At 37.6% G+C, this 288,358-nt stretch overlaps 1 protein-coding gene and 3 long non-coding RNA genes across 10 annotated transcripts; 2 read left to right on the forward strand and 2 right to left on the reverse strand.

Moving 5' to 3' along the window:
* Nucleotides 1–18,682: 18,682 nt before the first annotated feature.
* Nucleotides 18,683–131,141, reverse strand: CSNK2A2IP (casein kinase 2 subunit alpha' interacting protein). 7 transcript variants are annotated; one of them, XM_070597353.1, is made up of 8 exons: nt 130,796–131,140; nt 129,412–129,660; nt 118,234–118,291; nt 52,047–52,201; nt 47,586–47,674; nt 36,891–36,930; nt 36,587–36,641; nt 18,683–21,858 (listed from the first exon to the last, which is right to left on the reverse strand). In XM_070597353.1, the coding sequence occupies exon 8, from the start codon at nt 21,572–21,574 to the stop codon at nt 19,385–19,387; it is 2,190 nt and encodes a 729-aa protein (XP_070453454.1). In that variant the 5' UTR covers nt 21,575–21,858; nt 36,587–36,641; nt 36,891–36,930; nt 47,586–47,674; nt 52,047–52,201; nt 118,234–118,291; nt 129,412–129,660; nt 130,796–131,140; the 3' UTR covers nt 18,683–19,384. The 7 variants fall into 7 exon arrangements, with proteins under 7 accessions (XP_070453454.1, XP_070453453.1, XP_070453452.1 ...); XM_070597352.1 differs by lacking the exon at nt 36,891–36,930; XM_070597351.1 differs by lacking the exons at nt 36,891–36,930; nt 47,586–47,674.
* On the forward strand, nt 129,676–133,381 carry LOC139079843 (uncharacterized). The gene is made up of 2 exons (XR_011533806.1): nt 129,676–129,747; nt 133,027–133,381. It is a non-coding gene; the product is annotated as an uncharacterized lncRNA (long non-coding RNA).
* Nucleotides 133,382–272,654: 139,273 nt separating this feature from the next.
* Nucleotides 272,655–274,920, reverse strand: LOC139079846 (uncharacterized). Its single transcript, XR_011533808.1, has 2 exons — nt 274,729–274,920; nt 272,655–273,007 (listed from the first exon to the last, which is right to left on the reverse strand). It is a non-coding gene; the product is annotated as an uncharacterized lncRNA (long non-coding RNA).
* On the forward strand, nt 274,160–276,984 carry LOC139079845 (uncharacterized). The gene is made up of 2 exons (XR_011533807.1): nt 274,160–274,297; nt 274,392–276,984. It is a non-coding gene; the product is annotated as an uncharacterized lncRNA (long non-coding RNA).
* The last annotated feature ends 11,374 nt before the right edge of the window (nt 276,985–288,358 follow it).

Consider the following 288,358-nt stretch of genomic DNA (forward strand, 5'->3'; position numbering starts at 1 on the left):
CTATTGCTGACATATTGCAAGCCAACTTAAATCGTGCCTTCCTCTAAAATACATTCCTAGTCATTCTCAAAATTAATGGAAATCCTTTCAGAATTATCTTGAGAACTTTTTCAAAATAGACATGCTTACTCCTGACTCCTTATTGTAGTCTCTGATGATCAGTGTAAACAATCATTTTGAAAAAGTAATCAATGTGCTTCAGAGGCACCTTCCCATACTCCCCCTCAGCCAGACCACAAATCCTGACTTAGGACGTGGACATCTCAATAAATACTAGTGCATCCTAATTCTTTGCATATCTAGACACAAAATGCAATGACCTTTCTTATTCTCAAAACTATTTTATGCTGGCCTTAGCAATTATGGGAGATATATTTTCAAGCTGCTTTTGCAAATTCCCAAATGACCTGGAAATTATTTTATGACTTTCCATTTGAGTTTGAAATGTTTTAACAGATGTCTCTTAGTGTTTTCTGGTGGCTGCTAATTGATCTGATACTGAGAAAGTTAAGGGGATGGCGATGCTTAGCATCCTCTTTCATATTTTGAAGCAACCCACAAAATAATAGGATAATTTCAATTCTTGATTTTCTTCAAGAAACACATATTTAAGAATAAACAAGAGATTGGCTCCCATTATTGGATATTTTTCTAAGAAACCTGAGTCATTTAATTTACTCAGCAGAAGTGCTTCTCAATTCTCAGCAAACAAAATTAGTCTTGAGTAAAGTTTTTGTGAATGTCAAGTATTACCTTTTATAACTACCACAAAAAATTAGCAGTGCTAGGAATAATCTTTTAAAAAAATCTATGCTTCAAGATTTAAACATAAAATTTTAAAGCTGCCACTTCTTTACAAATTAGTCTAGAAGAATAGATTTGCTCTTTATTGAGATGGGGAAAACTTCAGAAAGTACAAGTTTGGGGATTGAGGCAGGAATAAGAACAGAGATAAGGAGTTTGATTTGCCATCTGTTAAGTTTGAGATGACTATTACCGTTAGAGATATTGCATAGGCAGTTTGGAGTTATAATATCTAGACGAGAGGTTCAAGTTCAGGAGTTATCAGCAAATAGGTAGTATTGAAAGCCACTCTGTGAAAATGAGTATAGAGAGAAAAGAAGTCCAAGGACTGATTGAGTCACTACTGTATTCAGATCTTAGAGTAATAAAGAAGAAAGTAACAAATGAGGCTGAGAAGAAAAGAAACAAAACCAGGAGCACGTGGTACTATGCATCCAAGTACGAGTGTGTTTCAGGGTGGATCCATTAATACATTTATCCATAAAATTCTGCTGAAAATTCAAGTAAAATGAAGATTGAGGATTGTGTTTTGCAACACTAAGGGCTACAGTGACCTTGACAGTCATGATTTTGGTATATCAGTGTAGACGAAACCCTGATTGGAGTGGGTATATGAAAGAATTCCCCAAAAATATTTAGAGTAAGCATAATAACTTTTCTGGATGGAGAAAGGAGTGACCACAATGGGCATATCCAGAGCTAGAGAAAAATGAGTTTTCTTTTTTAGGATAATAGAAAATATCGGTGAGGATCAAGGAACAAAACTCCCCCTATTCCAAAAGGAGTGGCATAAGCCATGCTGCAGAAAAATATTGAGGGATTTAGCATCCTCAGAAAACACCGGGATTTCAACCAACTAGCTTACTTGGAGGGTAATGATCAGAGAAAAGCTGAGCATGTGGTATAGGAAATTTTGCTGAAGACTGACTATACCGTAGGGTTCAGAGGGAGGGTTTCAGTCTTTGGTTAGGGATAAGAAAGAGGGCTGACAAAGGCAATGCCATAACAGGATAAGGGTGCTGGCCAAGGGTGCTGATGCCTTTCTTTCTCAGTGACTGGCTCAAAGAACCAATGAGATTGATCCTTTTGGTATTAAGGCAGATAGCAGTGAGGAGAAATTCCCCTTTTATGTATAGTGTAATTCCACCTATTTTTAAAAACAAATGCAACGTTTGCATTTGCATAGACAAAATATGGAACAATATATTCAAATCTTATAATAATTATTTTTTAAGAGGGAAACATAATGTTGGATTTCTATAGTATATGTTGGACTATTGTCCAAATTTTTTTTTTAAATGTTGGACCTGAGCTAACATCTGTTGACAATCTTCTCTCTCTCTGTTTTTTTTTCCTTCTTCTTCTTCTCCCTAAAGCCCCCTGGTACATAGTTGTAGATCCTATTTGCAGGTCTTTCTGGTTGTGCTATGTGGGATGCCTCCTCAGCATGGCTTGATGAGCAGTGTCATGTCCACTCCTGGGATCCTAACTGGCAAAACCCTGGGCCGCCAAAGCAGTGTGTGTGAACTTAACCACTCACCCACAGGGTCAGCCCCTACTGTCTGAATTTTGACAATGCAGTACTTATATAATCAAAATTTATGAAACTGTAATATGAGCAGATAAAATCAAAGAGTGTATGTAATGATACCTGTTATGTTTTTAAAATGTGGGGGAAGAGAATGATAGCTGTGACCAATTCATAATGATAAATCAAATTATTTATATCAGTTCTCTCTCCAGAGTGGCATCACAAGACAGATAGTACACTTTCTAACTTTTCAATTTTTCATGACAATCATGTATGATGAGAAAAAAAAAGTGGAGAGACGGAGAGACAGATAACAGAAACAGACAGAGACAAGGAAAAGGAGAAAAACACATTTCTGCTTACACATCCCGTAAAATTTCTATCAGAGATAAAAACACTGTAGACTTTTGCCACTCAAACATATTTGTTAACTACCAACCATATGCCAAGCATATTTCTCTGAAGCCTGGGGAAATGGTAGTCTTCAAGACACTCACCATCCCTGCCTTTTTTATATTCTAGACCAGCACTGTCCAATAGGGGTATAAGCAAGCCACATACGTAATTTTACATTTTCTAGCAGCTATACTAGAAAAAAGAAGTAATTGTTAAAAGTAGCATTAATAATATATTTTATTTAACCTCATATGCCCAAACTTTTATCATTTCAGCATGTAATCAACATAAATATTGATAGTGAGATATTTTACACTTTTTGTGCCATCTTCCTTGAAATCTGTTGTGTATGTTACACTTATAACACATCTTGATTTGGACGCTAAATTTTCATCAGATATATTTGATCTATATTTAGATTTGACAAACGTATAGTTTAAAAAGTACACTTGTATATGCAAATTTTCCTAAACATACTTCCAAGTTTTCAAATAACTGAATCAATCACCAAAAATCATTTTGTTTTAATATTTGTCTGCAAATTCACAAAACTGGTTTATCTTTTATAGAAGAATTTTTTTTCATTTTGAAGCAAAAGAATATGGCTTTCAAAATAATATCTGTCAAAATTAAGTACATTTACTAACTCTTGCTTCAATTCAGTATTAGTGTTATTGAGATTTTTCTTTTCCATTTTGAGGGCAATTTACATAGTGCCAATTGTGGTTAAAATCTGGATATTGATTCATGTTGGAAAGTGTGTAGTCATTATTATCAACTCGGGTTATGAAGAGTTTTCATTTCAAAATAAATTGTTGTACCTGTCTAGCTAGATCATGAATAAGCCTCTCCTTTCTTTGGTGCTACAAATTTTGCTTGTTCATGTGCAATGTCATATAGATAAAATACGTAAATCACACTACCAGTTTTTGTCTTAGACTATTGAATATTTGGCAAGCATCCCTTTTGTTTCAAGAAAATTTTGAATTGACTGTACAGTGAATCTTCATAGCATTCATCCACAGTTCAACCAACAAGAATTGGCAAAGAGCACAAGGCCATTAAATTCATTCTCCTCTCTTTCAACAGGTTTCATAAACTAGCAATGATTCACAGCAATTGCATGTGTATATGGAGTGATTTTAAAAATTGCGCACATTATATTTTTAATATACTTGCCTCAGCAAACTGAGCAGAGATATTTTTAACATATATTATGGAGTGGAATGAAACAATACAGAAAACATCAGTTTTAATTCCAATAAATCTAGAATTTTGACCTAACATAGCTATCTGGAGAACCATACATCAGGATGGAAATTAATTTTTCTATAATCTAACTGAAATTTGTTTTTAGCAGATGGAAAAGATTCAAAAATATCTAAGTTACAAGTTATATTTTTATGTTGCTAGATGACATTTATTTGTCAACTTGAATGTCCTCCGATGAAAAATGTTTCCACAACATTGATTGGACACTGTCTCTCATGGCCATTGATTGGACACTGTCTCTCATGGAATGCATGACTCATCTAAAGCTAAAGAGAAGGGTTTTGCGATTTTTGAAATTTTAAATTAAGTTGATTTTTTAAATTTTTTTTTTTAGGTAAACCTGTGGCTTTATTTTTTTCATTTTATTTCATTTATTTGTTTATTTTCGGATGTACATCATAATAAATTTCAAATTCTGTATAGATTACATCATGTTCACCACCCGAAAACTAATTATAGCCCATCCCCTCACATATGAGCTTGATCACCCCTTTTGCCCTCCCCCCGCCCCCATTCTCCTGTGGTAACCACCAATCCAATCTCCATTGCTAAGCTGATTTCTGATATTGGCAGAAAGCGTTTTTACTCTAGGAGTCATTGTTTGGTAGCTTAATTGCAGATATTTCACTTTAGTAATATGTCATTTTTTGTTGTTTCTCATAATTTTGTAACAAAGTTTCCATAACTGAAATAATCTTTTTCCATTCCTCCATATAAAAATGGTTTTCTTTATTGTGCAAGAATCCATGCCATTTAAGAGCCTGCCAAAACTACAAATTCGAATCCTGTTAAAAAACTAAATAAATAAAAATAGAGAAATATTGATTCATTCACTTAATTTTTGTTGCCTTCACTTTTTAGGCAGATTACTGAAATAGAGCATTTACCTAGATTGCTAATTTCTAATTTGAATATATTTAGAGTTGGCAAATTTATGTATTTAATGTACTTTGATTTTCAATGAGTATGTTCAGATTTAGATCCACCATCCTATTTTATGTTTTCTCATTAATATGCTTTTTAAAAACCAATTTTTAAAAATCCTACGTATGCTGCTTTTGATTGGACAAATTTTCTTTATTCTTATTTTTCCTTTTCAATTATTTGAAAAAATAATCTTCAATTCTATCCTTATTATATTGTCCATAGAATTTTAGTGTCATGCATAATATTTCAGAGGATATAGTGCGATATCTTTGCTTTCCTTTTAAAAATTACAAGATTGTTAAAATGTATTAATTCCACTTTTCAGTTTAGATGATATTAATGGTCAATAGTTTAAATCCCCTTTATGTTTATGCCTCCCAAAGCAATCATTAGGATATTTTTGTTTGTTTTTTAATAAAATCAATGCAGATTTTAAAAAAAAATCCTGTTAAAAATAACTGTTAAATGTTTTCTTAGACATTTAATTCTGATTTCAGGCAACTAATAGTGTTGAGACATTTTTAACTGTTGATAGAAAGTTTATTTCCTGAAAACATTTCCTAATACTTCCCACTATATTCTATTTCATTTGTAACACAGTGAATGAGCTTTTTTTGTGTTGCTCTGATGCAGCACATTACAATTGTCATTCACCATAGATTTTTGACAAATCCTGTTCCATTCTTTCTTTTTCTATTGTTTTAGCCGTTGTACCAGCTTCTGCATCTCCATTTCATTCTGCACAGTAATATATTTTCGTTTTAAATTTAAAATGTGTCCATACTTTTTTGTAAACTAAAAATTTTTTAATTATCTTATAATTAAAACTCTCATAACCATTTCAATTCAATTACCAATTACGTTACATAAGTGTTACTGTAACTTGTGCTGTTCACATGAAATATTCAAATAAATACATTACAATATTACTTCAGTGTGTAAAAAATCATTTGAACTGAATGAATCTGTTGGTATCAACTAGATATGTTATGTGCTTATGTGTAATACTGCAAACAACACACATGCCCCAACGTGCACACTAAAGTAAAATAATAATATCTTAAAGTGATGTAGTAGTTAAAGGAAGTGCAATCTTACCAACATTATAACACTGTGTATATTGGAGAAACATTTTAGACACCTTTGGGTTTTAAATTTTAAAATATGACATTAACCACATTTCAAGTGCTCAATAGCTAGATGTGGCTAATGGCCACTGTCTTGGAGAGTGCAGTTTTAGACATTTGAAAAAATATTTCCTTGCAAATTGTGTAAACTATAGTATCTGACTAAGACTTCTCTGGATCTCCATTTCTTCTTCCAAACAATTGGAATCATAATATGCTTCACATTTCATAAGAATATTATGCAGCCCTAGGGGAGGTGGCATACTGGAGGTGTCAATCTGCACTAGTGTTATCTTTTAAAATCTCTAAACAATCTCTTAGACATTCTTAGGATAATTTTTCATATCCAATATACTGCTATGAGCCACTCAGAATTACAGACTTACAGAAAATCTATCCAAGTACTTGCAGTAGGATCAATTTTTAAAATACAAAATAAAATCCCCAGAAAAGGAAAGATTTTTTTCCCCAAAACAAGTGGTTTTTGTACTTGTTACTGTTATTATTGAGAATGAAGACTAAATAAATAAAATATTTTTTTTCTAATGGACATTCAAGGAAATTGCAAACTGCTAAGAGAGAGAAATGCTAATTGAAAGTTTAGTGGTTAATAAGAGTATCGAATTCCACTTTCAGATTACAGATTGCAATAACTTTCTTCTGTTATGAATAATATGTATGGTCTCAATCTTTTAAAAACATCATTTCCAATTTACTATACATCTATTGTATCTTATACTTTTTGGTTGACTGAGAAGCATGTGGTTATAGTTTAGCTCATTTTCATATTCCAAAGTACTGCAATTAACACCTTTTAAGTGAAAGATTCTAACACGTCAGTGTTACCTTTTCAAACACTTCTCACTTTGTAGTGTAAGCCTGGCACAAATCCCAGAATGTGATTCTGACACACCATTTTCCTCGCTGAAGGAATTAATACAAGCTTTAGGAAACTCGTTTTCTATAAGCAACAATAATTGCTCTCAGCCCGCCCCCCATACTTTCTATCTAGAACCAAATATTCATTTAAATATTTATTAGCAAGGCATTTACAGAGGGCAAGGTACTATAAAGAATAAGAGTGAAAAAATATGCTGGAAATGTTTAGACTCTAAGGCACTTACAATTACATGGGTGAAACAGAAATCTAAATAAATAAACTGAAAGGCTCTATGTGTAAATATAATCAAAGAAATCCAGATCAGATGTACAAGAATACAAAGGGAGAAAAGTTGCTGGTCTAGGGTACAAGCGGGGGTGTTGATAGATTGTTCAGGGAGCTGAACTCAAGTAATAGATAGGATGTTCACGTAGTTGAATGTGGCTGTTCTGTGTTCTATATGGGGCCAAGCAGCATGAGTTGCTCTGAGAGGCAGAAAAATACTGGATATATCTGAGAAATTGCAAGAAGCAAAGGTTATATGGAGTTGAAGTGCATTATGGACATTGTACATTGTGAAAATAGTAGATGATAGAAGAGAGTTTTGATAAGGACAAAATTATGAAGGACCTGATGTGGCAGGCTGAAGAGTTTGGACTTTGCTCAGTGGGCAATAAGCAACCTTGACCTGGGTGGCAATGGTCAAAATGGAACACAGATTTAACGAACAGAAGAGAGACTGATAAGGAGTGTTGTAACTGATGCTTTGAATACATATCTCAGGTCATGGTTATCCTAAAGCATCGAAAATGTTTAACTTGTGTTACTAAACTGTCATTGTTAAAGCACAAAGTGGATCAATAATGTAAAACAAAAGAAGAATTTCAACAAAATAATAATAAAGGTAGGAATGATACTATTTATTTCAGGACTAATGTGTGCCAGATGCTCACCATACAGCATCCCTTTTTGTTGAGGGAACAGATTTTCACAGTGATTAAGTAACTTGCCAAACCCACGCAGTTAGTGACAAAGTGTGAGTCTGAGAGTCTCTGAGCCCAAGTGTAGGATGCAGGATCACTAAACAAATATTTAGACCTGAGAGATATATAATCCTGTTTCACTTCCTTTTTTTCTGGAGAAAGTTTAAGGCACAAAGAGTTTAGATGATATTCCAGAGAGTGAAGAGCTTCCTTGAGAAGTGACTTGTATGAAATGGACATTTTCCAAAATATATAAGGAACTCATACAACTCAACAACAAAAAAATGAACAACTGATCAAAAAATGGGCAGAGGATATGAATAGACATTTTTCCAGAGAAGATATACATATGACCAATAGGCACACGAAAAGATGCTCAACATCACTAATTCTTAGGAAAATGCAAATCAAAACTACAATGAGATGTCACTTCATATCCATCTGAATGTCTATAATTAACAAGACAAAAAAATAACAAGTGTTGGAGAGAAGGGAACCCTCATACGTTGCTAGTGGGAATGCAAACTGGTGCAGCCACTACGGAAAAGAGTATGGAGATTTCTCAAAAAATTAAAAATAGAAATACCATATGATCCAGCAATTCCACTTCTGGGTATTTATCCAAAGAAGAGGAAAACACAAATGCACACAGATATATGCACCTCTATGTTCACTAGTCATGATACAGACTTGAAAGCGACCAAGTGTCTATCAACAGATAAATGGATAAAGAAGATATGGTATATAATATATGATGGAATACTACACAGACATAAAAAAGACAAAATTGTGCCATTTGTGAAAACATGGGTGAACCTCAAGAGTATTATGCTAAGTGAAATAAGCCAGACAGAGAAAGACAAATACCATATAATTTCACTCATGTGTGTAAGATAAACACATGGATAAGGAGAACATATTAATGGTTACCAGAGGGGAAAGGGGTGGGGCGAGGGTGAAACAGGTAAAGGAGCACATATGTACGGTGATGGATAAAAACTCGACTATTGGTGGTGAGCATGATCAGTCTATACGCAAACTAAAATATGAAAATGTACACCTTAAATTTACACAATGTTATAAGCCAATGTGACCTCAATAAAATTTAAAAAAAATTTTTTTAATGGACATGATGTTATGTAAATGAATGAATGGAGGAATGAGCCTGCTTCCATCTTCATTATTTTTTTTTCAACACCTCACATTTTTCATAAATTTAAATAATCCAAAAAGTAAATGGTGGTTTATATGGCTCTTATTAAATGTACACAGGATCAATGAATAAGACATTAGTATCTAGATAGTTATTACAGGTGTTTAGAATCCTGTGACAAAAGCATGAAAAGAGAAAGCCACGTACTATGTGATTAAGTGGAGAATAGTTACATTTAGCTATAATTTTGGATTTAAGGAACTATATGCAAGAATACAAAAGAATTCTAAGAAGGATACACTTCAATTCCTTTTATTTTCAGATGTATAAACATATTAACAGAGGCTAAATTACTTGCCAAGGATTCCATTGTTTCTGAGTGTAAAAACCACATCCAGTGTCTCATGTAGGAAATTCTCCAATTCACTGGTTCTTTTCATGTATGTTGAGGGGACAGAGAGGGGAAGGGGCTTTGGGTGGTGGAAAAGGACTGGAAATGTGCACGCAATTTGACATTGAAATATAATAGAAGACAAATAGATGGTTTTTCTTAGAAAAAGGGAGAAACTAATGAAAGAGGTTTAAAGTTGAGTTGTTGTTTTCTTCTGAAGCATCTATTGACAAATAATTTATATAGATTGTTCCAGATGAGAAAAAGAAAGAAGAGGAAGAAGAGAAGGAGAAGAAGGAGGGGAAACAGGGAAAGAAGGAAAACAAGAAAGAGAATGAGAAAAATAGCACTTTATTGCAATAAAATTCAATAACATGAAAATTGGTTTTGAAGAAAGAGAGCCAATCCAGCTGGCACAGAAGCAAAACTTAATGAGTGCACTAATGAGGGAAGGAGAGCCAGACCAGAACCTCGTCCGCCAGCTGTCTCAAACTCCATTCCACTTCCACAAAACGCTCCCCTTGTTTCTTTTCTGAACCTCCAGGCACCCAACTCTCCATCTTTTTCCTTAGAGATTCATTTTCTTCATCTACATTAAGATAAAGTAGGCAAGGTATCATTTTAAAAGTTAATTCACTTTAAAACCATTTATAAGTTAAAAAAGCACACACTGAAGAAAAAAATTACCTGTTTAACCTCCACTGGTTCATGCTGTCAAATTTTCATGAAAGCTATTGAAGGTAAAACTCAGCGCTCAACACTAACGCAGAACAACTGTTACTACTGTGCATGTCCTCAATGGAGGGAAAAAATCTATCAAGGATTTTCTGTGTGGCTTACTTCAGAGACAAATGTCACTCTTCAGAGAAGCTGTCTCAAACCACACTATCAAGAACAGGAGTCAGCAAACTGCAGACCAGGGGCCAAAACCAGTTAGCTGTGTGTTTTCGCAAATAAAGTTTTATTGGAACACAGACAGACTCATCTGTTTACATTTTGCTTATGGCTGCTTTCATGCTACTCTACATAGGAGGACAATAGGGAAAATGGTTATGTATATCATTAAGGTTTTGATATTATTGTCAAATTATCACCAAAATATGTCATACCACTTTACATCACCTGGTTTGCTGCATCAGCCCTCTTTTCAGCACCAAATCAGAGCCTGACAGATAATGGGCACTTGACGTCACCCAAAGGAACAGATTGCCAGGTCATTCAAAAATACAGGTAGTCAAGGGCATAGACAAAGTAGAGAGAGAAGCTGGACGTTCCAGGAAGTTCCTGTGCTTTTCCTTCCTGCATCTAACACATGCTTTCTGTTCTAGAAGGATCACATGAGGTTTGCAAGGGATGGTTTGTGAGGTACCTGCTATCTATGTGTCAGCTACACTTCCCACTTGTAAGAAGTCAGATCACTACCTCTGTTATAAATCCTTACGCAGTAAGGCACTTTTAAGTTATGAAATATCGTTACAGCACTTCTTTGACATTCTCTATTGAGTCAGGCATTGTAAATTCATAGATTACTTACTATAAGTAAGGATTAAACAGGGATATTTTGCTGAAGACATTCTACAAATAGGGACTATTCTTCATAGCAAATCCCATGCATCTACTTAAAGGAAACTGCATTTGATAAGGAGCTCAGACTGTCATCTGACTTCTTTTTCTCCTTGGAGGTGGAGGGTAGGGTTGGGGGCTGTTTTCTTTCCCTGAGAGGAATAAATGAATCACCAATCTCAGGCAAGCTACTTTAAATCTTTTCCTCCAGCACTCAAAAGGACTATTTGGTGAATGAATGCCTGAAAGAAAGATAAGCAGACTCCTTATAAATCCCCTCCAAATTTGTCCCAATTCTGCAACCCAAAAGATCTATCTACTAGAAAAATACACAAATGTTCCACCAACGTGTTTGGCTATAATTTTATATTGCTAGAGTATTTCTGCTGCCAAATATGCATGTACAGAAAGCTAATGTTAGAAGAAGAGAAAAGATAAAAAGACGCAGGGTAAAAGGGAGCTTGTCTCCTTAAAGACAAACAGGGAGAAAGGTAAAAAGAATGGAGCTGGACATGTGTCATATAGTAGATGCCAGGGTATCTGGTTTCTCTGAGGCAGGGTACGGAGAAAAGAAGAGCTGCGCCAGCCATGGCTATGGGGATTGCACTTATTGTGTATGCCACTGTTATGTCGTATCAAATAACTGTAAATCTTGATAAATATTCTATGCGCAAAAGTGTAGAAGGAGATTTTTAAATGGTTCTGTAACATTCTATAAAACATATGAAAGAAAAAATCAATCTGAAAACTCAGAGCCATAGCAAAACATATTTTGGTGATGCTGGTTTTTTAAAGTAATGCAAGGAGACTAAAAAATACAAGAACAGAATTAAAGCTCCAGAGCGGGCAGTCAGGAACACAAATGACAACATAGAATGACCGATGTGAGAAACAACTTAAGATGATTTTCCAGAATTCAGAGAAAAGGGATAATGATGCAATAAGATGAAAAGTATTAAAGCAGAGAATAGAAATCCAACACATGATTACTAGTGATCATAAAAAAGATGCCACAACAGGTTAAGTAAAGCAATTTTCAAAGTTATAGAAGAAAAATGATCAGATTAAAAGAGTACTATCTATACATATTGAAAAAGCTTACTGCATTTCAAAGGTACTTGCTGTCAACATTTTTAAGTTAAAAAGCCAAAGAAAAAAATTCTTTAAAAATCCAGTCAGAGAAAAATTGATCTACAAAATATTAAAGTAATATAAATTACTAATCACTAGGAAAAAAAATCTATTTACAGATTTCTAAGAAGTGAAAAAATATAGTCTATTAAAATCCGGGATACAAAGTGTTTGAGAGTGAAAATATGGAAAACTATTTGATTCATTTACAATTCTATAATAAAACTGTCAAAGAGAGAATAAGAAAAGTAGAGATACATCATGCTGTAAGAATGACTATAAAAACAATGGCTAGACTGTACATAAAAGCAGAGCTCTGACTTACAACCGGCAACAAACAGCCCAGGGAGCTGACCCCTTATCTGCTGCAACCAGCCCCGGTAGCGAGTCAGCTGTCTATAAGTCAGACTTGTAGGAAGTCAGACCACTCTCTCTAGTAACAATCCAGAAAGCCAAACAATAACCCCTGTAACAATTGGCCTCAAATTGCCCAGACAGACAGCTTCCCTAATTTTTATCCCCACTTTCAAATTAGGACCAATGAGAGAAAGCCAAATATGCTCCCCTAACCAATCACATAAGATGCCCCTCTTTTAGTTAGCTTGTCTACAGCTTCCAATCAGGGCACACCTGAAGCCTTCCCTTTTTTCCCACTATAGAGCTTTCCCATTCCTCTACCTGCCTTTGAATTTCTGCCAAATGCAAGTAACAGTGGCTAACTCCCTTGGTATAGCAAACTCTAAATAAATAGACTTTGCTTGTTCTCATTTAATTGGTCTTCATTTATTTCTACAATACTTTTGAACATAGATGAGTAATTATGTCAGTTTTAGGAAACGGAAATCAGTAGGGAATAATAATAACACATGATGACCAAGCAGCATTTATTGAGATAGTGCAAGGATGGTTTGATATCAAGCTAAGCCTAAGAACATACGCATATACACATTGGAATACACATATAAAACATTTTTACAAGTTAATAAGAAATAGAGGACTCAATATAACGGTGAACAAAGCTTATGAAAGGTAAGTCACAGAAGAGGAAACCCAGAAGGTATAAACATGAAAAGATGTTTTTGTTAATTAGCAATAAGAGAGGTAAAAATTTGAAATGCAGTGCAAGAGATCATTTTATTAGTATGAACCATATTATTGGTATAAGCCAAGAATTAAAAAGTTTGAAAATTATCCAGTGCTGGTGAGACTAAACAGCAGTGAGAACTCTCACACACTGTGGATGTGTATATTACCATAAATACTTTGAGGACCAATTTGGCAATATCCAGTAAATTTTAAAATATTTTAGTGCTATAACACTATACTGTTCAATGTGGCTATTGAGTGCTTAAAATGTGGCTACTCTGAATTGTGATGTGCTCTAAGTGTCAAACTCAACATATTTCAAAGGCTTAGAACAAAAAAAATAAAACAGCACACTAATATTTGTTATATTAATTCAAGTTTTCTCAACCTTGGTGCTATTAACACTTTAGACTGGATAATTCTTTGTCAGTATATATCCTTTTCATTGCATTATATTTATTCTACCTAATCATGACCTAGAACACCTAAAACATCTTCCCGGTCATGACATTCAAAAATGTCTTTAGAAATTGCCAAATATCCTCTGGGGGCACAATCAACTCTGGTTGAGAAGAAGTCTTAATTTCTTATTGAAATGGAAAACTTTTAACTATATGGTATTAAATAAAATATATTATTAAATTAATTTTACCTATTTATTTTTAATTTCTAATGTGGATCTAAGAAGCTTTAAAATTATATAGGACATGTTATATTTTTATTGGACAGCAGTGTTGCGATCATCAATTCCACCCTAAGTTACACACTCTAATACAGTGTTTCTCAAATGCTTAATGTGTGTAAAACTTAGCTGAGAATCTTATGAAATTCAGATTGTGATTCTGTATATTTGAGATAGGGTGAAATTCTGCATTTCTAACAAGATCTTTGGTGATACTGATGCTGCTAATCCGTGGACCAAATATTGCACAGTGTGACTCTTGGGAACTTCCTACACATGTGCAAAATAGGATATGAAAAATACGTGCCTGGTGACTACAGTTAATAATACTGTGCTGCACATTTGGAAGTTGCCAAGAAAGTAGATCTTGAAAGTTCTCATCACAAGAAAAAAATTTGGTAACTATATATGGGGATGGATGTTAACTAGACTTATTGTGGTGATCATTTCAAAATATATACAAATATCAAATCATCATGTTGTACATGTGAAACTAATACAATGTTATACATCAATTATATCTCAATAAAAAATTTTAAAAAAAGAATGTCAATGCAACACTGTCTGTGATAACAAAAAATGTAAACTAACTATTCAACTAAAAAATGAATACATAAATTGTAATAAATTCACACTGTTCAGTTATATACTATACATTAATTTATATGTATGTGTGTATATGCATATATATATATCAGAAATGAAAATGAATGACCTATGAATGACTTAGCTATATCTTACAAAAAGGATAAATCTCAAAAACATATTCCAGATCAATAAATTTCAAATGTTAAATACATTAGGATAAAATATATGCAAAACTTTAGAACATTCAAAAGAATAGATCGTTATGGATCCATAAATATTAGTAAATTTCTAAAAGCTAGACTGATATGACTTACACCAAATTCATGACAGTGGTTACTTCTGGGAGTGCAAGATAGACTCGTGGTCCTGGATGGTTATACACACAGAGGTGAGCACTTGTATCAATAATGTTTTATTTATTTAACACACAAAGTAAATGCAATAGAGGAATAAAAATTGACAAAGCCAAGTGGTGGTGTAAAGACTTTTGTCAACATATTGTCTATCTTTCTCTATAGATTTGAAATGTTTCATAATTGAAAATAAACAAATAAATTTAAAAATGGTGTAATAAGTCTGGCAATGAATATTGAGGTAGAGAATATGGAATTTTAAAAATATTTTAATAGACTTTAAAACAACAGAAACACACTTCTCCTGAACAAAGCATATATCTCATAAAAATATGTATTTCCTGTGAATGTATAAAGCCACAAATGATATCAATAAATGGAAAGGAGTAGAACAGCAAAATTGTGGGCTACATACTTCATCTAAAATAGAGGAGACAAAACAAGTTTTATTTTTTATTTCTTTTATTTTTATTATTTTTGCTGAGGAAGGTTAGTCCTGAGCAAACATCTGTGCCAATCTTCCTCTATTTTGTATGTGGATTGCTGTCACGGCATGGCTGACAAGTGGTGTAGGTCCCTGTCTGGGATCCAAACCTGCAAACATTGGCCGCCGAAGCAGAACACACCAAACTTAACCACCATTCCACGGGGTCAGCTCTTATTTTTTAATTTTTATATCATTTGTTTTAAATCTTGACCATAAAAGAAATTAATATTCATCGAAGATTTAGAAAATATTAAAAAAGGAAAAGAAAAAATATATCCATCTCCTAAACACTTCCTTATAACTATTCCTCAATAAAATTCACTTTTATTCAAGATTTTGGTGTTTTCCTCTGGTCACTCCATCTTTCTCATATATATGAAATAGATTTTCACAAATACATACATATACATTTATGCATAATTTCAATGTTTTACAAGATAGAATCATATAAATTGCATGTGATGTCTTATAATCTGCGTATGTGTTCACTTAAATCATAAATGATATATTTTCTCTCCTCTTTTTGCCGTCTCTCATCAAAAAGTGTCTGTTTATAGGGCTGACCCTGTTGCCTAGTGGTTAAGTTGGGCATGCTCCACTTTGGCAGCCTGGGTTCAGTTCCCAGCAGCCTATACCACTCATCAGCAGCCGTGCTGTGGTGGTAAACTACATACAAAATAGGGGGAGACTGGCACAGATGGTAGTTCAGGGGGAGTCTTCCTCAAGCAAAAAGAGGAAGATTGGCAACAGATGTTAGTTCAGGGTGAATCTTCCTCAGCACAAAAAAAAGTTCCTGTTTGAAACTTAAACAGGATCATTATTGATGCCCAAGGGTTTTCAACAAGATATTTTCCTAAAGAAGGCAGTTTTTTCCTAACATAAATATAGCAGCAATATTATAAATAACAAATTTTCCACTAGGAAAAAATATCACATATATGGATTGCAGTATATTTAAACACTTTTCTATACATGAACGTCTAGATTTCTTCCAATCTCTTAATATCATGAAGAAACACAGTGCTTACTCATTTATATAACTCTCCATAGTCATGACGATTTCCTTAAAGTAAGTTCCAAGGAAGATGACCATAAAGAAAATGGTAATGTATATTATTAAGGTTTTGATATCATTATCAAATTATCATCCAGGTAGGCCATACCACTTTGCGTCAATTGGTTTGAGCAAAATGACAACTCATAGGATCCACTTTCTAACTCTCAAATGTTATATAGTCTGTTCCCAGGTCCAGCCTTTTCCATTAAGGAAAAGGCATTAATGAGATGCAATTAATATCTTCTTCTACTTCTTTTCAGATGAACTCTTTCTTTAAATATAGCAAATTTTGTGCCCTTACGCCCTTCTTAAATCTGATCTCATCTGGACAAGATCTGGCAGAAACTTCTTGGTTTTTCTGGCATGACACATGTTGCTCTCTACTTTGAAATTCTATTGTATCTCAACAGAGGCTGGCAGAGAGAGTTAGATATTTGTTGCTAAGGCATTTTTTCCCCTAAGTTTCAGGCAGTTTTATTTCCAAATTAGAAAATACTGGTTAAAGAATCTTTTTGAAAAAATCTTGAAAGTGGACACAGTTATAATTGAGAACAGGATAAATAACTGTCAATACAATAGAGAAGTTTAAAACAATTATATCAAAGTACAAAAAGTAAAGGAAAAAGGTGAAACTAGAATGAGGCATAAAGTTTAGGAAACAACCTAAAGGTGGAAAATTAAACATAAATTACATCAATAAATAAAAATCATTGAACTCCTCAGTTTAATTTCATTCCATAAATATTTATTGATTACTTAGTGTGTGCCAGGTTCCGCTAGGTCCTGAGGAGTTAGTAAACAAGACAGAAACAGGACCTTCACTCAGGACGTTTAGTCTAGCAGAGAACATATTAAACAAGCAAATACAAAAGTGATGCGTGTCACCAAAAGAGAAGTTCAAGATGAATGAAGCACACGTGAAGGATTTCCTAAAGAGGTTCGAGAAAGCTGTGAACACATTATCGCATACCTGTTCTTCCTCATCTTCACTGATCAGCTGTACACCAGCCAACACCATATTTAATACTGAAATACTACAACGAAACACATTTAACATAAGAAATAAGACAAGGATAACTGCTGTCATCAGTAACATTTTGATATATGTTCTCACCCAAAAAGGTACGAAGAGCAATTCAATATTAATCTTATGGGAAAGAAGCAGACTGATGAAACGTTACTTATTTCAGAGAATTAAAAAAGATGAAGAGCTTCAATAGCATTAACTCAATATCAACACATATTTTAGGACGTATACTCTACTCTAAGGACTAGGTAGCAAATAAAAATAAAATGTTGAACAAGGAGTTTTCAGTCTAGTTAGTGAAGACAGACAAGAAATGATTGCTTTATAATGTGGTTAAGAGCAGCACAAAGAGTGAACACAGGGTTTCATGGTAATAAAAAGGCCAACTAAAACCTTTGTAAATGGATCAGGAAAATGCTTCCCAGAAGATGTCAAGATAAAATAGAGCCCTGTAGGATAAAAATGTACAGATGGGAAGATCCTTCTGGATAGCAGAATTGTTGATTTAAAGTGTAGAAAGTAAGAGAGGCCTTGGTACATTCTATGCATGGTAAAGAAACTGGTGTGGCTGAGGCACCCATAAGATACTGGAGAAGAATAAGAAATCAGTCTTGAGAGGTTATTATAGTGCAATCATAAAAGGAATTTAGACTTTCCCAAAGAAACAATGAGCAATGATGAAAGGATTATAAGCAGTAGAGTGGTATTATTAAATTTGTGTCTCAGAAATGCATTCCAAAGTCAAAGTGCATGTTTAGGAGTTATTGCAGTAATCCAGGTGACAAATGGCTGTGACCACAACTAGAATAGTGACAATGTGGTTGGAGAAAAAGGCTGGATTCTAGAGATAATAAGGCCATAGAACTCATGGGCTTGGAGAGGGGCAGGAAATGGAAAAAGTAATCAAACATGACTCTATGATGGATGGTAGTACATCTACTGAAATAAGGAACACAGGGTGCAAAGGATTATAAACTTAAAGATGCAAATTGTAAATGTAAACATGATAAATTCTGGTGTGGCCATGTGAGTGTGAGATGCCTATGCAATGTTCCATTTGGAACTGTCCAGCATGCAGTCTGGTGATCAGAAAGATGTGGGGTGGAGAGGCAGAACTCTGAGTCAACGGTGTGTGCAAGAGACACTAATTCTAGCCCCAGGGGATAGAGATGATCCCTTAAGGTGAGCAGGTAAGACAGCTCCCTTCCTTGCCCGTTACCAGTAGACCCAGTGAAACAAAAACATTCTTTAAACATTTTTATTAACCCATTTTGGCTGTACAGATAGAAGTAATGAACAGGTGACTTTAGAGACCATAATTTAACTATTGTCACAGTCAGCATGTGGTAGGGTTATCTGTACCAGTTAGTTATTCTGATATTTGGATATATCCTGAGATTTGTTAACTAAGGTTGAATAAATCATTGTACTTCAGAGTGTGAGATCTTAGCACAGAAGAATTTTCCCTAGGAACACATAACTGAAGAGAATCCTCTCTCTATCTATTCCTACCTGTTGAACATGATCTGAATTTTCTTTGGAGATAGGGAAATAGATTAGCATAAAATGGCTTAAGGATACTGTCATTATCATGTCTTATGAGGAAAGAGAATAACAATGAGCTAGATACTGTTCAGGGCAAGACAGATGAAGTATTTCTGGTCTATGGTCGGTTATGATTAATTTATCTAATAATGATTATATAGTGGCTACTATAAGCCAGGCTTTTGGTTAAGAACATAGGAGTCAGTTTTGGCTCCTAGGAGATCATGGTCTATTATTTATCTAGAAAATAGACTTAGGAGTAATAGTTCCCCTTAACTAGGTGCTTCATAAGCTAAAATAGAGTCACACAATTATTACTAAGAATTTTAATAAGTATAACAGGAAATCAAACTCTAGTTTCAAAGAACTAAGAGGTCAATCTCTTTTTAAAAAAAGTTAATTTAATCAAGACTTTTCTCATTTTGAGACTTTGTCTGGAAAAGTTTGAACAGTATCTTTGACCCCTTTGGCCCTTTTCCTGGGGTGCTACTCCTCACAGGCCTTATTTGGGGAGGTGGTGATTGACTTGGATGTGGTTTTCCAGGAAGTGGCTGGTGATTTTTACTACATATAAACTCAAGCCAGGAAACCCCTGGAGGCAACTTGTGATCACCAAGTACCTTAGTGAACACACAACCTGAGAGGGTAGATGTGGTAGACTCTTTGGAAGGATGAGGTGAAGTGGAAGAGGAGGAAAAAGAAGATGAACAAGAGGAGGATGAGGAGGAGGATGTGGAGGAGGAAGAGGTTGAGAGCAGGGGCTTTGGCAGAGAATTGCTACTTTTCTTAACATAAAGCAGCCAGTCAACAGCTTGGGGCTGTTGGCTTACAACTTTGTTTTCACGGGCTACTGTCAGCCGTGTTGTCTTCATATTTAACCCCTGGGTAATATCAGGTTCAGATGGAGGGGAAAATTGTGATATCTTCTCCACTTCTTCAAAGTTGTCTTCAGAGCTTTCTTCTGGCTGATTTTCTTTCACAGGGCATGGGAGACAAGATGAGAAAGAAGTCTGTGGTAGGCAAAGGATAAGAACTAACTTCACCTTTATTTTCCCCTCAGAACTAGGCTCAGGTGTTGGTATGACAAACAGTGTTGCACTACGAGGATCTTTCCTTCCTGTAAGATGGTTACACTGAGATTTTATGCAGGAAGCACAAGCTAAACAAACCACATAGCTTGATGACAGGCGGGGACCAGGATGAGGATTGGGCCTTCCCCTCATCCTTCGAAAGAGAATCTGCCTAGAGAGATCCCTCTGGATCCTGTTCTTGGAGAGAGAATTGACAATTTTATTGAGAACATCATCAGGGATAGTTCCACCTTTAACAATGCAGGGATAAATATAATCTAAAGTCCATGGAATTTCTTTATTTGGTTCTGTCTTTGCACGAAAATCAAAACTGCTCTTACTCAGGAGTCTGGAGCCCAGTGTTGAAGCAGCTTTGTTCCTGATGCGTTGTGTGGAGCTTGATAAGGATCGACCTGAGACGTTCAGTTTGGGATAAGGAGAAGATAAACCTGTGGCTCTGTATTTGTCATTTGGTGAAATGGTGTTCTGAAACTTGGAGTGACAAATTGGTGAGCTCAGAGTCCTGACGTCACGATCAAGTGTAAGCATCGTCCGAGGTTTGGGCCGGAACAGTGGCAAACTCTGAGTCTGGTGGACAGAATGTGGTAAAGGTGACAGCTTCGATTTTGAATTAGACAATGATAAGCCCATAATACTGGAATTAGAGCTCAATATAGGTATTGTCCGAGGTCTGGAGTCAGGTAACTGTGAGCTCAGAGCCATTTGACTGGGCTCCATTGAAGGTGATGAGTGAAGCACGTTGTTTGTTTGAGGTATCGAGTTCAGTGATGGTGAGCTCAAAGATCTTTGGTTGTGCTCTAATAAAGATGTCCAAAGACTGTTCAATGGAAATGTTTTCTCAGTCTTAGTGTGAGGTAATGTTGAGTTAAGGGCTCTTTGATTGGGTCCCAAAGAAGATGATGTCCACAGGTTGTCTAGGGAAGGTGTTTCTTGATATTCGAAGGGGGATAATGATGAACTGGAGACTCTTTGATTAGACTTCGGTGAAGGTGACGTCCAGCAAAGGTCTGGGGAAGATGTTTTCCAAGTTTTGGGGAAGGGTAATTGTGATCTCAAGGCTGTTTGACTGGGCTCCAGTGATGTCGATGTCTTCTTAAGGTCAAGCGAAGATGTCGTCTGAGGTTTGGGATGAAAAAAAGGTGAGTTCAGGGTTCTCTGATTAGGCCGCAATGAAGTTCTCCAGGGGAGGTTTAATGAAGGTGTGGCCTGACGTTCGGAGTGGGGCAATGGTGATTTTAAAACCCTGTTGTAGAAGCCCGGTGAAATTGTGTCCTGAGACTTGGCAGAGGGCAATATTGAGGATCTCTGCACCTTCTGGTTGGAGTTTAGTGGAGGAGCTGCAGGGTTATCATTATGAGATTGAACTCTGACCACAGATTGGTCATTGGGTTGATTTAGTTTTTCACCCGTACATTGAGGTGTTAATGAGTTGGTTGTGGCCAGTTGGTAAGAGTGTGCTAATGGCACAAAGGGTTGATCATAATATGCTAGTGGCACCATCTTAGGCTAGTGGTAGAGGTCTTTTTGAAAGCAGTTGGCTTCCAGGGATGTTTTAGTAACTGATAGAGCCTTTCAGCTGGATTTCATGGACAATAGATACTTTTAAATGAACAGTCTTTGGTAGTTTCTAATTTCTATCTTGTAACCTCTCTGCTAATTCTTAAATATTATAAAATGTCTTAAAATTGAGGTGTAGATGAGGTTGAAAAAAACCGTCACCATTTGAGATTCTCTTCTCTCTTCTCTTTAGTTTCCTAGAGTTTTCTCTCTTGAAGAAATAACGCCTGTTAACAAAATAGTGAAGAGAGTTCAGAAGAGATCACGATAGGGATATTAGTTTTCTCAGACAATTTGTTGTATGACTAGAGCACAGGCTTTATGTTAAATCTCAGCCACTTACTCTGTATGTGACCTTTTTTTTAAATAGTTTTATTCTTGTTGTGAGACTTTTTTTTTTTCTTCTTATTCTTCTCCCCAAAGCCCCCCAGTACATAGTTGTGTACTCTAGTTGTAGGTCCTTCTGGTTGTGCTATGTGGGACACTGCCTCAGCAAGGTTTGATGAGCAGTGCCATGTCCACACCCAGGATCCAAACCGGTGAAACCCCAGGTCGCCAAAGCGGAGCACGTGAACTTAACCATTCAGCCATGGGGCAGGCCCCCTGTATGTAACTTTTGAATTAAACTTTCTAAGCCCCAGCTGCCCATCTGTAAAGTAGATATATATAATCTCTAACTCATTGAGTGAAAGACTAAAAAAGATAATATATATAAAATGTGTAATGGTGCCCAGGATATAAAAGATGCTCAATAAAAGGTAATAGCTATTTCTCATACTCTTCTAATGATTACTTCAGTAAAAAAAAAAATAATAATTCTGTGATAGGTTTGTTGCATGAAATAAGAGAATCTCAGAGATAAATGAAATGGAAATTCTTCTGATGTATTGGTTTTCAATTCAGATTGAATTACGCATCAGTATCACCTTTAGCTTACTTCCAAAAGTCTATAATTCTAGTTGAAAGTCTACTGCATGCTTTCAGTCTTGTTCTTGTCACCATTGCAGCTTTTGAAACTGCCGACTACTACTACCTTTTAAAACTACCGTCTTCATGCATGCCCATTATTTCTCTCTACTCTGATTCTCTCCATTCATTCTCCTATTTCTCTCCAAGTCTTCACTGAAGTCTTTTGTTTTGCTCTCACCTCAATGTAGTTCTAAGAATTATATAACCAGTTCTCTCCTATTTTCATTCTATTCCTAAGTAATCGTATCAGTTATGTTTAGGATTTATAAATGAACTACAGAAACTTCACAAAAACCAGAACCTTGTAGTGGGCCAAGAGTGATGCAAGCATTCACCACTCAGGAAAGATGGATAGTCCGCTTCTTAAATGCAACTAATAGTTTAACATGACACTATTTTAGTGCATTTTTCATGGTCAAGAGTTTATTTTTCAGATTTTAAGGCTAAGACACATGATATGACAAAACAAACAAAGTGATTGCAACAGACCCTGGGATTAGTCAAGTAAATCGTTGGCCTTAAGGACCTTGAAGAATGAGAACTGTCAGAATTTGGTTTCATGATTCTTTCTACACTTCCATGACTTACCAACCCAATTCCTGATAGGCATAATTATTCATCATACAAGCCAAATACTCAATTAATTTACTATCGCTTCTGTTACTGTTAGAATGTTTTCTCTTATGTCAAGGTCTCTTTTCACATATTGAATCTTCTTTACACTTATTTTAAAATATATGTTATTGGTATCTTAATTCACTGGTTTTCAAGTCCTGAGTCATTTTTTCTGAAATTCTCCAAGTATCAACAACATTATTTACAAGCCAATAGCTTCCCAATCTTTTGTCTTTAGTCCTGGTTTTCTCTTTAGATTCAAAATTAGATTTCCAGATAGTCATCAGACTTCTCTATCCAAAAGTCCCAAAGACAATTCAAACACAAAACATGCAAAACTCGATAAAGTTATTTCTGTTTCCAGAGAAATCTTCCTTTTCTTCTTCTTCTATCTTGGTTCCTAAAACCTAGTCATCTACCTCAGAATCTCTGAAATCATCTGGGACAGCTTCACCTTCCAAAACTATTTCAACACCAAGACTTGTTGATTTTACCTCTTCCATATCTTAATTCACCTTTTTCTCCTCAATTCCATGATTTCAGATTATGATATAGGGGCATCTCATCTAGATTAATGTATTATTATATTATCGTCTATGTATCTTGCCCACACAAATTCACTCACTCTCTTCCTTCTCCTCTGCCAGACATCCAAGAGCAAACTCTTGCTGGGGAGATACAGATGCTGCTCATCCAGGCATTTCCTTCATTTTGCTTATGTCTGCATGCGTAGTAGACACTGAAGTTACTTTTTGTAGTTAGATTTTGTGTGGTGTGATTTGACAAAGTCCAATGTTTTAAAGAGTGGAGGGAACAGTACGCCCCTCTGTATATTGTGTGGCACCCTAACAAGCTTCTCAATGGTAATATAAAATAACTCCGTGACCTGGAGGTAAGCAAAGATTTCTTAAATGGACCATAAAATTTACCCATTAAAAATTGGTAAATTGCAATCAAGAACTCCCAATCAGGAAAAAGAAATATTTAGAAAGTGTAAAGGCAAATCAAAGAATGTGAAAAAATACTTATAATACACATATCTTAAAAAAGACTCATATCCATGATAACGTCTGCATGTTGCTAAGAAAAAGACAAATAATGTAATTAGAATGGTGGGCAAAATACGTGAACAAGCACTTCACAAATGAGGATATCCAAATGCTAGTGCGCATATGAAAAAAGGCAGCCTCATTAGAAACTGGTGAAGTGTATATTTAAACTACAGAGAGATGCTACTACACGTTGTCAGAATGTGGCTAAAATAAAGTGAAAACTGACAAAGCCAAGGACTGGTGATTATGCAGATTAATTAGCATATCACATATATAATACATATATGTAATACATATATACATATAACATATATAATACATATACGTAATGCATATATACATATATCATATATAATAAATATATGTGATATATGATAATACACATATATAATACAAGTGTATATGATATACTAGTCAATATAATACATATATACACATATATATATTATATTCCACTCCTAGGTACATTCCAACAGGCATTCAATGCATAAATATTTGCATTGAAATACAGGTACTAGGATGTACATTGGAGCATTATTCATAATAGCTCCAAAGTAGAATTAACTGATAATCAAAAGCAGATATATAAATAAATTGTGATATATTCATTCAATAAAATACCAAAAAACAATGAAAGTAAACAGAAAACCTAGGAACATGCAACTACATAGATGAATCTCACATATAAAATGATGAATGAAAAGAATCGTATTACAAAAATGCTTCAAACTTTTATGTATGCAAGTACAAAATAAGTTCATACTTACTATGGTGTTAATAGTCAAGCTAGTAATACGTTTGCAGAGTAGAGATTAGGAGGGAGCACAAAGCTTTGAGGATGGTGATAATGTTCTGTTTCTCAACCTGGATGATGACTATGGGTGAATTCACTTTGTGATAATTGAGCTCTAACACTTATGCTATGTGTATTTTTCTGTTTCCTAAGTTCAACAGAAAGTTTAAAAATGCATAACTTGATGCTAATTTGAAAAGACACGTCTGACACAAAATCACACTGAGAAGTGAAACATTAAAGGATGAACCAAGTTCTGGCACACAGATGCAATGAAAACCAAAAAGAAGAACAAAAAGAGAAGAATGCACTGTGAAATCCTGCCATCATATGGAGAGGAATAAAGGAATTCAAAACAAATGGAACCAACAAGAATCTATTTAAGACAAAAACCAGAGAAAAATAACATTTCTGAACTTTTTTACTTTCAGACTTTCAACAAATGACATTGTCATTTCAAAGAATATGTTTTGCTATTTATATGCACATAAATATTAAAGATAAGCAAAGAAGTGGTGGAAATTTGAATGAAGCTCTAACCATGGAAAAAAATGAATACCACTTATGAAAGAATTGACTCACAAAATAGTCTTTGCCAAAGTTCTTTTTACAGTTAAACTGTGAGCTTTTTATAGTCAAACTTTCAATGAAGAGAAATTTATAATATTATATGAACATTTTGATAATATGATAAATATAGAAATATTCTGAATTTGTTCTGTGAAACTGTTTTACATAATTCGACATTAAAACATGACAAAATAGTTCAAAATCAAAAGGAAAATAATAAAGTGATATCATTTATACCATATGCAAAATTCTAAATAAAATAAAACAATTAACATCACAATAATGTAATAATCAAGTCACAAACTTGATCTTATTCAAACAATGTGATGGTTATTTATTATTAGGAAACATTACAATTTGTCATGCTCATAATTTACAAAAAAATTTTAATGGATGCTCAAAAAAGTCATTTTATAAAATCCAACCTCCATTCCTCATAAAAATCACTAAATTACTAAGACAAAGCTATTTATTTAATGAAAATAAACATGTATCCGAAAGCAAAATAAAATAATTCAGTTGCTATTAAAATATGGGCTACTCCCAGTATAGACTGACAGTGGACAAGCATATCAACTACCGTTACTACAATTTAATGTTGTTTGGGAAGATCTGGCCAATGTACCAAAAAAGGAAACAGAAAAAAAGTGCATAACTGTTGAAAAGGCAGAAATTAAGTGATCTCTGTATGTTTACTATATGATTCAAAACCCAATTTAGAATATAGAAAACCTAATAGAATCTATAATGTATTAAAATTCAGAAAGTTCAGTTAAGTCAATCTTTACTTAGTCAATACATATGGATCAAGAATTTTCTTAAATACCAACATTTAACAGGATATATATGACCATAGATACTTTAGGTATAATTGAATTGTTAGGCTCTAACAATTCAATAAAAACACAAACATCCAATTACAAAAATTAGCAATTATTGAAAAATTTTGTACAAAAGAAATACAAATGCCTAGTAATTAAAGAAAGGCGGCAGTTTGTATGTCTAGTTCTTTTGGATCTTTCATTTCCCTTTTCAGTTCACAGATATTCTTTGCCCCTTCCTTCTACTCCCTTTTTAAAACACATTTCTAACAAATAGAAAATTATAATTGGAAATAGCAATAACTTTTTTATTAATGGGTAGAAACATGCAGAAAATCAGTAAAGATATATAAGATTTGAGAAATACTATCAGCTAACTTGACCCAATTGATGTTCACAGGACATTCCACTCCAAAACATTTGGTGAATGCTCCATGTGCACTTGAAAATATGTCCCTTTCGCCTGAGTTGTCTAATATGTTGGTAGAATATTATTTACAGTATTATCTTATTATCCTTTTTAATATCTGTAGAGTCTGTAGTAATGTCAGTGCTCTCATTCCTGATGTTTGTCATTTATGTCTTTTCTTTTTTTCTGTTATGGCTGGTTAAATGTTTTCAATTTCATTGATCTCAAAGAACCAGCTTTTGGTATCTTTGCTTTTCTGGTACCTATCTTATTGATTCCTCTTCTAACCTCTGTTATTTTCTTCCTTCTACTTAATTTTAGTTTAATGTGTTCCCATGATTCTACTTGCTTAAGAAGCAAGCTAATATTGATTTGAGAACTACTTCTATTCTGACATAGTCATTTAATGCTGCAGATGTCTTCCCCTCCTAAATTCTGCTTTGTCAGCACCCACACAGCTTTATACATTGTATTTCCATATTTCTTGTAGTGCAAATTGCCAAAGCTCACTCGAGAAATAAATAGTAAACTTGAAGATCCCTATTCCTATTAAATAAAGTAAATTTGAGTTTAAAACCTTCCCACAAAGAGAGCACCAGACCCTGATGGCTTGACTGGTTCATTCCACCAAACATTTAAGGAAGAATTCTGCAATTCTGCATACTCTCTTCCAGAAAATTAAAGATGGAAAAATTTCTTCCTAATTTGTCCCATAAATCAACCATTGCTCTGATACCAGATTCAAACAAAAACATTATTATATTTTTTTAAAAATAACTATAGGACAATATTCCTCACATAGATGCAAAAATTCCATACAAAATTTTAGCAAGTCAAATCCAACAATATATAAAAAGGATAGTACACTTCCCCAAAATCCGTGAACCCAATCTTATCATGAGAAAACACCAGAGAAGCCCAAACTGAAGAAAATTCTACAAAATACTTCACCAGTACTCTTCAAAGGTATCAAAGTGACAAAAAAACATGGAAAGACAGAGAAACTGTCACAGACTGGAGAAATCTAAACATAATGACTAAAGACAATGTTGTATCCTGGACTGGATCCTGGATCAATAAAAAGGCATTAATGGAAAACCTGGTGAAATTCTACTAAAATCTATAGTTCAACTAATAGTATTGTACCAATGCTAATTTCTTTGTTTTGATAAATGTGCCAGTGCTATATAAGATGTTAACATTAGGAAAAGCTGCTGAAGAGCTGGAATGTAAAGGAGCTAGAACAGACAAGACAACTCTGAAAAAGAAGAAAGTTGGAAGACCAACATTACTGATTTCAAGACATTAAAAAGCAGCAATAGTCAAAACAGTCTGGTATTGGAATAAAGGTAGACAAATAGATAAAATGAACAGAATAAGAAGTTCTGAAATAGACCCACACATATATAGATAGCTGATTTTTATAAAAAGTGCAAAGGCAATTTAGTGGAGAATAATCCTTTCAAATGGTTCTTTAATAATTGGATATACACGTGCAAAAAAAAAAATGAAGTTTGTTCCATACCTCAAATTATATACAAAAATAAATTCATAGTGGGGTCATAGATCTAACATAAAACCTAAAACTATAAAGGTTCTGAAAGAAAATGTAGGAAGAAATCTTTGTGACTTTGGATTGGGCATAGATCTTTAGAAGTGACACCAAAAGCACAATCAATAAAATAAGAAATGAATGAAGTCAACTTTTCCCAAACTAAAAACATCTGCTCGAGCCAGTCCTGATTGCCTAGTGGTTAAAGTTGGGTGCTCACTGCTCTGGCAGCCGGGGTTCACTTCCTAGTTGCAAAAGCACACCACCTATCTGGCAGTTGCCATGCTGTGGTGGCGACTCGTATAGAAGAACTAGAATAATGTACAACTAGGATATACAGCCATATACTGGGGCTTTGGGGAGGAAAAAGAAGATTGGCAACAGATGTTAGCTAAGGGCAAATATTTCCCCGCAAAAAAACACGAAAACAAACAAACAAAGAAACTTCTGCTCTTCATAATACACTGTTAAGAAAATGAATAAGGAATTCAATTTGATGAACTATTTTACATCCAATTATGATAGATGTAAAAATATAAAGAGTATTAGGGCATATGGGGTCTAAATGTAAAGAAATGGTAGTAAACCAGGTACAGATACAAAACAAAACAGACCAACAAGCAGCAAACTAAAGAAGAAAGTGTTCTGGAAATGAAGACTAAAGATGGCTTCAGGAACTGAAATGGAAAGCATCAAAAAAGGGAAGATTGCAGAGCCTAATATTTGAGAACCTCTGAGGAACTTACATTTGGAAGGCAGAGTGGGGAGGAGGAGGAGGAGGATCCATGAAGGACACAGTACAGGAGCAATAAGAGAAACAAATGTGAAAGGAAATTTTACAAAATTCCTGGAAGTAATTTTTTAAGTTACATTCCATAAACTCAACTTATAAAGAGATTTCAAGAGTGGTGACAAGTCATTGAGTTCACTGACTTATTTGAGAGGACAGTTCCAAAAGAGTAATGTGTGTGCAGTGGAACAATTATAGTTAGGCTAACTTTAAAGAACTCGACTAAGTACAGTTGGAAAAGGCTATCAGGGAGGGGAGTCTGGTTGCTGTTGTTAGAATAGAGAAACACTCAAGTACACTGTTAAGAGAGAAAAAAAAGAAGAACCACAGGGAACAGTGATAGCATCCGTCGCAGTCCAGAGACAGGAAGATCATCTGGGCAATGGTAAACTTTTGATGTTGTCCATTTTTTGAGGGAGAATTGAAAGGAAAATAATTCAGGAGGTTAAAACAAAAGAAGTCCTACAAAGAAAAACAAAAATAGTTCCTTTTTTTTCCTGATTTATCATATATAGTAGAAATGATGAAGGAAGGAAAGACAAAAGGAAATTGTCTTTTGGGAGCACTATTAGAAAATTCCGTTTGTCAATGTCTGAGTACTAGCCACCAGTCAAAGGAGCAGAGATACCACTATTGTAAAAATGTGCCCAAACAAAATTATTTATACCTCTGTCAAAATCGTAAACAAATCATAACAGCCATTCATCCAGCTCATTTCCCCCCACCTCTAAAGTAGTGAGTGGTACCTTATACATCAGAAAACATTTCATGTTACTTGGTTTGCCAGGCAAAATCGCAAGCCTGCTGCAAAGATTCTAGATTTAGAGACTGCAGTTTCCCTACTTGTAGAACTCCTTCAAGTGGGAACGCTGGAGCTTACGGTGCCTGTGTGATGGGAGTCAGCGGAGGAGAGAAGCTCACTGTTACACAAAATGTTAGGTCCAATAGGGAGTCACTTTTCGGCTCCTTCCCAGAATTCTACACTACAGCATTACACATCATGACCTAAATGTCACAAGCAGAAAGGATGCCCTACTTACTTTGGGAAAAATTATGGGATTTAAGTCTTCCAGGCTTATCTCTTGATAGGCAGTGACTGGCTAACTAGGGTCTAGAGATTACATATGATAAGCATTAATTGGCTTATACATATAGATGTGGACAAAGATATAAAGATATGGCTACAGATACAGGTATAGATATCCTGCGTCAAGAGCATTTTCAAACACAACTTCGTTGTTCCACTTTGGGTAGGAATCAAGGATTTCTTCAGTTATATGACCCAGGATCTCAGGGTCTCGTATGAGAGAACATCCAAATGCTGTGATTGATGCTCAAGAAGACAGGTTCTATCCTACCCAATTAAACTATTTCCTATCCTTTCAACAATTTCTCAGGCAATCTCCTCCACCATGTACTTTACTGGGACACTAGAAAATATTGAAAATACAGAAAATATGTAAATTGACCCCACATAATATTTTGTTTGTAGCAGCTAACTTCAAACATCATTGTTCTTTTTCTGTATGTTTAAAATTAAATTTAATTTTCAGAAAGCAAATTAATTATGCATTATTTTGGGTCATCTACTTAGTCAACTAAATAAATCTTCTAATAGAACTGTATGGTAATAGATCCCCTTAAAATAAAATTTCATTTGTTTTTGTCCTAGCAAAGAAAAGAATAAACATGTGGGTGATTAATCATTTAAATATTTTGGTGCTAAATGTAATATATATTTACTGTAGAAAATTTAGAAAAGAAAGAAAAGAATATGCTTAAGAAAATAAAAATCACCCATAATCCCATCACCAAGTTACTGTGTGTGAATATTATTTCAGTGTTCCTATGCATCTTCATTTTTATATAAATATGAGATACTAATCATTTTCTTTTTTGTTTGGTGAAATAACATGGACCTTTTCATGATATCAAATATTCTTCGTAAATAATAGTTTTAATCAATGTCCATAGTCCATCACTCTTTTCCAAATATCATTATCTGAAAGCAAGGCTTTGAAGAGCATTATCCCAACCAATATTTTTATACATCTCTGCTTCTTTTAGATTACTTTCCAAAATTAGAATTTTAGGATAAAATTTTGTATTTTAAGACCTTTAACACTATTGCTAAACTTTCCTCCAGTAAATTTGTAAAAAGAAAAAAATTATATTCCCATCAGTAATAGACAACATTTAGCTATCTTGCAAACTCTGGCTCTAGAATATTTTAAATATTTATCTTTGGCTGACCTCCACCCCATGACCACCTGTTTTAATGTTTATATCTTGAATGCCAACTAAATTTTGGCTAAACTTGTTTCTCTACTTGTTAAGTCCTTGGTCATTTTATTTAACTATGTTTCACTAAGTTTTCTCATCTTTTTGTTATCGAGTATGTGTTTTTCATGTCTACCCTTTGTCACAAATGCTGCAGATATTTTCCCCAGGTCATTTGCCTTAAAAATTCATCATCCCTAAGAGATTGGCTTAGATCCACACTGTATGATCATTTTATCCAAGATTTATATTTTTTAAAAGTTTTTACTTGTGACATGTGTGAGAACATAAACAGGAGTTCCAACAAAGTTAGTACACCGAATCTATGAGATGCCCGACACCAAAGCAAATGGAAAGTCGTGTCTGATAAGATTGGTTTGGTTAGTTATAAGCACCGTCAACTTGTTCAGCATAAAAGCACAAGGAAAAAGCTTTGAGGCTCTTTCCACGTTCCTCTCCAGTAACAGAAATGTGTGTGTGTGTGTTTGTGGTCAAAACAAGAATGCATCACATCTTCACAGTCACAGTTTTATGAGATGTGTGAACTTCTCCGTCAGGTGGGAAGTCCAGTAAGGCTTCAAAGAGGAAGTGACATACGAGTTGGATTTTTTGAAGGATCATTTCTCATGAAAAGGCACAAAAGCATGGAAGAACCTAAAACATTCATAGACAGTGATAAATTCACTGTGGCAGTAACATGGGACACTGGAAGAGGAGGGGCAGGTGATAACCCTTAGAAAGATGAGGCTAGAAGCAGATGAAGAAGGGTCCTGTATGTAGTTCTAGAATACATATCTTGTCCTAGGGTAACTGATGAGCAGGGGAAATGGTCGACTACAGAAGTGAGACCATGAAGACGAACATGAAAACTCAGACTGCAAACTCCCTAGGTAGGAATCCAGCAGTGCAGTGTCTTTCTAATTGTCTGCTGGTTGCTAATACAAAGTTTATTGGCCTCAGTGTGTTTTATTAAAAGTGTATATGCTTGAAAAGTCAATTATGTAATATTGTATTAAATTCATATCATTATTGGCCTACCCATCAATTTTATTTTGAGCTTTTGATATTGAAATATGAGATATTTCTTCAAGGGCAATAAAATCAATCTACAAATCAATTGCCCCGTAACATAATATTTCTAACAAAATGACTGAATGAAACTACATATTGGAATATACTATACTATATCCATTGGGCTAAAATTTGCACAAATATTTTTTCCTTTTTAATGAAGTCACAGTAACAGTGGGTCAAGTTTTAGTAAGATCAAACATTTGTGCGAGCAACTTTCTTCCTGGAAATGGTCACTAGGTTTAAAACAGCAGTGACAATAATGTAAGGGAATGTAATATACAGGTCTCCAGAAAGCAGCTGTGCAAACACAAGGAAGAGCCTTATGGAAAACCATGACATTAAGAGACTTGTTGATTACATTGCATGTCTAATTCAAGATGTTTTGCTTATACAAAATCAAGAACATAGCCTCCAATGGATAATTTGGTAGGTTACACATTGCCTTCAGATTGCTTGATTCGTGTTTTTCACTTGACAGAACACCCCTTGCAGTCTGAATCTAAAATGATTAGATTTCAGTAATGCAGATTTTGTTCCAAATGCATTAAGCTAGTTAACGCATATATATAACATTTCTATAGCTTTGTGTACTTGATAATGGCATAATATTAATCATTTTAAGATAAGAACGAAATAGGATATTTTAAAATATCATATCTGGCAAATAGCTAGCAATATTAGTCTTCTTTCCAAAAGCAAGAGATTAGCTTTCTCATCATGACAACAAACTAAAATATTGTCACGAAGACAGGTAACATTTTAGTAGCCTATAATTTACTGTGTATAAGCATTTCATGACCTTTTGCTTACTGGAAAATAAGCTTAGAGGACTTTTTTCAATAAACTACTATTAATGTCTTCACCCAAATTTCCACTAGTTTAGATGATTTTTCAAAAGATCTTCCATTTAAGAGGTAAATCTAATTCTTCTATGCCCTTTATTTTATGATTAAAAGATATTTGTCTGAGTTCCAGCGTTTTTTTCCAATATTTCTTCAAATAATCCCAGGAGAAAACAAACTAACTATAAGTGAAGATAAACTAACTTTTAGTTATCTTATTTACCTAGTTAATATCTTTTGTTTTAAAATGTACAAACTAAAAACTCTTCCTATAAGAGACAATCCTGCAATATTTTCTCTTGCAAATGTTATCTGTAATACTTTAAAAGGAATGTTGCTATTTTTCCTGAAACATTACATTGAAAGTATAAACAAAAAGTGAAAATATCTATTTAGACCTTTGCTATCACAAGTGTCTCAGATCAGGATGATTCCATTACTCTTTTACTGTTTTTCTCTCTACTTCCCAAATATTTCTATTCATAGCAAACGGGAATGGCAAATGCAGATATGTTGAAATAATTATGATGGTAATAATAACAGGCAGTATTTACTCAGTCCTTGCTATATGCATTAACTTTTTTAATGCTCTACAACAACCCTTTTCAGTAGATATTAATATTAACTCCATTTTTGTGAAGAACAATGACCTGGCCCTGTGGTCCACACACTAGGTTCAAAGGTGGATAAGAAATATTCTTTTCCATCTTTCCCTCTGGATATAGAAGGCCGTATAATTTTTATTTCTCATTCTTTAAAGGATAAATAACCTTCAGACTCATCTCCTCTCCCTGCCCCTCCCTTGACTGCTCGCCGCATCTGTTTCCAGTCATCCTCTACATACCTTCCAAGGATTTTCTCTTCATCTCTCTGACCTTGTCCCTCTGACCCAGACCTATGCACCACTTTTCTCAATTTTCACTCATTTTTCCTAACTCCTACTCCTAAACCCTTCTTCTATTTCATATCAAACTTATTGTTTTTATGTGCTTTCTCACTTAGAGTACTTCAAAAATTGCTATTGCAACAATTCTAAGTGTTTGAGGTAAAATCCAGATGTTTATGTTGAACAGCAGTGCCAAACACCAGACATTTAATATAAACAATATGTTTACAAACCCCACTTTATTGGAGAGCATACTTTTTAACTCATATACCTAGCCAGAATATTGAATGTAAGAAAGAAGAAACATTAAAATTGTTAAACCATGCTTCTAAATTAATTTCACAACTTCTTTCAGATGGATTTACCTGAAATGTCGAATGCATATTTAGCATAACGTTTGTCAAAGTTTTTATTATTTTATTTTGTCTGCTGTCTTTGTTAAAAAGCACTGTATTTGTTAAAAAGCAAACATATTTATTTCTATTTTTAGTCCATTCAAAGGATAGATTATGAAAGTAATTTGATTAGAATGTGAAGTTTATTTATATTGTGAAAAATTGCAGGGAAAACATCTCGATTTTTTAATTGATTATATGATTTGATTGTACTCAGGTTTCTTTATATTAAGAAACATAATAAGACAGTATAAGAACTCATTATGCTCAGAAAGAAGATTATGCAACAGGGTTGAATGAATTTTCATACTTTTAATAGGGTGTATTAAAAAAGCTAGGTTAGGTAAACCAAAATTACTGACCCAGCTCTGTTGTTTTCTAGCTCTATGACCTTGAACAAATTATTTAAATTCTGTAAACCTTAGTTTCCTCATCTGCACAATAAAGACAATAATGGTGCTCATCTCACAGGTTTGCTGTGAGGAATAAATGTGAAAATGAAGTTGAAGTGCTTGGTATAATGTTTAGTAAAGCATATATGATGAATAAATTGTCATGTTTATTATTATAAAATAATTACCATAGCCCCATTAAATAGTAGAAACTCAAATTCTGTAAACACCTCTCCAATAACTCTTTGCTGTCAACTTGTGTTTGAGTGTTCTTGTCTAAGGGAACTTATGATAGTTTCCATTTATTTTGTAATTATAAGGAAACGAAATACTGAGATACATGCGTGAATACTCAACATAGATTTCAGAGGCCAAATAGAAATCAACAGGCCTGATTAATGTGTGTGTGTGCACATGTGTGCCCTATAGAGTGAGGCTATGTGTATCCCAATCTGGCACAGCAGGTGTATGTGAGATGTGTGGATCTTGGCCTTCCAATTCTAGTGTTGGCTTTACTGCCTAGCTATTTAATTTTTAACTTTTCTCAAGAACTATATAATTTTTTAAACCTCAAAAATTATTTTAAAAAAAGCTTGCCTAAACTTTGTTTCTGTTTTTAAGTAAGATGGTCTTTTTTTTTTTACTGAAATCTCTACTACATTTTAAGAAGATCATAAGAAGAAGCTAAACATTGTAGAAAGTTCTGTAAAGATGTAGCCGCATGTTGGTATTTCATTCCGACTGTTGTACTTGAAGCATGCATTTGGATAAAAGCAAAGAGGCATGTGTAGACTGTCAGTTCACACTAAATGCAAAAGGAAGACCCATGTCCAAATCAAAACTATGGTATCTAGATGCAGCATGACAAGTTCACAATAAGTATAATTCAATTTAAGGAAAAAAATTGTGTTCTCCACCTAAAAGATTATCTTCCAATTCATATAAGATTTTTAAAATGTACGGGAATGTTCAACAAAATATCAGGCTATTGAAACTGAAGAATCTGATAAGAAAACAGCTCTACTCTCCAAGGATTTATCCCGGCATATAATCAATCATGGAAACGCACTTTTTCACTGCTTTTTTTCCTGATGCAACAGCTGAAGGAAGAAATTACCTAAAAATCAGTGAATGTAGGAGACCAAGACACATAATCTATTTAATCCCCGTGTTTCTTTATTTTATTCCCACAGTAATAAAATATCCCTCTCAGCAAAAGCTAAATTATTTGAGTAGAAATATGGAGCAGGCAAGTGTTAGAAACACTTAAGTCGTCCAAACCCAGGCCATGAATAACAACAAATTTCAATCATTTCCTTGGCAAGAGATAAAGAATTAAACAAGGATATCTTAAAACAGGAAACAGCTTTACACCTTTCTGATGTGTGATTAGCTAATAGAAGTGACTTCTGCTAATATCGTGCACTGCTCCTTCCCTGAAGGACTCATAAACTTCTCTGGGCAACACCTAGGTGAATCAGGCACTTATTAAATTTTACTATCTTTTTAATTTACCTTAGAACTCTTGGAACAGGTTATTAAATGAAGCAGCCAAGTTTCCCTTTTGCACCTGCAAATAACAGTTGAATCTACAATTAGGGATCATTTCCTCTTTTTTGAAATTCAAATAATGGCATTAAAACAGTGTGTAATATTTTTATCTGCATCTGGTCAGGCAATTTCCTGGCATTTGGGATGAGGTAACAGGATGACTGCATAAAAATGCTACATAAAGACGCTGAGATAATCTCTAGATAACTTCAGAAATGCAGACAACTTCTAGATATTAAAGTAATCAGTGTGAAAACAGACTACACACCTCTGAAGCCACTTTGGGGGTAGGAGGGGGACTTTGATTTCTACATGAAAATAAAAAAATCAAAATTAAATCAATGCTAATATTTAATTTGGATGAAATGCATTAAAGAGAGTATATTTCTAGTACTCTTAGAGTTGATGATCCAGAAAGATCTAAAACATTTAATGCAATTTACCCATCCCCAAACAGTCATATATCCTTTTCTCATATCTGCTTCCATACTCATATTCCCTGGAACAGTTCCCATTTCTTATCTACCAGAGTTGTTCTAGACATTTCCAAAGCCTCTCCCATAGAACTCCTCTTTCAAACCTGAAGATTATATTCAATACCTGTATTAATCTATAACAGGCTATTGTGTTACTAACTAAATTTTTATTGCTACTGAAACTTTTTCCAGTTAATCCAAAAAGAATCCTATCCTTAACTCCAACTAATAGTTTTCTAAATTTTATCATTTTCTGAGAACTCTTTGCCACTAACATTTCCTGCATTCACACATCCCCGAATTTAAAATCCAAAATGCAAAATATATGGTACAGTATTAACAAGAAAATAGAATAAATTTTCAATACCATCATATATTTTATAGCAGATTAAATATTTTACAGCTTTCACAAATTTTAGAACCAGAAGAAATCTCAAATGTTTAAGATTTTATTTTTTCCTTTTTCTCCCCAAAGCACCCAGGTACATAGTTGTATATTCTTAGTTGTGGGTCCTTCTAGTTGTGGTATGTGGGACGCCACCTCAGCATGGCTCGATGAGCGGTGCCACGTCCGAGCCCAGGATTTGAACCAACGAAACCCTGGGCCACTTGCAGCAGAGCACTGGAAGTTAACCACTCAGCCACGGGGCCAGCCCCTCAAATGTTTAGTTCAAATTTGTCATCTTTGGATGAAGAAATTGAGTCCCAAAGAAATTAAATGACTTGCCTAAGATCACACAGCTAGTAACTGGGACCAGGATTTTCTAAGACTGTCCTGGTTGAATTATAGTTATCCTGTTATCTCTCAAAACTATCTCAGTTTGGAAAATAAATCATAAGGTCACCCTAGTTAATGTAACTACTCAAGTAACTACTGGAGACTGACCTCCAGTTTAGGACTTTTTCTCCCCATCCTCCGCAAAACAAATTTTTTTAAAGTAATGTATCTTAGTCCTTATGCAATTATTGACACTGCCAATTCTTCTCTGATTTTTCAAAGTAACTCAACTAAAATCAAACCAGCCTGTAAAAAACGTAATAAGTATTATGGAGGAATGTATCTTACCAAATCATTTTTTCATTTTATTAGAATTTGTCTTTATAATATAGACCTCAAAGTAAGTTCTATAAGAATGAAATGACGTAGAAACATATGAGGCACAGTTCTGAGGTGTCCACATTCAACTTGTTGACAAGACATCACATTACTTAAATAACGGATGCAATAATATTGGTATCAACAGGGCAGTGGATGGAAAGTCTAAGAAAAGTGGCACGTGTAAGGTGATAGAAATTGGCGGAGGTTGAAGAATGGAAGGTAGACGGAGTTAAAAAAGATTTCATGAGAAAGATGGCCATATTTGGGAAAGGCCTTTAAGGAGGCGTGATTTCAAAAGCCAGAATGACGGAGAGCAAACCAGAGCAGAGGGAAAAGCGTGAACATGCTCAGGGAGGAACAAAGCCGTTGAAGTGGATCGAGGAAGAGTTAACAGCTACGTGAGTGCAAGACAAGAGGGTGGGGGTGGACAGAGAGGAGTCTGAATGTACGCATGATCATTTCATGTAATTCAATAGCCAGTGGGAAGCTAGTCAAAGTTTTAGAGAAGGTGACAATAAATACATTTTTGTGATAATCTGATAGCAGTTTGTAGATTTACAATGGATATTATTTTAGAAACATCTAGTTGTGAAGTAGAAAGGAAAATGCTATGCCAGAATCAATAAAGAACATGAATTTGGGAATTAGTCAGATCTGGGTTTGAAATAGTCACTGCCATTTACTGAGTGTTTTGAACAATCCTCTTAGCCTTTGTAAATTCCTTTTCAAATTCCTCCTTTGTAATCTAGGAAGGATTGACAGGGAACTCAGTGTTGTTATGAGGTTAAGTGAAATGGAACATATTTAGGTCAGGACTTAGAAAATAGTAAGGACTTGGCAAATGTAAAATGTTATTGAGATTGGTGCTGTTAAAGAAGTGAATAATAGTGGTAGCAAATTTTTAACACTGGTTTGAGATAAGTGAATAATAAATCAGTCCTTGATAATAGTAATTGAACTTGATTTTTTCTGCTAAGAATCTTGAAACATTTTAGTATTTCTAATGTTAAGAAATTATTTTGACCTAGAAAAAAATTGCTAGTTTATAATTTTTGCTAAAATAATATATAACATGCATACAATATGAGATCAGATTGAAGGTGTTTAAGAATGGTTTTATAATAATATTATGATTGAAGAGTCCCTCCGTGGCCCATAATCATGGAAGTATCACACAATTTTCTAGTTCCTAGTAAACTCCAGTCAAAGTTGAGATACAGTAGCTTCCATTTAACTGAGGGCAGTATGCCATGAATTCTGAAACACCTGCCACTAATTGAGCACAACCATTAATGGGATTTGATTTGTTCTTTGTTAATGGCCCTCCAATAAGATAAACTCTTAGGTACCCGCAAAGCAGGCTGTGCTCTTAGAACAGACGGTCAGATAGCAGGAGACTGGTACAATGAGCATTAAATTACTTAGACACTGAATGGAAAATTGAATGAGTGTGAAGAAACTAAATTTGTCATTTACTTAAAGTTTTCAAAGAGAGTAGTTATGGCCTGATAATAAAAAGGTACCAATTATTTTTTGCTCTAATGAATTAATGAAGCCATTGAATTAAGCAGTAGATTCCAAATAAATAAACACCAGTTAGAGTTTTACTTTCAAGCGTATTGGACTTCAAACAACCTGGAGTAAATTCTTCCTAATCATGAACGGTAAGAATTTTGACTGGAGGACAGTGTCTCTCACACTTTCTATTTTATAGAAAATTTTGTAAACACACACGTGTATAGAATTACAAACAGATTTGCCCCCAAATTTTAGTACTGACCATTTTATGAAGTTGATTGAGGCTTTGAGCATAACAATAGTATACCTTGCATTCTAGTTTGTTCGTTGGGTTTTCTTTCTTTTGCAATGCAATAGGTAACCAGCCAGCAAACTAACTGACTCACCAAAAGTCCGTGTGCTCTCAGGACCCCGTAAGGATTTTCGTTCTTCCTGAATCATCAGATAGCGTTTACGGGAGCTACAGTTCATCAGCTTCAGACAGCTCAATGTTGTTTTAGTTACTTTAATTATGAACTTATGTAATATTTCTTTTCTTTTAAAAGTTTATACACTTTTGCATTTTATAATTAAATTTAGATTTTGTTTAAATTTCAGGAAAGGATTATGTTTAATGAAAAAGCCATCCTGTTAGCATGTTATAACTCAACCATCAGTTTGACTAAGAAATGTGGCCAGAAGTGCCTTTTAGGATCAAAGATGTTTTTTAAGAAAGAAAGAAAAAAACCTTATTTATAATCTTTTTCAATTTAGATCAGCTTTTCTGAATCCTAAAATTTTCTTGGTAGTATGTCACTTGACCTATTTTGGAATCCCTCTTAATGGTCTTGACTTTTTAAATTTCACTTAATCTAGTGTTTCAGTCCAGAATAACTGATTAAACTTTCATTCTTTCAAATGTTACCACTTAAAATTCAGAAGATATTTGGCATCTGGTAACGCATATTAGATAAAGTGTTTACAAGGTTTAAATATAATGTGTCCCGCTGTGCTCATTTGGATAAAGTAATTCAGCTTTGAAGGAATACTGTGCAGTAAATGCCTTTTCTCTTGCATTTCCTTCCTTTCTTTTCCCTTCTATTTGCTTCTCTCTTCTCTCTCTTTCTCTTCACACTTTCCCTGATATATACATAATATGCACACTAGAGTTTATCTCAAAAAGTGTTCCATTAATTATAAGTTTCAAGATGCTCTGCTGATTCAGACCTACAATTTATGAGAACCAGATTTTCTCATTTGCCCATTTGGTTAAGAGAGCATCCACATTAAGTCACTACAAATCCTTACCACGCAATGACGAAGTTTGGGCTTTCCATACAGTACCATATGGGCCTAGAGAATGTTCAGTTAGGATATTTCTAAAGGCTGCAAGTAACAGAAAATCCAATTTGCCTGGTGACAAATGAGGAAATATTTCAAATAGTATCAAATTCAGAGGGGCAGTGAATTCTGAGTGAAGTGACCTTTGAATCCACTTCTCTGTAAGCTTATGATTCATCTCTGCCTTCCCCCAGGTATTGGCTTATCCTCAGTTTGGGAGCCAGATGATTTTACATTATATATTCTTAGCATCTCATCTGGGCACGCATGGATACGTTAAGAGACATTCAAGAGACCATTTTTTCATCTTGTGTTTCTTTTTTAAGAATCATTACATTCTTCCCAGAAGCCCGTCAATGAACGTCATCTCACATCAGGTTAGCCGGAATCAGATGGCTTGTCCATTCCTAAACGACTTTTTGTTCAGAAAGTTGGGATTACCAAAACAGGCTTATCTATTCAACTTCTAGCCTCTGAAGTTGAGAACAAAATAGGTTTTGGCATTTGGCTGAACAGAGGAGGGATGGACACTTCAACAATATTGGGAATATTCCACAATAGTCATTTAAGAAGTGGGAAGTGGGGTGGAATGGATACTGTAGGCAAACAACAGAACCTGCTTGGAATTCTGCTTTCTGAGGTGAACTCACCTTCCCATTAGCGTCCCTGGGCCCTGATCTCCTCTTAGACCACATCTGAGATGGGGCTCAATAGCTCTGACAGCCCTTTTCCTTTTAGGTGAAGTTTGGTGATGTAGGATTTGCCTTAAAGAGTGAATTTTTGAGGATTTTATCAGTCAGCCTTGGGGTTTCTTTGGCAATAAAGAAATTCATAAATACCTTAACAGGCTTTGGTCTTCCTCTAATTCCACAAGCTAGTATCTAAGGCCAAAGTGATTGCCATAGTTTTGAATCTTTAAACTTCTGTGCCCCATCAGACAGAAGCTTGTATGAGCTGCTCCTCTCCCTGAATCTCTGCCTTGAAGGAACAGTAAAAGTAGCTTTGGGGAGGAATTCCCCACCTGGAGCCTGTTTTTGCAGGTTTTAACTGTTTTTTCACAGCAACTCGGATTGCTCTTTTCAGGAAGAGAATGATTCAGAGAAGAGGCTTGTTAGAGACTTGGGAATTTAAGATTGTTTTTCCTCCAGTCAGGGCTCTTATTTCTCTGTCTTTAGTGACCCTAACTTTAGCTTGGAGAATTCAGCTTTCCCTTCTGACAGATTACGCTGTAGTACAAAGGAGATTCATAAAAAGTTAACACATAATTACTCTTAGTGGTAAGATTTTAAGATAGTTTATTTTTTACTTTACTGTTTTTTCCCCAAATGAGCTTGTACGTATTTTGAAAAATTTTATTCAATTCTTTATGCAATAAATTTCAGATAGATGATAGATAGGTTTCATATTTTCTATTTCTGCCTATATGTATTATATATGTAATTTAATTAATTTTAAGTTAAATAGAAATCAACTGAAATATGAAATTAAATAAGTTACTGACCCTTAGATAAATATTTTTCTTGGCAATAAATATCCTTTCCTAAAGCCTTCTTTTAAATTTAAAAATTGTGAAAATATTAAATGGTTGGGGTCACTAGTGTGTGTTTCTTTTAAGGTATATATTTTGCAAATGAGCATAGTTTCGTTTTTCTGCAAAAATAAGATAAAATGTCTCATTAAAAATTAGGAGGCATCTCAATTGTCTAAAAAACAAAAAAACTATTTTTAATAAAAGTGTAAAAATTTTAGAGAAGCTGAAAGGACAGATGTTGTAATATAATTAAAATAGCCTATAAAAATAGCATGCTTCTAGAAGAAAAGACACCACATCAGAGGGAAAGGGTTAGAGCCTTATCCATTATAAATCCAAAGATATTTTACTAAATTACAGTCGGTGCTCTTTTCTCTCTTGAATCATCAATACCCAACAGCTTGTTTTTCTAAAAGCACGCCACATATTTTCTACATTTTTGGAACACTTTTTTTGGAGTTTTATCTTTCCCAGAATTTCCTATTGATTTTCATTTTACTTATTAGCAGAAGACACATGTCGCCAGCTCATGAAGAATTTCCAGGACCTAGTCATGTAATTTGTGTAAAGTTTCTAACTTTTCTCTAAAACCTCAAACTTATTCTAAGTTGGACCAATTTCTTACAAATTCACTGCATTTGCTGTTATTTTGGAATTTTATGTGTTATATTCCTGGATAACTTCCACTAATTCCTGAAGTCCAATTGTTATCTTTCTCAAATTGTTTTGGTAGAGTGCATCTTGAAATCCTTTTTCCAAAATTTTGAAGTCCCAGCTTTATAATCTCCTACCATTCAGTATTGCTAATATGAAGTCTAAATAGACTTTTACATGGTCATTGCTGCATTTATTAATAAAACATATTGTTTTTCTGGAAGCGTTTGAACTTTCTCAGTCTTTGGAGGCCTGTAACGTCACTATCACGTGGCTGAGCAGCGCGGAGGGAAGGACGAGTGCTGTGAGGCTTTTCCCCACATTGTTTGGATTCGTCGCTGTTATTTAATTTCTCGAGTTGCTCCTGTCTGTTAGTTTGACTTCTAAAAATTAGGAAATTCCTCTTATATTTACTCTTCTCTATTGATTTTACTTTCTCCTTCTGAAATTCTTACCAGCCTCATATTGCATCCTCTATGCTTGGCCTCCATTTCTCTTGTCTGTTCTGCTTCTCTGTATCTTTGTCTCTCCTCTGTAACAGATTTTTCAGCCCTTCTATTGAATGTGACTCTTCAGCAATTGCTTATTAATTTTTAGGAGCATTATCTTGTTATATAAGAGATACATACAAATTACGTACATACAGACACATGTAGATGTGTATATATATGAGTGTATGTATGTATGCAGATATATGGCAGCTTTTTCTTGTTCGTAGACACAATATCCTCTCAAACCTCTCTTATGGGAGTAGTTAAAACCAGTTGAAAGGTGCAGCGCTGAGCAGTGAGGAGTCTCTCTATCCTTCATTGAAAAATTAGTCATGTATGTAAAGTAGTAGCAAATTAAGATGTCAAACTGCCATGTCTTGTAGAAAAAGTCTTAGAATATGCACCTATAAAGGCAAGAGTTTAGAGGTCTATTTAGAAGAATGTCAAGCTCTAACGAGATTGGTGAATTCCTTGAAACCTTCACAAAGGCATACTAGAAAACGATAAGCTTTAGCCCAAGCTGTTACATTTGAAACCAAAAGTTATGGAGAACATAGTCTTGTTCAGAGAGCCAGCATCTAAATAGCTAGACCGAGTATCAGATCATTTTGAGGTGTGCAAATGATGCGTTCTTTGCCCTACATTAAAGTTAGTGTAAGCCAAGTCACAGTGATAAAAAGCACAGCAGGAGATAAGCCTGAGAAAGAGAAGAGCCAGTGAAGTGGGAAAAGGGACCCTCACTCAGGCACTTCCCAGGTTCTTCCTGTTGGATTCCTTAATCAGGTTCTGCTGGGCACCACCTGCCTAAGAAAGTAAACAACATCAATATGAAGACTCAAGTCTTGGTACAGAGCTTAGAGCCAAATCGCCCCATTGCCCCATCGTCTCATTGCCCCAGCTCTCTGTGTAACAAGCAGAAGCTAAGGATCATGCGATAAGCAAAGAGCCAAGGCTCATGCTGGAGACTTTTTAGGTGATGACTGCATTTAAGAACCATATTTGAACAGAACTATGGTATTGGTTATTAGCCATTGGCCTATGGAATCAAAGAATACAAACAAAGCATGAGCCTACTGAGGTTGTTATAAGAAGTGTGGCACAAATGAAACCCCAAAGCTAAAATCCAGGGCCAATATTTGCTAAACCCTCAACAGATGCTCTGACCAAAGGAGAGGTAAGCTATACCATGGTTATGATTTCAAAGGAGCTAATTATTTTATAAATTGCTTAAATGCATACAAATATTATACTTCTCTGCAGATTTTGTTAGTTAATTACTATGTTCCAATTAATTTAGAAATATAAATGCAGATAATAAAAAGGAAACAAGTTAGAAACACCTAGTCTGATCCTATGTCTCACAGATGAGGGTGCTAAGGTTCATTTGATTATGTCCTCTGCCAGACATCCTATGTTCTAAGTAGTTGCATATTGAGCTCTCAAAATCTGCTTTTTCAATTTCCAATGTAGTTTTAACCATGCTATTTCCAACAAATCCTTGATTCATTCCCTCCTTACCTATATGGACTAATGCATAAAGAGCATAAGAATGACTTTGTGATCTTGTTCCAGCACAGATTCCATTCAGTAAGTCCAGAGTAGGGTCTGAGAATCTGCATTTTTAAGCAGCCCTCAGCTGCTGTTGCTGCTGTGGGTCCCTGGACCACATGTTAAGTAGCAAAGCTGTGAAACATTCAGTCTTCTTGCATTTACACAGACACCTTATGTAGACATTTAGAAAGTCATTTTAACTCTGACCTCTAGGGCAACCTTTACTATATTTATAATGTAAGCATAAGCAAGTTTTTAAATATTCTTGATTTTCATAGTTTTGCATAATTATCAAGAAACAACATTTTAGGAATTCCTTTGTGTTTTTTTCTTTGAAGAAAAGACTGCTTTCACTTACAAGTAGGCATCTGTCATGTGAAAATATTTAGAATGTTTACTATGAAAATTTAATCCATATATTTTTGTTCCTTTGCAGCAACTAGCAAATTACCCTCACAGTGTGTGTGTAGAATAAATGAAAGTTCAGTGAATGCATCGCTCAACTTCTCAAGACTTCAGCTTCTTCATTGGGTAAAATCAAGACTCTTAACCCTGGCCTACAAAGACATGTAGCATAACAAAAGGAGGGAAAGTCTGGAAGCCAGAAACTTAGGTTGGAGTTCTACCAAGCAATCTTGCTGAAAAAGCAAACTCTGTGTCTCCAAACGGGTATCTGGAAAGTACAGATTTCATAGCATTTTGAATATTAAATGAGATAAGAACTATGTCAATGTGTTGTAAAACTGAAAGTATCACACAAATGCTTATTATACTGCTGCTCCTCCTACAAGTAATACTACTATGGCACTATTGTTACTTCCATTTCGTAGCAATTAAACAGCTTTCATTATGTCTGGTTTCTTAGACCATTCAACACAGTAGCATTATCGTTGAGAGAAGATATTTTCTAAAGTCATGTTTCTATATCATTATAGAATGGACCAAAAAACTGAGTTCACTGAATGAAGTCAATCTCAATTTATATTTAGGATATCTTACTGGTGATATCAATATCTAAAATTACAATTTAAAGAATCAAAGTATAACATGTTAATTCCAACTATTTATTTTTATTACTTATTTAGCTTTGCACAAGTCTTAACATTTGGAAAGAAAGAAGAGCGTATCTTACTTTGCTTTTAATCCATATTGATACAAAACAGAGAGAGAAGCCTGGTTTATTCAGAATATTAGATGTCACAGAGACCTAATTACAGTTGATTTAAACAGCATTAATAAGTTATTTTCAAATATAAATCAACTTTATCATGTATGTTATAATACAGTTGTTACTAATCTCCAGGAAATGTGATTTTTCTGATTATGATTGTATGGTGTATAATTTTTCTTAATTAAATACATAATATTTAAAACTAGAAGAATAATTTTGGAAATAACTAAAGTAATACTTCTGAAATGAAACATTAATTATTTGCTTCTATGTTTACAAATTTTCATAGGAAGTTTCTGTTTTAACGTTTAGATTTATTCTAAGAAGAACTCAAAAATATAACATGCATTTGAAACCCCCACATTTGCATCGTCTGCCTCTTTAGAATCATTCCGTAAGCTGGAAACATTTTTCAGTTCTCCATCTCTTGTATGACCTTCTCCTTAACATGTTACATCATTATACTTCTTTAAGTTTATGTGATAGGATTTGCACATGCGGGCAAACTTTTGTTAAAAGTTGTGGCTAAATAAATAATTCATGAGGTCATAACTGGTAAACTGGTAAACACTACTTTCTCATACACCAAATATGGGAAGCCATGTTCCAATAATTGTATGTTCCTGAATTTGCTTTCCTTCACTGAGAAGAGTTAAAATAAAAAAGCAGGCATAGGTCTATGGAAAAGACAATAGCAGAGTGTTGCATACTTTGGGATAATGATATTAAGAAAATGATGGAACTTCTCCCAGTGATGTTCTGACACACAATGACATTTTTATTTTTTATTTTTTTATTTTTGAGGAAGATCAGCCCTGAGCTAACATCCACCACCAATCCTCCTCTTTTTGCTGAGGAAGACTGGCCCTGAGCTAACATCCGCACCAATCTTTCTCTACTTTATATGTGGGATGCCTGCCACAGCATGGCTTGATAAGCGGTGTGTAGGTCCACGCCCATGATCCAAACCAGTGAACCCCAGACTGCCGAAGTGGAACGTGCAAACTTAACCACTGCGCCACCAGGCCAGCCTTAAATTTTAATTTTTAAAGCACTTATGACTAGTTAAAGTTGCAATTGTTAGTACTTTTTTAACTGTTTCTTTCAGTTTTCATCCCTTTTGAGTTGCCCTTCGACTCTAAAGGTTTGTACCTTCAGGAGGAGTAAAACATTGTGCAGGTCACAGTATCCCAGACAGTGAAGTCCGTGCTACAGCAGTTCTTGACTCAAGCTCATCAACACTGTACAAAAAGTGCTCAAGGGTTATTTCTGTGAAATGTGCTACAGGCACATGTAGTCCAACTAATGCTATTGCAATTTAACTCAGAGAAAAATATTTCAGAACAAGGGTTATTGACTCAGTTAGCAAACATACATTCATTCAGTTAAACAGTGTGAAAGTCATTCATAGGAAAGTTAGGCCTGGAACTAAGTTTAGAAGTAGACACAAGTAAGGGCTGAAATTCTGTGCATAATAGATGAGTAAGAATTGAAAGGAAGAGTTAGGCGAATAGAGTAGAGTTGAAATGGGCAGAAAAGAGCCATCAAGATGGTAATAGTAGTCAGGCCTGTATCTATTAATAAAGCCAATGAGAAGTTCCCCCATATTAAGTAGCCAAAATGATATTAACAACAAAGATTCTAGTACGTGATTTTAAGTTTACTTGTTTGTTTTTTCCTGGTGAATTATGTGTACACTCCCTTTCCCTGAGAAGAAATAGAAGTTCTATACAATAAATAAAGTTCTAGTACATGCAAAGATTCATTTTTATAGTTATTTGGTCAAGTAAAGAGTGGATAGGCAGAATATAAGCCATAAAGTAAAAATTCCAAGATAGTAGCAAAGAACAAGAATTTAGTGGAAGTGGAAAATAAAAACCAAAGGTGACTATGATAAAGAGAGCCCTTAAAAAGTCCATGGGATGCTCCACAGGGAGATCAGAATTCACGGTAAATTTATGTGGAACCGAAGTGTGTGATTTGCTTAACTGAATTTTGAGTCCAAATCAAGCTTTAAATTTTGAGAAATATAAAGTTCCTCCAAGAATTAGTTCAACCCTTTATTATGACAGAGAAATAAGAATCTCCAAAAATAAATCCTCTCCAACATTGTTTGGGGGCTGAAGCCAAACAAAGAAACAGACAACATCCAGATTGCAAGGGAAGAAGGAAAACTGTCTTTATTTGCCAAAAACATCATCCTGTATATAGAAATCCCAAGGAATTCACAATAAACTACTAGAACTAATAAACAAGGTTAGCAAGAATACAGGATACAAGATCAACATCAAAATCAATTTTATTTCTATATTCCAGCAATGAACAATCAGAAAATGAAATTAATAAACAATTCCATTAACAATAGCATCAATAAGAATAAAACATGTAGAAATCAATTCAACAGGAAATGGGTAAAAATTGTACACTGGGAACTACAAAATGTTGGTAGGAATATTAAAGATAAAAATCAATGGAGACACATTTCATGTTCATGAATTGAAAGACTTAATATTTATTTTCGAGATGGCAATTCCCTCCAATTGATCTATAAGTTCAATGCAGTCTGTATAACCCCTTCGTTATTTCCTACTGAAAAATTAAACTCAAAATCTACAGAAAGAGTTTTTCTCCCCCAGTTCTTTTCTTCTCAGTTCTAGTGAGAGGATTTCTCATGGCCTGGTGAAGTCTAAGCTCCTCCTTCAGCAGCTACAGCTGACTTAGCTCCCTATCAACTCAAAGATGCTTAATTCAATGAATATTTTCTCATTTGACATGTCCAGGGTATAATGGGTCAAATGGACTTATAAAATTACTTTAGTACCAGCTTCAGGAGAGCAGACTGAGAACTTATAAGTACTCTAGAACAAGACATGTCTGTTACAGCAGCTTGTGCATCCCTTATGCACTGTGAGTCTCAAGACAAGGCAGCATTTTCAGCACCCACTTATCCTTAAAACCCATGACTCGTCAGACAATAGTAACAGCAGTTCAAAGCTATCCAGGAAAGACTGAGGGACAAGAATTGGGAGGAAGCAGGGATAGAAAAAGACAAAAAGGAGACAAAAATTGAAAACAATCTTGATTACAGCTTTACCAAGATGCTGGTAAGGTTAAAACGCACTTGAGAGAAATATCCCAGTAAGAGGTTAATTGTGACACTCTCCTTCTACATTCTGGGAAAAAAAATTGTAAACCGCTCTCTTTTTCGAAGCGTCGCACGTAAAGCATGCTGTCTTTGGGAGAGAGGAGAGTGCCGGCTACAAGAGCTCGTGGAAACATGTCAGGTTGCTGCAGGTCGTAGGCACTCAGATTCTTGTCTATAAAATGGGATTCTTCTGTGCTATAGGGACCTGTTCTGCTGCTGGGGCCCATTTCATCTACACCTTGCCGCCAAATAGAGTCCCCTGATCTGCCACAGAGCCTCCCAAGTCTGTGCAGTGAGGCGAAGGAAGCTTTTAATTTCTTGTAAGCTTGGTCTTCCTTTATTACAATTTAGAAGAGGCCACAGCAACAGGGAGGAGACCAAAGGTGAAACAACAAACATTAGTGTGAAATCTCATTCCTATTTCTAATGCAAAAGAAATCAAGGGAGAAAACAGGATCATAAGAGGGAAATATTATAAGAAAAAGTAAATGTTGTTAAAAGCCATAAAATTCATTTCTGAAGTGAGAAACAGGGACGGGGAGACAGAGAGCCCCTGCTCACCAGGCCGCATGGAATCTACCAGAACACTTTGCTTTCCTATTCGGAGAATGAAACCCAACATTGATTTGAGAATTTCCCACACTAACAATGAGACTATTCTGTCAGAAAAAGTGAGGGTGTAGTTACATGTGCCTCCCCTTATCCAATACCATTTTTTGTAATAAACTATATAAGACCCCAAAATAGAACACTAAGATATCACCCACAATTATTTTGGACCACAAGTATTAGACTTGAGGTTATTATTCAGTTCCTAATATTCTTTTGTGATTGATATCTTGAAAATCAAAGAGAATGTTACTTTTTAAATGTTTGAATTTGTCCAACAAGTAATTATTGAGCACATGCTCAACTGAGTACCAGACAGTGAGTGATGGACGCAAAATAGTAAGCAGAAACTCAGACAGACGGGATGCCCTGCCCTCATGGAGTTTACTGTCTAAACTCTTCAACCAGCTCTAATGTTTAAAACTAAACTCAACAGTTTACGTTTCTGTCCTAGAGGTTCAGATAGATGGAAATTCACTTGCATTGTGTTTTATTGTTTTTGTTATTTGTTTTCAAATTTACTTTCAAATGGATACAAGTCATTATAAATGTTATTTATAGAAAAACGCCTCATGAAAGTCGGTTGTAAAACTTATGCTTTTAAAGGAACATTGGTCAGAAACGCTAACTTCAAATGTGTGACCTGCAGAGCTCTCCAGGGCCTGTTCGCCTGCTAGGATGCCTTCTTGCCTCCATTCACGTGCAGCAGAAGAAGACCAAAATCAGGGAGAAATGGTAGACCAAATATTTGTTGTTTCTTAGATATGTAAAAAAATTTTACTCTAAAATTCGTCTACATCAAATTAGCAACTGCTTTTTCTGGAATGATACCTACTTTGTTCTTTCTGATACAGCAATTAAGCTGATAGCATTTTTAAATGTTTAATTCCAAGGCAGTATGTCTGTTTTTATTTTGTTTTATTTTTGTAGGATTGCTTTTAGGTTGTGGGTGTGGAAAAATCTTTATTTCCACATGAATGAGAAAATCTCATTAAAACCACAAAAGCAAGGGGTTACTAAATTGACATTGTCTTGTAGGAGAGGAGCAGAGAACTGGCTGGGTGTTTGTTGGTTTCTTTCTTTTTTCTTCTTGAGGAAGATTAGCCCTGAGCTAACATCTGCCACCAATCCTCCTCTTTTTGCTGAGCAAGATTGGCCCTGAGCTAATATCCATGCCCATCTTCCTCTATTTTATATGTGGGATGCCTGCCACAGCATGGCTTGATAAGCAGTGTGTAGGTCCGCACCCAGGATCTGAACAGGTGAACCCTGGACCACAGAAGCAGAACATGTGAACTTAACCACTGTGTCACAGAGCTAGCCCATGTTAGTTTGTTTTTACGAGAAAGATAAACAACCAAGACATCCATGGTTATGTTTAAGAACAGAAATTAAAAGATTTTTTAATCAGACTAATAAAGACACAAGAAGTGAAAAGGAGAAAGAAAAATGAGAATGAAATGAGAAAAGGGGAATGAAAAAAGTCAAATAGATGAACATACAGGAAGATAAGGGAGAAGTGAGTGCTCTGACGATCACGGCACCCAGAATGTCAGAGATACAGCTACAAACATATGGGTGTAAAGGAAGACCCTCAAACACGTCAAAACCAACCCACGGAGAGCCATGAAGAAAAAACAAATGTACACACACAGACATGCACTCAAACGTACAAGGAAATATTAAGAAAAAGCCCTAAAGACTGATGCAGACACATATAGTCAGATGTAGAGACATAATACTTTGCTAATTTAGGAATTAAATAGCACATGGATTCTTAGTACTGCTATGCTATTATATTTATACTTTAAATACTGTTAGAACATTATTTACATTTTTTCTAAGAAAAATATACAGACCTTTGAATAAAATTGTTTCTAGGACAGGTTCTGCTAAAAGTTGTCCTTATAAGGAAGCTTACGACACTGCTAAGGGCAAATCCTGATGGCTTTTGGGAGTTGTGATGTGTTGGTGGAGATCAGTTTCTTGATAGAAGGTGAGAACTGCTGTCTGTCTGTAAAAGAAAAACAATTTTAAAGTACTGAATATATGAAATAAAGTGATACCAACTAAGTAGAAACTTTGAATGTAGCAAGACAACTGCTGTTGTCGATGCAGACAGTGTGCCTGGGGAGTTATGGTGGCACTAGGTGAACTCCGTGGAGGGGCTCCCCATATACACTCATATCTCCAACACTGGAAGAAGGAACCAGGACGTGGACACGACGACTTTGGGCATAATCATAAAAAGGGCTATTTCCCACTGATTAAGGATAGAAGTTTTGGAGAAATAAAGAACAGTGTGCAAATCAGGTGCATCTAATGCTAAGGAAGAAAGTGAAACAAGGAGCTAAGACGTCTTCTGAGACAAGAGGAGGAAAAAGGACATGTTCAATGAGATAAGTTCTAAATGTACCCTGCACGAAGAGAATATGCGTTCTCTTTAAATATATTTCCTAGTGTTTAAATTTGAGGGTTTTAATAATAATTTTTATTCAAAATTTTTAACCTTTATGTCAGACGTTTTGCATATGACTTTGTGCTTTCTCCAACTTCTATTACATACGTTGCGCCCTATATAAATCAAGAAGAGATCATTTCAGATCGGACCAAACATTTCTTTCGTTGGCCCCTACCAAATCATGCTGTAGTCTTCTTAATTCATCCTTTCGTATCTGTCATATACTCACATGTCGTAACCCAAGGACGCAGCCCTGGGTCTGGGCACTGAATATGACTTAAATATAGGTCTTACTTCTCCAGGATTTTGCACTTCACTCTCCCTCTAAATTATCTTAGGTTGCCCTCATAAAAGAATCTTCTCCTGATTAATTTTTGCTGTAGAGTTTTTATGAATGTTTATCCCCACTTGTTTCATAATAAATAATGAAAATATAGCTTATTGTTAATCATTGAGCATGTAAGTTTTATAAATCTCATTTCAAACACCTTTTTTGAGGAAATGTCCAGTGCTTTAACTTTTGTGCAGAAGTGGTATACAGATTTCACATCACATGACAGCTGACTCATTAGTCATGGCTGCCTGAAATGCTGTGTTGAGAAAGATTTTGGCTAATCAGCTGCCAAGGACTATTAGGAAGGCCTGCCTTGGGCGCGGGAAGGACAGAGTGGTAGCGTGGGCAGGAGAGGCCAGCCATCCAGTCTTATTGGTAAGTGACGACCCGACAGAAGATGAAAGGGTGTAGCAGTATTAAGCTAACCATTTATTAACCAACAATCATATTTTTTGAAACTTAATAAAACATCCCCACTAGTTAGAGAAGTGAGATGTCTCTCCATGAAAGTGCCTAATTCGAGGTGGAAGCTGCCAAGCGTGAGTTTTATGTTGGTGATGTTCTAAGGTGGATTGATCGCTCCAGTCCCTGGCTGCACGTTAGCCCTGCCTAGGAAGATATTAAAAGACACTAATGCCCAAGCCCCATCTCAGACTAATAAACTCTGAATTCCTCTGGGAGGGGCCCGGGCATGACCAGCATGTCTTAATTCCTTCCCAGGTGATTCTGATGCAGTGGGAGTGGGAGCGCATTGGGTTCCCTCCACCTTGATTCTGCGTGACCCCTGTAGAGCCTTCTGGACCTCAGAACAGCCTTTCAGCTGCTTGAAAAAGAATCTCAAACAGGACTTTAAAGGACAGACTTGACACTTCAACAAAAGAATTTTGTTGATGTTTGTTTTGTTATTGGGATTTATAAACGTTCTCTTTGCCATTAAGTTTTCTCCATATTCAAGAGAAAAAAATTTAAAACACAAATAAACAATAATAATGAGCCAAATGGCTAATATTAAATAACATTAATCTTAGAATTTTACTTCCTTTCCTCTCACCTGCCCTTGTTAACTAAGGCTAATTGTAACTAGTAGAATTGGATTTTATGCTGGGCTAAATGTTGCAGAAGAGTAGAGGATAAAGGTGCAGAAATGGGCATTCGTGTGTGCGCACACATGCACTCACACACGCACACACACAGGGACCTTCAGTTCCCTGGAGAGATTTGGATGTTGTCAGTGGTAGCATAATGACAGTCCTAAGTATTAAAATTCCTCTTCTGTGCAGAGTGCTTTTACAGTGAGCGCCGACAGGCACGCATATGTTAACTGCACCATGGACTTTTCCTTTTCTTTTAAAATGAAATTCTTGGGCCACCCCAGTGGCACGTACCCTCTCACATGTTCCAAAGGAATTACCAATAAATTCTAGTTTCGTAAGAATTCTAATGCCCTAAAGATAAATTTCATTATTCAGTTTGGTCAAGAGATTTCCTTACACCTACCTACGACTACAAAATCTACTACGGGGTCAATTTCTCATATTTTTAAAATACATAATCATATTTTCACCAATTCTGAAATTCTTAACTGTATCACAAAGACGCTGTGATTAAATATTGTTAATTTGAAAATATTTCCCACATTTTCTTTTAGGTCTCAAGGAGGGCTAATCCTTGATGTTTAAGAAATAATTTCAAATGGTCTATTCTACCATGCATGTGTAAATATACACTTGTTTTAGCAGTACAAGTTGAAATGTTGCACGGTCTAACATGGGCCTCCGTGGATCATTAAAAATGTCACCTAGACAAGAGCTATGGTATAGAAAAGAAAAAGGGCTCTTTTATGTGTTTCAGGAAGAAGAACTAGGATTACTGGGTGACAGCTACATGGAAGCAAATTTGAGGTCAATATAAATAGAACGAACAAGGGCAGCTGACTACAAATGGGCCACCTTGTTCAGCATGCCTCTTCCACTTGTGGTTGGTTCTCGGTATGTCCAATCTGGGAATTCACCATCTTTGAAAATAAAGCTACAAATGGACGGTGATATAAAGCTGAGAAGCTCCCAGTCTGCTCCCCATCCCACAGAGAGAGTGTCAAATACTCATTCTCAGATCCAACCAAGCACTAGCCCAAGCAGAAGCCCTTTTGTTTCTCCAAAGGACATGCTGCCCTCCTAACCGCCAAGGAGAGATAATTAAATATTTGAATTTTTAAATGCTTACCCTTCCAGCTCTCAGGCAACCTTCTGTTGGGGCCAGATAACCAAGGAGAAAGTACGTGCTCAAATCTTTATCTCAGGGCACAGAGGCAGTGAAAAAGACCAAACATTAAAATACCAACAAATGTGGCTATTTATTGTGTAAATAAACTAAATTGCCTCCCTAGTTTTCTGTCATCACATTATTCCCTGTGCTTCAGTGAGTGAAGCATATAAATTAAGGGCAGGTCTCTTTTAGTTAAAAAAAAAAAAAAAAATATATATATATATATATATATATATACACATATAATATAATCTATGTCTAGTAATCCTAAATAATGCCACTTAGTTTTGATCCTGTTTACAAGAAAAAAAATTTTGTTTGATGTAAAGGGCACTGAATAATTTACGAAATATTTAATAATACAGAAACCTGGGGAGAATTCAGAAAGCCACACATGGGACTGTAATGTATGTTCATACCTTACCATTCCATATGAGCCCATACACTGAAAACTGTTAGCACGGGCAATTAAAAAGGAGAAATGCTGCCTAATTTAGAAACTAAGCAAACAAGAAAAGTTGCTCTTACTGTGAGTGACAGAATAACAGCTTTTTAATCAAGCAATTTGAATTGCAAGAACTTTTCTTGAAAAAAACTAATGGGTTAGGATTTACAGTTATGTTGTCTTAAACTGAGCATCATTCCCTCTATGCACAGAAGCTGCTGACAAGGAGTCAATGTATTAAGGATGATAGATGGCTATGATTCAGTGATACAGTATAGCAAGTGTCTTGGGAGCAAAGACCTTGTAGAAGTATAATAATTTCCAGCAAACTCAAAGCTGTAACAATGTATTATTGGTCTCTCCCTGTCTCTTAATTTTAATGCTACCTTGATGTGTTTATCTGAGGTTTGAGAATGCTATTGGGTCTCCTTTTGTCATCTATGTGCTGAACTCAGGCCCATGAATCTATAGGGAATAATCTGATTCACTAGGAAGATACAAAAGCTGTACACAAAGAGCAACTGCAAGTGACGTTTCCTTGCCCCTCTCATTTCCATTGCTCTGTGACTGGCTGCAGCCTCCACCATCTCACTTTGTGTAAACCTTCCAGAGAGCAGCAAGGCCAAGCTCAGCTTCTGCCTTTCAAACCTGGGCCTAGACTCTTGTTGGGTCCTCTCGATGGAACTGAAGTTCTGATGGGAAAATATTACCCTCTCAGGTTGTCACACGTGCCAAAGCGATTCAGTTCAGGTTGTAGGGACAAAGGAAACATACCTCCAGAATCTGGCTTTAGGACTTGTAAAGCGGGCTGTATACATTAATGCATCACTTGAAGTCAGATGAACTTTGCAAGGAATTATACCCAGAGTGCCTCACAGGTCTATGAGGATTTAATGAGATTACGTATTTAAATTGAACAGCTTAAAGTTTGACACAGATGATATGGAACAAATATTGCTTTCTCAGTACCTTTCCCACTCCTTCCCTACTTTCAATATTTCATTTAAAGATCACAGTACTCTTATTTAGGTAGTATTATTCTCAATTTACAAATGGGAAAATGGAAATTCAGAGAGGTTAAAGAAAATTTCCTCAAATCATACCATGATGAACATCAGAATCAGTTCTTACCCAAGCCCCTCTGATTGCACCACACCACTATATTTCTAATAAAATGTGACACCATATTCATTGTGTTCATCCTTCAGAGTCCTTCACAAAAAACAGAGAAACAGGGGGCAGTCAGGTGGCATAGTGGTTAGGTTCCCGTACTCCCTCGGCAGCCCAGGGTTCTTGGGTTTGGATCGAGGGCACAGACCTACACACCGCTCATCAAGCAAAAAGAGGAGGATTGGCAATGGATGTTAGCTGAGGGCCAATCTTCCTCACCAAAAAAAAAATAAATAAATAAATAGGAAAATAAAAGAGCAGGGAAACACCCTCACATGACACTGAACTCCTACTGTATCAGTACCTTGAGCTCATCTTCAGTATCAATTTTCTCTTTATAATCTGGACTAAGAAATAGAAATCATATTCCATTTTCAGAGAAGAACGTTGTTATGTTATTGGATATTTTATATCAGTAAATGAAATAATTGTGAGAAATTAAGGGGGAAAAAGAAAAAATTAACATCATCCATAATTCTACCATCTAAAAAACTACTGTTAATATTTTGTTACACAGCCTCCTATGTTTTTACATGAGTAAAAGTTTAAGCATTTATGTATTTTTTTATAAAATTAAGATCATACTGAACACTTTTGTTAGTAACCCTGACTTTTTCTTTTAAAAAAGTCACCTATAAATCTTTGAACACAATTTTTACTGAATCCACTGTTTCCTTATTGTATAGAAATTATGTAATTTACTTACTTAATGCCCTAACTGGGTCTATGATGGCTGTTTCTATCTTAATACTGTATTGACTAAGTGCCATTTACCATGCATTCATCATTTCCTCAAATCCTCTTAATTTTATAGGCATTATTTCATTGAATGCCTTCAATACTGCCAAGAGGCAGGCATTTTAAAAATTTTTTATTCTAAATATGAGGAAACCTAACCCAGAATCTATAATATTCTGCCTTTAAAAAAATACCCTGTTTTTAAAAATCTTCACAAGTACACTTTTACTGTTTCTGATTTTCTTAGGCTATGCTAGTACAAATTTACAAACAGTTTTCTCAAGATACTGTACTTTTATCAGCAGTTTGAGAGGATCTGTTTCCTTGGACTGCTTTATTATTTATAATTTTAGAGTATTTTATTAAACAAGAGGCAAAGTTTCTACCTTGGTATTGTATTTAAGGTCTTGCCTTTGATTATCACTGATAAAATCTTTGGTAGGTCTATTGGCCAAGTGTCTTTATTCCTCTGTCAATAACCTATTCATATTGTTTAATCATATTTCTATTAAGAAGGTCATCTTTTTCTTATTTCTCTTAAAATCTTCTTACATACTAACTTTATTAAGCATTTGTCACATATGTTGCAAATATTTGTCACTTCTGTGTTGGGGTTTGGAATTATTAATTAATCACGTTTTTCATTCCCTGTGTCACATATACATAAAAGTGCCTATGTATACATTTTTATTTTAAAAAACGTTAAATCCACTGAAAGTTTGAAAAAGCAGCACAGAAAATCCTGCATGATTCACCAACTGTCAATATACTGTCACACTTGCTATCTGTCTACAAACACAGACACACAGACACACACACACACACTTGCTTTTTGTCAACTCTTCCAAAGTAGTTTGTAGATATCATCACATTTCATCCCTAAATACTTCAGCATGCATCTCCCAAGAAGTGCAACATTATTTCCTGTGAAACTACAACATCATTACCACACCTAAGAAAATCAACAACAATAATATTATCCAACATCCATACACAAATTTTCTCAGTTATCCTCAAAGTATCTTTTTAGGACCCAGTAGTTCAGAGCATTTTACTTTTATGTCTCTTTAGTTTCCTCAATCTATAAAAGCTCTACCCTCCTTCCTTGGTCCTTCATGATATTGACTCCACAAAGGGTCCAGGTCAGTCAACGTGCAGAACATCCCACTTCCTAGATGTACCTGTTTTCTCATCATTAGATCTAGGTCAAACATGCCTGACAAGAGTACACACAGGAGATGAGGCATTCTTCCCAGTGCATTAAGTCATGAGTCAGTGTGTGCTAAATTAAAGTGAATTAAATTAAAGTCACATGGGGCAGATTGGGGTTAATATACTACGGGCTTTATTACCCAAACCATTCCCCCAGGAAAACTAGATTAAAGAACATTTATTTGAAAGTCACTAGAAGACTAGATCTTAAATGTTGTCAATGCAGAAGGAAATGATAAGTATGTGATGTGATGGAGGTGTTAGCTAACGCTGTGGTGGTCATCACACTGCCACATCAAAGTGTAATAAATCAACACATTGCACACCTTAAACTTACACAACGTTATATAGCAATTATATCTCAATAAAATAAAATGAATTTAAAATTTAAAAAAAAGAATATAGGCTGGACCCAGAGCCAAAATAGGAATGCCTACTTCTAGTCATTGAAATATACCAATTTAATCCACCCATCCTTCCATAAGTGGCTGAAAAATCACATACCATGTCCCCCAATCCCCACTCACAGCCATGTAGATTTCACAAATTTACAATTGAAAAAGCAGATTTGTATACCCAAGTTGTTTCAAGTATACTTATATATTTCCCAATAACTGAAATTTATCACAAAACAGAAATGAAGAAAGGCAATGTGTTCCTCCAAGGAGAGAAAGATAAAGATCAGGTCGCAAGGTGAGCAATCATCTTTGATCCAGTCACAAGAATGAGGTGAGCTATTCCTTCTCTATGAAAGGAATAAGGGTCCAGAAGGATGATCCAAACGCTATTGACATCTGGGGAATGAGCAGGAGAGCGTTCTGTATAGAAGGTAAGACCTACCTCCACAATATAGTGAACTATTGCTCTTTCATTTTATTCACAACAGAGTATCAAAATAGACACACACAGAAACTCATGTCTTTAATTTTATCTAGTCAGAGTGACCAATATATTATTTATGATTTCTTCCTTTCTCTTAATTCTAAACCATTACCCAGCCAAAGATAAATATTTATCATCTAATTGTTTATGACATTTTTTCATACCAAACTCTTTAATTCATTTCAAATTTATTTTTACATACAGGACATATTATATTGCCCTTTCTCTTGGAATATTCTTCTAGGAGTGTTGTTAAATAGAAATATATGTAAGCCACATATACAAGTTCATACTTTCTAGTCTTCCCAATAAAAAAATAGAGAAACACATTAAAATTACCTTAATAATATATTTTATTTTACCCAATCTTTCCAAAATATTATTTCAACATTTAATCCAGAAAAAGTAAATTAGTAGTATACATTCATGCTGAGCCCCCAGCCAGCAACCAAAACTTTATTACGTTTCTAGCCGGGGCAATCCCAGAAAAGGAAATCCCAGGTTGACAGGTCTGCTCTTGCCTGCTCTGCACAATATACCTGACCGCCAGCAAGATGACCCTTGGCTCCATGTAAACAAGATAACCGTGCTCTAACCAAGCAGCAAACTCCGGTGTCATCCTGGTTCCTGCTCACTCTGGTCTGTAAACCTTCTCCCTCTGTACAGCTCTTTGAGGTTCCTCTCTGTTATCCAGACTGGATACTTCCCAATTCATGAATCGCTAAATAAGAGCCAACTAATCGGAAACTTCCTTTTAACAATACTAAGTCTTTGAAATCTCGAGTGTATTTTACATTTACAAAACATCTCATTTCAGACACTAAATATTCCTCAGCAACACTTACTACATATTTAGATTGAATAAGTCTACAGTTGAAAAAGTAGATTCATGTACCCAAGTTTTCTAAACAAACTTAAAATTTTTCCAATAAGTGTTTTGAAATTGTTTTGAAACTAAACAATTAAAACTGCATAGAATTAAAAACTCACATCTTCAGTCACACAATCCACATTTCAAGTGCTCAATAACCACATGGGGCTAGTTGCTGTAGTGTCAGACAGGACTGTCTAGAGAATCCATATCTGCTTAGTGGCTGAGCAGAGATTCAACTTAGTGAATCTCTTTAGTATATAGTATTTGCTATATACTTAGTTTAATGGAACTCATAATCCAGGCTTACAAAAATTTAATCATTTAGGGGAGACAAGGCAGAAATTATGATGATAGATAGATGATACATCGATAGAAAAATTGATAGATAAATAGATAGACAGACTAAAATGTCTGGTAAATTTCCTGTCATTTGTAGACCTTATAGAATATTCAGAAATGGAAAAAGCAAGATGGCTTAAGTTTGTTTCGAAAGTAGGAGGAAGTTGATTTTTGTTCTGGGCCTCACAAAAACTATAACTTCAAAACACAATTTTCATCAGATCAGACCTCATTCTTTGATGTTTTACTCATTAGCATTAATAAAGAGAAAATTTTTATCCTCATTATGATAAAAAGTTATTTCTCTCATTCATTTAAAAATGAGCAGTAAATATAAGATTCAATTCTATATATAAAGAAATCTGCAATAAGTAATTTAAGGTAACAAGAACTTATTTTTCAATACTATACCACAAACATTTGTAATTTTAAACATTAATTACGTCTTGCCAAATCAGCAGTTAAAATGAGAAATAGCTTTATTTTTAAGACAACATGAACATTTTATTCCATTGTTACCTGCTTTGCTCCATCTCTTTGAGCATAACAAAAGTATTTTATAGATGAGAAATCTTGGGTACGCAAGTCAAGTGTTCATCACCAGAATCCATGCAATAAGCTACCACTGTGTAGGAACTCTTTGTGAAATTGACTTCTTGTTCTTAGAGACAGGAAGTAATCAAATGGCAGCATTCGACAACAACTAAATTCATACTTAGATTTCACATGTTACAATAATGGGAATGGGGGACCAGAAATGAAAATAAAATGACTAAACTTGTAGGAAATAATTTATATTTAACTTGAAAAGACAAGTTTTAAGGATAATAACAATGTCTATAATCTCAAGAACAATGATTTTGAAGATTTATTGAACAACTGTCAATCAGGTAACCACAAAAGACAAGTTCCTTTAAAGGACTTTAGTGGCAGGAGAGCCTCCTGAATGGACCAGCGGTTCCCACTGCAGCAACTCACGAAGGAAGGGGTGCACTCTTGTAATTAGGCATCTTTGTAAACGTCGGTCTCCCAGGGATAGCAAGTAGGGGTATGATTTTCACATGCTTTGACTGATTTCCACACATGCTCCAAAGAAACAGACCCTTTCCATCGACAGCTGTAGAAATGAATCGCCATACTATACAAGAAAACCCTCGCGATTTTGGAAATCTCTGGGGATGGGTCATCTTCAGGATATTCTAAACTTTGGAATTTGATTAAATTACTGCCTCACTGCAGCTTTCATGATTGCATACACAGAGCCTTCTTTTTGAGATCAATGAGCCACATCTTGCTGTGAAATAAAACGAACCCTCATATGTTTCTAGTCATTTGTGACAAAATTCGGACTCTTTCTATTGAAGACTTTGGAGTTTCCTGATTTACTGACTTAGTCCAGATAGGATTTCTCAACTACTGCTGGGTGAAAGGTCTCTTGTGACACACAACAGTCCTAGTTCAGACACAGACAATGGCCCCAGGGTGGATAAAAACACGTCACTCTGAGGTATTTGTTATGGAAATTGGATATTATCATTGCTTTTAAAGCTGTTCCTGAAGTAAAGGATAATTTGAGTTTTTACTGTTTCATCTTATAAGTGACCAATAAAATGAATAATATGCATCCTGATATACAATTAAAGACAAGACCATTGACTTTACTAGGAAATATAACAAAAATAGAAATACAAAAAAAGAACCTAAAGAAAACAAAATGATCTTGTGACTAAACAACTTGTTCCTTAAAGTGTATCCACTTGTCTATAGCGTTGTGCACGTGTGCTACAAGTTGTCCCAAGAGTAATTTTTGTCATTTCATACTCTGCTAAATAAGCTAATTTTTTTTCTATTTGCCTCACTTTCTATAATTTGATCCTGGGAGAATTAAGAAAACAGATTCCAGCATTTAGAGCAAAGTTTTCATTTGTACCTTGCCACCTAGACATCGTCCCTCAATCTCTGAAGAGAGAAAACATCATTTTCCTATGTAACAGAAGCAGCTGATTTCGCAGGGAACACCATCGTGCCTTAGCCAATCCCATTTGGGGCAGCTAATTTGAATAGCTGGTTAATTTCTGCAAGCAGCCTCTTCCATTTTCTCAGAAAATGAGGGTAAGCCTGGATTGGAAGAGGAGGAGGAACAGAGGAGGGAAAGACAGGCAAACACGGAAACAGAGCAACAGAGCGAGTAACTGCTGAGGCATGGCTAATCAGAAAGGACATTCCATGAATATTATGGACCCATTGTGATAATAAAATTGGCATAAAATTGTGTTCCCAAACCACTGGAGACACTCTGCATCTTTAATTTTTAAAGTTATGAAGACACTTGACACAGAAGGGGATCAATTATCATGAGTTTGCGTGCAAACACTTACTTAAGCAAGGCAGTGGGTGAGCATCAATAGGAAAATTGCAGGTTTGCAGCCATGTAATGGCAACTAATGACACTGTTCCAAGGCCCCTTTCCAACGGTCTCAGTTGGCAGTAATCATCATTACTGATTTAGCTTGAATTACTTTCAGGAGTCAGAAGTTATAATAAATTTACATATTTGCTAAAGAAAACTTGTTCTGACAATGAATCCATCAAAACATTAAAACAAAAAGGAGTCCTCCAGTTACCTTGTTGGGTACTCAGATCTTTGACAGCAATAGCTTGGCACCATTTAATAATGGACTCAAGGCATCTGGCATGGGACAGAGGCAGACCCCAGATCACAGCGGCCAGTCTTACAATAGCCACTGTGAACACAGACATTCTGGGAGACGAGAATTTCAGCTGTCTCCCCTGAATGAGACAGTTAATAAAGTGCTTTATTTCATGTAATAGGGTGTTTTTCTTTATGTTAATAATAGTTTTGGGGCTGGCGCCGTGGCCAAGTGGTTAAGTTTGTGCACTCCGCTTCAGCAGCCCAGGGTTTCGCTGGTTTGGATCCTGGGCACCGACATAGCACTGCTCATCAAGCCATGCTGAGGCAGCGTCCCACATAGCACAACCAGAAGGACCTACAACTAGAATATACAACTGTGTACTGGGGGTATTTGGGAAGAAGAAGAAGAAAAAACAAAAGAATATTGGCAACACATGTTAGCTCAGGTGCCAATCTTTAAAAAAAAAAAAAAGAATAGCTTTGAGGGCCTGTTCAGACACTGACTTGGTTCTGGATTATCAAGGCAAATTCAGTTTTTATTTTTTATTTTTTGTAATACTATCTAAGATTAATCAGCTGATCTACTATTCTTTTTTTTTTTTTTTTTTTTTTTTTTTGCCATCCTCACAAAGTCTTGAGGGATTAATATTTCCATAAGGTCAAGTCTGAGAAAAAAACCAACACACGAGTCTGATAGACAAGGAAACTGAACTTCCCTATTCAGTTCAGGAAAACAAAACAGTAGAAGCTAACAAAGCGCTGTCGGACTTGCGGTGAACAATAAAAATAAGCAAACCTCACTGACTGCCTGCGTTTCCTTAAGGAAAACCCTGCATCTCTCGCCCTACTGCCCACGCGGAACTTCCTCCGCAGACAGGACAGGGAGACTGTGTTTCCTTTCTTTCTCCTATTTCTTATCTATTAGCAATTTGCCCATTAAGAAGTGGAATTAGTACTGGTGAATGAATCGGTTTCTCTTTCTGTTCTACTAAATGTGTTACTTTAATATATTTTTTTAATATATTAAATATATTTTTATATTTATTTTAATTTAATAATTAAAATATATTTATTTTAATTATTAATTTATATTTTTAATATATTTTTAAAAATTAATCTATTACATACAAAAATAAATCCATTCCGTGGTATTTCCCTGAATCTCTTCCGTAATATCACCTTTACACTAAATAAAGCTTTGCTTGTGAAAGAAGCTCTAAGCTATAAAAAAACAAAAAAACAAAAAAAGTATGTGTTCTCAGCCTTCACGGCCACCTGTGTCACCACCTGCATTGCAAGTGGACCTGATGGGCTGACCTCCATCAGATGCAGCGGCTATGACATCAAAAGCGGAAAGAGATTATTGTCAACACTACATATACCACCAGATTTCAGAGTCAGCTTCTCATCCTGCTGGCTTGAATCTAGTAGCAGAATCTTGTTTTGTATCAATCCATAAAAATGTAAAATACACATATTCACACATTAGCATAATAAATGTTACAAGAAATGATTTATAAATATGCATTCAGAATCTCCCTTTTTCTACCTTTTCTGAAGTTTTCTCTTTCTTGCTTTCTGAAACTTACAATCTATTTGAATTAGAAAAAGAATGTTGGCACAGTGCTGAGTAATCCCTGACTCAACGGCGCGTGAAAGATTCCACGCTGGCGGCCTGGAATCCACACAGAGTCTGAGGAGGTAAGATTGAAAAGCGACAGTTCTCTATTGATACGTGGGCCAATATGGTTAACAGAAGGAGTCGTTTTTCTTTCTTCCATCTGCTTTGTGGTCTACTTGCGAGTGGGAGGCTGTTAGCAGTGGGATGGGAACTAACAGCATTACATGCTACAAAGAGCAATTGCCTGAGCAATTTTCCCAAGCCAGAGCCAAAGCGAAGCAAACGCGGCGCTCGCCCTCGCCTCTCCGTCAGCCACATGGGAGCGGCGCTGCACGGCCATCTCTACAGGGCAAATCCCGTGACAGAAACTGAATTCTGTGGCCAACTGCACAGCGGCATGGGTTGCCTCCAGTATGGAATTTAAATATGGAACACCATGTACAATTTTTTTCTTTTCAGGGGCTATCCAAAATAAAGAACTTTAATAAGACAAGTGTATTCACTTAACTTCTTTGAAAGAAAACATCTTCTAGCTAAAGAAAGATGCAAAATGTTATTTAGACATATAAGCATCATATTATGACTTGGCATTTTAATATTAAGTCCGATGAAACAGTGGCCAAAAGTCCCCTCTTAAAATTATTCGGTCTTATATCCTTCCACCAAAATATGAACAAAATATTCCCTAAGATCTGACCAGTCACTGTGGAGTGTCTCTTTCCCCTCTTTTAGGATGGTATATATTTCAAAAAATTATCTCTTTGCGTCTAAAGAGATAAGAGGAAAATGAAATGGAAAAGTTCAACTGCCAGCTAAACCTTTTAGAGACAACATTTAAAGCAGCTGCACTTCCTATATCCGATTCTTGAAAATACAAGTAAATTATATGCGTTGAATCTCAAGTTCAAAGCACATCTGATCACGTGCATTAAATAAGGAACCACGTGCACTTCACTCGTCTTGTGCTCCTAGTTGGGTTAGAATTCTTTTATTTAAAATTCAAAGCTACATAACGATGATAGCATTTATTTTGTGTTTTTATATTGGCGTTTTAATATTTTTAAATTATTCAGGTTTATTTTCTTTCGTTTAAGTTTTTTTACATATAATATAAAAAGCAATGATTTTTCACATAAAGAAATAGTCCTCATACAAAGTCATAATAAAGCATAGACTAGAGTTGAGTAATCAATAAGGTTAAGAAATTATCTATTCCTTATTTCATGAAATTATAAAATCTTAAAGCCAGAAGATAATCTTAGCGATCACCTAATTCAGCTCTCATTTTCCTGGTGAAAAGGAAAGAAAAGAGGTGCAGAGGAAAGAAGTGATCTCCTTATGGTCACACGGCTAGTAAATGGCAAAGCTAACACCACAGTGTTTAGACTTCCAGTCTTGAAGTATTTTTAATCTGCAAGCAATCTAGTGGAATTAAGACTATAAGAGGGTAATAATTACATGATAGATAAATGAGTGCCTAAGACCAATTAAATCAGGAAAGTGAGAAATAAGGAGCTTTAAAACTATTGGTTCTGCCAGAGTACAATAAGAAATAGATGACACAGTCAAACTGGGATGATTGGAAGAGGGTCTGATAAATACACTGTTTACCAAGGTGTGGGCAGGGTGTAAAGGAACCCCAGGAGCTATCGCCAGAGTCCAGGGCTAGAAACAGCTGAGCCACCGCTAGTCCTAGGCCTGACCTGAGGAAGAGTGTGTGGTTCCTGGAGGCTGGAGAGGGTCCTGTGAGAAGGGCCTCCTGACAGGAGCTCTGAGCTGTGGTCAGGAGGCAGAGCCATCAGGAAGTGATCCCACAGGGAAGGCAACGGGGGCCTAGACTCACTGTCCTCTCTCTCTACCCCCTGACCTCTCCCAGCAGACTTCTCGCAGTAAGCTGGCTAGAGGGTAAGAGGACCTCTTGATGTAGTGTCCCTATAGGTCCATCTCCTTGGACAGGCGGCAGATGGGAAGGGCAAGGTCCGGATCTAAAAAGGTCAGTGAGGGCATGCAGGTGAACTGTGAATAAAGCATGAAGTGACAGGGAAGAGCTAGAAGATAAAAAGACATCCTCTTTAGAATTAGGAGCAAAAGTGCTAACTCCATGCAAAGGGCAGATCAGTGTAGAGTGAGAAAGTTACGCTAGGTAATTACTAGATTGTAAAGTCAGGTTCCTAGAAAGAGAGAAAAAGACAAGTAAATGAAGAGGAGGAGGGAAAGTTGAAGCAAAGAGAGAGAAGGTTGAGCATGCAGTGGGTGTAAATAGATAAAAGTTTAAAGAAAAAAATCCTTTTCATATAAACCTGTTCCAGTTTGGCCTGGGCTAGAAAGAAATTCTATTGGGCAGCACTGTCTAAGATTTATGCAGTATTAAACATGTAGGCTTCATGCAAATATTGAGAACTTCCAAATTACCTCAGTATAGGAAATATGTTCACTTCATCTGAAATCCTTTTCCTTTCCTGGCTTGGCACAGGAGACTTTCCCAGCATTTCCCTTAGTGCTCCTGGCATTGCACTGTGTGCCTGTGCTGCTCTATCCATGACCAGCACCGCATCCTTCCTCAACAGTTGTCCGTTAGCATCTTCCCCAAGACACCCCTTACAGACGCCATGCACATCCTAAACCACCCTTGGTCCACCATTTTTCTTCTGCTATTGTTCTGTCTTGCTTCTGGTTATTTAGGATTTAATTACTTCCGCAGGAACCCTCAAGCTGTATAGAAAACAAAGAAGAGAAATACACCAAGTATGTGCGACTCATCCCCCAATATTACCAGGAAAGAATAGAACCTACTCCCCTTTGCTGGAAGTCTGTATATTTCTCTGCCCCTACCACATACCCATAGTTCTCCTTTTTCTTCCACCAGCAAGCATCTTTTCCAATTTCTTTGCCAATCAAAACATAGACTTCAACCGCTGAGACATTTTCCAAACTCAGAACAAAGTATTTTTTGCTTACAATTTAATTTAGACTACATAGCCATTTGCATAGAGGTTTTATTTTCTTTGAGATTTCACTGACTCCTCTACGCCTTAGTTCCTGCATCTATAAAAAGTAAATAATAATAGCTTCTTCCTCATAGGTTGTTAAAATCATATGAGATAATCCATGTAAAGTGCTGATCACAGCGCTGCAAATAATAAAAGCTCTTTAAACGTTAACTGTTATTATTATTGCTCTCTAAATGGCTGTCCCTGATGGGCCAATGATTTATTGTGAAAGATGGTAATGAAGCCAGATAAGGAGTCAAGGCTGCTCTCCCAAGGATGAAGACGAGAGAATGATGCTGCCCCCGCTATAATTCCTTGGTATCAGTGAGTAAGATCATCTCTAATGACAAGTTAGTCTTTTTCTCAGAAATGGCACAGATTTATCTCCATCAATCAGATTAGCCAGTTCAGAATGAAGTTACATTTTTTAATGATGACCTTATTTTTCCAGAGCTTGTGCTTAATGAATCATATTTGGGGTATTCAATTTAATCTTGAAAGAAAACTAACAGAAATATTGAAGAGTATAGTTCTATAGATATTTTGAAAATCGTCAATGAATAACTTTGCAAATGAATCATCAAATGCACGATGATCTTGGAAAGACCTCTGTGCTGTAAGCACACAGTCTAGGCAGGAATATAGGCCAGCTGACTGAAATGAAAAATATGGTCTGAGCCTGAAATAGGATTAACAGAACCACACAAAATAACTCAAATTAAAAACACTACCAGATTGCACATGGGATAATTAGCACATATGGTAAAATAAATATGGTTCTTTGTTTTATATTGGTTTATATTTGAAAATACAGAAAAGTATAGAAAAATAGTCTAACAAACACCATGTACCCACCTCTCAGATTTAATAAATGTTATCACATTTTCTTTGGACAGTTGTGGAAAGACATGAAACAGTAAGGGTTTGATGGCATACTATTTCTATCCATTGCCATTCCCCTTTCATCCTGGACAAACTCACCATCCTGAAATTGAAATGTGTCCTTTCCATCCATGTTTTCATACTTTTTACATGCAAATATGTATGTGTGTATGTCTACACACAACATATTTTATTCATATGTGTTTCAAATTTTAAACAGGTATCATATGGTATGAATTCTTAAGAGTTCGCCTTTTTCTCTCAATATTCTATTTTCTTTATTCATTGTGACTGCTGTATATAAAATTATTCACTTCTAACAATGGATATTTAGGTTGTTTCTAGAGTTTTACTATAAACAAAAACGTCACATTGAATACCCTTGTGAATAGTTTCTTGCGTACATATGCAAGAATTTTTCTGAAGTAAGTACAGCACTTAGAAGTAGAATTCCAGATCCTGATCAGCTTCACTAGATATTAACAAATTGTTCTCAGAGCTTGCTGTATCCATTTATGCAACCGCCACCAACAGAAAAGGGTCCCCTTTATTCCATATCCTCCAGTACGTGAAACTGTCAGAAGTTTTTTTAATATTTATTATTCTGCTGAATGTGAAATCAAATAACATTGTTTAGACTTTATTTAAAAGCCAAAGTTAAACCAAATTTTCAACTGAGTCTTTTAAGCAGTAAATGACTGGGTTATGGAGTTGAAGTAGCTTACTAAATTTCCCTTTAACCCATTTTGTACCTATTTGTAGGTACAAAATTTGGAATGTTACCATATGTGATATTTGGAATGTTACCATATGTGATATTACGATGATCTGCCCAAAGAATGATGAGTGTAACATAGCAGAGGAAGAGGTTGCTCAATCTCATTTTCCTCACTCCCCAAAGAACCTAGACCCTTAACAAGGGGGCTTACAACTAATAAATCAGACCTTTTTAACTCATTTATACTTTTGTAAATAGTAGCGTCCTTAGAAACCCTGTGTTTTCTTTCCCTTCCTCTCCTCCTCGTCCCCCACATCTTCCTTTGCCTTTTTCTCCCGTTCGTTGGTTTTTCTCTTAATAAAAGCTGATTTAAATGTACTCAGTTGTAGAGTTGGACTGGTTAACCACTTCTGAAACGTGGGTCACAAAGGAACAGCTTCCCGCAGAGACTTTGCGTTGGAGTCTTTTCATTAACACACCAGCAGGATTTGAGGATCCATTAACTCTTGTTTAGAGTTTGACAATTCTAATAAACCTATCTTTCTCCTAAAAGGCTGACTTTATCCAGTCGTTTATATTTCCATCATAGTAATGTCAAAACTTGCTCTGAATAAAGTTTTCTGCAAAAAGTATCTCTGTTACGAATGCTAGTCCTAGAAGATAGTTTTTTTTAATTAAATGAAAGTTTGTATAAGATGCAGTCCACCAACAGGAGCTACATGGACGAAGGACTCTTAACTAATAGGTTTCTGTTTCATTGTTATTGCTGATATTCATGTAATTGTGTAGGTTGTGTATGCACATGGTCATGATTTTATTGAAATAGTGATAAAGTTTGCTGGAGTCAATCATTTTAAAAATTACAAAGAAGATTGAAGCTCTTATGAATAGTCAGAATATAGTTCTTTAAATATGCATTCTATATCATTAATTTTATAAGGCTTTATATTTACCCTTATGATTTATCAAAAAGCAGACAGCAATAATATTAAATACTTTGCCTTTTCTTTCTCCTTTGAGTCAACTTACAGACTGCTCAACAACTTTTGCTAACTTCCTATTCTTTTTTATAATATGAAAAATAATGAAGTAAATGAATAGAACTCTTACCTAAATTTCAAGGCCCTTAGTAACCTAACAGAATCCATTTGCACTGATCCATCTTCTCTTAGTCCTCTTCACATACTCCAACCTTATCCAAATTTCTTACCTCTATTCATCAAAAATAGCCCGTAATTTTCTCTGTCTGCATCATGAATCTACTGTAACTAGTGCATGAACATTTTTACGTTTGTTTTCTATTGCTGATACAACAAATTACCACAAATTTAGTGGCCTAGAACACCACAAATTTCTTATCTTATGGTTCTGTAGGTTAGAAGTCCAACACAGGTCTCACTGGGCTAAAATCAAGCTGGCATCAGGGTTGTGTTCCTTTTCTACGTTCTAGAGGCCACCCATATTCCTTGGCTTGTGGCCTTCTCCTGCCATCTTCAAAGCCAACAATGTTACATTTTTCTGACCCTTCTGTTGTAGTCATCTCTCTCTCTCTCTTATCACACTAAGGTAGCTTCTCCCATTTTAAAGACCCTTGTAGTCAGATTGAGTTCACAGGATAATCTCTTCATCTCAAGGTCCTTAACTTAATCATACCTGCAAAGTTACTTTTGCCCCATACGATAACATTTCATGGGTTCCAGACATTAGCACATGGACACCTTTGTGGACCGTTATTCTGCCTATCATGGTTTTCTTCTATTCCTGCCACCTAATAAAGTTTACCTTTTATGTCTAAAACTAGAGCATGAAGTAGGTGGTTCACACTAAACATCATTCGGTTCAACTTCTTATTTTACAAGTGAGGACACCAGTCTCATTGCTACCAGATAGATTTTTAGCAAATATTTGTTAAATGCTGAATGAAGTAATGTATCTTTCTAGGCCCAGCTCAGATAATAGCATTTCTTCAAGGCATCATTTAATTATGTCAGCTTCAATGGATTTCTCACCCAAAGTTTCTCTAGTTATCATTTGACACTAATTTGTAATCCATCCTTCATTTTATACAAGGACAAATATTACTTTTCTACTCTCAGATATTATATTTATTATGTGTTTCGCTTTATGATGTTTCTATTATATGATGTTTTATGTCTTCCCTTTATTTCATTTTTCAATCATTCGTTCTACTGTGCATTCTCCATAGTGTATGTGCCATATTTTACTAATCTGGGTTGATTTTGTGTAGCAAGACTTGCTCCCCAGTTCATTTTCCTTCCTGAGCTTGCCTTTGTAACTCTTCTCACCAGAAAATGTGCTAGAGAAGGAGATCTTGAACAGGGGTAGATTTCCCATTCTTTCTTCTCTTTTCCAGCATTTCTGACTACAATTGGGGTGGCAACTCAGGCTGGGTTAGCACCCTGGGCCTAGCCATCTTTAACCTATGAAGAAGTAGGAAACCCCATTTCAGTCGTAGGCCTATGTGCCTGTCTTTATTTTTTCTGCCAGGAAGAATCAGTTTTATTCACCACTACCAGCCCAATGTCCAGCATATTACAGGCATGTAATAAGCACTTAATGAACATTTATCAAATGAGTAAATAAAATGATGAATGAAAGATTGATATGAAAATTAGACTCTTATTGGTCTGTGTCGGTGTATCCAAGCTTTGGCTACAAAAGCAGAGGGAGCAGGAAGATGTGGCTACACCACTTTTCTCAACCCACTCTGGATACTCAATCCTGAAAAATCCCTTGCAGTTGTAATAATATATTTTTTAGCATGTAGACATGATTTTTTCAAATGTTAAAAGTCAGTGAGTTATCTTCTACAAAATGTTAATGAAAAAGCCCAAGACAACCATTTTGGCCTAAGAATGAGGTAGAAAAATCTGTAACAGAGTTCATACTAACAGAATAATTACAAAAGTATTTCAAAAGTGCTTTCAGTCCTTGTCCTATTTTGGTGGAACGCATTCCACTAAGGTGACTTCATTCAAAAGTACCACATATATCAACGCTGATGTCCTATCACGTTAGTATTTCGTTGTACTTATACCTTCGTGTATGTCTTTTTTCTCTGACAGTTCTTGAACTCCTTGGTGAGTTTGATACATTTTTGTATCCTTATAACCTGGAACTGTTTCTATTTCTTTAAAAAGACTTTAAATGAATAAATGAGTGATATCTCACTTGGTGTCATGACTTCCTCAGATGTCTACTGAGCATTAATATGTGCAAGGGACTGTGAGCACTGCACGTCCCCCCTGCTGTCGTGGAGTAAGAATGCAAAGCAGCTCCAAAGACAGCACCATCAATCTCCATGGGTGAGGCTCCTAGTTACAGACAAGCCCAGGGTCCTTTCCAGGGTCTCAAGACTCCATCCCCGATTAGCTCTCTGTTTAAAATCGTTAAGTAAAGCCTGGGGCTTCTGGATCTGATCTCCATGGTTTCTCTTCATGTTAGAGATGCCGCCTTCCTCTATTCTTAACAATAAGCTCGTCTGGGTGGAAAGAGTTGCATTGGTAAAGATGGAACATATGTTTTGGTATGTACAGCATTTAAAATGTTTAAGTCCTGTATGCACCTAATTTATTTTAGGACTAACTTATATAACTGGTGGTTGGATTTAAATAGATTTTAAGTTATGGAGTTTTGGTATTTATATTAGTAGGGTACCCTAGCATTATTGTTCTTTACAACTTTAAGAGTTCAAGGACAAAGAAAAAGTATATTTTCTTCCCGGTTCACTGATGATGAAACAGGAGCATGGAATTTTTAAGTATCTTATTCTAAGTCATATAACGAGTCCGGATTAAAACCACTGTTGGAAATCAAAGCTTTTCGTTCGATGGGTTCAACAATGGGCCATTCATCTTCCTTGGACATTTTGCATAAGTAATAGCAGCTCAAGTTTAAGGACAATTCCAGAGGCCATAATATCTGTATTCATTCTACATTAGAGGATTTAATTTTCTGTTTATGAATTCAGCATATTTCTCTGAAGTGGGTGTAGTTCAGCGTTTTATTATAGGAAATCATATTTTTTCCTGTAGGTTGTCAGGAAACAGTTACCCAATCTTACTAAGTTATAACAACGGTTCTTATCCAAAAAGCTGTTATAAGTCATGAAAATGAAATCAATTTACTGGCTCAGCTCCCAGATTAAGGATTGCTTTATGAATAAATAAAATAATAGATGGCATCTAAAAGGGGAAGAGACAATTTATATATTATCATCCTACTTCTTACTTTGAACATTTAGTAATGAAATAGTTACTATCTGGAACTGAGACGCTTTAAACAGTGGTGGTATTTTGCAGTCCCAGGTGCCCAGGAGGGAGAGACGAGCAGCTATTTTAATACTTTTATCCTTCTTTCCCCCGGTTTTAAGTTACAGACACAGTGCAATGCAATGGCAATGTTCTTAAGTTGAGTGGTGGGCTCACAGGTGTCCATTTTGTTTTTATGCTTCACAACTTACATATATTGTAACTCTCTCTTGTGTGCCATCTGTTGCATAATAAAAATAAAGAAAAACACACTTCATATTAAGAAATCAGAAATGTCTTAAAATAAAAGTTACCTGTAGCCTCCTGCCCCCCCAGAAAACAGAGGCTGGAAAAAAGGAACCAGATATCCTAATAATAATAAATAATTAAAAATCTGATTTTCCACAGTACTCATATCCACTGATCCACTGGTAATTTTAATATTTTATGAATATAGACTCTATAACACATCTCATCTATTTCATTCTCAGTTTTCCTCCCCCAGCTTATTAAATTAAGGGAAACTCTTTCACATTTAACGTCTTTCTAGTGATCACTTACAAAGTGAATATGCCCACCCAGGGGTTTGTTCAGTAAGCACCCATTACTTGTCAGTTTATAGCATCACGTGAGGAAGTACCAGTATCTTGACAAATTATTCTCTATCATTGTTCTTGTTATTGCTGTTTCAGTCAACAAAACTTGATTAAAAACTAACAAAAGATTAATAATGGTACAAGTGTAACGTCATAAGTGAACTATTACAAATATAAGGCAAAATATAAGAAATAAAAGGAGAAAAATGGACAAGATTAGAAATTTCAGGGGGAAAAAGATAAACAGGCTAGTCGACACATTTACAACTAAAATATATTGAATTAGAATGAGGGAGAACAAGAATTGAGAGTGGCCCTCTTTCCATTCTATAATTCCTTACCTAGGTAATTTTATCTTCACCTAAGACTTCAATTGACAGCTATATTCTTTTGGGCAATAAATGTTTCTCTATTAATTAGACCTTTTTTCTGAACAAGAAACACACTTATCAACTGTCTTTTTCACATCTCCTCTTGCTTGTCTGTAAAATTTCACTGCCACACAATGCAGTCTCTACAGAAACTGATAAATAACAATATACACCTGAAATTACACAATGTTATAAACTGTTGTGACCTCAATAAAATAATTGAAAAATAAGTAAATAAAATAAAATGTCACTGCCATATGCTTGGTACGTTGATACTATTCTTTACCCTCTCCTCTCCCTTTGCTGCCATATCTAATCCATTACTAGCTCTTATTAGTTTGCATTAGTTTTATTGTCTGAATTATCTCCTGAATATATCAACTTCTCTCCATTTCCAATTCACCACCCTATTCCAAGCCACCATCTTGGACTATCGCAATATCTACTTAACTATTCTCTTGAATTCTACTATTGCTCCCCTCCAGTCCATTATCCGCATGGCAGCCACATTGACTTTTATAAAATGTAATCATCATAATGTTATGCTCCTGCCTAAAACCATTCAGGATAAAGACAATCATGGCTTCAAGATCGTGATCTAGCCACTAAAGTATCTTTCAAGCCAAATCTAGCATCATGTTTCTTCTTGCTCTCTCCTAACTACGATGATCACCTCCGGGTACCAAATCCTCACTGTGCTTCCTCCCTCCACAGGATCTTTGCTCAAATTCTTTCTTCTGATTAGACTGTTCTCCTCTCCCCTCTTCAGCTAGCTGATTCTTGTTCATGCTTTAGCTTTCAACTGCCTTGCACTCTCACAGGGAATTTTTCTCTAACCCCCTTGCAAGGTCAAAGTGCCCAATTATGCCCTAAAGAACTAGGCACTCCTCTCTTATTGTGCTTTTTTGGTGACTGTTTTGTCAATGTCTCTCTCTTCCACTAGACTGTAAACTCTAAAAGGGCAGAGGCAGCCTATGATTTTACTCACCATGGTAAGTCCAGGATAAAGCAGGTGACTGCAAATAGTAGATGCTCAAAATATTTATTAGTTAATATGATTATCAATTAAAAGTAAACTACAATAATTAGAAAATAAATTTTAAAACAATACTATTTAAATAACATCAAAATATGATACACTAAGGGTTATATTTAAAAAAAAATAAGCGAAAGACCTGTTACCTAAAAACTAGAAGAAAATTCTGAGACAAAGTAAAAGAGGAAGAAAGAGATGGAGACATATACGATTTTCGTGGATTGGACTCTCAGTATTGTTACAAGGTCAGCTCTCCCCTAATTTATCTGTAGATTTGACTCAATTCCACCATGATCTTTTTTGTAGAAACTGGAAAACTGATTTTAGCATTAACATAGAAATGCAAAGGATTCAGAATAGCTAAAACAATTTTGAAATAGAAAAAGTTTGGAGGACTTCCATTCCCTATAAGCATGCCCAGGTCAATGGGACAGGCGAGCCCTTACCTAGACAAATGTAACTATGCTCAACTGATTTCCACAAAGGTGTTGAGGTAATTAAATGAGGAAAAGATCGTATTTTCAATAAATGATGTTAGAACAATGGAAATCCATACAAAAAAAGTGAACTTTGATCCTCACTTCACATACTTCTCAAAATTAGCTTAAAAATGGATCATAAACTTAAATATGAATGCTAACAATGTGAAATTTTAGAAGAAAAATTAGGAGAAAATCTTCATGGTCTCAGGATAAGCAAAAATGTTTTAGATATGAAACAAAAATAACAATTAAAAAACTGATAAATTGGAATTCACAAAAATTTAAAACTTCCACTCTTCAAAAGACACCATTAAGAAAATGAAAAGACAGGGGCCAGCCCCATCACCTAGTGGTTAAGTTTGGCACCAGCCAAAGCTTGGCTTCAGCCACCCAAATTCGGTTCTCGGGTGCAGACCTACACCACTCATTGGTGACCATGCTGTGACAGCAACCCATATACAAAATAGAGGAAAATTGGCACAGATGTTATCTCAGGGCAAATCTTCCTCAGAAAAAAAAAGAAAGAAAAGAAAAATCAAAAGACAATCAGGAGAAAATTTTACACACGTATGCATGTGTATTTGTGTGTGTATGAGTATGTGTATGTGCGTGACAAAGGACTTGTATCCAGAATACAAAAAGAACAATTAAAAATCAACAGGCAAACAATCTAATTTAAAAAACCAGGCAAAACACTTGAACAGACTTTTCACAAAAGAAGGTATATGTCTAGCCAATAAATACATGAAAAGATAAATGCTCAATATCGTTATACATCTTAGAAATGAAAATTAAAACCATGAGACCATGACCACCCACTAGTATGGCTGAACTTTAAAATACACCAAATGTCGGTGAAGATATTGATAATATTAAACTTTCATAAATTTCTAGTGGTAATGTAAAGTGGCACATCCACTTTGCAAAACAGTTTGGCAGTTTTTTATAAAGGTAAAGATACATATACCGTTATGTCTACAACAGTACGCAAGAGATTTGTAGACAAATGTTTGTAGTATCTTTATTCATAATAACTCCAAACTAAACACAATCCAAATTTGCATCCACAGGTGAATCAGTAGACAAATTCTCCCGTATTCATATAGTGAAATACTCCTTTCAGACCAGTACCTTTGCTCATTTTATTTCTTCAACCCTCTGAACCCTCTGTACTGTCTACCAATCTCTTAGCCATTTTCCCTTATTCATTAATAACCTTGGCACCCAGCTCACATTGTTGCTCTCTGGCCAAACTATACTTTAAATTCTACCTTTTGAATTTTGCACCTCAAATTCTATATCTCCAGTGGCATTTCCTCCATTCCATTTCAACCGCACATTTCTATAACCACAGGATAAACCAGATAATCATATTAAACTACTTCAGAAATCTGTCCGACCTCAGTCTCCCAAAATTCTGGATATGTCACTCTGCTACTGCAATTCTAATTTTTAAAAATATTGCTGAGTCCGTCAAGCCACTACCTGTTCTATCATTGTTTCTATCTATCTAGCTTGTCTATATCTGTCTATCAGTATCTCTATTTATATCCCTTCCATCTATTTTGGTTCAACGATCCATGTTGTCCACTACACACTTTCCATTCCTAAAATTCCTTTGCCCAAACGTAAATGCCAAATTCCTAACCCCAGGTGACCCTACTATGTACTTTCTCCATGCTTATAATCTAGGTGGAAGAACATCTAACTATTACACAGGTTGATATAAAAAAAAAAAATAGTGGTCTTCACTTGGGCTTTCAAAATTTTCCATGATTCTTAGTAAGTGTACCTAAGCTGCTTTCTTCTCCATTCCCCATAATAACTACATCAAACCTTCTTTAATCTGCTTGAAACTAAAACCCTCCATCTTCTTTCATATCCTCTGCAGAGATGAGATTTCTTCCAACTTTCACCACCAAAGATGTAATCCAGTGTACAACTATCCCCATCCTTTCTCCCTTTCTCCTGACACAAAGGAAAGAAGACCCTTCATCCTTTCCAAGGCCATTCCTCTCATTCTCTAGATTCCAGTTCTTTCTTCCTTCTCTGAATCTTATACTGTTAATTTTCTACCTCTGAATTGTTGCACAACCATATGTCTAACCCCCACCCCATCTGCTTTTAAGAATGCTAATATTATTCCATCTAAAAAAAAAGTTATAAAACAGAAGCATCTTTCTTTGACCCACTAGTCCAGATAGAATTCTATCTCTCCCCTCTACATCCAAACTAGTTCAGTGTATTGACTGCACTTTTCTCCATTTGTTCATCTCATATTTAGTTTCCAGCACATTCCAATCTGGCTTCAACTTCCACAAATCCACTGAAACTGCTTTCATAAAAGTCACTAACATTTTCCCTGCTCCAATATTGAATCGGTATGTATTTGTTCTAACTTTGCTTAACTTTTTGGAAAATCTTAACTGTTGGCTGCTTCCTCCTTTTTGGAACTCTCTCTTTCTGAATTTTCATGTCACTACATTCTTCTGGCTTTTCTACTATTTCTCTGGCTATTACTCCTTAGTTTTCTTTGTTTCTTCTTCCTTTTCTGTCAATGAATTCCTCAAGATTTATCCTAAGCCTCCTCCTCTTCTCACCCTATACTCTATCCCTAGCATATCTCATTCCTTCCACTGAGCTTTAATTACTATTTTTGGGTGTAACAGCAACTAGCTATCTTCCATCTAAAACTATTTCCCGAATTCTGAACTACATATCCAACCATCTTCTTGACATTAACACATTCACAATTCCCAGTGAAGCAATAGGTATTATCTTCTATTGCTCTATCCTGCCCTGCATCACCTGCTCTTTTCTATATTTCCTATTCTTATAAATGGCACCCCAATTTTCTCTGATGATCCATCCAGAAATCTAGGGCTGTTCTTGGCTATGCTCTCTTTATCACTCCTTCCCATATCCAAACAACTACAAGTTCTGAAAGATTTTTTGGTTCTATCCATTTTCCTCCATTCTAACTATCATTGTCACCATCATCTCGTGAATGAATTGCTGTAATGGCCTCCTCACTATTCCCGCTGCAACCACTCTCAGTTGCCTTCCTTCACCCTCACTATCTAGTTCCAGAATAATGTTTTTTTAAACACATATATGATCATGTTATTTTTGCCATAAATCTCTATAATGACTTCCCATGACTCAGAGTGGAGCTGTAGATGTCTAGTTTGGCTTACAAGACTGTACACAATCTCATCTTTTCCTACGTCTACAACCTCATCAATAGAACTCTCTTTACAGCTTCTGCTCTGTTGATGATGGATTTATTAGTTTCTTGAACAAAGCATTCTCTTTCTTGCCTCGGGTTCTTGGCCCTTCCTATTCCCTCTGCCAAGAATACTCCTTTTTACCGTTCTTCACCTAGATATTTCCCACATAATTATACATTCTTATCTTAAATATAATTTTAAGATAATATGTTTTGTGTAACAACAACAAAAAATATTCTAGCTTAAATTTGACCTGTTATGTGCACCTTTAAAAACCTGTTTACTTCATTTTTCAGGTTTGCATTTGCTTTTTCAACATTTTAAATATGATATTCCCTATGCTGAAACATCTATGAGTCCAAGTAGCATGCCCATTTGGATCACAGCTCTATGCGCACCGCCCTGCACATTAAGAGGCACGTGCAAGGTTCTCAATATTTGTTGCATAAATAAAGGAGGGGATAGTATAATTCAATAATGCAAAAGTCCAAAATCATTATTGGAAAAATTATTCTCAAGAACAATAATAGCTAGCTTTTTTTAGTGCTAGTTCTTATTATGCTTTAGGCTTTGATATTAGGAAACCTATATATCTTTATCTCTACATCTATGGATAAATCTATAGATCTTTTATAAAACTAGATAGATAAATATAGAATAAATGTAGATGTGGATATAGATTTACTTGGTCCCTGCAGATGCCTATTAAGTATTATTATCTTCATTTTGCCTGTGAGAAAACTGGACACACAAAAAGTTAGATAATTTGTCCCAATCCCATAGCTAGAAAATGATAGCTGGGACTGAACGCAGGGAAATCTGATTCCAGGACCCAAATTCTTAGTCATCATGCAAGACTTTCTCTTAAATAAGCACTGATTGATTTTTTAAGCTTTTACACTTTTAGGAAAGAACTGTAAAATAACAAAATAACATTATTAATGCTATTGTTAAATATTAATAGTCAGATTTTCTCAGTGTACTATCATGTGCAAATCTATCAAAATACATGATGCAGAAACCTGGTTTTTCCTAGAACTTAAAATAGTCCAGGGTAAAAAAAAGAAATTGGACACTTATGTTGCTGCACTAATTGCTTCAGGCTGCTCAAGAACTCCTCAGATAACACTTCATGAAATAAGTGGTACCTCCGCATCCTAACAGAATTCATGTACCTCCAAACTGTGTAATTTCTAACCAGAGAATTAACCAGACACTAAGAAATGTCTCCTTTATTTAGCTATTAATTCTTTTGTTATATTTTTATTTCATCAAATATTTGTAGCTGGTATGTCCCTCTCAGAAGACTTCTAATTGGATGTGACATTTGGTCAACAGCTTAATGAAGTATTAGAATGCTTCATGACCAGTCTTTTTTATTTCCTATTTGTGTAATCATTTTCTCCTAAACATGCCACAGTGCCAGGTTAGTGCCACCAAGCCAGGGAAAATTCTGCTGCTTTCTCAGCTTGGATAAAGCTTTTACTTTCAAAGTCTCAAATCCTGAAGTTTACGCCTTAGATTGGTCAAAATATGCTACATGTAGACTAAGTTTGTGTAAGAGAGTCCTTTGTTCCTCATTCCATTCGCTAGCCTCACTTGGTTTCAGTCAAATTAATCAGATCTGTTGTAATAATTTTGAACTTATCCAAATGTATCACCCACCTTCCACATGCACACAGATTTCCCCCTCCAAAATTTAAGCTCTTTTTGCTTCTTATATCCATGAGGTGGAGGGAGAAGCTTTAAAATCCTATCCATCTTCGAAATAGAGCCTATTCTCTGATTCAGAGAAACTGTTTTTACATTATTTTTCCCCCAGAACATTGAGTACTTGTTTTATATTTGTATATTGACACAAGTTATTCTGATAATTTTCTCAGAAGAAAGGAATTGTTTGAGCATGGTTACTTTTCAATGCACAGAAACCACTTAGTATTTTTATAGGACACTTCCCCAGCTTACAAAAGATAATGATTTATCAGCTTTAAAAAAGAAAAATAACAAGGTTTCCCAGTCTCTCTCCTTTCACCACCATGTACTCCAATGCTTACATTTGTAATAGATTTCTACTGTTGACTCTATCTTTAAATTGCATACAGAATCCAACGACTCTTCATTTTTGCCCCCAACACCCTGGTATGAGTTTTATAATCTCCTACCTGGGTTATTTCAGTATATGCTAACTTTTCTTGAAACCAGAGGCAAATTTGCTTTGACTATACTCAGTTAGTTGCCTGTTTGCAAAAGTAGTTAGATAACACATTACTGAAATCCACCCTTTGGATAACATCTCTGATCTTTGGGTTGCCATGGTAATGGGTGCTTAAGATTTTCAGGAACTGAGAGCCAACTCCTTTGTCCAGTTCAGGTCGGTTAAGACCACTGGCTCATCAAGTGGGTCTGCGTGGATGACCAATAGGTGACCCTTGGATGTCAGGGGCCAAAAGCTCCACCCACAGATCATGCCCACACCACCATTTTGTGAACATGTGTCCTACAAAGAGCCATGAACCTTGACTATGCTTGCGCAATTGCCTCACTTCTCCTCTCCTCCAATCATCTATTCCTACATTTCAGACCACTCTGACCCTCCATCCCATAAATATCCCTAATTTTCAGGGAGGCAGATTTGAGATATGTTCTCCTGTCCCCCCTCTTGGCTGCCTTGTGAATAAACTCTTTCTCTGCTGCAAGCATGTGTCTTGGTGACTGGCATACTGTCAATCACCAGTCATTTGGCAGCTTGGCAAAAGGAGCCTGACTCCATAACATTCTGTTCATACCTTTGCCCTCCCTACAGTCAATTCTCAGCACAGAGTGACTCTTTTAAAACTTATGTCAGATCATCTTGTTTCTCTGCTCACAAATTTCCAGTTTCAATCAGAGGAAGAGTCAAAGTCCTTACAATGGCTTGTAAGTCCATCAGTCATCTGACACCCTGACCTCTCTGATCTCATTTCCTTCCACTCTCATCTTCCCTCACTCTGCTCCAGCCACACTGGCTCTCCAGCTCTTCCTCAAGCCCCAACAGACAAGTTCCAACCTGATGGCCTTTAAACTTGCTGTTCCTTCTTCATGGAACAGCCTTCCTCCTGATAACACAGTTCTCATTTTCTCGTGTCGTGCAGTTTGTAATCAGATGCTCCTTTCTTGTTGAGGCCTTCCTGAGCACCCTATTTTAAATTTTTTCTTTATCCTAGTATTCCCAATTCTAATTGGGTGCTTTTTTTTTTTTTTATCTGTGGAACACAAATCACCATCTAATAAACTCCTATAACTTATACATATTATCATCCATCTCCCCCGCTAGAACATAAGCTGATGAGTACAGGGGTTGCAGTGTGTTTTTTGTTTATTTGGTTCACTGATACGTGCTCAGCTCCCAGAAGAGTACAAAGGAGACTGCAGGTAATTAATGAATGTTTGTAAACCGATGAATCAATCAATACTATTATTTGGTATTAAACTGGGCAGAGAGAAGAATCTTATAGACAGAGTATATATAGCCACGGGAGACTTCTTTATGGCTAAACAAGATAACATTAATTCAGCAGATATTCAACCAACCAAAAATTAAGGATGAAGACAACTTGCCTAACTAGAAAACACTTATGTCTGTATGGGGACATGAAGGTTTTCCAGAACAACAAAGGGGAATAAATAGGATGGCAACAAACTGGACAGCCATTTTATATCTGATTACTATTAATAAACCAACTTTTTCACTTCCTGATTTGGATGCATTTATATTCTCTATCTTAATACTGAATTACAGACTTGCATTTAATTAGATAATAAATTCTGTACATTTGCACTTCCTGTAAAATAAAGAACCATTATTTTGACCTATGTAATTGACTTAATCTGCCAAGATTCTGACCAAAGACTGTAACATTTTGACACTACATTTTGCAAAAAGCTTTTATATATTGAAGCTTGAACAAATTGAATAATATATGTGCAAAGACTGGAAATATGTACTTTGCTCAATATACTCTAATTAACATAACTGGCCTAGCACCAAAAATGACTAAAAGAGTTATGTTTCTATAAACATGGATATTAAATAGGCCACTGTTTCATGTAAAACACTAATAGTATGGGTGTCTTTGTGTGTGTGTGATTTAATCAGAAATTTATATGGAAAAGAAAAGTAATCAGTAAAGAAGTAATGGGAATTGTTGGAGCCTAAAATAGGAATGGTAAAAGAGGAATCTAATAATACAACTGCCTTCAGGAAAAAAAGGATAAATACTATCCAGAAATAAGTAGGAAAGAGTTAATTAAGAAGCCCAACTTGGAGGAACACTATTAGAAAGTTGGATTATAAGGCTTATAGATTATCTCAAGGTAGTGCTACACGTGGGAGAAAATGAAAAGAAATAAAATTCACGTACCAATATCATCCTATAGATTAAGTGTAGCAACAATGGGCTATACACAAAATTACAATGCACTCCATGGAAAAATTAGTTTAAGAGATAATGGGAATCATGGAGCTACATCTTGTCTCTACATTGGGATACAAATATGAAAACACATAAAGGTAAGGGGGATGCTTTAGTAAAAGTACATGTTTGCAGCTAATTATATTTAAAGGATAATGGTTGTTGCAATGCTGAAGTTAAAGCCAGGATTGTAAAATGACTGGATTGAGAATGGAGTTTCCAGTTTTCTTGCTCACTTTCATCTCCATGTGATTTCTCACACGCCATTTATTTGTTGAAGATTTTAGCTTCTGTTTCACTGCCTTTCCATCCTAGATCTTCCATCCATCTCCATGCCTTCTTTACTATTGGTGATATCATTATCCATGTAGATGACCCACCTAACAGCTGATCTCTCAATTCCTTGACTTTCTCATCTTTGACCGTGTTTTCCTACCCCCAACCTCAGCCACCTACTCACGTGGTCAAACCCTGGACTTCATCATCACCAATAACTATACTACATTAAAAATCTCCATTTTAGCATTCCATTCACTGACCACCACATGTTTTTCTTCCATTTCACTTACAGTTGTACATCCACTATAATACCTGAGCTCTATATGATGAACCTCACTAATTTTTCTTGATTCAGTTATTTCATTCTCCCTACATTCCATCTTTACACCTTCTTAATCCAGTTTAGAATAATTATAATCATTATAATCACCCCCTGAAAATGGTCTCAATTCTTTTGTCTTCTCCCTGTCACACTTGCCTGGTCAACCCTCAAACCTAGCTTAACCAAATTATCTGCTTTCTCTGTACTTTCTACATAAGAAATTTAATATTGCTACAAAAATGTTTCATAAATGAACTAACATATTTCACTTTCTGTTCATAAATTTCAACCCAAATTGAATTCTCCACATTACTCTGTCTTACTACATTTCCCAAGTAAATCCATTTTCTTACCCTCTTGTCCATATTTCACACCTTTTCTAATGTCCTCAAACAAACCCATATAACTCCTCTTCCATTTTTAGTAAATGATCTCATACTTTACTGAGAAAGTAGAAGCCATGAAAGGTAAGTCCTTCATCTCCCATCTCCAAATCTACAAAAATCACCCTCTTATACGTCCATCTTCTATCACCCATTCTTCTTGTGAGAATGGTATGCTACAGCCATGACTGTGACTGACCAGGGTAAAGTCAGCTTGAGCTACTGATTTCAACTGCTCTCATCTCTGCAAGGAATTTACCCCATTGGTTGCATTTCTCTTGCCTGCTGTACCAATTTTTTCTCTCAATTATTCCCATACAGCCTACAAATGGTTTTAGTAGCATTCTTATCTAAAAACAAACTTTCTTGACCCCCACATTCTCTTCCAGGTACCGTCTCATTTTCAGCTCATTTAAAAAATAACAGAATTTTTAAAAACTTATTTAATGAGTTGTTTACTCCTGGCATCTCCAGTTCCTCATATTCCAATTACTCTTCAACTTCCTTCAATATGGTTTCTAGCTGCCCAACATGATTTATATTCTTCCTTTCAAGGTCACCAAAGACCTCTACATTCCAAAAATTCAGCTGAATCTCTCTATTCTATTCTTACGTGATGGCTCAGTGACATTAAAGATCCTTCATCATCCCCCCTTCTTGAATACCTCTCTTCTCTTGGCATCCATTTCACTACACACTCTGAGCTTTCCTCCTGCCTCACCAGTCCCTCTTTCTTTTTCAGTGTCATTTGCTGGCTCTTCTTCCTGTGACCGATGTGAAATTATTGGATTGCATCAGGATACTATCTTGAATTACCTTTTCTCTTTGTCTTATACTTTCTCCTAAGATAGTATTATAGTATGAAATATCTTTAAGCTATTTCCAAATCTTCATCTCCATCTATTACCTTTCGTCAGTTCCAAATTCCTCTTCCTAATTGCCTAAATTTTTAGTTGCTGTATCTAACTGTCCATTTTGTATCTCCAACATGGAGACATAAGCTAGGATCCTGCAATATATTTTGTTAAAAAGAACTTTTGTTCCCTTTTCCCCAATATTCTTCTCCTGCAATTTTTTGCATTTCTAATTGACACACCATCTTATTTCCTCATGAGCCTGGCTCCATTTTTCCATTTTCCTCACTCTCTTCATCTAATCTATCACCAGGTCATTTCAATTCTACCTCCTAAATATATCTCAGACTGTCCATTTCTTTCCATTTCTATTGTCTCCATTCTAGTTAAATCATCAGCATCTCCAACCTGAACAACTGCAAGTCTCACTCTGATTTCCCTACTTCCATTTTTATCTCCCTGTGGGCCATTTTCCATAGCTACAAAAATGATTCACTTTTAAAACATAAGTTGAATCATTTCATTTCCTTATAAAAAAATGACTCCTGTCAGATTATTTTTATCCCATAATATATCACTTTACCCGTCTATCACATCTCACTAGGCAACAGCCACACTGGCTTCCTTTACTCTCTTCATTCCTGACAAGTTCTTGCCAGCCTCAAAGTCTTTCACTTGCTAGTCCCATGGCTTGCAGTTCTCTTCTCCTGGCTCCAACATGGCTAGCCTTTTTTAAAATTTCAATTGTGAATGAAAGAAAAAGAAAGAAAGAAAGATGAAAGAAAGATTCCCTGAACACTCAATCAAAAATGGACCCTATCTGCTTCTAGTTACTTGAGTTGAATAGACTATTTCTTTCTTAGCATTTTTCACAATCTGTAATTATCTTGTTTTATGCACTTATTTCCTGGTTCATTGTCCATTTTAAGTTATTAGAACATAATTTTCGCCAGAGCAGGCACTTTATCTATCTTTTTCACCATGGTATTCCCAGTCTGGAAAAGAACCTGACACAAGATAGCCACTCTGGTAAATATTTCTGAACAAAATGAAATAATGAACAAATGAATGAGCTGTAAAAGCAAGTTTGAGAAAGTTTTTATTTTCTATGTTCTGCACCAATATCATCACTATCAAAAGCAGAGCTATAGCATGAGAACAAACAGGTTTCCATGGGCTGATCAAAGTGATGAATAACTCCCAGGATCTATCCTGTGACTAATCAAGCATAAGAAATACCACTTAGGCAGTATGCTGATGAGTAAACAGTAGAGTGTCTCCCTAAGTGTCCATCTGGAAAGGGAGTTAAAAATAATGGAGAATTGACTGTGCACCAAAAATTGTGCTGGGTACTTTACCCATTTTTTCTCTTTTAATACAACACTGAAGCAGCCATTGTCATCAACATTTTTTTTCTTTTTTTATTGCAGTAACATTGGATTATAATATTATATAGCTTTCAGATGTACATTGCAATATATTTCAAATTCTGTGTAGGTGTAGATTACATCATGTTCACCAGACAAAGACTAATTACAATCCATCCCACACACATGTTTCTAATCCCTCCTTTTGCCTTCCCCCCTCCTCGTTTCCCCTCTGGTAACCACCAATCCAATCCTTGTTTCTATGTGTTTGTTTCTATGTGTTTGTTTGTCATTGTTTTTATCTTCTACTTATGAGTGAGATCATATGGTATTTGACTTTCTCCCTCTGACTTAATTCACTTAGCATAATACCCTCAAGGGCCATCCATGTTGTCACAAATGGCTGGATTTCATCATTTCTTCTGGCTGAATAGTATTCCATTTGTATAAATACCATATCTTCTTTATCCATTTGTCCTTTGATGGGCACCTATGTTGGTTCTAAGTCTTGGCTATGGTGAATAATGCTGCAGCGAACATAGGGGTGCATGTATCTTTATGCATTTGTGTTTTCAAGTTCTTTGGATAAATATCCAGCAGTAGAATAACTGGATCATATGGTAGATCCATTCTTAATTTTCTGAGGATACCCCATACTGCTTTCCATAGTGGCTGCACCAGTTTTCACTCACACCAGCTGTTCCCTTCTCTCCACATCCTCTCCAACACTCGATAAGGGGTTAATATCCAAAATATACAAATAACTCATACATCTCAACAACAAAAAAACCAACAGCCCAATTAATAAATGGGCAAAAGATCTGTACAGATGGCCAACAGGCACATGAAAAGACGTTCAACAGCTTTAGCTATCAGGGAAATGCAAATCAAAACTACTATGAGATATCACCTCACTCTGGTCAAAATGGCTACAATTAACAAGACAGGAAACAACAAACGCCATCACCATTTTGCAGACAAAAATTCTTATCTCAGAAGATAAGAATTTGCCTAATATTTCATAAATAGTGAATAATGGATCTTATAGTAGAGATTATGTCTGCCCAGCTCCAAAGCCCATATTCTTGCTATAACACTGCATAACTTCTCTTCTTTCTTTTCTACTTTAATCGTTTTGTTAGTCCCTTTTGAATCTGAGAATTAAGGTGTAGGCCCAGAAAAGACCTATTTTTCACCTCATAAGGGACCTCCAAAACAGAGGAAGAGGAGGAGGGAGAAGGAAAAGAGGGAGGAAACACTTGAGACTAATTTTTGATCCACAAAGGTAAACTGTCGTGCAATATCAGAGTTAGTTAATGGGAAGTGTAACATTAGAAACTGGCTTCGAGACTTAATCCAGTGCTCTCATCCAAATAGCTTACAAATATAAACTAGAACCTTGCAGCTAAAAATAACGTACAAATGCATTTGGGCACAAGTGAACCAAATCAGCAGTAGAATCCATTAGTTTAAAAGAATGAGAAGAAGATTGGTACTAGACCTCTTGGATATGAACCTTCAAAGACAAGAACTGCTTCCATCATGGGGACAAATTTACTCAGAGTATTGATGAGTCCATGGTGCGTTTCTTCTGCATCTTCCATCTTCAGGTCTTCACAGCTGGGCCCAATGTCCCTCTCCCGCCCCACTACATGTTCAGATTTGTTCAGAAGTATTTCCTTAATGAATAAACTAAGAAGCTGCCAAGGGTTCCTGTGAGATAGAAAACACAACTGCAGAAACCACAGCAAAAAATTAAGAAAAAAAAATGCTTCACAGGAAAAGTTCATAGGAAATTTTGCATATGTATTTTGCAGATTGATATATTTTGATTACACATTCAGAAGTCCCATAATATTCTCAGCGCTTGCAGTCTCTAGAACTGTTAATGAAGCCCCATCTATTGCCAGCTTCTGACTTGCCATTCTCAATCAGGAAGGGCTGTAATAGTATCATCCTTCTGAATCTCTTGATCACAAAGTCAAGGCACCAATTCATGGGGACCAAGTTACCCTTCAGGTTCTCAATAATGACATCTTGACTGCAGAATATTGTACCAAGGATCAGTTCCTATCTCACAGGACATCTTTCATGTAAGAAGCTAACTCTGACATGACTTAGCCCAAGAACCATATCCAATAGAAATGTTCCGTGCTAAACTGTGACTAACTGAACAGGTTAATTTCACTCTCACAAGGTGTTTGAATGAGAGAGATACAGAACAGGTCCTCATTTGGAAGGAAAATTCGGTAAAGAAGCAGAATGGAACAGAAACAAAGAAGAAAACCAGAGTGAAGGAACTTCCCGTGACCACTGTTCTCAGAATGGGTGGAATAGGCACTCACACGTGATCCTTGGCTAGTACAGGTTATCTTTCTAGTTCTACTTAATTGAATAATAGTTATTTCTACTATTATATCTAAACTATTCTGAAGTATCATGTACAATTACATCTCTTTTTACATTTTTAACTCATTGTTTGAGGCTCTACATGTCTTATCAGAAGGAAGTCTGGTTTCTCCCAACTATGACCCACTTCTTCCTCAATTGCCCAGGAATGCTACCCGCTGAACCAAGGAATGAAAGTAAACCCTCTTCTGAAATCAGGCTTATAGGACTCTCATATATGATCCTTTCATTACTGCCATTGTTTCTCACTTTTAAAATTGTGTTACTGCTAAAGCTTCCTTTTGCCCAATCTTGTAGAGGTTTATTTTGTCTGCCAAGATAGCTGCAGCGGATGTCCATGCTGAAGTGTGGAGATACACCTCTCCTAGGAACCGCTCACATATGCCAGCAACTCTTCCCCATGAAACAGTTCAGAGGTTAGGCCTGTGAGGGCCTTCCTGCCCCATTACCAAGCTGTGTCTTAACCAGCAAGACCTCACTCCTTCCACAACAATAGCAGGAAAGTTGGCCCCTTGAATACCATCCACAGAACCAGCCCATAGTATTTCTTTCATTTAGGAAATTTTACTTTAGGGATCTCATTGCCCCTCGCTGTCACTGGGTCTTGACCAGGACTATTCAGTCATTCTACTTGATCTCCCATAGTAGAAATTTCCAGGTGTATTTAGGATATGTATTGACCTCCTCCCTTCTAGAAGGCCTCAAGTCTTCATTTACAAACAGGTACACCTTTCTCTCAAGGAACTGGTTTCCTGAGCGGGCACTTAGGAGAGTGACAGCCTTGAGCAACAAAGCTCTGCCACTCCCTAATCCTAGCCCCGCAGCTGACCCCAGCTTGGCACACATGCAAGGCCAGGGAAGTGCCTTTTCCACCTTTTAGGGGCTTTTATCTCCACCTGAGACAAGCAAGAGCCTGGCATTTTAAGTAACCTCTGCTACAGAGAAACAATTCAATCTCTATTTTGACTGACACCCTGTTTACACATCTATAAAGGAGATACTTTAAGCCCAAACTTTCTAATATCTAAACTCCTTGGCAGGAATAAGTTAAACACTAGCAGGAGGACATTAATTCTTAATAGCTCACCATGTGAAAGGAATAAAAATAAATCTGTGAATCCTTTGCTTCCTAAAAACTTAGAGAGTGAATCTATACCATTCGCTTTGTTTTCCTGGAACAAAGTTCTTATTTATTTTCCATCTATTTTTTACAGTTATTATGTTCATTTCTTGCCTTAATTCTGAATCTATTTTAGAAATAGTAACCTACTTTGCTCCTGTTTACATGGACATTTCCAGTCAACAAAAGTATAACCTGATAGCCTTATTTTTTAAGTAGTGCTATTTAGAAATAGTTAATATTTTTCAAAAATAGTTTTATAGTTTTTAATAGTGCTATTTTAGTAGTTTTCTAAATTGTGCTATCATCCTTATTGATCTCAATAAATGATATAAAAATCAAATGTAATACTTAAGAAAGAGTTACCATGTGGTTTGAAGCCCTTGCTACCAGATCCTTTCTGTAAGCCCCAGTATTAATTGACATAATCTTACATTCCTTTCAGCTAATTCTTTTGTCTCACGTTGCAAACGTGTGTTTTCAGTGTTACTAGCTTAGTTGCCTTAGCCTACTATCTGTGCTTGGAGTTTAGCCCAAATAGAATGGCTTACATTAAGTTGAAAATTATTTTTGCTTTCCTTTTTAAATACATTTTTCTAATCTTCTATTTGTTTCTATTGACTCTTCTCTCAATAAATATTAACATCATCTATCATGTTTATAACAATGAAGAATTTCATTAACAGTTTCAAAAGCATATATGTTTTCATAGTCCCTTCACAAATTGATACTCTAGAACTATACTAATATATTTTAGTTTTATTTAAAAGTTTTACAGACTGAAATGAAATACTACAGCCATAATAAAATGTTTAATATAGTAGCTATAATAAATACATACCTAATGTTCAACCGGATGATGAGAATCAGGGCTGAGGTATTAGTAGATATCTACATGAAATAACCCTTGCATACTAAAAACAAATTAAAAATATCTCCATGGAAAACAAAAAATGATAGTCTGCATTTCTATTACTAACAACAAACACAACTAAATGCTGGGGAACTTTTAATATGCACAAAAAATTTCAAAGTCATTCCTTTGAAACTTACAAAGATTGCCAGTTATTTCTGTTGGCCTAACAACGCCAGGGACTGCCCTCACAAATTTAGGAACAATAATACGGTGATCTCAAATATGACCTTCTTTCCTTATTTTCTTCGATCTGAGTGGGTTTGCACACTATCTTTTGTATTTTTCAACGAGTATTAATTTACAGGACTGAAGAGAGGAAGACCTAGAGGATGAACTTGAGGAAGATTCAGCTAATTCAAACCCTACCAAAGAAAAAGCTTATCTGTCAATTTGAAAGAAGAACTTTAAAGATGTTTTGATAGGAAGCAGAATTACCACTACTATTAGTTGCACAGGCATATTAAAAGGACCCCAGAAAGTGACCTCCTCTAAAACAGAGAATGTATGTAGAAAATACGTCTCAATCTTCTCCTCTGCACTTTAGATAAATGTCAAGTATATCTATCACCTCAATTAACCATAGGAAAAAAGCTGTCAAAATTTAATTCTTATTTTGACAAGGCGTTTATTCTGAAACCAGCAGAGGGAGAAGCAGGCAGCTGCATTAGCAAGAGATGAGCATCACAGAGCTATGAGCCACACGGGGAGCTTTCCGTGTGCAAAACGTCAATTAGAACCATGCTGACTCCAGGCAAGCACACTCAGAGTCTGCTGACTGAGCTAGGGTAGATCTGGGGCTTCATAGTCTGGATGAACTTCGAACTGAGATTGTTATCAAAATAGATGTTTTCATTTCTAGAAATGCCAGGCAAAACAAGGATGAACTGATGAAATGAAAACACTTTATCTTAAAGAATTGTATAGGCAATTGCAAAGAGGAAAGCAAGTTGTTTATTATAAGCATTTATTTTACTATCTTGAAAAAATTAAGTTATGGAGCAGCTTTTGATATCACTAATACACAATTAAACAAAGTTAACAGATAGTCATCCATTTATTTAGTCATCTAAAAAATATTTATTGTGTAATTTTACACACAAAGAAATGTGCTAGCTGCATTAGAATACACACAAAAATTATAAAATCAGATCCTTTCTCCCAGGAAACCATAGATAATAAGAATATATAGTTATATCCTACTGTAATATTTTTTAAATATTTTGGTCATTCCTCAATACCAATGTATTGAATTGACAGCTTAGAGCTGTACTGTTCAGTACAGGAGCCATTAGCCATATGTGGCTATCTGGATTTAAATTTAAATTAATTAAAATTAAATAAGACTAAAAGTTTAATTCCTCAGTCTCACGAGCCATATTTCAAATGCTCAATAGCCACATGTGGTTAATGGCAACTGAGTTGGAGAGTGCATTTCCATCATTGTGAAGGCGCTTATTGGAAAGTACTGGTTTAGAACATAGAAATATCCTATCAATGTGCAGGAATCTGTTAAACCTACTCAGCTGAGTTTTCATGAGTAGAAAGAATGGATAGAATTTTGACATACTCAAAAGTTCAGTTAATAGAGTATTAAAGATAAGGAAATAGCATGAATGAAAGTCAAGAAATCAGAAAGAGTGGGGAATATACAAGGAGGAGGGACTGCATTTATTTATTTTTACTGATGGTAGAATAAATGGTAGAAGTGGGAAATAAAGTTATATATTTAAGTTGGAATTGCAACATTAATGAATCTGAGTGGCAAAAAATTTTGCATAACCCCATAATGATTTTAACTTTGTTTTTCAGAAAAATATGTCTTGAAGTATGGTATGCAACATGATTTTAGGTGTTATATTGATGGCATTTTTTTATTTTAACAGTTTCATATGCATTTTATGAGTATGTGAAGAAAACATGCTATTAGCATACAAATTCTGTTATATCATTGATATTATTGCTTAAGACAAGACTGAATTCTTTTCAATTAACATATAGTGAATGAATCAAATTCACAAAAGGTCACTCTGTAGACAATGCAGAGTCTTAGGTTTTATGGCTAAAGCAGTATACCATATGTTGGCTAAAATCATCAAATACCAGCTTTAACACTTTCCAACTTTTGTGATCGTGGGCATATTACATTTTTCTGTGCCCCAGCTTCCTCTTCTGGAGAAAGATATTAAGAGTGAAGATATTCTTAATATCTTAGTATCTATGTTACATTATTTGTGTAAAGGCTAATTGTAAAGCACTTAAAAGGAGGGCCTAGCATGTAGTAGGCACTCGTTTCTGCTATTATTACTATTAACACTGAAATTTGCAACATTATTAGATCTGTATTTTAAGAAAGTGAGTCCAGCAGCAGAATACAAAGTGGATGAGAGAGGAGATGATGCAATCTGGAAAAAGCCGTTGAAATACAGATTCAGTCATTCAAAGGCCAGAAGCAGTGCTGTGCCTGAATGGAGCAGTAGTAATAGGAATGTTGAGGAGGGGACACGTTTAGAGACATAACAGAGCTAGAATACACAGGACTTGATAAATAACTCAATAGGAAGATGATAGAAAGAGAGAGCTCAAAGGAAACACCATAGTCCCCAAGTCTAGGTGGAGGGCACCAGTACAAAGTGAGAAGCAGATGTTGGGAGGAATCAGGATGGGTTCCATTTCAGAAACACCGACTTTGAGGTTACGGCAAGAGCTTCAGGTTGGAGTATCCAAAAAATAGCAGAAGTAAGGATCTGGGGCTCTACAAAAACGTCACACTACAGGTTTATAATCATCAGCACATTATTTATTATTAACCACAGACTGCAGTAGATACCCATAGCTCTGATGTGGCCCATAGTGGACAAGCAAGATCTTGCAGGCTCTGACAGTGACAGAGTTGTGAATCTAGGTGAACCTGCTCCCGGTTGCTGTGAAAGGCCATAACACTGCTGCGGATCCTGAGGAGGGAACGCACCTAGGTGGTCTGTGACAGTAGGCATCAGCAACCTGAGGCCCACTTGTGATTGTTCCCACAGCTGACGAGAGACCCCAAAGGACCACTGTGACCATGAGTAGGGGCCCAGGTCCAGTCAGCAACAGCTGACAGGGATCTTGGTCACTGCAGATTAAACAGCAGCTTCCCCCCCAACCCCCACTCCAGTAGAAACAAGTGGAAGCAGCAACTAAACTCTATCTCTATGTGGAGGCACAAATACATGCCATCAAGCAGTATGAAAAAATATATTAAATCTCCAGAACAGAAGGAAAATAACAAGTATCCAGAAAACAATCCCAAAGACAGTGAAATCTATAACCTAAATGACAATGAATTCAAAATAGCCATCATTAAGAAACGCAATGAGTTAAAAGAGAATACAGATAGACAACTCAACGAGTTCAGGAGGTATGTCACAAAAGAGCTTGATACTATAAAGAAGAACCAATCAGAAATATTGGAGATGAAGAACACAATGGAGGAGTTTAAGAAAAATCTGGACTCCCTGAACAGTAGGGTTGATAATATGAAAGACAGAACTAGAAATTTGGAGGATAGGAATATAGAAATGCTGCAGATAGAGGAGGAGAGAGAACTAAGACTAAAAAGAAATGAAGAAACTCTCCGAGAAATATCCGACTCAATTAGGAAATGCAACATAAGGATTATAGGTAGCCCAGAGGGAGAAGAGAAGGAGAAGGTGGCAGAAAGCCTGTTCAAAGAAATAATAGCTGAGAACTTCCCAAACCTGGGGACAGAGATGGAACGTCAAGTGACAGAAGCTCATAGATCTCCAAACATTATCACTGTAAAAAGATCAACCCCAAGGCATATAGTAGTGAAGATTGCAAAAGTCAATGACAAAGAGAAAATACTAAGGGCAGCAAGGCAGAAGAAAATGTCCTACAAAGGAACCCCCATAAGGCTGTCAGCAGATTTCTCAGCAGATACCTTACAAGCTAGAAGAGAGTGGAATGATATATTCAACACGCTGAAGGACAAAAACTTTCAGCCAAGAATACTCTATCCAGCAAAAATATCCTTCAAATATGTTTCAGAAATAAAAGCTTTCCCAGATAAACAAAAGTTAAGGGAGTTCATTGCCACAAGACCTCCCCTACAAGTAATGCTCAGGAAGACCCTTATACCTGAAAAATCAAAAAAAGGAAAGGGGCTACAAAACCCAGAGCAGAGGAGATAAGAAGAAAGACAGAATCAGACAGCTGCAGCTCTCCATCAGAACAGATTAGCAAAAGTTAAGTATAACATTAAAGATAAAAGGAAGGGAAACACCAAGAATAAATATAATTTTGTCATTTTGACCACAAACTCACAACACAAGAAGGAAGAAAAAAAATCTGACAATAACAACCTAGAAGGGGAAGAGGAAAGGAATGTAACGTCTTAATCTAAGGAAACAAGAGGCTATCAGAAAATGGACTATCTCACCTATGAGATGTTTTATACAAACCACATGGTAACCACTAAACAAATAACAAGAATAAAGACACAAATTACAAATAAGAAGAAAGCCAATATAGAAATCTACCTACCTGAATTAGTAGTCCAAAGATCATGGGATGAGAAACAAAGGAAATGCAAGAGAACTGGAAAACAAGTGGTAAAATGGCAACATTAGGCCCCCACATTTCAATAATCACTCTAAATGTAAATGGATTGAACTCTCCAATCAAAAGACACAGAGTGGCAGGATGGATTAAAGAACAAGACCCAACAATATGCTGCCTCCAGGAAATACTCCTCAGCCCGAAAGACAAACACAGACTTAGAGTGAAGGGATGGAAGACGATACTCCAAGCTAATAATGAACATAAGAAAGCAGGTGTCACCATACTTATATCAGGCAAAGGAGACTTCAAAGCAAAACAGATAAAGAAAGACAAAGAGGGGCACTTTATAAATAATAAAAGGGACACTCCACCAAGATGACATAACACTTATAAATATATACACACCCAACACAGGAGCACCAAAATTTGTAAAGAAACTACTAACAAAACTAAAAGGAGACATCAACAACAGTACAATAATAGTAGGGGAACTCACACCCCATTAACACCAATGGATAGATCATCCAGACAGAAAGTCAACAAGGATATTATAGAATTAAATGAAAAATTAGACCAGATGGACTTAATAGCTATATATAGAACACTCCATCCAAAAACAGCAGGTTACACATTCTTCTCAAATGTGCATGGAACATTCTCAAGGATAGACCATATCTTGGGACACAAAGCAAGCCTCAACAAATTCAAGAGGGTCGAAATAATATCAAGCATCTTTTTTGATCACAATGCTAGGAAACTAGAAGTCAGCTACAAGAATAAAGCTGGAAAAGGGGCAAAAATGTGGAGACTAAACAACATGCTACTGAACAAACGATTGATTATTGAAGAAATTAAAGAAGAAATCAAATATTATCTGGAGACAGATGAAAATGAAAACACGCCATACCAACTCATTTGGGACATAGGAAAAGCAATCCTAAGAGGGAAATTCATTGTAATACAGGCTCACTTCAATAAACATGAAAAATCTCAGATAAACAATCTCAAATGACACCTAACAGAATTAGGAGAAGAAGAAAAAACAAAGCCCAAAGTCAGTAGAAGGACGGAAATAACAAAAATTAGAGCAGAAATAAATGATATTGAAACAAAGAAAGACAGTAGAAAGGATCAATGAAACAAAGAGTTGGTTCTTCAAAATAATAAACAAAATTGACAAACCCTTAGCCAGACTCACTAAGAAAAAAGAAAGACTCAAATAAATATAATTAGAAATGAGAGAGGAGAAATCACAACGGATACCACAGAAATACAAAGGATCATAAGAGAAAACTATGAAAAACTATATGCCAACAAACTGGACAACCTAGAAGAAATGGATAAATTCTTAGACTCTTACAACCTCCAAAAACTGAAGCAGGACGAAAGAATCTGAATAGACCAATCACAAGTAAAGGAATTGAAACAGTAAGCAAAAACCTCCCCCAAAATAAAAGTCCAGGACCAGACGGCTTCTCTGGAAAATTCTACCAAACATTCAAAGAAGATTTAATACCTATCCTTCTCAAACTATTCCTGAAAATTGAGGGAGGTGGAGCACTCTCTAACACATTCTATGAAGCCAACATCACCCTGATCCCCAAACCTGACAAGGACAACACAAAGAAGGAAAACTACAGGCCAATATCACTGATGAACATCTATGCAAAAATCCTCAACAAAATTTTGGTAAACCAAATACAGCAATACATCAAAAAGATTATACACCATGATCAAGTGGGATTTATACCAGGGACATAGGGATGGTTCAATATCCGCAAGTCAATCAATGTGATACTCTACATTAACAAAATGAGAAACAAAAACTACATGATCATCTCAATAGATGCAGACAAAGCATTCAACAAGATCCAACACCCATTTATGATGAAAACCCTCAATAAAATGGGTATAGAATGAAAGTACTCAACATAATAAAGGCCATATATGACAAGCTAACAGCCAATATCATACTCAACGGACAAAAACTGAAAGCCATCCCTCTGAGAACAGGAACAAGACAAAGGTGTCCACTCTCACCACTCCTATTCAACATAGTACTGGAGGTGTTGGCCAGAGCAAATCGGCAGGAAAAAGAAATAAAAGGAATTCAAATAGGCAAGGAAGAAGTAAAACTCTCGCTGTTTGCAGATGACATGATCTTATATATAGAAAACCCCAAAGAATCCATAGGAAAACTATTAGAAATAGTCAAGAGCTACAGCAAAGTTGCAGGGTATAAAATCAACATACATAAATCAGTTGCATTTCTATACTCTAACAATGAACTAACAGAAAAAGAACTCAAGAACTCAATGCCATTCACAATCGCAACAAAAAGAAGAAAATAACTCAGGGTAAATTTAACCAAGGATGTGAAAGATCTATACAATGAAAACTACAAGACTTTCCTGAAAGAAATTGATGATGACATAAAGAAATGGAAAGACATTCCATGCACATGGGTTGGAAGAATAAGCATAGTTAAAATGTCCATACTACCTAAAGCAATCTACAGATTCAACACTATCCCAATCAGAATTCAATGTCATTCTTTACAGAAGTCTAACAAAGAATCCTAAAATTCATATGGGGCAACAAAAGACCCCGAATTGCTAAAGCAATCCTGAGAAAGAAGAATAAAGCTGGAGGCATCACAATCCCTGACTTCAAAACATACTACAAAGCTACAGTAATCAAAACAGCATGGTACTGGTATAAAAACAGGTGCACAGATCAATGGAACAGAATTGAAAGCCCAAGAAATAAAACCACACATCTATGGACAGCTAATCTTTGACAAAGAAGCTGAGGGCCTACAATGGGGAAAAGAAAGTCTCTTCAACAAATGGTTCTGGGAAAACTGGACAGCCACATGTAAAACAATGAAAATTGACCATTCTTTTTCACCATTCACAAAAAGAAACTCAAAATGGATCAAAGACCTAAAGAAGAGACCTGAAACCATAGTCTTCTAGAAGAGAATATAGACAGTACACTCTTTTACATCAATATCAAAAGGATCTTTTTGGATACCATAACTCCTCAGACGAGGGAAAAAATAGAAAGGATAAACAAATGGGACTTCATCAGACTAAAGAGCTTCTTCAAGGCAAGAGAAAACAGGATTGAAACATAAAAACCCAGTAGTTGGGAAAAAATATTTACAAGTTATCTATCCGACAAAGGGTTAATCTCCATAATGTATAAAGAACTCACACAGCTCAACAAAAAAAATCAAACAACCCGATCAAAAAATGGGCAGGGGACATGAACAGACATTTCTCCAGAGAAGATATACGGATGGCCAATAGGAACATGAAAAGATCGTCATCATCACTAATCATCAGGGAAACACAAATCAAAACTACACTAAGATATCACCTTACACCTGTTAGAGTGGCAAAAATAACCAAAACAAAAAGTGACAAACGTTGGAGAGATTGTGGAGAAAAAGGAACCCTCATACACTGTTGGTGGGAAAGCAAACTGGTGCAGCCACTATGGAAAATAGTATGGAGATTTCTTAAAAAATTAAAAATAGAAATACCATATGACCCAGCCATCCCACTACTGGGTATCTATCCAAAGAACTTGAAATCAGCAATTCCAAAAGTCCCATACACCCCTATGTTCATCACAGCATTATTTACAATAGGCAAGATATGGAAGCAACCTAAGTGCCCATCAACTGATGATTGGATAAAGAAGATATGGTATTTATATAAAATGGAATACTACTCAACCATAAAAAAGGATAAAATCATCCCATTCACAACCACATGGATGGATCTTGAGGGTATTACGTTAAGTGAAATAAGCCAGATAGAGAAAGACGAACTCTTTATGACTCCACTCATAGGTGGTAGTTAACACATAGACAAAGAGAACTGATTGGTGGTTACCAGGGTAAAGGGGGTAGGGGGAAGGCACAAAGGGTGACTTGGTGCACCTAAAACATGACTAACAATAATATACAACTGAAATTTCACGAGGTTGTAAACTACCATAATCTTAATAAAAAGTTAAAAAAAAAAAAGATAGGTGAAGATCAATAGAAAGTAGACTGAAATCAGTCATTTTAGGTAACTAAGATAAAAAGTCCTCAATATTTGTTCACTTATTCAAAAAATATTCGCTGAGCACTTAAAATGTTCCAGATAGACACAATTCTAGAAAGTGGTAATACAAAAATGAACAAGACAGGCAGGAACCTGATCTTATTCTGTTAATATATTCCAGAGTGGGGAGAAATACAATGTGCAAATAAAAGAAGGCTGAAGTCAGATCGTGCAGAACACCAATATTTAGAAATAGGGGAAAGTAGGGAAAAAGAGGAAATGAAATGATAATTAATAATCAAAATGATTTTAAATATTGATATGGTTTTGGCGAAAACTGAATCAGACAAGGGAACAGAGAGTAACGGAGGGAGCAGCTCTTTAGCCAGCAAGGGAAGGCAGGCAGGCCTCCGAGTTTGGATAATATGAGCTGGAATCTGAACACGATCAAGTCTACTCCTGGGAGACCTGTGGGAGGAAGGCTCCAGAAAGAGGAAAAAGCAAATGTAAAGATACGAAAGGGGAAAGATTTTAGCTTGGAGGAATAGGAAAAGCAAAGAGTGGCCTTTGCACAGTCAAAGTGAAGAAGAAGGCATAGTGTCGTGAGTGAATATGGGTGTCAGGAGTCAGTTTTGAGTGTTTGTGAAATAGAAGAATTTTGGAAGAGACATAGACAAGTGAATAATATTGAATAGATAGAGAGTCACATCATTTACTGTCTTCTCCTCCTCACATATGCTTCTAAAAGACTAACGCACATCAGCAATCTGTCCATAACAATCTTTACTCCTCACTCTATCCTCATAGCCTAGATGATCTCATCCGGTTCCTTAGTAAAATTTTTCTATATGCGGATGACTTCCAAATCCATGTCTTCCTCCAGGACAAGACGATTCCATCAGTTGCCCTCTTGGCAACTCCACTTGGAGATCTCAGAAGCATCACTAACTCAACACATAAAAGCTAGAATTCTTCATTACTCCTTCACCCTCAAACACGCTTCTCTCATCTCCTCTTTTGTAGTCGATAGCTCTTTCATCCACTTAATTGCTGAGGCCAAAGACTAAGGAGGCACATTGATTGTTCTCTCATGTCTCACATCTGTCAAAACTCAGTAAGTCCTATCATCTTTACCTCCAAAATATATTCCTAATTAAAACGTTCTCATCAAGTCCAGAGTTACAACTCTATTTTAATTCATCTTCAATGTAATGTGCACTGTTTTAACGGACTCCTAACGAGTTTCGCTGCTTCAATTTTCACTCCTCTACAATCCGTTCTCCATCAAGCAGTCTAAGCAATCCTTTTCTAAAAGAATCTGCATAGAATTGGTATTATGTATCCCCTAAATATTTGATAGAATTTGCCAGAGAATATGGGTCTAGAGTTTCTTGGTGGAAAGATTTTAAATTACAAATTCGAATAATCTATTTTTATTGATATAGGGCTATTCAGGTTTTCTTTTTTATCATGAATCATTTTTGTAATTTTTGTCTTTCAACAACAACAAATGTTCTAATTTTTTTAAATATAGTATCTGTACTGATGTCCCATCTTTTATTCTTATTATTGGTAATTTTTGTTTTCTAATTTTTGTTTCATTAGTTGAGCTACATGTTTATCAATTTTTTAATCTTTTCAAAGAATCAGCTTTTGGTTTCATTGAGTTCACTATTTCATTCGTTTTTTCTATTTTTATGTCAGTAATTTCCATTCTTATATTCTTTATTTCCTTCTTTTTATTTACATTTGGTTTAATTTTCTCTTCTTTTTTTAGCCTCTTAAGGTGGAAGCTTAGATAATTGACTCTCATCCTTACTTCTTTTATACGAAAAACATTTACTATTACATTTTCTTTAAACATCACTTTAGCTGCAACTCACCAATTTTGATATGGTGTGTTTTAAATTTTATTCAGTTCAAAATATTTTCTCATTTCCTTTTATATCTTCTTTAACATATGAGTTATTTAAAAGTGTATTATTTAATTTCCAAATATAAGGGGATTTTCCAGATATCTTTGATATTGATTTCTAATTCAGTTCCATTATGGTCAGAGAATATAACTTTCTATGACTTTTAAATGCCCTTTTAAATGTATTTATACTGTGCTTTATAGCCCAGAATATGGTCTACATTACTAAATATTTCATATATTTCTGAAAAGAAATGTATTCTTCTTTTTTAGGGTATTTTATAAATATCAATTTGGTCAAATTAGCTAAGAGTATTATTTAATTCTATATCTTTACTGAATTTCTGTCACCTTGTTCTATGAGTTACTTTGTAGTAACAGTATACTCCTCACCTATAATTGTTAATTTGTCTATTATTCCTTTCATTTCTATAAAGTTTTTCTTTAAGTATTTTGGAATTCAGTTATTAGATACATTCATATTTACAATTGTTGTACCTTCCTGTTGTATTGACCCCTTTAGCATTATGAAATCTTTACCTTTGTGTCGAGTAGTAATCCTTGTGTTGTCTCTCTTATCTTATATTAATATAGCTACTTCAGCTTTCACGTGCTTACTGTTTGCATATTATACTTTTTCTATTATTTTACTTTTGACATACTTATTTTTAAAATCCATCTCTTATGGTCAAAATAAATGAGAGTCTTGATTTTTATCCAGCATGACAATCTCTATTGACTACATTTAATCTTTACATTTAATGTAACTATCAATATGGTTGGGTCTATTTCTGACATTTTGCTATTCATCTTTTGTTTGCCTCACTTGTATTTTATTCCTCTGTTCTTCCTTCCCACTTTCTTTTCTGTTAAACAAATAATTTTTATTATACATTTAATTTTTCTTTTATCTCTTTAGCTACAATTCTTCACATTTTTAAGTAGTTGCTCTAGGAATTAAAATACTGAATTTTGAATTATTTAAACTTACAGTTATGCATCACTTAATGACAGGGATATGTTCTGAGAAATTCATCATTAGGCGATTTCATAGTTGTGTGAACATCATAGAGTATATTTACACAAACCTAGATGGTATAGCCTACTACACACCTAGGCTCTACGGTATAGCCTATTGCTCCTAGGCTGAAAACCAGTACAGCTTGAATGTTGTAGGCAATTCTAACACAACAGTAAATATTCGTGTATCTAAACATAGAAAAGTTACAGTAAAAATATGGTATAAAAGGTAAAAAATGGTACACCTGTATAGGGGACTTACCATGAATGGAACCTGCAAGACTGGAAGTTGCTCTGGGTGAGTCAGTGAGTGGTGAGTGAATGTGAAGGCTAGGACTTTACTGTACACGCTGTAGACTTTATAAATGCTGTACACTTAACCTACACTAAGTTTAGAAAAAAATTTCTTTGTTCAATAAATCAACCTTAGCTTACTGTGGCCTTTTTACTTTATAAACTTCTTATTTTTTTTTTAATTTTTAACTCTTTGGTAATAACACAGCTTAAAACACAAACACATTGTACAGCTGTATAAACATAGCTTTTCCTTATATCCTTATTCTATAAGTTGTTTCCTGTTTTTAAATTTTTTTATTTTACTTTTTAAACTTTTGTTAAAAACTAAGACACAAATACATACATTAGCCTAGGCCTATACAGGGCCGGGATCATCAATGTCAATGTCTTCCACCTCCAGATCTTGTCCCACTGGAAGGTCTTCAGGGGCAATAACACACATGGGGCTGTCATCTCCCATGATGACAATGCCTTCTTCTGGAACACCTCCTGAAGGACCTGCCTGAAGCTCCTCTTGAGGAGGTGTCACTCTTTTCAGAAATATGTCCTTGGTGGTTTGCTTGGTTTGCTCTTTCTTTTTTCATCATAGATTTGCTTGTAAGAAGATAACCCACCATGAACATTCCTCTCTGTTAATGAAAACCTTTTGGTGTTGGGGTCCATGTTTTGAAACTTTTCAAGGAGCTTGTCAAGATCTGCAGAAGCTTCTGCTAAACCCTTCACTGAGAATTTTCTTGGGGGTTCTCATTTTTCTTTTCTTTTAGTTTCCTTTTCTCTTGCCTCTTATTTAGCTATGCACTCCTGTTCTAGTCCCAACAACTCCTCATTAGTCAGTTCCTCAGACCACCTCTAGGAGCTCCTCAGTGTCATCCTCATCCACACCCAGGTTAGAGTTGTTTGTCGTCTCAGCCTTGTTGATCTTTGCAACCTCCTCATCCTTGGAAAATCCTAGGAAGTCATGGATGAACCTCTTGAGTGTCTTCTTCCAGATGTCATTCTTACTGTCCCTGGTGATGTCGACCCAAGTCCAAGCAAGTTTCTTGATGCAGTCATAGATGTTGTAATCCTTCCAGAATTGCATTAGTGTCTTCTCAGTGTCTTCCTCAGCTTCAGCAATAGCTTGGGAAAAGGTCTTCCTTAGCTAGTAGGCCTTAAAAGCTGCTATAATTCCTTGATCCATTGGTTGGATCAAAGAGGTGATGTTTGGAGGGAATAACGCTGCTGCTTTGATATAGGGATGAATATCACCAATAGAAGGAGCATGTCTGGGAGCATCATCAACAATAAGTAAAATCTTGAAAGTTATGTTATTCTCCAAACAGCACTTCTCTGTTTCACTGGCATAGCAATTCCAGAGGGCACCTTGAAAGAGAAGCTGGATCATCCATGATTCTTATTGCTCCTGTAGTACACAGGCAGTGTGTGCTTATTGATATGCTTGAAGACCCTGGGGTTCTCACTGTGCCAGATCACAAACGGTTTCAATTTGTAGCCTGCAACATTGCCCCCAAGCAAGACTGTTATCCTGTCCTTAAAAGCCTTCAAACCTGGCATTGACTTGGCCTCATTATGGATGAACATTCTTTCAGGCACTTGTTTCCAAAATAGGGAGGTTTTATCCACATTGAATATTTGATGTGGCGAGCAATTTTCCTCTACTATCAATTTATCTAGTGCTTATAAAAATTCTTCAGCTGCCTTCACATCAGCACTCAGAGACTCACCACTCACTTCGCGCTATGTCATGACTAACGATTCTTGAACCATTTAAACCACCAAGAGCTAGCAGTAAATTCAACCTCACAGTCATGTCCAGCTTTTTCTTGGCTGTGATTGTCATGGTGGTGAAAGGGATATGCTTGTGTGTCTGGTCTTCAGTCCAGATCATTAGAAGTTTCTCCATGTCTGATATAGGCCCTTCTTGAATTTTTGTTAGTCTCATTGCCTTCAATGAAGCAGATCCGCTGACAGCTTTAAGCACTTTGTTCCTGTCCTTTGTTCTTGTTCTTCAAGATTGTACTTATGGTGGAAAGGGACACGCTTGACTAGTGAGCAATAACCATCACTGATTTTTCACCTTCATTGCCCTTAATCACTTTTAATTTCATTTCCAGTTCAATCGCTTGACATGGTCTCTTACTAGCAATATTAGCAGTGGATTTTGTACACTTAGAGGCTATGATAAACAAAACAACATCAGATTAATCAAGCACAAGAGAAGTGATGCAATCAAGACATGCAGTAAACACGAGATGTATGAGGCGGCTGCTGGCATAACACAGCATACTGTTTTATAATAAACTTTTTTATAAGTAGAAAGAGTACCCTCTAAAATAATGATAAAAAGTATAGTATAGTGAGTACATAAAGCAGTCACATAGTTGTTTGTTATCATTTTCAAGTATTACGTACTGTACATAATTATTTGTGCTGCATTTTTATACAAACGGCAGATAGCAGGTTTGTTCACACTGGCAACCCCGCAGACACATGAGGAACGTGTTTCACTAGGACATTACGATGGCTATGATGTCACTAGGGAATGGGAATTTTCCAGTTCCATTATAATCTTATGGACCACTGTCATACACGTGGCCTTTCATTGACCAAAACATTGTTATGTAGTGCATGACTGTAGTTAAATATTGATATTCTTTGCTCATATATGAGAAACTTGCAGCATTATAGTTTCATTTAACACCTTCCCATCCTTTGTGCTACTGTTATCATATATAATACATCAATATATGTTATAAACCTAACAATACAGTCTTATAAATTTGCTTTGCAGTCATAGGTCTTTTAGAGAAATTAGGAAGCATAAGAAAACTATAAATATATATTTATATACTTACAATTATTTACGATTTATAGTCTTCCTTACTCCTTTCTGAATAGCTGATTACTTTTCAACCTGAAGGCCTTCTTTAGTGGCGTAGGTCAGCCTTTGGTAATGCAAGAAATTCTCTCAATTTTTGTCTATTGGATGTCCCTGGCATTTTTGAGAACTAGCTTGACTGAATGTAGACATCTTGGCTGACCTTTTTGTTTGTTCCCTCAGCACTTTGAGTATGCCATTTTAATGTCTCCTGCCTGCCAGTATTTCTGATAAGAAGTCAGCTTGTAATTGTATCATAGTCTTCTGCATCTAATGAGTCATTTTTCTCATGCCACCTTCAAGGTTTCCTCTTTTCTCTTTGATTTTCAACATTTTAACTATGATGTGTGTAGATGTAACTTTGCTTTATTTTCTAATTTGGGGCCATGGAGACCCCTGTATCTGTAGGTTAATGTTTGTCCTCAAATTTCGGAAGCATTCTGCTATCATTTCTGGAAATTTTTTTCTGTCCCTTTTTCTCGGTTCCTCTTGACTCCAATTACACATATGTTGGACTACATGATACTTTCCACTGGTCTCTGAAGATTCTTTGCTCATTTTTCATTAATCTATTTTTATTTCTGCCCTTTGGGCTGTATAGTTTCTTTTGAACTATCTTCAAGGTAACTGACTCTTATGCCAGCTTCATTCTGCTTTTGAACTCATCTAGGGAATTCTTATTTTCAGTTATTGTAATTTTCAGCTTTAGACTTTCCATTTTGTTATTTTAAAATTTCCATTTCTCTGTTGAAATTCCCCATCTGCTCACTTACTAATAACACATTTTCTTCAATCTTTGAATATATTTTCCTTTAATTCAATGAATATTTATAATAGCTGCTTTGAAGTTTGTGTTAATTTAACATTGTGACCCACTTGTAATCAGTTTGTGTTGATGGATTTTTTCCTGTATATGAATCACACTTTCCAGTTTATTTCTATGGATGGTAATTTGTGTTGCAAACTTGTCATGCAGATAATATCATAGCTAGCTCAGGCTGCCATAACACAATATCACAGACTGGCTGGCTTAAACAACAGAAATTTATTTTCCAGTTCTCGAAGTTCTGGAGGCTGGAAGTCCAAGATGAAGTTTCAGTCCAATTCAGTTTCTGATAAGGAATCTCTTCCTGGCTTGCAGACAGCTGAACTTCCTCAGTGTGTGTGCACAGAGAGAGAGACAGAATACTCTGGTGTCTCTTCTTACGAACACTAATCCTATTGGATCAGGGCCCCAACCTTATGTTCTCATTTGACCTTAATTACTTCCTCAGAGGCCCCACATCCAAAATAGCTACACTGGGGAGTAGAATTTCAACTTATGAATTTTGGGGAGACACAAACATCTAGTCCATAACAGATAATATATTGTAGTGACTGAAATCTCTTTTCTTCTTACATTTATTGGTTTTTTATTCCAGTAGGCCATTAACTTGCCTGGACTCAAACTTAAATTTCTCTCCCCCATGGCATGGAAGAGCTGACATCTGTGCCAAGTTTTCTTGGCTTCCAGTTGCTGCTTTTTCAGCCTAGCCACTGTGTTGGTCTCCTCTGTACCTATTTAGTTTAGATGTTTGCCAAGGAATTTAGCTGAGTTGATGTCAAATTTTGAGGCTAACCCTTTTGGTGATTTTTTGCCTCCAAGGCCCTCTAGTAAATTTCCGGTTGCTTTTCCATCCCAGAATTATGCCCTCTGAGAAATCAGTCTAATAAGGATACTGTTTTTCTGCCACCCAAACTCTTTGTGGACCAGGAAATGCAGTTGATGAAAGCCACAACAAACTCCAATACTTCACCAGAAGCAATTCTGTCTTTCAAGAGACCCATCTCTACTTTCTCCTTGCTTTTTCACCAGACTTTCCAGGGTCACCTGAGCACATGCACACGGTACTTGTCATCCAGGGATTGGGACAAAGTTTATACACAGACTTTTGGATTTCAGCCCTTTTGTGTTGCTCCTGCTTCTAGAATTTTCCCTTAAATATCCAGTGATTTGCCTGCCCTGAAATGGAGTCATTTAGGATGAGGTACTTTTAAAAAGCTACAAAATTGTATTTTCTACCTGATGTAGTAGCAACCTTTCAGTAATAAACTCTTCTCAACTCTCTGACTGACTTTGGTAATTTTCCAGTATTTCCAAATTACTGTTTTTGATTTTTTTCCAGCTTCTGTAATTGTTTTCTGCAGGAAGAACTGCCCAAACTCGTTATACCACCTATCCTCAGGATCAATTTAACACATGAGTCATATCACACACACACATACACACAGAGGGGCTTAAAAATCTAAACATTGCTTTTCCTTTCAACTAGGATAGAATACAAATTCAATATTCTACACAACTCTGCATAATCTACCCTCTGCCTAAATGTCTGACCTCATTTCTTTCCACTCTCCTCCTTGTTCACGATACTACAGCCGTAACAGCTGGATCAGATAATCAACAGATTGCCTAACCAACAGTTTGCCCCAACCCCCTCTAAAAAGAGTTATGATTTTTTTCACGTTCTCTCTTCCATGCAGGCCGCAGATTTCAAGAATGTGGGACATATAGTGTTTCCCACCTTCCCAGACATATCCAGAGGTGGGCCTGACATACCAAAGGGTAATTCTATTCCCATCACTGTGATTAGTTCAGGACTTGTCATTTGGAAGATTTGGGTAGCATGTAAGAAGAGGTTGACATAGCTTCTGAGAAAGTTCCTCCTCACTCTTCTAAGAGACAATTGGGAATTAATTTCCTTGCCTCTGAAACTGAATGAAGAAATTCTGATAGTTACTAGCTTCCATCCTACAACCACAAGGTACTAGTATTCAAGGGGTAGAGATCAAAGGTTAATGCAACCATATTGGGGAGGAAAACAGAAAGAAGGAAAAAACTCTGCGTTCTTGATGATGGGATCTGATGAGAAAGGCAGGCTCGTGCTTGCATCCTTCCACCTCGTCTCATCCATGTTAGAGTGAGACTCGGGCCTGGAACACTTCCTCACCAAGAGATGAAGAGCCCCCACAGCCTGTGCTGGACCGACTACCCTGTGTGGGAATGTCTTTCCCTCTTCCAGACTCATTGTGTTCTTTGTTCTGTTTAAGCGTGTGCATCCTCTGGCAGGTGGTCAACCCCACTGCTATATCTGCCCTGCAGGGAGGGGACAGGTCCTTCCTCTACAGCACAAGAGGAGTGCATGCAAGCCAGTTGCCTCGTATCAGAGGCCAGAAACGACCTGCTGGCCATGGGAGACCAATGCCCACTACAGAAGCTGACCTTGCTCTGTCCCTTGCCTGTATCCAGTTCAGTGCTTGACTTGAATTATGTTTTCCTTGATGGCTCCACTACCAAGATGCAATAGGCAGAAGTGTTTGAACTTCTCCTGATAAAATAGGCAACAGATGCCACAGGCTCGACAGGATCCAACAACCCCGAAAACTGTCTGACCTTTGCACTTAGAGTCATGTGAGCCAAAAAGTGTCCTCATCATTTTAAACTATTGGATATTTTCTCTCTCTTGTGAAAGAAAGCATGCTGGCCTTCTTTCCATTCCACAAAAATTCTAAGCTTGTTCATGCCTTCAGGCCTTTTCAACTATGATTACTTCGTTTTAAAGCTTCTCCCCCCATATCTTAATTTGCCCACCTCCTTGTGATAGTTCAGATCCCAATTCAGGTGCAACCTCTTCCAAGTGTCTTTCCCCAAGCAGCCTCACTGAAGCAGTCTCTCAATCACCGTCTAGCCAATGTCCCTATTTTATTTTCTCCTTTCAACTTACCACTATTTGATATTGTATTACCCATATTTTTCTTTTTATTATCTATCTTTCCCAGTAAGTGTATCAACTCTTTGAAGGCAAACACCGTCTTGTTCACTACAGTATCCTCAGTGTCTAGAAGAGGGTTTGGCAGCTAATAGACCCTCAATAAATAGTCACTAACTGAAAAATAATAGAAATGTGTCAATTTGGCTGGAAGCAGTTTTGATGATGAAACTCACTTTTCATTAGAATAGAGATCTTCCAACTTTACACTATAAAACTAGCTAACTTATAAGAGAAAAATGTCACTAATATCATCTGAAGTCTGTATCGTTCAGCTCGTAGTTTTTTGCTCCTCATAATTCCTAGGAGATTTGGACTCTCCAAAATATTTGCGCTTGAATTTTTACAACATGACAGTCTCTTCCACTTGAAAAATAGGTTTAAAGGTCATTTTCCATCACTCAAATTCCTGGAAACAAATCTGTTAACTTGGGAGAAGAACCAAATACTATCATCTTTCCATTAGTCAAAAGACTTGCATTTTTATTAAATGTTATCCAAATGAGGTCTTTTCAACCAGCCTTTGCAAATTAGCACTAGATCATATGCCCAGAGAACAAAACAAATAATTTAGATAACACAGAAAGTCCTCGTTACATTAATATTCAACAGCATCAGAAGAACTATTCCTGAGAGATGGAAAGGAAAGTGGACGTTTTGTTGGAGTGAAGGGTTTGCATTGACCTTTTCAGATTCAGGGATTTGTTTTCTGAAGCGCTGTCTGCAACAAAGTGAAAAGCCAGCTTTAAAAACACAGATTTTTAACTGTTAAGAAAATGTAAGTATGAAATGCAGAGTTCTCTTAGAATTTCTCATTTTTGTTTTTATCTCTAAAAGGTTTTGGACCCTTTTTTATCTTAATTACAAATAGTACAGGGTAACAATGCATGAAAAATAAAACTCGGGGCCGGCCCTGTGGCCAAGAGGGTTAAATTCACATGCTCTGCTTCAGCGGCCCAGGGTTTTGCCCATTCAGATCCTGGGTGCGGACATGGCACAGCTCATCAGGCCATGTTGAGCCGGCATCCCACATGCCACAACTAGAAGGACCCACAACTAAAACATACAGCTATGTACCGGGGGGGATTTGGGGAGAAAAAGCAGGAAAAAAAAACAAAGATTGGCAACGGTTCTTAGCTCAGGTGCCAATCTTTAAAAATAAAATAAAATAAAATAAAACTCAGCATGTGCTAAGCCACTATGCTTGAGTACTATCTTCAATGCATCCTTTCTCTACTCCCTATCTCTGTTCCCGAGACACTTTCTGTGTCTCAACTTTAACTCTCTAGGGCCCTATCCACAGTGAAGACTTGCTCTGAGCATGACTTTCACAAATGAAGCTTCAGTTTACCCAGCAACTATTTAATTCTTCTTTTCCACCTTGCTTTCCTTTTCCACTCCCCCCTGGGAATAGAAACTCCTCTTGAGGATAACAAAGGGAGAGGCTGAGGCACAAGATAAGTTTCTGAAAAGAACACTTTAACATACAGTATTAATTAGGTGCCTATTTAAGCAACATCCCTCGTTCCTTACATTGGCCCCAATTACACATTTCACCCTTACTTTGACCTTCCTTCTCCCCTTCAGTATAACCACTACCTTTTTCTCTTCCTTAATCCTGAAAAATAGTGATCCCTTTAATAGTCCACTTAAAGTTACCGTGTAAGTACCCTTTCTCTATCAAAATATAAATGTGCTGTGGGACACAGACTTATTGTTTGAGAAAATATTTTGTTTTCAACTTCAAGATTCATTTCCAAACCAAACTTTAAGACTTGCTAACATAAAAGCTTCAAATCTCTTTTAGAAAAACACATTTTTTCTTTCTTAATTTGCCTTATAGATTGACATTATGCCTTCCTTGCCTCATTCGGTTTTTGGTCAACTCACTCTAGAACGTGATGACAACATGATAACCATGTACAACTATGGCTTGATCATTACACAAACTGACTGCATTGAGATGCCAGCACTGCCTTGTCACTAATATGTTCTGAAGCATTTTAATCAGAGGACTGTCCACAGATGGAAGTTCACAACCTGGCCCAGGTCTGTGTGTCTGTGGAACCTCAAAGCGCCGGAGCGAAATCCTCCAGTGGGGACCAAATGCTACAGAGCAGGAAACCCACACTAAACAAAATCAGGGGAAAGCAAATTTGCCAAAATGCAGTTACTTTTGGATCTATTTTCACATTACAATCCTGTCAGGTACACTGTAGAACCATGATGGTCTCCTTTCTTAGGCTGAAATTGGCACCACCTTTACCTTCAATCCTCATCAAAGAATTTATATAAATAATAAGCCTCTTAAAAGAGTTTATTGGTAAAATAATAGCAATAATATGTTATATTAATATAGTATAATACTACGAGTTAAGACGACTTTGGAGGGCTGATCCTCCATGAGATTACCTGACAAATATTGAATCAACAGCCAAGAAACTGAAGGGTTCCACAAGCTTTGGCCCTTCGTTATGTACTCATTCTGGTTAGTTCCTCATTGCAGCAAGAAGCTTCAGATGACCCTGCTCCTAGTAGGTGTTGGAGTTCCTATCTGGCACTGATGACGTATCTGACTAAAAGGACCAAGGGTCACTGAATAGAGATGTAGTCCCAAACATCAACCTCTGATCAAGACCTCTACTTGGGAAAGGGAGACACGAGTGAGACCCAGATTACTTCAGGGGTGATGGCAAGGAGTGGACGCAGAAAAGCAAGTGTATCCATTTATTAGATTGTCTGCTGGCAGACTGAGGACCTGGGAACCTTTCCTGACCTATCAAATAAGATGGCCAATGTTAGGTTCCTCAACATCTGAATTTTCCAAAAGGCCCAGAGAAAGCCAGCCAGTGTGACAAAATTGAAAAATAAAATTTCATTAGTCTTACTCTCCTCCTGAAATTCAGCCAGCCTCATGGGTGATTTTAATATCTATGAACATGAATTACACAAAACCTTGCCTAACGGTTCTTAAATTACCTTAACTCCAATTACATTAACCTCAGCTCTACTGCAGCCACCCACCTTAGGTCCAACATCACCCAAGCAGCTCTGCCTCTGACATCTTTAACATTAACATCCTGCTTTTTGACCACAACCCTCAATCCTGCCAGCCTTCTTGTGTATTTTAATCCATTTCCATTTTAACCTCATTGGAAATATAGTCAGTGGCTAAATGTGTGGGCTTTCAAACCCATCCACTTGGATCCACATCCTGGATGAGTTGCTTCTTAGCTGTACAAACTTAAAGAAAGCCTCAATTTCCTCATCTAAAGAAAGTGGAATTATGTTTAATCTAGCAGATACTCATGCCCCCCTAATACAGTAGTTGTGAGGATAAAATGAGAGAATCTGGAACATTTAGCACAGTGTAGATATGGAACATAGTAAGTGATAAATAAAAGCTAGTTATTGTTCACCCATTTATTTATTCCTAAATTTGTTAATTTTCTTCTAATTTCTTCCATATCCAGACAAAATCTGTGTTTCATTATTTTCTTTTCTCCACATAAGACATAGACAAATTAAGCCAACTTGCTGTTCTACTCTATGCCAGGACTGCTAAAAACCATAGGAAAATAAAAACTTGGCATTAACTATCAAAAATGTAAGTCCTTCAAAAGCAATTCTGCTATTGCCATGGGTCAGTAAGCCTTTTATCTGCCAACAAACAGCAACAGCTCCAAATAGTGACAGCATATATTACGAACCACATTCCTCAAATATCCTATGTTATCTCCTTTCTGTAAAAATTTTGAGAGTACTAATTCCTTCCCTTTGACACTTTGTTATTATATCAATTATCTCTCTTTTTTTCCATGCATGTTAATACTCCTTTCTCTGTTTTCTCTAAACCCACTATAACATTTGCTGAGTCTGGGGCAACAGTAAAAATGGAGGCCTACATACAATATTTTTAAATATTTAAAAAAATATATATATATATGTATGTATGTATATCTCAAGCTAACAGAACCTTCTGATTCTACCCAAGATGAAGTAACAGCAACTGGATTTGCTATCCCACCTGAAACAAATTCCCCTCCAAAAACACAAACAAAATATATGAAACTATATTTTTTAAGACTTTGGACACTAGTCAACAAATGACAGTGATCCCTGAGAGATGGGGAACAAATGAGTGAACCTATAGTTTCTTTAATTGACTGCCTAGGGAGAGTCCTCAGGCCACGCAGAGGAGGCAGGGTCCGGGAGGACCCAGTAGCTCCCTGACTTGAAGAGACAGAGCTGAGTGTATAGGGAGAATAAGGCTGCTGGAGTTCACTGCTCAGACACGGAGGAGGGAGCTTCACAGAAATAGGACCCTGGGTGTCTGCAGAGGATCCTTTGAGTGTTCAGCAGAGAAATTATCAGTGCATGTACTTGATGAAACTCCCCAAAGTCCAGGGAAAACATCAGGAACCATGCCTGGCACTAACACAGGGTCAGGAAGAGTGTCTTTCTCCATCATCCAGACTAAGAAAACTCATCATTCACAGGTCATTAGGTGGACCACTCACGAAGGTCTTGCCTCAGTGGGGAGGAGAACTTAGGCTTAAACTGAGCACTAAACTAGCCCCAGCAAACAAGTCACAACAGAAAAACCAGAAAGGATCAAACTATTTCCAAATAACTGTATCCTGGGATGAAGTTCAAGATTATTTATAGGAATACAAAAGATATCTAGCACTCAAAAACATAAAATTCACAATGTATGGCATCCAGTCAAAGATTACCAAGCTTGCAAATAAGCAGGAAAACATGATCCGTAATGAAAGTAATCAAGAAAATGAAATTGACCCAGAACTAACACAGGTGTTAGAATTAGTAGAGGACAATAAAGTGGTCATAATGACTGTGCTCAACATGTTAACAAAATTAAGTAGAAACATGAAAGATATAAAAAAGACCCAGATATAGCTTCTAGGGATAAAAATTACCATGAGTGAGATGAAAAATAAACTGAATAGGACTAAAGGTAGACTAGATATCACAAAAGAGAAGATTAGTAAATTGAGAACATAATAAAAAAAACTATTAAAAATGAAACACAAACATGAAAAAATAATGTAAAAAAATTAAAGAGTATCAGTTAGCTGTGGAACAACTTCAAGCAACCTAATATACAAACTCAACAAAGAATATTTCTGAAACACTCCACTCAACATCAGAAGACACATTCTTTTCAAGACGAAACAGACTATTTGCAAAGACAGACCAGAGTTGAGGCCATACGACAAGTCTCAATAAATTCAAAAGCATTGAAGTCCTAAAAATGTTACCTGACCATGATGGAATTAAAGGAGAAATTAATAACAAAACAATCTCTGGAAATCATCAACTATTTAAAAAATAATACACTTCTAAATAACCCATGGATCAAAGAAGAAAGAAGAAGGGAAATTAGAAAACATTTTAACTTGAATAAAAATTTAAAAATATATCTATCAGAAAGCAGTCATAATGGGAAAATTTATAGCACTAATGATGACATAATGGGAAAATTTATAGCACTAATGATGACTATATTAGAAGAGATCGAGACAATGATCTCAGTTTCCACCTTAAGAAATTAGAAAAAGAAAAGCAAATAAAACCCAAAGTAAGTAGAAGGAAATAATAAAGACCAATATACCTCATGATCAAGGATGCAAAAATTGTAAACAAATTTTTAGTAAATAGAATCCAACTATATATATATATATAATATATATAAAGAATAATATATCATAACCAAATAGGGATTAATCCTAAAAAAGTGGAGTTGGTTTAACATTTGAAAATCAATGTAATTCATCATATTAACACAATGAAAAGAAAAAATTGTAATCTCAATAATGGTAGTAAAAACTTCTGACAAAATCTAATATCCATTCTTGATTAAGAGAAAATTAAAAAACTAGGAATATAAAATAATTCCCTCAACCTGATAAAGGATATTTACAAAAAATACAGGTAACATAACTTCTTAATAGTTAAAGACTAAATGCTTTCCTCTTAAGTTCAGGAAGAAAAACCAGCATGTCCGCTCTTCCCACATCCATTCAACATTCAACATTGTACTGGAGGTTCTAGCCATTGTAATTATCCACATGAGAAAGGCATTCATATGATAAAGAAATAAACCTGACAATTTGTAGTTGATATTATTGTCAATATAGAGTCTAATGAAATCTACCGAAAAGCTGTTAGTCAAAACAGGCTGGTTTTTCAAGTTTGCAAGATACAAGATCAATATATAAAAATCATTTGTATTTCTAAATACTAGTAATGAACAATAGGAAACCACATTTTTTTACAAAACCATTTACAATAGCATCAAATGAAATTCTTAGGGATAAATCTGACAAAAGATGTGAAATGTACAGTAAAACAACAAAGTGGTGTTGAGTAAATTATTAAAAGATCTAAAAAAATGGAGAGATATAATTTGTTCATGGGTCAGAAGACTCAATATTGTTAAGCTATCAATTCTCCCCAAATTGGTCTATATATTCAATGCAACCATAAGCAAAATTCCAGTGGCATTTCAGTAGAAATTAACAAGCCAATTTTAAAATTTATATAGAAATACAAAAGACGTAGAATAGCCAAAACAACTTTGACAAAGAAAAATAAATCTTGAGGGTTAACACTATCTGATTTCAAAACTTATAAAGCAATAGTACTCCAGATAATTTGGTACTGGCTTCAAGATAGCCACACAGATCAATGAAACACAATGGATCCCTAAAAATATTTTAAAAATTGATTTTTTTTACAAAGGTACAATAGCAGTTCAGTGGAAAAGGATTGTCTTCTCAACAAATGGTACAGAAAATTTGATCCATTCCTTGCACTGTATACAAAAAATAATTCAAAATGGATCATAAACCTAAACGTAAAACTTAAAACCATAAAATTTCTAGGATAAAACCTATTTGTGACTTTGGGTTAGGCCAATATTTCTGAGATATGATACCAAAAGGACCATTTCTAAAACAAAAAAAATAAGTTGGACTTCATTGAAATAAAAAACTTCTGCTTCTCAAATAACACTATTAAGAAAATGAAAAGGTAAGCCACAGACTGGGAGAAAATATTTGTGTAGCATATGTCTAATAAAAGACTTCCATCTAAAATACACAGAAAACTCTCAAAACTCAATAAGAAAACAAATAATCCAATTAAAATATTTTAAAAAGATTTGAATAGACGTTTTACCAAAGAAGATATATGTATGGCAAATAAATACATGAAAAATATGCCCACATCATTATTCATTAGGGAACTGCAAATTACAGTGAGATACCACTACACGCCTATTATAATGCCTAAAATTAATGACTGATTGTACCAAATGTTGTGGAGCATGTGGAAGCATTGGAACTTTTATACACTGCTGGTCAGAATGTCAAATAGTACAACCACGTTGGAAGCCAGTTTGGCAGTTTCTTAAAAAGGGAAACATACACCTACTGTATGCTCCTACCCTTTACTTGCTAGTATTTACCTGAGAGAAAAGAAAGCATATGTCCACACAAAAACTTGTATGAAAATGTGCATAGAAGCTTTATTTTTTACAGACAAAAACTGGAAACAAATGCCTACCTACAGGTTAGTGACTAAACAAATTGTAGTGTGTACATATAATGGAATACTACTCAACAATAAAAAAGAATAAACTATCAAAAATGCAATAATGATTATTAAAATAATTATGTTGAGTGAAAGTTAGCCAGACCAAAAGCAAGCAAACAAACAAACAAAAAGCAGACATGGTATATGATTCCATTTATATGAAACTCTGGAAAATGCAAATTAATCCAGAGTGATAGGAGCAAATAAGTGGTTACCTGGGACCACAGCAGGCAGGAGGGTGTGGAGGGTGGCATTACACAGGCACAGGAGAACCTTTGAAGATAATAGATATGTTCACTATCTGGATCGTGGTAATGTCTCAGGAGTCTATAAGTACATATGTCAAAACATCAATTGTACAATCTGAATACGTGCAGATTATTGTATGTCAACTTTACCTCAATGCTTTTAAAAAATAAATCAATCGAGCTAACAAACCATTAGATATATTATATTATCTTACCTTGACAGCTTCTGCTTTATAATGACCTGGAAGTCCAGGTTTGAATTTAGAATTTCTAGACTCAGATTTCCCACCCATCCACCTCTCCTCCTTCACAATAGCTATTCCGTGGCCAGCCCCCAAACCTAGCAGCCCCGGACCTCAGGAGGACAAATTCAGGAAAGAAGTCTACATAGGTTCTGGAAGTGTGATCAGAGACATTTGGACGCAGAATTCTCTTCAGCAGGGTGTATCCCTTCAGACTGCAGATTCCTTGCCTTGGGTATAGATGTAGCAACAGGGCAAAGGGGGTCCTTTTAAAGTGTAGACCCTGGGCAGGAGCTCCATTTGCCTGGGTCTAAGAGGAACTTCCAAATCATACATATGTTCAAACCTCTCCTATTTAAAAAAAAAAAAACAAACAAAAAAAACAGACTTTCTTCACTATGTCTTCACTTTTCCCCTTTGATTATAGCCGAACTTCTTGAAATTATTGTCTACACTCACCCACTTTATTTCCACACCAGCATCACCCTCCCTCATTTATTTCTTGCAATCTGGATTTAACCACCACCAATCTACCAAAATTCTTCCATGCAAATCAGCAATGACCTCCTAATCCTCACATGACTTGAAGACTCTTCAGACAATACTTTGCTTTGCATTTCTGCTGTGTTCCACAGTGTTGGTCATCCCCTGCTCACGTTCTCCCCAACCCTGACATCCCTGATAACCAAGCCTCCTGGTTCTTACCTTTCTCCTCCTCCCTGTCCTTCTTCTCCCCAAGAATAGTTTGCTTCATGTAGCCCTTTGAATGTTATCAATATCTAGGTTTCCATTCCTAGCCCTGCCATCAAGAAATTCCTCTTTGTGAAGTGACACACATCTGTGGTGGTTTCAATTATGATCAGTATATTCTACACTCACATTTCTTCCTGGAAGACATCAGTCACTTCTTTATAGGTCTTTCTGTTCCCAATCTCATGTTTTCTTCTAACCCCTCTTTCACTTTACTACTTGAATGATCTTTCTAAAATGTTAATTTGATCTTAAAGCATTTAATGTTTTTCGCTTCATCAGGATAATCACTACTTCCTAGTCATCATAGGCAGGTCTTTTTCCCTTCAGTTCTAGCCTACTTTTCCAGCTTCACATCTCACTACTCACTTGTGCTCTATCCGTAATATCTCCTCACCTAACATATTTGCCCATGCCTCTGCCTGAAATGCCTCTTTCACAGTTTACCATCTCCTCACTCCTCAGCTTTCAGGATTCTGTTCAGCATAACTTCTATGAAGCTGTGTCAGACCATTATCACCTATTCTATACCAAAAACAGATTTAGAAAATAATAATAATAATAGTAGCAGCTACCTTTTATTGAGTGCTTATCATGCAGCTCATCTACTTACTACAACTACCCTGAGAGATAGATAGATGATAGGTATATAGATAGATGGATAGATAGATCAATATATAGATAGTAAGAGTATCCATATTCTATAACATAGAAAGGAAAACTTGGAAAGTTTAATAACTTAGATACAGCTAAAAGATAGAGGAGTAAAGATTTCAGCTGAGGGCCATCTGACTCCTAAATCTGATCTCTTATCAACCTCATGAAATTCTTTCCTTAGTCCTTCCATCATATACAAGGATATTTTTATAATAGGTCTGATTAGAGTGTAAGTGCAATGTTTATCTACTCCACTCAATTAAGAGGATCTTGAAAGCAAGGACTTTCTATCCCTCAAGATAGGCTAAGTTAAGCTGTGGTAAAATCTCAGTAGTTTAATTCTCTCATCCGACTTGTCCAACATTGGCCAGGGGAAGAGCTATATTTGTTGTGGTCACTAAGGGACACAGATCACAAAGTTTCCCTCTTGATATGCTTCCATGGCAGGGAAACGAGAGCCGGCAGAGTCAAGCATGGACAATTAAATTGTGACAAACAAATAACAAAGTAATATCTATTGGGAAGGAGGTGGAGAAATGCAATTTAATCATATCATATACCTAGAAAGAGAAGGACTGGAATATTGAGACTAGCTCTAGGGACTACCACAAATTTCATCTTTTTACATTCGTTTCCCTTTTTACATTTGTTACACACAGTTTCAGAGCAAAGTAGCAGATGACTCAATAGATATAAGTTTGTTGAATGAATAAATGAATGAATGCTTTTCCAGAATCCAGATATATATGGAGGTGAAAGACTAGGAAAAGAAGTTTAAGCTTAGTTCCTCTAAGTAATTTTCCCTAAATAAGGAAGTATGATAGAAGAAACAGTGTTCATCCAGATAATAAAGGGCAGTATTTCTCAATAGAAAGAGCAGAGAAGTTTATCCTCATTGTCTTAGAAAACAAGTAGTACAGGATTTCTTAAGAGGATCTTGAGGGGAAATTATCCTGAAGTAGAGTTTACTAGACTGGTGGAATTTTTAAAATTGGTTCTTTGCATGTCTCTAAATTTGTGAAAAAAAATTAGGATGAATTTGTTTTATACAAAAGTCTACATTTCAATACGGTGTTGAGTCAAGATCAATGCTGTCTGCTAGAAGACCTCCCTAATTTGAAGCTTCCCTGTAAATGTGGGACTTGAGAGGGTCCTTTAGCCTCTTAGTCACCCTATTTTTTCATTTACAAAATGAAAGGATTAGGTTATATAATAGATAACTGACTTTTCACTTTTGGACTAGATATTCTTTTTTAGAAAAAGTTCTGATTGTGGAGTATGAAAAGGTTTTATTAAGAATTAAACAAACAAGCAGAAAAACTCAAATACCTATTTCACATGACCCTACCATTCCCTTTCCTATGACCTACATGCTCAAATATAAGGTAAATTTCTTTACCCCAAAATGACCCCTCCAAAAGAACGAACCAGCTTAAAAGAGATCCTTTCAAAAGGTGCTTTCTCAACTCCTTTTCTTGAATAGAATTGCAGGGACCGAGAGAGGATATTAGCCCCAAATAGACTTCATTGATGTTAGTTTTATGTGTGTACATATTTAGATAGATGATGATGATGATGATGAAGATAGATAGATAAATAGATAGATAGATAGATAGATGCAGAGGGAGAGAGAGTTACTAAGACAGAAATGGTAAAAAACAAAAAAAAAAACCAGTGGAAATTAACATATTTAATAGTTATTCCTGGAGTCTGACCACGTAATTCCAAGTGTTGATATTGTGGTAAACAAGATCACTTTTAAAAGCAATATGATAAATGATTATATTGTGCAGAGTAATAAAAATACTGAAAGTCTTAATGTTATGTAAATGAATACTTATATCTTGGGATAAAATTTCCAGTAACAGCATCATAAACAGATACAAAAGTATAGATGATGGGCTCTGAAAAACTGTTGACTCAAAAAAATGTCTCCAATGTTAAAAATTAATGACATTTCATGAACTGTGAGATTTTTAAAAATTAACATTTTAAAATAAATTTAGTATTTGTTAAAATACGTGATTTTAAGTAAGTCTTTGTAACTAAATAAATTGGCTTTCCAATGGGAAAATAGGAGCTATCTTACATTTAGTGTTGCTTTATATTGGGCATAAAAGGTTTAGCATACATTGTAATATACATGGGAAATGACTATATATTATTAAGTGAAGAAATTTTTATTAAACAGCATATAATGTCATATTTTCATAATGAATCAATGTCTTTCTCTACAATGCTGCCTCTTGGTAAGATGTTCACCAACATATTGACTGTGATTATCACAAGTGGTGGATAGAGATGAAAGGTAACTTTGTTGTTTCCTGTTTTTCTCCCTGTCTAAATTTTCTACAGTAAACATTGTAATAATTTTGATATTATAAAAATACAATACAAGAACGCAACATCTTCTTTGAAGCTATGTCCATTTTGCACCTCATTGATCTACAAGAACAGATGTATTTGTCTAATAAGACGTCATGTATTTGTAACATCCCACTCTGGCATATTACTTTTAATTTCCATCTCTACTTTATACTTAATATAAATGAGATTTATGTTTAAATTGGTTATTAAATCATAAGAAAAATACTATAGTGTTGTATGGGGGTTCAAGTCATAAAAATACACTAGTGAACCAAATAAGTCCAATGATCAACATTTCTTCATTTTCTTATGTTAGATATGTAGTTCAATTATAGTTCTTGTCTTATTTCTAATTCTTCAGAGTTAAAGATGTTCTTAGTCTTCAGATGAGAATCCAGAGTTCCATGTTGAGGATTAGCAGAAGTATCAACCTTTATTGGCTATCCTGCTGCTCTGATTGACCTAGAAAATCAAGCTTTGTTCCCTTCCTTGGATCCTGAAAATGTAAGTGTGCATGTCTATTGGGAGAAGGGAGGCGAGAGCAAAGGACAGAGACCAGCAGATCCTGTGGGAGCAGAATGACCCAGAGCAGCAGCCCTGGAGAGTGAAGGGACACATTGACAGTGGCTCCCTGGGTGTGTCTTCTGTTTTGAAATCTATAGCTCTGCACTCGCACTTCTTGTCCACTATGATTTCTTAATATTTATTTTGGTTCTTTGTTGTAATTCGTCTCTTAAAGATGAAAGCTGTAGAAGACTAATCTGGTAAGATTCTCTTTCAACATCTGGTGTTTACTAAAGCTCTGTAAAATTTACTCTTTTTTTTCCTCATCTTTGAATTTAGTGTATTTATTCCCTTAAGACCAACAATTTTACAGACATTGCGATGAGATAAAATGTTCATTTCCCAAATTTTCTTTTTTGCTCATCTCCTCTTTCTGCCCCCTGCCCATCCCAGTAAACATGAAGACAGTCTCAGCAAGAATCCCGCAATGAAGGCATGTCAGTTGATCACACAATTTACACTTATAGTTGAGTCACCCGGTGAAAAAGACCTTACTTCACAAGGAGATTAATATCTTTATAAGGATTCAAAATCAGTTCAGAAAGCAAGCAGGCTGTGAATCAAAACTGAATCAATAACTCAGGACAGGGAAAAATGAAAAAAGAAAAAAAGTATCATGGGGAATGCGACCTTTCAAGAAAGGGGAAGTTTTGAATGAGAAGGCTACCAGGGCATCATAGGCTGGAGACAGAGCACGGAGGAAGGATAAAGGCACGTGTGTTGGGATGCAGTGACCAGCCCTGCCTGGAGGAAGCTGTGTTGAGTTACTGAAAGTGAAGGCACTTTATGAAAGGAAGATCATGTTACTGGCTTTATTGAGAAGTAGTGAGAAGAAGGTCCTTAGACATTGTGGATGATCCTGAAGACCAGACCTAAAAGTAAGACCTTGTATAATAGACAATTTATACCTATTGCAATGTTTCAGAAAAGATGTGTCATCATAGAATTATTATTTTCACATTATATTTGCAGTGAATTGAAGAAGAGAATGGAAAAGGGAGAGAAGTCTCAAGAAAATTCATTAGAAAACTGTTACAATAGTCAAGGTATGGGGTAAGGGAACCTGGTTTAGGGTGGTGAGGATAATGGAGCAAAAAGAGTACGTCAAGAAAAAAATTAAGGGATAAAAGTAATTGGGAACAGACTGGGTTATGGGAATGGAAAAGTATAAGGGGTTGAAGATGTCCTGAAGCATAAAAGGATTGTGGTACTAATGACAGCAATGCAAACACTGGGATGGGACTCACGTCAGAGGATTTGTGCCAATCTATATTCTTCTTGCTAATTTTTGGTTCTCTAAGTAGATGCCAGCTAGTCCTAAAAAAGACATTATTGTACTGACTTAGTAGTGGTGTAAAAAATAAAGTAAAATAAAAGGGCCTTTCTGGGCCACTCATTTATAAGAGAGTGTTTACACACACACACACACAAAAATACAAAAGAGTTCTTAGGAAACCCTAAAATAGTATTTCCAATACAGAGCTGAATATTCTCACTACCACTTAGATGTATTTATCAAGTCAAATGTTGCCTTTTTTGTCTTATTTAGATGACCTTAAGATTCATCATATGTTTCTAAAGATTGTTTTCACTTAGCTTTAAATAAAAAGCAAATATGTATATTTTCCAGTTTCTTCTGGCTCCACGTGCATAGCCTCTGAGTTTTAATAGTCCTTTTGAAGTCTAAGTGGAATAGGCAATACACTGTGTTCACCCATATCGTTTTGAAACTGTCTGACCCATTATTACATAAAGATGAGCGTTTCACTTAATAAAGCCTTAGAGTAACACAATTTGTTACACCATAATTAAAGATGGACACATCTGTTCCATTTTAATTCAAACCCCTTTGAACATAATTACATAAAGCTGCAAGAACAGAAATTCTCAGTCTTAGAAATTCACTATCCAAAAAAATCATCTGTCTACAGAAACTACGTTGTCAAAGGACAATTTGTAAAATGAAGTCAAATAGATGTCTCTCACTCTGTATCAAAGCACGAAATAAAGCTAAGACCCCAGATTAAAGTACTGTCCCCATATGAAATCCACAATTAATTAAGGAAACCCAGCTGAAGGACAATCTTTATAAAAGTGCTAGCATTGCATCCCTGAGGAGAGGTAGTATCTTCATATATTCTCTTAGCCCATAGATAAATAAAAAGGAAGTAATAAATACTAAAGACAGTTAAAGGGAACAAATATATGGAGATATTTAACATTCATGAGTTAACTTTAAGCCTTCTGCTCAATTCTAAATTTTGAGTCATACTATGGTCATAGACCTTGCTTAAAAAATAGCATATCCTCGTGATAAGGGCATAGCCATTATATCCAAAGTAGTTTTTAGGCTAATAATAATCAGATGTATAAATAAAGAACATGGAGGTAAAGGAGACTCTACGATTTCAGAATGAATTCTGAGAATTTAATCACATGAGTTAAATGGCAAGCCATGCACACAAACATCCCTAAAATGATGGCTGTTAGTCTGTTTTATTTATGTTCCCATATCCTGAAGATGGCTTAATGAGGAGACGTAATCAGGATTAGCTAAGCAGTGAGAAGTTGGAGGGAACGGGGTGGCAGGAAGATTTATATAAATATTTGCAGAGACTGGGAAGAGCAGATGCTCCTATAATCCAGACAATGTGTGTGCACTTCATTTTAAAATAAAATAAAACCGTTGAAAGCCAAAATATAATTAATCAGAGGAAATGCTTTAATCAACATCTTCCAAATCCTTAAGCACTGCTGAAAAGATTAAAGAAACATAAAAGAAATTAAAATATGATATTCAAAAGGAAACCAGAATTATTCTATTCCTGACATTCTCCTTTTATTTCAGATGTGGGATGGAGCATGCAATTAATATACATTTCCAATTGCTGCCAAGTAGTGAAATTTCCTAGGTGTTTAAGGTACTAAATAAATCACCTAAGACTTACTGTATAATTTACGATGTAGTAATGATAGCTCTCTCTTCATTATTAATTTATTATGAGAACTGTGTATGCTTGCCCTTATTTCCTGTAGTTCTAAACAGAGATCTAATGGAATAGGACATAGCAAGTTTAAATGAGTGTCAGTTTTGTATTCAAAGTTTACTTACAAAGATGAAAGAGAAGTTACATATCAAATCCATGTAGATATCCAGTTTGGATCACATAAACCCAAAATAAATGTAATTAACTTTGAACTCAATTTTGGGCCCAGTTCTTCTAAACTCAGAATCTCTCTTGCTATTATTTCTGTTGTTTTCTGCCCAAGATTTGATGAACTGTTCAAAATGAACCTATAATGATTACTAAAGCTCAGAGAAGAACGCTTTAAACAGAAGATTTTAAAACAATATCTCAAGGAAATAAAAAGCACATGGCTTCATGGCAAATTCAAAATATATAAACATTTAAAGCTCAGAGCATTTGCCCTTTCCACAAACAAAATTTTGTTGGTGACAAGAATTATTTCATATGTTTCACCCTCAAATCATATACCTGTGCAACACTGTAGCAAAAGTTTACTATAGCATATTAGTTGCTGATACTTAAAAGAAAGAAAGAAAAGACACACACACCAAAAACACCTTTCAAATAAAAAGTATCAAACAAAAACTAATACCAAAAATAACGTATTCAAACTAGTAAAGCAAGCAATCTGAGAATGATCTAAGTTTAGTGACTTAGATTTAATAATACCTGGTTAAAGACCTATATGAGTTTATATAACACTCTATTGAGACAATGAATAAAAATATGTCAATATATGAGTAATAATAGAGCATCACCACTGTTTTCAAACATAGCAAAATACGCATATTCAAATAAATGGTACTCAAGGAGTTACTTTTAAGAGAAATGCCTTTACATTTTCTGAAATATTCTTCTACATAACATTAGTGGTGTTAGATCAGGATACTTTGGGGACCTTTTTTGTTTTTGAAAATAATTCAAGGTCATCTAAAGCCGGATCTGGGTCATAATTTCTGGTTATAATCAAGGGGAAACTAAAAAGTAGTACGACATTTCTTCTTTGGGAATAATAAAAATAAGTCAGCATTTATGGAATGTCCATGAAATATCAAGAGTTGTTGAGTATTATGCAGAATTATTCTAGTCTTTATAATTATTTCTCCATCTTACAGATGAGGAAACAGCTGTTTGTAGAAGTTTCATAACTTGCCTAATGTCACATGGCAGGCACACTGGAGAACATGAATTTAGACTCAGAAATATCTAGCTAGTGCAAATCTGGGATGCTAAGGTTAATTCTCAATGAGAAATTCCAAAAATTGTTTTCTTATTTATAATTCTTTTTACTTCCCCAATTTCTGGTATAACAATTTATCTTACATCATGATTCAGGTCAATATCTAACTTACATTTTATGATGTTATTTTTTAAAGGAAAGTAGGCTATGAACACAACTATTCCTCCAAATATATCATGATTATCTCTAATCTAGAAAGTTAAGGGGACCAGGCCATGGATGAGGGGTTAAGTTCACATGCTCCGCTTCAGTGGTCTAGGGTTTCACCGGTTTAGATCCTGGGCGTGGACATGGCACTGCTCATCATAGCACAACCAGAGGCACTCACAACTAGAATATACAACTATGTACCGGGAGGCTTTGGGGAGAAGAAGAAGAAAAAAGAAAAAAAAGATTGGCAACAGATGTGTGCATAGGTGTCAATCTTTAAAAAAAAAAAAAAAGAAAATCAATAAAACTCTTCAATAAATATTAAAGACTTCAAATACTTGTCTAGCATAATTAAATATTAAATCATTTGGTATAGTTTTCCAAAATTTAACATGGATACTTTAATTTTAATTAAAAAGTAAATATGCATCTGTATAAAAAATCATTTGGCTGTATAAGTTTTAGTATGTTTACAAAAGACTAACAAAATTTGATATGAAATATTAAATTTGCTGATGTAGCATACAAACATTGATTCCAATGTTTTAGTTTATGATGTTGATATTCAGCTTTAAAACATAACTTAAAATGATTATCTCATATACAGTTCAATAAGACAAAGACATATAAACATCATGTACCATTGAACACTATCAATTGAGCACGTACACCTAAGATAAAGCTGCTCAGGTGGCATACTAGAGAAAGTGGAATTATCACAGACAGTTTGTATCAATTAAGAGAGTTCAAGCAGTTATTTAAATACTTGAGGCTATCCATTAGCCTTCAAAGCTCAAAGAAATCACTAAAACGTAATTATATCCAGCTTGGTGATTGGCACTTCAGTTTATGAGAGGTTAAGAAAGCTCCACAGGTCACAATTGAACAAATAGCTCTTGATCACAGCACCAGTGATATCTTGGAAGAACAAGATTATAGAGAAGAGATCTTCGTGTTTAAGAATGTCTGTGAGGTTTTTGAAAAGTAAGATTTGAAATAGCAACTATTATTTGAGAAACAATGCCAAGGAATCAGCTAAAATATATCATTTGTGAACAATTCAGTTTCTAACAACATGTACACAAACCACCTGCAACTTTAAAAAACAGTTGGTAAACGCTATAAATCTTAACTTCAATCTCAGAAGCAGTGTTAACAAATACATTCCCTCTTACTTGGAGGTTTCTTTTCTATAGACCTGTCTTAACCCCTTTAATCATCCTCCTAAATACTACCTCATGGCAGGCAATTAAGACTCTATAAGCATTCAGAATATACATCTGTGTATCCATTTCTTTTTGAGACAAGAAAAGAAAATTACTTAGCTGTAATTCTTACTCTCAATGAATTGTAATTACAATAACTCTAAATCTTTTGAACTCAAGCGTTTCCCCAATGCATTGAAATTAAATATATTCCATCCAGCAAGCTCAAAATCATTGAATGTCCTCACAAATAGGCGAATGCACCTGCAATTCTTAAAGTCCAAAGTGTATCTAAAAATAACGACTTTACATTTCATAATAGGAAGAAAATGGTGAATGGAGACAGTTATAATGATGACCCAGAAGATCAAGAAGAAAAGTAAAAAGAAAAAATTTACTTCGATAGATCTAAATAAAGTGTCTTTCCACTTAAGGAAACAATCATAAGTTCTTACCTCCATAACTGGGAGCAGTTCTGATTAATGCTACTGTTACTCAAGAATTATATGGTTTATCAGTATTCAAAGATTGAGTGAGTACTGAATCTATGCTGAAAATAATTTAACTATGGACGATTCAGAATTCTCTTCAGGATTTTTTCCCCGACCTGAGCATCATCATTAAACACATACATCATTATCCCTGCACAATCTTGTAGGGGCAGAATGCATAGGAAATGGGGTTTTCCTGTACATACTTTAAACTATATGTGAGAATGAATCTGCTTTTAGTTTATTTAATAGACATTTACCTCTTAGTCATATTTGAACAAAAGTTTATTCATTGACTTTTTATATGTTGGGTTTACAGGTCAACAAGATTTCAGTATATACAGAAATAATAGCATGAATGTGTGCACACACACACACATAATTTATACAGCATGGAAAGACATGAACATGCCTTTACATAGATGAGTAGCCATGTGGGCGAGTACTCACCAACACTCCAGCTGCTGAAACTTTCTACATCACTATGGCCGTAGTGACTCCTGGGGCCTCACGTAGCTTTCTCTGGTGAGGAAATAAATGCCCAGGATCTCCATTACCCCATTGCTAGAATCCTTGGTGCCATGAGAACTTTGATGTCCTCCCCTCACTGCTGGAAGATGAGGGTGGGGGTCTGAATAGCAGTGGTGTCTTCACTCCCACCTTCAGGCCCACTTCATAATGGGAGATGTGTTCCAGAACCTTGGGTTAGAAATTAGAATATGTCGTCCCATAGAAACGAAAATCTGAATAGCTGAAACTTCCCAGATGATTAGTATCACAACTCGGGTACTTTATAGGATTTTGTGGACTGGTCAGGATAAACTACCTTATATAACATCAATATTATTAGAAAAATACATTTGAATTAAGTTACTTAACTTAAAAACCAATTTTTGAAATATATGCTGTTCACTCTGTGGGAAACATCCATAAGTTAAAAACACAAAGGAAGAAATCAAAGTTACCACTCTATAAAATCATTGCATTTTTCATAATTTTTAGTGGATATACTTTTCAAATGTTTTGCATTGGCAAATAACCAAATGGTAAATGGTAAAGTCTGGGGAGCAGAGAGCTCTGCCCAGTATAGAGGGGATATGAGAATTAAGTCACGTTTTCATGTGTATTATGTTTTATTCTAATTTAACTAGCTGTTTTGTTTTTTTCTTCTACAGACCTGATAACACTAGACAATTCTTTCTCTTTTTATCCAAATTATCATTTTTGTTTTGCTTTTTACTGGATCATACAATTAGCATGTTAACAAACAAAACCTTCTCTTGACCCCACTCTCCACTACTCCATTTCCTCCTCATGCAGCCTTGATTTATAGTTTCCAATTCCCTCCCTCCCATTCTCTCTTAAACCCATTCCAATCAAGCCTTAAGCCCACCATTCTGCCAAACTGTTCCTGTCCAGATTATGACTGACGTCCTTGTTATTCAACCCAATGTCACTTCTCTGCTCTGGACTTAATAGCAGCATTTGACACAGTTGATCGTTCTCTCCTTTCTGATATATTTTCCAAGATAACCTCCCACTCAGTTTTCCTTCTTTGTCTTATCACTTCACCTAATTTCTTGGTTTCTCTTTGCTGTCTACTTCCCTATTGATTTTGTGCAGTCCCAGGACTTAATGTTGACACTTTAAAGACATTATTCCATCATCTTGTGGAGTGTATGGTTTCTGATTAGAAGTTTGTGAATTCACGAATCATTATTCCCCTGTAGGTAATGATTTGTTTTCCTCCTGCTATTTTCAAGACATTCTCTTTAGCTTTGGTTTTCACAAGTTGGACAATGATGCCACCAGACATAATCTGATTTGTATTTACCTTGTTCTGGGCTTGCTTACTTTCTTGAATCTGCAGTATTGTGTCTTTCATCATATTGGAGAAATTTTCAGCCGTTTTTTCTTCAAATACTTTTTCTGGTCTATTATGTTTCCTCCCTTCTGGACTCCAATAATAGTTGCATTTGCTCTTTTGATATTGCCCGTAGATTCTAAATATCTGTTCAAATTTCTGAATTTGTTTTTTTTTTTTTTTTTTTACTTTTTCAGATTGAATAATTTCTACTAATCTTTCTTCAAGTTTACTGACTCTTTTCTTTGTCATCTCTACTCTGCTGTTAAGACCATCCAGGGAATTCTTTAATTCAGATACCGTGTTTTTAGTTCTAGAATTTCCACTGGATTCTTTTTTTTATGTATTCTGATTTTCTGCTGAGAGATCCTAAATTTTCATCCATTATAAGCAACTTTACTTTACCTCATTGAAGCACAGTTAAAATAGCTACTTTAAAATTCTCGTCTGCTAATTCCAACATATGCATTATCTCAGAGTTGGGCTCCATTGATTGTTATTTCTCTTTAGAATGGCCACATTTTCCTGATTCTTCATATGCTGAGTAATTTCAGATTATATTTAGAGCTTTTTAAATGTTATGTTGTGGAGACTCTATATTCTATTTTATTCCTCCAAAAAGTGGGAAATTTGTTTCATCAGATAGTTAGTTTAATTGGACTCAAACTACAAATGTTAATTTAATTGGACTCAAACTACAAACCGTCTCACTAGAGGTAGCTCAAATGTCAGTTCACTTCTTTTGTCCTTAGCTGAAATCTTTCTCAATCATGTAAGGTTCAAGTGTCAACCAGGTATTTGACAGAGTTTATACACAAAGAGTAGGGTTCCCCTTCTCTGGCTGTCTATTTCCCCATTCACTTTCTACTCTCATGGTTGCCCCAAGTTCTATCTTCTGATTCTTCAGGCCAGAAAAACTTAACCTTTTCTATTGGAGTTTAAAACATTTCTTGCAGAAACTACTGAAGATGATACTCAAGTTAAAAGTTGTAAAAATGAGAAATTCACTCATTGCCAATTACTTCTTACAAGTTTCAATTTTCCTTCATAATCTGCCTGGTTTGTTAACTCCTCAGAACCTTCGAGTAGTTCTTTTTGGTATTTCGTTTACAATTTATTGTCATTATTTGCAAGATGGAAGTCTGTTAGAAGATTACTTAAACATATTAATAGGGAGCCAGCCCTCAATTCTGCCCCATAACCTTAAATATTATTTCTATGCTGAAAACTCCTTAATTAATATCTCCAGTCAAGATTCTTCCAGACTCCGGTATCTAAATGCATGTTCAACATTCCAGTTGGCTGCCAGATAGACATCTCAGACTTAACATATCCAAGATCAATCTCCTGATCTTTTCTCCAATCCCAAACTTGTTTATCAGGCAGCATTCCCCCTCTCACTGGGTTGCAACTACATCCTTCTAGTAACTCAGGACAGAAAACTTAAGAGTTCCCTTGACTCTTCCCTTTCATATCCTTTATCCAGTACAGTAGAAAATACTGTTGGCTCCACCTCTAAAGTATATTCCAAATCGAGTCACTTGTGCACACCTTCATGATGGCCACTATCATCCTTTGCCTGGATTACAGCAATAATCTCCTAACTGCTCTCACTGTAGCTATGTTTGCCACCTCAGTCTATATTCACCACAGTAAACAGAATGATCCTTTGAAAAGGCAAATCAGATACTTTACTCCTCTCTTCAACACAAGTAACAGAGTCCTGTTTTACTCAAAGTAAAAGCCAATCCTATAAACTGAGCTGTAAGCCCTACAATCTGCCCTCCATTATCTCTCTGACTTCTCTTACTGCTCCTCAAACACTTCTGCTTTTTCTAGAACTTTTGTTCTAACTGTTACCACTTTGAGGTCACTTTGACCACTCTATTAAATACTGTACCTACCTCACCCCATCCCACTCTCCCAATCATTTCTGTCTGTGTCACCCTGCTAGAATGAAGCTCCCTGAGGGCACAGACCTCTGCCTCCAGTATATCTCAAGTACCTAGAGCAGTGGCTGGCACATAGTGATCGTTCAATAAATATGTGTTAATAAATGAATATCAAGCCCCACCCTGCCTAATGGCAGAAAACAGAATCTTAGTGATTTCCTGCTATACTTAGTCATGTCAGGTTTAAGTATAGCTAATTCAAAATTTCCCTTCCTCTTCTTTCTCCTCAACCCGGTACCTAATTTTCAGGGGCTTACACGGAGGCCAGGGAAGTGAGGAGAGCATGTCTGGTCGATGGCTGCCACCTGTACTGCATTGTGATCTGCTGAGATGGCCTCTGCCTCTCCGGGCCTCTGTTCCTGCCTCCCTCTCCACTCTGTTCTCTGAAAATCAGTCATTACTCCATGGTCTGCAGTAACATCAACCAACCAAAACTGAGAAGTCATTTTAAACCACCGGTTCTTTCTCTCAGCCAATTTTGCACCCTCTTGAAGGCAGCGGAAAAATTTAGCTATTTTCCTATGCTTCTCTGGAGTCACAAACACCCTAAATCTTTATCAAGACTTTATTATCTTGGATTCCATTAAAAAGCCATTAGGACTCACACGCTTGTCAATATGGGAAATATCTTCAGGGGTAGAGTCTGCTGACATCCCAGAATTATCCCCTCTACCTTTGGATATCCAAACTTATGTTGGGGATTTTTATCAACACCCCTCCCCTTTTGAGAGAACCCTGGGGAGGGATTAGAAGCAGAGCACGGGCCCAGCTCTAAGGGGACTTAACTGTCTGCCTTCCTTTCCTGTTCTACTCCCCTCCACAGTTCAGAGGAGCTCTTGGCAGGAGTGGGGGGATTCAGAACTGGGTAACAAATTTTTTCCTAAATACTTCCTTCTTGTGTAGGAAGTGAAGCTTTTGAGTTTAAAAGCCAAGGATTTGCTGCATTTGTCTTCCCCCCAATCCTCCAATGACAGCATCCAACAACTAATTTCCGGAAGCCTGCACTGGGACAAAGGGTCTCAAGGCCCAAGAAAAGTGAATCAAAGAACTTTAAATGTGGGGGAACAACGTCAGGCAGAGAGGGAGGAAGTGATGATAAGGAGGATACTTCAGTCAACACTTTAAAATAGTCACAAATACTAGCTCCAATCTTTATCACCTGAAGAACTTATTATACTTAGCTTTTTGTTAAAAAATAATCATGTAGCAAAGAGAATAAAAGAAGATGAGAAAATGCAACCAAGCTTTTCTCGCAAGGTGGATTTCCACAGTAATGCTGACCTCGTCCAATATTTTCACGACACTAAAGAATAAGCCATTTGCTAGCCTGGAAAGTCTGCTAAAGTAAGAAAAACTTCAAATTCCACGAGTGTGCGAAGTCCTCCCTGTCTGACCCTAAGTATGGTTTAGAGATTCAGGGACACGTAAGTGAAGAAAAAAAAGAATTCTGCTCCTTTGACAAAAAGTATTGAGGAACAACCTGACATAACATATTAGCATCAAAAAAAGCCAAAATCTAAATGAAAATTCTTAACCTTAATGAAGGTCGTATGTAAACACACAGAGACTTCTACACTAGCCTTAAAAGGGAACTTGGGAAATTAACTTCCACACATGATTGACTTTGAGGTTTTTAGTGGAAAGTAGCTGCTTATATCCTAAGTAATATTACTCAAAATTTAGTTTCTTTTATAATTAATGAAGCAATTGAAAGTAATTACTTTTTTATTGCAAGGGAGCAAATTGTTTTAAAAAGTTAAATCCTCAGGATATTTGTGCGAGCTTTTCCAGTCGCCAGGCACAGTCTCCCAGCCGAGGCCCTGTCTCAGCAAAACGGCAAAAGGACCTTCCTGGGTGACCTGTTCAAGGTGAATTCCATACCATTGCTATCACTCACTAATTCTGCAGTCTGTTTCTATAATTCTATAAACTCCACAAAACAAGCTGTGTCTTACTTAGTTCTTCACAGTATATGCATCACTTAGCATAATGCTTAGTACAGAGCGGGTAACCAATTAAATGTCTGTTAAATGAGTAAAAGACAAAAGAAATAAAATATGCAGTTATTTTATTTATATAAAGTCTATTTTATTATATAAAGTTTGAGGACTTTTTTAACTGAGATTCATAATTTTCTGAATGACAGATCTACCAATTCTTATTAAATATAACAATCTTTTCTGTTTGTATCTTCTTCCAAGACTCCATTGCTTCTGAAACTGCTGTAGAGAGCTGTGCTGTAAATATTTAACAACCTGCTCTCTAAATGAAAAGTAATGCATGTATATATGTACATAAATTCATTATAAATTTTACTGACATAAAGGATGTATAGCTTACAATTTACAAATAACAATAAAATATACAATATTCTTTATTGAAAATTGCATAGAGCCCATTGATTCTTACAGAAGCTTTTGTGATTTTTGCCATAGCCAATCTATACTTGAAAATGACAAGTGAGAGTAATTCTAATGTGGGTATCAGTTGACATTTTTGTTTATGTTTTTGAGTACAATAAAAATGACAAAACAGAGACATATGTCAGAACGTCACACATTTGTCGATAACATGAGCAACTGTTTTGCTGAGTCAGATAATAGTTTTCAAATACTGGAAGAATATTTTCTCAAATTCTTGTGGTCTTCACAGTGTAACATCTGTAACACAACACATTTTTAAGTTTAATCTGCATTATTCATATGTTCATCACTGATATATGCATCACTTTCTTGTGTGTAGACCAGGAGTAGGAAATCTTTCTTGTAAAGGGTCAGATAGTAAATATTTTAGACTATACGGGCCATATAGTCTCTGCTATAATTACACCTCTTTGCCATAATAATGCGAAAGGAGCCATAGACAGTAAATAAACAAATGGATGTGTCTGTCTTCCAGTGAAACTTGAACTATGTACAATAATCCAACTATGTACAAATACTCCAACTACGTACAAAAGCAAGCAATGGGCTGGATTTGGCCCAAAGAATGTCCTTTGCAAATCCTTTGCCTGGATATTTAACAGAACTATAAACCAGGCCTAAATTTTAGCATCCCATTTTCATGGTGTAAGTATGCCTCACATTGCTGACTTCAAACTATCAATGTGACATCACTGCATGCTGAGTTGGAAAGAGATGGACAACAGCATAGAACACCATTATGTAGCATTTCCACCACACAGATATAATATATGTAAATAACCTGAAGAGTACGGATAACAGCAATGGGTAGGAAAATAATTAGAAAGTGACGGGTTGAGAGTATTTATTAACTTTGTTTTTAATGTATTTTATTTACTTGAAGTTTATATAATTTAATTTTTTTTAATGGCTGTGTTTAAAAACTCCTGAAAATTTAATAATCTGCTCTCTTGAGCTGGTAGTGATAGGCTTCTGCACACCACAGCTCTCTCTCCTTCCTCGACACCCTCGCTACCCTCTGCGTCTCCTCCTCTAATCTGGTTCTTCTCCTCTTGACTTGCCCTTGCTTATTCTCCGGTAGCTCCTTGTCCCGTGCTCACCTTCACCGACAGTTCGCAGCGTGCCTCCATTGTGTGGACGCTGCTTAGTCCCACAGCGTGGTCCTTTAGCATAACTTCAACTACTCCTTCACTGCTGATCATATTCAAAAATATACAGTTAGCTCTGCGTTGTCATCCACAATTCTAAATGGCCTGCTCTTTTATATACATATACATATTTCCATGTGGATGTTTCGATTCCTTATTGTCATTTCAAATTTAAAGAGCCTAAAACCCATCATCAAATTTTCAGTCCCCTGTCCCTCGTGCCTTTAATTGTTCAAGGTGTTTTTGTCAGTCAGACCAGCTGCAAATTTTTCATTCGACATCTCCTCAGCCTGTATCCCTTCTCATCAATATTTCCTGATAAATATATTCTATACGTCTCTCTCTATTCACTTTCCCCCACACGGCTCACACCCGCATTACAGCGCACGGTACCTCAGTTGATCTCCCAGTCTTCAACCAGACCGTTCTTCCAGGGCCCATCACAGTGTAGGGAGGTTCATTTATTCTAAATCCTGAGTTTATCATACTTAAACCCTCCATTAAGACCTCGATTAAGATTAGGATTTTATTGCCTGCCTCACTAAGCCTAAATTTCATGCCTCGGTTTCAGGGGCTTCATAATTTAGCCCAACTTATCTTTCCTAAGCAATTCCATTATTCAGTATCATCCCAAGTAGACAAAATTTTTAGATACTGTGACTTGTAATTCATTTTTATATGGATAGTCAGTAAATAGCTTGTTCATTTATCTCTTATTTGATAATGTATTTTTAAACTATTGGAGCTGCATTAGGAAACTCAAAGGATATGCTTCCATCTGAATAATAGAAATACAATATGTTAAAGAAGATGTAGAGCCTAAAGATGCTCTATAAAGAAAAACTTACCATTCATCTATTCGTCCACCAGACCGAACAAATAGGCCAATTCCCAAGAATTGTGGGAAGTGCCAGGGACACTAGGATGAATAAGATACATTTTCTGACTTCAAAAAGCCGCAATCTACTCAAATAACAGTGTAATCAACATATTTTTAAAATAACGTTGCCTCAGAAACTTTACAAGTTTTGGTGAAAAACGTACTAAAAGCTACAACTCCACATGTCATTTCAAGGACTATCTTGAGGGCTTATTGAAGCCTAGTTCCTTCATTAAATAAATTAGATAAAAGATTCACAGGAGGGGCTGGCCCCGTGGCCAAGTGGTTAAGTTCGCGCGCTCCGCTGCAGGTGGCCCAGTGTTTCGTTAGTTCGAATCCTGGGCGCGGACATGGCACTGCTCATCAGACCACGCTGAGGCAGCGTCCCACATGCCACAACTAGAAGAACCCACAACGAAGAATACACAACTATGTACCGGGGGGGCTTTGGGGAGAAAAAGGAAAAAATAAAAAAAAATTAAAAATTAAAAAAAAATTAAAAAAAAGATTCACAGGATATTTTTTAAATTAACTTTTAAAATATATATTGAATTCCAGGCAATAATAAATACTATAAGAATATTTGAAAATAATTTATCTCATTTCAAATTTTAATAAGGATTTTATGGCCTAAACATTTGATTTAATCTATTTTTATGAGAGAAACATATTTATACTTTTGTAAATTTTTGGCTGTTTTGGAGAACACCAGCAATTTTTGGTTATAACATGTATTCTACCCAGCACATCAACACTACTCCCACAGCAACAGGCACTTTCACATGTGGCAAAAAAGAATCGTTAGTTTTCATGGTTACACACTCCAGAAGAGGAAATCGAACACTTTTAAAGCCTTCTTAAGCACCTTTTTAAAAATATTGATTTTAGACCATATTTAATCTCTTGCGCAATTATTATTACATGCAATATTACACATATAAAAAATATTGTAACAAACAGTAAAAAGTTATTACTTAGTTGGCTTCTCTAAACAAAAGTACATGCTACTCACTTTTCCATTAGTAGAATAGGACAATTGTATAGTATTGAGATTTTTTTTCCCTAATGTGAATTCAGCAAAAAGTCCTTAGTCGTAAGAAAATTTAAATTTCATTATGAACAACTGCCAAAATTTTAGAAGTGATTGTCCACTATAGAGCTGTTAGACGACACAAACAGATGTTTAACTCAGCTATAGGGAAGCACAATATATGCAATATTTCTGCATCATAAAAATAATAGTAACGAATAATGATTAAAATCCAGAGTATGTAAATCCTCAACTATATTTTAAAGTGAAATTAAAACATGTTTAAGAAAAGGTATAAATTTTTAAGGATTTAACATAGATACTGTTTATCCACCTGGATTTCATGAAATTCTTAATCTCCATTGTTATATGAAGCCTTAAAAATTAGCTTTCCTTGGTTCAGGTGGATTAGGCAGGAATCTGTCATCACCGTGGCATTAGCTCTCGTCGTAGACATTAAATCTCCTTGGAATTAAATGTCTTAAGAATGTGTAAAGACAGAAAAATGAATCTTTCGGTGAACATTTTCTTGAAGAACTTTGTGTTTCTAATGTGATAATCTGTGTGTTATCTTTAAACCACAATTCAACCACGTAAAGGTAACTTCAAGCTGACTAAGGAAGTTGGGCAAAGATCCATTTCAGTTCTGAAATGCTATGATCTCACACTATAAGCCTTTTTTTAAATTGCCTCAGGAGCTCATAACACCTTTTTTTCTAAAGTCAATGTAAATGTCATATCTTTTATCCATCAAGAGTTTCTTAAATTACCCACCTTACCAAACCTTATGATAATTGTCACTGAGCAATCCAGTGTCAATTTTAGACTTGTAAGATGTGACAAGACATGAAATAAAACTCTTTCTCACATAGCTCATAAACTTATTTTGAAGGCAAATGCAGAAAGATATTCTAAATTTGTTTTGTAAAAAGTAATACCATTAGAATATCTGCACAAAGCCACTACTTTAAAGACAAAAGATACTAGCTTGAATCTATAAATTACATTTATTTTTCAAAAATAAATATCACTGCTGTGGAAAGAAGGTAGAAACAATAGTGGAAAGAAGGGTGAAAGAGAAGGACACAGGAGGAGAAAGAGAGAGAGGAGAGGATAAAAACTTGCATTCAGAGACCAACTCTGCAGCCTCCTAGTTGCTTTGCTTTGGAAAATGACTTACCTCTTGAGCATCATTTTTCTCATGATTGCTGAGAGAATGAGGAAGAAAGGTATGTAAGGCATTTAGTTTACACTGGGTTCTTTTCCATTAAAACTGAAATAAAAAGTAATTTAATTCTCATTCCTTTTTGATTGAAGCTAACTATATACAGGCATTCTCAGTTTCAAAATTCTTTATAAAGAAGCCATGTGACTCATTGGTTCAGCAGCAAGAACCCAGAAATTTGTGTGGCATACGACCAATGAGTGTGGGTTACTTCCGTGCTGGTGAATCATAAATTTATATTAAAGACAATCAAAGTGAAAAACTTCAGTAGGAACACACTGGTTAAAGATATACAAAGTTTTGAGGAGAGCAGCACCTGTAAGGTTTTGATTCTCCACTTTACGTCTCGTTGTGGGGCTTGCCCTTCTTGTCTTGCAAAATTCATCAAAGTGAGAATAAATACCCCTTCTGGAACAGCAAGTCACACCAATTCTTCTAGTGAATTTGAATTCTTCTAGAGACTTTGAAATAGATCAGTAACGAGGCATTGAAGCCACGTGGGCATCTGATCTTCGGGCTTCAGTTGTCACAGATTTCTGCTGAGCTCCCCGTTGCTCCTGCTGCCTGGCCCAGTCAGCTCCAATGGCTCTGCTGCTTCTGAGCCATGCGTCGGGGCCACAGGACTCTGCTGAAGCTGCCCAGGATCCCTCCTGCCAAGGCACGCACAAGCCATTCTGCCCTCAGACCTTGCGGCCTCACCAGCAGTGCTGCGGGATACCCGGAGTGGTTGTTACCAGTTTCAGGACCCAGAGATTTCCTCCTCAGCATCTTCGCTGAACTTCTAAAGCATGGAGAAATCTTTCCAAACTGGAGCGGAAACACCATTCTCCAATCCAACACGTTCAAGTTATTCTGTCTAAATCCACAAAACCCCTTCCTCTTAACTCCTCCATCAGCCCTCCAAATTCTTCTGAAGACTTAGCATTCAGAAAACAAAGTCCAGACAGACTTTCCATACCCTTTCCAATCTACTCATGACTGGTTTGATGACCACAGAAGAGAAATATCTCCTTAAATGGACAAAAGAATAGAAAAACAGAATACAGGAGGAAAACTATAGATTAACATCCCAAATGTTACCAGTTCACAAGGGTATCACCTCACTTTTTTTTATTTCACTGAAATCATTTGAAATATACGAAGGCTCTTAAGAAAATCCAACTGCCCTAATCCAGATTTATCGCTCTTGTTTTTTTAAGTAATTATTTTAGGATCAGACATGGTGCCCTTTGTAGGGGAAACAAAGGGTGTTAGAGTCTATGACAAAAATAGTCTGTTTTTCAGTGATGACTACCTCCCCGTTTTTCACATTATCGAAATCTGTTGAAGAAGCAAAGGAGGGTCCTATTAACTGCTTCCACTGTCTCACTTTAAAATGGCATCCTGAAGGATGCTCAGTCAATCCTCTACTTCAGAAATGGTTATAATCCCTACCCTCCCCAGCTGTGGGTTTCATTGTTTAGTTCCAGACATAAGTATGTCACTGTATATTGTGACTGTCTCTCTAGCACCTTCAAACTCCCCCTCTTCTCTGATGCCCTCTAGTTAGCACTTGAACAAGCTCTACTCTCTTCAGCCTTGAAATGCAAAAGTTTTCCCTCCCAATGTAAACTCTCAGTAAACTACGTCCCACCCTCTTCAACCTTCAGAGCCAGACGCAATGAAAATGTCTGCAGTGTGTCTCCAATATCTCTCCATCCATCTTTCCTCAAATCACACACTGACTAACAGTCCACAGAAGCAGCTCCAACCCAGGCTGCCTCCTCGCTGCTAGATCCTATGGGAACTTCTCAGTTCTTGTTTCTAGTTTAAGACTGATTTTCTGGTCTGGGTCCTCCACTCCGGCTGGCACCCACCCACGTGTAGTGACTGGCACACAGAACTCACCCAAAAACGGCACAGAAAGCAGTAGTTCTCCCTAACTCATGATTTCCAGCAAGGTACATGTATTCCACTGAAAAATAAAGATTTAGACTTCAGCCTAAAACCAATTCAGAAATGAGGAAGATTTTAGTTTAGGTTATTTTTATTGTCTTTGTTGCTTTGTTTATTGCTATTACTACACACGTTATTTTGCAACATATTTCTTCACTGGATCTTAGGGAGGGTTTTTTGAATATTCTCTTCAAACTGATTTTCCATCCACACTATCCTTGGAAATCAATTCCGAAGTAAGAAGATAAAACCCTATCAAATAATTCAAAATATTTAGCTGTAACTAATCTTTCTCAGGCTCATCATGAAATAAATCCTCATATTATAAGATTTCAAGCTATTTTTACCTTGGTGATTATATTACTTTTACAGCAGAGAATTTTCATGGAAAGGGAATTGTTATATATTATGTTCCATTTTATAATACAAGTATCTGATTTTTGCAATAATTCAAAAAATAGCATATAATTAATGGAACCAACCTGGCTTATCTAAGAATACACTTAAATAATCTAAGGAGACAAAACAATTTTTTTCAGTGTCTGTGAAACATTATTCTTATAATTCTTTTGTGGTTATCCTTTCCATAAATAAAACCTTCACCATATCACCATTAATTTAATATTTCAAAAATAATTGAAAATAAAAATAATAGTGCATATGATAGGAGGAAGAAATAAGATAACAGAAGAAAAGAGGGAGAATTAAAATTGAATGCATTTTTACTTTCTTCTGGTTTGGAAACACAGAAACCCAGGTACCCTAATGATCAATTTTGTCTCCCAGATAAAAAGGCCTCCAAACATGAATTTTTACAAATAGATCAACCGTGTCGTTCACCGTTTCTACCTCTAATTCAACCATAATCCTCTACGTCTCCCCGGGTGAGGTGTGGATGGCCAGGGGACGAGGCGGGCGAGAATTATCCGTGTCTTGGTAATGCAGCGGGCCTTTAAACACGTGGAGGCACAGGCACATGGAGGGACGAGGTCCACATAATTCATGTAATTAATACCGTCTACTATTATAGTTGAACAATTCCTGTTTATGGTTTTCATCTACAAAACAATACAGATTTGATCATCTCACTTCCATCACCAGGGCTTCCACCGTCTGCGAAGACACACGGCCAGGCACAGCCCAGCAGCTGCTCCGGGCTCCGCGCCGCCTCCCCGGGCACCGCTCTGCCTCTGCTCCGCCCGCGCTCGGGCCTCCAGCGCTGTGAAGATACTCGCCTGCTCACTTCGTGCTCTCTCGCCTTCCCGTGCTTCTCCGTGAGCTAGAATCTATGCAAGACTAACATGTCAGTGTAACCAGATTAGGCCTAACACAGAGTCACTCACGGTAGGCTCCACAAAGGGTTTTGTCAGCAAGACACAACTAAGTTTCTCCTCTCAGCAGTCCCAGAAAAGGAAGGCCCGAGTCCACCCGCGGCGCTGCCTGCTCAGCACGGTGCCCGGCGCTCCGAGACGCCCCTCGTTCCGGCGAAGGGAACAGCGCTGCTTTACCCGTCGGCAAACGCCCACGTAACGCCTTGCTCCTGCTCGCTCTGTTCTGTGAAAATCTCTGGCCTTGGGAGCTCTTAGGAGCGTCCTTCTGTTTGCTAGATGGGACGCTGTCCGATCATGAATCCCCGCGTAGGATCTTCAAAGTGCGCTCTGCTCCCCACAGACACCTGCCCTTCCTGCGGAGGCCCCCAGCCCCGCCGCCGGCGCGCCCTCTCGGTGCCCCGGAGTCTGCCGTCCCGTCGCCGTCTCATTTCAGGCTGCGGCAGGAACAGGAGTCAACTTCTAATCCGTGTCTTTGAGATCAACTGCAGCGTGCTGTATACACCTAAAGCTGTAAATGGATGAAGATAGCAAATTTATGACCCACCTCACTTCACAATTATAGTGATATGGTCTAAATCAAGGATTTATTAATAATTGAAATGTCAGTATTTGGTGAGATAAACAACAGCCAAATGTGAAGTCAATGATAAAAGCAGGCGGGTCATCGGCAGGGACTACCAGTGCTCCCGCTGCCCTTCAGTCCCGTGTCCGCTGTGCTCTCCTACTTGGCTCTTGTCCCCCGTCAGCCCTCAGAGCAGCGGTGGCCTGTTTCCAGCCATCCCCGGGGCGCGCCCGTCGGGAGAGCGCCCCGTTCCGAGGACCCCCGCCGCCCGGTCCGCAGACGACGCTCCACCGCGGGCCTGAGAACCAAGCCATCGGAGCACCTTTCAGTCGTTTTGAGCTCCCTTCACACTTTACTCAGGTGTTGAAGGAACCAAAAGACCAAGAGACAGCGCAACTGGCCCCAAGACTTGGAGACGCCCACCCCGGACCTCAGCGGCGCGCCCTCCCGGGGCTGGGCGCCGCGCGGTGCTCTCCGAGCGGAGCGGGCGCACGGGGTCCCCAGCCACGCAGGACGCCCTTCCGCTTCCTTCCTCCTCTAGATCTTGCTGTGGGTAAAGAAAAGGCCTTGTCCTCTACTCACATATGTGTACCCACACGTTCTCTGACCGAATATATTCTCACTCTGGCCCCAAATGCCCCCCTCCCATCTGTCTCTTTACTGGGCGTATGATGGGAAGATTCAGCTTTACGTGAAGCGCGGGGAGAGGCCAGGCCCTGAAAGCCCCACTCACGCAAGCTCCTCCGAGAGTGTGGTCCAGGCGAATTTACAAAGCTTGAAGACTTTCTCGGCTTCCACACCCCCGCCAATCAAGGCTTACCTGTATATTCCCAGACAACACGCTCCGTCACTGTTAACTTGTCTCACCTGATCTCCATAATGTCCACACTGGCTTGGAAGCTCTGTTATCCGTGCTTTCTGTATCTTTACTGTATTTTTCTACTGACCGTGATTTCATCATTTCCTTGTGCGTTCGAGCAACTCTCACCCTTCTCGGTTCTCTGGCGGTGGAACAGCATGGGCAGTGGCTCCTATCCCCATTAGCGCCATTCACATGGCACCTTGTGACTTCTGTATCACAGCCAACTTTGAAATTTACTCCAACAGGTGCCTCAACTGTCTTAGCTTGGGGAGAGCGTGGGGGTGAGGGGAGGGCTACCCTCTGCATCAGTTCTTTCTTTTTCCATTTGTTTTTGTTTGTTCTTGCCCTTTTTTTTTTACTGTGGTAAAATATACATAACATACAATTTACCATCTCAATTATTTTTAAGTGCACAGTTCAATGACATTAAGTTCTTTCACACAGTTGTGCGTAATTCTCTATTTCCCATCTGCCCTTAGCCCCGGGCAGTTATTCTATGTCTTGTCTCTGAATTTGACTACTTTAGGAATTTCGTGTAAGTGGAGTTATACAGTATTTGTGTGATTATTTCACTTAGCATAATGTCTAAGCTTCATCTATATTGTAGCACGTCAGAATTTTCTTCCGTTTTTAAAGCTGAATAATATTTCACTGCATGGATATACCACATTTTGTTTATCCATTTATCTGTAAGTGGACACTTGGGTTGTTTCTACTTTCAGCTATTGTGAATAATGCTGCTATGAAGATAGATGTGCAAATCTCTGAGTCCTCATTTTCAATTCTTTTGGGTATATATGTAGAAGTGGTCATAGAGTAATTCTATGTTTAACTTTTGGAAGGACTGCCATATTGTTCACGTTAGCTCTTATATCCACCATACCCTAAAAACTTTTCTCCTTTGCTCGGATATATGCATTTGAATATAAACAATGAGGTCAGGCATAATAGTTATCTATTGCTGTGTCTCTACCCCAAAACCGGTCAGCTCAAAACAACAAACATTTATTATCTCACAGTTTTGTGGGTCAGGAATCCAGGACAACGTAGCCGACAGCCTTTGACTCAGGGTGTCTTACAAGGCTGCGGTCAAAGCCTTAGCAGAGGCTGCAGTCAACTCAAGGCTCAACTGAGGAAGGATCGCTTCTGAGTCCAGCCTCTTTGGGGAGTCTCAGCAGATGCACTTCCAAGTTCCGTGGGACGGCTGTAGGCACGCCCCAGGTCCTCCCTGACTGTTGGTCAGAGATGTCAGTCCCTTGCCACATGGCCTGTCCATAGTGAAGCTCACAACATGGCAGACTGTTTTACCCAGGTTGCTGGAGAGAAAGAGAAAGAGAGCAGACAAAAGTTTGAGTGAGACAGAAATCACAGTCTTTCTGTGACCTAAACTCAGAATGACATCCCATTACTTTTGCCATATGATATTCTTTAGAAGTGAATCATTAAGTCCAGCAACACTCAGGGAAGGAGCTTACAGGAGACTGTGAACACCAGGAGGTTGAGGTCTTTGGGAGCCATTGTAGAGGCCCCTGGCCACAGCAAGAGACTTGTTTTGTTCTGGTTTTCACTGCTGTCGCCTAGAACAACCAGCATCTAGAAAGCGCTCAAAACATTTGTTTGGTGAATGAATGAATATTAGTGTGAATGCATAATCTGTCCTTTCACATGTTTATATAATGATTAAAATCAGAGAAAATTTAACATAGTATATCCTAACTTATGAAGATCTTAACAACAAAAATTATTTTTTCCTCTCCTATTTTATTATGTTACATTAAAACATCAGAATCAAATTTAGCAGCTCTCCCAGAAAGCATTAGGAAAACATACCACTTACTGACTCCTTTTGTATATTTCCTGGTATTCTGGTGGAAACTTCATCATTTTATGACATTTGGGAATAGATAATATGGTTGAAGATGATGTACTCTATTTTAAGAATTTAACATCGGTTACTGAAAGGCTTTTATGCCTTTCAGTTAAGGAAAGCAAAGAATATTACAATGAAGATATGTATGATATTTATTCTTGGATTCTTTTTTTTTTTTTAAGAAGGGATTTTTAAAATCACATCAGTAAAAACAAGGAAAAAATATCTTTAGTAAGCATAGACAGGCTGCTACGCTGGGTACCAAAGGTATATCTAAATGTGCCCTAGTCTTTTAATATTTTTAAATAATGTCATTTAGTGTTTTCTGAACTAGGTTACTTATACTTGAAATTTTAGGATGGGTGATAATTTATTAGGCTTCCGGAAAATTGTTAGCTATGTTATACCATCTATTCCTCACAAATGTGAAAGCTGCATTCTTTGATTTGTTCAAAAGACATAGGCAAGTTTAAGAAGGAACCTGGAATATTCAAAAGTAATATATTGGACAATTCAGGAGAAAAAGTTTTGTGATACATTGTCAAGTCTTTCCAACAAAAAATAGACATATTTCTTAGCCAGACAAGATCATAAGCTATCTGGAGACTGTTGCACTAAGAGGAGAGAATGGTAAATAGGTTTCTTCTATTAGTCAATTCAGACCAATAGGAAGTGACTATTTTAAGGAACATGTTGAAAGTTCTTTGAGACCACTCCCAGGTTTCAGCGGGTATATGCAGGTTTCAGCGAGTAGTGACTACTAGTGATGGGGGAGAAGAGAGTAAGTAGTAGCAAATATTTATTTATCGTGCTGTTCGCTGTGAAATAATGATAACAATAAGATGGTGTCATATATTTCTTTCACAGCTCATAGTGCCTCACATGGTTAATGATGAAAAGTATTTTGGGATTTTTTGGATTTATGCCTAAACAACTTGGGCATGTTAAGAAATACACAAATGACTTGACTTACATTGAAGCTACCACAAAATCTTTCATGCAAGTATTTTAAAAATCTTGTCTTCCCCTCAAGGCTGGGTCAAATTAAAGCAAGGGACAAGTTTAGGCAGGCTTAGCGCCCTAAGTCGGTAAAATGGGCCAGCAGATCAATTTAGACAAACAGCAGCATCTGGAATCCCAGGGAAATTACTCATAGGCTGAACTAAGGGTCATTACTGTCTTGGACAGACCAAGGTTTCTGACGGCAAATCCAGCAGTCAAAGAGGTTTCCCCCTTTCTCAAGGGGTCGGGAAATGCAGACAAGGGCATTGTCCTTTCGGGAAGGAGAAGGAGCAAATAAAGTAAGAAACCACAGTGGGAAGAGGGTGCCCAGGCCTGGCCCAGTCGTCTTGGGAAAGCCGTCTGCCTCAGATGTCAGCTGCTCAATTTAATTTGGAATTCTCCAGCATTTGCACAGGACTGGATGGCAGGTGGAGCCTTCCTTAGCTGTGAGATGTGTGCCAAGACTTGGGCCCTGAAGTTTGGCTGCCATCTGGGGAGTGAGGACGACCTGGTAAGATCCTTTCCTAGGAGATTTCAAGGGCAGTAAAATTGGAAATGTTAGTTTGGAGTATCATAGCCAGACATTTAAGGAAACTAGAATTTAGGATCCAGTCTAGCTTACAGGTGTAACAAAACTTTAAAGATAATTAACAGAACTAGACATTAATATCTATAAAGGTACAAACATAATTTCTGTCTCCGTAATAACCCCTATTTTTATTAAAGATAATCATAGTAAAACTAATTTGTTTGTGTTAAACTTGACCTGATTATTAATATAAATGCAGCAAAGATAGCAATTGACGATATAAGCTCTTTCCTAAGATTGCTTTGCTGGAACCCTGTAAGCGAGGTACCAGGCCAATTTTTCAAGCAGTACCTTAAAGCTATCTGGTCGTATCTGAGTCTATGTACATTTTTTTATTATTATTTGAGTTCATAATAGTTTACATCATTGTGAAATTTCAATTGTACATTATTTCTTGTCCGTCACCACATAAGTGCTTCCCTTCACCCCCTGTGCCCACCCCCACCCCTTTTCCCCTGGTAACCACTTGAACTGTTTTCTTTGTCCATGTGTTTGTTCATATTCCACATATGAGTGAAATCATCTGGTGTTTGTCTTTCTCAGTCTGGCTTATTTCGCTTAGCATAATTCCCTCCATGTCCTTCCATGTTGTTGCAAATGGGATGAATTTGTCTTTTTTATGGCTGAGTAGTATTCCATTGTGTATATATACCACATCTTCTTTATCCAATCATCAATCGATGGACACATGGATTGTTCCCATGTATTTGCTATTGTGAATAGTGCAGCAATGAACATAGGGGTGCATATGTTACTTTGGGCGGTTGATTTCAAGTTGTTTGGGTAGATACCCAGTAGTAGGATAGCTGGGTCATATGGTAGTTCTATTTTTAGTTTTTTGAGGAATCTCCATACTGTTTTCCATACTAGCTGAACCAGTTTTCCTTCCCACCAGCAGTGCATGAGGGTTCCCTTTTCTCCACACCCTCTCCAACACTTATTATTTTTAATCTTAGTGATTATAGCCATTTTAACAGACATAAGGTGATATCTGAGTGTAGCTTGGATATGCATTTCCCTGATTATGAGTGATGTTGAATATCTTTTCATGTGTTTACAGGCCATCTGTATATCTTCTTTGGAAAAATATCTGTTCATATCCTCTGCCCATTTTTTTATCAGGCTGGTGTTTTTTGTTGTTAAGTTGTGTGTGTTCCTTATATATTACAGAGATTAACCCCTTGTCAAATATATGATTTGCAAATATTTTCTCCCAATTGGTGGGTTGTCTTTTTGTTTTGATCCTAGTTTCTTTTCCCTTACAGAAGCTCTTTAGTCTGATGAACTCCCACTTGTTTATTTTTTCTTTTGTTTCACTTGTCTGAGAAGACATGGCATTCAAAAAGATCCTTTTTAGTTTCATGTCAAAGAATATGCTACCTATATTTTCTTCCAGGAGTTTATCTTCCAGGAGGTTTCAGGACTTATCGTGATGTCTTTGATCCACTTTGAGTTTATTTTTGTGTATGGCATTAGATAATGTTCTACTTTCATTCTTTTGGATGTGGCTGTCCAGTTTTCCCAACACCGTTTATTAAAGAGACTATCTTTTCTCCATTGTATGTTCTTGGCACCTTTGTCAAACATCAGCTGTCCGTAGATGTGCGGTTTTATTTCTAGGCTTTCCCCTCTGTTCCACTGATCTGCGTGCCTGTTTTTGTACCAGCACCATGTCATTTTGATCACTATGGCTTTGTAGTACATTTTGAAGTCAGGGATTGTGATGCCTCCAGCTTTGTTCTTTTTTTCTCAGGATTGCCTTAGCAATTCGGGATCTTTGGTTGCCCCATATGAATTTTAGGATTCTTTGTTCTATTTCCATGAAGAATGTCATTGGGATTCTGATTGAGATTGCCTTTAATCTGTAGATTGCTTTGGGTAGTATGGACATTTTAACTATGTTTATTCTTCTGATCCATGTGCATGGAATGTCTTTCAATTACTTTATGTCATTATCTATTTCTTTCAATATTCTTACAGTTTTCATTGTATAAGTCCTTCACCTCCTCAGTTAAATTTATTCCTAGGTACTTTATTCTTTTTGTTGCAATTGTAAATGGAATTGTATTCTTGAGTTCTTTTTCTGTAAGTTCCTTATTAGAGTACAGAAATGCAACTGATTTTTGTAAGTTGATTTTGCACCCTGCCACTTTACTGTAGTTTATAATCATTTCTAATGGTTTTCTGATGGATTCTTTAGGGTTTTCTATTTGTAAGATTATGTCATCTGCAAACAGTGAGAGTTTCACTTCTTCACTTCCTATTTGGATTCCTTTTATTCCTTTTTCTTGCCTAATTGCTCTGGCCAAAACCTCCAGTACTATGTTGAATAAGAGTGGTGATAGTGGGCATCCTTGTCTTGTTCCTGTTCTCGGAGGGATGGCGTTAAGTTTTTCCCCATTGAGTATGATGTTGGTTGTGGGTTTGTCATATATGGCCTTTATTATGTTGAGGTAACTTCCTTCTATCCCCATTTTGGTAAAAGTTTTTATCATAAAGCGCTGTTGGATCTTGTCAAATGCTTTCTTTGCATCTATTGAGATGATCATGTGGCATCATGTGGCTTTTATTCCTCATTTTATTAATGTGGTGTATCACATTGATTGATTTGTGGATGTTGAACCATCCCTGTGTCCCTGGAATAAATCTCACTCGATCATGATGTATGATCCTTTTGATGTATTGCTGAATTAGGGTTCCCAAAATTTTGTTGAGGACTTTTGCATCTATGTTCATCAGTGACATTGACCTGTACTTTTCATTTTTTGTGTTGTCCTTGTCAGGCTTTGGTATCAGAGTGATGTTGGCCTTGTAGAATGTGTTAGGAAGCGTTCCATCTTCCCTAATTTTTTGGAATAGTTTGGGAAGGATAGGTATTAAATCCTCTCTGAAAGTTTGGTAGAATTCCCCAAGGAAATTGTCTGGTCTTAGGCTTTTATTCTTTGGGATGCTGACTACTGTTTCCATCTCTTTACTTGTGATTGATCTGTTCAGATTCTCTATTTCTTCTTGATTCAGTTTTCGGAGATTGTAAGAGTCTGAGAATTTACCCATTTCCTCTAGATTGTCCATTTTGTTGGCATATAGTTTTCGTGGTATTCTCTAATAATCCATTGTATTTCTTTAGTATCAATTGTTATTTCTCCTCTTTCATTTTTAATTTTATTTATTTGAGCTTTCTCTCTTTTTTTCTTTTTAAGTATGGCTAGGGGTTTGTTAATTTTATTTATCTTCTCAAAGAACCAGCTCTTTGTTTCATTGATCCTTTCTACTGCCTTTTTTGTTTCAATAGTGTTTATTTCTGCTCTGATTTTAATTACTTCTTTCCTTCTGCTGACTTGGGGCTTTGTTCTTCTTCTGATTCAATTAGTTGTAGTTTGAGATTGCTCATTTGGGTTTTTTCTTATTTGTTAAGGTGAGCCTGGATTGCTATAAATTTCCCTCTTAATATGTCTTTTGCTGCATTCCAGATGAGTTGGTATCATGTGTTTTCATTTTCATTTGTCTCCAAATATTTTTTGATTTCTCCTTTAATCTCTTCAATGATCCATTGCTTGTTCAACAGCATGTTATTGAGTCTCCACATCTTTGTTCCTTTCTCAGCTTTTTTCTTGTAATTAATTTCCAGTTTTATAGCACTGTGATCAGAAAGGATGCTTGTTATTATTTCAATCTTCTTAAATTTATTGAGGCTTATCTTGTTTCCCAAAATATGGGCAATCCTTGAGAATGCTCCATGCACACTTGAGAAGAATGCTGTGCATTCTGCTGTTTTTGGTTGGAGTGTTCTATATATGTCTATAAAGTACAACTGGTCTAGCTTTATTTAATTCCACTGTTTCCTTGTTGATTTTCTGTCTGGATGACCTATCCATTGATGTTAGTGGAGTGTTGAGATCCCCTACTATTATTGCGTTATTATCATTATTTATTTTTTTTTAAGATTTTATTTTTTCCTTTTTCTCCCCAAGGCCCCCCGGTACATAGTTGTGTATTCTTCATTGTGGGTTCTTCTAGTTGTGGCATGTGGGACGCTGCCTCAACGTGGTCTGATGAGCAGTGCCATGTCCGCGCCCAGGATTCGAACTGACAAAACACTGGCCCGCCTGCAGCGGAGCGCGCGAACTTAACCACTTGGCCACGGGGCCAGCCCCTATTATTGCGTTATTATTAATATCTTCTTTTAGGTTTGTTAATAGTTGCTTTATGCACTTCAGTGCTCCTGTGTTGGATGCATAGATATTTACAAGTGTTATTTCGTTTTGATGGAATGTCCTTTGATCATTATATCCTGCCCCTCTTTATCTCTCTTTACCTGTCTTATCTTGAAGTCTAATTTGTCTTTGAAGTATGGCACCACCTGCTTCCTTTTGTTTTCCATTAGCTTGGAGTATTGTCTTCCACCTCTTCACTCTGAGCCTGTGTTTGTTATACGAGCTGACATGTGTTTCCTGGAGGGAGCATATTGTTGGGTCTTGTTCTTTAATCCATCCTGCCTCTCTGTGTCTTTTTATTGGAGAATTCCATCCATTTACATTTAGGGTGATTATCAATATATGAAGGCTTACTGCTGCCATTTTATCACTTGTTTTCCAGATCTTCTGCATTTCCTTTGTTTCTCATCTTGTGTATTTTGGTCTGCCAGTCGAGTTATGTAGTTTTTTATGTTGTGTTTCTTTGTTTTGTCCTTATTTATTACTTGTGTCTCTGTTCTGCTTTTTTATTTAGTGGTTACCCTGAGGTTTGTATTTAAAATCTCGTGGATAAGATAGTCCCTTGTCTGATGGCCTCTTATTTCCTTAGACTAAACTAGTTCAGTTCCTTTCCTCTTCCCCTCCTAAGTTGTTTTGCTCATGTGTTATTCCATCTTGTGTTATGAGTTTGTGGTTAAAATGACAAGATTATCTTTGTTTTTGGTGTTTTCTCCCCTTTGTCTTTAATGCTAAACTTGAGTATTTACTATCCTGCTCGGATTCTGTCTACATATTTACCTCCTTTTTTTTTCAGGTATGAGGGCCTTCTTGAGGATTTCTTGTAGGGGGCAGTCTCATGGGTATGAACTCCCTTAGCTTATGTTTGTCTTGGAAAGTTTTTATTTCCACATCACATCTGAAGGATATTTTTGCTGGATAGAGTATTGTTGGCTGAATGTTTTTGTCCTTCGAAGATTTGAATATGTCATTCCAATCTTTCCTAGCCTGTAAGGATTCTGCAGAGAAATCTGCTGAAAGCCTGATAGTGGTTCATTTGTAGCTCTTCTGCCTTGCTGCCCTTCGTATTCTTTCTTTGTCATTCACTTTTGCCAGTTTCACTAATATCTGCCTTGTAATAGGTCTTTTTACATTGACATATTTAGGAGATCTGATAGTGTCTTCCACATGGATTTCCATCTCCTTTCCTAGTTTTGGGAAGTTCTCTGCTATTATTTCTTTGAACAAGGTTTCAGTTCCATTCTCCTTCTCTTCTCCTTCTTGAACACCTATAATTCTTATGTTGCACTTCCTAATTGAGTAGGCTATATCTTGGAGACTTTCTTCATTTCTTTTCAGTCTTATTTCTCTCTCTTCCTCTATCTGGAACATTTTAACATGTCTATCTTTGATTATGCTGATACGCTCCTCTATGATGTCCACTCGAGCATTCAGGAAATCCATATTTTGCTTTATTTCTTCCATTGTGTCTTTCATCTCTAACATTTGTGATGGATTCTTCTTTATAATTTCGATCATTTTTGTGAAGTAGCTTCTGAACTCATTGAATTTTTTCTCTACATTCTCGTTTAACTCACCAAGCTTTTAGATGATAGCTATTTTGAATTCTTTGTCATTTAGATTACATATTTCTGTGTCCTCAGGACTGATTTCTGGGTACTTATCATTTTCTCTCTGGTCTGGAGATCTAATATAATGTTTGATATTGCTAGAGGAAGTGGCTCTCTTTTTTTCACATCCTGCTGTTATTTGGTCGCAGATACACCTATCACCACTGGGTGGGTGTCAAGAGCCATGTATTCTGAGCCCTCTGCCTTCCACAAGATCTCAGACAGTGGAGCAAGGCTGCATGGGGTTGAGAGGCACCTGCATGCTCTCAGGGTTTTCTCCCTCTGCTCACATTATCTGCTCTCCTGGGGTGTTGGCCTGATGAGGTCACCCCCCCCCACTCCCCACAAAAGCTTTCACCTCGTTAGAGTCTCCCTTCTAGGCTGCAAGGGCCCTGAGGGATACTTGATGTTCCCAAGAATGAACATCCCCTCCCACATTCCTTCCCTCTCAGAGGCCGCTGGTGGTCCCGGATCACAGTATTTAGGTGGGGTAGTGAAGTTTTCTCTTACCCCGTTGCACCTCCTCTGAGAGAGGCTCCAGTCCCTCTGCTCTCCATCGTATGGCTGCATGGGTCTCTCCAACATTTTTTGTGTTGTGTTAAGATGTCCTCTGCTGGAATATGAATGTCCTTTTCATTGTATGTTGGAGGGGAGAGATTACTGTGGAAGCTCACTCCACCATGACACTGTGCATGTTTTTTAAATATAACATTCTAGTCAAAGCCTTGGTAATGTAACCAATATTTCCAACTGTGTTTTGTTACAAGAAGAACAGGCCTTCTCTGAACCCATGCAAATACGTATTTTGTCATGAAAAGAATATTCCAAATTATGGAGAATCAGGTAGAGAGAAAAAGATAAATGTTTCAACCCTTGTTGCAAAGATATACTTCACCAAGTTGCTGTAAGTTATAGCTAGCTCAAAGGAGAGGAGAAAAGGGGGTCCTTGACCCCTGGAAAACAAAACTTCAAAGCAATCAGTCTTTCATTCAAGTTTCAGAAACTCCCACCCAGTCAGGGTTATGATCTTAAAGTTATCAAAACCTGTATTCCAGAGTACTTGTCAAAGTCTTTTTCATGAATCTCTTTGAAAATGAAACATTTTTGTAAAAGCATCAGAGTAAAACAATAGCTGTCTATAACCGATAAAAGACTTTTAAAAAGGCAATGGGTAAATACAATTGACAAGAAAATTTGGGTATTTTTATGACATACATTTTAGGTAATAACTAAAATTACAGATAGTAACATTATACTAGAACATATCAGATTTTTAACAATTTTATAAAGTTTCTGGGACAGTGTTTAGTAACATTCGCCCATATAATATAAACCGAAAAGCCTTATTGTAGCTTATTCAACCATGCTTCTCACATAATTTGACACACCAAATACGCCTAATTAGTGTGATATCTCTCTTTTTTACAAGGAGAGGGAATAAATCTTTTGAGATGTCCCAGATGCCCCCTGGAAAATCCTAAGTTTACATCCAGGTTGAAAACACTTCATTTAGAAGTTGAATATTGAGAGAAGCTTGTCAAAAATATCAAAAGATTTGCACCCTTGACAAAATAGGATGACAGATCATTATGAAATAATACTTAAGTATCTATTTGACCAAAGTAATATAACAGGTTTTAAAGGCAAATACAAAAGGTTACATGATTGTAAGCAAAGCTCAACCCCTTCACTACTGAGAAGACTCAGCTCTAAGTAGTTGAAGATCTGATAGAAACAGCACAGGAACTTATTTTCACCAAACACAAAATCTCTGTTTTGTAGGCATATTGCTTAAAGGTAAAGAAGCTTTCACAGTCTGTTATCAAGAGCAGACCAATAGCCCAAGGAACTCTTGTCCTCCTAACAGAAAAGAAAACCAATTTTTAGTTTTAAATCAGCTTATTTTGATATTAAAATGCTTTCATCCCATTCTGAACCAGTCCTGACCACACATAAAGTTCTTTTTCCCAAGATTCTTTCTCACAAACCTTCTACAACCTTCTTTTTACCTTCAGATTTTGTCCTATGTTTTCCTTTTCTCCATTCAAAGATAACCAGCCTCTCTTTAGGACAAAATCACTTTCTTTTTCCTCAACAAAATGCATTTACATTCTTTATACCTTCTTTTACCAAAACACACATCCTACTTTCCTTGTATACAGCGATGTTTCCCTTTTAATTTCTAGTAGCTTTAGTTACATATATTAAAATTCTTAAGCCTTAGAATCCCCACTTCCTGGTAAAAACACATGAACAGGCAGATTTATAAATACATTTCATAATTTTAGGAGAATATGCCCTTTTGAATAGAGCAATCTTTCAATGTGGCACAACATATCATTGCCGACAGACCTATATTTATCTTTAGTTTTTTTGCAGTAGAAAACCAAAAGTAGATAAACCGGTGTTCACTAATTAATATTTTAGTTTTTATCTTGTTTGAAAAATGATTTAGGTATTCAATGACGATTATTTAGTTTAACTTAATATAAACTTTGATCTTATTTACAATTATTTAATAACTTGCTTTTAAAAATCATGCTTGGATTAGACATTAAAAGGCCAACTATCATCTTAAGTTACTTTTTTGCTGACAAATTTTGTAACAGAGACAGCATAAGCCTGTTTGGTTAGTAAGCCCAGGCAGAGAAAAAAGTTGCACATTTGGGTTATACCCAATCTAACAACTCTGAAGATATGGCTGTTTTCTTTTTTTACTCCAAGAACTGTAAGCTAGCTTTTATTTACTAAAGATTAATCTTAGACCATGTGAACTTTTAAAAGCATTTGTGAGTTTCTATTATATTTCTGAGATTTAGGAACACTAACTTTTCAACTGCTTAATTTCAAACCATTTAAATAGAGCTTTTATAAGTAAATTTAAGCAATACCATCCAGAGGTGGAAAAATACCACATCTCTGTAACATAATACATAGATACATAGAGAGACATAAAGAGAGATCTCATTGCTTTCATTTTAAAACATTTAGCCGTGTCTCAGGTAAAAATTCAAAAGAATAGTTGGATCCAAATTGAAGTTCTGGCTGGTGAACTAATGTAAGGTTACTTGTTCAGATGGCCAAAGCCTTTTACTAAAGATTTTTACTTGCATGCTGTAAAGATAATTTTAGAGCTGTTTTTGGTGGTATTTTGTCTATTATCAAAAGTCTAGGATAATTGCTATTTAAATTTTTCCTGCTAGCTTTTATTTGTTCCAGTTAACTTACAAATAGTAATTAGAGATTTAGCATTTGAATCCTCAGAGGTCTGACTTTAAAGGGGCAGGTTTTTGCAGAAAGAAAGAGAGAAAGTTGGCATCTGGGGTGGAGCCTTAGACAAAGGAGGCTGGGAAGACAACAAGATGGCGCCTGAGGCAAAGACGAAAGCAGAGGGGAACATGAGGCTTCAGACGCCATTTTGCTTTCCCTCAGTTTTGTAGTTGGCTAACTTAGACAAGGAGTCTTGTAGTGAGGTGATTTTAGAGCTTTGCGGATTTCCAGAAGCCTCCAGATAACAATGAAAATAGACATACCATTTGTTTTGTTTAATTTTAGAGCCATGCTCTTCCGTTTGATTTTAGGAAAAGCTAGTTTGGGGAGATCAAAAGTCCCTCATTGCAGTTTTGGACTGCTTTTGGTCTATTTGGCTGACTTAGTTAAAAATGTGCATGTTGGGGGCCCAAAGTTCTTAAACGTAAACTTGGCTGGGCCTCTGAAGGAAGATTTCTCGCAGGAAATTTAGGTGACTGGGATGCCATTTCTGAAATTTCCTCTGAAAATCCAAGTTGGTAGAGTCCTAGCCCTGACCCCTGAAGGAATCTAAAACTGAAAGTAAAGCTGCTGATCCCAGCCCAGATTCCAAAAGGAATCTGAAAAACCAAAGAAAAGCTAGATTTTCAGTAAGTCTGAGCCCCAAAGGGAACCGTGCTACCTTCAGAAAACAACCAAGTATTCACCAAGACTGACACCGTGAATCCAGGGACAGAACCTTGAACCTGGAGGACAAAATCCCTCCCTTGAGAGGACAAAGCTTCTCCCAATCCCAAATAAAGTTTGAGATCTCAGAACCCAAAGTGAGCAGAGCTTGAGATCCAAGAGGAGACTTGCCAAGCTGAAAACAGGCAGCAATGCATAGCAGTGAAGAGCACATGGCACTCAGTGCAGTCACCTCACTTGATTCTGGGGGTTGCTGTCTCTCAAGGGTTACCTTCCTTGGATCCCACTTCTGACACCATGTCTGTCAACTTAAAAAGCAAATTTGTAGGGCCTGCCCTGTGGCATAGTGGTTAAGTTCACACACTCTGCCTTGACAGTCCAGGGTTTATGGGTTTGGATCCCAGGCATGGACTTACACAGTGCTTATCAAGCCACACTGTGACAATGTTCCACATACAAAATAGAAGAAGACTGGCACAGATGTTAGCTCAGGGCTAATATTCCTCACCCAAAAAAGGCAAATTTGCTTGTTATTTTATCTCAAAGTGAGTTTATTTGTCAATAGCCAAAAGAATTGCAATTTGGGATGTGCATGCTGTGGCAGACGACAGGCAAATCCAGCAAACAAAGAAGGAGAGCTGCTTTTATAGAGAAAAACGGGGAGTAGGAAAGGGCTGTTCTAAATGAAAATCCACTGGGGGAAGGTAACAGTTCAGGGAGGCAATAACTTCTCATTGGCTGAGCTGCTGCTGGGTCGGGAGAGAAATCTTCCTTCAGTAGTAAAGTAGTTTTACCTCCCCTCGAAGATGCGAGCATCCCTCTCTTCCTGTTTGGTGGAATTGACAGTGTGTGATGGGACATGAGAACTCCCCCTACAGGCCTGCCTGACTCTAATTTAAAGTTTCTCTTCTTAATTCCCACACTGTTTTTGTTTCAGAATGATTTTACAAACACATACATGTTTTTTAGCTTCTTAAAAATTCCTGATTCACTAGGACTTTTAAAAAATCTTTTAATTTCTTAAACTATAAATTTTTCTAAAAGGTAGAACTCCAGGGCTGGCCTGGTGGCACAGCAGTTAAGTTCACATGTTCCACTTTGGCAGCCCAGGGTTCGCTGGTTCAGATCCTGGATGTGGACATGGCACTGCTTGGTAAAAGCCATGCTGTGGTAGGCGCCCCACGTATAAAGTAGAGGAAGATGGGCATCGATGTTAGCTCAGGGCCAGTCTTCCTTGGTAAAAAGGGGAGGATTGGCAGCAGTTAGTTCAGGGCTAATCTTCCTCAAAAAGAAAAGAATTCCGAGTATGTTAGCTATATTCCAAAATTTTGCTAATTATTACTAAAATTTCTTTAGAACTTCCTGACCTTGCTGTAAGAACACGAGAGTACACCTAAAAGAGTCTAAATTCAATTTGTTCTGTTCATAGTAAGTAAATTTTATCCCTGCCACCTCAGAGGGTTAATAGCCAATATTTCAACTGAAATGTTTCAATTATTGCTTTAAATTTGCAAGCATTAATTTTAAAGTTGAATTTCTCACTTATAAATGATTAAAGATTAAAGGCTTAAAATAAAAACATAATTTTGTTAGAAATAAGAATATTATAAAAGGAATGGGAAAGAGATATAACCAAGTGAAAACCATGCCTTTGATACTGCTTAAAACTTAAAATGATAAGCAGAATTCTAGGGCAATAAATAGACTATTATAATTTTAAGGTCAAGAACTTCTGAGAATCTCAGCCAGGGGGTTTTCACATTCAACAAAGTTTGTGTGATAACACTGCAATTTCTGATTGTACAATGAAAATTTGTTTGGTCACTGCTGATTAACTTACCAAAAAATAAGGTTCCCAGTGAGTTTTCAAAAAATTCCAATTTCTAATGTCTCTCGCTTGCCTATACGATAGGTGGCACTCTGCATATTGCAATTTTAAGTTAATGTTTAAAGCCTTATGAGCCACATAAACCCTATTCTTGGGTCATATTCAAGGGATGCTCAAGTCGTCTAGACTCTGGTGAAGCCAACCTGAAGACCTTTACCTGACCCTTAGACTCCTTCATGGCGGGTTCTCACATAAAGCTTGGTTACTACCAGTACTTGAAAAGAAAATGTCTCAATTAAGATATTATCTTCTATTGATTAAAAGAATCAGCTATTAAAGTACCATTTTTTGTTGGGAAATGAATCATATTTCATTTTGTATCATTTTACAATAAAAACTTTCATTATAAAGCGTAATGTGATTATAAAACTGGAAAGGGGCATTAGACGAGGGTTTTTAATCTAAAGTCCATAAAGTTCTAGACTTCAGGGCATCTGTGAACCCTCGGAAGCTGTCGATGAGCATGTTTCTATTTAGAAGATCCAGAGAAACAGAAAAGGGGAGAGAGATGAGAGTGAAGAATGACTGAAGGTCTGTGGCCCGAGCAACAGGAAGAAAGGAACACGTCATGCCTGGGAAGGGAGGGTGTCACGTGGGGCCGGGAGGGTCGAGGCCACCCGTTCAGTTTTGTATGGATTAACTTTGAGATATCTGTTAGATAAATTAAGGTAACGTGCACTAACTGGACACAGGATGATGAGAAAATTCAAACAAGCAAGCAAAAAAAACACGGTGTTCAGGTAAGTAACAATACTACAAGGAAATGCTACAGAAACCCCGGGACACACTGCTCCTGAGGGGCCATTTCCAGTTTTGTGCACATGCTAACCTAGTTTTCCTCACAAATGCATTTAAAGGCAAGATATCAGTTTTGCCTTTGAGAAAGAAACCATTTGCTTTCCATATGTATTTTTTGCTGTTGTACCAGTGATGTATGGCCATTAAATAGTTATAAATATTTAAACTATTAATGGTTGTGTTACAAATTATAAATAGCTTTATGAGCTCACCAAGCACTGTAAGTGATAGACTCTGGTTCCCCAAGGAACCCAAGGGACTGTGGATAAAGTCACCGCCGGGGTGGAGGACACAAAGTGCCTTCACCAGTGACAAATGAGTGCCATGTCAGGAACAGATGCTATGTTGAGTTTATTTTGGCCTGTGAAATTGGTGGCAAATTGACGATATTATGTAAACTGATCTCTTCTAACTGATAGTGCACTAAGACTAAGAAAAAAGTTCAAAATCTTACAGAATTAGCTTTACACCAGAGTAACAAAATAGCAGGGTTTTGTAAATCCTGTAATTAATGTAAAAGAGTGTATCAATGGCATTCACGTTATTCAACAACACTACACACCACATTTTGAATTTTTCTGCTCTTATCTATTTCTCCTCTTTCTGTCCTCGTTTTTTCAAACTCCTCTTTTAAGATGTTCTCCTGCTTACATTTAGGATCACTGCTACAGGGTAAAATTAACAAGCCGTCTAGGTGGGCAGCTACAGCATAAGGAGCAGAAGGGAAGATGGACTAACGTGACAGAGGCCCAGCTCCCTGGGCAAAGCTGTGTGGCCTTCCTTGGTTGCTTGCTTAATTTCCATGTGTCTTGATTGTGTTCAACATATCCATTACTCTCTCTAAGTCTCAGCTTTTTCATTTGTAAAATAGAAATAAAACACCACCTAATGGTCATTGTGAAGTTAAAGGGACAAATGTAGAGCGTTGTTGAGTGTAAGGTACGACATAAATATAATTATTACAATAATAGAGATTTTCTAGTGGAGATAACACATGTAAAGGAACCAGAGGCTGGTTATATTACTTGGCATCAATCACTGAGCTCCTGACTGTATGTCAGGCTCCTCCTGGGTGCTTAGAGTACATTATCTGTAATCCTTATAGCAGCCATGAAAAGCAGCATCATTTCTCCCTTTTGTAAGGAACTGAAACTGATATTCAGAGGAGTGATGTGCTCAAAGTCACACATATAGAAAGTGACAAAGACAAACATTGGCCGTAGGCCTAGCCTGACTAGTTCCAAAACCTATGCCCAGTCCCTCACCCGCGAAGAAAAGGGGAGGTGACCATGGCGAGGGCCCTTGACTGAGCAGCCTGCAATCCACAGTCCTGAGCCCAGGCAAGTCCAGGGAATGTGTTTACGCTCTGTTCTCGTCCGTAAGATTATGCTAGATGATCTTTAGGAACCCAGGAAAATAATTTCCAGAATGAGTGAAGATTCCAGGATCTGTATGTTTCTTAAAGTGAGGTCTGTTTTTGCAAAGTCAGTTGCCTACTTACATCCTTTACTGTTCCCAGATTATTCTCACACAAGTACTGACATCGACACAGAGAAGCAATTTCTTTAGTCTACAGAGGCAAGAGAACGCTGTCGAGATGCTAAACTCTGTGTTTGCTCTTTCACTTTGTTCATCATATGCCTTAAAATTTCCCCCAAAAGAGAGAAATTATATCATGCAACAAAGCAATATACTTTCATGTATTTACGCTATCTGTTTCAGGTATTTTTAAAGAATAGTTTATCAACTATTTTTAATAATAAAGAATTATTTTCGTTATCATTTTCTTATGTCTATATTAAATATGGATAACCTTGATTTAACTCTTCATTCCTACGCAGTGAACCCAAATGTCCTGTGGGATTTAAAGAAATGAAAAAGAATTTATGTTTCTTACCTTCTTCATTATTCTATACATCTGGGCTTAGAGTCAATATGTCTGGACTATATCAAGGCCCTTTAAGACACTCTTAGACTACCTTTAGTAGAGAGAAAAGTTGTCTCATGTTACCTAAAAGCCATATTGCAAAATTCTTACCATTTATTTTTTATTAATGCAAAGCCATTTATTACATTTTATGAAGATACAAGGATAAATTAATTGTAACTCCAGCCCTCAGATATTCTTAAAAAGAGATCAATAATACTTTTGGAAATGAACTACTGTATTCAGAATTGAGAATGGCTAAGGAGACTCCAGCATAGATTATTTTATGAGTATTTTTAATACGTAAATGAAAATGTAAAGTTGAGATGAGAAATTTTACTTTTTTGATTAAAAATTAAAATTAATAATGGAGACAAACTAAAGCACTAAATAAATAAATCAGTATAATTCTCTGATCCCTGCTGCATCTTTATAATTTATAAGTTTCTGCCAATTTTGTGATATAGTTCTAATTTTATAAGAACTCTCACATTAACTAAATTAGTATGCTGCATTTGAAGTAACGCATGAGATTCTGTACAATAAAACATTATGTTGATTGATTGTGATGCTTAACAGTGCTCAACACTTATTTACCAGTTTATATCCTCAAAGCACTTTACAAACATTAACTAATTAATCATCATGTCACTGCGATGTCAGGAAGGTGGTAGAATTCCCATTTCTGAGATGAAGGAATTAAATAAAGTGGCTCATGGCAATGAAAGACTTTAGAAAGTATAAATATCAATACCTCAAGAAAATTTCAACTAAATTACTTGAGTAGTGAGTTGACTATGTGGATAAGATATAAGGAAAGCAGAGCATGTTAATATCATGTTACAATCCTAGCCCCTTTTCAACTATGGCAGGTAGAAGAATAGATGGCCATTGCCAAGAATCCATATTTCCTTACTAACCTTTGCTATTCTCAAAGAGATATTATGTAATTAATTCTGCCCAGTATTTTAGATTTTAAAAATACAAATTTTTCATAATTAAAAACTTTCTGTGAATTAAAAAAATTGTTCAGGAATCTTCAATTTTCCATCATTCATCATGTTTGAGAGAAAACATCAACTACTGGAAATGTTGAAAAAAATCATTGAAAAAGTAACAATGTTAACTAAGAAGTTTCTGTTATTCCTAGGTCAGAATGATTATTTTTTATGGGCCTTGAGAGTATTATGCTAAGCAAAATAAGTCAGAGAAGTCAGAGGGAGAAAGTCAAATGCCGTATGATCTCACTCATAAGTAGGAGATAAAAACAACAGCAAACAATCACATACAGACAGAGATTAGATTGGTGGTTACCAGAGGGGAAGAGAGGAGGCAGAAGGGCATGAGGGGTGATTAGGCACATGTGTATGGTGATGGATGGTAATTAGTCTTTGGGTGGTGAACATGATGTAATCTACACAGAAATCGACATATAAAGATGTACGCTTGAAATTTATATAATGTTACAAACCACTGTTACCACAATAAAAATATATATATGTAATTTTCAAAAATATTATCAATAAAGATTTTGTGGATTCTTAAAGAAGTGCAATTCAGAAAGTTCCACTAACTCAACTTTACTGAAGATTTTTGTTTGGCACATGATACAGTACCGTTGATATGACTTACATTGAAATTCATAATATACAGACTCCAAAAGTATATAGACATTTGGTTGAAGTATAACATAAATATGGAAAGAAATACAAATCATACAGTTCAGGGGCCAGCCCGGTGGCTAAGTGGTTAAGTTCACACGTTCCACTTCAGCGGCCCCTGGTTCGCCAGTTTGGACCCCAGGTGTGGACCTACACACCACTTGGCATGCCATGCTGTGGTAGGCATCCCACGTATAAAGTAGAGGAAGATGGGCACAGATGTTAGCTCAGGGCCAGTCTTCCTCAGCAAAAAGAGGAGGATTGGCAGCAGATGTTAGCTCAGGGCTAATCTTCCTCAAAATAATTCATTAATTAAATTTTTAAAAAATCATACAGTTCAACAAATTTTTACAAAGTAAGTACAACTGGATAACCACCAGACAGGTGAAGGAATAGAATCCCAGACGTCCCCACATCCCCCTTCTAGTCGCGCCTTCCAAAGGGAATCTCTACTATGACCCTATCATAGTTGATACTTTGCCTATTTTTGAACTTTCCATAAATGTAATTACACAGTGTGTACTATTTGTAACTATTTTCTCTCAATATTTTCGGCAAAAATCATCCATGTTGTTACTGGCAACAGTGTTCCTTCATTTTCATTGCTTTATAGTGTCACGTCAATGTGTACGTATGTGTACCTGTATGTCTATAGACAGACCACAGTTGCTTAATTGATTGATTCTAGCGTTGACGGACTTTTGTTCCAGTTAAGAACTATTACATATAGTGCTACTATGAACATTTTTGTATGCACACATATGTATAAATTTCTATTTAAATCTAAGAGCAGAATTTTTGCATCATAGGGAATGCCAAACAATTTTTCAAAATTCTTTTCCAACTCATACTCCCACCAGTAGCATATGAGACTTCTCTTGCTGCACGGTCCCTCCAAGCTTTTACAAATAAAATGCTATTGGGCCGCAGGCACACACATTAGTTTACTGTTACCTATGGCTGTCTGCATGCTGCCACCACAGAGTCGAATAGCTACGACAGAGATCCCACGGCCCATGTATTCGTCTCCTTGGGCTGCTGTGACAAAGGACCACAAACTGAAAGCCTTAAAACAACAGAAATTTGTCGTCCCATAGTACTGGGTGCCAGAAGTCTGAGACCAAAGTGCTGACAGGACAGCCCTCCCTCTGGCGGCTCTGAGGAGAGTCTTTCCCTGCCCCTTCCAGCCTTCGGTGCTGTTGGCATTCCTCAGCTTCTTTGGTTTGTGGCTACGACATTCCATCCTCTGCCTCGACCTCCCATGACTTTCTCCTCTGTGTGTCTGCTCTCTTCTCTGAGTGTCTCTTATGAGGATCCTTGTTGTACTTGGGCTTACCTGAATAATCCAGAGCGAGCTCATCTTAAAATCCTAATTACATCTGAAAAGAGGTAATTTTTCCACATAAGGTAATATTCGCAGGTTCCAGACATTCCACACAGATATCTTTTTTGGGCAGTGGGTGGGGAGCAGTTTTCAGCCGACCACAGCCCACACTATTTACTATCTGGGCCTTCATATCAGAAATTTACTGGCCCCACATAAAAGCATCTTTAATTACGACCATTTGGATGATCAACTTTAGTGAAATTCCTGTGCAAGTCTTCACACATTTTTCTATACACAGATACACACACAAATATAGCAAAATTTTTATCTCATTTTGTGGCCCAAGGCTTGCCTTTTTAATCTCTAATTTGTATATTTTGACAATCAGAAGTCCTTCATTTTATTAAAGTCCAATTTAGTGTCATTTATTTTATGGTTAGTATTTTTTTATGTCTTATTTAAAAGATATTTGCCTACCTCAAGGTCAAGATGTTATTTTATGATTTTTTTACTAGAGGCTTTATTGGTTTATCGTTCATATTTAATTATAAAGTCGAGAATTTTTTTTGTGTGAGGTATGATTTAAGAATCATGACTCCATATTTCACACAGATATCTAATTAACCTAACATCATTTATTTAAAAAAACACCCTTTCCTCATATGACTGGAATTGCCTTCATCAAAATCAAGTGACCATGTGGTAAATGTTTGTTCTGGATTCCATCCTTTGTCTCATTTGTCTGTTTGTCTTTGTGCAATATCAGACTTTCTAAATTATCATAGCTCTCCAAAGCATAATATAAAACTGGCAGGGCATGTTCTCCCAGCTTTGTTTTTATAGTTCAAGATTGCTTTAATGATTCTCGAACTTTGAACTGTTCAGGGAACTTTTAGAATTTAGAATGCTGGAACCCGGGCTGCCAAAGCAGAGTGCGCCCAACTTAACCACTAGGCCACAGGGCCGGTCCTGGGTATTTTTAATTAAAATTGAGAAAAAATGTTAAAGATAGTCACTAAAATATTAACTGTAGTTACTTTTGGGGGTTGAGACTTTAAGAACAAGAATAGGCAGAGAAGGCTATTCTCTTATTACATTAATTAAATTTAAGTCCTAGGATTATGGGTAATTTTTGTTTGTTTGTTTTCTTATTAAATAAATAGAAAAAAGGAAAACACTTTAGGACAACCAGATATTCCTACAGTCTACATCATTATCTTTACAAGTTTGTTATTTGGTCAAAAAATTTCTAAATAATCACACTGATTAATATTGCTTTTTATAAATGGTAGAGGAAAAAAATCTAATGGTTTATCAAGAAAGCGTAATTTGGGAATCTATAGGCTAGCTGATATTTAGAAGCATCTAAAACTAAAATTTGTAATAAGATGAAAAAACAGACCACTAGTCTATTCATCTTATTATAGTATTTTCCACAATCACCACATTTCAATGGTCCATCCTGGTTTTATTTTAATTTCTCACTTCCCGGAGTAATAATTTTTTAATTGAATTTTAAGGGTATGTTAATATAAGGATAAAGTGCCAGGTTTCCAAGGAGCAAATATATCCCCGAGGACTAACTCTAGGAGACAGAGAATGTTGACATCTTCTTGCTTCTGTGAATTTCGGGTTTATGTCAGCCCTGAACTGTGCAAAACTGAGCTCCAAAGCTAAAAGTTCTGTAAAAGTATTTTTTTAAAAATGGATCATTTATTTAGTACCCACATTGAAATTTCTGTCTTTTTTATTTTTCAAATACCAAATACCTTAAATACCAAAACCTCTGGCCCACTTTGACTTTTCAAACTCTAATATTTGTTTTAAATATAAGTGTTTTAAACATGTGTACTTGTGCATGTTACACATCTAGGGGAGAAAGAGAGACTAGATAAATTCATTGGAGCATAAGCTCATCTGAAATTTTTCAGCTTCTCCTTGATTTGCTTTCGTACATCTTAAAATATCAAATTGAGTTTTGAGATTTGAAGTTTTTTTAATAAAGAAAAATAATTAATGTGTATCTAAGTTCTGCTCAATAGCTATTCTTTATTATTAGATTCTAAGAGAAATTGTGAAAAAATTGCTACAAATGTTTTAGAATGCACAGATTCCATAACTATAGAAAAATAGATCAATAGATATTTTGAAGAAGAAAAATAGAAAGGGGAAGATTTTTTTTCATGAACTGTCAGGAGGTTGTGTTTGTGTTAATGAGAAACATTATCTTACCAAAGAATCCTGGTATCCTCATTTCCATTTATATAGGAAATTGATTAATACTTAACTAATTGGCACATGCAAATGGGGATTAACTGAATTCACTTGTCTTCATAACTCAACGGCTGTAATTTAGATCCTCACTTAGATTTAAATCTTTTGTTATTTTTGAAAGTAATCATCTTCCTGTTGTTAGAAATAAAACATCAAAGCACTATGCTAATTATAACTTATTTGTGTCTCACAAATTAGCTAATTAATGTTACTGAAAAGTAACTGTACAGTGAGCAAAGTTTAAACTCCGGCATTGGAGTCAAGCCTGTTACACAATATAGTGATGAGATACACACCACTGAATGCCTTTGGGTCAGATATACTTTGGAGCTAATAACTACAGTTAGATATTCAGTTTCATTTCAAAAGAATAGCTTATTCTGATGTTTCAATGCAATTACATCTGTGAACTTTTTGCAATTAGCTCTCCTAGAGAGATAAGAGATGCGAGGAGGTGGGAAAACAGAAGGATGTGCATGGCTAGGAAAGCAATCTTTTAAGTAAAATCTCAAGGGTTTGTGGCATGCATGATTTGCTTGGGGAAACTCTACAAAATCAGTATACTCATGGCTTTGGATTAGCTGACTAGTATATTTCAAAACCCAAGATTCTGGCAATGATAATTCCTTAAGGTCAGGGCAAAAATCTTGTTTAGCAGTTTATTTAGAGGGAAATGGTTAGAAGTCCAACAGTTTCTGAGAGGTCTAAATCCAATTCATTCAAATGCAAATTTAATGTATGGTGAGAGAATGGAGAATCAGAGGCATGTTTGGAGGAGCAGCCCTTAGTTGGCAGTAAAGTACTCTGTGTCAGAAGTATTGGGGACAGGACTTGGCCCTGGCTGTTTGCATATCAAATATTTATTGAGTCGGTACCATGTGTCAGGGACTGTACTACAATCTCAAGACATAAGAGTGAAAAAGGCTGGTGAAACTCTCATCTCAAAAACAACATATAGACAACAAGAGACAGAACAAATGTATAAACGGAAAAATAAGTTAATTGAATGTTGTGATAAGTGCCATGAATGAAAAAGCTGAAGGTTGAGATAGCACTAAAGTCAAAAGTGTGATAAATGCAAAGATCCGGTCATGGAAAAAATATAACAAAGGTCATTTTGGGCTGATGTTCCCAGATGCAGAAGAGCCTGATGTGAACAAGGAGCTCAAAGAAAATCATTGTGCCTGAGGCATAGCAAATAGTGAACATGAAAAAGAATGATAAGACGAAGTTCTAGAAACAGGGTCAGGTCACACCAGGCCTAGTAGGCCTTGGTAAGAAGATGATTTGATTTGATTTTAAACACAACAGTAAGATACTGAAAACCTTTAATCTAGGTAATCACATGAACCCAATTCGCATTTAGGAAGGTCATCTTTGGGACTAGATGAGAAATAGATTGTGGAAAAGTGAGAGTGGATATCAGTAGACATACAAAGAGAGTGTTCTGTAGTCTAGATAAAAGATGGTGATAGCCTTGTCTCATGGTAGCAGCGAAGGTAGAGAGGAAAGAATGGATTCAAGATGTAAAGTCAGCAGAAACCCCCAATGGATAAGAAATAGGGGTGAGTTACAGGAAGGATCATATGTAAGTAGCATGAGCAGCTGAGTAAATCATGGGGCCACCTAGTAAGAGGGAAAAACCTGAGTCCTAGTCAGAGACACCAAAAAGCCTTTAGAGTGAGGAATTAAGGCAGTCTTGGCCAACCCAAGAATATTACTTAATTCTAATACCCAAAGGCAAAATACTGAAGCTAATGCCACCCCATAATATGCCTCTTTGACATATGGATTATTTTGAACGAAAAACCACTGAGATCCAGAAGGGGCTGGAAAATCTAAAAAATAGGGCACAAGTTTTCCTTTTGTAAAGGAAATTCCCATTTGTAAAGATACCTCTGTCTCCAGTACCAGGAAGAGGTAGACCCTTAACAACTCTTATCAATGGAAAAGGCACTGACTTAAACTACATAACAAATCTTACTAAAGTCCCCTTGTTTACCATATATTTCCTGGTCACCTTCTCAAAACTTGCCTCCATAGCCCAGAAGTCCAATGCCTATTTCCGTTAGCCTAAGGTGGTAGAGGAGCCTAAGTTCTAACCACCCCTTTAAGTTACTCATCTCCAGGTGCTCCCATGTGTGTGCACATGCATATGTTAATAAACTTGTGTTTGTTTTCCTCTTGTTCATCTGTGTTTGGCCAGTCTAATTTATAGGGCCCCGGCTGGAAAACCTAAGCTAGGTAGAGGAAGAGATTTTTTCCTGCCCTACACTACTGTCATTCTGTTTTCTCAGATAGTACAGTGAGGTGGAGCAAGAAATGAGCACAGAGCTAAGGAGAGATGGGAACATTGGTGGAGGCACGTGTGGGAGGTGTTTGGAATAGGAAAAGCTAGGCATACGAGGGAAGGACATATGAAGCCAGAAGTCCAGGATCATCACTGGCTCTAGCATGCTCCATCAGAGAGGACGATGTGACAAAGGCCTGATGTTTACCTTAGTGCATCATAAGCCAGGCGATATCTGAAGGGCTCATACTTGGGAGAAGATCTAGCCCTTCTGAACTTCGAAAGGGTGCTCCAGATTTTTGTTTAAGGAAATAATATAGACTTGAATTGAATTATTTAGGTTATTCCAACTTTGCACAATGTAGCCCTAATGCCACATCTGAACTCTCAGAATCCCAGAGTAGCTGTCTCATAAGCCAAAAGTCTTGGTGAGTCAGATGTGGCCTGGCTCTAGTTACAGAACTCCAGACGGGGTCTCACTGTAATTAGAGAAAACCTCAGACAAAATTGTTATATGGATAGTTCGTTTGGGGGGTCCTCATCGCTCACCACTCTTTTCTCACTTCCTGTCTTCTCTCCCTTTATAAGGCATCCACTCGGCTGTCTCCAATAAATAGTGCTTTGTTATTTTCCATCATTCAACTGGATAATGCACCAAACTCCTGATTTTCCCACTCCTCTATAAAAGTGTATGCATCCACTGTTGAGCCCTTCATAGTCTTTCTAGATAATCTAATAAACTAACCTCTGCTCAAGCTGACGGTGGCTTAAATCAGAGAATGCTGGTAGCTGCATTCTGGAGAAGTGCAGCCTAACCAAATGTCCGGGGCTAATGCTGAGAACAGCTGCTCCTTGTATGGAAAGCAAGCTCTCTACACCTTAAAATTAGACCAAAGAAAGGACTGAGTCACCCTGCTTTACAGTGGACTTCAGGCCTTGAAAGTTGGCTTCCAAAATTATGGAATGCTCCTTTCAAATTATGGAATGCTAAGAAAGTAGTTTACATCAAATAAAGAAAAGGGCTTTAAATCGTCATGTGAGGACAGAGAAAAAAATTTGTTACTGGAAAGGGAGCAAAACTTTTTGTCTTTGACCCGGTGTCCCATAAAGTGGAAAATATTTACTTTGAGATTCCATATACAGGTCAATGTACCACAGAAGCCAACAGTGGTTTTTAAAAACAATAACACTAACCATAAGCCACCCAAGAATCAGAGACACTTTTATGTAGACCAGTTTCTTCCTTCACTTGCTCATTTTCAAGGCCACATGGGTTGAGGGAAAATTGTGCATCCTGTTAAAGTGGTTTTCAGTGTGTGTGTGAATGTGTTTTAGTCCTGATATACTTTCCTATTGGTAACAGTAAAAAAAGAAAAAGAAAGTCAAGGAAAAGAAAACGTAAGCTTTATTTTGGCTATTTGTACTTTAAATCCCTTTAACTAACTGAAAGGTGTTTTGTTCAAAAAGGACATAAACAGCCTTATTATAAAGCATTCAATATAAAAGGTTTATTATGCACCCTACCTTTCATACCTGACTACTTCTTAGCCGTTTTTTTCAAACTTTGACTCAGGAAGCCTTCTCTGACCACCATAAGTCATTCGCTCTTCTTGCACCAATACTGCAGCCTTATTTTCTCGTGGCTCTATTCATTACATCTCTCTCCAAGTCAACTTCTCATTCAAGCTTCTGTTATAGATGTCAGTACAATAACATGAAAAAATCCAATGAGTGAATGAGCAAATATATGAGTGAAAGGATGAGTGAATAAATACATGAAGCAAGTCCATTATCTGCCATAGACACAGGTGAACAGTTGTTTAGATAAATGTTACCCTTTGATTTAAAAAACACTAATATGAAAATAGAAATAAAACATAAGAAGACAGGACAATAGGATCCATTCTTTTAGTGGGGTCATTAGTCAACTAACTCTCTCTTTAGGTACATATTAGATCATTTGGAAAGTTTTTCAGACCAGAAAGTTACCATTTGGTATATTAAACTAGTCATTTACTAAATGATACCCTGTATATGTGAAAAAGTCATGCAAGATTTGACTCCTTTATAATCAGAGAGCAGTGAAGGCTCTGGAGAGTCAAAACTGCTTTTCAGAACTATGGCAGTAATCAGCCAGGAGCTGCTTTTCCAAATTTGCAGATTCGTAAGAGAAAAGGATTGTCTCTTGTAAAAATGTTAATAATGCCAATGAACTTGTGTGGTTGGTACATTCAACGAAGCTTCCTTATTCATTCTCATTTTAAGAAAATGCTTATTTTTGAAGGAGATATCAATAATACCCTAATATTTTAAGGGACATAAACCACACAATAAATTCTGGAGTGTTATTAGTATTATCTTCTTCAAATCATTATCTTATTTAATTCCAACAATAAACCTAACATGAAGGAATTACAATTATCCCTGACTTACATACGGGGAAACTGAAACACGGGAAGGGAAAGTTACTCGCCGAGCCAATTGAAGTTAGCGCGGGAACTTGACCCCAATTCTGTCCAAATTCCAAGCTCAAGCCTTTAATCATTATAATATGCTCACCTTCATCATGCATAACCACAAGGATGTCAGCTCCAGCAGGGCAAGTGTGCTTACCTGTTTGGTACCCTGATATCTCACAAGGGTTTAGTTCAATGCCCATCCCACATAGTGAGTAGTCAATGAGTATTTGTAGAATGAAAGAGTGATAAATACCGAGGATTATCTTACATCAACACTATCCTCTCAAATCAATCCTCTCACATCAGTCTTTGACTCAATAAAGTTAGTAGCAAGATATTAACCTGAAGCACAAAGTAGTTCAGATGTTTGCAGTTAAAGTGGAATGCCTCATGCCAACCACACATGTGATAGATGCCTCATCGTCTGCAAAGTGAAATGTTTCAGAACAATTGACGGTAGGTTGCATGCTTTATGATCTCTCACCAGTATTTATGATTAAAGAAAGACTAGGACTCTTTTTGCTCCTGTTAAACACATAGTAATAATTTTTAGGCTAGGCTTAAAGTATATCTATAAAATTAAGTAATCTATTAGGCACAAAACTCAAGACAACATGCAAATAACTGCTAAGTAAAGAAAGAATTTAATATATTGAACCAGAAGACTCACGTACATATTCAGATTCTTCAAGTCAAAATGATCTGCTTGCTCACATTTCTGAAAGTAGTTTTAGAGAAATGTGCTATGCATGTCATCCCTGCTCTATTTTGATTATTTCATAAAGCCACAGGATAGAAGCAAAATGAGCACACATAGAATACAAGGCCGTCAGGGATCCCAGGCTAAATGGACTTCAATTGTGCAGATTATATTCAATTAATCGGCTACTGTTGTGCAAACACATCTTGTTCTTTCTTGTCTCCAGAACTTTTCTCTTGCTGTTTTCCTGCCTAAAATACTCCCTCTCTTCTTCAGGTATTCAACTGAACTTCAAGCCTCAGCTAGCCGAACCTCATTTCCATGAAGGCTTTCCCAAGAAAAATACTGAATTCGAGGTTTGAGAGCAATCTAAGGAATGAAATAACCCAACTCCTCAGCCTGAATTTATGCGTAAATTTCCCCTTTACTTGTAACTCCTATTGGAGCCCAGGCTCACACATCTCAAGAAACAAAAATTTCTAACCATTAGTCCAGGCATTTAGACTTCAAAATCTAGTCATTTATCTCCAAGCTAGATAGATAAATGGTCAATAGACAGACAGATGGGTGGTAGATAGGTGTCATCACATATATATGATTAAAATCATATAAAGTAAGAGCAGTACATAAAGAGCCTCTTGGCCGGGGTTTATCTGTGAAAGCTCCATCGGAGAGACCTGTTCCAGCAAGGCCTTGAACTCATTAGAGTTGAATGCGCAGAAAATGGAAGAAAAGACTTTTTAGGAGGAAGATCATGTAAAAAGTTTCAGAAGGGGAAAACAGATAGATATGGATAAGTATTGACAAGAAGATAGATTACTGAAAGCAGGAGAAAAATAAAATGAGGGCCACAAAGTCTCTGTTGATGAAAGAACTCCAATGCCAAATAAATGAGTTAGTACTTTTCGAGATAAACTTGAAGATACATTAGGTTCTTAATTATGAGAAGAGCACGATGAAAGTGGTATTCATTTCTCAGCAGCATTCACTTCTCATCTTTCCTCTTTATCTAAATCACACCTTTTTTCAATGCAAAAACTGGGCCATTTGGAGGTTACTTTCAGAAATCATTTTGAAGACAAAAAAATTTCCAAGAAACCAACTCCAGCCAATAAAAATTTGAATTTAATTATATGAGGAAAAATAAAAACTTGTGTAAAACAAAAATAAATGTTACAACTGGCACACAGTAATATAGAAAAACTCACTAATAAAAAAGCACTTTTTTTTAGGCAATAAAACTTAGCCAATATTTATGCAGTGGAAAAATCTCAACCTACATCCACTTTGCCAGTATTATGGGGTAGTTCTAATTATCAAGACTCCAGAGACTTCCCTCATGTAAGGAAAATATTACTTAGAGATATAGGATATCAACTTTCCCCTTATATATTATAATGCATAGACACTATTTTCATGGGTTTTCACCATGGGAGAAAATCCTTTCAAACAAATTACTTTCCAGTTTAGAGTGTTTTTCTATACTTCAAGGGCCAACTCAATAATTCTGACTGCTTTGAGAAATGGAGCACAGGAAATTCTTTCATCTGAGTTGGCATGTTTCCTCCTCTACACCGTAATATTGCACTTAGCATTGGTCGGGTAAATCCAAGCTGGCCATCCCTCTGTCCCCGACAAACCACAACCATGACCATATTTATCTTATTTGGGAGGCCAGATTCAAATAAAGTTTCTCAGATGAGAGTCAAACACATTAACAGGTTGGAAAAGTTGATTGTGATAAAACAGAAATGCCCTGCATAAAATAACATAGAAGTAAAAAATGTCCATTTACTTTGTGATTTGGTTTAAAAATAATTTCATATGGCATACCAGTTCCTCACTAAATAGCAATAGCACATTGTAACTAAATTCAACAAATCAGACATGATTTGAATCCTTTGTTTTCCACATTCTGTTTCTTTACCAAGTCAATAACCACTGATTTATTCTTTAGTCTCAGAATTTAAAATCATATATTTTAAATGTCTTTAAGAACTTGAGGACGATTTTTGTCATCAACAAGTAGAGACGGAATTATTCCTAGAGAGAATATTTTTGTTCTACTAATTCGTAAAATATTAAAATCTGTTTAGGGTTGCATGAAATTCCACAAATGCTCATATAAATAGAAAGCTTAGTAATTAAAGTAGCAGAACGAGATAGTTTAAAAAGTAGTTTTATATTACATCTTAGGGAACTGCACCTTACCCCATAGAATAAAACTGTTGCACAATCTCATAAACCTAGTCCATGTGCCATAAATACGTATTCATAGATGCCTTGTTTGAGAACTTGCTAAGGAAACAAAGTAAGGAATCAATCAAAGTCAGATTGATATTGTTTATTTTCAGGATTAAACAATTCGACCTATAATCATTTGAATATTTTAGTTTTTTTCTGACCCTAATGGAAATTTATAGTTAATAATCAAAGATTACTACAGAATGTATTCTAAATATAGACTTCCAACTCAAAAATAATGACCCAGAAATAGTCAGAAGTCCTTCTCACTTTATTCTGACAAAAGTCATTAGCTACATACTCATTCACTTTCAATTTAGCTGCAGATTTACTTAAAGACCAAGTCTTTCTAGCGTTCTTGGGAGAATTCTTCAGCAAATAAACTCAGGTGCCCCTGCTAAATCACTGGGGCTGCATTGTGTGCCCCATTTAAGAAGTTGTTCATTTGCAAATCAGCGTCTGCAATTTGGGGCATCTGTCTTAGGATTTTCCATACAAGGGGCTCTTTGCTTTCTGTGTCCACGATGTCTCAACACAGGCTTCTACCATGGCCAGTGTCTTGGGATTTTTGCAGTACCTCAGTTCACTGCCCTTATAGATTACAAGTGACATGCAAACTTCATAGCAATATACTCATGAATCTTCTATCACATGCTCTTGAAGAAACCCTGGGAAAATTCTAGTGGAAACCTCTGCTTTAGCATCTTCAATCAAAACCGTTTGAACTAACAGTATGTTGAAAGCTATGTAAGGATATTATTTTTACAAAAAGACTTCTAAACAGAGCAATATTGGCAAAGGAAATAGAAATATAATTTGTACTTTTTAAGAACTACTTAATACATTTAAAAATAAATAGGGAGATAAGGTTTTCCAGAGGATGGGGGTTTATAACATTTTGCAAATGACGGGAACGCTTGAGTGGTATAAAACAAAAAAAGTGGGGGAAAAAAATTTAAAGTTGCACATCAGGGCAGCATTAGCAACTTGAAAGAGAGACATTAATAAAGATTTTTAAAAGGTAAAAATCATCATATCTTTCCTGTATCTACTAGCTACCACTCAATTAGCCTTCTATGGAAGCATTAGAAATTTGCAAGACAATACATGTAAAAAATGTTTGGTGATAGAATCAGTAGATCTTCCACTCGTATTCCTCTTGGAACCATCATATACACAGTTATTAAAGTCACAGCCCCAGAATTTATCCTAGACTCTTTGTCTGTCTCATCCTGATGCCAGCCCTGATATCAGTTCCCCTTCATTAAAGCCAGCATATATGGTGTTAAAACCAAAGCAAATCTTGCCCTGCTTACTCCCTGGCTCCCTGGCTCCAGAATCCATTATCCTCCGTGGAGACAAACATGGCCAAGGTCAGCCACCTGGATTCCTTATCGTATCCTCCTCCTCCCTGCAAAGTGTCCCAAGGCCAAACACAGGCTGGTGAGAAAGTTCTGACCAGCAAGGCCACTGACTCCCCACCCTCTGTACAAGCAGCCACATTCCTCACAAACTTTAAAAGCCCCTGCCTCCCCTCTTTCAAGTATAGGAGACGAAACAAGACAAATTTGAGGGCTTATCTCATCTCCCAGCTCGTGTCACACGAAATAAAAACCCTTTCCTGGCCATAAGCCTGTCATTCCAGTTTTTATTTGGCCCCTCTTGTGTGGTGGGTAAAGAACCTATGTCTGTAGGTGGTAACAACTTGGGGAGTCAGCCAGGAAGCTCTTGCCCGTGGCTCCGCGGCCCTGGGCTGACTGGGATTTCCTGGGAAGCAGTCCAGCAGCCGCCTAGGTGATTTGCCCTAGGGACTGCCCCAGTACTTGCCATCTGGCCTGGCACCGCTGACCCTAGGCATATTTTCTTATGGCAAGGAAACAGGTTCTAGATTTGTTTGTTTGTTTGTTCTTTGTTCTGGTGAGCCGACGGACTCTGAAATACAGTAAGTTGCCTCAGGGATGCCTGTGAACTTCCTTCCCCTCCTCTGGGGTCCCTTCCATTGGTGGAGGGGCCATCAGGGGTCCTTTCTGTTCGAGGAGGGGCCATAGGGTATGCATTTGGAGTGGGAACAGTTGTAGGACTTTCTACCCTCCATCTGGGAACTGGTTCACTGGTGTCTGGCTTTTCTATGTCTGGATCTGTGTGTCTGTTTTTCTCTGTGTATTGGAATGAGAAACACGGTGTCTGTCCCCACGTAGAGCCCATTGGGGCTGAGTAGATGGTCCAATTATACTCGTAAGTCAATATCTAAAATGGGATGATTTTCTTTTAACACCACATGGCCACAGTATTCTTTAAACTCCAGAGAGAACATGGCTAAACCATGGATCTGAAGGTGGAAAAATCTTTAGAGCGCTCTCGTCATAAACAGCTGTTTTTTTGATACCTATGAAAAGACCAAATTAAAAGGAAAATGCGATGCCTAGTCTTAAAAACTTAATCAAACTTGGGGTCTCAGCTTCTTCCCATGGTCTTACAGATGCTAATGAAAACATTAAGTTAACAAAGAGAAATCAGAAAGGGAAGAGTCACAGGACTCATCCCAACAGGATGAAAATCTTTAGCTAGTTATTAAAAAGGAAACTGGGATAAATGGAACAGACATAAATAAAGTTAAAACAAAGGTTTTAATAAAATACTGCCTAACGTTGGATGGGCTAAATGGATCCCCCTTTTTGGCCCCCTCAACATTAAAAGACATCAGAAAAATGTGTTCTATTCACTCCACTGTGAAAAAATGTAAAATGTCAAGAGGTGAAATCACAGTGAGAAACCTGACCAACAATTGTTCGAGGCAAGAGTTAGGCTGCTCAGGGTGATAAAACTATAAAGATTAAAGTGTTTAAGCTAATATTATATAAAAAGGTTCTGTCAACTTTGCCTGGATGTTTTCTCTGGGAATAAATGTTATGTCTAGCTGGGAATGCTTCCCTTACACAATATTGTAACACCAAAACTTGTTAATTAAATTCTAATACAAATTAAAATTAGAAATATGAGATGGTAAAATTAAGATAAAGCTTTATAAAAATTGGTATATTTAAATGGTCTGTATGTATAATAATTACACCTCTTTCCCTCGATTGTAGTACAGATTATGTTGTGGGGATAAACATTATGTCTCACTAGGGAATGTCTGCCCCGCGTGACATTGTAAGAGCTCATAAATCCACCCTTCAGGCAGTGTTAATTAAACATGCCAAAGGAGATCTCATTTTAAAAATGGCCAAAATGGGGCAACTTCAGTTTATTCAAACTGATATGTGCACTCTGAAAAAGCCGGCTACAACACGGGAAGGCTGTTTGAAACATAGGAGGCTTCTAAATGACATCGGAAATACTTTACTGCCTCCTTAAGAGAAAACAATTAAATAATTCAACATGCTAGCAGCCAAAGCCACATCTGCTGCTTCTCTCACTGAGACTCCCCACTTCAACTCCCCTGAAATTCCTGATCTAAAATTAAACAAGTGAAAATAAGTAAACCTGTGAGACAATTTGGAATCGTAATGGCCGTTCTGGGGAGCCTCTGTTTCAGGTGAGTCCACCTTAGCAGTCACCCTTAAAAGGGAGGGTTCAAAATCTCTCATAGCGAAATATAGTCTTTGATTAATATACAAAACTTCTAAAAGACAAAGTTGTTTAACATAATATAAAATAGTCTTTGGTGAATAAAAACCTGTTAAAGTTTGCTGGTTTGATTTAAAATAGGCGTGTCCTCAAAGTTACCAGCATTGGATATGATGCAGACACACAGCCTGGGTTTACCGGTCAAAGGAGCTCACATTATCTCTGTAACAAAATTTGTTATCAAGAGTCATAACTTAAAATAATAGCTGATCTTGTTTAATGTCTCCTGAGATTTTTGTAGACAATCTAAGTGCAATTGTTGGGAACAAGTAAACTAAATAAATATGAAAGGATAAATGTTTTTGGAGAAATTTTTTAACAATAATTATGTGTTATGATGTATGTACTTAAAACAACTTAAGGTGACGGCTGACTGCTTCGATGTGACACAAAGTCTTTGAGAGTAATCTAAACCTGATTGCTAAAACAGATAGTTTAAATAGATAAAAATGGGTAAAAGTTTTTGAGTATAGTAATTATGTTTTATGGTCTGTATAATTAAAAAACCGCTTCCAAAATCTTTATGGTAACTTAAAACTTTAGAGTTTTACTAAGTTAAGTGACAAAACCTGTTGAATATCTGGGTCATTTTTGGATAGGATGAAACCCTGAAACATTATTGTTGAACATGTCTAAGTTTATCTACTTTTGGCTTCCTATTACAGAAAAACTAAAAAGTGTTTGGGTCTATTAATATACACACCTTGTGTTTCATTACTATAAAGTAACATGTTTCTAAAAATTATAGAAGTTATTTATAAATTTCTCAAGCCACAGAATGCTAACGTGAAAAATAGTTTATAATCACTTACTTGGTTTTTACTTAGAAATTAAGGTTTCTAAGCGTTAAAGATTCTAATTAATATCTGTAATTAAGGTTACTAAAAATTAGTAAGATAAAAAGTCTTTGTATTCAAGGAAAGTAAAATATATGTTTTCAGTAAAAAAGGTTTAAAGAAGAAATATTTTTGTTTCTTTTTTGGGGGAAGATTAGCCCTGAGCTAACTACTGCCAATCCTCCTCTTTTTGCTGAGGAAGACTGGCCCTGAGCTAACATCCATGCCCATCTTCCTCTACTTTATATGTGGGACACCTACCACAGCATGGGTTGCCAAGCGGTTCCATGTCTGCGCCTGGGATCCAAACCAGCGAACCCTGGGCCTCCGAGAAACAGACATGTGAACTTAACTGCTGCACCACCAGGCTGGCCCCTATTTTTGTTTCTTGAGTTATAAAAGATAAATTTGTCCTAAAGTACTGGGACAAATTCTAAATATAAAAAATAAGTAAAAAAAGATTTGTGAAAGTAAAACCCTGAAGAGTTTTATGTATGCTCAAGCTGGCTGAGATTAAAAAAAAAAATTAAGTAAATACATTTTTATGTCAAAAGTAAACTGGTAAAAAATTAAAACTGGGTCTTCTCTTTCTTAGAAAAATGTAATTTCCCTAAACTTTTAGTCTACTCTTGATAAAAGCAAAAATTATAAGAGGTTTCTTCTTTGAGTAGTCTACCAGAAGGATAAGGATATTATATTTTATCAAAACAAATTTTCTGTATTTTATTTATTTATTTTTTATTCTTTTAACTGCAGTAACATTAGAGTATAACATTATATAGCTTTCGGATGTGCATCATAATATATTTTGAATTATGTGTATATTACATCGTGTTCACAACCCAAAAACTAATTATAGTCCATCTCCTCACATGTGAGCCTAATCACCCCTTTTGCCCTCCCCCGCCTTTCCCCTATGGTAACCACCAATCCAATCTCCGTTGCAATGTGTTTGTTTGTCCTTGTTTTTATCTTCTACTTATGAGTGAGATCATACGGTATTTGACTTTCTCCCTCTGACTAATTTCACTTGGCATAATATCCTCAAGTCCATCCATGTTGTCACAAATGGCTGGATTTCATCCTTTCTTATGGTTGAGTAGTATTCTGTTATGTATAAATACCACATCTTCTTTATCCATTCGTCCCTTGATAGTCACCTAGGTTGCTTCCAAGTCTTGGCTATTGTGAATAATGCTGCAATGAACATAGGGTTGCATGTATCTGTATGCCTTTGAGTTTTCAAGTTCTTTAGATAAATACCCAGCAGTGGGATAGCTGGATCATATGGTAGATCTATCCTTAATTTTCTGAGGATACTCCATACTGCTTTCCATAGTGGTTGCACCAGTTTGCACTCCCAGCAGCAGTGAACGCGGGTTCCCTTCTCTCCACATCCTCTCCAACATTTGTTGTTTCCTGTCTTGTTAATTATAGCCATTCTGACTGGAGTGAGGTGATACCTCATTGTAGTTTTGATTTGCATTTCCCTGATAGTTAAAGATATTGAGCATCTTTTCCTATGCCTGTTGGCCATCAATATATCTTCTTAGGAGAAATCTCTGTTCAGAGCTTTTGTCCATTTTTAAATTGGGTTGTTGGGTTTTTTTGTTGTTGAGATGTATGAAGTTTTTGTATATTTTGGATAGTAACGCCTTATCTGATATATTGTTTGCAAATCTCTTCTCCCAATTGTTAGGTTGTTTTTTCATTTTGTTGATGGTTTCCTTTGCTGTGCAGAAACTTTTTAGTCTGATGTAGTCCCATTTGTTCATTTTTTCTTTTGTTTCCCTTGCCTGGGCAGACATGGCACTTGAAAATATGCTGCTCAGACCAATGTCAAAGAGCGTACTGCCTATGTTTTCTTCTAGAAGTCTCATGGTTTCGGGTCTTACATTGAAGTCTTTAAGGCATTTTGAGTTGATTTTTGTGCATGGTGTAAGGGAATGGTCTACTTTCATTCTTTTGCATGTGGCTGTCCAGTTTTCCCAACACCATTTACTGAAGAGACTCTCCTTTCTTCATTACACGCTCTTGGCTCCCTTGTCAAACATCAGCTGTTCATAAATGTGTGGGTTTATTTCTGGACTCTCTATTCTGTTCCATTGATCTGTGTGTCTGTTTTTGTGCCAGCACCATGCTGTTTTGGTTACTATGGCTTTGTAGTATAATTTGAAATCGGGGAGTGTGATACCTCCAGCTTTGTTCTTTTTTCTCAGGAATCCTTTGGCTGTTCAGGGTCTTTTGTTGTTCCATATAAATTTGAGGATTCTTCATTCTATTTCTGTGAAAAATGTTGTTGGAACTTTGATAGAGATTATGTTGAATCTATAGATTGCTTTAGGAAATATGGACATTTTAACAATGTTAATTCTTCCAATCCAAGAGCAAGGAATTTCTTTCCATTTCTTTGTGTCTTCTGCAATTTCTTTCAATAATATTTTACAGTTTTCGGTGTACAGATCTTTCACCTCTTTGGTTAAGTTTATTCCTGAGTATTTTATTCTTTTTGTTGCAGTTGTAAATGGGATTGTATTTTTAATGTCTCTTTCTGCTATTTCTTTGTTAGCATATAGAAACACAACTGATTTTTGTATGTTGATTTTGTATCCTGTGACTTGACCATATTGATTTATTATTTCTAAGTGTTTTACTGGATTCTTTAGGGTTTTCTATATATAAAATAATGTCTGCAAGTAGTGACAGTTTCAGTTCTTCTTTTCCAATTTGGATCCCTGTTATTTCTTTTTCTTGCCTGATTGCTCTGGCTAGGACTTCCAATACTATGTTAAATAAGAGTGGTGACAGTGGACATCCTTGTCTGGTTCCTGTTCTTAGAGGGATAGCTTTCAGTTTTTTCTCTGTTGAGAATGATATTTTCTGTGTATTTGTCATATATGGCCTTTATTATGTTGAGGTATTTTCCTTCTATACCCATTTTATTGAGAGTGTTTTATCATAAATGGATGCTGTATGCTGTCAAATGCTTTCTCTGCATCTATTGAGATGATCATTTGATTTTTATTCTTCAATTTGTTAATGTGGTGTATCACGTTGATAGATTTTCAGATGTTGAACCATCTCTGCATCCCTAGAATGAAACCCACTTGGTCATGATGTATGATCTTTTTAATGTATTGTTGTAGTCAATTTGCTAGTATTTTTTTGAGGATTTTTGCATTGATGTTTATCAGTGATATTGGCCTGTAATTTTCTTTTATTGTGTTGTCTTTGTCTGCATTTGGTATCAGGATGATGTTGGCTTCGTAGAAGAAGTTAGGAAGCCTCCCCTCCTCTTCAATTTTTTGGAAGAGTTTGAGAAGGATAGGTATTAAGTCTTCTTTGAATATTTGGTAGAATTTACCAGGGAAGCCATCTGGTCCTGGACTTTTATTTTTTGGGAGGTTTTTGATTGCTGTTTTGATCTCCTTACTGGTGATTGGTCTATTCAAATTCTCTACTTCTTCTTGGTCCAGTTTTGGAAGGTTGTATGTTTCTAAGAATTTATCCATTTCTTCTGGATTATCCAATTTGTTGGCATATAGCTTTTCATAGTATTCTCTTATTATCTTTTGTATTTCTGAGGTGTCCGTTGTAATCTCTCCTCTTTCATTTCTGATTGTATCTATTTGAGCCTTCTCTCTTTTTCTCTTGGTGAGTTTAGCTAAGGGTTTCTCAATTTTGTTTATCTTTTCAAAGAACCAGCTCTCGGTTTCATTACTTTTTCCTACTGTTTCTTTAGTCTCTATTTCATTTATTTCTGCTCTGATTTTTATTATTTCCTTCCTTCTGCTGATTTTGGGTTTGCTTGTTCTTCTCTTTTCAGTACCTTTAGATGTGCTTTTTGATTGTCTATTTGTTATTTTTCTTCTTTGTTTAGGTAGGCCTGAATTGCTATAAACTTCCCTCTTAGAACTGCTTTTGCTGTATCCCACAGATTTTTGGCCTCCCGTATTTTCATTTTCCTTTGTCTCCAGGAATTTTTTTTATTTCTCCTTTGATTTCTTCATTGACCCAATCGTTGTTCAGTAGCATTTTGTTTAATCTCCACATTTTTGTTGCTTTTCTGGTTTTCTTCCTGTAGTTGATTTCCAGTTTCATTCCTTTGTTGTAAGAAAAGATGCATGGTATTATTTCAATGTTCTTAAATTTATTGAGACTTGTTTTGTGGCCTAATATGTGATAAATCCTGGAGAATGTTCCATGTACATTTGAAAAGAATGTGTATTCTGTGGTTTTTGGATGGAATGTTCTATATATATCTACTAAGTCCATCTGGTCTAATGTGTCCTTTAAGGCCATTGTTTCCCTATTGATCTTCTGTTTGGGTGATCTATCCATTGGTGTAAGTGGAGTGTTAAAGTCCCCTACTATTATTGTGTTACTGCCTATTTCTCCTTTTATGTCTAATAGTTGCTTTATGTATTTAGGTGCTCCTACGTTGGGTGCATAGATATTTACAAGTGTTATATTTTCTTGTTGGATTGTTCCCTTTATCATTATGTAGTGCCCATCTTTGTCTCTTGTTACAGTTTTTGTTTTAAAGTCTATTTTGTCTGATATAAGTATTGCTACCCCCACTTTCTTTTCTTTGCCATTTGCATGGAATATCTTTTTCCATCCTTTCACTTTCAGTTGCTGAGTGTCTTTAGGTCTGAAGTGTGTCTCTTGTATGCAGCATATACATAGGTCTTGTTATTTTATCCAATTGGCCACCCATGGCATTTGATTGGAGCATTTAGTCCATTTACATTTAAAGTAGCTATTGATAAATATGTATTTATTGCCATTTTGTTACTTTTTTTTCTGGGTGTTTCAGTAGTTCTTCTCTATTCCTTTCTTTTTCTCTTAAACTCTTCCCTTGTGGTTTGATGGCTATCTTTAGTAATATGTTTGATTTCTTTTGTCTTACTTTTTTGCTTACTTCTCATAGGTTTCTGATTTGTGATTACCATGAGGATCCTATTTAATATTCTATGTATATAACAGTCTATATCAACTTGATAAAGTCTTTAGCTTGACCTCTTTCTAAAAGCTCTACTTTTTCACTCCCCTCCTGCCACATTTTCTTTTTGAAATCATACGTAGTCTCTATTTAGTGTGTGTCTGTTACCCTCTTATCATTGAAATAGGTGATTTTAGTACATTTGTCTTTTAACCTTCATGTTATCTTCACAGGTAGTTGATCTGTTACCTTTACTATATTTGTACCTTTACAAGCGATTTTATTGCCTGGTTTCTTTGTGGTTTGGGGGGTTTTTTTTGATAATTTTTTTTTTATCTCTATTTGTGGTCATTGCTCTCCCACTTAAATAAGTCCCTTCAGCATTTCTTGTAGAACTGGTTTCTTGGTGGTAAACTCCTTTAATTTTTGCTTGTCTGGGAAGCTCTTTATGTCTCCTTCCATTCTGAATGACAACCTTGATTGATAGAGCAATCTTGGCTATAGGTTTTTTCCTTTTAGCACTTTAAATACGTCATGCCATTCTCTTCTCACCTGTAGGGTCTCAGCTGAGAAGCCTGCTGATAGCCTTATGGGCTTCCCTTTGTATGTCACTTGTGGCCTTTCTCTCTCTGCTTTTAGGATTCTCTCTTTATCTTTAATTTTGGACAGTTCAATTATAACATGTCTTGGTGTGGGCCCCTTTGGGCTTATCTTGTTTGGAGCTCTCTGTGCTTCCTGTACTGGGATGCGTGTTTCTTTCCTTGGGTTAGGAAAATTTTCATCTATTATTTATTCAAATAAATTTTCTGCCCCTTTTGTCTCTCTCTTCTCCTTCTGGGACACCTATTATATGAATGTTACTGTGCTTGATATTGTCCCAGAGTTCCCTTAGACTGTTGTCATTCTCTCTAATTCTTTTTTCTTTTTTTTTTTCAGCTTGGATGATTTCCTCTAGTCTTTCGTCTAGCTTGCTGATCCATTCTTCTGCATCCTCTACTCTACTATTGAGTCCCTCTAGTGAATTTTTCATTTCCAGTATTGTATTATTCATTTCTGATTGGTTCTTTTTTATACCTTCCAGTTCTTTGCTGATGAGCTCACTGTGTTCATCCAGTCTTCTCCCAATATATGTGAGCATCCTTATGATATTTTGTTTAAACTCTTTGTCCAATAGGTCACTTGTTTCTGTTTCATTTAGTTGTTTTTCTGGGGTTTTGTCCTGTTCCCTTGCTTGGAAAGTATTCCTTTGTCTCCTCATTATGTCTCTTTCTCTGTTCTTATTTCTATGTATTAGGTGAGTCAGCTATGTCTCCTGATCTTGGAGAAGTGGGCTTATGTAAGAGATGCCTTATGAGGCCCAGCAGAGTGTTTCCCTCTCATCACCAGTCCAAATGATCCAGGAGTGACCCCTTTGTGGGCTACTTGTATCTTTCTGCTGTGGCAGGGTTGCTCCTAATGCAGGTACCCAGGAAGTATAGCCTTTCCTTCTCTGGTCAGCTGTTTGTAAATCCCGTTTGGGGAGCCTCAGCACTGTTGGCTACAAAATCTGTCAGCACACTCCTATTGCACTTTTCCTCTTAATTGGGTAGGTACCCAGTGTAGCTGGTTGCTAGGCTCAGGGGCTTACAATTTTAGTAGGCCTCAGGCCTACAAGGCTGTTGTCAGTTCTCGTAGGAGTGCAGCTAAGTGGGGCTGGCCCTAGGCATGGGAGCACTCAATTGTTTCAGGCTTTGGAAGGTGGGGCTGATCCTTTTTATGGCTATTTGTGAAGCACAGGTCTTCTGCTGCCGATAGGCCTCACCCCCCACAGGACCACAGCACACCATCAACACTGTCCTGGTCCATGCACATTTCCCAACCCTCTGGAGTGTACCCCAATGCTGCACTATAGAAGTCCCCACCTCCCCACCAATGCCCCCCACAGTTCACCTGGTCCTCACACAGGCCCTGCCCCCAGAGGCAGACACACTTGCCTGCCTGTGGAGGATCCAGGCACCCAGTCAATGTAGGCCGAAAAGTAGCCTGAGGGCTTGCTGTTAGGTGGGGTGGGTCCCTAGGGTGGGGGGGGGGCTGCCTGCCCTGGCTGAACTGGATTAAATCTGTGCTCTAGTGGGTGTGGCAGACCCCTGGGCTAACAGGCCAAGGGAAGAACCTCAATGGCGCCCACCAGGGTCTGTGTCAGCACACCTGGACCAGGTCAAAACAATGGCCCCCACCAATGTCTCAGTCTCCAGAGAGGTCCCTCCTCTCACCAAGTTGTGCCCAGGTGAATCTCGTTTCACCAAAGGTCTGTCAGCCTTCTCTCTGGTGATTTTAGGTTGCTGCAATGTGTGAGTTTGTGCGTGGGCCCTTTAAGACCCAGGTCTTTTTGGCTTTCAGCTGATACCTTTTCTGGGTGTATCCTCACTGCAGTTAATAGCCAGTGAAGCCAGGCCGTGAGATGCCCGTCTCTGTTGAGCTGAGTCTGAAGGATGCTTATAGCAGTATTCTGGTTATTATCTCAAAATGTTGTATATCATAGAAATGGTCAAATGTCTTTGTCAATTGCCATTTTTAAGTCCTTTGTTATTTACAGACAGTTGTTTTACTCTGATATTTTTGCAAATGTTTATTCTTCAGAGAAATTCATGAAAAGGGCTCTGGCACTTACTCTAGAATACAGGTTGCTGATAAACTTTCAGATCATAAAACTGAACTGGGTAAGAAATTGCAGAACTCTAACAGAAAAATTGATGATGTCATAAAAGTGCTGACAGAAAATGAAAATCAAGAACCAATTACACAGGACTGAATGAACTGATGAAGATAATTATAATTTTTATGACTTGCTTAAAATGTTGCTGATTTTTTTAATGTTTTGTGTTTTGTTTTCTCAGATTTAAGGAAATCTTTTCCTCTTTTCTCTTATGCTAACTACGACATAGAAATTTGATGAAATTACACATTTGTAAACAGAATTAAAACATTTATCTTTTTCTCCCTATCTGATCCCTCCAGAATTTGAAACCTCCTGATGAGTAAGGATTCTTATTTTCATGACTACATAGTTGTTTACATAAGTTCTATAAGAATCTGTTCTTCTTGTAACACGACACAATTGGAAAAACTGGTTATATTACAAAGGCTTTGACTGGATTGTCATATTTGTAAAAAACATACAGATTCAGATATAACAAGACAACTTTTGAGGAATGAAGGTTGACTTTCAGGAATAAAGCCACTTTGAAATATTTGCCTGGTACCTCACTTATCAGTTCCCAGTGACGTGGTAAGGTTGAGTAAAGAATTTCACTCCCTCTGTCAGATACAAGGAACCTCAATATTTTGGGGAACCTCATGAAGAGACAAATTCACCCAAATCTGTAGGTATTGCAGGTTGAATCTGATGACACATTCTTGGTCTGATTTTCCTGGCCTTGAGAGGCCTTTGAAGTTCAACCTGAGATTCCTTATAAAAAGTTGCAGCAAAGCAGATTTAAAAGAGCCTATATAATCAATTACTATTCTTGCTGTACTTATGTAAAGAATTGGACCAAATTTGTTAAAACTAAACTTATTTTACAAACTGGTCAGTCTTAATTTGGCTATTTGATAAAAATGGGAGTGATTTTAGAGAGTAAAATTATGTTTCAATAGAGACTATAATACACATTCATGGATAGATTCTGGTTCCATTAATTGTCTTTGAGGTTTTTGTTTTATATCTATAAACTCAACTAGATTCTAAATTCTTCTAGTCTCCTAAAATATCTGAAATAACAAATCTCCAAACTAACATTTTCCATTTTTTTCTGTCATTTTCATTTGGAATCATTGCAAACTGAATCTGCCATTTTTCCGAAAGCCTTACAAAGTGGAGGTGGACAATTTGATGCAAACTTAAAAGAGATTCATGTCTGTTGCTGTGTAAGCCACTCAAAAAGATACCTGAGTGCCTGATGACATCATCAAAGACCCTTCAAACTGCAAAAGATGCTTCAACCCTGACATCTAAAAGTCTTCTTGATTGGCTGCCCCCTGGGCTCAGGAACTGATTTATAATTTGCTCCAAATATTAACCTTGTTTTTTCTTTTTGTTTCTCTAGAAACACTTCTTATTAAATACCTGGTTACTTACCTACGTGATACAGGCCTAACTTTGGAAGCCCACCTGCATCACTGCCTTACTAAAAGACTCGTTCAACAAGATGGAACAACCTACACCCTGATTCAGTAGGAAGTAGTTAGATAGGTCATCATCCCAAATCCCTCAAGACTGAGAAATGAACATAAAATAGGGGGTAATTGATACTGGCCCTGATATCAGTTCCCCTTCATTAAACCCAGCATAGACGGAGTTAAAACCAAAACATTCTTGCCCAGCTTACTCCCTGGCTCCCTGGCTCCAGAATCCACTATCAGCCATAGAGACAGATGGCCAAGAACAGCCACCTGGATTCCTAATCATCTTCTCCTCCTCCCTGCAAGCAGCATCCCAAGGCTGAACACAGACTGGTGGGAAAGCTCTGACCAGCAAGGCCATTGACTCCCCCACCTCTCCACATTCTTCACAAACCTTTAAAACCCCTCACCTCCTCTCTTTCCGGGAAATGAGAGGAAACAAGACAAATTTGAGGGCTCACTCTCATCTCCTGGCTGATGTCACTCTAAATAAAAACACTTTCCTTGCCATAAGCCTGATCTTCCAGCTTTTATTTGGCCCCTCTTGTGTGGTGGGTGAAGAACCTATGTTTGTAGGCGGTAACAATCCCTACATTTCATGAATCATCAAATTCTTCTAAAAATCTTGATTCTCTCACTCAAATTGTAACCACAGGACCAGGAACAGAATTTGCCGCCCCAAAATATGCCTCTTTGGCATAAGGGCTATGATAAGGGCTGATGATTACTGAAAAAAAAAAAAAAGCAGACGTAAGAAAAACTCTGTAAACCTAGTGGAAATTACCCATTTGTTTAGGAAATTTACATTTATAAGAGAAATCTCCATTTGTAAGGATGTTTCCCTTTCTGTGCCAGGAAGGGGAGGATGACTCCAAATCTCTAAAAACTCTTATCAATAGAGAAGGCGACGACTTAAATCTACGTGTCAACTTCCCCTAGTTTACTGTGCTTTTCCTGGTAACCCCCCATAACTGACCTCAATTTAACAGGATGTTAAAAGCTATTTTTCAGGGGTGTGAGCGAGCCAGGAGCACAAGCAGAAGAGTACATTTTGATCTGCCAATCAAAATTCTTCCTGCTAGTGCTTGCAAATACCAACCTGCCCTCCATGATCCCCTACACCTTACCCTATAACCTGGATCAGGGAGACAGAGTTGAGAGCCTGTCCTTCTGTCTCCTCACCAATCAGTTGCATAATAAACTGCTTCTTCTTTCAAAGACCCATGTGCCATGGCGTTGGCTTCCATGCACACTGGGTGGTGAGCCCTGCTCAGTAACAAAGAAGTCTCTCTGCCACTGCCTACCTCACCAAGACTTATCACTGTCCTCCCTCCTGTTTCTCACTGTAACTCCTTCTTTCCCTAGATTTATACCTTCAATATTTTTTACAATTTTAAACAAGATTCTGTCACTGATGTTTAACATTCCTTGGAATCCCACTTCCTCTAGGATAAAGCCTAATTTTTTGCATTGGTGCCTTACATAGTCTGCCCCTTTGCCCAAGTCAATCTTGTCCTCCATTGCCCTACCATAGGTACCGTCTAAGTACATTGAGTTTACGATGATTTCACAAAGACATCATTCCTGCATGTCTTTGAAAAAACGATATTTCCGTCTTTTCCTTCTTATTGCCTAACAAGTTCCTACTAGTAAGTAATGCAGCTTAGTTATCACCTCCTCTTTGAAGCCTCCTGCCCCGCCTCATGCCTGACTTCTTGCTCTTTCCTCCACCATAGCACATATTGTTTGTAATGACCTGTCATGTGTTCTCCCCTGCACCATACCCTGAGTGCCTTAGGAGCAGAAATTACTTATTACTCCACTTTGTATGAGAATGCACAATGTCTGCCATAGTTGTTTGCTAAATAAGTGTTCTAGAACTGAAGGAGTGAAATCAATGTTGACTTAGGTCCAGTTGTTACCACACAAAATGAGGTTCTCCTACCCAATGTACATAGAAAAGCCCATTAATTACTGCACCAGCTTTTGGGAAAAGAAATCAGCTTTATTCTGCAAGATCAAACTGCAGGGAGACAGGAGCTGTTTGCCCTTAGCTCTGTCTCCTGGATCCGGGACTTGGGGCACATTTTATGGGATGAAGAGCAGGGCACTCTGAAGTGTATAAATAGATGATTCAAAGCAAGGATAATGGTCTGCGTAAGTGTAGTCAACCTTCATGACTCTTCACAGGACACATGTTCATGAAATGGCAGTATTAGCATGATCTGAGGGTGGAGTTTTTAGCTTCTTGATGTTGAAAAGGTCACTTATGGAGCATTTGCACAGACCCACTTGATGAATTGGTGGTCTCAACTGGCCTGAACTGGACAAGCAGTCTCAATTCCTGGAAAACCACTCTTAATTACTCTGTTGATAAGACGGAGTCAGTTGAGCTGGTCTTGGAGGGCCCATGGTTACACAGTTGCCTCAAAACAGAGCCTAGAATTAGGTTTACATGCAAGAGATTCATTGGGAAGTGTTTTCAGGAAAAACTTGTAGGGCAGCAAGGAAACAAGACATTGCCAAAAAAATGCTAAACAAAGGTGTGGTTTTAGTTGAGTTGGTTTAGTCCTTGCCTCAGCCTGACCCCATTGGGAGCTCTGGAACATGAATGGCATACCAAAGTTGTGTTCCTTTGATCCAAGGGGGCCAGGCTTTTGGACCTCTGTGTTAGTCACTGGTTGCACTTTGCCAAGCCTAAAGGGCAGTGATGGTGGGAAGCATAGCCTCTCTCTCCATCTCCAGGCTAGCAGCTACTGTCAGCCCAGGGAGGACAATTCTCTGTAAAAGGAAATAACTGAGAGCCTCTAGCAGCCAGCACTCATTTCGGCTGAACCCTGTGTGCTGGCACCTGGGAGGAATCTAGGTAAAACACCACCGGCTGCTACTACATCACCACAATCACACATCAGCATGATCTCCTTTTCAAAAACAGGTTATCTAGAGATATTTTCCTAATTCACATCTGCCTGCTCTCCTATTCCAGTGAATTCATAGCTCCACACCCTGAGGAACTGTCTTCTTAACCTGACAAATTATTTGAGTGTCTTCCATTGCCTGAAAAGTATGTAACTATTAACTGTGCAAAACCACACTGAGGGCTTCAGTGAGCTGGAGTGCCAGTGCACAGTAGTGGTGGCACAGTATTTCTTCCAAAGAAAACTTCTAAGCAGATCAAACAGGAGAAAACTGCGTCTCAGTATCTAGTGCTAAGTACATATTAACATAATTACGAGGGACACCAAGTCCCCAGCAAATACTAAGAATATTTCTTTAAAACATTTATTCTTTACACTTAGCATAGATTACTTTCTCTTTTTGGGGGTGGGGGAATCCCATGTGTTATGTGTGAGATTTTGTCCTCATTAACTTCTCCATACACTGGAGTATATAAATGGTTGGTCACAGAACATGCTAAAGGCCTTGTAGGGCTATTAAGTCTGTGTGAGGCTTTATAATCTTTCCTGGACACTTGGAGCTAAATAAATGGTGTATCATCATATTCTAGGCATTTGTCTTAGGGTAGAAGTATTTTAGAGTTTTGCAGCCCATCAAAACATTATTGTGAATAGACATTTATTAATATTCATGCAACATTTATACACACCCGCTCACACATAGATAAACAAAACAAATGGAAATGATCTTTCCACTGTATTTTAGCATCTTTTCAGAATTAGTGCATTATAGTAAACAATGATTCTAAATATTTTTTTAAATGAATAGGATGGAGTACCAGAGAACACTGGAGATAAAATGAAGTCCCCAAAGGAAACTTCTCTTCTAGATTACAAATAAATAGGGCCGTTGAAAATGAGACAGAAAATCCCTGCTGGTACAGGATCCAGTTTCAATCACCAGCAATGCAAAGATGTGAGTAACAATAGGAAGCTGCTGACCTTTTAAAATCTGACTTTGCACATTTTCTGTTTATTGTACTGGATTCTGACCACATATTCCTATTACGATCATCACGTGTTGGTGAAATTCCACTTGTTTAAAGCTAATTTGGGGAGGCATTTGTAAAAGCACCACGGCATTACGTGGTGGGGACGGGAAGGCGCACCACAAATGTCAGTGGCAGCCACGTGTAACTGAGGGCAGGGAAGAGTGCATATTAATTCAGGAGACTCTCGCCCCACCGCGAGAATTTTCACAATCCCTAGACTATGTTTAAGAAGTCCTCAACATTGAATCACACATTTAAAATGGAAGAAACAACTAAGTGCATCCGATTCAGGTATGAAACTAAAGATAAGGAAACAGGCAGCCCTTGGCAGTGTGGTTTGAGCAGATAAAAATGGAAAATGTCCAAACCCTCTGACTGTAGAGAAATCTCAACATTTGCATTTCGTCTCATTTGATTCTTGAGGCAGTACATTGGTGCCCAGGGGGTTACTAGTACAGTTTTCATTAGCGTTGAATGCCCCAGATTCCAGTGGAACACATACTGCATTGTTGAAACCTTGATTTCTAATTTTTAACGGTTGAAAAAGCACATCCTTCTCTAAAACAATTTTTTAAATGACCGTCTATTAAACCAGTTACACAGAAAAGAAGTAATTTAGTAGTAAGAACCAAAATCAGGCTGTTTCTACCCAGATGAAACGAGGAGATGGGTGAAATATAACAATGAAATTAGCTGGATAATCCAGACAAATAAATTTTGATTTATTGATATTGAGACGAATGCAGTAGTGGAGTGGATAGAGTTTAGAAAAGGGTTATTTGGATGAATTAAGTTTCTAACAAATGGAGATCTGATCTTGTAGTTCTGGAACATTCATTTTAATCATTGTATGAAAATGTTCCTAAAATATGTTACCCTATTCCTTATTGTATTTAAAGAAATCGAGCATACTGATCTTTCCTTAATGAGTTATCATTATTTTATAGATGAAAGACATTTTCAAGTATTAAAAGAATTTGTAGGGGCTGGCCCAGTGGCTCAGCGGTTAAGTTCGCATGTTCTGCTTCAGCAGCCTGGGGTTCGCTGGTTCAGCTCCCAGGTGCGGACATGGCACCGCTTGGCAACCCATGCTGTGGTAGGCGTCCCACATACAAAGTAGGGGAAGACGGGCATGGATGTTAGCTCAGGGGCAGGCTTCCTCAGCAAAAAGAGAATGATTGGCAGCAGTTAGCTTAGGGCTGATCTTCCTAAAAAAAAAAAAAAGAATTTTTAAATTTGTCCCTAGACTGATCAAATACTTAATCAAATGCTGCAGCGTTTATATGTGATAAAGAGACATACTCAGAACTATTGAAGTAAGGATAATTTTCTCTTTTGATATGTCCCCAGAGCCCAATATTTTTCTGGCCAGCGTTCCTTCCTTCTTTCACATGTGAGCAGCTTCTTCATCCTTTGATGTTCTTCGAAGCAGCCATCATGGCTTCTAAATTCAACTCCCCTTTCTCTGGTCTGTCAGCTTCTTCCCTTCTCCTACCCACATTATGTTTTTCCTTCTTATTTTCCTTTATGTTTCTTAAAAATTCTCGTATGTCTTCACTTTCATCTGATAAAATTGATTTTGAAAGCTAACACCACATATAATGAAGGCTGGTTATTTTTTTCTCCTGTAAGTTTTGCATTGGTAACTTTTTGGGCAATTTTTCTTGATGTTCATGCTCAGTAGCCTTATTTTCAAATTATTTCTGGTTTTTTATTATTTAAGGCAGTTGAGAATGCCAAACTCCTGAGGGGCTGTGTCTGCAGTGAATAATTTCTTACCTTTTATAATAATGTAAATGTGTGCTTCCTCCTAGGACTTTAAGGCATTTCCCAACTTTTTCCCTAGATAATTGTTTCCTCTTGGTTTTGGGGGTTTTTTCTATGACAATAATGTTTCAGATCAAAATATGAAATACTTACAGAAAATTCCTTTCCCTTAACTATATTGCTTGTATTAGAAAAAAATATTCTTAAAAGACTTTTTTTGACATTAAGAAGTCAGAAATATCATTTATGTTAACAAGAATTTACTACATACCAGTCATATCCTCAGAGCTAAACCAGATGCTATTTAAAAGTAGGGAAATGATCCAGAGCCATGTTAGAGATTTTAAGAAATGCCAAGCTTATCTTTTCCTTTATCACTTCCTTAGAGGTAGTTTTTGTTTTAAAAAAGCTATATTCCATTGATTGATATTGGCTGATTAATTTATTGGTTGAACTTTGTTATTAAAGACAACCATTTGCTATCAAAAAAAAAATACAGCACTACACTCAAATTATTGGGACTAAACTGGCATTCTTGTTTAGGAACTGTTAAAAAATAAACTGAGAGGGGGGCTGGCCCCGTGGCCGAGTGGTTAAGTTCGCGCGCTCCGCTGCAGGCGGACCAGTGTTTCGTTGGTTCGAATCCTGGGCGCGGACATGGCACTGCTCATCAAACCACGCTGAGGTAGCGTCCCACATGCCACAACTAGAAGGACCCACAATGAAGAATATACAACTATGTACTGGGGGGCTTTGGGGAGAAAAAGGAAAACAATAAAATCTTTTAAAAAAAAATAAAATAAACTGAGACATATTAAAAGTTTTAAGAGATTATTTGAGCAAAAATGGATCGGAATCTGGCAGCACCAAATCAGAAGTGGCTGGGAGCACTCTGCCAGCAGAACCAGGGGAAAGACTTATATAAAGGGCAGAAGCAAAGCAAAGGAATTATTGGATTAACTGTAGCTTGAAGCCCGGCTGACTGTGAGTGGGTGTCCTCAGCGTCCGGCTTTGTAACCTTGGGCATTGGAAGGCTTAGAGTTTGGTGTGCTTGAGTGGGCGGGCCACCACGGCATTAGAGCCTCTCAGTCTAACGGCCTCCTTGTTTAAGTAATTTAACAACACGTTAGTATTTTGACAGGTTGCTTCACTTCAGTGCTGCTTACCATAAAATCCTATCGTATTAGCTAATTTAAAAGGCCTTTGAGGCTGGTTTCTGCTTCGCTGCCCCGCCTGACCTTTGTCTCTACGCCCCAACCTCATTGAATCACTTTCACTTACACTACCCTCACATGTCTGTTATCACCGGATTTCTCTCTGAAATCTATTGTCTCTTTTTTTCATCATTCTCCTACCTCCCACTCTCTAACTTTGGTCCTTCAGGTCAGTTTAGAAGTTATTTCTCTAAGAAACCTTCCAGATGTGCCCCCACCAGAGATGCAGCATTAGGACTGCATTGTTCTCTGAACTTTCTTCATTTCATGGCCAGCACAACCAATCAAAATTAAGAGCTTTCCTGAAACGCACACTAATGACAATTTACTTAGGATTAGATTTAGTTTCTTTAAGGAAAAAGCTAGGCTAATATATACATAAACTTTTATCTATTTTATTGTAAAACAATGAAAAAGAAAAGTATAATTTTGAGCACAGAGCAGAAGCTAACATTTGCCAGTAAGGATTTTGCAAGAATAGATATCAGACAAAAAAAGGGTAGGGGTGTTAGGTGGAGAGATACATGGGAAATATTACCAACAAGGTGGCTTTTACCACATTCTGATTAAATGTAGTGGGAATACATTCCATTTTCAACTGAATCATTTATATGTTAATAAGGTATCTGGAGCAGTGATGTGGCTACCAATGGAATTAATCATCTGTTTTCTATTTAATCCAAACACACTATGGGATATGCAAATATTCAAATGTATTATTAATTGAAGCAAAATAATATGACCTTGGAAAACTGGTCAACCAGAAATTAATGGTTATATATTCTAAAACTCCATTGTTTATGAATAATATAGCAATGAAGGGAGAGGCAGAGACTTGATTCTACCACATTTAAGGATTAAAATCTGAGACTTTCTGAAGAAACACCTAAAAAATACAATACTGCCAAAAATAAATCAGAAAGTTAGAGCCTAAGAAAAAGAAGAATGAATATGGACTATGACTTCTTGTTAATGATATATGGAATATCTAAATTAGGCTGACATGCATAGTGCATGTCATAGTGCATAGAAATAAATAACATGAATAAAGAATGAAAATCTTCAGGGAAAAGGAGTCACTCGTGTCCATATGGAGAGCAATCTGAAAAATGAAGGACAGTTATATATATTTCTTCAGAAATATCCCTAAGTATTTTTAAACTTTGGATTGGGATCAGTACGGCTACTTAATGGGATATATATATGTGTATTTGTCTATGTACGTCCGTGGATAGGTAGATAGATGATAGATAGATAGATAGATACAGATAGGCAAATACATAGATTTTTGTATATGCAGATAGGCAAATACATAGATTTTTGTATATGCGTGCATACATACATGCATATATCTTACACCTAGATAATTTCTATTGGATTTGGTGCAAGCCTCTCAAAGCTCAATGAGGTAGCAAAATCTGCTCATGAGCTCACTGTTCAGATAAATCGATGTCTGTACCATGAACCTTAATCCTGGCTTTGTCTGTCTCCTTTGACTTCCACAGCTCACTAGCAGCCTCATTCCTTGGTCTGTATGCCTCTTGTCAATGTACTAGACTAAGAGGAAGCACCATTGCCCAAAGCACGCACATCCACAATAGCCTCCTACAAGTGGCTGTGAACATCAATCTTTCTTCTAAATGGTTTATCACACCTGCCCCTATCAGCCCTTTGAAAGTAGGAATAATGCCTGCAAGCTGACTGTCTGCTCCCCAATCTAAGGACACTCTTGAGCTTGTAACAAGGGATTTATAAATACTTATTGACAGATGCAGCTTGAAATTTCTGCTTAAGGATCTAGCCCAAAAAATAAAAGACTATTAAAATGATAAAATTTAGCTATGACTTTTGATTTAATAATAAAACTAGTAATCCATAGTTATAATATTTTCAGAACTTTATGTCAAATATGAAGCCAAGAAAATCTGAGCGGCTCGGCCAGAGTCCTGGGGGCGGGAGGGAAAGGAAGCCGTGGCAGCGTTTGGGGTGGGGAAGAGGAAACTGCATAAGAAGGCATTTTTCAGAGTCTAAATTGAACTGTATCTTTGTGACAGTTATTTAGGAAATTCCAAGTTTTTCATGGTTTCCCTAAGTATGGGGTCTGGCAATAAAAAATAATCTGGCATTTATTTTGTGGAACTCAGGAAGCCACAGAAGCCCGAATAAATCTAATCTCCGTGATTCCTAGATTTTAGTAGTCATTTGCAGCATGGAACTATGTGTTTGCTATTAAATTAGAACTATAAATGTCATATAATCTGTACACTATAAATATGCAATTAATTCTGGAATGACCCTGTGACTTCAATTGTTACAAATATAATCAGGGCTATGAATTCTCACTATATTGAGCAATCAATGATCCACATGCTTTTTAGAGTGAGAGAGAAAAATATAAGAATGTAGCAAAATGTCACTTTCATTAAAAACTAAGTTATGTTCCTATCTGCATCTAATGTTTTAAATTAGAGGACAGAGAAATATTCCGGAGATGGAAACAGGACAAAAAACCTGAAGATCCCACCTCATGTAAAATTCCAGAACTGCCTCATTGCTCAATACCATGCAAAAGTTGCCCGCGGAATTCCTTACACATACAGTAATGCAAACACTGAATTTCTATGTCAGCAAGTATCGTGTGCAGAGAAGAATCAGTACTTTGTATAGTGGTACTTGTAATATCCCTGAAGGAGAAAGACAGGATGAAGACTGGATGAAAACCTCTGCCCCTTTTCACAAATGTTGAGACTCAAACAGAGCTCTGTGCTGGCAGGAAAACTCTTATATAGAAACATGAGTCATTGATGTTTAGCATCATCAAGAAAAGAGGACTTCAATTCTCCCTTAGGAGAAGTTATATTCTGCTCCCCTTATTGCACCACTTTGTGTTCCTATTCTAGCTCAGAAATTTAGACATTAGTTGTTTTTAAAAAGGCATTAATACGTCTAACGCTTCATGTAGAATCTTAATAGTTTAGTGCCAGAAGAGATCTTGGGCACTGACTGGCCTAGATCAGCAGATTAGGAGCATGTCGTGGGCCTCCATCAAGGACGCTGACTCCTAGCTACCTCCTCTTCCCAGAATGCTACCTGCCAGTTTAGTGCTGGTAAAACTGAGAAGAAGAGAAACGATGTAACAGACAGACCCTCATTCTTTCACTGATAGAAATTCAGGAGTATTAACAAAGGGCATTACCCAGAGGCCACAAAGTCAAAGCTAGATTAGGAAGGTAGAGAAAACAACTTTGTCTATACTCACACAACACTTCTGCTATGGTCTGAATGTTTATGTCCCCCAAAATTTATACGTTATAGCTTAACACCCAATATGAAGGCGTCAAGAAGTGGGGTCTTTGGGTGGTGACAAGGTCTTTAGGACGGGGACTCATGAATGGGATTAGTGCCCTTATAAATGAGGGCCCAGGAAAATCCCTAGCTCCCTCCCACCATGCAAGGACACAGCATATAGTCAGTAGTCTGCAAGAAGGCCTTCACAGCCACCACACCGAATCTGCCAGCACCGTGGTCTCAGACTTCCAGCCTCCAGAATTGTGAGAAATAAGTTTCTGTTGTTTATAAGCCCCCTAGTCTGAGGTAATTTGTTGTAGTAGCCTTAAAGGACTAAGACAACTTCTGACACCAAATGTGTGTGTTTTCCACACGAAACAATTCTCCAACTCTTTGTGAACACCAACTGGGTGTCCTACAGTTTAATGAAATTCTGCCACTAACTACCTGGAGTCAGCACAGGCCTGCCCTACAGGTTAAGGGGCTCAGTCCCACAAAACTAATCCCATTTCAGATGCCAATCACAAGTCCCAAGTTGAGACCTGTACTTCTGACCAACCTGCTATGAATTGGGGGTTCCCACAACCCCGTCCTCAGGTCTAACAACTTACTAGAATGGCTAACAGAACCCAGGGAAGAACTTTACTCACCACTATCTATTTATTCTAAAGGATACAGCGCAGGAAGAGCCACACGGACGAGATGCACAGCACTAGGTACAGGGAAGAGGCTCTGAGCTTCCACACCTCCTCTCAGGGCTCACCGCCCTCCCAGCACCTTGCTGTGTTCACCAGCCCGGAAGCTCTCTGAACCCAGTTTTTTAGGGTTTCTATGGAGGCTTCATTAAGAGGTGTGATTTGTTAGATCATTGGCCATTGGTGATCGAACTGAATCTCCAGCGCCTCTCCCCTTCCCAGAAGTTGGGAGGGTGAGTGGAAAGTTCCAGCTCTCTACTTACGTGGTTGCTTCTGCTGGCAACCAGTCGCACATCCTCAGAGACGTTCCAAAATTCACCTCACTGACATAAACTCGGTGTGGTTGAAAGGATCTTGTTATAAATTGCAAAAGACACTCCTTTCACCTCTGCCACTCCCAAGCTATTTCAGGAGCCAGGGACAAAAACCAAACATTGTAACAGAAGATGCTCTTACCACTTCAGAAGTTACAGGGTTTTAGGTGATCTGACCAAGATCTTGGGATGCAAATATGTATTTATCATTATATCACAATATTACAGGAGGTGTAAAGCAGAGAAGACATGGCATCCATCACAATGCTTTTTTAATATTTAATAACATGTAGGGTAAAATAATTTTAATTGAACGTGACTAATTATGATTTAAAATAAGCCATGTAGTCAAATATGATTTAAGATCCTTCTGGAAGAGAGGTGGGAGTGGGTTGCAGTGATTAGGAAAGCACACTATCAAGTGATCCCAGAAAACCAGAGGCTTGGGGTTCACCTGGTACCTGAGAAAGGACTGTCCTTTCTCCTTTGGGCAATGTGTGTGCTCAGCATTAGCCAAACTGTGTGGTGAAGGCCACAGTTCTCCAGACTACCAAGCCTTCTCAAGACTTCTCATCCCAACTGCAAGGAGTTAGGGTTCAAATACAGAGTTAGAAGGAAGAGTCCATGATGCCGAGCAATGGGCTGGCTCTGCTCACTGCTGTCTGAGCCAATTAATCACAAGTTAGTTCTCGAGAAAGGAGTTTAATTAGATTAGCTGGCTAATCAGAAGATGGGTGATTAATGTCTCAAAGATCCATCTTTGAGGATTTCAGAATCCTGAGGCAGTCATATAGGAAAAATGGGGAGTGAGGAGGGGATCCAGTGATGTTGGTCTCCAGGCACGATAGGCTCCAGGCATCACATTATTCCATTCTTCTGTGAGCTACGATGCATACATTACAGGTGTGTTTCCCGCCTGTGGTCAGCCTGTTCCTGAAGAGAAACTCCTAGGACAAAGTTTTAATTTATCAAGGTATCGGGGAGTACATATGTAAGAGGAGGCCATAAATCAGGAAATCATGTGAATTTTTTAAACTACGTGCAGAGCAGCAAGTAGTCACACAGAGGATGGGCTGGGGCCATTTAGCAAAACGAGATGGCCTCACTTTTCCTCCCTTACATACCCACATGACCACTCTCACTTCTGACCCCAACCAAGTTCAGGGGTCTTCCGAGACTACCCTCAGGTACAAATTCACTAGAAAGACTCACAGAATTCACTAAATCCATATATTCACAGTTGCATTTATTACAAGGAAAGAATACAAACTAAAACTAGCCAAAGAAAGAGATGCATAGGGCAAAGTCTGGGAGGGCTCCAGACATAAAGTTCTGTTGTCCTCAGGGGCACGTGACCTTCTCGGCATTGATGTGTGGCAGTACACACAAAGCATTGCCGATCCTGGAAGCTTACTTGATCTTCAGTGTCGAGAGCTTTTATTGAGGCTTCATTACGGAGGCTTAATTGACTGATTGATTGCCCACAGAGTTGAACTTAGTCTCTGGGTTGACGAATATGGCATGACCCAAAGCCCCCACCCTAAACCCTTTCATCAACTTCTCTGGTGTGGCCAGCTCCTACCCTAAGACTATTGGGTGTGACTGGCACCACCCTAAGTCACTCATTAGCGTAAACTATCAGGTGTGGTCCAAGGGGCCCACCAGAAATAACAAAGACACTCCTGCCACTTAGGAAATTCCAAGGAGTTAGAAGTTGTCTGCCAGAAGCAGGAACAAAAGTCACACCTCTCTTTGGACAAGGCCAAATTCCTTACTACACGGTGCATCTGTGTCTATCTCTGGACTCCACAAATGGACTGCACACAAAAGGTCCAAAATGTTAGAAACAGGAACTTGGTCAAAATTCTCACAAGAAATGAAGATTTCTTGAACCAACAAAAACCTCATTCATTGTATCAGAGACAAGAATTAGGACAAAAATGGCTTCTGGGAGCACCTAGCTGAAATCAGACAATGTGAAAAGGAGTAATGAGTTTAGGAACTAAAAGAAGCCAGGCACATTATAATGAGATAATCAACTTTATCAATTGTCTACTTAGGCTCAAATTAAAACGTTAGAGTGGCAGTGGAAATTCTGGGGACTGGAACCAAGGAAATATGGGGAAGGGTAATATATATATATATCTCAGTACTGAACAGACTGAAAGTGCTTTTCACCCGAAGAGGCCAGAAGGTGGAACCTATATTAGGAAGGGAGAAAGCAGGGAAAATATTCTGGCATCTGGACTCTATAATCAGAACTGTCTAAAGAAGGAGCTGCAGAACATTTAGCCAAGAGAATAGGACCTACAGGCAACTGACGCCACTTCTACAATGATCGAAGGGATTTTCATCATTTCTTTCTCCAAGTGATTGTTGTAAAAACCCTACAATGAAAAGGGGACTGGTGATCTTAAGGGGCTATAACCTATTTCACCTCCAGATTTTATTCAATTATGGAATCTTTTAAGAAGATGGAAAAGTATGGGAATTAATAAATGGGAGTTGGGAGGCTAAAAGGAGGAGTTCTCATGTCCTACTTTGATACCAGAGCCCAACCAGGAAGAAGAAAGACTTCCTCTTCTTGACAGGCAAGAAGCTCAGCCCATGAGAGACTGTCACAACTCAGCCAGTGAAAAGCCACTGCACTTCAAACTTTCAATTCCTCCAGTGAACTCTTTGTTTACAATAGTCCTCTCAACTTCCTCTCCCCCTCTATAAAAGAGTTTCTCCTCCCCTTGCTGCTCAGGACTTGGACGTGGCTTGCCATGGTTGCAGACCCTGAATTGCAATTCTTTGCTGATCCCAAGTAGACCTTATTTTGCTGGAGAAATAATTGGCTGCCATTTGTTTAAAGTTAACAGAAGTGAGCTGAAGTCCCGGTCCACAATAAGAAGGCTCCAGGTCTGAAAATTAAACATGACTGGGACATAAATGGTTGAAAGACCATGAGATTTTTGACAACAAAGTCCCACTTCCTGTAATTTTCTAGGATTCTCAGCAGAGAATTCAATAGTGCTCCTCTTTAATTCTGCTCTGGAATTTTATTAATAACAATCACTTCTAAACTCTCTCAATTTCATTATTTACAAATTCTTCTAAACTCAGAGACTTTGACATAGACGGAAGGGTTAGAGTTTTCCACTGCAAGTTACATTAAGCTATGAAATCAAGTCAAAAACAGTTCTTTGTTAGCCGTCTTCAGAACCAAAACAGCATTTAGAATTTTTATCAGATCAAAGCTTTCAAAGGGAAGAAGAAAAGTAACTCCTACTCAGAGAAAGATCAGGGACCCCTGACATAATCTAACTCTCAAAATGAGAAAATACAAAAAAAGATTAAGTATCTTGCCCAAGATTAGTAACATAACAAGATCTAGAAGCCAGTCTTTCTGAAATGAAACCGTCTCTCCCTAAACAAGTCATCTAAAAGTTTTATATCTATAGTTCAATGATCAATTCCCCAGCTGAAATCCTGCAGGAATATACATATGCATAAGAAACTAATCAAATGATTTTCTTACTTTGCCCCTTGCACATAAAGCTGCAAAAGGCAAGGTCAGAGTTCTCTTAACCATACGCTGAAGCACAGTAATTTGCTGCCTGTTAATGTTTATCTTCCATCTCATAACTCATATAAGGAGATATTAAAACCATGATTCGTCTCCAGTTCTGGATTTCCTAAAAGTAAAATTCCGTAGAACATTCCACATATCTTCATTTAATACACTATCACTTTACTTTATAGGGGTAGCTTTGAAAGTAACTGGCCTGCTTTCCTCACGCACAGATAGCCAAGACTGAGGATCCAGAACGAGAAGCACGACTTTAGAAGCTGCTTCTGGAACATGCCGGGTTCGGTGAGTGTTGAAACGAACATGCGTAGACAAGGCATGCGCGCACCTAAGTACAGTTCTCTGACTCCTTACCACAGTGCAAGGTCTAGTTCAAATGAAACCTGTTTCATGAAATCTTTCCCAGCAAACCCAGCCACAGCAAGCTCTCCCCACTAGAGATTCTAAGGTGTTCAGTTAAGAACAGCACGTTCAGCACTGCGGCTTTAGCTCAGAAACACCTCGAGTGTGCTCTTAGCTCCACCACTTCTTCCACCTCTGGTCTGCTGGGCAACTGGGCAACACCGACCCTTTCATTCTCCAAGTTTGGGGCAGGAAGAAATTATTTATCCCATAGCTCAGTTGAGATAAACTGGAACTTTCAAAATGGGCTCTCCTAAAATGCTAAAGGAAAAGCAAAACTCAAAAAGAAAAAAACCCAATAACAACATAGTAACAAAATCATAGAAACAGTCATTTACAGGGCACATTTTTTAAACCATCACGTAAATTTGGTTTAACCACAGACTAGCATGGCTGGTTGAATTTCTAGGCATTACAGGCCCTTGATTCTTGTTCTCACCAACTGTCTATCCAAGATGCCATAAACCTAATTTGAAGAATATTCACACTGGATCCTTTTGTGCGGGTCATCTCTCTGGGTCCTGGGCCAGCTTGATGCTTCTTCTGATTTCAGACTGCCCTATCTTGCATTTGGACTGCTATCTCAGGATACAAACCCAAGTTCTGACTTTCTGTGCCTTAAGAAAAACTTTTTAACCCTTTGACGTGTCACCATGCCTCTTATGACTTTCCACCAACCTCTCTCCCAAAATTCGAACACTTTCACCAAATTCTGAGGGAAACTAAACCCTCACACAAGACTATTGCAAGCTCTCTCCAGGCAATCACAGACCCTTGCAGCTCATGTTGAGAGTCCACATTTTAGAGTCTGGTGATCTCATGTCCTCCAATGGGGAGCACCACTTCCCAGAAGTCTCTCGTCATGTGACTCGCTGCCACCTTGCCCCTGCACCCCATTCTTCACTCAACAGGAAGGGCAGCAGATTGCTCAGGCCACTCACCCTCATCTGGCACTCTCACTGAGTTCCTCTCTGGAAAGAATATTCTTAATGTTCTGTGAATTTGTAAAGTGGAGAAGATGGACATCCTCTAGTCCATCTTAGTAGAAGCTGACTGTTCTTCCCCTTTCTCAGGTCCTCCAAGAGGCCTCCTCCAGAGGCCATGCAAAAATCTACACATTACCGTTGGCAGTGTTAAAATATACTAATAAAAAACACACATCCAGGAAGAAAAGGCTATTCTCTTAAGCTTTCTACTATTTTTTTTTAAAGATTTTATTTTTTCCTTTTTCTCCCCAAAGCCCTCCAGTACATAGTTGTATATTCTTCGTTGTGGGTCCTTCTAGTTGTAGCATGTGGGACGCTGCCTCAGCGTGGTTTGATGAGCAGTGCCATGTCCGTGCCCAGGATTCGAACCAACGAAACACTGGGCCGCCTGCAGCGGAGCGCACAGACTTAACCACTCGGCCACGGGGCCAGCCCCCTTTCTACTATTTTTTAATCATTAATCAAATCAAGTTATTCGAGGTATTAACTTTTTTTATCTTTATATTTCCCTTTTCTCTTCTTTCCATTTAAAGAAGATGACTGCCTCTATGATTCATTGCTTCAGGGGAGGCCAGCCAAGGCATAGCTTGAAAGTGTTTCTTACTTTGGAATTTGCAATGAAGAACCTAGAGAGTTCGCAAACATAAACAGAGCAGCATTGCAGACTGTGAGGAGGTGATTCACTCCAGACTGAGGCTATATCCCGGGCAAAGGGAGTGGGGTGCCGTCTGCAGCTCCTCAGAGCACCTGGGTCCCTAAGGCACAGAAACACCTCGTGACTCCAGACAGTGTTGCCTGCGTGGCAGGTGTCCACATGGGCACAGGCATCCTTGGAGAAGTTCCCCATGCCCCAAACATGACAAAGAAGCAACAGACTGGCACAGGATCTGAGCAAGCCACGCAGAGTGGACCCCTGAACTGCTTAACATTAACTCAGGTGAACTGAGAACTGCATACCAGAGTCCACTGCAGTTCAGCTTGTACAAGCCCCTGGTACTGTGTGCACGCAACTCTGGAGAAGGATGGGAAATCCCACGAAGTAACTGAGATCAGGTTTTTCATACTAAATTGTTACTTTTTAGAAAACAAAAAGCTGCTTTATTTTTTGTACAGCTGAGTTCGTGGAATGAGATTTATACTTTTTAATTTACTCCTATATTCTGTTTTTCCAATTACTTTTATGATACTTGAAAATAAAGATAGTCTTTAAACTCCTGAATCACTAGAATGTGTCAAAGGGCCTCGAATTTGACTGGCACTCAGAGTTAACAAATTCTGCATATTTAACATTATCAAATCATAAAACCTTTGAATTGGAAGTATTAAAAAATCTTTTATTTCAATCTCTTTATTTCACAGATGAGGAAACTAAATTTAGGGGGCTAAATTTTCCATGTCATACGTAAACCTTTGCTTCTGCTTCCCTTCCAGAATAAGCTTCGTCTTCTAAAGTTGATAGCAGTCACATTGTCAGACATCTTCTTGAAGACTAGGCCACATTATCGGACACCCCAGTAAAGATACTTAAATGGTTAATGCACATTTAACATCGTCCTCCCAAATCCCACCCTAGTGTTCACACTCTTTTCAGGAATACTAAAGACATTGGTCCAGATTATCTTCTATACTTCCTGCTCCTGTAAGGATGTCCCTTCCCTCTGGACCACAGGCTGATGATCCATTGTGTGTGATTGCATCTCTAAGCCTTCCTCTCTGTCTCTATCTGTCAACGTGTATTCCACTCAGGATGCCCTAAGGGGCAGTAAAACTGGAAGGTTGAGAAAAGCCCTGGGCCTTGAGGGAGAAGATGTGGCTTTGCCAGATGGTGCTAAATGAAAGCCCAAATGGTTATTCAACGCCTCTGAGAGATCAAGTGCATGGATTCACCCCAGTTTTAACTAGCATCGCTTTGTCCATGGAATGCTTGCTGCTTACTTGCTGCCTTTTCACATTTTCCTTTCTCAAGGCCATGCCTGGCTTTGGAGCTTATCACTAATATAAGGAAGTTCCCCCAAATTTTCCAGTCTTCAAGGATCTTCCTTCCCTTTGTGGGGGATCAGAATTGACCACCTCAAAATGTATTTCTTTGGCTTGATTATTTTTAAGAACAAAAGACTCTAAAAGAAACTTTGACCTCCCCTCTAACTGTCTAAAACAATTTAAGATAAAAGGCCTGTTCCCAGGACAGGCCGTCACCGTAGATAACTCAGTATCTGGTAGACTGGGAGGATCCTTGCTAAGCCCACTCTTACCAAAGTTCTGCTCACCAAACATTTGCTTTTCCATATGAGTTGCCTTCCACCCCTTTGAAGCCCTAAACCAGTACCCCAAACACTCCTTTGTCTTTAGCTGGAGATGGTATTTAAGCTGGCAACACAGCCATTTTGGTGAGTTGCTCAGTTTTCTTGAGTCTCTCCCATGTACACGTTATAAAACTTTGTTTGATTTTCTTGTTATTCTGTCTCATGTGAATTTAATTTGTAGCCTAGACAGAAGGACTCAGAGGGTGGAGGATTTGTCTTCCTCCTCTACACTTTTAATACCTGTATAAAGTAACAGGAGCCTGGGGATGAGATGAATAGGCAGATCGCAGAGGATTTTTAGGGCAGTGAAAATACTCTGTATGATATTATAATGGTGGATACATTTTTCCAAACCCATCGAATGTACAAGACCAGGAGTGGACCCTAAAGTAACTATGGACTTTGGGTGATTATGATGTGTCAGTCTAGGTTCACCCTTGGTAAAAAATGTACATTCTGGTGAGTGATGTAGATAATGGAGGAGGCTATGTGTGTGTAGGGGCAGAGGGTAGATGAGAAATCTCTGTACTTTCCTCTCAATTTTGTTAGGAACCTAAAACTGCTATCAAAAAATAATGACACCTTTTAAAAAACAAATTTAAAAAAAAAACAAGAGCCCTCTGAGCACATTACAGTGGGAAATCCAGGATTTCTACAATATTCCTTAGAGTCCTGACTCTAGCTCCAATGTTCAGGCAGGTTTAGATCTCAGTGCCCCACTGCCCCGCACGCGGCAGCTCCTGTCCCCTCTGCTTAGCCCAGAGGAAGGCGGAGCGTGTCCTCCTGCTCTTCCAGAGTGCCATCACTCAAGGCTGCAATATCTGTTTTAAGTAAAGGATGGCAATGATTGAAGGAGATTATGGCACAGGACCAAATGAAAAATAACTTTAAAATGAATATTTGGACATTTTTCTTTCAAGTTCGTTAGTTTCAAGCAGCACAGGGAATTTGTCTGCAGTCACTTGTCTGTTTTGGCTCCTGTCTAGTAAAATTTGCTGAGTCCCACTCTCACCTTCTGTCCCTATACTCACCTCCTCTCTGCCACAAACTTCCAGGCCCCTTCAACCTATCCCTCCTTCCAGACTCTACACTAGAATCCCAACTTCATCTTACTTAACCGCACAGCATAACTTATCTCAGATTTATTTTATTCTCCACTCCAGACTAAGTTCTAAGGCCTATTTTTATGTGACCAAAAGTCCTTTTAATGAAATTTCTTAAACAAAAGCCACACACAGCCAAGGTTAATTATCACATTCCTGTGTGAAGATAGGAATATATAGGATATAGGAGCAGCAGCAATCATTTCTTTTTTAATAGTAACTATTTTCTCCAAACGTGAAAACTGTGAGCTTCTATGTGTCTAAGAGACGCAGAGTCATTCTAGGGGAACTGGCCAATGGAAGCTCCTTCATTCAAGCTCATACTCCAGCTCAGGAATGATCAAATATCCTGAGGAGTCTCCACTATGATCTGGTTACAACTCTGCCACCCAAATCAGGTCCTGCGTGGTGGACCACAGTATGGAATGGATGCCTTAGACAATTTTAAAAGCCAATATTTTGATTTAAAACTTTTCTCCATTTTAGAAGTTTTGAGAGAGTTTAACAGAAGTCTAAAGAGGACCTTTAAAATAAGGTGGCATCTCCTTGAACGAAGGCCTATGGTGGCAGGACAGTGGACTGTGATTGGTGTGAGCTGGACAACACTAGCTGCCCCTAGGAAGTGAGCTCTTGACAAGAGGGACATTGCTAGATGGGAGGCAGGCAACCTCTACCAAGAAGTACCCTTAAAACATGGTTTTGTGTGATGAGGGTGGTGGTACCCACATATGCTGTGGGTATGCAGCAATAATATAAGGAAATCTTTGTATCAATGATAGGCAGCCAACTCCCAGGCAACTTTAATGCTGTTCTGAACGATCGGAGACAAGTGCATTCTGAGTGTGTTTTCACCTCCAGTCCTTCTTATTGCTAAGGAAATTATCTGTCCATTCATTTATCTCTTTTATGAAGTAATTTTGAGCATTCTATGCATGTGGAAACCAAATAAGTTTCCATGTGAATATTTTGAGTGGCATTGTCAAATGAGCTAGCTCTAATGGTGATGTTTTAATGCACACAAGCATTGACACTTGTGTCTCCTCCCTTATCTCTCCTCAGGCTGTTAGTGAAAGGTCTCACTGCTGGGTACAATGCCCATCACACAGCAAGACTGTGTTCCTATCAATAGAACGATCTATCGGATTGGATTTTCTTATCAGTAGAATGATTACAGGTCAGCAGTCGTACTTAAACTAGTTTACAGATCAAATACATGCTGTTTAGCTAAATAAATCATTTCAATACTTTTTTCATAGAAAAGTTATTTCATAGTTTATCTAATTTTCCAAAAGGCACACAGTTACCGTGAAAGAAAAGTTCAATTCAAAAGACTGAGTCAGTTATCATCAATTTTCTTCTCTGTGGTTTAAACTCATATCTAAATCTGTCATGAATGCCACCAAACAGCCAGTGTTTGAAAGCAGCTGATTTTCTAAATTAAAATTTTCCAGAAGGTCTTTTCTAATGGGAAAAAAAAAGAAGAACATTTAATTTTTCTTTCCATTTTAACAAATTCTATTTGTTAACTCTAAAAGTTAATTTTTGTGTGGTTGACACAGCCAGAAATCAATTCCAGGACCTTTGCCATGGTACACCGAGTACCTTTCATTCATTCACACCTTTGATATTTATTGAGGTCCTACTACAAAGAGGATGTAACCAAGTGATTATGACAACTAGGTAGAACAATTTACTCTTGCAGTGCTGGTCACAGGACTAGTCCTTCCAGACTTCAAAGGAACAATTCTCTTGCCCAAATCTAAGTTTGGGAATGCATTAATTACACTGATATAACTAGGATTAGTTATTCAATCAGAGCGGTGGGAAACGAGAGAATGAAGAGGGGAAAATTGTTGCTTGTACTGTCCTTACTAATATAAAGTCAATAATCAAAACTACAAGCATTGAAGAAATGTTCAAGTATTTTTGAAACAGGTGGCAAGTTAACCACTAAACATTAGGTAGCTAGTAACTAAAGTTTTTTCAGGCAATTGCTAACTGTAGCCTTTAGCTGTTCACCTGCCCATTGTTAGCTGTGCTGCTTATTCTTTAAAAAAAAAAGTCATGTAGATAGGCATGATATTATCCAGCTCCCACTAGGTTCCTCACAGATAACGTCTCTGACACTGTCCCCATGGTAAGAGGTGCTTGAGATGTTCTTCATGAACTAAGGGTTGACTCCTTGTCCAGTTCAGGATGGTCAAGACCAGCAACCCACCAACCCACCAACTGGGCCTGGGTAAGTGTCCAATAGGTGACCTCCTGATGTCAGGGAGCTAAAAACTCCACCCTCAGATCATGCCAACACCACCATTTTGTGAACACGCGTCCTCTGAAGAGCCATGAAGCTTGACTATGCTTGCGCAGAGCATCAATTACCTCACTTCTCCTCACCTCCAATCATCTGTCTCCACACTTCAGACCACCCCTCCCTTTTATCCCATAAATATCCCTAATCCCCATTTTTGGAGAAGTGGATTTGAAATTTGTTCTTGCATCTCCTCACTTGGCTGACTTGTGAATAAACCCTTTCTCTGCTGCAAACTGGTCATCTTGGTGGTTGGCATTTCGTGTGGTTGCCAAAACGAATCTGGTTCGGTGACATTTTCACCTTACCTCCCGCTGAAAGCCTGAGGGGTGAACTTTTTGGTGGTGGTTTCTTTTCGTCTGAGCAAGTGGAAACAAACGTGGTGGCAAACTTACAAGCCATGTATTTGTGCAGCATGATTCATAAAACACAGTGTTTAAGGAACGTTAGTCTAGATAGGACACAGGCATCAGGGACAGAAAGGACCCAAAAGTAAAGTGATAAACGCTAATGTTCTCAAATGAGAGTTTCTCATTGCTTCAGTTTGTGAAATAAAATCACAATTTTAAACATATCAAACACACAACATAAACACATGAGCAAAACTGCATGGCTTAACAAACGCATGTCACTTATAAAGGAGAACTTATTGTTTATGCACTTGTGTGAAAACATGATTTGGTGATACTGCTGCTGAATGGCTTTACCCTCATTTCTAATTGCATTTAGACAAGGATATGTGGTACGAGTATCATGATTAAGTCTAGCTCTGTTTGAATTAACACTCAATACCTCAAGCTTGATTGTTCTAGCCTCCTGATTGCCTTCCAGCCTCCCCACTACAATAGATATTCAGATCACTGCCAGACTTATCTAACCAAAACATGCTTACTCTAAGGTATGCCCGTGGACTCCTCCCCATGGTCAAATAAATAAAGTAAGAAGTCTCCATTCCGGCATTTGAGGTTCTCCGCAATACGGCACCAATCTAACTCTATCTGTTACGTGATCCCTCCGCTCCGACTGCATTCGGTTACTCTCTGTTCCCCAAATAAACAATGCTGATTCCCTTCCCCATTACTTTGTTTATTCTCTGTTTCTCCAGATGTAAACATGTGAGAGGTTCAGGGCAAAACACAGCTCCTGCATGAAACTTTCCAGATCTTTCCTTCCCACAGTGATTTTTCCTCTAAGCTTCTAGAACAGTTTCTCAGTCTCAACACTACTGATATTTTGGTCCAGGTAATGTTTGTGTAAGAAGCTGTCCTGTGCACTGCAGGATATTTAGCAGCATTCTTGGCCTCTACTCTATTGATGACTCTACCAATAGGAGTTACCCGCAAGTAGTGACAAGCAAAAGTGTCTCCAGACATTGTCAAAGGCCCCTAGGGGGAGGGGAGCAAAATCGTCTGCAGTTGTGCCAGATCATTACTGTCTGCATCACGTATATTGGCATTTTAAAATATTTCAAATGTATTTTTCTTGCCTCCTAAGCTAGATGGTTTTAGTACAAATATTGTTACTTTATTTTGAATCCCTGATAGAGCACTGTAGTGAACACTCAATAAGTATTTAAAATTTAAATTCTCAGTATCAAAAAGTTAGCAAGAATGTGGAAGATCATTTGACCTAACCTCATTTTTGTAAATGTGGAAACTGAAAACCAGAAAGTAAAGCTATTTTCCCAGAATGAAGATATGTTGGTAGAAATGTTCTCTTCCCAGTCAGGTAGCATTAACACTATAGTAATCTTTCATTCAATCTATAATGAGAGACTTACTCAACTTCACATCAGCGTAAACAAATAATGGTTTATAGTTCTTTTGTGGGTTCTTTATATGATTCTGCTTTCATAAATGCATATGTTTTATTAATACCCTTTATTTTTATATTTAATGAAAAAAAATTCTAAAGTGTTATGGTAGAAGAAAGAGACCCTGAAACTGTGGCCGGAAGATTAAAGTTTAGCATGTACAACTGTGTGATCTTCAGTGAGCCACTTAACTTCACTGTGTCTCTACATCTCATCTTTAAAATTATTATTCTGCTAAAAATAAAATAAAACAAACTCCTTGACAGAGGGGACATGGTTCTGTTGCTGCCATACCCCCAGTTCCTGGCACAAAGTATGGCATTCACCAAATACTCGCATTGAATAACTGACTGTTCCACTGGGGATATATTAAGGGCCTGTGTTAACTGATTCTGAGAATAAAATGAGGTAAAATGTTACTTTTTAAATCCTGGGAAATGTAAAGTCTTAGACAAATTCAAGATATTATTGTGCTTTAAAATGCTTAAGGAATTTAAAAGTTGAAAAATAGAGAAATCAAAATTAAAATTTGTGAGATGTCACCAACAGAGTACTTTGGGGAAATTTTCAGGATTAAATGCCTGAATTAGAAAAGAAGAATGGTCTTGAATCAATGAGCTCGGTTTTCACGTTAAAAACCTAGAAAACTAGGGGCTGGCCCCGTGGCCGAGTGGTTAAGTTCGCGCGCTCCGCTGCAGGTGGCCCAGTGTTTCGTCGGTTCGAATCCTGGGCGCGGACATGGCACTGCTCATCAGACCACGCTGAGGCAGCGTCACACATGCCACAACTAGAAGGACCCACAACGAAGAATACACAACCATGTACCGGGGGGGCTTTGGGGAGAAAAAGGAAAAAATAAAATCTTTAAAAAAAAAAAAAAACCTAGAAAAATAACGAAAAATGAAATCCAGAGTAAAAAGGAAGGAAATAATAAAGATCAGAACAGAAATCAATAAAATAAAAAATCAGGAGCGAAAATTAATGAGATCAAAAGCTCGTTCTTAAAAAGACGCTCCACATCATATGTCATCAAGGAAATACAAATTATAACAACAATGAGATACCACTACACATCTATTAGAATGGCCAGGTGCCGGCTCAGTGGCACAGCAGTTAAGTCCGCACATTCAGCGTCAGTGGCCTGAGGTTCGCTGGTTCGGATCCCACGTGCAGACATGGCACCACTTGGCAAGCCATGCCGTGGTAGGCATCTCATATATAAAGTAGAGAAAGATGGGCACGGATGTTAGCTCAGGGCCAGCCTTCCTCAACAAAAAGAGGAGGATTGGCAGCAGTTAGCTCAGGGCTAATCTTCCTCAAATAAATAAATAAATAGAATGGCCAAAATTCAGAACACTGGATAACACCAGATGCAGTAAAGGATGTGAAACAGCAGGAACTTCATACATGGTTGGTGGGAATGAAAAACGATACAGCCATTTGGAAGACACTTTGGTAGTTTCTTGCAAAACTGAACATATTCTCACCATATGATCCAGTAATTGTGCTTTTTGGTATTTACCCAAAGGAGTTCACAACATATGACCACATAAAAACCTGCACATGGATGTTTATAGCAGCTTTATTCATCATCATTGCCAAAACTTGCAAGCAACCAAGATGTCCTTCAGTAGGTGAATGGATAAATAAACTGTGGTACATCCAGACAATGGAACATTATTCAGCACTAAAAAGAAATGAGCCATCAAACCATGAAAAGACATGGAGGAAACTTAAATGCGTTTTACTACGTGAAAGAAGGTGGTCTTAAAAGGCTACATACTGCATGATTCCTACTATATGACATTCTAGAAAAGGCAAAACTAAAGGAGAATAAAAAAATCAGGGATTGGGCTGGGGAAGGAATAGGTGGAACACAGAATATTTTTAGAGCAGTGAAAATACTTTGTATGATATTATAATGATGAATATCTGTCATTATGTTTTTGTCCAAACCCATAGAATATACAACACCAAGAGTGAACGTTAAGGTAAACTGTGAACTTTGGGTGATTATGTGTCAATGTAGGTTCATCCTTGGTAAAAAAAAAGATGTGCCATTCTGGTGAGTGATGTTGATAATGGGGGGGACTACGCATATGTGGAGGCAGGGGGTATATGAGACATCTCTGTACCTCCCTCTCAGTTCTGTTGTAAACCTAAAACTGCTCTAAAAGTGATGCTTTTTTTTAAAAGAAAAACAGCTGCTTCTTTGAGGTATCAATAAATAGATAAAACTCTAGCTAGCCTGGTTGGGGGAAAAAGAGAAAATGCACAAATTACCAATATCAAAATGAAACATATCACTACAGTTTCTATAGATATTAAAAAGATAGTAGGGGAATATTATAAATATTATATATATAGAGTAGATTTATGCCTATAAACGCAACAGCTTAAATGAAATGAACAATTTCTTTGATAGACAAAAACTATAAAAGCTCATTCAAGAAGAAATAGACAACTGGAATAATTCTTTATCTATTAAAGAAATTGAATTTATAGTTAAAAACCTTCCCACAAAGAAAATTTCAGGCTCTAGAGCTTTACTGGTGATAGTAAACATTTAAGAAGAGATAATTCTAATTCCATATAAATTTTTCCAGAAAACTGAAAAGGAAAGAAGGCTTCCTACTCCATGCTATGAGGCCAGTATTACTCTGACATCAAATCAAGACAAATACATTCCAAGGAACGAAAGCTACAGATTGATATGCCTCATGAACATAAATGCAAACTTTCTAAACAAGATTTTAGTAAATAGATTTCAGTAACATATAAAAAAGATAATACATCCCAGTGGGTTTATTCCAGGAATGCAAGGCAGTTTTAAAATTTGAAAGTCAACTTGTTTACTGTAACAACAAACTAAAAAAAAAAAACCATATGATCAACTCTATTGCCACAAAAATAGACTAAAAATTTTTTTTAAACTCTTAGAAAACTCATAATTAAAGGAAATTTCCTGGAGTGACATCAGCATCATAGCAAAGTGAGTTGTTCCCTTATCTCACCCCTCTAAGTTACAACTAAACAGACATCTATTAACCAACAGAGGATTCGCTACATAGCAAACCAGGACCCCTGAGAGATCCATGCAGGTATACGTCTGAAGGTGGTGGGATTGGACCCCCAAGAAGCAGCGGAAATAAGGGAGTGGCCCCTCCCCCTCCCTGGCAACAGGGATGCAGGACATGGATCCTCACATAGTGGCCAGCATGACTGTGAGTGGAGGTGGGGGCAGCCTGGCCCATGTAGGAAGGCAGCCACACCGGAACGGCAGGCCTGTCAGAGCAGTGGCCCGGGCACATGAGAGCAACCTGCCCACCAAGCATGGTGGCCCACCTGTGTGAAGGCAACTTGCCAAGTGGCCACAGCCAGCCCACACAAATACAGAGCAGCTGACCGACACAAATACAAGCAGACAGTGTGGAAACAGAGAAAACAGCCCCTGGCCCCACAACAGTGGTGGGGGAATCTGCAACCAGAACCACTGCATAACTGGTGACCCAGGCCCCTGTGACAGCAACCCAGGCACCAGCTCTAACAGCAGTGAGGGCTGTATACAAGTCCCCAGGCCCCCACCAGCAACAGTGACACTCATGAACCCAACACCTCTGCCAGTGGTGCAACTAGCACTCCAAGACAATCTGGCAACTGCAGCAAAGATGGAGCATGAGACATCATCATTCAAGCCCACGGAGAGCCAGTGGAGGAACATGAGACCCAAGTGACCAGAACCAAAGTAACCAAAGCTGTACCCAAACAAAAGAAGGTGGTTACTACCACAAATGCACCAGTAGAGGATCAGTTAATCAAACATCATGAAGAACTACAATAACACTGCAGAACTGAAGGAAAATGACAACTCTCTAGAAACCAGATCTGAAGTCATAGAAGACTATAATCTAACTGACAGAGAATTCAAAATATCTATCATAAAGAAACTCAATGATTGTGAGAAAACTCACAAAGACAGTTCAATGAGCTCAGAAATAAAATTAATGAACAGAAGTAATACTTCACCAAAGAGACTGAAGCTCCAAAGAAAACACCAAACAGAAATTCCCGATATGAAGAATGTAATTAATGAGATAAAAAAATAATGTAGAAAGCATAAAAAAATGAGTGGACCTTATGGAGCAGAGAATTAATGAGCTCAAAGATAGAAACCTAGAAAAGCTTCAGGTGGAGGAGGGGAGAGAACTAAACTAAAAAAAAAGAAGAAATTCTTCAAAAAATATCCAACTGAATTAGCAAAAGTAATATAAAGATTATAGGTATCCCAGAAGGAGAAGAGCAGGAGAAAGGAGCAGAGAGTTTGTTCAAAGAAATAATAGCTGAGAATTTTCCAAACCTGGAAAAGGAACTGGACATATGAGCACATGAAGCCAATAGAACTCCCAATTACATCAATTCAAAAAACCTTCTCCAAGGCATATAATACTTAAACTGTCAAAAGTCAGTAACAAAGAAACAATATTAAGGGCAGCAAGAGACAAGAAAACAACCTACAAAGGAACCCCCATCAGGCTTCCAGTGGACTTATCAGCAGAAACTTTACAGGCTAGGAAAGAATGGAATGAAATATTCAAAATACTGAAAGATGAAAACTATCAACCAGGAATCCTCTATCCAGCAAAACTATCCTTCAGATATGATGGAGAAATAAAAGCTTTCCAAGATAAACAAAAGCTGAGGGAGTTTATCACCACTACACCTGCTTTACTAGAAATGAAAAAGGGAGCCTCCTTACTTGAAACAAAAACGCAAAGGTTTACAAAACTTTGAGCAAGGAGATAAGTAGACAGACAAAATCAAAAAATTGCAGCTGTCTATCAGAATAGATTAGCAAACACTTAATTATAACATAAAAGATAAAGGGAAAGACAGCATCAAAACTAACTATAAACTCCTCAATTTAGTCACAAACCCACAACACAAAAAAGAATAATTAGTGACAACAAAAACATAGGAGGGGAAGAGGAAAGATATGGAACCTGCTTAGGCTAATGGAGATAAGAGGCTATCAGAAAAAAAGACTATCTCATCTATGAGATCTTTTATACAAACCTCATGGTAACTACAGAATGAAAATTCAGATCAGAGTCACAAATCATAAATAAAAAGAAAACTGAGAAAACCATCACAGAAAACCACCAAACTGAAATGGCAGTCAGAAATACAAGGGAAAAGAAACAATGGAAATATAAAACAACCAGAACACAAGAGATAAAATGGCAGTATTAAGTCCTCATATATCAATAATCACTCTAAATGTAAATGGATTGAATTCTCCAATCAAAAGACACAGAGTGGCTGGATGGATTAAAAACAAAACCCAAAAATATGCTGTCCCCAGAAAACACATCTCAGCTCTAAAGACAAACATAAGCCCCAAGTGAAGGGATGGAAGATAATACTCCAGGCTAATGGCAAACAAAAGAAAGCAGGCATTGCCATACTTATATCAGACAAAGCTGACTTCAAGATAAAAAAGGCAATGAGAGACAAAGAGGGGCAGTATATAATGATACAAGGGACATTCCACCAAGAGAACATAATACTTATTAATATATATGCCCCTAACACAGGAGCACCAAAGTATATAAAGCAACCATTAACAGACCTAAAGGGAGAAATTGACAGCAACACAATAATAGTAGGGCACCTCAATACCCCACTTACATCAATGCATAGATCACCCAGACAGAAAGTCAACAGGGAAACAGTAGACTTAAATGAAAGACAAGATGGACTTAATGGATATATATAGAACACTTCATCCAAAAACAACAGAATACACATTCTTCTCAGGTGCACATGGAACACTCTCAAAGATAGACCATATGTTGGGAAATAAGGCAAGTCTCAATAAATTTAAGAAGATTGAAATCATATCATGTCTTTTCTAACCACAATGCTATGAAACTAGAAATCAACTACAAGAAAAAAGCTAGGAAAGTCACAAATATATGAGACTAGACAACAACATGCTACTGAATAACCATCAGATCAATAAAGAAATCAAAGGAGAAATCAAAAAATACCTGGAGACAAATGAAGATGAAAATATAATATACCAACTCTTATGAAATGCAGCAAAAGGGGTTCTAAGAGGGAAATTTATAGCAATACAGGCCCACCTCAACAAACAAGAAAAATCTCAAATAAGTAATCTTAAACTATACCTAACAGAACTAGAAAAAGAACAGACAAAGCCCAAAATCAACAGACGGGGGGAAATAATAAAAATTAGAGCAGAAATAAATGAAATAGAGATTAAAAAAAAAGTAGAAAGGATGAATGAAAATAAGAGCTGGTTCCTTGAGAAGATAAACAAACTTGACAAATCTTTAGCCAGACTCACTAAGAAAAAAAGAGAGATGACTCAAATAAATAAAACTAAAAATGAAAGGAGAAATTGTAACAAATACCACAGAAATACAAAGAAGTAAAAGAGAATATTGAAAAACTGTATACCAACAAATTGGATAACCTAGAAGAAATGGACAAATTCTTAGAAGAAATACAGAATCTGAATAGACCAATCACAAGTAAAGAGGTTGAAACAGTAATCAAAAATCTCCCGGAAAACAAAAGTCCAGGGCCAGATGGCTTCTCTGGAGAATTCTACTAAACATTTAAAGAAGATTTAATACCTATCCTTCTCAAACTACTCCAGAAAATTAAAGAAGATGGGACACTTCCTAATTCATTCTATGAGGGGAAAAAGGAAAAAATAAATAAATGGGACTGCATCAGACTAAAGAGTTTCTGCTTGGCAAAGGAAACCAGGAACAAAAAAGAAAAGACAACCTACAAACTGGGAGAAAATATTTGCAAATCTTATATCTGACAAGGGTTCATTTCCAAAATGCATAAATAACTCATACAACTCAACAAGAAAAAAGGAAACAACTTGATCAAAAAGTGCTCAGAGGACATGAATGGAAATTTTTCCAAAGAAGATCCACAGATGGCCAATAGGCACATGAAAAGATGTTCAACATCACCAATTATTAAGGAAATGCAAATTAAAACTACAATGAGATATTACCTTACACCTGTCAGAATGCCTATAATTAACAAGACAAAAAATAACAAATATTGGAGAGGCTGTTAAGAAAAGGGAACCTTCATACACTGCTGGTGGGAGTGCAAACTGGTGCAGCCACTATGGAAAACAGTATGGAGATTTCTCAAAGAATTAAAATTAGAAATACCATATGATCCAGTTGGGTATTTATCCAAAGAATATGAAATCAACAATTCAAAGAGATTTATGCACCCCTGTGTTCATTGCATTTTTCACAATAGCTAGGACGTAAAAGCAACCCAAGTACCCATCAACTAATGAATGGATAAAGAAGATATGAGATATATATATACACAATGGAATGCTCCTCAGCCATAAAAAAAGACAAAATGGTGCCATTTGTGACAACATGGATGGACCTTGAGGGTATTATGCTAAGCAAAATAAGGCAGACAGAGAAAGACAAACACCATATGATTTCACTCATATATGGAAGATAAACAAACAGATAAAGAGAACGGGTTAGTGGTTATCAGAGGGGAAGGGGGTGGGGGGAAGGCGAAACAGGTAAAGGGGCACACATATATGGTGGTGGATAAAAACTAGACTATTGGTGGTGAGCACGATGCAGTCTATACAGAAACTGATATATAATAACGTACACATGAAATTACACAATGTTATAAATGAATAGGACCTCAATAAAATAATTAATAAATAAATATGAGAAAGGGAATTTCCTCAATTTGATAAGGTGCATCTGAGGAAAGCCTGCAGCTAACATCATATTTAATGGTGAAAGACTGAATGTTTTCCTCTTCAGATCATGAACAAGACAAGAATATCTGCTCTCACCACCTCTGTTCAATGTTGGGCTGGAGGAGGTTCTGACCAATGTAATTAGGCAAGATAAAGAAATACCACATACCCAGGTTGGAAAAAAGAAGTAAATCTATTTTTACTCACAGACAGCATAAATTTTTATACAGAAAATCTGATGGAATCTACAAAAAAGTTGCAAGAATCAATAAGTGAGTTTAGCAATGTTGCAGGATACAACATCAAAATTGAAAATCTTTTCTATTTCTATGTACTAGAAATGAACAATAAGAAAGTGAAATTTTAAAAAAAATGTCACTTACAATAGTATAAGTAAATAAGATATACTTGGGGATAAATCTGCTAAAAAATGTGCAAGATCTATATACTACAAACTTCAAAACATTGCTGAGAGAAATTTTAAAAGACAAATAAACGGAGAGACATACCACGTTCAAGGATCAAATGAGCTAATATTGTTAAGAGTCAATACTTCCCATATGATCTATAGAAACAATGAACTAGGGATACAAGGAAACTGGGGCGGCCGTGGGTATTGCTATTTTGGTTATAATGATGGTTTCACAGGCATGTACATATGTTAAAACTAATGAAATTATACACTTTAAAAATGTGCAGCTTCTTGTACATAAATTATACTTCAACAAACCTGTTAAAAATAATTTTAAAAAATGTTTAAATGCAAATATGTATCAACATGTTTAAATATATTCACACATTTGCTGCAGACTTTATATTTTGGGATCTATTCCAGTAAAACATGGCTGATTGAAGATACTTTCACTCTATTCCCTAACTGCACTTTGCCGAAAAGACAGTCATGAAATTTTAAGAGAATGGCAGAGGGTAGTGATCCCAGGGAAAAGAGAACTGAAGAAAAGAAAACCAGCAAAATTCTGAAATCTGGAAATGGTTGAGTTGTAATGGATTTTGCATGCCAGAGAAAGAAAGAAACAAGGCCTGTGTGGAGTAGTCTTAGATGCCAGCTGATTGACCATACAGAACTCCAGGAAGTCCCAGGGATTGGAGGGGCCAGGCAGCTCACAAAGGGATAAGTGCCCTGCACCTGTCAGACCTCTCAATCTCGTCTCCTATGCCCCTGCATGAAGCTGGGTGACCGAGCTTCTTCCACCATACAAGTGGTGAGAGCGTTCTGTGGACAAGCTCAAGACACTAGGACACTAAGCACAGCTGAGGGTGTGCCACGGAGTGAGTGTTTATGCCCCCTCCAGATTTGTATGTTAAAGCCTAACCCCCAGTAGGATGGTATTTGGAGGTGGGGCCTTCAGGAGGTGATAGGTCATAAGGGTGGAGCTCTCATGAATGAGATTAGTGCCCTTCTAAGAAGCGACTGAGAGATGATCTCTCGCTATCTCTCTCTCCGTCTCTCTCTGCCATGTGACGATTCAGTGAGAAGGCAGCGCTCTACAAGCCACAAAGCAGGCCTCACCAGACACCGGCTCTGCCAGGGCCTTGAACGTGGACTTCTCAGCCTCCAGGACTGTGAGAAATAAATGCTTGCTGTTTAAGTGCATAGTCTATGGTATTTTTGTTACAGCCGCCTACCCTGACTAAGACACGGTGGGATATCACACTGAAAATGAGGTGATTAAGAGAAGGCCCACAGAGGAAGGAATGATTTGAAAACCCCTTTCTCCCATTTTGCACTGAGGACAATGAAAGCCAGGCTTACGCATCTCAGATGTTACACTGGAAGGCTCCTTTCTGAGGAAATTATCTCAAAAGAAAAGCAAAAGAACAAAAGTCTTCTGATAATGAAATAGTTAAGTGGAACAGTCCAAGCTGAGCCCACCATACTGAAGCCCATTACTCAATAAAATATCCCCCTGGCATAACACACACATCACACACACCCACACACTCACACACACACAAACACACATTCACACACTCACGCCGCACACACATTCACACACACATACACACATTCACACACACATTCACACACATACACAAATTCACACACACAGCTTCCAATCAGCTTTCACTGCCTTACTCTCAAACATAAACAGACAGTCAAAGACCACCTGACAGTCGAGAAAACCTTCTCACAAATTAAAAAAAGCCACTGGAGACAAGGCAGGAAGTAGAGCAAACTTAATAAACTATACTGAATATCCTCAGAGATCAAAGATAAGATCCTTGAAATAAGGAAAGAAAAAAATTGAGAAAAAATATAAAACTAAATTTTAAAAAGTTCTCATTAAAAAATAGGTGAGAAATAAAATACGCAGAAATATATGTAAAGATAAAGTTTAAGAAGTCTCTTGGGAAATGATGGAAATAAGGAAAAGGAGATACAAATAATAGAATATCGCTGGGGGAATTTAACGAACAGTAAGAGCTCCAGTACAAAAAAACCAAAAAGCCGGAGAAAATGAGATTCAAAAAAATGATTCAAAAAATTTCCCAGAACTGAGGAATTGGAGTTTGAAATTGCAAGAGTCCATCAAGTGAACAAACCAGTGGGTGAAATAAATAGGCCAACACCAGAGCCTGTAAGCGTGGACTTTTGGAATATGAGCACACCATAATGGAGAAAACAAATCTTTTTTTTCCCTAAAGATTGGCACCTGAGCTAACAACTGCTGCCAATCTTCTTCTCTTTTTTTTTCTGCTTTTTCTATCCAAATCCCCCCAGCACATAGCTGTATATTCTAGTTGTGGATCCTTCCATGTGTGGCATGTGGGACGCCGCCTCAACGTGGCCTAAGGAGTGGTGCCATGTCCACGCCCAGGATCCGAACCAGCGAAACCCTGGGCTGCTGACACGAAGCACGCGAACTTAACCTCTCGGCCACCGGACTGGCCCGGGAGAAAACAAATTTAATGTACCTGACCAAGTATTTATAACACAAGGCATCACACAAGGTACCATCACACAGACGAAAACAAGCTAGAGGCCATCCTTCTCTCCAAACGTCAAAAAAAATTAAATAATACAGATAGGTGACAGTCTCATTATCTAACTATAGTCACAGGCCATCAACCACTACATTGTCCTCATCTTCGTTCCTGTCTTCAGATTTTTTTGTTTTTAAAAGGAGCCACTTTGCTGTCTCAGCCTACATACGCAGCATGTTCACCGGCCGAGGAAAGCCAGCCCTGTTTTCTTCTGAGCCCTCTTCACTGATACACACATGCTCACACACACTCATATACACACACTCACACACCCTCATATGCATACATACGTGCACAAAAATTGTACACACATTTTCACCCGCTTCACAAGTGTACACACACGTTCACACACCCCCACACACAGACAATTTGGGACCTTGCCCACAACCCATTCCGCTAGTCAGGGAAGGTGGCTTAGCTTCTTAGTTTCCCAGAGTAGAAGAGGATCTGGGCAGCTGAGAATAGAAATGAGGTCTGTAACTGACACTCTTATTTCCTATCTCCTCCTATATTTTGCTGGACTTTCAAAAGTTTACTTGATATTCAGAGCGAGCCCGTAGTGACCTGTAATTGTTTTATACTCTGCCTCTTTAACAGTTAGCAATTTTCCCCCAGTGCTTCCACCGCTAGCTTTTCAGCAGCAACCGAAATCAGTTCTTCCCTGCTCTGGGCACTGCCCACGGTCCCACTGCCACCAAGCTTCCCTCTGCCACACCACTCTCCACCACGGGAGCAACTCAAGCCCGGCAGCGCCAGCGGTGGGGAGAGCAGCTCCCAGGGCCTCTGAAGGAGGACTGCATGCCTTCCTGTGGAGGGAGCCAGTGGGCGCACCACCACCTCATCAGGCAGCCGGCTCTGGTTTCCTTTCCTGGCTGCAATCTAGAGGAGGGGTGCCGGTCAGACTTAGGGGTGACTGTGAAACCAGGACCTGAAAGTGTTTGAGAAGCCAGCAGTGCCAGCCGGACATGTGGAATGCTTTGTACCTAAAGCTAACGTAATTCGTATTCTTGTCGATTTGTGTCTCTTTCTTTACAATCTAACTTTTCTTTATATTAAAGGGAGAGGGGGAGAGGTAGTATCTTTATTATTATTATTATCATACAACTTCTATAGGAGACAACTCTCAAGATCCTGGGCAGTGGACTGTTTTTATTTTTTCAACATCAATCACTCAGTTATTTATGAACATAGCACACGAGGTGAATTTGACACGCTGTCCAGCCTTCCATCTGTTTCCACAGAGACAACCCCTACGCTATAGATAATGCCACTGTCCTCCAAGCCTATGGTGGTGCTTTTGGGGTCTTCCACATTTGTCACTACTTTCGATTACGCCTTGAACCCTAGGCCCTTGTTAAATGCACATCTGTTACCCAGGAGGTTAACAGAGGCGCCCACCTGTTTGTCCGGAAACAGGCCCCAGGCAGCCCATCCCATCACGGGGTTTATTGCGAAGACGGCTGGGTGTCGTAATCAGGGCTGGGCTCCAGGCCTCTCTTAGTTACTCATTTGGTGATTATAAGCCTCAGTTTCCCTAGATGTGTTTCCCTATCAAGAAGAAATTGTGCTTACAGAATTGTATTCACTGATCTCTAAGATTCCACCTCATCTTAAAATTCAGTGATGCTATGTTCTGAATACAATATATATTCTGATACGTCAGCCACCAAGAACTAGGTTTGATTTTTTTAAATAAATATTGTATTTTAAATATCCATACAACATATCCGCATAAATAATTTCTTTAAAAAATGCAAATAATCCCAGCTGGTTAAATTTAGAAAGCTTGTATTAAAACCAATTCGGCAATACTCTCTGGCATTGTTCCCAGAACATTTTCATCTGATTGGAAATTGTTTAAATTTTAATCCGTTTCAAATTCCTCTCTCTCCCAATTGTGCCCCTCTTGGAACGTCGAATTTGAAATATTGACTGCAATTGCACCGACTCGCTTATTCTTCAACCACGGATCTGAGTAGCGTTACTGCCCTTCATCCGGGTGCTCCTGGGCAACGTGTGGACCTGGCGGAGCGCAGGGAATGCATTTCTGCGCCTGTAGGTGTGTCGCTGTGGATTGCCATGTCCTTCCAAGTGCGCCTGCCCGAGGCCGCTTCTCTCCCCTGTCAGGATCGACGCTACCTTCTTCTGCGCTCTGCTCTTGTTTTTCCCTTTTCCTTTTAAAACATTTAAGATAATAGCAAAACTGTGTTCCTAAACACTCTGCAGCACAAACTCTAGAAAAACGAATAAATAAAAAACAAATCAAATTGCTCAGCTTCCCTCCATCAAACAAGCTCATTCCTCTAAATTCATAACCAGCACTGCTTCTCCTTTCCTGACTAGTACTTCACTGCTGTTCCCAAATTTCAGGCCGATTCCAGCCTTCAGTGGCCTTGGGAGGAGAAAGCGCAGCCGGCGCAGCAGCGGCTGAGAGAGGGGCGTCCACCGGGACCCTGGAGGACCACCGAGCCCCATCTGTACAGACCCCTCCCCACCTTTCTTCGCTTTTACCCCTTCTTACAACAACCAACTCACACTTCTTCCCAGCAGCTTTCTCTCCTCCGCTCCCTTACTGACCCAGTCACTGCTGGAGGCTGCTGTCACCCTTTTATAGTGAGAGCTAACTTACTTCCAGCAACACCACACACCAGGCACTGAGTTACCCATCTCATTTAAATTGCGTCACTTAATCCTTACACAATCTCACAAGTCAGGCCCTGCCTTGCTTGTTTTAAAACCAGGGAAATTGCAGGTACGATGTTAAATAACTTGCATCATGTCCACAGACAACAAGGAATTGAGCCTAGATGTGTACCCAGCTCTGGCTCATTGTTTGAAGCATGTAATTGTTTCAAAGGAAGAATAACCAGAAGGTAGTATTGGATGAGCACGAAAGTGGTAAATCCTGCACTGTGGTTGGATCAAAACTACAACAACACCGTCGAGGGCTTCCCCAACCCTCATCCTCCGTGACAGCAAATGGCATTTGGTAGTAAGAAGGAAGATTTCAGCCATAAGGACGCATCAGCCTCACTCTTATTGGCCTAAACATATCTTTCTCACACACAAAAAGGCGAGAGCAGTGCTGTCCAATAGAAACAATGTGACAAACAAATTCAGGCCTCATATACAATAGAAAAGGTTCTTGTAGCCGCATTAAAACATAAAAGGAAACAAAGTTAATATTAACAAAATATTCTATTTAACCCAATATATCCAACATATTATCATTTCAACGTGCAATCGATATTAAAAATATTGGCATAACTGTCTTCCTTTTTTTTTCATGCCAAGTCTTTGAAGCTTCATACGGAGTCTTCGAAGTCTTTGTGGGTTTTACACCAACAGCACATCTCGATTCAGACTGGTCACATTTCACGTGCTGAGCCACATGTGGCTGGTGACCACCATACTAGGCCACCCACGGGAGGAAAGTGGCTGCTGGAGTTGGATTCCCAGCTCTCGGGTCCTTTCCTCACATTTACCCTCTCAAATTCACAAAATGGTGACGAAATACCAGACATCATATCAGGATCGACAGCACGAACAGAGAAGGGGCGCCAGCAGCAAGGCCTTTCCCAGAATTCCTCTACTTACGTCTGTCGCTGTGTCCCGTGACCTTTCAGCACAAAGAGGGCTGGGAAAGTGAGAAGGTAGGTGTTTCTGATTTCCAGTGGAAGTATAAGAGGAAGGAAGTTGGAAACAGAACTACATTTGCTAACTGGCTAGGTCAGCCACAGGCACTGATTTGAAAAAAAAAAAAAAAAAAAAATAGAGTGTATGTTGAACCAATAAAAATTTCAAGATTGGGCCAGCCTGGTGGTGTGGTGCTTAAGTCCCTGAGCTCTGCTTCAGCAGCTAGGGGTTCACAGGGTTTAGATCCCCGGTGCCAACCTAGCACTATCCGTCAAGCCACGCTGTGGCAGCATCCCACATATAATAGAGGAAGATGGGCACGGATGTTAGCTCAGGGCCAATCTTCCTCAAGCAAAAAGAGGAAGATTGGCAACAGATGTTAGCTCCTCACACACACACACACACACACACAAATCAAAATTCACAGAACACGCTCTTCTTCATTTTGTAGTATTTATATCATATTTAACTAAATAATAAATAGGTTTTTCTTTCAGAATAATACCTATCTAGCTTGCTTATGTCATTTGCAGCTAACATATTTGAAAGGAGCGAGAGCAATGGAGCATCAAGAATGAAGCATCTCTGGAGAAAAGTTCTCAGACGACGAGGGTACCAACATCATTTCCCCACAGAGCCTTCCATGGTGAGCCCTCTGTGAATGCATGTAGGAGTGCACATATTGAACACCAAATATAGCACTATTTGCTTAAGTATTGAGCAATGTTCAATGTTCACTTAAAAACATCACAATGTAAATATATGTTTCTCTTAACAGTTTATAATTCCTCCTAATCATCTCTTTCCAAAACCAAGTTATAGCAATAAATAGGTCCAAAATAATACAATCTTATTATCAACAAAAACTACATACCTACCTTAATGAAAAGCAAAAAGATCTTCAGCTTCAAAAATAATGAGTAATATATGAATTTGACATAAAAAAATTGGAGTTTAATTAATACAAAATGGAAATAAATTATCCAATACTTTATACTATAGATCATTTGAATCCCTCTGTACAATTGTACCGATACTAAATGTTGTGGTAAACTTAAGTATTGTATTCTAGTATTTCTGCATGATCCCTCTTCTCACAAAAATGCCAAAAATATTTTCAGTTATCTTGAAGCATGAAATGACATGGCATATTTTATTTGATAGTAGAAAACTAATTGATAATGAAGTCATTCCATACAATAAAAACTAAAGCTGGCATTTTGTTTACTCAGTTTTGAGTGTGTATGCATACACGTATATGCAGGCATTCATATAGTTAACACTGTAATTACTCAAACACCTCTCTAGGTCATCTAATGGGATTGTCTGAGGCAAAGTTGCCATGAACTAGAATATAGGGCACTTTGCATGAGCTTACAATTATAAGCATAAAGTTCCTCAGATGAGAACATAAATGAATTTAAACCATCAGAGAAATTAGGTCAATAGCATAGCCTTTAACTGTAATCTCCCGAGACCTGTGCTTTGAAAAGGAGTGGAAATCCTTGGATTCTGCATGAGAAAGAGTAATCCCATTATAACTTCGTTGCACTGTAGCAACTGAGATGAACTTTGTACCACATTATATGAAGGACACGTGTTGAGCTCACCACAATGAAGCCCCACTGTCAAGAGACTTTATCGTTGTTGGTTAATACATTAAAAATCAAACAAAAGAGGGGGCCAGCCCGGTGGCGCAGCGATTAAGTTTGCGCTCTCTGCTTGGCAGCCCCACGTTCACTGGTTCGGATCCTGGGTGCAGACCTACATACTGCTTGTCAAGCCACGCTGTGGCAGGCGTCCCACATATAAAGTAGAGGAAGATGGGCACGGATGTTAGCTCAGGGCCAGTCTTCCTCAGAAAAAAAGGGGAGGATTGGCAGCAGATGTCAGCCCAGGGCTAACCTTCTCAAAAAATAAATCAAATAAAAGAATAGTTTGTGCAACCTAATATTACCACTAATATTACTACTAATAATACCATTAATATCACTTGAAATCCTCTTATTTTTGAAATGCTTGATGGCGTGTCAAAAGGTTGCATAGCCCCTATACATACATGGGTGCCTGACTTCTATGTTCTGTGACACAGGATAATAATCGCTCACAGTGTACACCAGTCGGTGACTCCTTAGTGACATAACCTCAGTGCACGAATTGCCGATGGGTCATGCTTCCCCGTCATTGAGGTACTTTGTAAATGTGCACTCAGAGCTGTTAACACCACTCTGGGAGTTGACACACACCATCACACAGGATACTGATGACTGACTACGTGAACACTATGTATAGATCGACTGTATCGCCATTGCCATGGACTCCTGGGAGACCTGAAAATGACACGTGTCACTTGAAAATGACATAAGATCATAGTGTTCTATTTGAGAATTCTGTCGAATTGGTGATTAGTGCAAAATTTGATATAAAAAATGGAATATTTTAATTCTAATTAACAAAAGAGAATGAGTCAACTAATTCAAAAACTCAAATAATAGCTATGACTTCACCTCCAGCCCCTCTCCTTGGTTTACACACATGCAAAGACCCTTGGTGCTGCAGACTTGGGTGAAAGCTGGGAGAGAGGAAGGCATATTCGAAGCATCAAATATTTAAAATTCGATGTTGGATCATTATTCCTAAGTGCCCTTCAGGCTCCCCAATGTGTGACTCACCCCTCCTGTATACTATCTCCTCTCTCCCCTCCCCTTACCTGCTCTTTTCTTTGCCCATCCCTTCAGGAGAAAAAGATTCTCCTATCTTTGTACAGAGTAATTCAGCTGTCACCAGCCCCTGTACCCAATTCAGCAAGCAATACCCTTTGCATATCCAAAGTCATGGTAATGAGCTGTGTTCACTCCTTCACTTCCTATGAACATTTGAGGAAATAAAGGAAAAATATAGTGATTTTATATCCCCACTGATAGGATTTATAACACCATCCCTTAGAAAGCAGATGCTGACAGGTTTGTTTTCTTTTTTTTTTTATTGAGTTAATGATGGGTTACAATCTTGTGTGATTTCAGTTGTACATTAATGTTTGTCATTCGTGTTGTAGGTGCACCACTTCACCCTTTGTGCCCACCCCCCATGCCACCTTTCCCCTGGTAGCCACTAATCTATTCTCTTTGTCCACATTTTTAAATTCATAATATGAGTGGAGTCATACAGAGATTATCCTCCTCTAACTGGCTTATTTCACTTAACATAATTCCCTCAAGGTCCATCCATGTTGTTGCAAATGGGATGATTTTCTGTTTTGCAGCTGAGTAGTATTCCATTGTATATATATACCACAACTTCTTTATCCATTCATCTGTTGATGGGCAGTTAGGTTGCTTCCAGGTCTTGGCTATTGTAAATAATGCTGCAATGAACATTGAGGTGCATAGGACTTCTGGAATTGCAGACTTCAAGCTTTTTGGATAGATACCCAGTAGTGGAATGGCTGGATCGTATGGTAGTTCTATTTTTAATTTTTTGAGGAATCTCCATACTGTTTTCCATAGTGGCTGCACCAGTTTGCATTCCCACCAGCAGTGTATGAGGGTTCCATTCTCTCCACAACCTCTCCAACATTTGTTACTATTAGATTTTGATATTTTTGTCATTCTAATGGGTGTAAGGTGATATCTTAGTGTATTTTTTTAAAAAGATTTTATTTTTTTCCTTTTTTTTCCCCAAAGCCCCCTGGTACATAGTTGTATATTCTTTGTTGTGGGTCCTTCTAGTTGTGGCATGTGGGACGCTGCCTCAGTGTGGTTTGATGAGCAGTGCCATGTCCGCGCCCAGGATTCGAACCAACGAAACACTGGGCCGCCTGCAGTGGAGTGCGCGAACTTAACCACTCGGCCACGGGACCAGCCCCTATCTTAGTGTAGTTCTGATTTGCATTTCCCTGATGACCAGCGATGATGAGCATCTTTTCATGTGCCTATTGGCCATCCGTATATCTTCTTTGGAGAAATGTCTGTTCATGTCTCCAGCCCATTTTTTGATCGAGTTGTTTGATTTTTTGTTGTTGAGTTGTGAGAGTTCTTTATATATTATGGATATTAAGCCTTTGTCAGATATATGACTTGCAAATATTTTTTCCCAGTTAGTGGGTTGTTTTTTTGTTTCAATCCTGTTTTCATTTGCCTTGAAGAAGCTCTTTAGTCTGATGAAGTCCCATTTGTTTATTCTTTCTATTGTTTCCCTTGTCTGAGAAGACATGGTGTCCGAAAAGGTCCTTTTAATACTGATGTCAAAGAGTGTACTGCCTACATTTTCTTCTAGAAGCCTTATGGTTTCAGGTCTCACCTTTAGGTCTTTGATCCATTTTGAGTTTATTTTGGTGAATGGTGAAAAAGAATGGTCAATTTTCGTTCTTTTACATATGGCTTTCCAGTTTTCCCAGCACCATTTGTTGAAGAGACTTTCTTTTCTCCATTGTGTGCTCTCAGCTCCTTTGTCGAAGATAAGCTGTCCATAGATGTGTGGTTTTATTTCCGGGCTTTCAATTCTGTTCCATTGATCTGTGCTCCTGTTTCTGTACCAGTACCATGCTGTTTTGATTACTGTAGCTTTGTAGTAAGTTTTGAAGTCAGACATTGTGATGCCTCCCGTTTTGTTCTTTTTTCTCACGATTGCTTTAGCAATTCGGGGTCTTTTGTTGCCCCATATAAATTTTAGGATTCTTTGTTCTAATTCTTTAAAGAATGTCATTGGGATTCTGATTGGGATAATGTTGAATCTGTAGGTTGCTTTAGGTAGAACGGACATTTTAACTATGTTTATTCTTCCAATCCATGTACATGGAATGTCTTTCCATCTCCTTATGTCGTCATCCAATTCTCTCAGAAAGGCCTTGTAATTTTCATTATATAGGTCCTTCACTTCCTTAAATTTACCCCAAGGTATTCTATTCTTTTTGTTGCGATTGTGAATGGTATTGTGTTCCTGAGTTCTTTTTCTGTTAGTTCGTTATTAGAATATAGAAATGCTACTGATTTATGCAAATTGATTTTATACCCTGCAACTTTGCTGTAGTTGTTAATTAGTTCTAAGAGTTTTCCAATGGATTCTTTGGGGTTTTCTGTATATAAGATCATGTCATCTGCAAACAGCGAGAGTTTCACTTCTTCCCTCCCTATTTGGATTTTATTCCTTTTTCTTGCCTGATTGCTCTGGCCAGGACCTCCAGTACTATGTTAAATAAGAGTGGTGATAGAGGGCATGCTTGTCTCATTCCTGTTCTCAGGGGGATGGCGCTCAGTTTTTGCCCATTGAGTATGATGTTGGCTGTGGGTTTGTCATGTGGCCTTTATTATGTTGAGGTAGTTCCCTTCTATGCCCATTTTGTTCAGAGTTTTTATCATAAATGGCTGTTGCATCTTGTAAAATGCTTTCTCTGCATCTATTGAGATGATCATGTGGTTTTTATTCCTCAGTTTGTTGATGTGGTGTATCACGTTGATTGATTTGCGGATGTTGAACCATCCCTGTGTCTCTGGTATGAATCCCACTTGATCATGACGTATGATCCTTTTCATGAATTGCTGAATTCTGGTGGCCAAAATTTTGTTTAGAATTTTTGCATCTATGTTCATCAGTGATATTGGCCTGTAGTTCTCTTTTTTCGTGGTGTCCTTGTCAGGCTTTGGTATCAGCGTGATGTTGGCCTCATAGAATGTGTTAGGAAGTGTTCCATCCTCCCTAATTTTTTGGAATAGCTTGAAAAGGATAGGTATTAAATCCTCTCTGAAAGTTTGGTAGAATTCCCCAAGGAAGCCATCTGGTCCTGGGGTTTTATTCTTTGGGATGTTTTTGATTGCTGTTTCAATCTCTTTCCTTGTGATTGGTCTGTTCAAATTGTCTGCTTCTTGAGTGAGATTTGGGAGATTGTAGGAGTCCAAGAATTTATCCATTTCCTCTAGGTTATCCATTCTGTTAGCGTAGAGTTTTTCATAGTATTCTCTTATAATCTGTTGTATTTCTGCACAGCCTGCTGTTATTTCTCCTCTTTCATTTCTGATTTTGTTTATTTGAGCTTTCTCCCTTTTTTGTTTTGTAAGTCTGGCTAGGGGTTTGTCAATTTTATTTATCTTCTCAAAGAACCAGCTCTTTGTTTCATTGATCCTTTCTACCACCTTTTTCGTTTCAATAGTATTTATTTCTGCTCTGATTTTTATTATTTCCCTGCTTCTGCTGACTTTGGGCTTTATTTGTTCTTCTTTCTCTATTTCAGTTAGGTGTAGTTTAAGATTGCTTATTTGGGATTTTTCTTGTTTGTTAAGATGTGCCTGTATTGCGATAAATTTCCCTCTTAATACAGCTTTTGCTGTATCCCATATGAGTTGGTATAGCATGTTATCATTTTCATCTGTTTCCAGGTATTTTTTGATTTCTTCAATTTCTTCAATGATCCATTGCTTGTTCAGTAGTGTATTGTTTAGTCTCCACATCTTTTGTGCCTTTCTCAGCTTTTTTTCTTGTAATTGATTTCTAGCCTTATAGCATTATGATCAGAGAAGATGCTTGTTATTATTTCAATTTTTTTAAATTTGTAGAGGCTTGCCTTGTTTCCCAACATATGATCTATCCTTGAGAATGTTCTATGTGCACTTGAGAAGAATATGTATTCTGCTGTTTTAGGAGGAAGTGATCTATATATGTCTATTAAGTACAATTGTTTCAGTTTTTCATTTAACTCCACTATTTCCTTGTTGATTTTCTGTCTGGATGATCAGTCCATTGATGTGAGTGGGGTGTTGAGGTCCCCTACTATTATTGTGTTGTTTTTAACATCTTCCTTTAAGTCTGTTAATAGTTGCTTTATGAACCTTGGTGCTCCTATGTTGGGTGCATAGATATTTATAAGCATTATTTCTTCTTGATGAAGTGTCCCTTTGATCATTATATATTGTCCCTGTGTGTCTCTCTTTACCTGTCTTATTTTGAAATCCACTTTGTCTGATATAAGAATTGCAGCAACTGCTTTTTTTTCCTTGCTATTTGCTTGAAGTATTGTCCTCCACCCCTTCACCCTGAGTCTGTGTTTGTTCTTGGGGCTGAGGTGTGTTTCTTGGAGGCAACAAATTGTTGGATCTTGTTCTTTAATCCATTTTGCCACTCTGTGCTTTTTATTGGAGAGTTCAATCCAGTTACATTGAGGGTGATTATTGATGCATGAGGGCTTAATGCTGTCAATCTGTTGCTCATTATCTGGCTTTCCTGCTTTTCTCTTCCTGTGTGCTTTATCCTACCCATTTGATACTGCAATTTGTTATGCTGGGTTTCTTAGATTTTTGCTTATTTATGTTTTGTGTCTCTGTTCTGTTGTTTAGTTTAGTGGCTACCCTGAAGTTTGTATTTGGAATCTCGTGTATAATATAGTCCATTCTCTGGTGGTCTCTTACTTGCTTGGCCTAGACTGATTTAGTCCCTTTGCTCTTCCCCTCCTAAATTATTATTTTCATTTCTTATTCCACCTTGTGTTATGAGTTTGTAGTTAGAGTGATAAGATCATCTTTGCTTTGGTAGTTTCCTTACCTTTACCCTAATGCTATAGTTGAATATTTGCTATCCTGTTCTGGTTCTATTTATCCGTCTCCCTGCTCTGTGGTTTGTGACCCCTTTCTCCCTTTTTTCTTTTTTCAGGTATGAGAGCCTTCTTGAGGATTTCTTGTAGTGGAGGACTTTTGGTTACAAATTCCCTTAACTTTTGTTTGTCTGGAAAAGATTTAATTTCTCCCTCATAGCTGAAGGATATTCTTGCTGGATAGAGTATTAGTGGCTGAAGATTTTTATCTTTTAAAATTTTGAATATGTCACTCCATTCTCTCCTAGCTTGTAAGGTTTCTGCAGAGAAATCTGCTGAAAGTCTAATAGGAGCTCCTTTGTAGGTTATTCTCTTTTGTCTTGCTGGCCTGAGTATTCTTTCTTTGTCATTCACTTTTGCCATTTGTACAACTATGTGCCTTGCAGTAGATCTTTTTACATTGAGAAATCTAGGAGATCTGAAAGCTTCCTCTACACGCATTTCTCCCTCAATCCCTAGATTTGGGAAGTTCTCTTCTATAATTTCATTAAGCACACCTTCTGCTCCATTTTCCTTTTCCACGTTCTCGGGAATTCCTATGATCCTTAAATTCTTTCTCCTTATTGAATCTGCTATCTCTCTAATACTTTCCTCATTCCTTTTAATCCTTAGTTCTCTTTCTTCCTCTGTCTGGAGCCATTCAGCCTGTCTGTCTTCGATTATGCTAATTTGCTCTTCTACGGAGTCTACCCAGGCATTCAGGGAATCCTTATTCTGTTTTATCTGGTCCATTGTGTTTTTCATCTCTAGTAATTCTGTCTGATTCTTCTTTATAATTTCAGTCTCTTTTGTCATGTAACTCCAGAACTTGGCTTGTTTCTCTGTCTTTCTCTCTGCCTCACTGAGTTTTTGGATTATAGCTGCTCTGAACTCATTTTCACTTAGTTTACCTATTTCCAAGTCCTCAGGACTTAATTCTGTGTTTTTATTGTTTTCCTTCTGGTCTGGGGCTTTTATAAATTGCTGGATGGTACTGGAGCGGGTCTTTACATGGTGGTAGAATTCGGTTGCTGTTACAGCCTGTCGCCACTAGATGGGGGTCAACTGCCACGCGTTCTGAGCTCTCCGGCTTCGGGCAAGATGGCGGCACCCAGTGCGGGTTGCTGGGGCTGGGGCTGGGGCTGGGGCTGGGGGGGGCGCTGGGGGGGCAGTTTCTTTCATGCACCGATCTGGATTCGATCAGTTCTGGTCTCCCGGGGCCCTGGGTTTATGGTGTCCCCGTGCACGGAAGCTTTCCACCGTCAGCGGGTTTCCACTGTACCGGCGGCGGGAGTCCTAGACGATCCCCTGGTCACGTGGCCCCTCCCCCGTTCCTTCCCAGACCCACGCGGCAATCCCAGTTTCCAGGGGAGGGAACGAAGTTCTCTCCTAACCCGTTCCAGCTCCTCCGAGGCGGGCAGCAGGGGCTCCGTCCTCTGTCCTTTGATACTGTAGGTCTCTGAGTCCTGGCATTAGGTTCATTAGCTGAAATTCAGGGTTTTTTCTCAGTCCTTTGTTGTACTTTGGAGGGGAGAGAGTCCCAGGTCAGCTCACCCCGCCATTTTGCTCCACCTCTCCAATAAGTTTGTTTTCTTAAATGGATTTTTCTATTATAAATGGATCAGATGTTTAAATAAACAACTTAAAATCTAATTGTCTGTGGTTTAGAGTTGTATTCATGTAAAGAAATTTATTGACCTAAAATGTAAATCAATAATTGTGTCACTTTAAAAGAAATCTAAACAAATATGAAAAATAAATAATTTATAACGTCTATAGTCTGAGATATTTTAAAACTCAAAATTAGAATAAAGCAACTGATTTTTATATATCAATCTTCAGAAAAACAATTTACCCAGTCCTTTTCCTATAAATGAGACGACAAATTGAAATAATACTTGGTAACGTGAGGATGGAGATCTATGGAAACTTCAAAACCTAAGCCATGTATGACATTTTCATAGTTTACGCTGAGTTTATCATATAGAGGTAGATGATTTTATAACTAGCCCTACAAGCCCATACCCTGGTAGAATTTAAAAATCATTAGCCAGATGAACGTTCCAACAAACACATGTCCGTATTGATTTCTAGCTCCTGTCTATAAATTCCTTGTGCTTTTTGATCCAAAACATGTCCACAGATTTCATATTGCTTTATGAAAGAAATGAAAATAAATCACCAAATAGAATTTTGCTTCCTCTGATTCCCGAGATACTGAGAACTAAATTAATCACTTGGAAATGTCATCTTGGAGTAGGTGGTACGTAAGGCATCCAAATGTGAATTAGTCACTTTTCGGTAAAGGCACAGAAGTATAAATAATATTATTTTGCTTAAAATATTCATATTGTGGCAAACAGCAGAAAATTTTGGATTCAAGAGAAAATGCAAACATACATAATGTTTTATAATCTACAACAGATAAAATCCACTTATACACAAAAATTGCTATTTATAAAAGTGGCTAAATCTTATTTTAAAAATTCTGAATAAGCATTACATGCAGCACAAGACCATAAATTATCTTGGGATTTAGGAAATTAAAGAGTCATTATCAGCTAATACTTCAACCAGAGTTTTAAAGAGCTACCTAAAATGGAGATGATTCCTGTAGTCTACCAATAATATTGACATCTTTTCACAAACTTTAAGAAATGCCAGATCACTTGATTGCATCAAACTCTAATTCCCAGTACAGATTTTAAGGCCTAACTAGCAATCCATTAAAAATTATGCATATCACAAGCAATTTAACAATCATATGAATTATATCTTTCCTATTTCCTTACATGAGTGTCCATATTTGAAACTTGAGCAAATTTTACACTTAATCTTATGACTTGGAAGACGATAAACTACAATACATCTACCAACTAAAGAAACAAACAACAAACCCAAGCATTAAAAAAGAGCCATTAAGTATAATTTCACAAATAATGAAGGAAATGTGTGTTCTTTATTCATTACTAAATTTTAGTCAATAAATTTAGCACATACTCTGTTTTGGAAAATACATATGATTCTATTTAATTTTTTAAATAATCCCATATGTTAATTCCCCTTATCTCTGTGAGGTTTTGAAGCTCAGAAAGTTTAGGCAACTTTCCCACATTCACGTAGCAAGCCACTGTGGGGAGTCAGGAGACTGATTCCGTCATTGATGCCCTTAGTCACTCTTCCAGAATCCCTCACATAAGATTATGAGAAATAGAAGTTTGAAATAGCTGTTCTGAAGGTAATACATTCTGAACATATCTGTGTAACAACTAGCAATTCAAGTTCCCAATAACGTAATGTCACCAGAAGACATGCACTGTATAATTTATGAACTGATAATCTAGATCTATCAGATATCCTCGATTTTATGACATATGTGTTAAGGTCCAGCATTTTCTGAATTTTGTCTTGTGATCAAAGTCAAAGAACGCTTCCCACTCCCAGGCAGAGAACTTCTGGAGCTTTCGAGAACTCACCCAGTGTAAGAGGCATCTCCTCATCTGGTGATCGTCGTGGTAGCACAATGTGTGGTTACATTTTAACTAAAATTTGCATTAGTAATTATGAGGTAAAATATCCCCCAAATATTTCATTTTCATTAAAATGCAGCATTGAAATAAAAATCATCTCAGTTTCCTCACCTGTGAAAAGGTTATAGGGCAGTTTCATCAGACTGTTGTAAAGATTAAGTGTAAAGACTTTGAATGGTGCTGGGCATGTGACAGGCTCAGTAAATGCTTGCCAGTCTGTGACGATGCTAATTATGAGGAAGAGGAGGATGCAGAAGGGCGTGAAAAACAGCTGCAGGACGTGAACTTATCAACGAGAAAAAAGTACATTTCATCAGAGAAATAATCTACTTAATTTTTTGTATGGCAGTAACCAAATGCTTTACAGTACCTGGAAATAGGTGATACTTCCAAGGAAAGAAAGCTGTTTCATATTGTCATTGAAACATATCCAAAAATGTCACTTCAGACTCTGTAGTTTAAAGTACAACTCAGGTTCCTCCCGCTCAGAGATCTCCCACTTACTGCCTTTTCTCAGAGGGCATGGCACTCACACTCTTCCCCGTGCTGTTACCACTTACAGTGTCCTCCCAAAATTCATGTCCACCTCAGAGAGTGACCTTATTGAAAACAGGGTCTTTGCAGATGGAATTAGTTAAGATGAGGCCATACTGGATTAGCGTGGGCCCTAAATCCAATGACTAGTGTCCTCAGAAGAAGAGGAGAGGACACAGAGGCACAGGAAAGAGCCACGTGGAGACGGAGGCAGAGATTGCAGTGATGCAGCTGTAAGCCAAGGAACGCAGGAATGTCTGGAGGCACCGGAAGCTAAGAAGAGGCCAGGAAGGGTGCTCCCCTAGAGGCTGCAGCGAGAGCGTGGCCCTGCCCATTCCTTGATCTCAGACTTTTAGCCTCCTCCACCGTGAAGAATAAATTTCTGTTGTTTTCAGCCACCAAGTTTGTGGTATTTCTTTACGGCAGCCCTAGAAAACGAATGCACTGCCGGCATGTTGTCTCCCATGGGCACCTGCCTACATGAGTCCCAGCAGATTATCCAGCTCCTCTGACCCTCAGCGCAGACCTCACTGACTCTCCTGATCCCATTCATCTCTCTCCTCAGCAGCTAAGGCCTATGAATCCATCCCTCACATTTTGACAGCAAGGTGTCGGCTCTCTAAGGGTGGAGCCATATCTCCTGTTTGTTTAGCCCCACAGTGTCCACCACTTACGAGATGCCCAACAAAAGTGCCTAGGTGACTGAGTGCAGGACACAAGGTCTGCGTAAGATGAAGAGCGCAATGTCTGGGACCAGGCAGCTAGGGATCAGATCTCGGCTTTGCCAATCACAGGTCTGTAATGTTGACTAACCTCTCGCATATCCTCTTTGTGCCTCACTTGCCTTATGTGCAAATTGGCGATAATATGCCTTATGTCGTAAGGCTGTTCTAAGGCACTGAGTGAGGTAACACGTGTAAAGCACTTACAACAGTTCCCAGCACACAGTAAGTCCTCGAAGCTCATTGTTTTTGTTATAATTATTACTTTATCTAGAGAAAATACATATTAAAATACATCTGTTTAAGAGTGTGTGTGGACAGATAGCTAGAAAGGAGCCATAAATGAACAAAGTAAGCATAAAGAGTTAGTCAAGTATCTCGTTCTCCAAAACTCCCAAGTACATCCTGTAATAATCAGAAAAGGCATTGTTTTTGTAGGAATCACCTAAACATTTCTTTTTCTAGAAGTGTGATGTCAACTGGACTGGGCTAAGGGGTGCCCAGAGGGCTGGTAAAACACTGTTTCTGGGTGTGTCCATGAGGGTATTTCTGGAAGAGATCAGCATTTGATTGGTGAACTGAGGAAAGATGGCCCTCACCAGCCCTCAGTAATTCGGGTGAGCTTCACCCAATCTGTTGAAAGCCTGAATAGAGCAAAAAGGTGGAGGAAGGCCGAACTTGCTCTCTTTGATTGAGCCAGGATACCCAGTCTTCTCCTGCCCTCGGATATGACACTCCTGGTTCTTGGGCCTTTGGATTGGGACCAGAATTTACACCATTGGCTCCCTGGTTCTCAGTTTTTTCAACTTGGCCTGAATTATACCACCGGTTTTCCTGGGTCTCCAGCTTGCAGAGAGCAGATAGTGGTACTTCTCAGCCTCCATAATCACATGAAACTATTCCTGTGATGAATCTTTTCATAGATAGATGGATAGATCCTATTGGTTCTGTTTCTTTGGAGAACCCTGATTAATACAAGGAATAACTTGGTCCTTCTCAGAGGATATTAGTCAAAATTCCAAGTATTCTCTTATGGCTTGTTAATCCCAAGACCCCTTGTCTCTACTCAGGAATTTCCCTTCTCTGTAATTCCTTTTCTCTTCTCCCCGGGTAAATCTTACTCGTTCTTCTGAGCCCAAACTCCTGCCTGCAGCATCGTTCCTTCCCCAATTACTCAGGCTCCCCTAATCCTTTCTTCCTGTGCAGACCTGTAATGCATCACAGCACATAATTTAGCACATAGTCAAATGCTGATCATCTATTATTTTTCATGTACTTATATTATCTTCCCACTAGGCTATAAGTTTAAGAGAAGAGAGAGCAACTTAGCAACAGATTGACTCCAAAATCCATTCTCTTGATTATGCTTATGTGTTTAAATCTGTATTTCTTACATAATTGTAATTTAATACAGTCAGAATGTCCTAGACATTATAATACCTAATAATACCCTCCTAGACCATTTAAAGTCAAGTTTACTAAAAAAAAAAAAACCAAAAAAAAAAAAATGGGAGAGTGGTCATTTATCTGCTGTATTTGGTCCAAATAAAAATTTTTTTATAATAAATACAGTGATATTATACTATTTGATAGTTGAGTCTGTAGAGAAGTGATGAGAAAGAGAAAGTTGTGAGAAAAAGCCCAAAAGGAAAGTTTCAGAGAAATGAAATCATATAGACTAAAGAAAGGAAGTCAGATGGATGAAATACATGAGGTTACTGCTATATTTGATGAAAACTTGAGCTTAAATTTCTGAAGAAAAGAGCCAGGTAAGACATAAGAAAAAATTCATATATTCAAAAATTCATATATATATTGGTGCAAATTTACAAAACACAAAACCAAGACGGAAAGAGACAAAGATTCTGCTCCTTTAAGACTTCTGGAGAGACCAGCTGCCTATCCGGACGGGAGAGCTTCCCACTCGGCCTGCCAGCCGGGCCAGGGAGGGTCTAGTCCACAGCCCTGAAATTCGCTGACAGAAGCAGACAGTAAACATGCTTGGTCTTAAAAAACTCTCATCTCTAATTTTATTCCTGCTGCTTTTCCTCAGAGAGTGATGATTACAATCAATTCTTTAACCTTTTTAATTACAGGAAAATGGCAGTTTAATCACACATCATGGGGTAAAGTACGGTGGGAAGCGGTGGCCGTGGCTGGAATTCAGGTAAGAGAGCAATAAAGATGTTATAAGAAAAACAATATTCATCAAACCAAATAGACAAGCAGAAAGGGAAAATGTCCATCTATATTTACTTAATTTGATATTTTAATTAATTAACAAACTTAGGGAAAGACTCAGAATGCCTCAAAACCTGAAATTAAATTTTGAACAGAATAGTGCTTCACCTCACTAAAATGCAAAGTTTTTGACAACACAGATGTTGTGATGTCACCTCTTCCATCCTCATCCCCTAGTGCAGCCCTTGGAACTTTTGTTCCAATCAAAGGGAATTCAGGTATACAGCAGCCACATCCACTTGAACCCAGAGAGAAGCATGAGAGCCTTGGGACAGTGACAGAGAGGTCACTCAAAGCTCAGCCTTTTATTCACCGGACATCCCTTGGATCTATGTCAACCAAGGAAAAAGTGGCATTCATTCATTCATTTGTAAGTATTTATCACAAACTCATTATGTACCGAGCGCAGCACTAAGTACTGGGGATGCAACAGGGCACAGGTGGAAGGGCTGGCCTCAGGGACCAACACCGCCATTTGTCCATATTGACAAGAGGGATGGCGAGTTTATGGGCACAGATGCACGGAGGCTGGTGGATTGGATGGTGTGGAGATGGGGAATATCTCTTCAACCTGCCTCTGTTTTCTCAGTGATACAGGAAGCAGACTCATCAGCTGAGAGAACAAGAGAGAAGGAAATATTGAAAGTTTGAGGAGAGAGGAGAAAGTGTGAAACAGCCGTCACAGAGAGGGGTATGAAGTCCAACTGCAGACAGTGCCAAGGGCCCAAGGAGTCGTGAATTAATGAGAAATCACTCAGAACCATTAGTTAGTTCCCTCCAGCCACATCCAGTTGTTCAGGGGCCAGCGCAGAGAGCCAGAGAGTCAGCTTTAACCAGAATTTTGGTTTTACCAGACAATTACTACCACAGATGGAAAGAGGAGTAAATAGTCCATGTGTAACAAAAGTGTCTCTTAAATGGAAAGGATAGCTCTAACATTATGTGTAAATTCACTCAACAATACACATTTATTAACATCACTTCCTATTTTTATTTATTGGCTTATATTTATTTAACATTATATATAGTTGGCACTTGACGCCTTCTCGTGTGTAAGGGAGGAAGGCAAGTACAAGAAGAAATCGAGCACTCAGTTTAAAATCACACAGGAAGTTTGGAAAGAGCAGAGCTGAAGTGAATGACAGGAGTTTGGAGAAACTACTATTTCGTGGAGAAATTAAGAAAAGTGACAAAGTCCTGTGTGATTCAGGAGCATGCACATGAGAGGGCAAGACGACCTCATCAAAACTAGTTTGGGCAGGAAGTGGGGACCAGAGTGCACTTGATAATTTACAGAAACCTTGGGCCCACCAATGGTCTTTCTGCAAAGAGGGAAATGGCAGTTTATGTTAATCTTATGTAGATCATAACACCAGGATGACATTATTTTTCCCTGGAGTTACGTGTTTCACATTTATGAAACTGTATTTTTACCCACAAAATGAAGGTTATTAGACTAAATCTAAGTCCATTTTCGGCTCTAACATTCTGTGAAACAGGTTTTCCAGAAAAAAAAGAACTTTAAATTAACCCTTACCCCCTCACCCCCAACCTAAAAGCAACAAATTGAATATAACCCAACTTGAGTTTATGGCGACATCCTTAACTGCTCCCAGTTCCCACTGGGATCTATGTCTTAATGGAGAAAGGGCAACCATCCAGCTGTCCCCGAAGCTTGTTTGACGTGACCATCACTCAGTGAAAGGGCCATCAGGAGGCAATCACACGGATGGTGCTCTGCAGAAGACAGGGCTCCCAAATCAAGTCACACGGCTGTGTGGACAGTACTCTCTGCTGGCCCTAACCAGTCACTTCTGCCCTGTAGGTATAATTTTCCTGCCTTGAGTAATTAAATGAATATGAACACTGTGTTCTAAAAGGTTAATTGTATGGTACAGGAATAAATGTTATATCACTGGCTCTTTGTTTATCTTGGAATTTTAACACCACATTTGAAAATATAAAGCTGCATATTTTCCATTACTAATTAACAAAGAAGTTGATTAAAAGTTATGTTCTTCTACTAGACGCAGCATCTGGGTGAAGGATTTAAGAATTCAGATAGTTTCCAGGTGAAATGAAACAGATTCTTTAAGGGAAGGAATCTTATACAGCTATAATATTTACAACACTTTTATCAAGACATTAAAACAGAAGCAGATGCTTCTCTATAATTCTAAAATATTAGTTACACATGGTATAATGCATCGCAGAAAACATAATATAATGGATGATAGTCGGACAGAGCAGTTTTCTCTTGGAGCTGGATAGAGAACAGATCCCAGATATTTTTGAAGTTAAACTTAACACAGATGGGACAATCCTAAATATGTTGCAAAGTAAATACCACACTAGAGAGATAAAAGAAAGCATCAGTATTTTTACAAATATCTAGGTTGAGGGGGATGGTATAACATACATACATACTCATTCTTAATATGTATGAATTATTTAAAGCATCGATCATGTAACCATACTTCAAATATTCCTGATGATGCACTTATAGTTCTTCTACTTAAAAGCCAATTCTAAATCTGTCTGTGGATTCTTGCAATGGAACAGCCTTATAGCAACGACTGGATTGAGTGAGGGTGGGTGGGCTCCATATTCCAAGCACTTGACCCCAGTGCTTGTTATGCATGCAACACAAATTGAAAAACCATTCTGTGCCAGGCACCATGCTAAGTAGGAGGAATATAAATACACAGTAAACTCCTTTTGCTCTGTGCCCTGTGTTATTCAGGACAGAACACGTGAGGGGGCAAGGTGATCGTCAGCAAATTCCATTTGGGCAGGAAATTGGGGCCACAAGTGAAATTGACAGTTCACAGAATTCTTAAACATACCAATAGAGTTTCCACAAAGAATGAAATGGCAATTTGTGGAATTAATGGTCTGGTGGAAAACAGCTGTAGATAGGAATAAGCAGACAGTAATGTGATAGAGACCTTATTTCAGGTGTATAGAAGACACCATGGGGGCAAAGACAAAGCATTTAAGTACCACTGGACCCGGATACAGCTTTACCAAGGAGGAAGTAGCCTGCAGAGTGTATTAGGGAGGTTGAGGAAGGAGAAGAAGAACATCCTAGAAAGAGGGGGCAGCACCATAAGCAAAAGCACAGCCTGAAAGAGCAGGACATCGTCTACCTCATAAAACCTTCTGAAGCCATAATTTGCCTGTTTAAAGAAAAGCAACAAGGGAAAAGGAAAAAAGGCTTGATGCGCACAATCCGTTTCTAATACATGTCAAACGCCACACTGAATTTGCAAAGAAGGCTTAAGGTGGTTTCATGATATTGCTCCATTCTTGAAAAAGTCAGCCTCCGTATGATGAAGTTTTGTTCTAAAAGCAAAGCAAAATTATTTTTTTCAAATACAAGTATCTTTGTTTTCTGATTTGAAAAGCAAGAAATGTTAATTGTAAAACAATTTTGAGCCACAAGAAAATATAAAGAAGAACGTTAAATCCAACCTTCCAGAAACAAGCACTGTTTACATGTGGGCATCCAGTGTCTTAATGTTTGTGAACGTGTGTGTGAACATGTGTGTGAATGCGTGTGTGTGTGCTTCAGTGGAGCCTCAACTTAGTACAGAAAGGTACTAGCATTTGAATTAAGTTACGTAGTATGTAGGGAATGGCAATCTCAGCGCCACTCGGCTGCATCAGAGTGGGCCTCGGGTCCGGAGCACCTTCTCACCAGGAGACAGAGAGCGCTCACAGTCTGTGCTGGGCTGATCACCTTACGTAAGATCTTTCCCTATTGCAAGTTCAACGTACGTTCCTTTGTTCTGTTTAAGTGTTGTGTCATGGGGCATCTGCCAACCCCATTGCTATGTCTCTTTCCCACTATGGCACAAGAGGGGTGAGCAAATTACCCTGCATTAGCTGCCTGGGAAGACCCACTGGCCTTGGGGCACTGACCCCCACCGCTGAAGTTGATCTGGCTCTGTCTCTTCTTTAAGTAAAGCGTTGTTCCCTCTAGGCTTGATTGTGTTGTGTTTTCCTTAGCAACTCCAATACTGAGATGCAATGGGCAGAAGTGTTTAGATTTCTGCTCCTGGTGGTGGGCGTGGTGATGATCTCTGCAATCCTCCATGCAGTTGGAGTACTCCCCTGGGATTGGTAACTGGTGCCCGGCATCCGGCTGTCACTATATATCATGTCAGATAGTGTCAGCTAATGCCTCCTTGCTCCGTAAGATCTAAATAACATTGCCTCAAACCTGAAATCCACACCCGGTGGCTGAATCTTGTGCAGAGCCCTCAACCGAGGTCCCAGCTGCTCTCCTGAGCACCTCTGCCTCCAGGCTCCAGCTTTACACGTTTGCTTCCTTGTGCGATATCAAACTCAGACGCTTTTTTGCTTTCCACAAAAAGACCCACTTTGCACAAAGCATCAGGGAGTAGAGTTGACTTCACTGAGGGTTTATCAGGAAAATGAAAAACAAGTTTACATCATAGCAACACCAGCATTTAAATCAAACATCAGACATCCAAAGCTCCCAAATGGACCTTTGGTAAAGCCACTGCTGGGGAATTTGCACTGGCCCTTGATTGTGAGCAATCCCTTTCTCACAACATCTCACTGGATCTTCTGTTCTCTCACCCCCTTCACTGTCCTCTGCTCCCATGTGGTCACGCAGAGCAGATGGAATAGTCCTTTTGAGTCTTCTGTTCTCTCCATTCATTCCACCAGTTCTCAATTTCTACCCTGAGCCTTCTCACAAACAAAGACAGTACCTTTCCAAACGGGAAAACTGGTGTGCCTTACTAGTGCATGTTAACTTCATACATAGGTAGGTTTAGCATCATGTCATGTCATTAGAGATCAACAGCATCGTTTTTAATGACTGCAGAATATTCCACAATTATTTATTTAATCAATCATGTTTTAGAGCTATATAATTTGTTTTAAGCTGTCTCTGCTTCAATTAACATCTTTGCACAAATACTGAAAGTATATTCTTAGATTATTTGGAAAGTCGATGAAAATTCTTACTTGATAAATCCCTGTTCTAAAACAGAGTAGGCAGAGGTTTGTTCCTCCAGATGAAATTGTCTGGTCAGTTATCTCTGCACACAGATTTTAAAACATGCACCTCGCTCTTCTTCCCATATTTAAGTCTGTTTATTGACCCCCAAGGCCAGGCCAAACACTTGTGAAGTTGTGATCAGACATCAGGATTCTATACTAACAGTATTTCCATTGAATCGTTGGTGATACATATTTCTCCAGCTCTTCACTTTTTCTTTGAAAATGTGAAACTTTAATAATAGTACAAACATTTAAATATTGACCATTAAATTTGTTCGGATAAAATGGAACCACTTCTATTCGAAATGGTAAATCGATCTTCTTAAATTTCAACCAAATCAATCACTATTTAATCTAGGCTTGGGTTTTCCAAGGTCTAAGTTGCAGACTTTTCTTTACTTTTTTTCAAAAACACAGAACTTTCAACATCACTATTTTTTTAATGACCTGTCTTAGTGAGAGTTCTGCAGAGAAACAGAACCAATGGGGATTAGACACATACACGTATAGGATCCTGTAGAGAGATGGATGGCCCCAACTTCAGAAGTCATTGTAGATCCCACCTCTACTTCTCCACATCCATTTTTGTTATTTGTTTAACAGTGTTCACTTTTCACATTCCTCTTTAAACACAGAGTGCAAATTTAAAATAGTTAAAACTCATCACTGTTAATAAATACTGATTGTATATGTTTCTTTAATTCCAATGCAGATTTGATAAGTTTGTTTCTTCTTTCTTCTACAATTTAGGCATCGGGTGAGTCTAACATCAACGTTATCCCAGCCAGCCTTCCAATTCTTTCTGATTTTGAAACATGCCTATTTCATAAAGAGGCTTTGCAAGAAAATATCGAACCTGTTTTAAATCTTCGAAAATTTTGTAGAGCAAATGTCTCAAAGAATTTTGTTAAAAAATGTTTAGATGATTATGATTTTCCTGGTCACCACACCCCAACAGTCCAAAGAAGCATCCCTTTGCCAATTACTCATAATTACTTCCAGGATCCGTAATCATCCAAATCCAACATGGCCAAAATTAAATCAATCTCTCTCCTCCTCATCTTTACTCCTTTTCCAGTATTCTCATGTCTGTGAAATGCACCACCACTCACATTTGACCAGGACAGAAACTGGAAACTGCCTTGGATTCCGCCTCTCCTTCACCGCCTTATTCAATCATTCACCAACAGATGTTGATTCACTACTTGAAAAGTCTAAATCTGTTCTCTTTCTCTAACCCACTGTCACTGACTCAGTTCAGGTCTGTCTGCATTATCGTTTGTCTGTATTTTAACACCAGCAACCTGCCCTCCATGCCTCTGATACTTATGCGTTATCCCCATCCCACCCTCCATCCACTCCTGACCCAATAACAAAGGTGATTTTTCAAAAAATCAAAAAGAAAAAACAAAAAATGAACTCAGATCATGCAATTCTATTAAAAATTCTTGAATTGTTCTCCATTTTTCACAGAATCAAGTTCAAGGTCCTCAGCATAGAGAGAAACTCCCTTACAACTTAGCCACTATTGATACCTTCAGTCTCAACATTCAGTATTATCCATTCCTAGTTTTGATCCACAATTATTGAGAAATCTGTGCCCAAAGATCACGAATGACTCCTTTATCCTTTCAGAGTCTAAAATAATCAACTGACCCCATTCACAAGCCAAAAATTTAAATGTATATATCCGTAAAAGTTTTGCCAACGAATCTCCTTCTATTTTATATGTCTTAAGTAATAGTCAGGTTTTATGTTACTGCTTTCTCAGCCTATTTATTTAGTAATGTTTCTTTCTTTAAATTATTTTATAAGTCAAAAATAAAGTTATCACCTCCTCTTGCATCATCTTAAAAGAGGTGGACTCAGAGTGCTGGTTCACGGCAGTCTCCCTGGGGAAATCGGATACTACCCTTCACACACAAAGGGCAAGAAGAGACCCAAGAAAGAGGCAGACCACTCTAGATTGGTAGGCAGCAAGGGAATTCACATACGAGGCTTGTCCTGAAAGCCACAGTACAAGTAGCTCCCCACACCCGCCCATCAGAATCCTAAATCTTTATGTAATTCATAAGCCATATTGGCCTGTAATTTTCCTTTTCTGTGTTGTCCTTGTCTGACTTTGGGGTCAGCGTAATGTTGGCCTCGTAAAATGAGTTAGGAAGTGTCCCATCCTCTTCAATCTAGGGAAATGCAAATCAAAACTACAATGAGGGGCCCACCCCATGGCACAGTGCTTAAGTTCGTGCACTCTGCTTCTGCTGCCTGAATTCATGGGTTCAAATCCTGGGCACAGACCTAAACCATTTGGCAACCCACATAGAAAATAGCGGAAGACTGGCACAGATATTAGCTCAGGGCAACTCTTCTTCAAGTAAAAAGATGAAGATTGGCAACAGATGTTAGCTCAGGGCCAATCTTCCTCCCAAAATAAACAACAAAATAAAACCCCACAATGAGATATCACCTCACACCCATCAGAAGGACTATTATTAAAAAGACAAGAAATAACAAGTGTTGGAGAGAATGTGGAGAAAAAGGAACACTCATACACTGCTGGTAGGAGTGCAAACTGGTGCAGTCACTATGGAAAATAGTATGGAGATTCCTCAAAAAATTAAAAATAAAAATACCATATGATCCAGCTATTCCACTACTGGGTATTTATCCAAAGAACATGAAATCAACAATTCAAATAGATTTATGCACCACTATGTTGGGGCTGGCCCCGTGGTCGAGTGGTTAAGTCCGTGCGCTCCGCTGCAGGCGGCCCGGTGTTTCGTTGGTTCGAATCCTGGGCACGGACATGGCACTGCTCATCAAACCACGCTGAGGCAGCGTCCCACATGCTACAACTAGAAGGACCCACAACAAAGAATATACAACTATGTACTGGGGGTCTTTGGGGAGAAAAAGGAAAAAATAAAATCTTAAAAGAAAAAAAAAAAAACCAAATAGATTTATGCACCCCTATGTTCATCACAGCATTATTCACAATAGCCAAGATGTAGCAGCAACCCAAGTGCCCAAACAATGGATGATTGGATAGAGAAGATGTGGTATATATACACAATGGAATACTTCTCAGCCATAAGTAAAGACAAATCATCCCATTTGCAACAACACGAATGGACCTGGAGGGTATTATGCTAAGCAAAATAATCCAGAGAAAGACAAATACCGCATAATTTCACTCATATGAAAGATAAACAAACAAAAACATAGATAAGGAGAACAGATTGGTGGTTACCAGAGGGGAGGGAGTAGGGGTAGGGAAAGGGGTAAAGGGGCACATATATACAGTGATGGATGGCAACTAGACTCTTGGTGGTGAACACGATGCAGTCTACACACACACAGAAATACAATGATGTACACCTGCAATTTACACAATGTTACAAACCAATGTGACCTCAATAAAAAAAGAAATTTTATATAGAGGCCTTAACGGGGTTCAGTCACAGATACCGTCCAGATGGTCTCAACAATATATTGCTCTCTCAAGGCTGCGTCCTTGAAAACAGGCACGTGATCACTCCCCATGGCTGTGCCCACCAGGCTTTGTGGGAGGGAGCACACTAAAGCTCCCTGTCCCAGTTTTTCCTTGAAGGGATTTGACTGCAGACATCACCAGTGGCCGCCTGAGGGTCTGGCTGCTAATTAGACCACATCTAGGTGCTGGCTGGGATCCTCCCCATAGCCCAAAAGAGCAGGTGGGCACTTCCCACCTTATCTGTCTGGCTCTCTCCAACAATCCAACCAAGTCACCGGCTTCATTCTAGAAGGAAGGAGCTTTTCCACACATCTAGTTCTCCAACTTTTATAGTTCTCATCGGAGGGGTGGGTCCCCAAATCACCTGGCTCTGAAAGCCAACAGGGCTTGCATTCCTAAGTCCCATGGGACTATAGCAAGGAAGCAGTTATTAAATGGACACCTGAGCACTCCCCACAGCTATCTCCCTGGGGCCAAGCACAGACAGATTGGACAAAAACACCTATCTCCCAGTTCTCTCTGGAAGGGATTTGACTACACACTTTCCCAGCTGCTGCCTGAGAATCTGGCTTCTAATCAGCCTGCATGTGGAAGCTGACGAGGATCCTCTCGGGATAGAGCTGGTGGGCACAGCAGCGGCTGTCTCCTCCTCATAGCTCCAACAGGAAAACCAGGTCTCAAGCTTCTCCCTGGAAGGATCTTGTCTGCACATTTAGCACCCCAACTGTTACAGCTGCCACCTGAGGACTGGCTCCAAAATCACCTAGCTCTGGGAGCTAATGGGGCTGGTCATTTGCAGATCCTCTGGGACCATACAAAATGAAGAGACAGTTCTGTTTGGGCACACAAGCACTCTCAGCAGCTATTCCCTGTGGCTCAGCACAGAGAAAGCAAGCAAAAGCTCCCCGCTCTGGATTTCTCCTGTGAGGGGTTAGACTATATGTAACGTCTGACGTTCCCAGCTGCTGCCTGAATTAGCCTGCATCAGAGAGCTGAGGGCACAGGGAATTAGCAATCCTCTGGGAGCGAAATCAACATACGAAAATCAGGTGCATTTCTGTACACCAACAACTAACTCAGAAAGAGAAATTAAGACTACAATCCCACACAATAGCAACAAAAACAATAAAATATAGGAATAAGTTTAATCAAGGAGGTGAAAGAGCTGTACGTGGAAAAATGTAAGGCACTGATGAAAGAAACTGAAAAGGACACAAATAAATGGAAAGATATCCCATGCTCATAGATCAGAAGAATTATTATTATTAGAATGTCCATACTACCCAAAGCGATCTACAGATTCAATGCAATCCTCATAAAAAGTCCAATGGCATTTTTTACAGAAATAGAAAAAAATCCTAAAATTAGTATAGAACCATAAAAGACCCCAAATTGTCAAAGCAATTCTGAGAGTGGAAAACAAAACTGGAGGCATGACACTTCTTGATTTCAAACTATGTAACAAAGCTATGTAATCAAAATACTATGGTATTGACATTAAAACAGACACAGAGATCAATAGAAGACAATCAAGAGCTCAGAAAAAAGTCCACACTTATTTGGTCACTTTTTGACAAAATTGCCAAGAATATACAATGGGGAAAGTCTCTTCATTAAATAGTGTTGGGAAAACTGGATATCCGCATGCAAAAGAATGGAACTGAATTCTTATCTCACACCCCACATAAATCAACTCAAGATGGATTAAAACCTTGAGTGTAAGATCTAAAACCATAAAACTCCTAGAAGAAAACATAAGTGGTAAGCTCCTTAACATCAGTCTTGACGATGATATTTTGGATTTGACAACAAAAGCAAAGGCAACAAAAACAAAGATAAATAAACGGGACTACATCAAACCAAATAGCTTCTGCACAGCAAAGGAAACCATCAACAAAATGAAAGGCAACCTGTGGAATGAGAAAAAAAAATTTGCAAACCATGTATCTAATAAGGGGTTAATATCCAAACTATACAACGAACTCATACAACTCGACAGCAAAAAATCAAATAATCCAATCTAAAAATGGGCAAAGTACCTTAATAGACATTTTTCCAGAGGAGACATGCAAATGACCAACAGGTATGTGAAAAGGTGCCCAACACCAGTAATCATTAATCATCAGGAAAATGCAATTTGAAACCACAATTCAATATCACCTCATACCTGTTAGGAAGTGTATTATCAGAAAGACAAGAGATAACAAATGTTGCAAGAATGTGGAGTAAAGGGAACCCTGGTACACGGTTGGTGGGAATGTAAACTGGTGCAGCCACTATGGAAAACAATATGGAGGCCCCTCAAAAAATTAAAAATAGAACTACCATATGATCCAGCAATCCCACTTCTTGGAATATATCCAAAATAAACATAATCACTATCTTAAAGAACTGTCTGCACTCCCATGTTCATAGCAGCCAGCCCTGGTGGTCTAGTTGTTAAGATCTGGTCCTCTTGCTGCTATGAGTTCGTTTCCCTGTCAGGGAACCACACTACCCCTCTTTTGGTTGTCATACTGTGGTGGCTGCGTGTTGCTGAGATGCTGAAAGCTACGCCACCAGTATTTCAAAATCCAGCAAGGTCACCCATGGTGGACAGGTTTCAGTGGAGCTTCCAAACTAAGAAAGACTAGGACAAAGGACCTGGCCACCCACTTATGAAAAAAGTTGGTCATGAAAACCCTGTGAACAAGAGAGTAACCCTGTATAGAGCAGAGCGGAATCTGCCTGGTCTTTTTGCACCATCCTCTCACCTTCCAGTGCTCTACCACACGGTTGCTAGGAGTTGAAACCCACTCACAGCACTAACATGTTCACTGCAGCATTATTCACGATACCAAGGTATGGAAACAACCTAAGTGTCTGTCAACAAGTGAATAATAAAGGAAATGTGGTATTCGTATACAGTGAAATATTATTTAGTCTTAAAGAGGAAAAAAGAATCCTTCAATTGACAACATGGAGGACATTATGCTAAACGAAACAAGCCAGACAGAAAGAGGTAAATACTCCATAGTAGCACTTATATGTGGAATCTAAAGAAAAAAACAGTCAAATTCCTAGAGTAAGAATGCTGGTTGTCAGGCGTAGCATGCGTAAGATGGACGAAGTCTGAGGATCTCATGTAAGACACAGTGACTGTAGCTGATAAGACCGTACTGTATAATTGAAATTTGCTAAGAGAGGAGAAGGTAAGTGTTCTCACCAAAAAAAAAGAGGTAAATATGTGAGGTGGTGAGTGTGTTAATTAACTCACTTGTGGAAATCCTTTCACAATATATACATATATCAAACCATCACGTTGTAGACTTTAAATATACTACAATTTTATTTGTCAAAAAATAAATAAATACATCATTCTGGTAACTTAAAAATATGAATTCTCCTCCTGATTTAATCAGTGATTTCACATCAAACTGTTGCCCCAGATTTTATTAATAAGAATGCACTAACAGATTTCATGTTATTTTTTAAATTAATGGTTCTTTTCAAATCCAATAAACAAGGCAAACTGACTTCCATCTCTTTATGTTTTAAATAGTAATAAGGTAAGTTACAGAACGTCTAATGTCCATTTTATTGGGTACTTCATGATAGGTTGACCAAATATACTAGGATATCTGGCCCACTTATTGGCTAGGTGTCACCTGTGCCGTATCCATTTTTCTATCCTGTGATCTTGTCTGTCATAGAGGATTGTAATGGGAGAAACAGCACCATTAATTGAATTCCGAGCAAAAATCCAGAGATTTACTATGATTGTACCAGCTTTGGTCCCAGGCCAACAACTAAACCAGAGAGATAGGATACGATGGTTAGTTTACCATGAGCTTCCCCAAAATATCATGGTTGTACTACACAGTACTAAGAAAAGAGAGGAGACAATTGGATGCTAGGAGGCAATCAAATAATCTCTGCTACTCAAGTATTTCCTAACTATCAACTGTAGGCATGTTCAGAGCAGGTACTTGTCTAATTCACTACCATATTTCCAGATCATAGTACAGAGCATGTAACACTGTAGGTCTTCCCTAAATGTCTTACCTGATGTAGGTATGCATATATGGGTGGATGGATGGATGTATGGCTGATGGAATAACAAGGCTAATCATCTCTGTTCCTGGTAAAGTACTTTTCAAAAACCTAGGATAGAAAGACTAGATAAATCATGTCTCATCACTATAATTAATTGAGCTTCTCAACTACTACTGGAAAATAATCAAAATGATCTATTTTCCATAAGTAAGTCTAGACATAAATAAATTTAGAATTAATGTCCCAACTCAATGGCTTATATAGGTTAACATTAGCTGAGGTCATGGTCCATGATCCTACTTACACCTTACCTCATATTATATTCTTTCACTTGATCATCAACCACACCTTAGAACAGCCTGTGGTGAACTGAGCAGTTTCCTTCTAGGAGCACTATTAGTAGGAAATACCCTGTCTTTTTGAAGAAGGATGATATCTGACACAGATCAATGATGGATTCTAGTTGACTTTACTGTCATAAGACTATGCAATATAGAAATAGGCAATTTCATTTTCACTAGAAGATCACACTTCAGTTAGATAATTAGATAATTGGCAAAACGGATTTCCCTGGGCCACATTCAGGACCTCAAATATCCTCAAATAACTTCAGAGAGTTGGGAATCAGAGAAAATGCTTGAGTGGGGAGTGTGACACTCTTTTCTTCTGAGGTTCTTACAAAAACTGGGACTCTCGTGACCGTTGTGGAACCCTTCACACATAATGAGAACACAGCCCTAGACTGGTAGATAACTGGTTTAGAAGCAAGACGTCAAGCTATTAGTTTTAATACTTTATTTAGGATCTCAGCACCCTTTCTGGACAGTAGCAGCTGTGGAATTTAACCTCATGTAAAATGGACATAGTGAAACATTTCTCCTTAGTCTTGTTGTTGATATACTGTGGAAATAGAAGACCTAATATTGAAGGGGGTCAATTATAAGGGTAGTTCTGAGTGCAAACATGAAGAGTAGGTTTGAGATCCAGACCCCACCTGGGGCACCCGTGTGGAACATTTCTCTGTGTGGGGCAAATGGAATAGAACCTGTGATGTGAATAGGGAGATTTCACGTTCTCTTTAGACTATTTTTGGAGCTCTCGCGGTGTTAGGAATGGGGGTTTGTTTCACATAATCAACACTTGCAGAATTGGTGTGACCCCAAGAGCCCTAAGGCAGACCGAGAGGTTACAGAGCAGATTAAAGAGTCCAAAGATCCTCCTCAGGGGAGGGGTCTACCTCCAGGGTGTAAACAGGTTGCTGATTAAATAGTTTCCAGTAGTCCCGAAATTATGCTTTCTTCTTCATTGACAAACTTTTCCACATGTGGGATTCACCTTCATGAATCACCTAACAGTCTCTGTAATAATCTGCATTAACTTTATTTACACCTTTAGACTTGACCCAGGCAGCCCTGTGAGAAACAGAGAACAGAGCTCTGTCTGGGGGTGGAGGCAAAGGAAATTCTCACACATTTGCTTTGATCTCCAGGGGCAGGGGAGAAGTTAGTAGAGAATAGGAAGGTCAGAGTTAGAAGTCTCCGCAGTTTCCTGGGTTGAAGTCCTTCTGGCCAAACCTTGCCTCATCCTAAAAGTCAACGCTAGTGCTATTGACTCTGAAGCTCAAATAACGGCCAACTTTTACTTTTCATCTTCCTACTCAGTGGTTTGGTGTGTCTTCTCCCTTGGTGTCTTGACCTAACTTTGTCTCTGGCATCCACCTTATTGGTGGAAATCAAACAGCCCATTCCAAGGTGCAGAGGGCAAGTGATTTTTATGGTCCTTCAACTAAAAGTGCCTTGAAGTTCACCATCAGCACAACTTGCTCTCCATTCCATCCATTTTGTAGGAGGCAGGCCAAGGGGCTAATCTTATGACTACAAGATATTGAAATAACCTCAAAGTTATTGGCAGATGGGATACAGTGTCGTGCCTCAGAAAGGTAGCATCTCTTTTTTATTTTACTGAAGTTGTTTCTATTCCTAAGAATAAATGGATGGCCTTCTTATATGTCATTTTTTTATTCATTCTTATACACATAATTACGTTAAATTAGTGATATGTATTACTTACAAGATGTCTATATTTAGCAAACACATAAAACTTTAAAATCTATAATACCCATTTACAGCAAAACAACATACTGTCTTGATTTGTAACTCTAATTTCTAGCATTATCCCTTTTGATGTTTATGACCAAAAAATCTTATACCGAATAAGAGTTGTAAGCTTCTAAATAGAACAGTAACTCAGAGTGTAAGAAAACATGTGAAATCATTCATTTCATTTGGTTTGAAACACCATAGAAAAGCTTGCCATGAGTACTTAATCTGAGCCTGAGGAATAATGAAGTCAACCATCCTTGTCAACATAGTTTCTTTTTCAGTGCGTGTGTGTGTGTGTGTGTGTGTGTGTGAAAAAGAAAGTATGGCCAAGAAAACGAGTAAAACATTCATAAACGCCTGAGAAAAACCTAGAGGAATTGATCATATTTTAAAAATTGAAGCAATAGAACTAACATTTATAAATGAAAATAATTCTTACCAAATACATAATTTCTGTTCATCTTCCCTATACAATATAACAGAATCAATGTAATTATGCCAAACCCATTGCTTTTGACTAAAACATAAGACAGGCTTTTAAATGCATAGCATCAACATCTTAAAGAAGTCGTACAGTGATCTTTTGTATGTCAATTTTAATTAAAAAAACAAATGAATAGCATAATTGAAGCAAAGAATGAACATTAATCTTTAAATCAAAAGGATTTACAGTGAGATTATAATTAATTACATGCCAAAAATATCTTATCGAGTAGGGTGGTAACCTCAGTTACTTTGTATAATCACTAAAACAATTCAATCTCCAAATAAGAATTTGGATCAATTCCAAATATATCCAATTAAGATTATCAATTCACTAAGAACAGTGACAATAAACCTCAAAAATAAACTGTTTAAAAACTTCTCTTTTTGATTAATGTGTCTGCACCAATTTTTATTAGTACTTAGGTCCTTGAGGAAAACAATCTTGGCAGTAGGTGCCTGCTATCTCCAGCATGCCTGGGGGCCAACATTTCCATAAATAATCATGTTGATTTTCTGTTCTATTACTGAGCACATCCGTTGTCACCTATTAGACTCATTTGTGGCAAACCAAAGTCAAAGAATGCTATTCTTGTTATCTTGAAAACATTCTGGAAAGCAGGAGATTAATAGAATTTTTTCCTAAAGATTTGGAAAAAGCCCTCAGAATTTTTTTTTTTTTAAAGATTTTATTTTTTCCTTTTTCTCCCCAAAGCCCCCGGTACATAGTTGTATATTCTTCATTGTGGGTTCTTCTAGTTGTGGTATGTGGGACGCTGCCTCAGCGTGGTCTGATGAGCAGTGCCATGTCCGCGCCCAGGATTCGAACCAACGAAACACTGGGCCGCCTGCGGCGGAGCGCGCGAACTTAACCACTCGGCCACAGGGCCAGCCCCAAAAGCTCTCAGAATTTTGATATATTCCTACATGCATGATTATATGCTTCTAACTCAGACAGGTTTTGTCTCTCAAGTTCGTCAACAATACCATAAGGGTGTTCTAGACAATACTTGTATTGCCAAAAGATTATAATTCACTTTTCTGGATACTTACAGGACAGTTACATAGAGATGACCCAGAAACTGAAAATAAGGATCAATCATTTCCGGCATCTTATAAATAAAATGTATTTTACTAATGCAAAGCAATTTTCCACTTACCATTGAGTGATCCTGAAACTATGAAAAGACGTTTTAGTTTTTCAAATGTCTATTGTTCTTTCACATGAAATGACAAGTGCTTCCTCAGTCCTCTAACTGCTACCAAATGCCAAATGCTGATTATGAAGTTTCCAAGCAGTCTTTCAATGAACCTCAGAGGGAAATGAAACAAGTCCCGTCTAAACAAGACTGGGGTTGAGGAAGTCAGTCTATTCCTCTCAACTTTTATACTGCTGATACACATTATATAGCTTTGAGACTGCACCTATTTTTTGTAAATCAAAGTTAATATCCTCAACTAGTCCGAAAGTCAGTGTTTCTTGAGTTCCCCACTATGCACAGCACTCTCAGGATGCTTCTCCCCAGAATTCTGCCAAAATCTTCTCTTTGACTGTCGCTTCAGCCTTGGCATTTGAACCATCAAAAAACTAAAGAAATGTCAGCATTCTTCAAGTTGTGCATAATCAACCAATGACAGGTGTTTGATAAGTTACCAACATACTTAATCAGTATAACAACGTCAGTAATATAAATAAGACATGTCCTTCAGATTTATTATTATGCTTTGAAAATTTACATTCAATGTAGATAAAAGCATTCCACACATAACCTGAACAAAAATATCTTAATTCTGTCACTTAGCTGAAGTACATTATTATTGTCAAAATTAATTGCAGAAATAATAATCAATGATAATAGCTGAGAAATTCATTAAAAAAAGTTGAGAAATTTCCAATGGTTGAATAGAAAATAGACTGACAGCTAAATTAACATTAGGAGAAATTACATTAATTAGATAAATTTAGAAAAAACGCATTATTTTGGAGGCAAGAAATGCTTATAAAAATATAAATAATAATAAAAAATTTGTTAATAGAGGTTAGAATAAAACTGAATAAGTCCAAGTTTGATCATAAAAAGAGAGTCACTATAAGAATTATGGAAGCGAGGAATGTGATACAGAAATTGGAGCTCATATGATGGAAGGAGGACCTGGGGAGTCAAGGTTTGCAAGGATGAAGCCAAGTGATCAGGAACAGTTACAAATGACGCCAGCCTGGAGCCGTGGAGCGTGGAGAAGCTGCAGCTCGCAGGGAAGTTTGAGAAACCACCAGCACCCTGACCAAGAAGTGAGGGCTCGTACAGCGGTCTACAAACCCATCCTATCTTAATGCGACGATTTCTCAAGAATGTGTTGTCCACTTCACTTCTGTCTTCACAGCTCACACAGTTACTCTCAACAGGAAACTGAGCAGAGACACACAGCAAAGAGGATTTCTGAAAAGCTGGTTCTCAGTCTCAGGTGGGAGGCCTTGGTGCCAGGTGAAGAACAGGCAACTCACCACTGTCGCACTCTAATCACAGCAGAGCCGCTTATTGTGTGAGCAGTTAAAACATGAAAGAAAATAATCTTTAAGAATTATATTTAATTATCAGTTACCTAATTCCATAGAAGCCTTAAAATTTTCAAGAAAAAGATTTACTTGAAGAATTTTCATAGTTTATGAGATAAATTAAAACCAGAATGTCAATTTTGCCACATTGATACTTCACAAAGAGGAAAATATCCAAAATCCTGTATACCAACTTCCATCATAAATCCTCTTCAAGCTAAATATGATAAAGGATGTAAATATAAACAAAGAAGAAAATGTTAAAGGTTTCCCAAATTACATTTTATTTTCACTAACGAAACTTCAGAATAATAATTTCGTAAGAATGCTTTAAGATTTGAGTCTATGGGTTTAAAAATTAAATAAAAACTAATTTAAATGATTATTATACATATATTGAAGATAAAGGCTCTTTTAAGACTTGACAAGTTCATTTTATAAAATACATTTTAATGTATTTTATATAATGTATTTTATAAAATGTATTTTATAAAATGTAACTAAAAAACATTTCCCTGAATTATATACTTCTGGATACAAAAAAGATTAATGACATCACTAAATATGCCAGTGGAAAGCAAGTATGCATTTAGTCCCTCAAACAGGAGGCCAGAACGCCAGAATGAGCCATCCAGTAACTAAGTGGTTAGAGAAATGACCATTCTGGGTCCACAGTACCAAACTTTTAAAATTTGACTCCCCCAAGTTTTAATGATCATAATATTAAATAATATTTAAATAAAATTTCAGATCTAGTCTTATATTTCACAAGTTCATTCTAGTATGGTGATATTTGCATCTGGCTTTGGCGTTGGGAAATTATTGATCTTATCACTCTATCACTGAGCACTTAGCCAAAAATTGCATTTTAGAGTACATCTCTAAAATCATAACACAGTTCAACTAGATTTTTAGGTGCTTTATGTGGCTATAAATGTCCTACTCTCTTTCTTTTTAGAACAGAATTATTTCTTCAAGGCCAGCACCTTCACGACACCTTTCCCCTGATCACGTGGCCAGAGCTTCCTACTTTCAGAACCCTCTCCTTATAATTATTTATGTCTATCTGTTCATCTCTCCTCCTAATATGATGGTGATTTAATGGCAAGAGCATCTGTTCTTGTCTTTTTCCATCCCCAAGAGGAACCATGAATCAACGACCTGCACGGCAAATCAGTCTGCAAATACATTTAGTTTGGTTGGCAACACGTGTTTGTGCGTGTGTGTATATTTCCCACACAGTTGTTTTTCAAGTATATCCAAGGCATTGTGTAACCATCATTTCAGAACAATTTTGTCACTCCAAAAAGAAACCTATCAACAGATACTCCCCATCCCTCCCCAATAGCCATAGGCAACCACTAATCTATTTTCAATCTCCATAAATTTGACTATTCTGGCTATTCCATATAATCCATAATCCTACCAGATGGCTTCGTCTGGTATTGGCCTCTTTCAATGAGCATATTGTGCTCAAGATCCACCCATGTTGTATCATATATCAGTACCTTATAACTTCATATTGCCAAATAATATTCTATTTATGGATAGGCCACAGTTTATTTATCCATTCATTAGTTAATGGACATTTAGTTTGTTTCCACTTTTTGGCATTATTGATAATGCTGCTGTGAACACCTGTGTGTGAAGTCTTGCGTGGACATATGTTTTCATTTCTCCTGGTCATATACCTAGGAGTGGAATTGCTGGGTCACATGGTAACTCTATGTTTCACCCTTTGAGAACTGGCCAGACTGTTTTAAAAATGGCTGCAGCATTTTACCGTCCTACCAGCAGTGTATGAGGGCTCCAATTTCTCCAAACCCTTGCCAACTCTTGTTATTGTCTGACTTTTTTGATTCTAGCTATTTCAGTGCATGTGAAGTGGTCTCCGTGATTTTGATTTTCATTTCCCTAATGATTAATAACCTTAAGCATGCTTTGATGCGCTTATTGGCCATTTACGTATCTTCTTTGGAAAAATGTCTATCGAGATCCCTTGGCCAATTTTTAATTGGATTGTTTCTTTTCAACATCGAGTTGTAACAATTCTTTACGTGTTGTAGATACAAGTCTCTTGCCAGATACATGATTTGCAAGTATTTTTTCCCATTCTGTGGGTTGTGCTCTCACTCTCTTGATGGTATTATCTGCCACACAATATTTTAAAGTTTTGATGAGGGCCAGTGTATCTATTTTTTCTTTCATCACTTATGCTTTTGACGTCATATCTAAGAAAGTATTACCTAACCCAAAGCCACAAAGATTTACTGCTATGCTTTCTCCTAAGTTTTAACTCTCTCATTTAGGTCTCATTAGGTCTCATTTTAACTCTCTCCATTTTGAGTTAATTTTTTTTCCATTTTGAGTTAATTTTTGTATATGATGTGATAGAGGAGTCTAATGTTATTCTTTTCCATGGAAATATCTAATTGTCCCAGTACCATTTGTTGAAAGATTTCTTTCTCCATTGAATTGTCTTGGCACCCATTCCAAAAATCAATTGACCAAAGTGTGAGGGTCGGTTTCCACACTCTCAATTTTATTTCACTGATATAAATGTCCATCCCTATGGCAGTACCACACTGTCTTGAGTACTGTAGCTTTGTGGTAAGTTTTGAAATCAGAAGTGTGAGCCATCAAACTTTGTTATTCTTTTTCAAGATTGTTTGGGCTATCCTGGATATTCTGCATTTCCAAAGGAATTTTAGAATTAGCTTGCCACTTTCGCAAAGAAGTCAGCCAGAAGTTTGATAAGGATTATGTTGATTTTGAATATCAATTTGGGGAGTATTATCATCTTAAGAATATTAAGTCTTACAGTACATTAACATGTCCTTTCCACTATTTAGGACTTCTTGAATTTCTTTCAATGATGTTTTTTAGTTCTCATGTACAAGTCTTGAACTTCTTTTGTTAAATTTATTCCTACATCTTTTATTCTTTTTAATGGTATTGTAAATAGAGTCGTTTTCTTAATTTCATGTTCAGATTGTCCATTACAAGTGTATATAAATACAATTAATGTTTGTACATTGACATGGTATTCTGTAACTTTTCTGGAGACTCATTTATTAGTACTAGCAACTTTATTTTTTAGTGGATCCCTTAGTATTTTCTGTATAAAAAAATTATGTTATATGCAAATACAGATAGTTTTACTTCTTTCTCTCTAACTTGGCTGCCTTTTATTTCTTTTTCTTGCTTAATTACAGTGGCTAGAACCACCAGTATTATGTTGAATGGACAACATGTCATTTCAAAATCAAGAAATTTTACATACACACACAAATCTGAAATTCCATATGCTTTTGAAAAATCAGAAGACTTGGAAAATATTGGACTTAACGGGAGTTGAGCAGTGGCCGCCCATCCAGTGTGGGGTGAAGTCCACCTCACAAAGTCCCCCTGTTCTCTACGCCTAATACTGGCCTGTTTCACTAACCTGTCCACTGCCTGATGCTGCAGACATCTGAGTCTATAAATTCTGCCTTGTAAAGATTAACACGGTACCGGATTCATATTAGCCAGTTAGTGTATATTTATTAACTGATGCACAGGAAGACTGTCATAAACGAATGAACAAAGGAACAAATGAATTTTTACATCTGAGTGTAAGGAGTTCTACTTGCCCTAACTGCAGTCTCCCAATAGCTGGATCCAAATGTAACTCCCCATTTCTCATCCTGTCATATCTCTCGGATCAGATTCATAGATTAGCCTCAGTCCACTGTGACAGTTTTCATTAGTATCTTCTCTTTGTTTATATTAGCAAACTTAACTGAGACAGTATCTTTTTTTAATATGAATTTTTTTTTGAAACTGAAAGAGTGGAATGAAGTGGTTTGTGGCTGAAACAACCTTCACGGGAAAGAAAACTGGAGTGCTCATCCAACAAAAGAACAAACCCCAAAATTCTGAGCCAGCTGCCCCACGTCTCTGGAACAAGGCAAAGAACAGATTAAAGGATGGGAGGAAGAGGGCAGTCAAAACCTGAGTGGTGATGGCTGGGAGATTTCCTGTAAAGTACAATGTTCAAAGTCGCCATAACTACAGAATAGTGTAGCACCTATTTTTAAAAACAATCCCAAGCAGGAGTGCCCCCTCCAGCCCTCACCCTGATTCCCACCATAAAAATGAATTCTTCACTATCCTGAACAAGCGATGTACCAGGACTGGATACCAATTAATTTACCTCAGTGGAGGGGTCTCTTCGGACTTATTCTGGTTTCTGGGATCAGGATGAAGATTCTTTTTTTTTTTTTTAAAGATTTTATTTTTCCTTTTTCTCTCCAAATCCCCCCAGTACATAGCTGCATATCTTACTTGTGGGTTCTTCCAGTTGTGGCACATGGGACGCCGCCTCAGCATGGCCTGATGAGCAGTGCCATGTCTGTGCCCAGAATATGAACGGGCGAAACTCTGGGCTGCCGAAGCGGAGCACACAAACCTAACCACTCAAGACTGGGGCCGGCCCCAGGATGAAGACTCTTGAGAAAGGCGGCAATCCAAATGATGGTGCAGGATGTTTATTCATTATGCTAATGCATTACCTGCTGAAATTCACTTTGAACATCTTCACATAGCAGTGGGTTACATAAAATTTGCACAGAAATGCTACAAAGGGCCCTTTGACCCCTAAAGGGAGAAATGGTGAGTTAAGATAAGCAGCCCCAACACACACAAAGCTTGGCTCTTGGTAGTGGTCACTAAAGTCACCTGGCTGGGAGGGCAATGGAGTGAGAAGCATATAGGACTCACTGGCGGCAATGGGACTGGGGGGGAAGCAAGCTGGGGGCAGACTCTGAAAGCTGTGCCTGTTAGAATGGCACATTATCTTAAACGAGTGAAGAAAGTTGTCAACGACTGGAACCTACTTACAGGGGAAAAAAGAGAAAAGTTTAGGAAATTAAAATAATCAACAGCCACTGGAAAAGGTCTCCCACTTTTTTTTTTTAAGTAATCCAAAATTTTTAAAGTAATATATTTTTTTCCCTTTGGAAAAAAAAAATCATTTCTCCCCACAACATAAGCAAGTGGAGTTGCCACTCCTAATTTATCTCTACTGTTTTGCTAAGAGGTAGATAAAACAAAAGTGAAATGTGGCTTCTATGAGGAGACCCGTCAGTGGGTGCGGAGGGGCTGGATGGTCCAGTGAAACTCCCTGACTACAAAGACGGCTGAGCGAGTGCAGAGGACCCACCCTTGCACACTCCCAGGGCAAATGATCCTGCCCCACCTCTTCTCCTTCTAGAGCCACTGTCCCCTCGAAGACTGAGAAGAAGGTACAGTGAAGGTAGAGCATCTCAAAGAGACCCAGTTGAAGCAGTCTTAGCTCTGGCTTCTCCAGGCTTCCTGACTTTGTGGTTGAGTAGTGAGCTCCAGGCCAAACCCCAGATTTCACTGCCAGCCAGCCCCCTCTGGAAGGAGGCAAGAGGCAATTCCTTTCCTCACCCTCTGGTCCAATAAAAGCTATAGTACATGAGAGAGGGACATGCTAGAGGAAAAGAGTGAAACAGGGGACCCCATGGCAAGAAAGGCAGAAAGGGAGGACTGAATAGCCACCTTCCCAATCCAACTACTATGAGTAGGGGATGCTGGCAGGCCTGCCTGTTCCCTACGGGCAGACTTCTCTGGCACAAGCCTCGACCCACTTCTCATCCTGCCTGGGATTCACACCTCTACACACGAGTTCCTGCTCTTGGTTCCAGTCTTATTGTGAGCAGTGAGGCAGTCAATCCATTTATACTGGTGGCATCCATCACCTGTGTTTACTCAACACACAGGCTCCCGAGGAGCTTCTTGCTATTTCCTTTAAGGGAAAAAAATTCTTTTCTTTTGTCTTCTCAGTCCAGATTCAACCATATTAAGGCACCAGTAATGGCACCATCAGTTCGTGCCCCAGGGAGGGGCACAGGACCAAGGGTCAAGGGTGGGGCTTTTGCCCTCTACGAATGCCTTTGGTCGTCAGGCCTCTTCCCTCCCCTGCACCCCAAGAGAGAAGCCTTGTGTATCCAAAGGGAAGAAACTGGAGTTTTCAGCTGACTTTAAGTCTAAATACAGGAGAAATGTTTGGCATCTAAATCATCATGATATTTGGAAGGGAAGTAGCTTTCATGTCCCCTGATGTCGGTGCAGATTTTCTTTCAGTCTTCCTACAGTTACTGTGTCAGGCTGTGCTGTTTTCCTTCTACTAGTTTTCAACAAACGGGCAAACAGTTGCATGGTTTCAATGTCAAAGCCACTAGGATCTCCCCATAAACACTTCAGGGGAAAGAAAGGATCCAGCCCTGGATGAGAAGTGGGAGGAAAGTGTTGACTCCAGGCACTGGCCCTCTTGTGAATGGAGGAGCTCAGGTGGTCCTCTGGGGCTGAATGAGGTAGTTGCATGGCACTGGTGGTTCCCAGTTTGGCAGGGCGTATGTCTGGGGAGGGAGGAGTGGAAAGAGCTCTTGAGAGCTAACTGATGTCTCTCCTCACTGGGTAGCATCATTTTCACTATCTGAGCAAAATCTTGCTGGTGAGATTACAACTAAATACTGCTCTCTTAAACAAGCCACTATGGCAATCCTCATACTGCCCTTATTGTTCAGTTACCAAACATGTGTTTGAAATTATTGCTTCACTCCTTGAGGATAGGACAAATTATTCATTGTAGATTAGATACTTAAAACACATTTGTTTTACCAGAGTCACATCTTTATGGAAACTCTCCCAGGATTGAATTTGCAAGAATCCATGACTGGCATTTATCATAGTTATTAAGCATAATGAAATCCAAGCCAGCCTGAGCTCATCGGCGTGTCAGCCTCAAGGGCTCCATGGCACGTGCTGGAGCTCTGGGTCGTGAACAGCACTTTTAGCCCCGACCCAGTTACTATCAGTTAGAGATTCCAGCACAGGGAAGTCAGTTTAGCTTATTTCAAAGACATCTTATGTTCAATTGGTCAGTTTTTGCTTCATTTAAAATAAAATCTCTTTAAAACCATTTAACTTTAAATCTTTAAAGATATTACTTTCAAGAAAAGAAAATAGTCAAGGCTACATTTAATAAAACTATTGTCATTCTAAAACATAGTATTAAAGAGTTATACTTCAGGAGGGGGAATTGGAGGAAGGGGTCAAAAGGCCCAAACTTCCAGTTATGAAACCCATAAATACTAGGGACGTAACGTGCAGCATGAGGACTACGATAACACTGCTGTGTGGTACATTTGAAAGTTTTCAAGAGAGTAGACCCTAAGAGTTCTCATCATAAGGCAAAAAACTTTTCTTCTTTTTTTGTGTCTATATGAGATGATGGATTTTAACTAAACTTAGTGTGGTAATAATTTCACAACATATGTAAGTCAAATCATTACACTGTACACCTGAAACTTATACAGAGAACTGTGTCAATTATATCTCAATAAAACTGGGGGGAAAAGAATTATACTTCATTACTTAGGCATAATCCTATTAGGCATAATCCTATAAACCCAAAAGTCTGAGCCAGGCCAATACTAGCTGTATTCTAAGGCAGGGCTTCCCGACAGCAGTACTATTGACGTCTTCGTTGTGAGGACCTGTCCTCTGCATTGTTGGTGATTAGCAGCATCACTGGCCTCTACCCAGCAGATGCCAGTAACGTCCCCTGTCCAGTGTGACAGCTTGAAACATCTCCAGGCTCTGCCAGACGTCCCTGAGCGGTCAGAATCACCAGCAGTGAGAATCCTGTCTAGAGAAAGAATAATACCAAGACTATCTCAGAGTAGGTCAGACCGTATGCGTGAACAATGGCCCACCGCAATGGCCTATCCTGAAATAATCCTACAGCAGACACGTCTCAACAGGGTTGAGTCATTTGTCTAATCTGGATGGTTCTTCCTGAGTCCAGTGTCATCTCCCACTAACCCCAGTGGTTTGGACAGACTCCAGAAAGCGATGTAGTTTCCGATCCTCACCTCTAAGGCAGCCCATAGAGCGCAGGGAAAGTTCGATAACATTGAGCAAACGCACTCCTGTCTGCTGATGAAAGCCGCTCCTCAGACAGAAGCGGTTCTCACGCCTCGTGTTCATGGCAAGAAAGCCTGTGTTCCTTGTCTGACCTGGAACTGGGTACTAAATTGATGATCTTTGCATTCATCCCACAGACATAGTTTTTTTGCAGTGTTATTTCAGGTGTGCTGCAAGGTACAATGTGCTAACAATAACAAAAAAACATAGAAAAATGGTCAAATATTGTCACCACCTTCAAGGAGCAAATAGTCAACTAATGAACTGTGCTAGTCTGGTTTCCTTTCAGCATCACTCCAGCTAACCTCCACCCTCCACTGCCCCTCTTGAAAGAACTGGGCCTCACATGGAGAAGCATACATATTCCTGTGGCAGCTGTCCGTTTATTCTGAAAGACGGAGTTCGTTTTTCTGACACCTCAGTCTGCTTGAATTGACCCCACAGGTGCCTTCACGTCACTGAGCATCCTGATCATGCACTTATTTCAACTCTTACCACTAAAGAGTGATCCTTCACTCTGTGCCAATCTCTTGGTTTATGTTCTTGAGCTACAGTGTGCATAGAAAGCATTCAAAAAATGTAAAAAAGGATATGCTCATGACAGTCAGAATCCAGCCTTACATTGTAAGTACGTGTGTTGAACAGTTAAATGTTAGTAGCTACCTGAAGTACTGTGTTGAAAAGGATTCTTTTTTTCTGGCCAAATGAAATATGGGTTAGGTTTCTGGCATGTGCAGAATGCTATGGAAATGCAGAAAAGGATGTCCTCTCTGAAGGAGATGTGGGGGACAGTCTGCTAAAAACATGACATTTCAAAAAGTGCAATTCTCTAGGTGAGACTGCAGAACGTTCCAGGCAGAAGGAAATGCATTTGCAAAAAGTTCCAGCAAGTTCCAACAGTAACTCAAGGCTGTGGATGGGGCTTGAGGGCAGGCTGAGCATACTGTGGAAAATGGGGCCAGAAAGTTAGAAATTAAACGGGAGAAAATTCCGACTTTTTAAATTTATCACTCTGGCAGCAGTGTGGAAGATGAACGGAACAATGATGAGCAATGTTTTGTTTTGTTTTGTTCTGTAATGACCATGTTACTCACCCTCTTAAAGTGAGTCTACATGGAGAATATTTGCAACAGATTCAGAAACTGAAGACCAGAATTTCAACAGCATCTAAACTGATATAATTTCTCATTTACCTATAAAAGAGATACCTACCCAAAACCTGCTCTAATGGCAAGAGCTAAGTGTGACAATCATGCTAGTCACGAACATGGTGAAGCTGATAACAGAAAGCACCTGTCTGAACTCTTAACTGATTCTAAGCGCTTTACTCTTGGCACTACTAATGTGGCCTCCTCATGTGGCAAATTGCAAAAAGGCCACCAATTCCACTCATCCTTGAATGTCTGCATCTTCGCAATGTGAATTTTCACTCTGCTCATCAAGGGGAGGAGTTTTCCTCTCCACCCCTTAAATCTGGGCTTGCCCTGTGGTTTGCTTTAGTCAGGAAGTGTTAGCAAACACGACACAAGCCGAGACTTGAAAGTGGACTTGCTCTCTTTTGCCACCCAGAGAGCACTGTGGGAAAGAGCCGGGGACAGCCTGTTGGATGGTGAGACCCACTGCCCACGTGGTAGATGGTGTCTGCTCATCTGGATGACATGAGGTCAGGCCTCTTCAGAACACCCAGCGTGCCAACCACCAACGTTTAAATAAAACCACCCAAAACCATCCTTCTCCAGCCAAGCCTCTCCAGATCAGAAGACCCTCCTAGCCAATCCATAAAGTTATAGACATAATAAATGCTTACTATATTAAGCCAATAGGTTTGGGATAGTTTGTTACATAGCAGAAGAAGTGATGAACCTCATGCAGTTCTAGCAGATGGGTACTAACACTATTGCCATTTGAGGGAAAATTTAGATGTATAAAAACTAAGTGACTTGCCCATGGTTATAGAGTTAATAAAAAATAAAGACCAGGGTTCGAACCCAGGCTCTAGATTAATGCATATTTTTTGGTGTTTGGTCTGCTTAGCTAGAAGAATGTGGGTAGTGTTCTCTCAATTAAAGAAACTAAGATTTTGCTATTACTTTAAAAGAAAATGGAGGTGGGGAAGACATGAGAACAAGAACTGCTGGGAAGACATAATTCACCAGGTTTTTACCAAGGAATACATAAGTTAAAGAGCAGAATGGCAACTGTATCACAGTGATTGGCAAAAACAGTAAATCACAGCCTATCCATCGACTACAAGACTCAGTAGTCTGCAGGGGCTTCTAGCTGGTCCACCTGGCAGTCCACGGACCTATTACCATGCATGATGTTACAATCTGGCATGAATGTATTTATTATATACCTCCATGAAATGTTATCAAAATGCCTCTCAGTTCTTCATATTCATTCTTTCTTTCCTTCTTATTTGGCAGTGGCAAGTGAGAGGGATTTATTACCATGCCAAGGTCCCTAGACCCAAAATGTTTGAGGTCTACTGCAACACAGGATACAGCAAAAGTCCCCCCAAATCCCAACCTGCCGGAACAGGAAGCAAGAAGTTCCATGATAGTTAAAAAGAGAGCAGTAGGAATGTTGTAAAGCATAGGCCCCGCATAGAATGCAGAGGTCTGTTATAAAGGTAAAAAGGAGCATTTTGATTTATTGAGCTGTAATTCCCTTGAGGGTTTCTGGTGACTCCAGCTTCACACTTGTGGTTACAGTATTCCCAGAACCCCTCAGTGGAGTGATTTCCTGAAATGCACAGCTGCCTCTTATTTATTAACTTTACATAAAAACCATGGGAGCACAGCTTTTCTGGTATTTGACTGTGATTGGCCTTGTCTCTTCAAGTTTGGGGTGGAAGGGTAAAAAAACATAAAATGCAATGAGAACACCACTTAAAAACTAAAACTTTCAAAGGAGTGATAAGTAGAAAGACTCTTTGCCTCAGGTTATAATTTAGCAATGAAATTTCCTCAGACTAGTATATGGTAATTGATTATATTTCAAAACAAATCAAAACCCAGATTTTATACCATGAAGGACAGTCGTACAATATGCAAATACCTAGACAAAAAGAAAATTGGAAAATAGGAAAACCGCTGAACTTCTTGGTTATAATCTTCTTATTAATAAGCAGTAAGGTAATGTGTTATAGAATCTATTATGATCCACTCAATTTTTTTCAAATGTCTAGATTACATCTAAAGAGATCCTTTGAAATAATTGTACTTATTCAAAACTTTCATTGTAAAGACTATTGTTTTTAATACACAAGCTGTTGGAGTCTGACCTCAGACCCCAGAGCTAAAGCAGACACCAGAGCAGAGAAGTCATCTCACTGAGGAGGAAACTTAAGTTAAAGATATATAACTGTTCACTAAACTAATGACTTTTTTAATAGTTTTGGGATAAATTTGCATCTTTTAATAAACTCCTGAAGAAGCTCTTTTGAATAAGTGCTTTAACCATTCAGTATAATTATAAAATATTAAGTGCAAATAAACCAAGATATAGTGTTAATGTCAAAGCATTTTCTTACTTAACTGAACAAGGATATAATCAGAAATTCCTCAGAAAGTCCAACATATGGAGCGTAAAGCTCTTCAATTATGTCAACATTTATTAGTTAAATAGAAATCACAAATCTTCTTTAAGGAAGTGAGCCCAGATGCCTGCAATTAATATTTCTCAGCCCCACAGAAGATACTATAACTTAATTTCCAATGTCTTTACTTTCAAGGACTAAAAACTCACAGATTGCGTCATTAGAAACAGCAATGGCTATCCAGAGGTTTATTGTAATATATTTTCGTTAGCTGAAGCTAATTGGAGCCAAATGAGCAGAACAACGTTGTAAAGACACTAGAGAAATTCCGGGTCTTTAGTAACTGAAATAAATGAGGGTAATCAGCAGTGCATGCCAAATACACTGCGTTCCATTAATATGAAGAGGATGGCAGTCAGCTGGGAAGTGCCCCGATCGTGATGGGTTCTGGTGGACAGCAGATGTCTTACTACACTGAATAAACATAAACAACATGCCAGACTGAACCAGCTCAAACAACGGGGAAGCAGGGAACCAGGAGCTTAAAGGGAGCCTTTGCACATTTCTCTGGTGCAGTTTTACAGAGCACTGTCGGCTCTAGATTGTCGATTTGTGTGTGTTGGGTGGTAGGAGGTGCAGGATACACAGAGGTTCTCCTCTCAAAGACAGAAAAAGTAGCTCAAGCAAGGGAAAGCTACGACTGTATTTCAACCATGCCAACAATTATTTTTACCCACAAAGCCGTATAATAAGCCCAAGAATTATTTTAATCTTGTATTTGATTTTTACAGTAAATTTTTATCTAAAATATAACAATTGCTGAGAAGACTCTCTTGGTATGGTGTCAGTCCATTCTTAAGGTGTAAAGTTTACAGCTTGAGTTTTGTTAGCACAGTATCTTCAGGGAGACTCTCTTTTTGTAATGGACATTTTTGATGAGTTGCCCTTTCAAAATGAAATAAAGTTCAACTCACAATTTGAAGCTGTTTTGAGCACAGCATATCTAAATTTGTCACACTTACACTGGAATTATGAATTTTTCTTCCATTTTAAATATTCTGATTTAGAGATGCCAACCCTTTTGACATTATTAAGCATGTATGTATTAGGGATGTGTGTTTTCCGACAGCCACTGAAGTAAAACAACAGAGTTTCAAACAAGTTCATATTGTAGTCATCAAAGCGTTGTACAGCGGGAATCTCAGGCTCACCGCCAACTCTGTCACTGCTCATGTCGCCTTCACTGAGCGTCAGCCTCTCTGGGTTTCAGTTTACTCCTCTTAAGATGAGGGACTGGTTTGGATAACCTCTAAGGTTTTTCTAGTTCTCAGAGTCTGTGTAAACTGAGAACCAGTCAAACCGTATGAAACCACTAATAATTCAGACAGAATGGTCTTTTTGTATTGTAATCCTTATAGCTAAGAATATTTTTGAGGCTTCTGAAGTTCTAACCATGAATCATTATAGGAAGTCATGTAAAGAGTCATAGAACAAACCAAATTATATACAATTATTATAGGAAAATTACAAAATACAGGCAAGAAGAAAGAAGAAAATGTAAACCAGCCATAATCTTAATTCCAAGATAGTAACATTCTTAAGATTTTAGTGGGTAGAAGAGTGGAGAAGGGTAAATGAGTGGTGGAGGAGATGGCGGGGTGGAAGAAGAGACATGATGAGGGTGACAGAGCTCAAAATGATGGGGCTGGGATGGCTGCGGATACAGACACCGCGCACGCGGGCACAGATGATGGGGCTGGGATGGCTGCAGATACAGACATCGCGCACACGGGCACAAATGAGGAGGCTGGGATGGCTGCGGAGACAGACACCGCGCACGCGGGCACAAATGATGGGAGATGACGTAGTACAGCGTACAGTCCTCATTTTTTAACTTGATTTGACACTTCACAAGAAATATTTTCTTAGATTAAATATTTTTCAAAGGCAACATGATTAAGGACTACTATACATGTATGTGCTATATATATATTTCATATATATTTATATGTTGATTTTTGCAATTTTATAATAAATATTCTGTAGCTAAATTTTTATATACATCTATAACTTTTAGGTTAAATCTCTGGACACAAAAAATAGTATGGGAATGCTATGCAAAATTTTAAGACTTGACAACAATTGATAAGTCAAGCATTCTAATTAATACTTTATTGAGGATCTGAGGCACAATTATGATAAAGTTATGTAGGCCCTAGTACAAAGGGAAGTGGGAAGCGAAGAAGCTTCTCGTCCTATCTTGACCTGAATGGTTTTGAGATTCGAGGCCTCTCTCCTGAAGAGAGATTCAGGATCGGCCACGCTGAGACGCAAGAAGATCGCTTGTCAAGTGTCCCGATACAGGGCAACAGCAGCTGTCCTCATTTGATTCATTGCCTTCAGTTCTGCAGGGAATGAGGCAGGGCACTTCTGGACGGAAGCAGAAGAGGGCGCAGATCCCAATCTGCAATGTCACTTTAGGAGTTCTTCATTTCCTTCCAAAGAGAAAAGGAGCAAAGATAACAGAAGCAAGGACTCTAAGCGTGCAAACCTTTCAATAAATTCACAAAAGGAAGCTACACGCTTGATTTTTAATTTTCAGCCTCCTCGCCCCCATTGTTAAATGAAGAGCTTCTCAAACCCAGCTCGGGAGTTTTGTGTTAACACCTTTGAAGGCTTCTATGACTTTCAAGGAGGTACGTTCTGTGACATTTATTTTTCTCATTTTTAGAAACCAATTATCAAGACATTTTCTGATCAGATCCTCAGTTACGATAATTTTGCACTGCAGGGTTGAGAAGGAAATGTAGAGGTACTGTTCATCAGGGCGTGGCTTGTTGAGGGATTCTGGCTTTGGGGGTTCACAACTCCATGTTGAGGGGTCCTTTCCTCTCACACCCCACTAGACATCCAGTGTTGCACCTCACTTTCTTAGACTTGAGCATTGCAGGGGTGAGGCACTGAAGGTGGGCACTAAGAGGAAGTCCTGTTTTTTCCTCCTACTCTTCTCTTGGCCTTTAAACCTTATCCAAGTCCTGAATCCTATTTCTTTTGAGACAAACACCAAAGTAAATTTTCCACATTGGAAGTCGGAGCCTTCCTTTCCTGTAAGGCAGTGATGTTTAGTAGCGGACTGCCCAGGCAGCGCCATGAGAAAAATGTGCATTATTCCCTAGAAGCTGTGTGCCAGTTGGAAATGTTTTTATCCAGGCTACCGGATCGGGGGCGGGGGGGGGGGTGGGGGGAGGTTCAGGGACGCTGAGTCCCCCAAAGCCCAGGATGGAAGCAGTGCTTTCAAGGAGCGCAGAGTGAGCCACTCTATGAGGAAGAAGAGAGAAAAAGACCCAGCTCATTGACAAGATCTCGGCATTAAGAGACAGCAGAGTGAGAATCAGGTTCATTCTCTGATTCAGGGGTGGGAGGTTGAGGAAATGGACTGGATGGGGTGGGATGGGTGAATTATTTTAAGATTTTTTTTCTTCCACAGAAAAAGTTACAATCATTCCCTCCAGTGGGGCTGGGCTGAAGAAACCTAGAGTGCTGGGACACGTTTCCGAAAAGCCTCAGAGAAGACACGGTATGCAAAGGGGACCCCAGGAAGCACACGCTGGAAACAGCAGAGCGCCCGGGCCAGGCGGGGTCGGAGCACGGCGCACGCGCGGCCACGGGGCGGTCGCTGTCCCGCAGCCCCGGGAGGTCCGTGCCCACAGCCCGCGCGGCCCGGGACAGTCTTCCTGCGGGTCGAGGACCAAACGGATATGCACCGGCTACGGGACACAGGCAGTGTAAGACAACAGGCTTTATTTACAGTCCTGTATTTCTTTTTAAATTTTCTTTTATGTGTATATTATTAATTCTAAATACATTAATTCCACGTAGATTTACACTGAAGCATCATACCCAGCCTCACGCAAGTAGGGAAGCTGGACGTCGCGGAGGCGTCTGCTTTCCAGAAGACACGCTACGTTTCTGAGGAAGGACTGGTTTAGGTGTTTTAGTCTCAGAAAAATAACACACAGGGGCTTCATGTCAATGGCCTTTTTGCTATAAAAACTGATAGAAATTCAACATAATCAGGAACGAAAACTGAAATAAAAAGAAGAGATGCCTGTGATTTTACGACGTGAGGAACTGGTCTGCGTGTGGCAGTGAAGGGAAACAGCATCTCCAGGGTCACGACAGTGAAAGGGTCCGGCTTTGACTAATCAAGATTTACCTGCCTAGGGCTGCAGAGGCCCTCCTTTCCGGAGCCGAGGCCCAGAGGCCAGGCCGGCTCCGCCCTCGGGAAGAAGCCTGAGAATGGACGGCGAATGGGCGACAACGGCCGGCGCGTGCTGGCCTGCCTTCTGTTTCCAGGGTTTGGGATGGCGCACCGTCGGAAATGAATAGCACTAGAGGCCATCTTCTCCTAAAACATAAGAAAGTGCTCTCTAAAACATAATAACTATAGCAAAATCATCTGAAAGCAGATGATACCAGTGAACAGAATCTTGTAATATTTAAGTAGCTGAGTTAGAAGGCTTTAAGTTTTTCATGGTGTGAAAATTATCGTTGTCTAGAAACTAAGGCTTCTTATAAGGGAAAATGTTAATCTTTGCTTGAAATGAAAAGAGAATGGGAGAAAACTTCGATCACCCATCAATAAGTTTCCGTAATCCTCACTTAGAGAAATCTCCAGAAGCTATTTCGTTATCTAACCGCCTTCATCCCGGCCCTCTGGCAGAACCTGGCTTTTGTTTGTTACTTGCTGATCTCCCCTCCACCGTTGCACACTGGCCTTGAGTGGCCTCATCTTCCTCTTCATTGACATGCTTCCTCCATACGATAAATTCACATTTACCACCATACACATTTATAGCCAAACCTTCTGTCCCCGTGCAAAGGGAGTTCCAGCAAAGGCATGCCCAATGGTGAGGGTGGTGTTGGTCACAAATGTTATTATTCTAGAAATTACATCTGCTTAATACAAAACATTAACTGAAAACATTATTTGGTGAATAGTGCTCTTACCTGCAAAAAGAAATAGATGCATGGGAGAACATATACTGTATTCTACATACAATTCATTTTTTAAAAGATATTTTCATTTCATATACCATCACTTTCAATGGGATAAAGTCAACCTTATAAAAAAATTTCAAGTTGCTTTTCCTCCTAAAGACGTATCTCCTGCTAGCTCAATCAGTAGTCACCTCTAACACATAATGCTTCTCCTGATGGGAGTAATCCATTTAGAGAAAGTTACAAGAATCCACCACTCAGAGTCATACTTCTGTGTAACACGACACAAAAGTTTGGTAGCAGTTCAATGTCATTTGCTTGAAGGTTAATGTGGAATACTGTTGCTAAGGAATATTCGAAAACTGCCAAGACCTTCCTGAAGAACAGTTCAGCACCTTTATTTCTGCAATTATGCCTACTTTGGGAGAAGGGGGTTGTATTTATTCGTAAATATTAGATATTGAGTATATGTGAGACTGCAAAGCTTAACAATTAAGTTCTATTTGGATGTGTGACAATATTCAGACCTCATATATTGCATAACTAAAATGTCCATGAAGCTCTGAGTAAAACTGGTCTCAGAGATTTTATATTGGAGCAGATAGGAAATCGTAAACGCATCCTGGAACTGAAGGGCTCAGCACATAATCCCTGGGGTGCGGGTGGCAGGTCAGACCTAAGCTGAGATAGAAAGGGGAAGCTTCCTTGTTCATCTCTCTGGTCAAGTACCTCCTTCTCCCTTAGGTTCTCACTGTTATAGCCAGTCTGAGAAGTGCTCCTAGTTCCAGAATTTTCTTTCACTTTCCTCCCATCTTGATGGTCACGCACTCCAATCTCAAACAGACGTGAGAGGGAAGGACCCAAACAACATGTGTGTGGGGTGGGGGGAGGGAAGGACTGTCACTGCTTTAAGAAAACCAGGCAGCCTTTGTCATGTAGCTGAGCAGTTAAAACACCAGCTCTGGAGCCTGTGGCTGGCTAGATTCAAACCCCTGTTTGATCAAGTGTTAGCTGTACGACCTTGATGGTATTATTTAACTTCTTTGTGCTTCATTGCTCTTGTGTAAAATGCAGATAAAAATCATACCCACCTGGCATTACTGTTCTTCGTTTAAATGAGTTGATACACATGAAGCCCTAGGATAATGCCTGGGACAAAGTAAGTGTATGTCAAGTCAACGCAGAATGCTTTTCAACATTTGGGGATAAAAAAAGTTGCTTGAAATATACATGAAATTTAAATAATTTCAGTGTAAATAACTTATGAATATAAAAGTTTTCACTAATTTTGAGTAGTATGGCAAATGATCAACTAAACGATTGAAATGCTGAATTTTATATTATATTAAGAAAATTTTAATTTGTACATAATTCTATGTCCAATTTTGGCATGTGCTTCTGCAAAATTTTAAATACGTTGAATTTTTGTGAATTGTACTATTCAATTAAATGAATATTTATTGAACGACTACTATATGGTAAGGTTGTTCCAATTATCTATTATTGTGGGAAAAACTTCCCCAACCCTTAGTGACATAAAGTTTTATTGTGCTTATTATAGTGTGGATCAGAGCACAGTGGTAATGGTCTGCCTCTGCTCCGTAATAACTGAGGTCTCAGCTGGGTTAAGATGGTTGACACAATTCTGCTGAGGCCCTATGCCTGGAGCCTCATTTCTGGCTGTCTGCTGGGTTTCTCAGTTCTCCACGTTGCATTTGCTGAGGCTGCAATGTTAAAGATGGCTTCTTCACTCAAGGCCTGCTGCCTGCACTGGGATGGCCAGAGCAGACGGGGCCAGTCAGCTATCTCTCTCTTCATGTTGCCTCTGTGTGGCTAGCTTGGGCTTCTGAGAGCATGGCCTTGTCGGTTCTTAGACTTTTCAGGTGATGGTTCATGGCTCCAAGAGCAAGTTTTCCAAGAAGCCCAGCTAGAAGCTGCAAGGCTTTTAATGACATCCTCGGAAGCCCCAGAACATCACTTTTGCCACATTCTACTGGTCAGTAAGTCAGTAAAGCCAACCCTAAATCAAGGAGAGGGAAATTAGAAATGGGAGAAATAGCAAATAATTTGTGCCCTTTAATATATCTCTAGTCAATAAGTCATTGACTTTATAGCCTTTTCTAGCTATTGCCCTTGACAGTCAACCTTCTCAAAAGAATTGTTTACCCAGGCTGTCTGCACTCACTCCTTAACTGCCTCTAATCTGGTGTTCGCTCCCATTATTCCACTAAAACTCTTCATGTAAAAGCCATTAGTGACCTCCATGTTAGCAAATATGATGGAAAATTTTCACTATCCTTTTCCTTGATTTCTAAGGGGTTTTTGACACAACTGAACACTTTCTTTAAACACTAGGCTTTTTGATCCCATACTTTCTGGTTTTCCTCCTATCCCTCTGGCTGTTTCTTCTTGGTTTTCTGTACTTCCTCCATTTTTTCCACCCATGTCCCTCTTCCTTATCACCACCACCATCCCCACACACATTCACATCAATTGTTACCTTTGTTTTAACTAGTACTCAAATTCATTTATTTATCTTTATTTCTACTGCTGCTAATCTAGTCAAAGCCAAACTCTCTTGTACCTGATCTCCTGCAGTAGCATCCTAATTGGCTTTCTGAATGCCCTCTTTCCCCTTCTAATCTGTTCTTCTTATTACGCCCTGAACAATGATGTAAAGATTGAAAATTTTGGATTATTTTCCAAAGAAAATTTAACATTTAAGTTCCAAAGAACTTAAAATAAAATCTTACAAAGTCCTGCCTCACCTCATTTCATGCCGTTCTCCCCTTTGCTGCCTTTCTTTCAGTTCCTCAACCTACCATGTTCTCAACACCTTAGTATCCTTCTCCATACTCATCTCCCCAGATGTGAAATGCCATCCCTCCTTCTCATTTGTGTCCTGCCTAACTCCCACCCATCCTGCTTCAAGTCTCAGCTTAAATACCATTGCCACAGAGACAACTTCCCTTACCTCGCCACCTAAATTAGGTCTTTTCATAATTCTTTATCATTTTTTTCATAAAGTATATTGCTAATTGTAATTACATATTTGCTTGTTTATTTCCTTAACGTTGTCTCCAGTAAGTAGGATGGAAGTTAGATGAGGGCAGGAATACTATTTTTCCTTGCACTATTGTTAGTTTAATGGTGATAATTTTTCCCTCTGGAGTCAGACTACCTCATGTATATTCTGGATCTAGCACTAGCTGTGACTTTGAGCAAGTTATTGCATCTCTGACACTCAGTCCCCTTATCAGACAAATGGGGATAAAAATAGCACCTATCTTGGGACGGCCTGATGGTGCAGCGGTTAAGTTCGCCCGTTCTGCTTTGACAGCCTGGGGTTCGCCAGTTCGGATCCCGGGTGCAGACATGGAAGTGCTTGGCAAGCCACGCTGTGGTAGGCATCCCACATATAAAAACTAGAGGAAGATGGGCATGGATGTTAGCTCAGTGCCAGTCTTCCTCAGCAAAAAGAGGAGGATTGGCTGCAGATGTTAGCTCGGGGCTACTCTTCCTAAAAAAAACAAAAATAGCCCTATCTAAGAGGGTTGTGGGAAAGCCTCAATAACACATGTTAAGAGCTTAGCAAGTGATCTGGCGCATAACAGCTGCTCAGTAAATATTTTCCATTGGTATTTCTATTATTATTATTACCTCCCTCCCAGTGCCTGGAACATAGTTGGTGTGCAGTAAGTACTTAATGATTGGATGAATGAATGAGGAAAGTTAAACATTGCTTTAGAGAAAGATAATACATTTCTATGTGATGTTCTATATTTTATATATTTCAAAAGATACATTTTGAAAGATAAGTTAGTAGAATATAAGAGAACTAAGGAAAAATTATTCTTTTTATATCAGGCTAAACATTTCCCTTGCCTCAATGCCTGCTCTGTATAAAAATAAAATATGGCGGAGCCGGCCTGGAGGTGTAGTGGTTAAGTTTGCGTGCTCTGCTTCAGTGGCCTGGGGTTCGCAGGTTCGGATCCTGGGAGCCGACCTGCACACCACTCATCAAGCCATGCTGTGGCAGCATCCCACATGCAAAATAGAGGGAGATTGCCACAGATGTTAGCTCAGTGACAATCTTCCTCAAGCAAAAAGAGGAAGATTGGCAACAGATGTTAGCTCAGGGCCAATCTTCTGCACCAAAAAAAAAAAGTATTAATTATCTCTTTACAATCATAAAAGGTTAATTCCAATTAATCCAGGTTGACTACTTACACATTTTGAATTAATCACATTCTGACTAATGAGTTTTTCTGTACTTAGACTTTATCCTAAACTGGAAGTAAATGATACGTGCTCATAAACCATTAAATTTGATTCATTTAAGCATTTTTTAAATAATTGAATAAAATTTCTCATGAATAAGAATATATTATGGTATTATGTATTATGATAAAAAAATTGACCTGCGAAATTAAAAGAAAAAAGTTACCTATTTAAGAATAAAAAGGGAAAAGAAGGAAGAGGGTTCTGTGCCTCCATAATGTTCCCAATTTATGATATAATTTGGCTTTAATATTCTAGGAAAAGATTCATAGATGATAATCAGGCTACATTTGTAAGGACCAGTATAATAACAATATTAAAATTTAAAAAGCACTAATAATTATACAATATTCCTTAAAAATCTTAAAAAATTGAATAATAAATTGATCCTCATAAAATTAGTTTGTTTTACATTACAATCACATGTGACACACATTACAACTCTCTTCCAAAAACTCCTAATTTTCCAACTCATAACTTTCTAATAACTTTTGTCCTTTTCTCTTACCACCAAATTTCCTAGGAGAAAATGAAAATGGGAATTCATTCAATTTCAGCTCAATATCTTAAAATGTTTCCAATAAATTATTCGTCCATCGTTAAAGCAGAAAAAATAAGATTCCTCTTTATGGTTAAGTCCAGAAATAGAGTTACTCTTTCTTTTTCAGTAATTCAATTTCATATTTTCCCTTAGAATGAAACATCCATTCCCATTCCCAAAGGACATATTCTTGGGATCGAATCATGTGTGTGGATTTGAATGTGTCTTATATGAAGTTTTGTTAAATTATAATGGTTTATATAATTAACAATAATCTGCCCAAACTTTTTGCAAAAAAGTTCTTTCTAGGAGAGTTTTTTAATAGCATTCATAAGAACAGAATGTATGTGTATACAGGGAGGAGACAGTGTATACACATGTTGCTAAGGAAATTTAGAAAAGACCCACTAATTTTATTAGGAAATGTTTTCTTAAGAAAGCAATATTTCCCAATTCACTGTTTTTCTATTAAACCATAAAAAATTATGGCAATACAAGGTTTTATTCTTATGCTTCTCCTTGAAAATATCTAAGAATGATAAATTATTTTCTCTCTCTTCAGTCCTTTGGCCAACACGTATGCAATTTAGTGGCATCATGAAACTTGTTGCATAAAATATTGGTGACTTCATTGTCTTCAAATTTACCAAAGATGTCTTCAAATTCATTTTGTCAAATATCATCTTAAGTGAATTTTACTCTAATTCTTTGAAAATTATTAATTCCTGCATTAACTCTCATTCCCAAGGCATTCTGGTCTTTGGAATAGAATTTATTTTGCTTTTCTGCTGCAATTTGCTTTTATTTAAATTAACTTAAAGTGAGACAAGAATATACCTACAGACCCAGCAGGAAGAACCGTTCCATTCTATCTTTCCTGCAGGATCGCATTGCAACCCACAACCTCATTATCCTATTGCTGACATTACACAGGTGTGAAGGCAAATTTCTAAAAAGCCTCCTGTGAGGGAAAGATGCCCCCCTTACCCCCAGAGCCTGTGAATATGATGAGATATCATTATTGTGATTATCTTATGCTTGTGACACAGCTGACTTTAAGATGGGGACATTACCTGGGTGGGCCTGATCTGATCACGTGAGCCCTTAAAAGCAGAGAGCTTTCTCCAGCTGATGGCAGAAGAGGAAGTCAGAGAGATCTGAAGCATGAAAAGGTCTTGCTGCTATGAGGATGGAAGGAGTCACTTAGGAAGGAATGCCTTCAGGAGATAAGAGCAGCCACCCACTCATGGGTGGAAATGGGAACCTCTCTACTATAACTGCAAGGAACTGAATTCTGCCAACAACAGGAATTATGGGGAGAGGCCAAGCTCCAGATGAGAACAAAGCCAGCCAATACCCTGCATTCAGCCTGTGAGACCCTGAGCAAAGAATCCACCACGCCATCCCAGACTTCTGACTTACAGAGTTCTGAGTAATAAATAGGTTTTAAGCTGCTAAATTTGTGACAATTTGTTATACAGCAATAGAAAACTAATACAACATAGAACAAGCCTAGCATCCATCGAGTGACTCACTGAACTTGCAGTATGATTTAGCTCTCGAACAAAGTACTTCAATTTGTCATATGTTGACATCCAAATGACTGAGCCAGCATGCACATTAATACAGCTGTAGATCGCATTGGTCTTTTAAGTTCCTTTTCAGCAACAATAAAAATTTTATCGTTATTTGAAAAAAAACACTTTGAACAAAATCTCCAGAATTATATTCTAACAACTAAACAATTTACTAATAATATATCTGAAGGTTGAAGAAACATTGATTGAGCCTACTTTCTTCAAAGGGAGATTCCGTTTCCACCCTAGATAGACCCATACTTGGAATCATTTTTATAGTTTGATACTACGACTTGTCAACAGCAGTATACGCTCTTGTTCTAAAACGCACCTCTATCATCCAAAAATATTACTCATGATTACCCACATATGCCTGCCACACATCTGTTTTTAGCTGTTCTATCCCTACTGGATTCCACTCTAGCTTTTCAATTCATTGATTTCTTAAAATAACACCAACCGCGAATTAGCCACTCTGCCAGTCCTCCTCCCATTCCCAAGTGATTATGCACACCTGAAGACTCTGCTACTTCACGGTCCTTCTCTGCGGGCCTGGCATTTCTTTTAGTACTATTTTCAATAATCCCAACATCTTAAAACAATTTAATAAAGAGATATCGATGTGAATGACCCATTCGCAGCAGAGTTGAAAGAAATTAACAATTGATTTAACATGGAAGATGACGAGAAGGAGAAATAAAAAATAACACCAAAATTTCAAGATTAGATGACTTGAAGGGAGATGACACCAGTAACAACAACACAAAAGGATATACAGAAGCAGCAGCAAATCTGGAAGGAAATGATGAGTTGATTTTGGATATATGGAGACATTTATTCAAATACTAAAAAGAGATTTGTACCACAAGACTTTTAAAATGTTACCTTATTTTACAACTTTATACCAAATCCTAATCTCCCCTCCTGGATTTTGCATTCTTCAACCCTTTATTATTAAATACGTCTCTATTTTTCTTTACACCTTGAAACTTATTTTCACTTGTACATAATCAACTATTCTTAATGTGAGAATAAGCCCCTACTCTCATTTAAGAAATCATCTTCTATTATGTTTCTCTTTGTAATTCAGGGAGTAACAATCTTCTTTAGGGAATATTCTTCCAAACTTTATAGCTAGTTTGCTATTATGACCAAGCAAGGGAATTTCACTTCCAAATGTAACCACAAAGCCTGCTACTTTCCTCTGTAAACTATTGGCCCAACATATTTCAGCCTGAAGTTTTCCAGCTGTGCTCGAGGGCTTCTCGCCACCACATGGAAACTATTTCTTGGGGCTTATTTTTAATTATAGCCTTTACTCTCCTTTGGTTCTTCAGATATTTCTGCTCCCAAGGTTACAAGATGCTCCAGAGACATAACATTTGTGACACCACCACTGTGTGATATTCTACAATAATGAATATCATAGGACAGATAGAGGCACTGCCCCAGAATTTGGATTTGTTTTTGTAGTTTATTCAGAAAGATGTCCAAACTACCATTAATGTGTGTGCTTTGAACTCATCAGATGTTATTCATCCGGTTAGATGCCTATAAATATACCACACAACTAGGAGCCCACAAAATGTCATGCTAAGCAAGATCCATACCCTTAATGACAGAAGTGGTAACATACATTACACATCCCTCCAGCAGGAAAATGTAGTAAAGAACATTGTGTACCATGTCTATCTGGAGAAGTAACCTCCTAAGGACTGATGCATCTTACTGGCAAAAGCTTTCAAGTAAACTCTCAAGCGAAGTCATTCATTTCTCCAGAATGAGCAAAAGTAAACCAGAAAGTCCAATAAAGTAGATATAAATGTTTTCAGTTCAGTGTGAAATAATCATGGTGGACATATTTGTAATTCTGCCTCAAATTATTAGAATATCAAAAGTTCTGGTTAATTCTAAAGTAAATCTGGAATTTGTGTATTCCAAGAAGAAGCTAAAGAGATCCAAGATGTAATCTCTACAGCCAGACCTCAGGGCCCGATGTCCTTCTTAGAGACTATTCCAGAACTGACCAAGAAGATTAAAATGATTATTACGCTCCAGATCCCCTGATAAAAGTTCCTCCAGGGACTTTTGCCTTAACTGATTAGAACCTTTGCAGTTAAAATGAGTCCATACGCTATTGTCAGTATAATTTTTTTTCAGTGAAGTGTGTATGAGGAAAGAGGTGGAGCAAAAGTAGTGTTTATTATTGAATATTAATTAATTTAAAGGTTACTTATGCATGGCAGCTAATCCTATATTATACTTCCCTTTCTATAGATGATTGATCTGAGATTTAGAGACACAATATAACTTTCTGGTAAGGGTTGAGCAAGATGTAAACCAAGGTGTTTTGTTTCCACTTTAATTCCAGTTCTCATATTTCTTTGACTTATACCATATGGTCATCTCAAATTTATCACATTAACAAAATCTTTTGTTTGAAAAATTGCTAATACCAGGGTTAAATGGCACAAATGACTATGCTATGTAACAGTGGTTCTCAAAGTATGGTTCCAGGACTTGCAGCAGCTGAATCACCTGGGCAATTGTTAGAAACGCACAGTCCTAGGCCCTGGTCAGAACTAATGAATCCATGTCTCAAGAAGTGAGCCTTGGCAATCTGTGTTGTAACGAGGCCTCTAGCTGATCGATGCACACTCAAGTTTGAGCTCCAGAACATCGTCTCAGCATTTGATGCATAATCATCACCTGTACAACTTTTAAACTCAGACGCATTCCCTACACTTGCACCTGTGTAATTCTCACTTGCACAAAAGTTTGAGTGACACTGCTATAGAATGTTCATGAGATCAGTGAAATTCAATTGTTAACAAAGAGCTTCATTATTTTCACGTTTGGTCAATCTAAGGCTTCATTATAGCAGTGGTTCTCAACTAGGGGCAATTTTTCACAATATTTTCACTACTGCGAGACTGAATTTTTCATTTGATAGGGATTTTAGGTTAGATACTAACTGAATATAATTTTCAGTATTTTCGGGCTGTAATTGGAACCAGTATGACTTAATATATCTAGATTGACAAGATAGATATATCTTGCCTTCTAGATATATCTAGACTTGCCTTCTGGATAGAACTAGTATATATATATATATATACACACACACACATACATATATATATTATATATGTACATATATAAACTATATATATATTCTATACATATATTCTATACATATATTCTATACATATTCTACATATATATCTTAGATATATCTAGAAGGCAAGTCTTAATATTATCTACTTATGAAAAACATTAGTCACAAATTTTAATTTTACAAGGGTAAATTAAAAGGACTTCTGCTTAAGTCTGTGAAAGAGTCACTGCTATGCATGAGATTTTACATCCTGCCAAAAACAAGTAGAAAACTGGAAAAATATATGATACCTCTTTCCAGAAACTAGACAACAGGCAGAAGAGAACTGTGAAGCTGAGAGAAGAGGAACCAATGTAAGTCCTATAGCTATACCCATATCTACACCAGCCTTCTGTCTGTGAGAAACTTCCAGGTGCGGCACATGGGGGAACACAAAGAGTGTGGTGGTCTCACTGAGGTCAGAAAACATAGACTGGTGTTCAGGGATACCAAAAAAGCTAGAATTTATGAGGCAGAGGATGAAGAAAGGGCTCCAGACATCTGCATGGGGTTTTCTGGAGTCTTTGAATGAAGAACAATATGATCATGTGCAGGATGAAACTCCACAAAACGAGGCCAAAAAAAAAAACCACTGAAGAGCAGGAACGACTCCTGGGTACCCATAAGACAGAGAATTTGACAGCTTTCACAGAGCTGAGAATCATCCATTCAGCTTCCCACCAGCCAGAGTGCAGAAACCTCATTGAATATGCTGGGTGCAATGGACTGAACCTCGATCCCCCAATATGCCTGTGTTGAAGCTCTACCCGCAGTGTGACTGTACGTGGAGACAGAGCATTGAAGGAGGGAATTAAGGTTAAACGAGGTCAGAAGAGTGGGACCCTAATCCAGTAGAACTGGTGTCATTTTATATAAGAAGAAGAAGAGCACCAGAGTCCAGTCTCACTGGGCATGTGCACGGAAAAGGCCCTGTGAGGACACGGTGAGAAGAATTCATCTGCAAGCCAGGAAGAGGGCTCTCACCAGAAACCAGCTATGCCGGCACCTTGATCTTGGACTTCTAGGCTCCAGAACTGTGAGAAAATACATCTCTGTTACTCAAGACACCCAGTTTGTAGTATTTGTATTGCAGCCCAAGCAGACTAAGACACTGGGGTCTCTAGAGTCCTCAGAAAAGACTGCGCTTTACACTGAGGATGAACCAGCCCTGAGAAGGGCTACATTTACCCCTCAAAATGGTTTAAAAGCAAGTCTTGAATGGATCACACTTATTGCAAGTAAGGTAACTCCCTGTCAGAACAAAGGATAGAACTTATTAAAGGAATCCAGTGAAATCTAGCACTTGACAATGAGAAATTACTATGTCTAGCATCCACTCAAAAATTACTAAATGCACCAAGAAACAGGAAAATAGAAACCTTGTCTTGGAAAAAAAAATCAACGAATATGTACAGAGCAAGCAGTAACAGAGATGATGAATTTAGTGGACAAAGACTTAAAAGGAGTTACAATAAATATTGTAAATAGGCTCACAATTTAAAAGAGAACATAAGTATAATGAGGAAAGAACTGGAAGATATAAAAAATAATCAAATGAGATTTCCAGAAATTAAAAGTACATTATCTGTCATAAAAATTTCACTAGATGGGGTTGTCAGCAAATTAAATACTTCAGGGGGGAAAGAAGAGAAGTAAACTGGAAGACAGCAACAGAAACCGTCCAAAGTGAAGCACAGAAACAAAAGTGGAAACCATGAGCAGAGCCCCAGCGCCTGTGGGACGGCACCGAGCGAGTGCCTAACCCTCGCGTCTAGGGGCCAGGGGGAGCAAATGGGGGAGAGGGGCAGGACAGGAAAAGTACTTGAAGAAATGACTGCACAAAATTTTCCAAATTTGATAAAAACTATAAACGCACAGACTCAAAAAGTTTAACAAATCTGAAGGAAGATTAAAAAAAAAGCAAAGAAAAATACACTGAGAACATCATAATCAAATTGCTAAAAACAAGCAATAAATCTTTTTTTATTGTTAGTTAATTCATATTATGATTTAATTTTTCACGTGTTTTCTTTTTTTTTTTTTTTGAGGTGACATTAGTTTATAACGTTATACAATAAACAAACACATAGATACAGAGAACAGATTGGTGGTTACCAGAGGAGAAGGGAGTAGGGGAGGGTGGAAGGGGTAAAGGGGCACATTTGTGTGGTGATGAATGGCAACTAGACTTCTGGTGGTGAACACAATGCAGTCTATACAGAAGCTGAAATACAATGATGACACCTGAAATCCATATAATGTCATAAAGAGAAAAATCTTAAAAGCAACCAGAGGCGGGGAAAAGATACATTACATATAGAGGGTAACGATAAGAAAGACTTTAGACTTCCCACTATCAGAAATAAGAGAATGGAGGTACATCTTTAAAATGCTGAAAGAAAACAAAAAGTCAACCTAGAGTCCTGTACCCAGAGTAAATGTCTTTTAAAATAAAAAGTGAAATGAAGAACTTTTCAAAAAAAGCTGAGAGAATTCATAGTTAGTAGACCCGGACTAGGGAAAAAAATGATAATGGAAGTTCTATAGGCAGAAGAAAAACGATACCGAATGAAAACTTGAATCTACAAGAAGAAAAGAAGTATAACAAAATGGCATGCAGGTAAAGACAAAAGATCTTCATCTCCAACTTAATTTCTTTAAAACGTCATTTTAAATCCCTCCAAACCTGTGCATTTTTGAACAAGTTTCCCATGCATCCACTTCTGTAAATTTTCTGCCTTCTGTCCTGAGGGTGGGTTACAAGTGGACTCAGTTGAGAGAATTCCGCATCTTAGTTTCTTCCCTGTGGTGAACATCCTCTCTCCATCATTCTGTTCTTCTGCCCTGTGTTGCAGCTTTACAGTTGGTGAGTGTGGACGATATATAACTTATTAAAAAACATGTAGCCAATGCTGATGCACCTTCTGTCACTTCAGCACACAACAATCACTCTCCAGGACACACTGTGGGGTAACGTAGGTGCTGGAATTCTTAAAGAATGCAAAATAATGGTAAACAGTTTGCAAAGGGTGACATAGCAAATTTATTGTGCGAAGAACCTACGTTTTGTCGCTTCCTGCCGAAAGATACTCAGCTCAGCTTAAAGGATCTACAGTCCTACAAATTATGTATTGAACATAATCTTTGGGATTTTTTTCTTTTGCTCTTCTTTTCTCCTAAATAATAAATTTGGTAACACTGCTAAAATATAGTTTAGTAGTTTAATGATCCAAAATTTTTTCAAATAAAGATAAATTCCTTTCAACGATCAAATTACCCAAACCATTGC

The sequence above is a fragment of the Equus przewalskii genome, chromosome 27 (assembly GCF_037783145.1).
Source record: "Equus przewalskii isolate Varuska chromosome 27, EquPr2, whole genome shotgun sequence".
Lineage (NCBI taxonomy): Eukaryota > Metazoa > Chordata > Mammalia > Perissodactyla > Equidae > Equus > Equus przewalskii.

Bases quoted from the DNA above. Each gene is read 5' to 3' on its own strand.
- CSNK2A2IP (XM_070597350.1), bottom strand. From the start codon at position 21,574: ATGGTGCCACTAGCATATTATGATCAACCCTTTGTGCCATTAGCACAC.